The 248,549-nt window shown below is 40.2% G+C and overlaps 6 protein-coding genes across 16 annotated transcripts; 4 read left to right on the forward strand and 2 right to left on the reverse strand.

Moving 5' to 3' along the window:
* The first annotated feature begins 8,646 nt into the window (after positions 1-8,646).
* Positions 8,647-30,816, forward strand: laptm4a (lysosomal protein transmembrane 4 alpha). Of its 2 annotated transcripts, XM_073057011.1 has the most exons (8): positions 8,647-8,848; positions 11,685-11,805; positions 18,110-18,186; positions 18,288-18,410; positions 19,205-19,300; positions 20,363-20,461; positions 26,575-26,656; positions 30,657-30,816. In XM_073057011.1, the coding sequence occupies exons 1-7, from the start codon at positions 8,750-8,752 to the stop codon at positions 26,647-26,649; spliced, it is 690 nt and encodes a 229-aa protein (XP_072913112.1). In that variant the 5' UTR covers positions 8,647-8,749; the 3' UTR covers positions 26,650-26,656; positions 30,657-30,816. The 2 variants fall into 2 exon arrangements, with proteins under 2 accessions (XP_072913112.1, XP_072913111.1); XM_073057010.1 differs by lacking the exon at positions 30,657-30,816 and having other exon boundaries at positions 8,649-8,848; positions 26,575-27,382.
* An 8,950-nt stretch (positions 30,817-39,766) lies between these two features.
* LOC140732823 (uncharacterized) lies at positions 39,767-90,696 on the forward strand. Its single transcript, XM_073055453.1, has 13 exons — positions 39,767-39,996; positions 52,071-52,640; positions 54,163-54,285; positions 62,251-62,373; positions 64,636-64,758; positions 65,786-65,908; positions 73,465-73,587; positions 76,172-76,294; positions 79,372-79,494; positions 80,960-81,082; positions 85,609-85,731; positions 89,470-89,574; positions 90,481-90,696. The coding sequence occupies exons 1-13, from the start codon at positions 39,831-39,833 to the stop codon at positions 90,534-90,536; spliced, it is 2,004 nt and encodes a 667-aa protein (XP_072911554.1). The 5' UTR covers positions 39,767-39,830; the 3' UTR covers positions 90,537-90,696.
* Positions 90,697-102,790: 12,094 nt separating this feature from the next.
* On the forward strand, positions 102,791-192,432 carry wdr35 (WD repeat domain 35). Of its 2 annotated transcripts, XM_073057012.1 has the most exons (29): positions 102,791-102,955; positions 104,139-104,256; positions 104,993-105,064; positions 113,581-113,673; positions 114,039-114,167; positions 114,624-114,757; positions 115,174-115,339; positions 116,996-117,141; positions 118,989-119,114; positions 124,446-124,631; positions 127,620-127,652; positions 127,812-127,872; positions 140,997-141,141; positions 141,465-141,534; positions 144,925-144,978; positions 146,999-147,108; positions 147,783-147,993; positions 150,993-151,073; positions 157,535-157,671; positions 160,590-160,793; positions 161,187-161,333; positions 161,979-162,111; positions 163,318-163,428; positions 164,537-164,701; positions 166,651-166,791; positions 166,957-167,113; positions 173,123-173,363; positions 182,160-183,002; positions 192,132-192,432. In XM_073057012.1, the coding sequence occupies exons 1-28, from the start codon at positions 102,932-102,934 to the stop codon at positions 182,308-182,310; spliced, it is 3,546 nt and encodes a 1,181-aa protein (XP_072913113.1). In that variant the 5' UTR covers positions 102,791-102,931; the 3' UTR covers positions 182,311-183,002; positions 192,132-192,432. The 2 variants fall into 2 exon arrangements, with proteins under 2 accessions (XP_072913113.1, XP_072913114.1); XM_073057013.1 differs by lacking the exon at positions 127,620-127,652.
* On the forward strand, positions 182,860-192,432 carry ttc32 (tetratricopeptide repeat domain 32). Its single transcript, XM_073057014.1, has 3 exons — positions 182,860-183,002; positions 184,945-185,108; positions 192,132-192,432. Exons 1-3 carry the CDS (start codon positions 182,860-182,862, stop codon positions 192,257-192,259), a joined length of 435 nt encoding a protein of 144 aa, XP_072913115.1. The 3' UTR covers positions 192,260-192,432.
* A 19,923-nt stretch (positions 192,433-212,355) lies between these two features.
* Positions 212,356-222,069, reverse strand: LOC140733550 (uncharacterized). 4 transcript variants are annotated; one of them, XM_073057016.1, is made up of 23 exons: positions 221,879-222,069; positions 220,895-220,956; positions 220,721-220,813; positions 220,517-220,644; positions 219,935-220,081; positions 217,685-217,756; positions 217,445-217,612; positions 217,263-217,359; positions 216,711-216,934; positions 216,480-216,618; positions 216,202-216,410; positions 215,391-215,508; positions 215,114-215,319; positions 214,915-215,032; positions 214,669-214,835; positions 214,468-214,565; positions 214,273-214,382; positions 213,922-213,972; positions 213,652-213,841; positions 213,433-213,571; positions 213,233-213,317; positions 213,056-213,148; positions 212,356-212,478 (listed from the first exon to the last, which is right to left on the reverse strand). In XM_073057016.1, exons 2-23 carry the CDS (start codon positions 220,914-220,916, stop codon positions 212,381-212,383), a joined length of 2,772 nt encoding a protein of 923 aa, XP_072913117.1. In that variant the 5' UTR covers positions 220,917-220,956; positions 221,879-222,069; the 3' UTR covers positions 212,356-212,380. The 4 variants fall into 4 exon arrangements, 3 of the variants coding, with proteins under 3 accessions (XP_072913117.1, XP_072913116.1, XP_072913119.1); XM_073057015.1 differs by lacking the exon at positions 221,879-222,069 and adding an exon at positions 221,040-221,106; XM_073057018.1 differs by lacking the exons at positions 220,895-220,956; positions 221,879-222,069 and adding an exon at positions 221,040-221,084.
* A 6,134-nt stretch (positions 222,070-228,203) lies between these two features.
* zpax1 (zona pellucida protein AX 1) lies at positions 228,204-239,576 on the reverse strand. 6 transcript variants are annotated; one of them, XM_073057020.1, is made up of 22 exons: positions 239,330-239,576; positions 239,188-239,246; positions 239,018-239,110; positions 237,644-237,768; positions 237,121-237,261; positions 236,938-237,018; positions 235,639-235,806; positions 235,420-235,516; positions 234,783-235,000; positions 233,490-233,643; positions 231,554-231,768; positions 231,362-231,476; positions 231,090-231,292; positions 230,894-231,011; positions 230,649-230,815; positions 230,487-230,563; positions 229,520-229,647; positions 229,117-229,306; positions 228,900-229,044; positions 228,732-228,825; positions 228,565-228,663; positions 228,204-228,489 (listed from the first exon to the last, which is right to left on the reverse strand). In XM_073057020.1, the coding sequence occupies exons 1-22, from the start codon at positions 239,407-239,409 to the stop codon at positions 228,371-228,373; spliced, it is 2,886 nt and encodes a 961-aa protein (XP_072913121.1). In that variant the 5' UTR covers positions 239,410-239,576; the 3' UTR covers positions 228,204-228,370. The 6 variants fall into 6 exon arrangements, 5 of the variants coding, with proteins under 5 accessions (XP_072913121.1, XP_072913120.1, XP_072913122.1 ...); XM_073057019.1 differs by having other exon boundaries at positions 230,649-231,011; XM_073057021.1 differs by lacking the exon at positions 228,565-228,663 and having other exon boundaries at positions 230,649-231,011.
* Between the last annotated feature and the right edge of the window lie 8,973 nt (positions 239,577-248,549).

Consider the following 248,549-nt stretch of genomic DNA (forward strand, 5'->3'; position numbering starts at 1 on the left):
AGCATAATGACAGCAATTTTCACTCAGATCTGTTAAATATTTATTTATTGAGATATAGTGTGTAGTAGGCCCTTTCGCCCTTCGAGGCATGGTGCACAGCAACCCACTATTTAACCCTAGCCTAATCATTGGACAACTTACAATCTACCAACCAGTACATCTTTGGACTGGGAGAAAACAGTACCTGGAGCAATCCTACAGGGTCACAGGGAGAATGTACAAATTCCTTACAGGAATTGAACCCAGATTGCCTGTACTGCAAAGCATTGTGCTAACCACAACACTACCATGACTTAAATGTATTTTTAATTGCTGCATATTTCCCCATGCACTTGAAAATTCTGTTGCACTGGAGGTCTGGATAATTAAACCCTCGTTCTTGTGGCTGCACTGGCTTACTAAAGATAATAAATCACAAACAAGAGAAAATCTGCAGATGCTGGAAATCCAAGCAACACACACAGAGTTCTGGAGGAACTCAGCAGGCCAGGCAGCATCTAAGGAAAGGAGTACGGTTGACATTTTGGGCCGAGACACTTCAGCAGGACTGGAGAAAAAACAAGAAGCTGGAGAGATCAGAGGGGAACAGTGAGAGAGGGTTTCACAGAACTCCCATCAAAGGTAAGATTTAAACTTCTTCAGGGTAGGCATCCCTGGAAAAGACCTCATTGTAGTAATCCAATCATAAACAAGAGAAAATATGCAGATGTTGAAAACCCAAGCAACAGACATAAAGTGTTGAAGTAACTCGCAGGACAGGCAGCATCTATGGAAAAGAGCACAGTTGATCTTTCAGGCTGAGACCCTTCAGTAGGACTGGGGAATAAACAATATTCATTGAGACACAGCGTGGAGAAGGTCCTTCTGGCCCTTCAAGGCCTGCCTACCGTTTAACCCTAGCCTAATCATAGCACAACTTACAATGACCAATCCTTTTTTTTTCTCCACCCCTGCTGAAGGATCTTGTCTTGAAACATTGACTGTACTCTTTTCCATAGATGCTGCCTGGCCTGTTGCATTCCAAAGACAATAGATAATTTTGTCAATATGGGATCCTGAGATCGGGGAATTGGTCCACGTTTTCCAAGATCTCCTCATGGACACTTATTTTCAGGTGTGATTTGCAAAATGAGCAGGTTGGTAGAGGTCCTTCGTTTTGTAGACTTTTTTCCTTTTCAAAGGAGTTGCTTCAGACTGAACATGCAATACTGTTTCATTAAATGACCTGTGAACAAGGGACTTCACACTATTTACAGAATGCAATATCCTTGCCTATCTTTGCAGATAGCACCAACTGCAATTCAGCAATTCTTCAGCTTGTCATTTATTCAGTTCTGGAACAAGAACCTCTTCCGGTTCATATGTTTTGGATAATGTCTCCGATGCTCGTCTGGGTGTAACTAATTTTCCATTGTTCTCAAAGAAAGTGAGCAAAGAAAGTGTGATCTGCTATTTAGGAAGGGCTGCAGAATTCTCCCTCCTCCTCCTCCTCATCCTCATCCTCCTTCTTCTTCTTCTTCTCCCCCCCCCCCCCCCCCCCCAACCAGCCAGCCAACATCTATGGAAAAGAGTATAGTCGTTTCAGGCTGAAGGGTTTTGGCCCCAAATGTCGACTGTTCTCTTTTCCATACACACTGCCTGGCCTGCTGAATTCCTCCAGCATTGTGTGTGTTGCTACGATGCTGGGGAAAGTCAGTAGTGTTAGGTAGCATGTGTGGAAGGCCTGCCTATTTCCCTCCACCGATGCTACCTGACCTACTGAATTCCTCCAGCATCTTGTTTGTTGTTCAGAAAGAACTGTCCAGGTCCATGAGCAGATAAAAGTCCCCTGTGGATTAAAGGAAAGCCTATGGGAATAGTTTGCAATCAGCCTCCACTGATTATGTGCCTTCCACAATAATTCAATTAAATGGTGACCAAATATTTATTCAGTGGGGTTGCAGGTAAGGACAGCATTTAATTGTAAGGTAGGTTGGAACAAGAACCTCTTCCAGTGCTTGATCAAAATTTCCAGTGTATTCTTTGAAGTTGCAGTCAAGTTTAATTGCAGCCAGCATGAATTTCTAATCAAAAGAGAGAAAAAGAACTGCAGTAATACATCACTTTGAGTCTAGTTTCTAGCTTATGTCCCTAGTTCTCTTTTTTCTCATATTATGTCCGTCTACTGCACTTCCTGACCTCTCACTGATCTTTGAACAACTTCTGATATGTAGGAGTTCAGAGATAATTGTACTCAGCCAAACAAGCAAATTCCTCTTGGAGTGTGTTGCAGAACTCCCAACAGATTTTTAAAAAAGCTATGCAGGGAAAAAAGGTTGTCTGTGGTCCGAACACTAGCACATCTTATAGGAAAATAGCTTTCACTTGAAACAACGTCAAGTTTATTGTCATATACACAAGTACATATATGGACAGGTGCAATGAAAAGCTGTTTTGCAGCAATGCCACAGGCACATAGCATCATACAAGCAGCATTCAGAAGGAAACGAATCATGAATTATACATGTATATATATTTTTTACAAGAAGGTAAAATCCATTTTAGTGAAAAATGGTCATAGTATTGCTAAACTAGTGATTAGCATTTTACGAGTTGATTCAAGATCTGAATGACTGAAATGGAGTAGCTGTTCTTCAATGTAATGGCATGGGACACGGCTTTTGTACCTCTTGCTAAAAAATTGCATGACTTTGTTGTGGGGATCTTTCATGATGGATGTCGCCTTTTTGAGGCAGAGCTTCCTATAGAAACTACCAACGGCAGGGAAATGCGTGACTGACGTATTGGGCAGAGTCCACTACTCTTATCAGCTTTTTACATTTCTGCACAAGCTGCTGTACCAGACCGTGATATAACCAGTCAGGCTCTATGAATAGTCATCTGTAGATGATTGAGAGTGTTCATTGACAAACTGAATCTCCTTCACGTCTTAAGAAAGTAAAGCCCGCTCTTCTTTTACTCCTTCTGTAGGAAGAACCTTAACATCAGTCCCTTCATAATCTAGGAAGTGTCTGAGAAATTGCAAACTAAACCTTGGTTTGACAAAAGCATTGTGTCAATATCCTCGCTATCTTCGCTTGATTTTAGCAGGCTGCATTTTCTAATGTAAAAAAAACATCAAGCTTGTTGAATCTTTTGAAGCCAACTTGTATAGGATTTTTCAAACACTTAAAGAAATTGACAATAATTTGAGAAGTAAATGTTAAAATATTACAATTTATTTATTTATGTAGAGATAAAGCATGGAACAGGCCCTTCTGACCCAATCAGCCACATTGCCCAGCAACGTGTCTCTTTAACCATCGCAGGAAAATTTACAATGATCAATTAACCTACTGACCAGTACATCATTGGAATACGTGATGAAACCAGAACATCCAGAGAAAACACACACGTTCACGGGGAGGATATACAAACTCCTTACAGACAGCTTCGGAATTGAACTCCAAACTCCCCCACATGCTCTAATAGCATCATTCTAACATGTGTTCATTTATAAAACTGTGAACAGTGTAGTGAGGTGACAGATAGAGTTGCTGCTTCAGAACTCAACACAGACATCCATAATTTTCACTGAGGATTTTCAGTTTCTCCCTGTACCCCACATGATTCTTCCCAGATTACTGCTGCTTCATCTCACATCCCAAAGACAAGTTGGTTGCATAGTTAATTGGCTGGTGTAAATTGCCTCTGGTGTGGCTGAGCGGTCGGAGAATTGAGGTGGAGTTTATGTGCATTTGAGAGTAGGTTGCAGAGGAATAGGACCTATGAGATTGCTGTGTTAACCAGCAACTGAAATCTGCAAAAAAAAATTGCTTCATTTAGCAATGAAGGATATAGGATCCAAACATCTTGGACATATTGTGATTGGAACTGTGGCTTAATAGTGAAAAAAAATAATTTGAATTGATTACGCTCACATTATTCTTTGGCATTACCTGGATTGAGAATGGCAGATTTCTGATTGTGTGACTTCTGAGGTGTCCATGTGGGAAAAACTGTCCATTCTGCTAATAGAGCAGATGTCTAACAGCGGGTGGGAAGTTCGTGAGGTAGGGTGCTGTCTCATTTCTCAATCCATCCTGACCCCCATTCTCTCTCTCAGGTGCTCCTGCTTTACAGCAGCCATGGAGGCATGTTACAAGCTGTTCTGAATCAGTTTTGCCTTTACTCATCACTGTCTGGTCTCTGATTAAGGAATGGTTAACATTGAGACCAGCACACACAAAGTTTAGGAGGAACTCAGCAGTCAGGAGAAGAGTAAACAGCCGGTGTTTTGGGATGAGACCCTTTGTCAGGACTAGACAAAAAGATGAGAAGGTGGTGGGAGGAAGGAAGAAGTACATGGAGGTGAAACCAGGTGAAGGAGAGTTAGGAAGTTGATTGGTGAAAGAGAGAAAGGGCTGGAGAAAGGGAAATCTGATGGGAGAGGGTAGGAGACCATGGAAGAAAGGGAAGATGGAGGAGCACAGTGGAAGATGATGGACGGGTAAGGAGATAAAGTGAGAGAGGCAAACGGGAAAGGAGGAATGGAGAAGGAGGTTACTTCCTCTGATTGGGGCTTTTTGTTCTTGAACTTAAAATACCCAGTTGCCCAATAGGCCTTGTTTACCAGGTGTAAGCATGTTATCTCCAATAACCTCAGTCCTCCAGAGACTCGTGTCACTTAACTCTGTTACTATACATTTTACCTCTGTGCCCTAGGTCAAGTCCTTGTCCTAATTCAGGCACTTGGTTACATTGACAACACTGGGACTACCTCCCCACAACCTCTCAATACATTACATGGATACTGTAGTCTCCTGTGAAGACTGTTTTTGTCTTTGTTAAGTTACACAAACATTGACCTAATTGATGGGGCAGAGATCCTGTTTGTCCAATATCATGTTTTATGACATATGCAAATCAACTCTGAAGAGAAGGTGTGACAATTAAGTGAAGAGCCCATTAATTTATGCAACTAGATCCTGCTCACTGAATGATTCATTTAAAGGCTTATGTTTACTGTAACCCTGCTAAATAGAGAATCCGCAATCTGTTTAAGAGCTGAATTTTTCAGATTGCCTGACCCAACATGAAAGGATCTTCCATCATGAAATTTATCCAGAGAACCAATGATCCAGTTGTTAATAATGTTAGGACTTTTTATTTTAGTGTTTATTTATTTCAGTACAACATTGGTCATGAAGTCAATATAAATACAGGGAGTCCCTAGGTTATGACAGAGGTCCATTCCTGAGAAATGAATAGAAACAGCCATGATGGGAGAGAAAGCAGATGCAGAAAGAGCTGGCCTCACTGATCTGGTGAGTGAGCGAGTGAATCAGCTCAATGCTCCCAGCGTTGCTCAGCTCAACTTTGTCAAGGATCCCTCCCATTCATCCCACAGTCTTTTTGATGTCCCTATCATCAGGCAAGAGGTACAGCAGCATTAGGACAAGGACTATTAGGATGGAAAACAGTTTCTTTCCCCAGGCTGAGAGACTCCTGAACTCCCTGCCACCACTCAGGTCTCATCGCATGTGAAACACCAGTACTGTTACCACTATTTTTTCCCTTGTGTTATAAATCCACCTTGTGATAAAAGTCAACCTTCTGAAATAAATTTCATTTTTTGTTTACTTATTTGTGGTAATGTTACTTTATGTGTTGTGTGTGAGCTATATATACTGTGTTGTGCATCTTGCTACAGAGGAATTTTGTTTCGTTTGGCAGTATACATGTAAGTAGTTGAATGAAAATAAACTTCAACTTGAACAACCCAGTCCCCAATTGTTACAACTTGGATGAAGAAGGCACATGGAAATTCTCAGTTCTCACTTGTTCGAAGATACCTGCAGCAGCCAGTAAATATTGCCAACTGTCTCCCAAATATTCATAAGTTGGGTGTTTCTAACCCAGCAGGAACTGCAATTGGCAGATGATGTAAAAAGTCCACTCGTGAGCCTGATTGACTTTTATGAGGATGTGACAGAACAAACTGATGAAGTAAGAGCAATGGATGTAATGTATATGGACCTTAGAATGGTGTTCAACAAGGTTCCTCATGCTAAGCTCATTCAGAAAGTCTGGAGGCATGGGATCCAGGGAATCAGAATTCTCTGCTTGCCCGCAGAAGGCAGAGGGTGGTAGCAGATGGAATGAATTCTGTCTGTAGTTCCATGATTACTGGTGTTCTGCAGGGATTTGATCAGGGCCCCTGTTCTTAGTGAATTTTATAAATAACTTGGATGCAGAAATGGAAGGGTGGGTTACTAAGTCTGCAGATGACACGAAGGTTAGTGGTGTTGTGCATGGTGTAGAATGCTGTGGGTTACAATGGGATGTTGACAAGATGTCAAGCTGGGCTGAGAAGTGGCAGATGGAGTTCCAGCAGACAAGTGTGAAGTGATTCACTTTGGAAGATCGAATATGAAGGCAGAGTCCATGGTTAATGGCAGGATTTCAAGCAGTGTGCAGGAAAAGAGGGATCTTGGGGTCCAAATTCACAGATCCCTGAAAGTTGCTGCTCAAGTTGAGAGGGTGGTTAAGAAAGCACATGGCGTGTTGGCTTACATTTGTCAGGGAATTGAGTTCAAGAACTGCGAGGTAATATTACAGCCCCATAAAACTCTAGTTAGACCACACTTGGCATATTGTGTTCTGTTCTGGTTGCCTCATTGGAAGGATATGGAAGTTTAGAAAGGGTGTAGAGGAGATTTACCAGGATGCTGCATGGATTAGAGAGCATGTCTTATGAGGAAAGGTTGAGAAAGTTGGGGCTTTTCTCTTTAGCCCTCTATGTGCAGGTGTATAAGATGATAACAGGCATAGACAAGAGTGGACAGCCTATTCCCCAGAGTGGCTAAGTCTAGCTAATATGGTATGAGAAGACGTGATTAAATTGGAGGAAATTATAGTGGGGGAGGGATGTTAGAGGCAATATCTTTTCACAGAGAGTGGTACTTGCTGGGAGTGGTGGCAGAGGGAGATACATTAGGGACATTTAAGCGACTGTCAAATAGGATGAAAAAATAAGGAGAGCTATGTAGGAAGGAAGTGCTCTTGGAGGTCAAAAAGTCAGCACAACATTGTGGGCTGAAAGGTTTGTACTGTTCTATATACTGTGCTTATAATTCCAACACTCTTAAAATTGCACTACTTTCAGCATATAACAATTTATAAAAGCATGAACCAACACTTAAGAAAATATCATTAATCATAGTATTAAAAAGGAATACTCCCCTGTGAAGTCCCATTTTCTATCTCATAGTCCTTGGAGAATGCTGTTGCCACACTAACTTGAATCTGTCACTTAAATATCTTGAATCCTATTAAACATTCTACCACCTATTCCCACATTTTCCAGTTTAAGCAACAACCCTTGTGTCCATAACATATCAAAAGCTTTTTCTAAGAAACATAGAAAGCCTACAGCACAATACAGGCCCTTCAGCCCACAAACCTGTGCCGAACATGCCCTTACTTTAGAAATTATCAACGGTTACCCATAGCTCCATGTACCTATCCAGAGGTCTCTTAAAAGATTGTATTGTATCTGCCTCCACCACAGCCACTGCCAGCCTATTCTACACACTCACCACTCTCTGCATAAAAAACTTACCCCTGACATCTCTTTACCTACTTCCAAGCACCTTAAAACTGTGCCCTCTCGTGTTAGCCATTCCAGCTCTGGGAAAAAGCCTATTGTCAGCCACACGATCAATGCCTCTCAACATCTTATACACCTCTATCAGGTCATCTCTCATCCTCCGTCACTCCAAGGAGAAAAGGCTGCATTCACTCAACCTATTCTAATAAGGCATACTCCCCAATCCAGGCAACATCTTTGTAAATCTCCTCTGCACCCTTTCTATGGTTTCCACATCCTTCCTGTAGTGAGGCGACCAGAACTGTGCACAGTACTCCAAGTGGGGTCTGACCAGGGTCCTATATAGCTGCAACATTAACTCTGGGCTCCTAAGCTCAATCCCATGATTGATGAAGGCCAAATGCACTGTATGCCTTCTTAACCACAGAGTCCACCTGCGCAGCAACTTTTGAGTGTCCTATGGACTTGGATCCCTCTGACCCTCTACACTGCTAAGAGTCTTACCGTTAATACTATATTCTGCCGTCATATTTGACCTACCAAAATGAACCACCTCACACTTTCCTGGGTTCAACTCCACCTACCATTTCTCAGCCCAGTTTTGCATCCTACAGATGTCCTGCTGTAACCTCTGACAGGCCACTATACTATCCACAACAGCCCCAAACTTTGTGTCATCTTCTACATCAAAGAAATCTGCTACCACTGATTCTTTATTAATTTGAGCCTTACAAACATCAGATTCCAAACTTAACACCGAGTCTACAGTCATTTACGAATTTCAGATTGACATACAGCTGATTTTAACCGCTTTCCACAAAGTAAAATGCCGTGCTATAACTATTCTTTCCATTATATTACAGAAATGTGAAGTTAGCGAAGTATCACTAGCGTAAATTCTGCCTGCGCAATATTAAATGCACCCTCTACGTAACTCCGCCCTCCAATTCAATTACAGCCAATACAGTGACGAGAGTGACGAAATGAAATTCAATGTGTGTTACGTCAAGGGCACGGTCAGCCTATTGGGCTGGCCCGGGCGGGCGGCCTTAGTCGCGCTTGGATTGGAGGAGGTGAGCTGGCAATCAGGTGACGAGCTCTGCCAAGCGCCAGGGACCGTGGGTGGTAGGCGACCTAGTGAAGCGAGCGCATCCAGGGATGACTCTCAAATCGACCGGTGGTCGTTTCTACAGCACTCGGTGCTGCGTTTTCTGCCATGTTCGAACCGGGACCATCGTCCTCGGGGCTTGGTACATGGTAAGTGTGCTGGCGAGAGGGGCGGGGGCGAGGGTTACGGATCCGGGATGAAGTAGGCGGGTGGCTGCTGTTCCGGCATCTCGGCCTGTGCTCTGTGAGGGTAAACTTGTTTGTGAAGTTGAAGGGTAATGGGTGGAGGAATAAAACCAAGAAGTGGGGTAACCTGCATTTCTTTAATGGCCGTTCTTCCGTACTGTTTCGTTTCTTCTCGAGCATGACTAGGAATTTGTTCCCAATCTCTTAAATCATCCCCTTCGGACATGGCTTCAAGAGCCTGTCGTTATGTCTCAGTTCCTTAGCTTTTTTTTCTGGGGGAGAATTGTTTGGGAATGCCCACATCTGGGTGAGTCAGAATCTGACATCCCTTAGAGCCCATACCACTCTGAGTATGTCGGAGACTTTCCCAGTCTTTCAAGAGCTCACTGTCCCTGTTCTGTATGATAGAATGGTGCCTATTGTGAATTCGCGAGTCATATCATTAATTATATGATTAACAGTGGAAACGCTTGAAGTTGGACTCTGTACTGCTTCTGCATTCTTTGTAACGACTTTCCCATTGTGCTTTTAAAAGGTTCACGTCCACGTCTTGCTTTTGTGGCAAGCAGACGTTTTATTGTGGTGTTGCTTTCACCTTTGGCAACACATTCCTACTTTACCATTATGGAAGTGTTTAAGACCATAAGACATTATTAGGCCATCTGGCCCATCGAGTCTGCTCTGCCATTCAATCATGGCTGATCCTATTTATTCTCCTCAACCCCAGTTCCCAGCCTTCTCCCTGTAACCTTGGAAGTCATGTCCAATCAAGAACCTATCAATCACTTCCTTAAATACATCCAACCACCTGGCCTCCACAGCTGCATGTGGCAACAAGTTCCACAAATTCACCACCCTTTGCTAAAGAAATTTCTCCAAATCTGTTTTGAAAGAGCACCCCTCTATCCTGAAGCTGTGCCCTCTTGTCCTAGACTCTCCCACCATGGGAAACATCCTTTCCACATGTACTCTGAATAAACCTTTCAACATTTGAAAGGTTTCAATGAGATTCCCCACCCCACATGCTTCTGAGTTCCATTGAGTACAGACCCAGAGCCAACAAACATTCCTCGTATGATAACCCTTTCATTCCTGGAATCATCCTTGTGAACTTCCTCTGGACCCTCTCCAATGCCAGCACCTTCTATAAGATATGCCCAAAGCTGTTCACAATACTCAAGGTGAGGCCTCCCAAGTGCCTTTAACTCTTTATATTGTTTGATCTTTCTGCTATATATTGCTGCTTATTTCTTCTGTCATTCAGTAATAGTATGGCTGACGTCTTCACTTTACAGCACTAATCCCACATCTCTTCATTCCATTAATGCTGAAAAAAAAATCCATGCTTTAAATATTATGGAAGCTGAGCTTCCACAACTCACCTTAGAAAAAGAATTCCATAGATTCTCACTGGATAAAGAAATTTATTCTTAGATTGCCACTGCCTTTATAGTAGGCACTGAATCTGGAAGAAATAGTAACTTCACATCTACCAGTCAGGTTCTTACAAATTTTATCTCTTTCAATCTGATTATTTGATTCTTTTAAAACCTAGAGATTTATTGGCCTACCTTGCTTAGATGACTACTACTCTGTGACAGATCTATCATCCCACAAATCAACTCATTGAAAATTAGCTGCAACTCTCTGTATTGTGAGCACATCCTTCAGTAGGGAAATCCGACTTGTATCCAGCATTTCAGAGTTGGTTTCACTGGGCATCTTTGTGATTGAAGTAAGACATCACTGTTCCTGTTCTCAAATTCACCTGCACTACAAACTATTACAATAAAGCACCATTGTTTACGCTAGTTACTTGCTGATTGAGCATTCAGGATCTGATTGACGTGTATTTTTTTGCTTTCTTTGATATTGTTCTGGAGTAATACATTTCTGTTGAAGTTTGAAAGTACAATGCTATATACTTTTGTACAATTAGTATTTAAATTAACATTGTGCCCTTATTCTGAGAATATCACTTGGTTGCCATAGGAAAGGTAATTTCATCTTCCTTCGGTAGGCTGCGCTGGCATCAAATCATTTTCCTCTGTACAGCTTGCCATCCACATTTAGACTTCAAGGTAATGCCTCTGTCATTTAGGTGGCTACAGATTTGTATCTCAAACTGGAACTTCTTTAAGTTTTACCAATGTCCTTCGGAGAAATTGTCCTAACTTTAAGAGCATAAATTAGATCCCCTAAGAAGAGTATTTAAAATGTAAATAATTAACTGCTCTTTTTTTAAAAAAATTTAGTGAACTGTGTATATATAGAGTACCAGACACATTTTTAAACCTGAATTTGAGCATCAGTAGTTTTTCTTCATAGTCCTCTTGATATAAAATGCACATTCTGCTCTACATCAAGATCCAAGTATTTTTGAGAGCTTGCTCCTTGCAATATGGGACGATCTGTGAGTTGATTTTCAGAAGTAGATGTCATAGCCATGAGTCCGTGATATCTGGAGAAGACTTTCAGAGTTGTATACTTTGATAATAAATGAAACTTTGAACTGAAGGTTTAAATTTGCAGTGCGATGTAGTGTCATTCTGTGGAAATTTTGCCAATGTTAACTTGATAAGTGTATATTTTCCACTCATTTATGTAGAGTTTTTTGATTGCCTTCATGTTGAAATCAATGCTTTTGTTCTTAAATTTAGTAGCTTCATACATTGCACTATATGCTGTTGCCTAATGTAAATCCATGCATTCGCTTTATTGGTAAATGACTTTTAATGGATACTTGTAAACCAAGTGTTTTTTGAATGTATTTTGCATTTGTGTTTACATTTTTGAATAGGTGGTGAATTTGCTGATGGGCATTTTGCTGACTGTGGCAGTAACTCACCCTGGAAGGGTACCCCCACTGGACCTACAGTATGAAGTTATTGGAAACTACTATTCCTCAGATAGAGTGACAGGTATGAAAAATATTAACTTTTTCTTTTGTATCGGCACACATCTGTTTTTAATGCTTTATTGTTGAAATGCAGTGAGTTTTCCTTTTTGCTAAAGTGTTGATTGTAATCCTTTTCCATGTGACCAAACAGAATGTACTGCTGTTGCAAAACAACAAATTTCACAACAAGTGCCAGCGATATGAAATCTGATTTTGATTAAAAATACATTTTTTCCAGGTATATATTCTTGTAGGTAGATGTGCTTTAAGATAGAGATAATGAACACTTGGTCTTAACCTTTAGCGGGAAAAAAATCCACATCTTGTTACGTCAGGTGGTGGTGGTGGTAGAGCCAAAAGTGCTCTAATTTCTGCATGAGTTGATTTTGAGTGACGCTCATTTCCTTTTCTTTGAACTTGCACTCCAGGGAGGTTTGTTCCCCTTTTTTTTGCAGTTTAGTTCCCTATCAACTTGCTTATCTGTAGCAACTACAATCTAAATAGTTGTCACAGTTTAGTTATTTTAATTCCGATATCATGTTTATAGTCCAGATCAGATCTGAAGCTTTTGTACGTGATGTGTAACTTCCTCTTTTGTTATTGTAGCTCTCTTGAGATAAACTGTCTTGAAGTGTAAGCACTATTGCAATTTAGGCTCAGCTGCATTCTGCAAGCAGTATAATGATGGTGTTATGTTTGTTTATGCTGCATGTTCGTTTGCATCAGTCAGTTTTGTTATTACTGGCAAGTGTTGCGAAATTTGTTAGCTTAACAGCAGTGCAATGCAATACATAATATAGAAAGTATAAATCAATTACAGTAAGTATATATGTATCGAATAGGTTAAAAATAGTGCATAAGCAGATTTTTTTTTAAAAAGTGAGGTAGTGTTCATGGGTTCAATGTCCATTTAGGAATTGTATGGTGGAGAGGAAGAAGCTGTTCCTGATTTGCTGAGTGTGTGCATTCAGGCTTCTGTACCTCCTCCCTGACAGTAAAAATGAGGAAGTGGCACACTCTGGGTGATGGGGGTCCTTAATAATGGACGTCATCTTTCTGAGGCATCACTCCTTGATGATGTCCTGGATACTATGGGGTCTAGTACCCAAGATGGTGCAGATCAATTTTACAACTTTCTGTAGCTTCTTTTGGTCCAGTGCAGTATCACCCCCCCCACCCCCCATACCAGACAGCCTGTCAGAATGCTCTCCACAATAAATCTATACATCTATAGAAATTTGAGTGTTTTTAGTTGACAAACCAAATCTCTTCAAACTCTAATGAAATATAGCTGCTGTTGTGCCTTTTTTATAGTTGCATCAATATGTTGGGCCCAGGTTAGATCCTCAGAGATCTCGACACCCAGGAACTTGAAATTGCTCTCTCTCAGCTTCTGATTACTGATCTATTAGGATGCATGTGACCTCTTGATGCACAATGAGATGTGATGCTGAGGTTTACTCTATCCTTTGCGATGGACTAGCCATCGGTATAGCATCTCATTTGAATTATGGCACCTCCAACAATGAAGTTAATGCCATTCCATCCTACACTTTTTCTCATCTCTGAAGAAAAGTTTAAGCTCTTAAACATAATTTACATAGCAGCTGCATAAGTAATTGTCTCAAAATTAAGAGTTTAAACCAGTGTTTTGTTATTCCTGTTTGTCAGAACTCAAGACAAATAGTTGGCAATTTAAAAATTGTGTGGCCTCCGTTGGTTGTGGTCGACCATGGGTACTGCGCCTCTGGTAGTCACTGGGGGTGGCTTCTCCAGGGCACAAGCCAGGGCAGAGTTGATATGGAGATCCGTCTGTTGCCCATGCAGTGGGACCCCCCCCAGCCCATGCTGATGACAGGTCCAAAGGAACGATGAAAGGCGATACAGTTTGGTGCCAGCAGCATCGCAGGAGTTGCTGTGCCAGTGCTGGGTACAGCAGTCAGCCGCCTTCGGGACTCTGACTCTGGATTTTTTCCCCGGGGTTTACTCCCAAAGCCTTTCCTGTGAGTGGGTATAGCCGCAAGGCAGCGGAGGTTTGAAATCGGAGTTTTCCCTCTCCTAGATCAGCTACCATCCGTGGTTAACGAGCCCCATCTGCCCGGAGCAGCTGGTTTTAAGGCGCCAGTGGTCCGCCTTTGCCCCTTCTCCTGTCAGTGAGAACAGCTCCGCCCGGCATAAGAACTATGCCACACGCGAAGGCCAAGAGTTGGACTTGGTTGTCAGAGGCTGTTTGAGACGCACGCCATGAAGAGCATTTGTTTAGCAGTGGGAACTCGTCCCCACTACCACCCTTCGGCCATGACTACCCTTGGAGCAATTTTTAAAATTATGCAGTAATTAACTGTATGCACTCTGGACAGACAGACATACTTTATTGATCCTGAGGGAAATTGGGTTTTGTTACAGTCACACCAACCAAGAATAGTGTAGAGGTATAAACAATATAAAACCATAAATAATAAGTAAATTATGACAAGTGGAAATAAATCCAGGACCAGCCTATTGGCTCAGGGTGTCTGACCCTCTGAGGGAGGAGTTGTAAAGTTTGATGGCCACTAAAGACTAAGGATCATATAAAGTAAACAGAGGTTGAAGTAGTAGGGTGGAATGGTAAAGGCACAGTGACCTTGTATATGTCAGCCACTATATAGAAAACATGATTACTTCGCTTTTCAGCTGGGTAAGCCATCCAGCTAATACACAATATGATCCCAATACCACTGATTTTAGTCTAAATCTGGTGTTTCCACTTAAATGCAAATTGCCTGGCAAAAGTCCTGCATTTGTATATGCCATTTACAGCATCTTGAAAATATTCAGTGCCCATACTATTTTCACATTTTACTGTCTCATTTTCTAACTAAAACATATTGAAGTAGGCTGCATTACTGTCTGGTACGGGTAGGGGTGCTACTTCACAAGATTGAAAGAAGCTACAGAAAGTTGTAAAACTAGTCAGCTCCGTCTTGGATACTGGCCTCTTTAGTATCTAGGACATCTTCAAGGAACGGTGCTTCAGAAAGGCGGCGTCTCTTATTAAGGACCCCACCACCCTGGACATGCCCTCTTCTCATTGTCACTGTCAGGAAAGAGGTATAGAAGCCTGAAGGCACACTCAGCGATTCAGGAACAATTTCTGCCATCCAATTCCTAAATGGACATTGAACACTGCCGCTAAGTTAACAAATTTAACTACGTATGGTGGTGGTATTAAACCTCATTCTGATTACTTTGGGCTAATCTACAAAACTCTGAGCATCATGTCAAATCAAAATTTAAAAATTCCATAACCTGTCAACAGTTAACTAAAAATTAAAAACCAAAATTGTGAGGCTGAAGTATTCATCCTCTTTGTAATTACTAAGCTAGCAATATTATCTTACCAACTCACCCAATCTATTGATGTAGATCACTTATTTGTTTTCAGTGAATTCTTTGGAATAAACACCCACTCTCTAAGTCCAACACTTTTAACAGCAAATCAAAATGAAGACAAGAGGGCATTCAAGACAAGTCAGGGAAATGATAATAGAGAAACACCAATCTTGGGAAGGGTACAATACCATATCAAAGGCACTGAACATACCTCGGAGCTTAGTGCAGTCTATTTCAAAAAAGTAGAAAAATATGAAATGGCAGGCACAGTGCCTAGGCCAGGCCATTCCTCTAAACTTAGTCACTGGAGAAGAGTGGCACTTGCAAGAGAGGTTACTGTGACACCAACATTCACTCTGAGTGAGTTGCACAAGTAGTGGTTGCAACTAGAGATAAATCACAACCTCTAAAGCCTTGCACAAAAAGGGTATTTATGGAAGAGTGGCAAGGAAGAAGCCCTGGCTTAAAAAAAGGCATATGCTTGACTGTCAAGACTTAGTGTAAATTTAATACTGTGCCTCAGTCAGGTAACACCATACCACCTGTAAAGTATGGTGGAGGTTGCATCATGCTATGCAGATACTTTTCAGCAGCAGGGACTGGAAATCTAGTCAGGATTGACGGGAAGATGAATGCTACTAAATACAGAGAGATCCTGGATAAAAACCTTCTAGCCTCTGTCTGAAAGCTTAAACTGGGGAGGAAGTTTATCTTTCAGCAGGGCAATAACCCAACGCACTCTGCTAGGACAACCATGGAGTGGCTTCAGAAGAAGAAAATTGAGGTCCTTGCTACCCAGTCAGAGTCCTGACCTTGATCTGATCAAACATCTGTGGCAAGATCTCAAGAATACTGTCTACTGCCACTCGCCAACTACCCTGGCACAGCTTGAGCAATTTTGCAAGGAGGAATGGGCAAATCTTGTTCCATGTGCAAAGGAAATGGAGACTTATCCAAAAAGACTACTGGCTGTAATATCTATGAGAGGTGGTTCCACTAAGTACTGAGCAAAGGTGAATGAATACTTTGAACTGCTGATGTTTAAGTTTTTGAATTTTTAGTTTTTCGTGCTTTACGATTTTCCCTGTTTTTAGGCTCTACAGTGGGGGGGGGGGGGGGGGAGCATGTGATTCACACACAAAAGCTCTCAGCTAAATTGATCAAAATCCCTGGTTGTGATACTCCTTTATGTGAACAAAGGGTTGGGGGCTGAATACTTTTACAAAGCACTGTCTGCAGAATAGCAATGCTGAAGTAGTATGCTTTTGATGCACACTTAAGAATTCCTCAAAGGCAAAATTTATTTTAAAAATCGCAAGTGAATTCTTTGGACGAAAATGATGTGAATATTTATTCCTGAAACTCATCATTGGTATATTTGTTGCAGGGTGACAAATCTTAAGCATGCATCTAATTGTCTCGACTAACTAATTGGATAATTTTGGGGTCAAAGCCATTTGGAAAATATATTTCTATGATCTGGACAAATTATTTATTTTGGAAGTTATGCATAGACTGGGTGTATAATTTAGTGAATGAATTACAAGATTTGTGGAGGTAGATCTTTGCAGTAATTAAGGAGTTAGCTCAGGTAATACACACAAAATGCTGGTGGAACACAACAGGCCAGGCAGCATCTATAAGGAGAAGCACTGTCGACATTTCAGGCCGAGACCCTTCGTCAGGACTAACTGAAAGGAAAGATAGTAAGAGATTTGAAAGTGGGAGGGGGAAATGCGAAATGATAGGAGACGACCGGAGGAGGTGGGGTGAAGCTGAGAGCCGGAAAGGTGATTGGCAAAAGGGATACAGAGCTGGAGAAGGGAAAGGATCATGGGACGGGAGGCCTAGGGAGAAAGAATGGTGCTCCCCTCCCCCTTTCTTTCTCCCTAGGCCTCCCATCCCATGATCCTTTCCCTTCTCCAGCTCTGTATCCCTTTTGCCAATCACCTTTCCGGCTCTCAGCTTCACCCCACCACCTCCGGCCTTCTCCTATCATTTCGCATTTTCCCCTCCCCATCCTACTTTCAAATCTCTTACTGTCTTTCCTTTTAGTTAGTCCTGATGAAGGGTCTCGGCCCGAAATGTCGACAGTGCTTCTCCTTATAGATGCTGCCTGGCCTGTGTGTTGCTTGAATTTCCAGCATCTGCAGATTTCCGTGTGTTAGCCCAGGTAATGATAGATTTTAATGTTGGCACTGCTAGTTAGTCTTGATTTCTTCTCAGCATACTCATTTTCCTTTTCGGATAGTTTTTAAGTAGAAGAAGGTAAACATCATTACTGTAGTTGGTCTTGGTCAATTGGTTCCCAAATGTCGCAAGTTGTGGTAGCATAGTGGTTAGCGTAATGCTTTACAGCACTTGTGCTGTAAGATTGGGGTTTAGTTCTTGCTGCTGTCTATAAGGAGTTTGTATGTTCTCCCCACAATTGAAAGTTTTTCCTCCCACATTCAGAAGATGTATGAGTTGGGGTTAGTAAGCTGTAAGCAGGCTATGTTGGTGGATTAAGTATGGTGGCATTTCCAGACTGTCTCCCACCATATCTTCAATGCAAATGACACATTTGACTGTTTCAGTGTTTTGATGTACGTGTGGCAGTTAAAGCTGATCTCTCTTTCAGCCATTGCCAGGATGTGGTTTTTAATGGCTTTGCAGTCAGAAAATTGTGTAGTAAAAGAGAAATTCTGTCCATCTGTGTTTTTTTTTTGTTGTTTTTAAAGCTTGTAGCCTAGCTTGATTTTTTTTCTTTTTGTCAAAGCTATCTAACAGTGGTGTTTAAATATTGCTATAACCCTTCAGTTTGCATTTTGTTATCACATTTGAATGATACAAAGTTCAAATGGCCAACCTGGCAGCTTTTCAAATTATTTCCTGCTGACCAGATATATTTAATATTTTGAATAAGTACTCTGAATTTGTTTCATTATATTTTTAATTTTCTTTTTGTTTAGAAAATGCTTGTGTTGGGTTTACCATCTCTCTTTTGATGTTTACTATCAGTGCCATGTTGGTGTATGGCGCTATTACTGTAAGTATTCTAATGCTAAGTTTTTGTCCAAATAAAAACACTTTATCATTGTTTTAATTGCAGATTCTTCTGACCTTTTTTACTTTTTCCTTTTAATCCAGCATCGTGGAGGATGGCTGATTCCATTCTTCTGCTACTTGTTGTTCAATTTTGCTCTGTCTTGCCTTGTTGCCATCAGCTCTCTCACCTATGTACCCAGGATCAAGGATTATATTGACCAGTTGGTAAGATTTGGAACTCGTTAAATGTGTATTATTGTTACATTTATTTTCCAAATTATTAATATTGCTTTGAGAAAATAACATTAGTTTGCACTAATTAAACTGGGAGATAATTTAAGTTGTTGCATGCTTCAGATACTCTAAATTGCCCAAAAACCAACTTTCATTCCATTACTTGTGTGGTAGAGCATTACCTTTTCAAGTTACTTTTTGTTCTATGGATTGATTTTTGCCTGCTTTTTTTTTCTTGGTGATTGTTATTTTTATGAGTTTAACTGGCGTAGGTTATTTTATTTTTAACTATACCGACCCCAAATTTAGTTATGTGAAAATAAACTAAATCTTATTAACCACAGGTTGCCACTATTGATTTTGTTTTTGAATTAAACACCAAAGTAGAAGCTAGATTCTAGAAAATAGAATCAGCACTCCACTTTTAGAAATGATTTTATTTATTCCTATCATGTTAAGTATGCAAACCTCTTCTGAAATAAGTTTTTATTTGACTGCTACAATATGCATCACCCTTCAGGATGTCCCAAATCACTTTACAGCCATTGGATACTTTAAAAATATTGATGTTATAATTTTAAAATGTATTTAATTTGATTACAGGAGTATTGTATTAACATGAATTGTTTCAGTGATTGGATAAAATTATTTATATTGCTCATATTATAGGTAGATTTTTTTTGACTACGCCATGGAAAATTTGTTTTTAATCCACATTAATGGTACAGCTTTAAGTAAAAGTGATCTCGCCTTTGCAGCATCTAATTTTAAGTTATATTTTATAGCCGGATTTTCCTTACAAGGATGACCTTCTTGCTTTGGACTCAAGTTGTCTCCTGCTAATGGTTCTGCTTATCTTTACCATTGTCATAACTGTTAAGGTAAGCCAGCAGAAGCAGAACTATAGTAAAGTACAATGTCATATTTCATTAAACATAAAAATTCAAAACAATTTACATAGAATAGATTGTTTTAAACAAAGCTGTTAAATACAAGCCTTGGGAAGAGAATGCTAGTCTGTGGTGTTTTTCAATTTAAGGTCTGCCTTAATCACAATATATTGCTTGTTCTTTAATTACAAGACATTGTAATATATAATGAAGAAACCTACACAGTTTGACCAATTGTAAAACATTGCTAAATTAAGAGTGGAATTGTATGCTTGTCAATATATTTCAGCTATTTTGTGGTCATCAAATCTGTGCCAACTCTTGTGTTTATGTCACTTTTTGCCCCACTTATTCTTCTTTCATGCCCTTTAATACACTCTTCCCCTGATTCTCCTGCTTCTCCCCCCCCACCCCCAAACCAACTCTAGCAGTAGCTATTTAACCTAACCAGAACCATCGCACCAAGAAGAGGCTCATACAGTCATGAAGAGCACATGCATATTTCACATACAACTGCAGTGTTTGAGAATTAATCTGGACCACTGGGTCTTTGCAGGAGTGTCACTAACTGTGGACCTATTTTTGATGCACTTCATCAGCTTTGTATCTTCCAGGGAGACCTATCTTTAATCAGTTTTCTTTCTTATTATTCCAAAATATAAAATGACATCTGAAAATATGCAAGTGCTAGAAATTCACTGAAAGGTTGTAGATTAAAACATAGATTCTGTTCCTCTCCACAGAAGCTACCTGACTTGCTGAGACATTCCCTTACTATATTAGAATATGACTAGTTTTGACATTCATCCTCTCCACTGCCTTCAGCAGCTCAATTTCATGGAAGTCCACTTTTATTTAGTTGGCCTTTGAGTTACATTTTTAATGTTGCATTAACCTGTCTGTTTATCTAATTGTTGATTGAGGGGGGAGAAAAGTATTTATGGGCTAAAGATCATTACTGTGTTATGTCATTACATGATCTTATTTGGACTTTATCTAGGTTTTACTCTATTAAACAGAATGCCTCCTGGGTACTTTTGTTATATCTTACAGGCTTACTTCATAAACTGTGTCTGGAACTGCTACAAGTACATCAACAATAGGAACACGCCTGAGATAGCTGTGTATCCAGCTTTTGAAACACCCATTCAGGTATGCAGATTTACACCAAAGAATGGGGGAAATTGTTACAGTAACTTAATGTCCCTTTCACTTGTCAACTAGATTTTTTTTCCAATGTTAATGCAATATTCAGAGGCCAAGAAAGCAGGCCATCTTAGTTGTCATGCACATGATAGTTATTTTATAAAACTGTTGACAGTTTGCAAAATATACTAGGACTTGTTCAACATCTTTCTTGCTTGAAGACTCTTTTGGTGGGGGAAGAAAATCTCAGCTAAGATACAGTGCTTCAGGCGACTGTGTCTTATTAGCTCGGCTATAGGCTAGGAAAGAAAGTCATTAGAGTTTCCACTTGGCACATTTCTGGTATCACTTAGTAGTTTGTACTTTTTGGTTCTTAATTGTGCATAAATTGGTTGTTTGAGGCTAGATATCGAAAAGACAGTCATTGAAATTGGCTTTTCAAAAGTTGACTTCAAGATAAAGTAGAGTGGGAGTAATTGCTAGTTTCTCTCAGTAATCATTTTGGACTTTGGAATCAAGAAACAGTTCGAGATTTGCAAATGGTATCAAATGGCTGTGGATAGCTGACTGTGTGGCATGTTAGGTGTATACAGATAAACTTAATGGGTAAATGAAACACCTGAGATTCACACCTTTTTCACAGTTCTGAGTTCAAATTTAATTTTGTCTTGTCTTCTTCTCTACTTTTTTGTGTACTTTGCTGCCTTTCTGGCAAAAAACTTGAAATGCTAATCTTAATAGTCAGTTCCCTCAATGTTTCAATCATCTTTACATCATTTTGAGTGTAACCCAGCCCTGGTTCTTTGTTATTGATTGGATATTTAGTGTACTTCAATTTTCTAGATTTTAATCCTTTGTTTAAATTATTGCATTTTAGTATCAGAGAATGTATACTCTATACAACCTGAAATTCTTGCTCTTCACAGACATCCATGAAAGAGAACCTCAAATAACAGAAAAGCTTTAGAACCCCAGAGCCCCTCTTTCCCTCTCCCATGACAAGCAGCAGCAAAGCATCAACTTTCTCTCACACATTTCCCATCGCACATCAGCCCCAGTCTTATCGTTATAAGATTTGCCAAACTTCTGAATTTGAGTTAATTTGTGCATATCTATGACAAGTCTTCCTGCCTGGGTTTTGTTTTTATCGGCCATTGTTTTATCTGGTGAGACTTGGGAGAGCAGATGCTGGAATCTGGAACAAGAAGCAAACTGCTGGAGGAATTCAGCAGGTCAGACAGCATCTGTAAAGGGAACAGGACAGATAACATGTAAAATGCTTAACTGCCTACTGTTATAAGAACAATTTTATATAGTATTTCTTAGAATTTAACATACTCAGTAAATGCAATTTAATTGTGAAGTTTAATTTAAAACATGCAAGTAAAGGTTTTTCTGATATTGTTGCATGTTATTTGGAATCTTGAGTATGATTACAGCATTTTCTTAGTGGGATATGTTCTGGTTTGGAACCAATTGAATCTGCTAATCAAGATCAATTTAGGATTCTGACAGTGATTTACTTTGTTTCCAAACCAGATTTCAAAACTTTAGATGGCTGTACATTATTTATTTTGAAGCATTTTCTTTTTCTGTTTGTTGGCTTTATTTGTGAATCCACTGAATAAATTTGTTAACTCAGCTGTTTATACCTATATTGAACAGTATTTGTTGGCTTACAATGTAATCTTGTCAATCATGAAAGCACATCAATTGTACAAAAACTAGTTGTCAAGCGACATAGTGATCTCAGAATGAAATGGGTTATTTCATAGAAGCATGCTTTTGTTTTGGTCCATGATTGTCTTCAGCCTATGTATAGAAAATATAACTAAATATTTAATAGTCTAGAATGCAACCTAGAAAGAGCTTGCTGCTTTTTAAAACAATATATATATTTTTGTAACTCTTTCCCTTTGGTTATTGGGTGGCTTTTAAGTTGTAATTCTGAATTGTGTTATTGGCTGTTTTGGGCAGTTCAGGCCAATACTATAGTTTGTTGAATGGTGTGCATTGAAATATTTCTGTTTTATAAAAGTAAGGTTCAGAATTTAAAAGTAAATTGTCACTATGACACCATGTGTTTATGAGAAGTACTAGTGTCAATATTCCATTTTGGTGCATGTTGTAGAGGATTCTGCTCCACTGTTTCTCTTCACCTGTATAGTTATTTCATTCGACTGTTTACTACAGCAAGATGGCTAGGAATCAAATCCTCTTTAAGATCATAGCAATAGCATTGTTTCAAGCAACAGTTCTGAGTATTACACCTTTCACAATGCCAAATGTTCTTCATAACTGTCTGTAAAAGACTCTGCAGTTCACTCCTTTGCCATCTTGGAATCCAGGAAGGGTGGGGGGTGGTGCGGCAGAGAATTAAGGTCAAGGACCTGTCAGGACCAATGCTTGAGATCTAACAAGTACTAGTTTGTGGCAAAAAGGGTGATGAATAAAAGATTTCGTCAATGATATAGTGGAAATAAGGTGTCAAATGGAGTACAACTTCTCCATTTTGTAAAAAACATTTAACATAAATAGCATCACCCAGATCATTAGAGACATCAGAACTGTGGGATGCAAGCTCTAATCCAGAATTTAGAAGCTCTGTGTGCAAGTACAAGAAATAAGAATGCTGTATGATGTTGTGTTCCTTGTGATGGAAATTTGAATACAAGGGTACAAAAAATTTGCCATCTACATCTAATGTAGATGGCATTCATTTCTTGAGGTATAGAGTATAAGAGCTGGGATGTGATTTTGACGCTCTGTAAGGCACTCGTGAGACCACACTTCTAGACATTCTAACACTAAAATTAGTGTTTCTAATCTAAACACTAGATTAGATTGCCATCTAATGTAGGACCTGTCTACATTAGGTCCATTTATGTCCTGCCTTATTCAAGTGCCTGTCTAAATGCCTCTGAAAGATGGTGATTCCAATACTACCTCTGGCAGTCAGTTTCAGAATGTCAGTCATTTTCTTAAAAATAAATGAGACTTACTTTCATTTATTTTTAAATTCCTACCTCTCTCCATAGTTTTGATACCACCTCCATGGAGAAAGATTAACTATTTCTCCTGTCTAAGCCTCTAATTTTATTACTTCTATCATTTTCCCTCGGCCTATTAAACCCTGCTTATCCGATCTTGCTCCAGAACTAAAGTCATCCATTCAAGGAGGCAGCAGCGTGCATCTGTTCTGCGCCCACTCCGGCATGCAATCACCTCTTCCAATGATATGGTGTCCAGAACTGCACACACTCCAAATGTAGTCTCACTAGTGTTTATATAACACTAGTTAAACCTCATACATGGCAAATGCCACTGTCACTAGTTAGACTTCCAACAGGAAGAACCATTTTCCACCACTATCTTCTGCTTCCAATTACCAAGCCAATTTTGGCATGAACAGGCTTGTTTTGGATTCCATGTGCCTTAATCTTCTGGACCAGCCCACTATGGGACCTCATTGCATACCTTCCTATAGTTCATATAAGCAATGTATACTTAGCAGCCTTTATCTGTTTCCATAGTTATCACCTCAAAAAAAAAACTTGGACTATTACAACAGGATTTTCCTTTCACTAAACCATGCTATTTCTGATCAGCCTCTGCCTTTCATAAATTATTCATTGAATTATTCATGAGATTCTGCAGATGATGGAAATCCAGAGCAACACATACAAAATTCATCAGATCAGGCAGCATCTATGGAAAGGAATAAAGAGCTGACAGTTTTGGCTATAAGACCATAAGATATAGAAGCAGATGTAGGCCATTCAGCCCATTGAGTCTGCTCTGCTATTCAATAATGGGCAGATCCATTTATTCCAGTCATCCCCATACCCTTTGATGCCCCGGCTAATCAAGAACCTATCTATCTCTGCCTTAAATGCACCCAATGACTTGGCCACCACAGCCATTTGTGGCAACAAATTCCACAGATTTACCACCCTCTGACCAAAGTAATTTCTCCACATTTCTGTTCTAAATGGACATCCTTCAAGTTGTGCCCTCTTGTTCTAGACTCCCCAACCATGGGAACTAACTTTGCCGTATCTAATCTGTTTAGGCCTTTTAACATTCTGAATGGTTTCTATGAGATTTCTTCTCTCCCTCCCCCCCCCCCCCCCCCCATTCTCCTGAACTCCAGACTCCAGGGAATATAGCCCAAGAGCTGCCAGATATCAGATATTCCTCATATGGTAACCCTTTCATTCCTGGAGTTATTCTCATGAATCTTCTCTGAACCCTCTCCAATGTCAGTATATCCTTTCTAAAATAAGGAGCCCAAAACTGCACACACTATTCCAAGTGTGGTCTCACGAGTGCCTTATAGAGCCTCAACATCACATCCCGGCTCTTATATTCTATACCTCTTGAAATGAATGCCAACATTGCATTCGCCTTCTTCACCACCGACTCAACCTGGAGGTTAACCTTCAGGGTATCCTACACAAGGTCTCCCAAGTCCCTTTGCTTCTCTGCATTTTGAATTCTCTCCCCATCTAAATAATAGTCTGTCCATTTATTTCTTCCACCAAAGTGCATGGCCAGAGACTTTCCAACATTGTATTTCATTTGCCACTTCTTTGCCCATTCACCTAAACTATGTAAGTCTCTCTGCAGGCTCTCTGTTTCCACAACACTACCTGCTCCTCTACCTATCTTTGTATCATCGACAAATTTAGTATCAAATCCATTAATCCCATAGTCCAAGTCATTGACATACATCATAAAAAGCAGCGGTCCCAACATCGACCCCTGTGGAACTCCACTGGTAACCGGCAGCCAGCCAGTATAGGATCCCTTTCCCACTCTTGTTTTCTGCCGATCAGCCAATTCTCCACCCATACTAGTAACTCCCCTGTAATTCCATGGGTTCTTTTCTTGCTAAGCAGCCTCATGCGTGGCACCTTTTCAAAGGCCGCCTCAAAATCGGTGTACACCATATCTACTGCATTCCTTTGTCTATCCTGCTTGTAATTTTCTCAAAATATTGTAGTACGTTAGTCAGGCAGGATTTTCCTTTCAGGAAACCATGCTGGCTTTGGCCTATCTTGTCATGTGCCTTCAGGTATACTGTAATCAAGACCCTTCATCAGATGCTGCTTTGCTTGCTGAGTTTCTTCAGTATTTTGTATATATTTCCTTGGTATGTTCTCCAATATATTCCTCTCACATTGAATGTGAGGTGTTGTAGCCTGTGCTGGCTTTTATTGGCTAAAAGCCAACCTCCCAGTACTTTGCTTATGGCAGATAAATTTGCAAAGCTCTTTTGGGGCCCCAGTTATTTTCAATTCTGAGCATGTTGGTTTCTTCCAGGTGCTCTGGTTTGCATCTGCAGTCAAAGATGTGCCAGTTAGTAGGTTAATTGGTCATTACCTGTTCCATGCTTCATCTCTAGATAGACAGGCGGACTGGACCGGACCACAATTTCAGCTTCTCAATGCGTTCTACATGTGCTCTGTTCTTTGGATGAAAATAGCTTACATACGTCACCACTCCAGTCGTCAGACCAATTAATGCAACATTTTGCTTATAACCTTCTCCAAAAGATGTGTCCTTAATGTATTTTGATTTTTATTTGCATCAATCATGTTGGAAGATGACAAAATAATTTTCTACAAAACTGATTCTCCAGTCCTGAGACTAGTACTAGTAATTTTTTTCTGTACTTTAGAATAAGAAAGTATGTCATGCCACGTTAGATGTCTTTTTAGATCTACATGTGGACCAAGTTCCCCTGTATACTTGGGTTTATTCTTCATTCCTCGATTGTTCTCCCCAAATGCACCCCTTATATTTTAATTTAATTTTCATCTACCTAATTAAAGATAATTGTCTGTTCTACATTCTGTGTAATGTAGATTTTCTTGTGCGAGGGCATGACTTAAGATTTTATTGATATGCAAATACCCTGTTGTACCTTCTACTTGAGTCTGAGAGTGAAGTAACTCCTGTTTCTTTTTCACTTACTTGAATGTTTGAATTTTATTAGATGTTTAAGATCCTTTAAACTAAGCTGTTGTACTTGTTGTTAAATTAAATGTACTTTTAGATTTTTTTTTTGTTGAAATGGTACAGCTCTAACATTTGTTTTGACAATTTGTTTTCAGTATGTGCTGCCAACCTATGAAATGGCTATGAAGATGCCAGAAAAAGAACCTCCACCTCCATACATGCCTGCTTGAACATAATGTAAATCAAAACAAAATGAGTGTCTTTTCTTAAATTTGAACTTTGTTATCTTGCATTTAAGCTTTGATACTTTGTAACAGCAATACTGTGTTTGGGTAAATTCTTGAGTACCTAGGAGATTATATTTTGTATGTAAACATGATTAAAACTCAAACCTTTATCAATTACTTTTAAACTATTTCTTGTTAATTAGTTGAGTGAATGTTTTTTGCTCCTTCTGCTCTAGAACAGTATTTTCATTTGAATTGCCCTTCATTTAAAAATTGGCTAGGATTTAACTTGTAACTGAGTGGTAAGTTGATTGCTTTAAGGAATGTTGACGACCAAGCCTGTCATTAATTTGAAACTTAATGCATTTGAACTACATGCTTTTGCTGGGAGATGGTGCAGAACTTGAAATTGCAGTACTTGATTTCTGCCACTGGAGGTTCCAAGTGATCCGTTATTAAACCTCCAGAGGCAGAAACCATGTGACTGCAGAGTATATTTCCCCTGATCTGTCCAACTTTTTGTGGGCTGTAGATTTCAACAGTTGGTTGATTGTCTATTTGCAACAAGAAAATGTGCTGTTGAATGAATGAGTCAAATATATTTGTCTTGTCCTCTTCTCAAATTGATTTAAGATTCTTTTTGGTATAATTTGGATCCTTTTTCAGTGTGAGGAAATAAAGACTGTTGCTGTTTTCTGCATTATATAGCAGATGAAGTCTGAACAGTTTCATTTCAGTAGTTGGTTTTGTTTTGATTTACAACAATTAATATGTAGTTATGTTTCACTTAAAGTTGATGATTTATAGAACTGATTGTATCTCCACATACCTAATGAACAGGTTGATTTTGGAATAAAATGTAATTTGATAAACAGGACCATAATTAAGAAGCATGAGCCCTTTCTTGACCTCACCCAGTAGAAAGTATTTGGGTCAGGAAAGGGTATTCCTAAGCAGTTCATGAAGGTGAATAAACAATTCTCATTTATTAGTTGCATTACATTTTACCATGTATTCTGGCTGAACCTCTTCAGTTTGATCTGCAAAAGTTTTCAAGAACTTAGAACAATACAACACAGGGACAGACTAAGTGGCCCACAGTGTTATGCTGAACCAGCTAAAACGAGAATTAAAAATGCCCAAACATTAATCCTTCCTACCTACACCATGTCTATATCCCTAAATCCTCCTTACCTCCATGTGCCTATCTAAACATCTCTTAAAAGCCTCAAATGTATTTGCTTCTACCACCATACCAGGCAGCACATTAAAGACATCCACCAAAAATAAGTTGGTGGAAAAAGTCAAAAAAAAGTACATACCCCTCACATCAGCCTTGAATTAGTCCCACTCACCTTTAATGCATGCCCTCTGGTATTAAATATTTCTACTGGAAATCAGATGCTCTCTGCCCCTGCTATCTATGCCTCTCATAAGCTTGTAAACCTCTATCAGATCTCTTCTCAGCTACCGACAGTCCAAAACAACAACCCAAGTTTATCCAGCTTCTCATGATAGCACATATCCTCTTTTACGCCCTCTCCAAAGGATCAACATCTTTCCTATAGTGGAGCAATCAGAACTGTATGCAATACTCCAAAAGTGGCCTAACCGGAGTTTCATAAAGTTATAAAATAACCTCTGACTTTTGAACTCTGTGCCTCAACTAATAAAAACAAGCATTCCATAAGCCTTAGCCACTTTCAAGGACTTTGATTACGAAGATCTCTCTGCTCAGCAAAGCTTTTAACTGTGTACTGTCACCTTGCATTTGCCCTGTTATGGTGCAACACCTCACATTCATCTGCATTAAACTCCCATCTGCAATTTCTCTGCCCATATCTGCAAATGATCTATATTGCATTGTATTCTTTGCCAGTCTTCTGCACTATCCACAACTCCACTAATCTTGGTATCATCTGCAAGCTTCAGAAGTCCCTGAACAGATCCCTGCAGAACAGCAGCTCGAGTAAGTCCCTTCAACAACTACCCTCGGTTTATGCCCAAGCCAGTACTGAATTGAACCAGGTAATTAGCTGCAGATCCAATGCATCTCAATCTTCTGGAATAGCCCCCCATGACGAAGGGTCTCGGCCCAAAATGTTGACTGCTCGTTTCAACGGATGACACCATCCTGGTGTTTCTTTTGCAGTCTCAGAATCTCCTTTCTCTCCCCCTAACCTTTGAGTCTCCTGTAATTACCAAACTGCCTGACTTTACCCTGTCGAGCCTCAGAACTGGCCACAGTGCCACCTGCCTGGCTGCTGCTGACGTGATCCAGTGGGTCATTCCCCCCCCCACCCACCCCCAGCGGTATTCAAAGTGGTATACATGTTGCTGAAGGGAATTCACTATCTTATGCCTTCCCCATAGTACAAATCCGATCCTGTGTGTTCAGATTAAAACAAGTGATACTTAGTGGCATCGCAACTTAACATTTGATCAGAGGTTTTACAGAAGAATGATAGAAGCGATGGATATAGATAGTGAATGCAAGCAGGCTTTTTCCACTGAGGCTTGGGGAGAAAAAAACCAGAGGACATGAGTTAAGGGTGAAGGGGGAAAAGTTTAAAGGGAACGGGGGATTTCTTCATACAGAGAGTCGTGGGAGTGTGGAATGACCTGCCAGATGAAGTTGTAAATATGGGCTCACTTTTAACATTTAAGAAAAACTTGGACAGGTACATGGATGAGAGAGGTGTATGGAGGGATATGGTGCAGGTCAGTGGGACTAGGCAGAAAAATGGTTTGGCACAGCCAAGAAGGGCCAAAAGGCCTGTTTCTGTGCTGTAATGTTCTATGGTTCTGTGAAACTGGGCAAATGCATAAGAGTAAAGTTTATTGAGAAGCAAAGCTCTCCTGGGCACAGAAATGGGGAGGGGCGAGCTTATGGAGTGATTTAACCACCAAGGATATTTAAAGCCAAAATGGCTCAGTGAACGGAAGTGACATGAACGTGGCTTGGATTGTCATTCAAGTTCAGATTAAAGTTCTGTCCTGCACCTTTGGGCTATCACTTCTGTAGAGCAGCTTCACGAGGTAACTATTTCTGTGGGTTTGGAGAATTCTATGTAAGTTTTTCCATAGAGTCATATGGCATGCAAACAGGCCTTTTGGCACAGAGTCTGCATAACCAATTAAGCATTCATTTACACCCTGTGTTTTATTCTCCCTACTTTCCCATTAACCCATCAGGTTCTACCATTCAGCCTGCTCTCTAGCAGAAGGTTATACAGTGGCAATTAACCTATTAACATGTGTCTTTGAGATGTGATGGGCAACTGGAGTTCTAATTTTCCTAAGAAACACGGTTTCCTAAGAGTATTTTATAATCGTTACTGATCGTGTCTAACAGAGATGATGCTGTATACCATAGACAGGAGTTATACAAAAGACTGAAACTGGTGAGATTCAATAGTTTTTGGTTGATTGTCACATGCTAAATTAATGGTGTGTCTCAGTGGCTTTCATATTTGATTTCTGTAACTTTAGTAGAACAATGAAACCCTAACCCCAGTTGATTCAGCTGTAATGCCCCTTAGTTTATGCAAGTTCCAGTAAACTTCTGATTAGACTGATTAGTGGTCAGGAACAGGAACCCCAGATTAATTTTCAGTCTCTAGTTCAAAGGTACAACATCCATTGCGAGTATCCCGCTGAATGAGCCCAAAATAGTGGATAATGGGAATAAAATCAGAAGGCTTTTAAGTCTGTGGCTGACATATACTGTATATTAGCATGTAGGCAAGGCCAATAGATTACTGTATCTGAAATAAAGTTTCCTCTCAGGGGATTCAAGTGGTTGTGCTAACATTGTGATAAAGTAATTTCTATGCAGTGCTGAGGGAACACTCCTGTTAATGTGTATTTTAAGAGTTTTTAGAAGTCATCGAGCAAAACAATGTATATTTGCTGTTACTAGACAGCCTTATTTTTATTTCCTGTTGAAAATCATTATTGTTTAAATGGTTCAAACTTAGCAATTTTTAATAATTCTTTTCATTTCACAGGAAGACAAAGCCCATTCATCTTCCCAGTTTGCTGATCTCTGGTGGAACCTCCTGAACAATTTGCATACATTCACTGACACTGAATTAATTGGTCATGGACTTAGATCCATGGATTTAGATTGAAGAGGAAGAACACATTAAAAGCTGACGTTATTCCTCACTTGATGTGTCAGTTCTAATCTCTGAAATCATTTCACCCCACTAATGTTTTATTCCAAGAGGGAAATATTCCTGATTTGGTTGTTTTGTGAGGAAGAGTATATAAACACTGTTTAGGTGGGCCCAATAGTGCTATAGTCCATTTGTGAGAATTGTTTAGTGACCTGATATATTCCCTTCTGATATAGCTCATCCATTTTAATCCACAATCTTTGGATCACAAATCACTATGAAGGATCTAGGCTTTATAAAAAAAAAGCATGTTCAAACAAAAAGTAGCTCTTTATGTTAACTTTAAAATATAATGACCTAGCATGTATCTGCATTTACAGCAACATTTTTGAGTGCAATACTATTACACTCTAGGCTGAGGCTTATTGCACTGGAAAAGGGTCAAGATCTTCAATGTTATCAAGAGGTCTTATTTTATCAAATTTATCTACAGAGATCTTCAAATTTATCAAGAATTTGATAGGTATATTTTGGGAGGAGCTAAGAGGTGGTAATAAATAAAATGACTATTGATCGAATAATTATCAGTTCCATTGAAAATTACCCAGAGCAAATGAAAAATGATACTGCTACAATTAGTGGTGAGATACCGGTAGTTTGGATTCATTTAAAGAAAAGCTAACTAGATATTGAGTGAGAAAAAAGAGAAATGCAGAAGGGAAGATAATTATGCAAAATATTTAGGGCCAACTGGCCTGTTTCTATTTGAAGTAATGTGTGAATCTGATTATAGCACTATCTTTGCAGCTGCTACCCTAAAATACATTCAAAATGAGTTCATTAATCTATCCCAAAGCTTGGGGAGCAGATTTTGGGGAAGAGGGGCAATGAGTGGATTCACAAATCACAGAGCTACATTTTCATATGATTTACTACAAAAGAATTCAGCATTAATTTCTCAAAGCAGATGCATGATTTCTGTTGTGAGATTATCCCACTCATATGGCTTAAAATACTAATCTGGGGTTTTTAATTCAGATTGATTGTTATAATTGGTTTCAGAAAAAGGATTGCATTTTATGAATGATACTGTCATGGAAAATTGTTCACTCACTCTTGCCATTCATTGATCCCATCAGAAAGAGAAGTCACCCAGAAAGTAAAATAATTTAAAAATTTGGATCCTTCTGAACCCCAAAGTAATTTATAAAGGGAATACTGATTTAAGTTATAATGATATTGTCGTGGGAAATGGATCACTCACTCTTGCCTAATCACAGGATAATTTACAATAGCCAATTAACCTCCTAACCAGAACATCTTTGGACTATGGGAGAAAACCGGAGCACCGGGAGGCAGGAAAGGATGTACAAACTTGCTTCCAGAGGCTGTCAGAATTGAACTCCAAAGCTCCTATGACCCTATTGTCATAGCGTCATGCTAACTACTATCATAACGTTTAATTGTGGATGAGCTATGGGGAAAACAATCTGAAGTCAGTGGAAGTTAAAACTGGAATATAGGATGATCACTGGTGGTTTTTAATATAATTGAATTTACACCATGACCCTAAGGTAAACTATCCCTACCAGCATTCCTGCTTCCTTATCCCCTCCCCTCAAACATTTCAATGACATTTCTCCAACATGGAGTTGCAACAAACTCCATCTACACTGTCAAATAGAAGTATTTAAGTTTCATGCATCTGCCCACCATGGCGTGAAAGTTTGAAGAATCATTATATGATGTGTACATTGGTGAGTTTCAAAACATTGATTTTTTTTCTGGGCATGAATATACAAGTGTTTGTCAGTGGTTCAAACTGAATTAATAGGTTTCTGCTACCAGCCGTTGTTTGTAGTGGTGATGCAAGAATCGTTTCTCACATCAGCTTTTTACTCCTGCGTGCTAATATCCGGGGCTCCGACTCTCAGATATTTGCACACAGGAGTAAAAAGCTGATGTGAGCTTTTTACTACTCAGTCTATAGCTTTTCAGTCAATATCGTGCTAGAAGACCTAAATCTGCCTTTTAACCCTTTTTAACGAATACTTTGTTTCATGTTGATGATTGTTTTAAATATATAACTGGACTGAACATGGGAGAAATAGAGGGAAATTTTTCACTTCAGCCAAGTTGTATTTTGAGATGTTCCTTGTTTCTGAAGTTCGGCTGCTCTTACGTTTATACTGACCTATTCAGTGAAGATTAGAATCAGGTTTATCATCACTAGCATGTAACGTGAAATTTGTTAACTTAGCAGAAGCAGTTCAATGCAATACATAATATAGAAGAGAAAAATAAATAAATAATTCTTTGAAAATAAATCGATCAATTACAGTATATGTATATTGAATAGATTAAAACATGCAAAAAACAGAAATACTGTATATTAAAAAAAAGTGAGGTAGTGTCCAAGGGTTCAATGTCCATTTCGGAATCAGATGGCAGAGGGAAAGAAGTTGTTCCTGAATTGTTGAGTGTGTATCTTTAGGCTTCTGTACCTCCTACCTGATGGTAGCAGTGATTAAAGGAAATGCCCTGGGTGCTGGAGGTCCTTAATAATGGATGCTGCCTTTCTGAGACACCACTCCATGAAGATGTCCTGGGTACTTTGTAGGCTAGTACCCAAGATGCAGCCGACTAGATTTACAATCCTCTGCAGCTTCTTTCAGTCCTGTACAGTAGCACCTCCCCCCCATACCAGACAGTGATGCAGCCTGTCAGAATGCTCTCCACAGTACAACTATAGAAGTTGTTCACATACCAAATCTCTTCAAACTCCTAATGAAGTATAGCCGCTGTCTTGCTTTCTTTATAACTACATCGATATGTTGTGACCAGGTTAGATCCTCAGAGATCTTGACACCCAGAATCTTGAAGCTGCTCACTCTCTCCACTTCTGATCCCTCTATGAGGATTGGTATGTATTTCTTTGTCTTACCCTTCCTGAAGTTCACAATCAGCTCTTTCATCTCACTGATGTTGAGTGCCAGGTTGTTTCTTTGGCACCACACCACTATTTGGCATATCTCACTCCTATTAGCCCTCTGTAGAGTATGCAGGCAACGAGTGAATCATCCCTCTTGTGCTTCTTGATCTTGTCACTCAAGATTCAGTGTCATGCAACCCTGCCACTTTGATCTGGCCCACCACTTCATTAACCAGGTCCAACACTCGCCTTTATTGGATCTTGCTCCTCCTTACACAAGTCATTGGGTTTGTGGGGTGTGGCCAGGGTTAATCAGGGTTCCCCGAGGGTTAGTCGGGGTGTGCCCCCTTGGACTTTAGGATTAGGTTTGAGGATGGGGCTGGTAGATGTATATGTGGGGCTGGGAGGGATAAGGTTGTGGAGTTTAGTGTGGTGGGGTATGTTGGGTTGTGGAGCCGCTTTAATCTGGTCAATGCCTTTCATTAACCTGGTCTGACACCACTTGGCTTAATGAACTGGGTGTGCGCTGAGACACCATCAGTAATGCAACCTGGGGTTATCAGGTGTTTTGGGTCTTTAATCGTTAGATACCTGTTCCCAGGCGACCCAGCAAGGGTTGATCAGGCCCAACATGTGTTTATCCCATGGGCCAAGATAATGAAAGGCATGTAATTCTGAGGGTAATGATATTTTTAAGCCTTATTACCTGGCATCTGTATGCTTGGGATTGCATAGGTTAAATTGACAGTGTTTTCTGGAGATTTAGTATCACTCCACCCTGTCCTTGAGTTTAGTGGTAACTTTGTTTCTGTGGACTCAGCTTGGGTTTAATTTACTGGTTCTTTCTCGCCTTTTGGGTATCTTGTTCTTTTTTTATTAAGGTTAGGGTTAGGTTGAGTTGAGAATATGTGGGATTATTCACTCTTATTGTTCAAGCCTGTTTCAGATATCATACCTCAACTTTTAAAAGGCAATCTTATTTTATTTGCTGTTTTAGTTTCTGGACCTGCCTTGAGGGATTGCTGCTGTATTTGCAAAGTTCACATTTATTCCTTCAATGGAATTGAATTATATCAAACAATTCTAAACAAGAACAAATCTTTGCAATATGCATATTCAGCCCTTTTGCACTCAATTGGATATTCTGTCTAGTCTTAAGCACATTTCTTTACAATTTTAAACTCATTCAATGTATCTGTCAGAAGTGTCAGAACTAAGGCGGATGAGCTTGAAGCTCAGGTGCGAATGGGTAACTATGATGTTGTTGGGATAACGGAGACATGGCTGCAGGGAGATCAGACCTGGGAAATGAATGTACAAGGGTATACATGCTATCGTAGGGACAGAAATGTGGGCAGAGGGGGTGGGGTGGCCCTGTTGGTGAGGAATGAGATTCAGTCCTTTGCAAGGGGGGACATAGGGTCAGGAGAAGTAGAGTCTGTGTGGATAGAACTGAGGAACAGTAAGGGCAAAAGGACCCAAATGGGTGTTGTCTACAGGCCACCAAACAGTAGCATGGATATTGGGTGCAAGTTGAATAGGGAGTTAACATTGGCATGTGGCAAAGGTAATGTCGCAGTGGTTATGGGGGATTTCAACATGCAGGTGAACTGGGAGAATCAGGTTGGTGCTGGACCACAGGATAGGGAGTTTGTAGAGTGCCTACGGGATGCATTCTTGAAACAGCTTGTACAAGAGCCGACCAGGGACAAGACTATTCTGGATTTAGTGTTATGTAATGAACAGGATTTGATAAGCGATCTCGCAGTAAAGGAGCCATTAGGAGGTAGTGATCACAATATGATAAGCTTTTATCTGCAATTTGAGAAGGATAAGGGCAGCTCGGAGGTGTCAGTGTTGCAGATGAACAGGGGAAACTATGGAGCCATGAGGGAGGAGCTGGCCAAAGTTGACTGGACGGATAGCCTAGCAGAAAAGACAGTGGAACAGCAATGGCAGGTATTCTTGGGAATAATGCACAAGGTGCAAAATCAGTTCATCTCCCGGAGAAGGAAGGATTCAAAGGGGGGAAAGGGGCCACAGTGGTTGACAAAGGAAGTCAGAGATTGCATAGCATTAAAAAAAAAAGGAAATATGACAGAGCTAAGGTGAGTGGGAGGACAGATGATTGGGAAGTTTTTAAAGGAACAACAGAACTTAACTAAAAAGACAATACAGGGAGAGAAAATGAGGCACAAACGCAAGCTAGCCAGGAATATAAAGGAAGATAGCAAAAGCTTTTTTAGGTATGTGAAGAGAAAGAAGATAGTTAAGAACAATGTTGGGCCCTTGAAGAATGAATTCGGTGAAATTGTTATGGGAAACAGAGAAATGGCAGAAGAATTTAATGAGTACTTTAGATCTGTTTTCACTAAGGAAGACACAAGCAATCTCCCAGATGTATGGATGGGCCAAGGACATAGGGTAACAGAGGAAATGAAACAGATTGACATTCGGAAGGAAACAGTGATGAGAAGACTGATGGGACTGAAGGCTGACAAATCCCCAGGTCCAGATGGTCTGCACCCTAGGGTACTAAAGGAGGTGGCCCTGGAAATTGCAGATGCATTGGTAATCATTTTCCAATGTTCCTTAGATTCAGGATCAGTTCCTGAGGATTGGAGAATGGCTAATGTTATCCCACTTTTTAAGAAAGGAGGGAGGGAAAAAACAGAGAACTATCGACCTGTCAGCCTGACATCGGTGGTGGGAAAGATGCTAGCGTCCATTATTAAGGATGAAATAGTGGCATATCTAGATAGCAGTGATAGGATTGGGCCGAGCCAGCATGGATTTACCAAGGGTAAATCATGCTTGACTAATCGGTTGAAGTTTTTCGAGGATGTAACCAGGAAGTTAGACGGGGGAGATCCAGTGGATGTAGTGTACCTCGATTTTCAGAAGGCATTTGATAAGGTCCCACATAGAAGATTGGTGGGTAAAATCAAAGCTCAGGGCATCGGGGGGAAGGCATTGACATGGATAGAAAATTGGTTGGCAGATAGAAAGCAAAGGGTAGCGGTGAATCGGTGTTTCTCGGAATGGCAGGTGGTGACTAGTGGGGTGCCATAGGGCTCGGTATTGGGACCACAGCTGTTTACCATTTACGTTAACGATTTGGATGAAGGCATAGAAAATAACATCAGCAAATTTGCTGATGATACTAAGCTGGGTGGCAGTGTGACATGTGATGAGGATGTTAGGAGAATTCAGGGTGACTTGGATAGGCTGGGTGAGTGGGCAGTTACTTGGCAGATGGTGTTTAATGTGAATAAGTGTGAGGTTATCCACTTTGGGAGTAAGAACAGGAAGGCAGATTATTATCTGAACGGTATAGAGTTGGGTAAGGGAGTAATACAAAGAGATCTCGGAGTCCTTGTTCATCAGTCACTGAAGGTGAATGAGCAAGTGCAGCAGGCAGTGAAGAAGGCTAATGGAATGTTGGCCTTTATTACAAAGGGAATTGAGTACAAGAGCAAGGAAATCCTCTTGCATTTGTACAGAGCCCTGGTGAGACCACACCTGTTTTGGAGTTGAGCTCCTATTGTCTATTGTCTATTGGTCAGTTTATTGAATGGTGTTATCTCTGTAATAGCTCTGTCTTTTGCATACTGGCATTTTTTATAAGGCTTAGAATTCCATGTGTTATGTTAACCTGACCTGCCACTTTCAAAAAACTTGAATAATGTCCTCTAACTTTACATTCCCTCTAAGATCCATTTGGTCTGTCCCTTATCATCTTTTATACCACTGTTTTGGCAATGAATTTTATCTGCTACGTCTTTCCAATCTATTGGCATGCCTATGTCTGCTTGACGTTGCTTTTGCCATTTTCTCACTATTTACAAAACTTCAGATTTTGTTACATTGACATATTTCAAAATTGTATATCATGCTCACCCCCTCTCAACTATCTGAAGATATCAATATTTCTGCTTGGACAATGGGATTGTGTAAAAGAAACGAAGACATTTTGATACTATATTTTCCTATTCATTGTGATGGCTCGAAGGGCAATGGGTGAACTGGAATGATCTCTCCAGAGCACAGGACTGGGCAGAAGGTATGGAGATCCTGGGATGCCCATTCGTCAAATCCCTCTCGTGGCTTCAGCGGTGTAGTCCAGAGGAAAGCTGGGCAATACGTTTGGCACCAGTTTGGCTGCAGGAGCTCCAAGAAGGATATTTTTTACTGAGTTAAGTATTGTATGTAATTAGTTTTGCTACAACAAGTGTATGGGACATTGGAAAAAAAAGTTGAATTTCCCCATGGGGATGAATAAAGTATCTATCTATCTATCTATCTATCTATCTATCTATCTATCTATCTATCTATCTATCTATCTATCTATCTATCTATCTATCTATCTATCTATCTATCTATCTATCTATTCAACGACGTCCAACCGCCTCAGGGCTCCACTCCGGATTTTATTTCTGTCTGGGTTTACTCCCGTAGTCTTCGTCTTTCCCAAGGCTGTGGGGCTATTTACCCATAGCTGAGGTTGTGGTTCACGAGCACCAGGACGTGTTCACACGCCGTTGGGCCTGGTGTGCAGGGACCAGACCTCCTCCCCGTCCTTTGTAGTTCAGCCTGAGTTTGAAAGGAGTTCAGATTCCGCGTGTCGCCAGCGAGGAGGCATGAGGCTTGCTGTTGGAGAGGCTATGTACTGGCAGGGAGAGACTCACGCATCCAACTTACCTTTTCGCGAGCCTGCTAGCCAGCGGTGGAAGACACAAGCGCTACCACACTAGATGTATCACAACGATCATTTGACTATAATCACATAGATTCGAAGTTCAAAGCAAATTTATTATCGAAGTATATATATATATGTCACCATGTTCAACTCTGGGATTCGTTTTCTTGCAGACACAGTAAATCCAAGAAACAATAGAATCAATGAAAGCTCGTCCTGTTGGATGCAGTCTTTCACTGAACCTACTCTGTTTCTTGGATTTGGTTTCAGGCGGTAACTTCAAAAGTTTGCAAGTTGGCGATACTCGTGATGATTTAGTGCGGTTTACGCGCCGCAACGCCAGGTAAAGTGGGCGTTTCTCTCTGTCCTTTTAAAAGATGTTTATTTATGCAGCAACTACCCACATGCTTTTTCTTCGGGTAGGTTATTTGCTGCTTAAAACAGGAAAAGTTGATACCGGGATAAATAATCTGTATGCTCTACCTTAAAAAAAAAGCCCAATGTATAAAAATGTAAATTGATATCAGTGGGTTTTTACATTTAATTGGCCATTGAAATATAGAATTGGACACGGACGCTATTCGGGGTAGGAAGGATAGAGCTGTTTCACATCAGCATAAAAAATCATTTTTTCTGTGTTTCCTGTTTACAAAGCGGGTTGACACATAAGCAAAGTCACAAATGCCACACACACACCACAGTCGTTACACACACACTCATTCATACAGATTTTCACACGAATTGCCAGACATACCATCCCCATTTCATGGGCAAACAAAAAATCTATTTGGAAAGGCTTCCCACAGAAATGTGATAGGAGTTCGCATTGTTCTCTGATTTCACTCCGATCTCACCGGTGATAAATTATTAGTTCCTCGAATGCGCTATCTTGAAATCAGGAAAACTAAAAAAAAGGTATGGAATGAAATGCATACTTAAAAGTCCAGACACAGCCAGATTGTTCCCCGTGTTCCCCACCCACACAGCCCCCCCTCCCCCCCCCCCCACCTCCTCTTCTTTCTCCATGACATATGGCAAAAAGCCCGACGTCCATCCATTCCCTCGCCGGCATTCAGCAAGATCTCTAGCCACTGTCTCCATCACTGACACACAGGAAGATCCCCACGCTCCCCCATCACCCTTCTCGCCTTCAGTGACCTGCGCTGAAAGCCTTTGAAGTTCAGGTCTGGACTTTGCCAGTGATTCGAAGGATGTGTCCACCTTGCCCAGTTTCATGAGTCATCGGCTAGACAGCGCTCTGAATTCTACCTCTTGCCTTTGAAAGGTTTATCGGCGATTGGCTCGATCTTTCGCACGTGGTCCAGTCCGGGAGCTTTAAGTTTGCACACTCCGGCTGCAGATCGTATGTGAAGCGCAGAACTCTCACATACTCGAGAAAAAGAGAAGGACAAGCAAAAGAGGTGCATACGCCATGAAACCGTTGTGGAGTGGAGTCCTCTGCTGTGCCCTGATGATTGTCGTCCAAGTCTGTGGACGGAATTATCGACACTACAGGGCTCCACGACGGAGAGCTCTGATCTCGCCGACGATCAGATATACCGAACCTGCTCTCGCACAGCGCGCTAGCATCGGACAAGGTATCTCGGAAAATAACTGAAATTTTCCCTCAGTATTTTTGATTGTAATAAATCAGTTAAGCTCCTTTACCGACAGTTCTTGATCCAATAATTATAATCCTGACACGATTATTTTTACTTATCTTTAAAGATGATAATTCTTGTAAAATGTCTTGGAGGTTTATTAGAATTGCGTGTCCTAATGACAAATAGATCATCGGGAAATCAGAATCATAATTTTTTACATAACTGTTTAATGGTAATGATTCTTATAAAATGTCTTGGAGGCTTATTAGAATTGCGTGTCCTAACTACAAATAAATCCCCGGGAAAACGGAATCTGTTCAGATTCATAAGGAATATAACAGTAGGAAATAACTTTGTGCTTAAATCTTCCAAATGGACCTGTAGAACATAGACATCCGAGTTTCATTATTAACAGTGTCTTTGTCTGTACTCAAAACGTGTGAAATGACGATTTCAGCTCTTTGCTCAACTTTGTAATTGTGAAAATGTTCGGGAGTGCTGACAGCTTCCATTGTATATTTCTGCAAGTTTATTTTCAATCAGCTGTACATCTCTTCTGGTATCAGGACAAATAATATTTATGAGATTTATTTTAAATGCAATTTTTTTTACTTTAACCAGTGTACAATAAAGTGTTTGAACAAAGTCGTATTCAAAGAATAGGAGGCTAGAGTGACTGCAACAGCAATAAGAATTCCATTTATAGCCTTTAGACTAAAATATCAACATCTTTCAAACACATCCAGGTTCAATGTTACCTTTCACATCATTGTGAAATTCATCACTTCCCATCAGTTCTTGCTCATCTTCATTTCCAACTGAGAAGTCTGAATCTCTAAGAGTGAATGTTATCTCCTGTAATCAGTTCTTTAATCAGTACAGTCTTTTGGTGCCTAAGTTCAATGAAGGTTGCAGGGCCTCTTTTCAGTGTTTTAATACAGTTCCCGTAATCCCACATATTCTTTCTTAATAAGTAATCATATTCTGATAAGATTGATTAAAACAGAGCCACATATTTGGAGATTTAATAGTAAAGCAAGCGGTTCTTATTTTTATTTTTTATTCCCTATTTATTGAGATTCAGCGTGCAATAAGTCCTTATGACTCTTCAAGCTGCCTTGCCCAGCAGTCCCCAATCTAATCCAGTCTAATCACTGGATAATTTACAGTGACAACTAACCTACCAAATAGTATGTCTTTGGATTGTAGGAGGAAACCGAAGCACCTAGAGGAAACCCAGGTGGTCCCAGGGAGAACGTACAAACCCATTACAGCCAGCAGCAGCATATTCATACCAAGTTATTTTACAGACTGTTTGAAAATATGGTTAGCATCATAAAGCAACCCAAGTGACCTTCTTGAGAAGTTACACTGTAGAACGGCCAAATTCCAGATTTTCTGGTATAAATTAGAGCAGTATTCATATTAGGAGTACCATTCATTCAACTTGTTTCAAAGCTGACTGAAGATAAACTTCATCAATAATGGAATGTGTTATGTTATGCCCTAAAAGTGAAACTTTCTTCATCAGGTACATTTCTTAGGTCATGGAAAAACTCTTAAAATTTTAGTTTATAAAGCTGAATGAGAGCTGTAAGGTGGATACAAAGATGCGCTAGTGTGATTTAAACAAGTTGATTGAGTGAGTAAATGCAAGACAGATACACTTTAAAGTGGATAAAATGGTCATCCACTTTCATTCTATCTGAACTGTGAAGAGGGAAGAGGCGAAGAAACCTTTATGTCTTTAGTATATCAATCACTAAGAGTAAGTGTTGAAGTGCAACAAGCAGGTAGGAAGTCATTGCGAGAGGATTTGTGTACAGGAACAAGTTTTGCTGTATCTTGTTTGATCTCTGGTAGACCCCATCTGGAGCCTGCATGCAGCTTTGGTCTCCATACCTGGGAAAGGGCATTCTTACCATGGGAGGAGAGCAATAAAAGTTTACAAGACTGATTCCAGGATGGCAGGACTGGCTAATTCTGTTTCCAAATGAATGCAGAAGAATGAGAAGGAATCTGCACTAGACAAACTAGATAGAGAGAGGATGTTTCCCACACCTGGGGAATCCAGAACTAGAATCATGTAGAATGAAGGGCATGCTCTTTAGAGTGGATATCTGGACCAATTTTTCCACCCAGTCTGTGGTGCATCTTTAGAATTCTCTCCAACAGAAGCAAATTGGAGCACTCCTATATATTTTGCATTTTGTCTTTAGACCACAAGATCATTTTGCGTGCTGTTGTCCTGAGGAAACACCAGATTGCATAGAAGGAGAGAGAGAGAGAGAGTTTAAAAGAAGTGAGGGTGGGCAGTTGGCATATTTTGCACGCACCGTCCTGAGGAGACATGAGATTGTGCATAATTAGGCACTTGGCAAGGACCAATAAAAAGAAGTTAGGTTTAAGTGGTGTGGCCATTGTGTGAGTGTGCCAGTGTTGGAGTGGAGAATTGAAGCTTTCACTTTTTGAGGCTTCAGTGAGGGAATGAAAAGACAATAGGTAGATTTTATTTTGTTATTTATCCTTTATTTCTTTCTTGCACATTTAGAGCAGTTAGGATGCTGGAACACTCTTCTTGTGGAATGTGGGAAGACAGGGAAACATCTAGTATCCCTGATGACTACAACAGGAAGGAGTGCCTCCGGCTGCAGCTTCCAACAGACCATGTTAAGGAATCAGAGCTGGAACTGGATGAACTCTGGATCATTTGGAAGACTGAGGGATTGATAGACAAGACATATAGAGAGCAAACACGAGGAAATCTGCAGATGCTGGAAATTCAAACAACACACACAAAATGTTGGTGGAACACAGCAGGCCAGGCAGCATCTATAGGGAGAAGCACTGTCGACGTTTCGGGCTGAGACCCTTCATCAGGACTAACCGAAAGGAAAGATAGTAAGAGATTTGAAAGTAGTGGGGGGAGGGGGAAATGCGAAATGATAGGAGAAGACCGGAGGGGGTGGGATGAAGCTAAGAGTTGGAAAGGTGATTGATGAAAGTGATACAGAGCTGGAGAAGGGAAAGGATCATGGGACGGGAGGCCTCGGGAGAAAGAAAGGGGAGGGGGAGCACCAGAGGGAGATGGAGAACAGGGAAGCAACTAAATATGTCAGGGATGGGGTAAGAAGGGGAGGAGGGGCATTAATGGAAGTTAGAGAAGTCAATGTTCATGCCATCAGGTTGGAGGCTACCCAGCCAGTATATAAGGTGTTGTTTCTCCAACCGGAGTTTGGATTCATTTTGACAATAGAGGAGGCCATGGATAGACATATCAGAATGGGAATGGGACGTGGAATTAAAATGTGTGGCCACTGGGAGATCCTGCTTTCTCTGGCGGACTGAGCATAGGTGTTCAGCGAAACGGTCTCCCAGTCTGCGTCGGGTCTCACCAATATATAAAAGGCCACACCGGGAGCACTGGACGCAGTATACCACACCAGCCAACTCACAGGTGAAGTGTCGCCTCACCTGGAAGGACTGTCTGGGGCCCTGAATGGTGGTGAGGGAGGAAGTGTAAGGGCAGGTGTAGCACTTGTTCCGCTTACAAGGATAAGTGCCAGGAGGGAGATTGGTGGGAAGGGATGGGGGGGGGGGGACGAGTGGACAAGGGAGTCGCGTAGGGAGCGATCCCTGCGAAAAGCAGAAAGGGGGGGAGGGAAAAATGTGTTTGGTAGTGGGATCCCGTTGGAGGTGGCGGAAGTTACGGAGAATTAAACGTTGGACCTGAAGGCTGGTGTGGTTGTAGGTAAGGACAAGGGGAACCCTATCCCGAGTGGGGTGGCGGGTGGATGAGGTGAGGGCAGATGTGCGAGAAATGGGAGAGATGTGTTTGAGAGCAAAGTTGATGGTGGAAGGAGGAAAGCCCCTTTGTTTAAAAAAGGAAGACATCTCCTTCGTCCTGGAATAAAAAGACATATAGAGAGGTAGTTATACCCAAGATGCAGGACACAGGGAACTGGGTGACCTTCAGGAGCGGGAAAGGGGATAGGCAGCCAGTGCAGAGAACCCCTTGTGGCCTTTCCAATCAACTACAGGTATACCACTTTGGATACTGTTGGCAGGGAGGACCTAGCAGAGAAAAACCACAGCAGTCAAGCCTCTGGCACTGAGCTGGCTCTATGGTTCAGAACGGCTGTCATGGTAGGTGATTCGCGGGGAACAGAAAGGAGTTTCTGTGGATGAGAACGAGACTCCAAGGTGGTTTGTTGTCTCTCTGGTGTGCCAAGGTCAGAGATTTCTCAGATTGAGTCCACAGCATTCTTAAGTGGGAGGGTGAACAGCCAGCAGTTGTGGTCCACTGACTTAGGTAGGAGACATCCTGCAAAGTGATTTCAGGGAGTAAGGTGCTAAGGACCGGACCTCCAGGGTTATGATCTCAGGACTGCTACCTGTCCCACTTACTAGTGAGGCCAGAAATAGGAAGATCATACAGTTAAGCACGTAGTTAAGGAGGGAGGGCTTCATATTTTTGGATAACTTGTCTCTTTTCCAGGGAAGGTGGGACCTGTACAGGAGGAATGGTTTGCACCTGAGTTGGAGGGGGACTAATACTCCAGTGGGAAAGTTTGATCATGCTGTATGGGGGTTGGGGGGTGGGGGTGGGTGAAGGGAGGCGACACTAGAGTTGCAGGAGTTGAGAAGCAGTGTGTCCGAACAAATAGTGGAGTGGTTGTTGAGAAACATTTTGTTAAGCCTATATAAAGTTAGGAATCAGAGGGTCGAGCATGTGGGACTAATGTTCTGAGCTGCACATATTTCAGTGCAAGGTGTATTGTAAGACAGATGGATAAGCTTAGGGCATGGATTAACATGTGTAGTCATTAGTGAGAATTGGTTGCAGAAGGGGTAGGACTGGCGGTTCAGTGTTCTGCGGTTCTGTTGTTTTAGATGTGATAGAGCCAGAGGGATTAAAGGGCATTATGCCGTGGTAGTGCTCAATCTGGACAGACTAGAGAGCTCATCTACTGAGGCTTTATGTGTAGAACTGAGGTACAAGTAAAGCTTGACCATATTAATAGGATTATATTACAGACCACCCAGCTGTCAGTAGGATTTAGAGGAGTAAATTTGTTGAGAGATCACAGACTGTTGCAAGAAACATAAGGTTGTGATAGTAGGTGATTTTACCTTTCCACATATTGACTGGGACTCCCATACTGTAAAAAGGGCTGGATGGGAAAGAGTTTGTCAAATATGTTCAGGAAAATTTCCTTAATCAATACAGAGAAGATCCAACTAGAGAGAGTGTGGTGCTGGATCTCCAATTAGAGAATAAGACAACTAAATGACTCCAAAGGATTCAGCACCTTTAGCCTATGCCTGTTCTTGCTGAAGTCTGTTGAGCCAAAGCCTGACACACTCCAACAATATTCACTCCCACAATGACAACTCCAATTACACCTCCTTGCTTTTTTATTCTCACTCTCTCTCTCCCCCTCTCCCCCTCCCTCCCTCCCCATAGTCGATAAAGGATGGAAATAAGATGACTACTGATAATTTTGATCCATGTTGGACATGCTGATGAAAGGTATCAGCACATTGTGATAATTAGTTTCTTTTGCTTTGAATAGCCCTCATGTTTGATTTCTTACAATTCTTTTTAAAATTCAGCTTATATTACTTCTTCTTTTGTTTGCTGTCTGTCCTTTATCAAATATTTCTCTGCATTCTGAGTTAATTGGCTCTTCCCTTACCTTTCCAATTGCCTTTTACTTTCTATGTATTGATAAGGAAACTTTCCTGAACACATTTCATGAACTATTTCTCCCCGCTACATCTTGATATCTTCTTCACTCCACCCACCCCTACAACTCATCCCCTTCTTTCCAGGTTAGAATATTGTCAGATGAAACTATTTCATTATTCTGCCTCACTAAGTCTCAAGGTAACAAATTCTGAAACATATTTTTCAATGAAATATGAAAATATCAAAAGCGTTTTTCATTACTTTTAAATAAAGAGGCAAATGAAACCAAGATAGCAAAGTATGTGATTCATTTGCAAGTAGTCATAATTGAACTATACACACAATATGTCAATGAAAGAAATCGGTATAAGTATTTAAAACATGCAGATGTATAGTGCCTTGTATAAATTCTCAGTGCTGAAATACCTTTCTTTCATTGCAGTTTCCATTGTAGAAAAAATAGCAACCAATGTGTGCACAGTAATCTCCCAGAGATAGCAATGTGATAATAAGCAATATTTATTATAACTGTTGATTGAATAAGGCATTGCAAGGGTAATCTCTCTACTCTTTGAATTAGTGACAAAGGATATTTTTTGTCATCTGAGTGTTCAGGTAGTTTAATATCTTGTCAGAAAGGTAGATTCACAACATTTTATCACTACATTGCTTAGAAATATCCAAAGTGAATACTGGTAAAGGAAGACAGACTCATTTGCTCACGATAGTGGAAGAAGCTGTCACTAAGAGGGAATTCATCAAGGAAAATTTATTTATGGTTAACAAAATGCAAAGGAGCAAGTGTCTGCTGTCTTTTGGCACCAATACTTGTCTCCGTCTGATATAAGCAAAATCTTCCAATTGAGAATTTTTGAAAAGTTTTCCCAGTTTGCATGCTGCATTTTTGGCAGAAGGGATGAGGAAGCCCGGTGAGATGATATAAACAATTTTGTGAATCCTCTACTAATGTTATTGCAGACAAGTTTCAAAACGCCCACAGAAATTCACCCTCACAACCGCAAGGAGCCTCAGAAATATATTTCTTTACCTGGCCCGATTTCCATGTTAACAGTCAAGAAACAGCACTTACCATTCTTCTTGCTAGCAGGTGCCAACACAGCTTTGCTGAACTATTGAGTGGAAATACTTGATGTCTGGTACCTATTTCAGCCCAATGACATCACCATGATCTGTGGATCTAAGGTTTCAAAAAAATGCAGCAGGCTTCTTCAATCAATCAGACTGAAAAATCTGAACAAGCAACCTAAGATAAGGTACATCTGCCCAGGGTGTTAATTTCAGTACCAAAGGAGTAACGCTCCTCATCCTCCTTGTTAACAACTGCTCTCAAAATTTTTACGGCTCATTGAGCACAGCTCTTCTCTAATCTGGTGATTGTTTCAGTTTAATGTTCAATTATTGTGCATGTAAACCAACCAAAAAAAGTACACTGAGGCTTGTCAATAAATCAGGCAATGAAATTCTCAGTAATCCATACAAAATAAACTAGAGTGTTAAATCATGTGCTGGAAATAAAGTAGTAATTGGGATGTTTCAGACTGGAAGGATATGTATACACACTGTATATACTGTATACACTGTATATACTCTATAGTTTTTTTGTTTTATATATATATGTATTTCTATGTTTCAAAAACTGTTGTTATTAGAGAGAATGAGCCTTCAAACTTACCGTTCAGTGTCAAGAGAAACAAAGTAACCCCAATTATATCTTCTAGTTAGAAGCTGCTGTCAGATTTAGAGTGGTAATAATGGACACTGATAGTTTTACTGTCATTATTAGTACAATAACCTTGGGTCAATGTTGCTTTATCTATCCTTTTTTGTCTTTTGATGTATATGCAAAAATCGAAGGGACTTTGGTATGCCTTCATATTTTAAAAAAATCAACAAGCTGCATGAATAGTCTCTAAGAAGGAAGGTGAAGATCTATGTCTTTTCCTCTTTCATACAAACCACCGGATATGTCATCACTTACATGTCATCAGCTTAGAATCTGGTGGTCAGCATATAGAGGTGAACATTGTTTTACCATTCTTTCAAAGCCAAATTCCTAATGGCCCTACATCAAATTCACAGTATTCACTCTGTTCTCACAAGTCTTTTACAACTCCCACTGAATGTCAAAATGCATACTGGAATACCTACATTTACAAATATGCTCGACAGCTTCTGCTCCATTTTATACCTTTTTCTAAAAAAAAGGATTCTTATACAGAAGGGAATCATGGTTTTTCAGGCTTAGTTACAAAATGTTGATGTATCTATGGAACAAATTACAGTTAGGAACTTGTTAACCCAGTTCAAACCACAGATACGAGTCAGCCAAGGTGGAGTGTGAAAAAGTTAACATTGTTAACAATGACAATTCATCAGCTTGAAACATTAACTCTTTTTCTGTCTCCTCAGATTCTGCCCGACCTGTAGAGTATCTCCAGCTTTTGCTATTATTGTTTCAGATTTTTAGCAACTGCAGTATTTTGCATTTGGACCTACAGTGGAATCTGAGGCTTGTCAACCAATGAGAATTGTCTCCTGCAAGTATACTATTGAGAAAATGATAGCTTGTTTGGCAAATCAATTGGTGGAATTCCTGGAATAAAAAAAGTGAAAATAAGAGGAAAAATATACTGATCCAGTTAGGTGTTGGAAAGAGCCAGATTTAATGGGTCATCTAAAATCAAGAATTGTAGACATGGAATTTGCTTGCTGGTAGTTGGATAGTATGTTTTTCAAATTAATTTATACAGATTAGTTTGAAGTTAAGAGTAATGTGAGTACTTTGTAATTTTTGTATTGTATTTTTATGTCAGTTTGTTAAAAAAGATCATCTTACTAATTTGTACATAGCTTTGCTTCACTAAATGGTTTTCAATCTACCTAGCGAGGGAGCGGAGAAATGAATGGGAGTACACATGTTAAAGCTGAAAGATAATTTTATTTTAAGTGGTATACTTACCCACACATTGTTATTATTATTGATATACACTATGCTTATTTACTTGGTAATGTAATCATTTGACTAAATCATGAGCATTATAGGCAACTATATGTTAATGGGAACACTTATGGGGTAGTCATCCTTGCTGAAATAGAGAATCACAGACAGAATTAAAATTTGTAATATTGTTGTGACACACCTTGTTGTGTGTCCCTACTGTAATAACTTATATTAGTTGCCTATGTCAAATTATCTATTTAGCTATCATAAGATGGCTACTGCTTGGTTTCCAATCTTCCTTGGTTTGGCCTCTGACCCTAGACTTCTAAATATCCTAATAACTCTTTCCAAACCAATGGTGGTAGCTTCTTAGCCAATTGTTTCTGAAATTCCCTCCTAAACCTCTAGGTATTCCAAATTTTACTCAACTCTTGACTTTGTTAATTTCTTCTATTTTATTAGTATTCACTGTACATTTCCTCATTGATATGTGTGGCTTCTTTAAATATGAGCACCACTGTATAAATGGCCACTGTTATGATGCCCCTTTACCATAACCTACTACCCAAAGAGAATCAGATTGACTACCGGTAGTTATAAAATTAAATAGATGAAGTTTTGGTATTCCTATTGTAGAAATTTCTCTCAAGTGCATTTAAATTAATTAATTTAAACTCATGTGATAGATTTAAATATCTTTGCGTGACTAATGACAGGATGATTTGGACTGTCTGTCTTTGAAAATCTGATTGCATTTGATGTTTTTGAGATTCCATTGGTTTCCTCCAAACCACTCAATGTTACAACAGACTGGTCAGTATTCATGAAAAGAACTAATAAAGATACTGAATTCAAGATATGCATATTTTATGACATACCCGGCACATGCTTTTAACATTTACAGCATCTGTTAGTAATGCTCACTGTAATTGTACAACTAGAGTGCTGTTCCATATATGTGAAAAAAATGCTTGATAACAACTTGTCATTTTAAGCTATTACAAACATCACAGCAGCAAAAATGAAATTATATAAACTTATCTTTCCTGCCTTTAAGAATTGTATCAGCTCTGACCAGTTCGAATGAAAGGTCACCAAACTGTAATGTTTTCTTCTTTCACTGAAGCAGAGTTTCTCTAGTATTTGTTTTACTGTAGATTCCTTGAAGTTGCAGTGAGTCATATCTCACAGTCCCAGCATTGCTTTTTCTCTCTCTTTCCAGCTCTCAGTGATCTCCTTCCTCTTACCGTTTGTTTTGGATGGGTCATCTGAAACTAACCAGCTTTCAGCCGGCACCACCAACACGTCTGTGTCTTGTGTTCTCCTCCCCTGGTTCTCTCCACCCCTCTGCAATTTAAAATCTGTTAGTTTTCTTATTTTTCCTGATCTGAACCAATAGCTACATTTCTCTAGAGAGTCTGCCTAACTTGCTGAGAATATCCACTCTTTTCCAATTTAAAAAAAATTTCGGCTTTCTAGCATCTGCAATTACTTTGCTTTTCGATTGTACAAACAGGTTATTGAGCGTAACCAACCTAAGGTGATTTTTGAGTAATTTTCCTTTTTCCTATTCCTTTTTCTAGCTGCATCACCCTTCTGCTTGTCTAACTTCATTTCAAATGCACCCATACTATTTACTTCAATGACTCCCTGTTGTAAATTCCACATTCATAGATAAATATGAGTAATTTAAATACCTGTATTTGATTTCTTGGAAATTCTCTTTCAGAGCTGAGCTCAGGTTTTCCCTTTCCCTATGAATAGAAACATTTTCTCTCTCTGTTTATTGTCAGCTCACTTTTTTCATAGAATCATGGAAACTCTCAGCATAGCAACAGGTCACTTGTTCTGTGTAGTTTGTTTTCCACATGTAATGTTGTTTCTAATCCTGCTCCAATGTTTGTTTCCTGTACCTTTTAATAAGGAACCTTTTTAAACAAATTTTGTGAACTTTGCTTCAGTAAAGGTTTGGGCACATAAATCTATATTATATTGCCTTATTACCTCACTTCTTTCCAATTCAGTCCTGAATTGACTTGAATTGATGTAGATGGGAAGAATAATGTTATTAATGATGATTTAGAATGGCTTTGTGGATTTGAAATTAGTTTTCTTTATAATTCTTATAAAAGCACGGAGAACAGGATTGCATGGCTAACATCTGAGAACTGAAATACATCTGAACAATGTTCAGTTTATCAGGAATGGAAGGGTGCGAAGGCACTGGAGATAGTGCAGAGTTGATGCATCAGGAAGTTGCCTGGGATGGAGCAGTTTGGTTATGATGAGAAACTGGAGAAACTGCTGTAGACTTGTTGTCCCTGAAGCCAAGGAGGTTAAGAGGGAACATGACTGAGGTGTATTAAATTATAGTGGGTATAGATGAGGTAGACTGAGGTAAATCATTTCCCATATCAGAAGTAAATAAAACTAGAGGACGTAAGTTTAAGGTAAGGGGAAAGAGATTTATAGGGGGTATAGAATGGAATCTTCTTCATATACATGGGACACATTGCTTAAGGGAATGGTTGAAGATGAGCCATTGACAGTATGAAGTAGTGTTTAGAAGAGCACTTGAATTGCTTCGCGATAGAAGGCTATTGACCAAGTGTTGAGCAAATAGAATAGTGCAGAAGGTAGCCCATGGTCATCATGTCTGTGTTTAGACAAGTAGCCTATTTTCATTCCGTATAACTCTATGATTCTAAGTCAGAGTCCAAGGCCTTTATCGGTCAGAGTTGACCATATAGCATCCTAGCAGTCTAGATATGCAAGCCTGGGCAATATGACATAAAGAGCAAGCTGTTGCCCATTCAGTAAGCTCCCCCTTTCCATGCACCTGATGAACCCAAAGGAATGGCAGAGACCAATACTGTTTGGTACCAGCAGCATTGCAGGAATTGCCAGTCAGCATTGAACTCAATGTAGGATTGCCTTAGATTCTAAGGCATAACCATTACTGACAGTAGTTTGGATTTTTAAACCCTGTCTTGTAGGAGGAAAGTAGAAGTAAAGTAGCAAGCAGTCTACAATTTTCAAGTCCTGGAAAACACATGAATCGTAGAAAATGATAAAAAGAAGGAACATATTTCAGCTTATTTTAATAAAAGACAGTAAGCGATCATTTCCTGTCCACAAATCACACTTGCCTTTGTTATGATTTCACAAATTACTTTGTTTTGCTAGGAGAGATTGTACTTTCACCAGTAAGTACCTTATTGTGTGAAGTCCTGACATTGGTCTCTCAATTCAGCTGCCACCTTGTTGCTTAGAAACTCATCAGCACATAAAATCATATGCTTTCTATAGTCTTTTTATATGAAATATGTAAATCTGCTTTGAAGACTGTATAGTGCTATGTTTTTAATTGCTATTTTCATTGTATTTTAGAAGTTTTATTCTTTGTTTTCACAGAATCACAATGTAAAAGTCAACCACATGATTTGGTTTTCATTATCGATAGCTCTCGTAGTGTCCGACCTCAGGAATTTGAGAAAGTGAAAGTCTTCTTGATCCACATGGTTGACACATTGGATATTGGACCTGACCAAACCCGAGTGGCCGTTATCAACTATGCGAGTACTGTGAAGATGGAATTCACACTCAATACTTACACTAATAAAAGAGACATAAAGCATGCAATTTCTCAAATCGAACCGCTTTCAACTGGAACCATGACAGGTTTGGCAATTGAGGGGGCCATGCAGAAGGCTTTTGTTGATATTGCAGGAGCAAGACCCAAGGACCTTGGCATCTCCAGAGTAGCCGTCATTGTGACAGATGGTCGACCCCAAGACCAAGTGTCAGAAATAGCTGGAAGAGCTCGGGCAGCTGGCATTGAGATCTATGCTGTTGGTGTGGACAGGGCTGACATGCAGTCCCTTAGACTAATGGCGAGTGAACCTCTGGATGATCACGTCTTCTACGTGGAGACGTACGGTGTGATCAAGAAGCTGACTTTCAGGTTGAAGGAGTCACTTTGTGGTAAGCTGTTACTGGAGTCACACAAATGTGGCGAAGCCAATTAAATAAAATAATGTCAGATGCTCTTTTAGAGGATCCTTTGTTGTACTTTAGTACTTTAAGAATAGTTGTGGTAATGTGGTGCAGCAGTTAGTGCAACTTCCTCACTGCTCCAGTAACCCAGGCTCAGTCCTGCCCATGTAGAGTTATACACAACTGTTCTGTGATCAGTTTCCTTCAGGTACTTCTCTGTCCTTCCATTTCCTAAAGAGCAGTTGGTAGGTTAATTGGCTCCTGTGAATTAGCCCCAGTTTTGGAATTGATCAGAATTAGCTCACTTCAGGATATTTTACTACAGTTGATTGATTGGAAAGTCTGTGGGGCTGGAGGGTGAGTATGTTGGAACAATTGAGAAAAGAAGGAGGTGAAATGGCATTGGGCATGAGATCATTTTGATAATCGTTCTTAAGGCAGTACTTCCCCCTTGAAGAACACTTGACAGCATTGTTTCTCCAAGATTGTCACTTGGCTTTGTCACATCCTGGAGCCATGACGAGTCTCGATCCAGAGCATCGATGACCATTCATTCTGTCCCTCAGCACTTGCCATACCACCCCCTGGGGACAGAACTATTGCAATTGCCAACTCCAAAAGACTTAAAGCACCGTGAAGTGGAAAGTAACCTGAAACTGTGGATGTTCTCTTGAAGTGGTCTTGTTTGGTCTTATTTCAGTTGTGTAAGGTGAAGGGTTGAGCATTGAATATACAGCGCTGATATCAAACCAGCTTTGCAAGCCGATTACCAATCCGATTTATCCACTCTGCATACTTCTATTAGGTATTAGCTGCACGCTTGCTAAAATACCTCTGTGTAGCGACATGCCACAGCTCTGCTGTGATTTGATTGCTATTATTTCAGGCAGGTCAACACCTATGGAACTTAAAGCAAAAGGTGTGGTTCCTGAAGCTATGTATGCAAAGCACAAAAGCCTTTTGCTTAAAATTTGCAGAATGGATGATCCAAATAAGCAAAATTTGCAAAGACCATTTACAGCATATTTGTCAGCCATTTGTATTTATTAAATAATAGTGCTTATGGGTACCAAATAATGAGCAATAATAGTTCATAACTGTTTTATACAGCCAGTGTTAACCTAGTTACTACAGAAGGTCAAGGCTTATCAGCATCAGGATGGGTCAGGGAAGTAGTTGCTGGAGGAGCTCAGTGGGTCAGGCAGCATCAATGGGGGCAAAGGGATGGTCAACGTTTCGAGCTGAGACCCTGCAGCAGGACATCAAGTCCTGATTCATGGTTTTGATGCAGAACAGTGATGACTCTTTCCCTCCTCAGTTACCTGCTGAGTTCCTCAAGCTGTTTGTTTCTTGTTGCAGCATCTGCAGTCTCTTGCGCCTCCAGTGATTTCAAGGACTTATTTTGTTGTTGATCTACAAACAGGAAATTGAAAAGTTCCACTTGTGTTCTTAGTACTTGTATTTTTACTCAATGTCCTTGTTTTCACAAATACTTGTATACTTCTTTCAGGTGTCGATATGTGTGCTATTGGAGACCACAACTGTGAACAAATATGTGTGAGCACTACATCATCCTATTACTGCAGGTGCCATCCAGGTTTTAAACTGAATGAAGACCGAAGGACTTGTTCAAGTGAGTTACTTACTGCTATTAAATTTACCATGTAATGGTGTCATGGTTACTTTTGAGGTGTCTTAATTAATTCATTTATCTAGACTCTCATGCTGTTCCTCCATTCTTAATTTTGAAGGCCAACTAAATTAGTCCAGAAAGACGGTTAATAGGATTACTTTTTCAATAGAGCACTGAGGGTAATAATCAAATTATAATTGAAAATAAGCATCTGAATTAATGTAGGGTGGTCATGTGTCCTTTATGCTATTAATACATAGTTTCAAACACAATTTACATCAATGTAAGACTTTGCAAAGTACTTAAAGGAGTTTTATCATTTAAACTAATTCAGAGATGTTATGAGTGGTAATTTAAAACTTGGCCGATGAGATAAACTTAAGAAATATTTTGAAACTGGAGAGAAAGAGGATCACATTGAACTTTCCTCACATTCAATATAGTTAAATCTAATTTCCTCTGATGTAGCTTAGCATTTGTACAAATAATTTCAAAACACAAGTTTTTCAATTTGACTTTCCATTCCCATTCTGACAGGACTGTCCATGGCCTCCTTTCAACATATGGTAGGCTTCAATGAGATTCCCCTACATTCTTCTAAATTCCAGTGAGTGCAGGCCTAAAGCTGCTAAACACTCTTCATATGTTAACCCCTTCATTCCCAGAATCATCCTCGTGAACCTCCTCTGGACTCTCTCCAATGACAATACATCCTTTCTGAGATATGGGGCCCAAAACTGTTGACAATAATCCAAGTGCAGCCAGTCTAGTGTCCAAATAATCACTGGTGCAGCCAATTGTTTTAGAAGTCACATATTTAGTTAAATGGAAATCTGATTTTGGAGACCAGTGCACAGTCAAGGTGTTTCCATTGACTGTAGTAAAAATACACCTGCATCTGGAAGGTCCAACTGCTAGTAAATCAGTGTCCTGGCAAAAACTACACCATGAAGATAAAAGAACACTCCAAGCAATTCAGTGAAAAGGTTGTTGAAAACCACAAGTTGGGAGATGGACACAAGAACATTTCCAAGTCACTGAATATCCCTTGGAGTACAGTTCAGTCAATCATCAAGAAATGGAAAGAAAATGGCACAGCTGTAAATCTGCCTAGAGCAGGCTGTCCTCAAAAACTGAGTGACTGTGCAAGAACAGGACTAGTTGGGAGGCCACCAAGAGACCTATGACAACTCTAGACGAGTTATAAGCTTCAGTGGCTGAGATGGGAGAGACTGTGCATACAACAACTGTTGCCCGGGTGCTTCACCAGCCACAGCTTTATGGGAGAGTGCCAAAGAGAAAGCCACTGTTAAAAAAACTCACATGAAATCTCCGTTAGAGTTTGGCAGAAGGTCTATGCGAGACTCTGAAGTCAGCTGGAAGAAGATTCTGTGGTCTGATGAAACCAAAATTCAGCTTTTTGGCCATCAGACTAAATGTTATGTTTGGCGTAAGCTAAACACTGCACATGATCAAAAACACACTGTTCCTGTCGTGACGCATGGTGGTGGCTGCATCATGCTGTGGGGATGCTTCACTGCAGCAGGCCCTGGGAGGCTTGTGAAGGGTAGAGGGTAAAATAAATTCAGCAAAATACAGGGAAATCCTGAAGGAAAACCTGATGCTGTCTGCAAGAGTACTGCAACTTGGGAGAAGATTTGTTTTCCAGCAAGACAATTACCCCAAATGTAAATCCAAAGCTACACAGGACTGGCTTAAAAGCATCAAAGTTAGTGTCCTGGAGAGGATAAGTTAGAGTCCAGACCTCAATTCAATTGAAAATTTGTGGCTGGACTTGAAAAGGGCTGTTCACTCACGATCCCCATGTAATCTGGCAGAGCTTGAGCAGTTTTGTAAAGAAGAATGGGGAAAAATTGCAGTGTCCAGATGTGCAAAGCTGAGAGAGACCTATCCACACAGATTCAAGCTGTAATTGCTCCCAAAGGTGCATCTACTAAATACTGACTTGAAAAGGGTGAATACTAATGCAATCAATTATTTCGTGTTTTATATTTGTAATTAGTTTAGATCTCTTTATATAGATCTGTTTTCATTTTAACACAAAGGAGTCTTTTTCTGTTGATCAGTGTCAAAAAAAAAAGCCAAATTAAATCCACTGTGATTCAGTTATGTAAAACAATAAAACATGAAAAGTTCCAAACAGGTGAATATATTTTACAGACACTGTAACTCTTTGCACTGTCTGCATGTGTACCTAATCATTGGCTTGTCCTTCCTAACATTCATATCACAGCCATCATCTGCTGGCTCACCCTTGGCTCTATCATACTGGTTCCCATCCCCCTGCCATATTAGTTTAAACCACTCCCAACAGCTCTGGCAAACCTACCTGCAAGAATATTGGTCCCCCTCAGATTCAAGTGCTACGCCTTCCTTTTGTACAAGTCACACCTGCCCCAGAAGAGGTCACAATGATCAATAAATCGGAATCCCTGACCCCTGCTCCAATTCTTTATCTGCCACTTCATTCTATTCCTATCCTCACTGTTGTGTGGCACAGGCAGCAATCCTGAGATTACTACCCTTGATATCCTGCTTCTCAACTTCCTTCCTAACTCCCTGTATTCTGTTTTCAGGGCCTCCTCTCTTTTTCTACCTATGTTGTTGGTGCCAATATGTACCACAACTTCTGGCTGCTCACTCTTCTGGATGTGTGCAGAAAACTGGCAGATGCTGGAACCTGAGAGGCAAACTACCATCTGTGTTTCTTTTTTGCATCCACAGAATCGCTTATCTGTTCCCCTAACTATGGAGTCCCCTATTACTACTGCCATCCTCTTCAGTTCCCTACCCTTCTGAACCTCAGGGCCAGACACAGTGCCAGAGGCACAACCACTGTCGCTTCCCCCAGATAGGTCGTACCCCAACAGTACCCAAAATGGGGTACTTATTGTTGAGGGGGACAGCAGAGGGGTGCTCTCCACTATCTGATGTTTCCCCTTCCCCCTCTTGACAATTGCCCATCCTGTAGCCTTTGGGTGACTACCTCCCTGTAGCTCCTGACTATAACCTCCTCACCTTCCCTGACAAGCTGAAGGTTGTCTAACTGCAGCTCCAGTTCCCTAACACGGTTTCTCTAACTGCAGGTGGTTTCTCTCCTCTCCCTCCTTCTCTCTTTTCTAGTTAAGGCCATAAGACCATAAGATATAGGAGCAGAGTAGGCCATTTGGCCCATTGAGTCTGCTCTGCCATTCAATCATGGGCTGATCCAATTCTTCCAGTCATCCCACTCCCCGGCCTTCTCCTCATATCCTTTGATGCCCTGGCTAATCAAGAACCTATCTATCTCTGCCTTAAATACACCCAATGACTTGACCTCCTGATGCACCATCAATAACTCACGCTGAGACTTAGGAAGCGAGATATCGGCTTTTATTGACTGGAAGAATAAACAACACTACATCCTGGGGAAAATGAGGGAGAGCAGCAGCCCACAGTCGCCTTTATACAGGGGTCTGTGGGAGGAGCCACAGGAGCAGTCAGACAGGTATATCTAGTTCACCACACCTCCACAGCCACAACAAATTCCACAGATTTACCACCCTCTGACTAAAGCAATTTTTCCGCATCCCTGTTCTAAATGGACGTCCTTCAATCCTGAAGCAATGCCCTCTTGTCCTATACCACAGGAAGCAATTCAGACCTTTTAACATTTGGAATGCTTCTATGAGATGCCCCCTCATTCTCCAGAACTCCAGGGAATACAGCCCAAGAGCTGCCACACATTCCTCATACAGTAACCCTTTCATTCCTAAAATCATTCTTGTGAATCTTCTCTGAACCCTCTCCAATGTCACCATATTCTTTCTAAAATTAGTGTGGTCTCATGAGTGCCTTACAGAGCCTGAACATCACATCCCTGCTCTTATATCCTATACCTCTAGAAATGGATGCTAACATTGCATTCGCCTTCTTCACTCAACCTGGAGGTTAACGTTTAGGGTATCCCACACAAGGACTTTACATCTCCCTTTACATCTCTGCATTTTGAATTCTCTCCCCATCTAAATAATAGTCTGCCCATTTATTTCTTCCACCAAAGTGCATGACTATACGCTTTCCAACATTGTATTTCATTTACCACTTCTTTGCCTATTCCCCTAAACTATGTAAGTCTCTGCAAGCTCTCTATTTCCTCAACACTACCCACTCCTCCACCTATCTTTGTACCATCAGCAAATTTAGCTACAAATCCATTAATCCCATAATCCAAATCATTGACATACATTGCAAAAAGCATCGGTCCCAACACCGACCCCTGTGGAACTCCACTGGTAACTGGCAGCCAGCCAGAATAGGATCCCTTTATTCCCACTCTCTGTTTTCTGCCGATCAGCTAATGCTCCACTAATGCTAGTTATTCCCCTGTAATTCCATGGGCTCTGATCTTGCTAAGCAGCCTCATGTGCGGCACCTTGTCAAAGGCCTTTTGAAAATCTAAGTACACCACATCTACTGCATCTCTTTTGTCCACCCTGCTTGTAATTTCCTCAAAAAATTGCAGTAGGTTTGTCAGGCAGGAATTTCCTTTCAGGAAACCATGCTGGCTTTGGCCTACCATGTCATGTGCCTCCAGGTATTCCGTAATCTCATCCCTAACAATTGATTCCAACAACTTCCCAACCACTGATGTCAGGCTAACAGGTCTATAGTTTCCTTTCAGCTGCCTCCCACCCTTCTTAAATAGCGGAGTAACATTTACAATTTTCTATTCATTTGGTACAATGCCAGAATCTATCGATTCTTGAAAGATCATTGTTAATGCCTCTGCAATCTCTCCAGCTACTTCCTTCAGAACCCGAGGGTGCATCCCATCAGGTCCAGGAGACTTGTCCACCCTCAGATCATTAATCTTGCTGAACACCTTCTCAGTCATCATTTTCACTGCACATACTTCACTTCCCTGACACTCTTGAATATCCGGTTTACTGCAGGTGACTTCCACTGTGAAGACTGACGCAAAATATACATTCAGTTCTTCTAATGACCTTCTTAGTTTGCTTCTGCAAGTTTTTAAAAGCTTCCCAATCCTCTATCTTTCCACTAGCTTTAGCTTCCTTGTATGCCCTCTCTTTTGCTTTTAATTTGGCTCTAACTTCGCTTGTCAGCCATGGTTGTGTCCTTCTTCCATTTGAAAATTTCTTCTTATTTGGAATATATCTGTCTTGCCCCTCCCTCATTCCATAGGAACTCCAGCCACTGCTGCTCTGCTGTCCTTCCTGCTAGTGTCTCTCTCCAGTCAACTTTGGCCAGTTCCTCTCTCATGTTATTGTAATTTCCTTTATTCCACTGAAATACTGACACATTGAAACCTAGTTTTTCCTTCTCAAATTTCAAAGTGAACTTGATCATATTGTGATCACTGTTTCCTAAGGGTTCCTTAACCCTAAGCTCTCTTATCACTTCTGGATCATTTTACAACACCCAATTCAGTGCAGCTGATCCCCTAGTGGGTTGAACAACAAGCTGTTCTAAAAAGCCATCCTTTAGACATTCTACAAATCCTCTCTCTTGAGGTCTAGGACTGGCCTGGTTTTCCCAATCCACTTTCATGTTAAAATCCCCAACGATTATCATGACATTGCCCTTCTGACACACCTTTTCTATCTCCTGCTGTAATTTGTAATCCACATCCCGGCTGCTGTTTGGAGGCCTGTTATCAACTGCCATTAGGGTCCTTTTACCCTTGTCATTTCTTAACTCAACCCATAGAGACTCTACACCTTCCAATCATATGTCATCCCTTTCTAATGATGTAATATTATTTCTTATACACAGGGCCACCCCCCCCCCACCTACTAACCTATCTTTCCGATACATCGTATATCCTTGGACGTTCAGCTCCCAATGGCAGCCATCCTTTAGCCAAGTTTCAGAGATGGCCACAACGTCATACTTGCCAATCTGTAGCTGAATTTCAAGATCGTCCATTTTATTTCTTATGCTGTATGCATTCAAATATAACCCTTTCAGTCCAGTATTTGTTGCTTTCTGCTTTAACTGCACCATGCCTCTATTGCCTTTTAACTCATCCCACTGGCTGTGATTATGCCTCATCTCCTGCCTGTCCTTTCCATCATCTCTGATTTATTTCTGTTTTCCCCTTCCTCAGCCCTAACAGTCCGGTTCCCACCTCCCTGCCAAATTAGTTTAAACCTCCCTAACAGCTCTATTAAACCTGCCCGCTGGGATATTGGACCCCTTTGGGTTCAGGTGTAACACGTCCTACTCCCCCAGAAGAGGCTCCATTGATCCAGGAACCTGAAGCCCTGCCGCCTACACCAGTCTCTCAGCCACACATTAATATGCCTGATCATGCTATTCTTCTGCTTGTTAGCACATGGCACAGGCAGCAATCTGGAGATTACTACCCAGGAGGCTCTGCTTTTCAGCTTCTGACCCAATTCCCTGAATTCTCTCTTCAGGACCTTCCTCCCGTTTTCAACCTATGTCATTGGTACCAACGTGTACCAAAACTTCTGGCTGTTCACCCTCTCCCTTCAGAATACTCTGCACCCAATCCAAGACATCCCATGCCCTGTCACCTGGGAGGCAACACACCATGCGGGTATCTCTATCAGGCTGACAGAGCCTCCTGTCTGTTCCCCTCATTATGGAATCCCCTGCGACTACTGCATTCTTCATCTTCCTCTTTCCCTTCTGCACCACGGAACCAGGCTCAGTGCCAGAGACCTGATCGCCGTGGTTGTCCTCTGTCAGGTCACCCCCCTCAACAGCATCCAAAATGGGATGACGATTACGGAGGGGGATGGCCACAGGGGTGCTCTCTACTATCTGAGCTCTTCCCTTCCCTTCCCTGACAGTCACACACTTGTCTAACTCCTGCAGCCTCAGGGTGACTAACTCCCTGTAGTTCCTATCTATCTCCAGCTCTCTTTCCCTAATAAGCTGTAGGTCAACCAGTCACAGCTCCAGATCCCTAACACGGTCTCTCAGAAGCTGCATCTCAGTGCATCTGGCACAGATGTGGCCATCTGGGAGACTGGAAGATTCCGAGGATTCCAACATCTAACACCCAGAGCAAAGCACTAATCCTACAGACATGCTCTCTATTCCTCAAAAAAAAAATGCAAGGAAAAAAAACGAAGTCCACTTACCTCGCCGAAGCCTGAATGAGCCAAGCCCTACCACTCTGACTCAGACCACTCCTTTGATGACCACCCCGCTAGGTAGCACCTCCCTTTTATGCTTGAACCTCCCCTGCTCTCCAACACACGATTGGTGTTCTGGTTATACCGAGTTATAACTTCTCACCTCTTCTCTTCTCCTCATCTTCCTTCGGTTCTCTTCTTGGTTCCCTTTTTCTACGAACCACCATCCTCTCCTACTAACACACACACAATACTGGAGGAACTCAGCAGGCCAGGCAGCATCTAGGAAAAGTCCTGTCCTGCTGATAGGTCTTGGCCTGAAACATCAATTGTACTCTTTTCCTAGATGCTGCCTGACCTGCTGAATTCCTCCAGCATTTTGTGTGTGTTGCTCGGATTTCCAGCATCTGCAGATTTTCTCTTGTTTGTCATTGGAGTCCTCTCCTATTAGATTCCTTATTCTTCAGCCGTTTACCTCTTCCACATTCATTCCCATTCACCTTCCCCCTCAACTGGCCTAACACATCTTCTGCCAGTTTGTACTACTTCCCTTTCCCCACTTTCTTATCCTGGCTTCTTTCCTCTTCCTTTCCAGTCCCGATGAAAGGTCTTGGTCCAAAATATTGACTTGTTATTTCCCTCTACTGCCTGAATTGGTGTGTTCCTCCAGCATTTTATTTGTGTCTTTCTCAGAACACAAAATGCTTTTTTGCTTACTTTAATAACATTAATATCATTTGGGATATGATAGATTTATTTTGTCATCAACAAGTTACAAGTATAGTTCTTTTTTCATGAATAAAATGTATTCAATTTAATGAAATTCTTCCAGGAGTGGATAATTGTGCAGCTGGAAACCATGAATGTGAGCAAATCTGTGTAAACACAACTACGGGTTATTATTGCAAATGCCATCCAGGCTTTACACTAAACGAAGACCTGAAAAAATGCTCAAGTAAGCTGTTTATCACTATATCATGATGTTCTGTAACATATTATGTTGTCAATCACATGATCTTGAGCATTGGCTTTGATCTTATGATACAAAAATTAATCGTCATACATTCTTTCCTTATATGTTTTTGGCAAGGTTATCTTTATTTTATTCTTATACTGTGAGTTCATATTATTGCAAGTTGCCCCATTTCCTGAAGGTTATAAGCTAAACAGATGTTGAATAGATTGCCCTGAGAGGAAGCATGATTTTTGATACCTTTTGTTTTATTTGCTCCAACATGTGGAAAAATCAAGAAATATAGAGTATTAAACTTTCACATGAATATAAAAAATACAGCAAATCCCATTCTTCTATTCATGCCATAAGAATGACTTTGGTTTTATGGATCTTTCCTTCAGTGCCCATTTAAACATCGAGATATGCATTGGAATAGCTAGTTGTCAGTCAGTGCAGTTTGGGCTAATGTGAAGCTTGCTTCTTAATGTAACATCCACACTTAATTTGATAATAATTTGCTTTCATATAATAAATATACTTATTTTTAACATAGTAGTATGACCCTGGGTGCTCCAAAGCTATGTTATGCAACAACCTTTGATAAGTCTCATGCAGTCATGATTAATGATCTGTCTAACTTTGCATCTTTACATTGAATTACTTCACCCAGCAGCCATACTCAATACCATAATCTACTCACTGTCCGGCTTCCCAACAAACTGCACCCTCCCACACCAACCCATTGTCCTGCAATCACCATTGACCCCCAGATCACTGGCGACTCAGAATCTATGTGGGATGGATATGGTATAACATCTCAGAGGTCATTTTAATTTTTTCCCACCAGAGAAAATAATAGAAACATAGAGAATCTACAGCACAATACAAGCCCTTTGGTCCACAATGCTGTGCCGAGCATGTACTTACTTTAGAAATTACCTAGGGGACCCCTTAGCCTTCTATTTTTCCAAGCTCCATGTACCAGTGGACAATCTCAGGAATAATGGGCTCCACCACTGCATTCAGTGTGTGGTTCAATGGTAAACTGCGAGATTTGGAACGTTGAGTCTGTCTGAAAGGCCAGAATTTCAGTATTTGACACATCATTCACATTCGGACAGCTGCTGAAATGGTGAAATGCCCATGGCTCTATTCAGAATAAGCAGGATTAGCCAGCAGCATCCAAACCAGCACAATAGAAGACCAAAATTATGGCCAAAAAGTAAGTTTGAAGTAATGTCTTGAATAGGGAGGAAAAGGTATCAGAATCAGAATCAGGTTTATTACTCAAACAGCGTACTCTGAGATACCAGGCAAGGTCATTTGATTCCAAACAATTGGTTTATTGATCATTATAGAATGTCCTTCTGGTGCTTCTCATTCCCTTTCTTTCCCCTTCCCCTTTTCCTAACCATGATTACCCTCTCCCTGTCCCTTTCCCACTCTGCCCACAATAGACCCATATCAGAATTAGATTTATCATCACTCACAGATGTCATGACTTGTGTTTTTTTTGCAGCAGTACAGTATGATGCAAAAGACTTGGGCACCCAAGTATACACCGTTACACAGTACTGTACGCATGAAATTTGTTGTTTTGCTGCAACAGTACGGAGCAATACATAAAATACATCATACACTATAATAATAAATATAAAAAATAAATAAACAATGCAGAAATAGTGAGGTTGGTTCATTGTCTGTTCAGAAGTCTGATGGCAGAGTGGAAGAAGCTGATCCTAAAGTGTTGAATGTGTGTCTTATGGTTCTGTAGCTCCACTCTGCTGGTGGTAATGAAAAGAAGGCATGTCATGATTGGTAGGGGTCCTGAATGACAGATTCCGCCTTTTTGAGAATGTCCTGGATGGTGCCCATGACGCAGTTGATGGAGTTTACAACCCGCTGCAGCCTTTTCTGATCCTGTGAAGTGTCCTCTCTATACCAGACAGTGAGAGTGCAACCAGTTTGAATGTTCTCCATGAGGCTTTGGTGCAAACTTCATAATTATTCCCTCATGGTCTATAAATTGTCTTAGCAAGCAACTTAGTTATGTAAATAAAAACCACCACAACCTAGAGACAACAACCGGATCTTTGCTCAAATTACCCTCATAGCAGGTCTTATTAAATTATCTTCTGGACTACCTAGAATTACATTTTATTTATGACTATTTCCACTCTCAAGATACAGCAATAAATTTTGTTTAACTTTATTCACCAATTTTCATGGGAAAGATGCACTCAATTTGTTTCATTGCTTTAGGAGTGAATCATTGTGCTGCTGGAAATCACGATTGTGAGCAAATCTGTGTGAACACTACAACAGGCTATTATTGTAGCTGCCACCCAGGTTTTATACTGAATGAGGATCAGAAAACATGCTCAAGTAAGTCACTTATAATTAGGAGTTTGTCATGCCATGCTGCCTTCAAGGTCATAAAGACTTTTCTAGTTATGACCATTTCAGTAAGGAGAATTCATCCTTACAGAATTCACAAATTACAACCTAGAAATATGTGATGAAGACAAAATTTACTCTAATGGAACTTGCGTGAGAAAGTAAGTAAATAAGTCAATATAACAATTTTCTTCAACTTGCAATTTTTGACGCATGGACCATTTTCTAGGAGAGCAACCCCTCTCCCTGCCTGTAGTTTGTTGCAGATGGTATTTGCATGAATATTGACAAAACCCTTATGAAATTTATCATTATGCATCCTTTCTTTACTATATAGCTTCTGGCAAGATTTTGCCTGTTGTGTGTGCAAGTTACCCCAGTTGTTGATGGATTACCAACTATACAGATGTTGAATGGATTATCCAAAGAAGGAAATCTTTTAAAATGTTTTCTGCAGGTTCTCTGATCTTCCAGTCAGGAGAAATATCATGAGTAGGAAGCATTACATTTACTTTGACGTAAATATAGAACACAGATCACGCACAAACCATTTTCTAAGGATTATTTGTCAATAAGAAAGATAAATATTGTTAAACTGTATCTTTCATTTGACCATAAAAAGAATGAAGTTTGTTTGATCATGTTTTGTTTGTGTCTTTTTGTTAATAATACATGAAGTTACAAAACCATCAGCAACATGTGTAACCATAGGACTGGCAAACAAAAATTTCATCAGAGAGAGTAATGAAAGAACAGGGAGGTGGAGAGCCTGATAAAACTCACATCTTTACAATAACATTTGATTCTTAATGCAGCCAGTTAATGATAGTGGGAAATTTGGGCCCATTCTCTGAGCACTGACTGCAGTTTGACTCATATAATCTCATGAAATATAATTAATGAAACCTGATATGCAGCCAACATTTAGATTTAGAAAGATTTCAAAGACTTTATAAGTTAATGTTTGTCCACATCATTATGGATAAAATGCACTCAATTAAATGTGAACTTTCAGGAGAGGATAAGTGCGAATCTGGAAACCATGACTGTGAACAACTCTGCCTGCCTGCTGGAACAGATTATTACTGCAGTTGCTATCCAGGTTATCAACTAAATGAGGACCAGAAAACCTGTTCAAGTAAGGCCCAAAGGATGTTTTCATATTTGAATATGGACATGAGTTACAATAAACCATTATCTCTCATTCAACTTTTGACAAGAATTATATTCAGATACTGAGTGTAAATTTCTAATAATCTCAATTGCCAGGCAATACAAAAATCCTTTCTGTCATTTATCGAGACCCACCCCACTCCCTCTTCATACCTGTCTATTTTTGATAAAATGTAAATTCTTGGATATTAAGCTCCCAACTATGTTCTTCTTTCAGACATGACTCAGCAGTGCCCACAACAGCATACCTATCAACATCTAATTGCACTGCTAGATCAGATACCATATTCCATCACCCATTTTTGAGGGGTCCACAATTAAATAGGGTGTATTCACCATGAATACGCTCATGACCTCTCAGTCTACCTCATAATGGCCTTGCACCTTATTGTCTTTTTGCAGTGCGCTTTCTCTGTAACACTTCGTTATTCTGTTATTGTTTTCCTTTGCTGTGGCTCAATACGATGTTGTATTGATCTGCACGAACTACGTAAGACAAGTTTTTCACTGTACTTCTATACATGTGACAATAATAAACCAATTTATCAGAGGCGATGTGCTACTTAAGTAGAAACAAGGAGAGTCGTTTTCACTAAGAGAGGTGTGAAACTTCATTTCTCAAAACTGATAAACTGTTATCTTTGGTTAGTAATTATGACTGAGATCCACTGAAATCTAGGTGGCAAGAAAGTAAAATGTTATGAAGGGGAGGTTGAATTTCTGTAGAACAAGAACGTTCTTATTGAATTGCAGATGAGGCTTCAGTAGTCATATGTCCAAACCCTCCTATAGTTTCTTATGAGCTTGTCTCAGTCTTCCACTCAAGCCATCAGACATGGACTCCTTGATAACCACAAAGTACACTGCAGGTGCTGTGGTCAAATCAACACGTACAAACAAGCTAGATGAACTCAGCAGATCGGGCAGCATCTGTTGAAACGAGCAGTCAACGTGTCAGGCCGAGACCTGATGAAGGAGGGGGCAAGGGCCCTATAAAGAATTGAACTAGCCTCCGGATCCAGCATATTATCCTCCTCAACTTCTGCCACCTTCAACAGGACCCCCCAGGAAAGCACATCTTTCCCTCTCTACCCCTCTCTGCTTTTCACAGGGATCGTTCCCTCCACAACTGCCTGGTCCACACGTCCCTCCCCACAGATCCCCCACCCGGTACTCATCCCTGCAAGCGTAAGTGCTACACCTGTCCCTACACCTCATCTCTTACCACCATTCAGGACCCCAAACAGTCCTTCCAGGTGAGGCAACACTTCACTTGTGAGTCTGTTGGGGTTATCTATTGCATCCGGTGTTCCCGGTGCGGCCTCCTCTACATCGGCGAGACCCGACGCAGATTGGGGGACTGCTTCGTTGAGCACCTCCGCTCCGTCCACCACAACAGACGGGATCTCCTGGTTGCCACCCACTTCAACTCTGCTTCACATTCCCATTCAGATATGTCCATACATGGCCTCCTCTACTGCCATGATGAGGCCAAACTCAGGTTGGAGGAGCAACACCTCATATACCGTCTGGGTAGTCTCCAGCCCCTTGGTATGAACATTGAATTCTCCAACTTCCGGTAATTCCCTCCCTCTCCTTTCCCCCATCCCACTTTTACTCTGCCTCCTCTTCTAGCTGCCTATCACCTCTCTCATGATTTTGCCTTCTTCTACTACCCATAGTGCTTTCCCCTTACATTCCTTCTTCACCTCTCCTGCCTATCCCCTCCCCGCTTCCCCTCCCCCACCCCTTGATCTTTCTTCTGATTGGTTTTTCACCTGGCACTTCCCACCCTCCCCCCACCTTCTTTATAGGGCCCCTGCCCCCTCCTCCTGCAGTCCTGATGAAGGGTCTCGGCCCGAAACGACTGCTCGTTTCAACAGATGCTGCCCGACCTGCTGAGTTCATCCAGCTTGTTTGTACGTGTTGATGTACTCTTTGATGATTTTTGGGGTGATGGATAATAGGGAAGAGCAAATGGAATGGACATGAGTATAAATAGTCCAACAGAGGCAGCTGAATTGGGAGAATGGGATGGAGTCCCGTCAGGATGAATAGAGGAAGTAGTTACTGTCCAAGTAGTTGTGGGAATCAGGTGGATACAATGAATGTTGGTAGCTATCCCAACTCATTAAGTGGACATGAAGAAATCAAAAAATAAAGGAGTGAAGATTATGAGATGGACCATGTGAAAATGAGAGCAGAGTGGTAATGTGCAGCAAATACTTACTGCATGACAGTTGCCAAAGCATCTGTCATTAACCTGGCCCTGACACACCTAGAATGCAAGGACACTTTCTGGAGTTCATTTTGACATTCAGCAATAATGTCCACAAACCTTGGTGAACCAATTCCTACTCCTCGGTCTAAACACACCACTGTGCCTAAGGTCTGGTGCTAGGCAAATAACCTCTTCCTCAATGTCAACAACAAAGGAGATGGTTATCAATGTCAGGAAAACTGGCACCACTCACACCCTTCAGCAGTGGAAACTGTGAGTAGTTTCAAAATCCTAGGAGTACACATCTCACACAACCTCTCATGGACCCAGCACACATGCTGCACTATCGGGAAAGCTCACCAATGCCTCTACTTTCTCAAGAGGCCGAAGGGAGTTGGACTATGTATATCTATACACATGTCTGGATACAATTAGGTCTTTTAAGACCCCCTTAGATAGGTACATAGAGCTTAGAAAAATAGAAGGCTATGCGCTAGGAAAATTCCAGGCAGTCTCTAGAGTAGGCTACATGGTTGGCACAACATTGTGGGCCAAAGGGCCTGTAATGTGCTGCAAATTGCTACGTTCTATGTTCTAGGAGAACTTCCTAACATATGACATCACTGCATGGTTTGGAAACTGCACTGTGGCAGACAGAAAGTCTCCAAACCAGGCCGTCAAATCTGCCCAACGCATCACCAGCATCAGCCTATCCACTATCAAGGACATATATACTGAAAGGTACTGGAAAAGGGCCAGTAAAATCATGAAGGATCCCACCCGCTCTGCTCATGGACTGTTTGTCTCATTCCCATCTGGGAGGAGGCTACATAGCATCCACTCCAGGAACACCAGACTCAAAGAGCAGTTACTCTCCCCAAGCAGTAAGACTGATCAACACCTCCACCTACTAACCCACCCCTCAACACCCCCACTACTACTACTTTATCATTTCCTGTCAGAGTCCCCTTATGTACTGACATTCCTGTGCCTAGCATCACTCTATGGGCATACAATCAATCTATGTATATAAACTATCTTATGTGTTTATATTTATTGTACTTTTTTTTATCTTCTTGGGGTTTTTGGTATATTTTTCCTGCTGTATTGGATCTGGATTAACAATTATTTCATTCTGCTTTGCACTTGTCTACTGGAAATGATTTTTAAAAAAGCTTTAATCTTGAATTCAATAATATTTTTGCATGAGAGTAGGAAGCAGCACAACAGCAGTCATCAATGTACCAGAGAAAGAGTTGAGGAAGGGCAAGGTTGAAACACAGACTGTTTCAGATATCCAACAAGGGACAGGCAAACATTGGGCCCATGTCAGTTCCATTGCAATGCTGTTGACTTAGAGTAATTGAGCGGTTGAAGGAAAAGTCATTCAAGGCAAGAATGAATTCAGCCGTGTGACTGAGTGTGGTGGGCAAAAGGAACAGACTTATCCTTGGTTCAAGAAGGACCAAAATGCCCACAGCCGATCTTGTAATGGAAAAGTACACACACTGGACATCACATTGGAGGTGAAATCAAAACAGAAAAGTCTGGAAACATTCAGCTAGTATTTGACCTAAAACATTGACTCATTTTCTCTTTCCACAAATGCTGCTTGCTCTGCTAAGTGTTTCTTCTATGTTCTGATTTTATTTCAGTTATTCAGCATTTGTATCTTTTGATTTTCATAAGCAAGTTGGAACCAGGTAGCTAGAAACTATCGAGGTGGTAGAGGGTATCAGAGTGTTATGAGTGATGAACAGACCTGATGGACAATGGGGTACAGAGTTAACCATCCCCCCCCCCCCGAGAAACACGAACTATTACTGTTGCTATGCTGACCATGAGAAAGAGACGAAAAAAAAGCAAGAACATTTGCTACAGATAAGAGGGGGAGAGAGACTGTTGATGTTACTGTATTATGACTTCTGCAAGGGTTATTTATCTTCTACTATTTTGCTCATAAACATTCCTCAGTGGACTGAAGGAGTGGCCTTATTTGATGGACACAGTCATTCAAAATTGATTGATAGCTGAGACCCCGTGAGTAGGGATAAAAGACAGGTCTGGAGAGACACCCTCCAGACATGCCAGTGGACACTGATTGAGTGTTGGAACCCACAAGAAAGGTGGGGGCTTCGGAGACCGAACCAGGAGATCGGTCAGTAAAGCTTACAGTGTTAAAGCAGGGTCGGTGGGGACTTGTGTGTGTGTCCACTCATGCCAGAGTGACAAGTCCACCACAGAAGAACGGTCTAGCAGAAGGACTGAGAGGTCATAACTGAATGACCACACCGATACGACGGATTAAGGAAGCAAAGGAAGGTTTGCCTGACTGTAGCTGTTACATCTCGCTCGCCCGCGCTCTCTCTCTCTCTCTCTCTCTCTCTCTCTCTCTCTCTCTCTCTCTCTCTCTCTCTCTCTCTCTCTCTCTCTCTCTCTCTCTCTCTCTCTCTCTCTCTCTCTCTCTCTCTCTCTCTCCCTCCCTCCCTCCCTCCCTCCCTCCCTCCCTCCCTCCCTCCCTCCAACGAATTCTTCTTTCTCTGCTGGTTAGACACCCAGTTACAGGGTACGTAACAAGAGTTATTGCAGAGGTAAATGGGAAGCGACTGGACAGGGGAAGAAGAATTGAGTCAGTAGGAAAAAGAGCAGGTTGTAAAGGTTGTTGGATAAAAATCCCATGTTAATTATTGAGGTAATTGCACAGTTGAAGTAACGCCTACTACAGTAGTTACCCAATGAAGGGATATACTGACTCATCTTAAATAGTTTGAAAATGGATTCACTGAATTGGATTGTGGATGCAGGAGGCTAGTCCTATGAAAACAGTTTGATTAGAATTGGTCTAAATTTTATTGTAGTTTTGAAGAATGAAATGTGATGTTATTGCCGGGAATAACGTTGAAGGGATTTTAAGGTGGTTGCTGATAGATTCCTGTGGCTAAAGTGTCCAGGATTATAGTCATATGGCAGCTGACGTGATGCTTGGTTCTGAGATGAAAAATAATTCTTCACTAAGAGGATTGTAAACTTTCATTCCTCTGCCAATTAGTTAATGACTGAGATGAAATGATAACATTTGGATTGCAGAACAATCTAATGTTGTGGAGGCCAAATGGAGATTCTCGAACATCCACACCCTTATTGAATATCAGAGGAGACTTGAGGGGCAGCACGCTTAAGTTCTGCTACAGTTTATGGTGAATTTCCATACAGGTCATTAGAAAAGGACATCTTGGCTGACTTTTGTCTATAGATTTATTGTACTTGTTTATTTTATGCAGCTTGAATTTGCTAAATTCTTTATCTAGGTTTCCTCAGGCCACTTACATAGGAACTATATCAAATGACTATCTACCCTATTCAAAAAATATGCATTCTTAGTTGCCTCCAACATACCCTAGTGTATAATCGATTGTACACATGATCCAATGATCTCACTTTCAAGGACTCTTTACCTCATTTTGATATGTCCTTATTATTTATTGCTATTTGCTTATACTGTACTTGTATTTGCAGTTTGTTGTCTTCTGCACTCAGGGTTGTCTTTCATTGATCCTGTTATAGTTACCATTCTCTAGATTTGCTGATATACCTGCAAGAAAAATGAACCTCAGGGTTGTATATAGTGACAAACTGTGTATGTACTTGGATAATAAATTTACTTTGAACTTTGAGCTCTAAGAAGGAGCATTACTATTTTCCTGTGAGGACTAATTAAAGAGTTTCTCATATTGTCCACATAAAATATATTTTTATCACTAATTTTTTATTGCAACACCAACAAATTACATACATTACAACCAGTTGCCGATTACATTTTGACTGTTTAACCCAGCCGTCCCCAACCCTCATCCTCACCTCCCCTCCACCCCTTCTCTCTACCCCTCTCTCTCCCCCCCACCCCTTTCCCCTCCACCAACCAACTGAATAGTAGTGCATACACAGACAGAGCATTCCTGTTTTAACAGAAGATGTTTTAAGTTAGATATCAAATTTGTTCATATTAAGATTGTGTTTGGTCGTGTATCATTTACTCTTGCTGAGGATAGTTCCAGGTAAGAAACGTCCAAAAAGCTCCGAAGCCAGTGAGTACTTGCAATATCATGAGGAGGTTTCCAACACTGGACTACAATCTTCTTAGCTGCAGTCAAGTCAAGTCAAGTCAAGTCAACTTTTATTGTCATTTCGACCATAACTGCTGGTACAGTGCATAGTAAAAATGAGACAACGTTTTTCAGGACCATGGTTTACATGACACAGTACAAAAACTAGACTGAACTACGTAATTAAAAAAAACACAGAGAAAGCTACACTAGACTACAGACCTACACTGGACTGCATAAAGTGCACAAAAACAGTACCAGCATTATAATAAATAATAAACAGGACAGTAGGGCAAGGTGTCAGTCCAGGCTTCGGGTATTGAGGAGTCTGATAGCTTGGGGGAAGAAACTGTTACATAGCCTGACTTTGCATATTTTTTCCGTAAGGGAAAGGTGGGAGTCATCATTTAGAAGATGTGCAGCGGGGTCCATTGGTGATTGTACCCCCGTTAGTTCTGTAAGAGTACTGATAACCTTCCCCCACAAACCAAAAACCCCTGGACATTCCCATACAACACGTATAAAAGAGCCAACGGTTCTGTGGGGGCAAAATGAGCAATATAGGTCAAGAACCAGTCCCATTTGTTGTCTAATTCTTGGTGTTAGATATGCTCTATGACACAATTTCAAGTGTATATACCGATAATTTGGGTTTTTCGAAGCACCAGCAGCATTATCCCAAATCGCATCCCAGTCTAAGTCTTATCCCAATTCAGATATGTCCCTATCCCAGGCTTTCATTCCTGATGTGGGCATATATTTCTGGGAGTTTAATTTATCATAGATATATGACACTATCTGTCCTGGAGCACTCTGTATCCAACTTAAAATGGGATGGTCCTTTAAATCTGACCCCCATGGAGCCCCGTAGGCTTTACAAGCTGATCTTACTCTAAAGTAGAAGAAAAAAGAGCGTTTATCAATATTATATCGAGGTACTTGTTCTTGAAAGCTAAGGTTAGTACTTGCCCCATTAATATCATGAAGAGTAGTAATACCTTTATCTTCCCAAGTTCTGTTAGTGAATGGTTTCCCCCCAGATAGAAGATAATTATTGTTAAAATATTTTTGATATAACATGTTAATGTAAATAAAATTAACTTCAGATCAATATTGCCTGCACTGACATGCAGCAATGGTTTTTATATTGTTTTTTCACCAACAGTTTGATGTTTATGTTCCACTCATTTGTTTCAGGAGAAGATATGTGTGCTGCTGGAAACCATGACTGTGATCAAATCTGTGTGACAACTGCGACCGGCTATGCCTGTAAATGTCGTCCAGGTTTTGTATTGAATGAGGACCAAAAAACCTGCTCAAGTAAGGAATTTATTACTGGGGCTGATTACCCTGTCACTATGGGCTTGGCTATTTCCAAAAGATCTTTGTAGAAGGCTTAGGAGCTTGAGAACTTTCTTTGCTCTCATGATAAATAAAATAAAAATCAAATGCTATAAGGCTCTTCTACAGCTCTTGACGACGTTTCTGTTTTCACATTGTGAATGTACATACTATTCATTATTTGAATAACTCTTCGGTCTGGCACTATGTTTAAGTTGACTAAATTATCCATGAAAGAAAAATACTGTTAATTATCGAGGAATGTGTGCAACTTCAGTCATCTTACCCAAGGAAGGGATATACTTACCTTACAAAAATGACAATGAGAGTCACTGAATTGAACCCTGTGGTGGGAACCACGAAAACAGTTTGAGTTTCAATACGTTTTGAGAATGGGCTGAAATTGAACAGATGAAATGTGATCTCAATGATAACTATAACAATCTAGCGAAAATGGTGTGGGCAGGATTGAGGAATATTGATCAGAAGTTGTTTTCAGTGGTTCCAGAGTCCAGAATTATAGATCATGCTCACATGATAGGTGGAGGTACATTTAGGACTGGAATGAAAAAGGTCTTCTTCACTAAGATGATTGTGAATCCTGATTCCTCCTCGCTGGAAGATTGGTAATGCTCAGTTGTCATTGATGATTTAGGCCCACTGAGAGGTTTCAGGTACAAGAAATTAAAGGGTTATGGAGAGAGGAAAGGAAAGTGGAATTTCTGTAGAATATCCACATTCTTATTTAATGGCAGAGGATGTGTAAGGCACTGTATATCCTACCCTTACTACAATTTCCTATTGTCACATGTCAATCTTTCATTCTGGTAATTAAAAATGGCATCTTTGGTGTTTTTCAGTTCTGAAGATGTTAGTATAAATGTGAGATTAAGTTGGATGAAAATAAATGAGTGAATGAGGTGGATTGAATCTATTTCTCTTCATTTCTAGCAACACACACAAAATGCTGGTGGAACGCAGTAGGCCAGGCAGCATCTATAGGGAGAAGCACTGTCGATGTTTCGGGCCGAGACCCTTCGTCAGGACTAACTGAAATAAAAGATAGTAAGAGATTTGAAAGTAGGAGGGGGAGGGGGAGGGGGAAATCCAAAATGATAGGAGAAGACCGGAGGGGGTGGGGTGAAGCCAACAGCTGGAAAGGTGATTGTCAAAAGGGATACAGAGCTGGAGAAGGGAAAGGATCATGGGACGGAATTCCTAGAGAGAAAGAAAGGGAGAGGGGAGCACCAGAGGGAGATGAAGAACAGGCAAAGAGTGATGGGCAGAGAGAGAAAGAAAAAGGGGGGGAATCAATAAATCAGGGATGGGGTAAGAAGGGGAGGAGGGGCATTAACGGAAGTTAGAGAAGTCAATGTTCATGCCATCAGTTTGGAGGCTACCAAACGGTATATAAGGTGTTGTTCCTCCAACCTGAGTGTGGCTTCATCTTGATAACAGAGGAGGCCATGGATAGATGTATCATAATGGGAATGGGACGTGGAATTAAAATGTGTGGCCACTGGGAGATCCTGCTTTCTCAAGTGGACAGACCGTAGGTGTTCAGAGAACTGGTCTCCCAGTCTGTGTCGGGTCTCACCAATATATAAAAGGCCACAACGGGAGCACCTACGCTCTGTCCGCCAGAGAAAGCAGGATCTCCCAGTGGCCACACACTTTAATTCCATGTCCCTTCCCATTCTGAAATGTCTGTCCATGGCCTCCTCTACTGTCAAGATGAAGCCACACTCAGGTTGGAGGAACAACACCTTATATACCATTTGTGTAGCCTCCAACCTGATGGCATGAACATTGACTTCCCTAACTTCTATTAATGCCCCTCCTTCCCTTCTTACCCCATCCCTGATATATTTATTTGCCACCCTTTTTTCCTCTCTCTGCCCATCACTCTTTGCCTGTTCTCCATCTCCCTCTGGTGCTCCCCTCCCCTGTTCTGTCTCCCTAGGCCTCCCGTTCCATAATCCTTTCCCTTCTCCAGCTCTGTATCCCTTTTGCCAATCACCTTTCCAGCTCTTAGCTTCACCCCACCCCCTCCGGTCTTCTTCTATCATTTCGGATTTCCTCCTCCCTCTCCTACTTTCAAATCTCGTGCTATCTTTTATTTCAGTTAGTCCTGACGAAGGGTCTTGCCCCAAAACGTTGACAGTGCTTCTTCCTATAGATGCTGCCTGGCCTGCTGCGTTCCACCAGCATTTTGTGTGTGTTGCTTGAATTTCCAGCATCTGCAGATTTCCTCATGTTCCCTTCATTTCTATCTTAAGGCAAAGAAATAATTACTTGAGGTTCCAGCATTGAATTTACACTTACAGTTTTGACATTATTTTCTGAATTTTTTAAGATGCTAGAATTGTCTATTCACATTTCCATTGGCTTCTCTGCTTAGGGACTGCGCCAAATACGAGAAAGTTGTCAAATTCATGTTTCCTATTTCAGAGTATCAGTTCCAAAATTGATATGTGCAAGTTCAGAGAATAAAACTATATACAGAATACAGAATGGTGTTTCTTCAACAGTTTGATGTTTATGTTCCACTCATTTGTTTCAGGAGAAGATATGTGTGCTGCTGGAAACCATGACTGTGATCAAATCTGTGTGTCAACTGCGACCGGCTATGCCTGTAAATGTCGTCCAGGTTTTGTATTGAATGAGGACCAAAAAACCTGCTCAAGTAAGGAATTTATTACTGGGGCTGATTACCCTGTCACTATGGGCTTGGCTTTTCCTGCAAGATCTTTGTAGAATGTTTAGGAGCCTGAAAACTCTCTTTGCCCTCATGATAACCAAAATAAATCAAATGTTATAAGGCTCTTCTATGGCTTCTGACAAGATACCTGTTTTCACATTGCGAGTATACATTGCAGTAATTGTTTGAATATCTCTTAGGTCTAACATCATAGTAACACCTCAAGGAACATTGCTCCAGAAAAGTACAATGTTATTTTTGAAGCCACACCGGGCATAATGTGTAATCTCACTGAATTGAACCCTCTGGTGGGAAGATGGTCCCATGCAAACATTTTGAGTCGAATGGGTGAAATTTTCTAGAGTTTGGATGAATGAGTGTGATCTCAATGATAAGTATAACAAAATGGGGGAAAAGGTGAAGGAGGATTAAGGAATGTTAATCAGAAGTTGTTTTCAATGGTTCAAGAGTCCAGAATTACAGATCGTGCAAAGGGTCTTCTTCATTAGGATGAGTGTGAATTTTGATTCTTCTTCACTGGAAGATTGATAATGCTCAGTTGTCATTGATGATTTAAGCCCACTGACAGATCTTGGGTACAAAAAAAAGTCATGGAGATAAGAATGGAAAGTAGAATTTCTGACAGAGCATGACTTAAGGCACTGTATGTCCTACCCCTACTACAGTTTCCTGTGGGCTTATCCCAATCTTTCATTCAGGTAGTAAAAATGACATCTTTGATGTTTTCAGTTCTGCAGATACTAGAATAAATATCAGCAAAGTTTGGATTAAAACAAATGGGTGAATGATGAGGATTGAATCTATTTTCCATCATTTCTATCTTATTGCAATAAAGTAGTTACATGAGTTTTTGGAATTAAATATGCATTTACATTGTCGTTTGTTTTCTGAATCTTTTATATTTTAATGTTTTCTCCATCCAAATTTCTTGTGCTTTCTCTGCTTAGAGACTGCACCAAGTACACCAAAAATCATCAAATTCATGTTTTCTCTCTATGAGAATCAGGTCTGAAATTGATATCCACAGGTTCAGAGAATGGATTCTTATGGTGTCTGACATGACCCAATAAACATTGTATTACATATGTGACCTCTAAGAAGGAACATTGTTAACCTCTTGTAGGGACTAATTAATAAGATTCTTGCATTGCCTACATAGAATATTTTCAGTATAACATTAAATTAATTGCAGATTTTCTGCAAGCTGAAATCAGCATGAGAGTCTGTTCATTGGTGACACTGTGCAAAGTTTAAAAAGAGCTCGGGGGTCTTCAGTTTTCTTTCCAGGCTGAAATTAGCATGAGAGGCCATTCATTGGTGGTGCAGCACAGTTTAAAAAGAGCTTGGGAGCTTTCAGTTTTCTTTTTGTGGGCTGAAATTAGTGCTTGACCAATAAAAAGAAATGACGTGTGAGTGGAGCGGCCATTGCTGGAGTGGGCAAGTGTTGTCAGAATGGTCTGGCTTTGGCTCAACAGGCTTGGGCAAGCATAGGTGGAGGTTCTAAGTAAGTAAGAAAGTTTCTAATAAGTTTTTTTTCTGTTAGTACATCGCTAGTGCTCTGAGAATGGATCTGAATGAAGTGATATATTCCTTGTATGAAATGTGGGAAATTTGGGAGTTTTCCACTCTCCCTGATAACTACATCTACACAAAGCACTTCAAGTTGCATCTCCTTAGATATCGTGTTAAAGAACTGTAGCTGCAACTAGGTGACCTTCGGCTCCTATGAGAGAATGAGGAGGTGATATATAGGAGCTACAGGGAAGTAGTTATTCCTAAGTTGCAGGGGGAAGGTCCCTGCATGACCGTCAGGAAAGGGAATAAGTGGCCAGAGCAGAGTACCTCTGTGGCCATTCCCATCAATAATAAGTCTACCATTTTGGATACTGTTGGGGGGACAACCTACCGGGGAAGTCGCTGCAACCAGGTCTCTGGCACTAAGCCCGGCTCTATGGCTCAGAAAGGAAGTGGGGAGAAGACAAGTGCATTAGTGACAGGGCATTCATAATTAGAGGAGTGGAAAGCAGATTCTGTGGACGTGAAAGAGACACCTGGATGGTATGTTACCTCCAGGGTGCCAGGGTCAGGGATGTCCTGGATTGGGTCCATGGCATTCAAAAGCTGGAGGCCGAACAGCTGGAAGTCATGGTACGTATTAGTACCAACAACATAGGTAGGAAAAGGGAGGAGGTCCTGAAGAGAGAATTTGGAGAACTAGGTAGAATGCTCTTGATTGCTACCTGTGCCAAATGCCAGTGATGGTAAGACCAGGATGATCTGGCAGATGAATGTGTGGCTGAGGAATTGGAGCAGGGGGCAGGGATTTAGATTTCTGGATCTTTCAGATCTCATAGAAAATTCAAAAATCAGAATGCAGAGGGACTTGTGAGAGCCTGCGCAGGATTCCCTAAACGTTAACTTGCAGGTTGACTTGATGGTAAGGAAGGCATAGCAATGTTAGCATTCATTTTGAAAGGACCGGAATACAAAAGCACGGATGTAATGCTGAAGTTTTATAAGGCAATGGTCAGACTGCACATGGAGTATTGTGAGTAGTTTTGGGTCCCTAATCAAGAAAAGATGTGCTGGTATTGGAGGTTCACAAGAATAATCCTAGGAATGAAAGAGTTAATGTATGAGGAGTGTTTGATACCTCTGGGTCTGTACTTGCTGGAAATGATAAGAATGGGGAGGGGAGTGGATCTCATTGCAAAGTAATGAATATTGAAAGGTCTGGATAAAGTGCACATAGGGAGGATGTTTCCTATCGTGGGGGAGTCTAGGGCCAGAGGGCACAGCTTCAGAACTATTTAGAACAGCGATGAGGAAAAATTTCTTCACACCAGAGAGTAGTCAAAGACAGCTATGTGGTCAAACTCATTGGGTATATTTAGGTTGGAGGTTGATAGGCTCTTAATTAACCAGGACATCATTGTTTACAGGGAGAATGAGTATGAGAGGGACAATAAATGGAATGTCGGAGTAGACTCGATGGTTTTTCTTCAACAGTTTTATGGTTATGTTTTACTCAATTGTTTCAGGAGAAGATATGTGTGCTTCTGGAAACCATGACTGTGAGCAAATCTGTGTGACAACTGCAACTGGCTATGATTGCCAATGTCATCCGGGTTTTATACTGAATGAGGACCAAAAAACCTGCTCACGTAAGTAATTTATTACTGGGGCTGATTGCCCTGTCATTATGGGCTTGAGTTTTTCCATAAGAACTTTGTAGAAAGTTGAGAAGCCAGAAAACTGTATTTGATGTCATAATACAAAACATAAATTAATATCTGTAAGCTTCTTCTATAGTTCTGAGCAAAATTTCTACTTTTACACCTATGTTCATCTGTCTATTAGGTCTGGTGCATAAGTTAATTTAATTACCTAATAAGGAAAAAAAACCTTATATTATTTATAGAGACTACACTGGCACAGTTTTCTAAAATTCCCTTAGGAAAGATTACATTCCTTTTAGAGACTTGGAATGTGTTCATTGGAGTAGATCTGCAGAGAAAGCCTAATCTTACAAAGGTTGTTAGAAGTTTTCTGGTTGCTGAGAGTTTCTTTTTTCCCTTTGGCTAGAGTTGATAACAATGGCTCAAGGTCAAAGTTATTAGTGTTCCATTTAGTTCTGAAATTGAGAGAGAGTTCTTTACTAAGAGGATTGTAACTCTTGATTCCTTCTCAGTGGAAGACTGTTAATCTGAGTTGCTATTCATGATTGAGACTGACTGATGTTTTGTGTACAACAAAAGTCATTAGTGAAGGAAACGTAGAGTTTTGTAGCATTACCAAACTCTTATTGAATGCTATTTAAAGCTTCATGGCTTTGGTTTCTACCATTTTTACTGTTTACTATGGTCTTTTCTCAACCTTCCATTCAGGCCATTAATAATGATATTTTTAGTGTGTTTCAGATCTGGGGATAACAGGGAAGATCAAAATGAATTTTGATTTGAACTTTAAGAAGAGGATAAATAAGATGGACAAAATGCTTTTTATTCTCATTTGTACCTTTTTACATTAGTTGAGTTACATGAGGTTCTGGCACTGCATTTAGGAATATATTGATGACATTATTTTATGCAACTTTTATTTTCCTAAATCCATTTTGTTATCATCCCCAGATCTACAACCCATCAAAATATCATTTCTAATGACCTGACTGGAAGATTGAGGTATCCATACGTAATTATAGTAGGGGTATAAGGTCCCTCAAATCTCCTCTGTTAGTCAGTAGGAGTATGGTTGCTGAACCAAGCTCCTCAGGATTCCCTATTTGGGAACCAAACTTAATTCCAATAAAGTCATCAAGTTCATGTTTTCTACCTTCACATATCAGTCCTGAAATTGATATCTCTATGGTCAGGGAATGGGCCAATGTACAGAATTCTTAGTGGCTTCTGACATGGCCTGGTAAATAATTCTTATTGTACATAAGAAATACATTCTCTTAAGAGCACTAATTGAAGATTGTCTCACATTATCCACATAAATGGTGTTTAACAGGATCTTTTAATGAAGTAAGTTAACTGTATATAGACATACCTCCATTGTAATGCAGCAATGAATTTTAGGTCACTTCAACAATTTTATGGATATGTTACACTCAATGATTTGTTTCAGGTGAGGATATGTGTGCTACTGGAAACCATGACTGTGAGCAAATCTGTGTGACAACTGCAACCGGCTTTTACTGCAAATGTCATCCAGGCTTTATATTAAATGAGGACCAGAAAACTTGTTCAAGTAAGTAATTTATTAGCAGGGCTGAATGCTTTGGCATGATGAATTGGTTGCTCTGTGAAGTCATAGCTACTGTAGTTTGCAATGTTGAACTTTAAAATTGGCATTGCCCTCATGATATACAATGTTATCAAAATTGAAAAAATATGCAAATGTCTTTTAGCTACCTCTGGTATATTATCATTTAACATTAAATTCCGCTTCCAAATCCACTTCCAAATCTATCAAACCCATTTTCCACAACTCCACAATCTCTAAAGGGATCCTACCACCAAACATGTCTTTACTGCCCCCACCCCCGCTTCACTTTCCACAGGGATTGCTCCTTCCGCGATTCCCTTGTGCATTCATCTCTCCCCACTAATCTCCCTTATCTCTGCAAGTGGCCTAAGTGCTACACATGCCCATTCACCTCCTCCCTCAACTCTATTCAGGGTCCTTCCAGGGGAGACAACACTTCACTTGCAAATCTACTGGTGTCACCCAGTACTCCCGATGCGGCCTCCTCTACTTTGGTGAGACCTATCGTCAATTGAGGAATGACTTCGTCGAACACCTCTGCTCCATCCTCCAATAGCAAAACTTCCCAGAGGTCAAACATCTTAATTCCAATTCCCATTCCCATTCCAACATGTCGGTCAGCGGCCTCCTCTTGTGCCACAGTAAGGCCACCTCAGGGTAGAGAAGCAGCACTTCATATTCCATCTGGGTAGCCTCCAACCTGATGGCATGAATATTGATTTCTCCTTCTGGCAAAATAAAATTCCCTCCCTCTCCCTTCAATTTACCATTTTGACCTCTTAACTCTTCACATCCGGTTCCCCCTCCTCCTTAACTTCCTCCTATGGTCCACTCCTCTCTCCTATCAGATTCCTTCCTCTCCGGCACTTTACCTTTCCTGCCCACCCAGCTTTACCCATCACTCCATAACATCTTCCTGCCCCTCCCCACCACTTTTTTATTCTGTCATCTTACCCCTTTCTTTCCAATCCTGAAGAAGGGTCTTGGCCCAAAATGTTGACTGCTTGTTCATTTCCATATTTGCTGCCTAACCTGCTGAGTTCCTCCATCATTATGTGTGTTTCTTTAGATTAGTTTTATAAATTTTATATGGGGAATTCTAATATATTGACCCAAAATTCATCATTGTTGACCTATGAGAAAAATATGAACTCACCTTGCACAGTTTCTCCAAAGTGAATGTGGAGAAGCCTCAGTAGAAAGACTCCAAACAACAAGAAGGCTTCAACTATGTCAATAGTAATGACTGGCCATCAAAAAGTCCTGCTTGTGGCGGATGGTGCTGTGGTGAACTACATATACCTGTCTGGACTGCTCCTGTGGCTCCTCCCACAGACCCCTGCTGACTGCTCCTGTGGCTCCTCCCACAGGCCCCTGTATAAAGGCGATTGAGGCCTGTTGCCCGGCCTCATTCTCCAGGATGTAGTGTTGTTCATTCTTCCAGTCAATAAAAGCCGATATCTCGCTTCTTACGTCTCAGAGTGAGTTATTGATGGTGCATCAGGTGTAGTGGTGGCTCTGCTCCACCTCCCAACACTACTTTCAAAGGAAAAGGAATGATAGCAGTCAGAACATCCTCTTCCCTAAAATTACTGTTAAATAAACCTTTTGACAGGTGCTAAGTTACATTCCTACGCTTAGCTTGTTGATAGAAAAGTGAAATGTTTCTGTATGTTTTTGGCAAAACAAAAGCCATTAGAAAATTTTCAAATAATGAACAGGTTTGAAAGAGTAACTCATTTCCTCCCACCACTCCCAGAAAACATTCAAACATTGTGCTCAGTTTAATTATTATAAAAGATCTAAATCTACCAGTACTTCTTTCAGCACCTGGAATTTAAAATCTGGAATCCAATGTCAGGAATAATTTTGCAAACAACTGACATCAACTTGGAATCTCCATGTTCACAGAGAAATGTGAAGGTTGATCCCTTCTCCTTCCCTTCTCAGAGGTGGAACATTCTGTCCTCAGTAAAGGCCTCACCTTTGTCCCCATTCGCCCGCACCACAGTGAGTTCCACGCCTGCTATGACCTCAAACTCTTCTCCTGTCTTCTACCTTCCTCCTCTTCTTGGACACCCCGACCTGGTTTTCTGTCTGTTCTGGATTTTTTCATCTCGAATAGCTGATGTGACATCAACCATCTCAACTTCAGCACTCCTCTCTCCTCATCGAACCTTACCCCTCAGAACGCACTGCCCTCCACTCTCGTCGCACTAGTCCCAAACTTACCATCAATCAAACCCACAGACAAAGGGGGTGCTGTTGTAGTGTGGCACATTGACCCCTAACTTGCTGAGGCCAGGTGGCAACTCTCAGACAGCTCCTCTTACCTACCCCCTGAGGAGGACCCAACTCCACACAATCTGTAAATTGTCTCCAACACATCACTGAACACATCCATTCTGGAGAACTCCCATCCACTGCCACCAAGCTCATAGTTCCCTTACCCCACACTACTCACTTTTTCCTCCTACCCAAGATCCACAAACTGGACTGTCTGGGTAGGCGTATTATCTCTGCCTGCTCAGGCTTGATCTCATGTCCTCGTACGTCAACTCCATTCTATCCCATTTGGCTCAGACCCTTCCCACCCACATCTGCAACACTTCTCATGCCCTCGATCTCCTAAATAACTTTAAATTCCCTGGCCCTGACTGCCTCATCTTCATCTTCACCAGGGATGTTCAGTCCATCCTCCACCAAGAAGGCCTCAAAATTCTTCACTTCTTTCTTGGCAAAAGAACCAACCAATCCCCCTCCACCATCACCCTCTCTGTCTGGCAGAACTGGTCCTCACCCTCAACAATTGTCCCTTCGACTCCTCCCACTTTCTCCAAACACAAGGGGTGGCTATGGGCACTCGCATGGGTCACAGCTATGCCTGCCTCTTCATTGGTCATGTAGAATAGCCCACATTCAAAGGCTTCCCTGGTTATACTCTCCATCTCTTCCTCCGCTACATTGACGATCCATTGGTGCTGCTTCATGGTTTGTCAATTTTATCAACTTTGCCTCTAACTTCCACCCTGCCCTTAAATTCACTAGGTCCATCTCCGACATTTCCATCCCATTCTCTATTCAAAATGTCAATCGATGTCTTTCATAAACCTACTGATACCCATGATTATCTCGACTATATCTCTTCACCTTCTAGCTCCTATAAAAATACCATTCCCTTTTCTCAGTTTCTTCACCTTTCTGCATCTGTTCCCAGGATGCAGATTTCCATTTCAGAACATCCAAGACATCCTCCTTCTTTAAAGAATGGGGGTTTCCTTCCCTCTACTGTGGCCCTCACCCACATCTCCTCCATTTCCTGTTCTTCTGCACTCACCCCATCTTCCCACCCCCTTAATAGTGATAAGGTCCCTCTTGTCCTTACCTGTCACTCCATCAGCATCCGCATCCAACTCATTATCCTCCACAAATTCTGCCACTTCCAAAGGGATCCTACCACTAAATATATTTTTACATCCTTTCCCCCTCCCCCCCGCTTTCCGCAGGGATCGCTCCCCCTGCAATTTCCTTATCCATTCATCCCTCCTCACTAATCTCCCTCCAGGCACTTACCCCTGCAAGCGGAATTACTGCTACACCTGCAAAATACACCACCTCACTCACCTCCATTCAGGGCCCAAACAGTCCTTCTAAGTGAAGCAACACTTCACTTCTGAATCTGCTGGGGTCACCTATAATATCCGGTGCTCCCAATGTGGCCTCCTCGACATTGGTGAGACCTGTTGTAATTTGGGGGACCACTTCTTCAAGCACCTCTGCACCATCCGCCACCAGTGGGAATTCTCAGTGGCCAGATATTTTAATTTCCATTCCCATTCCTATTCCAACTTGTCCATCCATAGCCTCCTCATGTGCCAAGATGAAACCACCCTCGGAGTGGAGGAGCAAAACCTTATATTCCATCTGGGTATTCTCCAACCTGATGTAATGAATATAGATTTCTCCTTCTGGGAGACAAATTCCACCCCCCCCCATTCCTCTATTCACCACACTGATCTTCTCACTAGCCTCTTACTTCTCCCGGGTCCCCTCCTCCCTCCCTTTTCTCCTATGGTCCACACGCTTCTCCTACCTGATACTTTCTTCTCCAGCCCTTTACCTTTCCTACCCTCCTGGCTTCACCTATCACCTTCCAGCTAACCTCTCCCTCCCCCTACCTTTTTATTCTGGCATTTCCCTCTTCCTTCTCAGCCCTGAAGAAGGGTCTCGGCTCAAAACCTCCACTGTTTACTCATTTCCATAGATGCTGCCTGACCTGCTGAGTTCCTCCAGCATTCTGTGTGAGTTATTTTGGATTTCCAGCATCTGCAGACTTTCGTGTGATTATGTTGAGGTTGTTGTCAGCTGTGCAAGTAAACATTGATAACTGTGGCATATGACTGTTGACTTTTCCTTGTAAATTCTGGGCCTCGGTGATTATTGTCCACATTAAAGTAACTGCAAATATTTTAGAGATTTTTAAGAATAAGACTAATTCAATGTTACAGGGGTGGACCTATGTGCGATTGGAAATCACGACTGTGAACAGATATGTGTCAGCACTGGCACAGGCTATTACTGCAAGTGCCATTCTGGTTTTATGCTAAATGAGGATCTGAAAACCTGTGCAAGTAAGTCATTTACCACTTACAGTATTTGATGTTCATTTTCTTTAAACTCGGAATAGAATGTATGCTACAGGTGTGACAATTCTTAGTGCTAATCAAAGGGTAAGTTCTAAAACAATACTTTATCAACCAATGTCTCAATTTCTCTGTTTCAAAGGTACATTTAATGTCAGAGAAATATATACAATATAGATCCTGAAATGCTTTTTCTTCGCAACCATCCACGGAAACAGAGGAGTGCCCCAAAGCATGAACGACAGTCAAATGTTAGAACCCCAAAACCTGCCCCAGCTCCCCCCTCCTGTGCATAAGCATCAGCAAATAACAATCCCCCCTCTCCCCACTGGCAAAAAAAAGCATCGGCACCCACTACCGAGCACTCAAGCGTGAGCAAGGCAATAGCATAGACACGGACTTGCAGTTATTCCAAAGACTTTGCATTTCACCCAGTATTCAACATACCACAGGCTCTCTCTCTCTCTCCCTAATAAGAGAGAAAGAGGTGTCTCCGTTTTCACAGCGAGCGGGGAGACATGAGAAACAGCTCACTGATTTACGTTGTTGAAAGTCTACCACATCGCTTTTTATCGAGCTCTGTGCACAAAGATCACAAGTCTCTGGGCACACAGCTGCATGTATTCCGACTCCCCTGACGACACGAGTTTCCTGTCGTGACACCGACCCTCGATCTCCCTGTCTCTAGAGCCCCGAGATCCTGGGCTTCCAAAGCCAAGCCGAATACTTAGGCCGAGCCCTTGGCATGCCGAGCAACAACAACCGGTTATGAAACCCTGAGAGCGGGTCCCAATCCCGCAAAGAACCGTAGTCAGTGTATAACTCCAGGTCAGGGTTCTCAAAAGAACCCTGACAGATTTGAAGTGGATGAAATGGCAGTATGTACTTGATGAAGTGGCAGTTTTTGTAACATTGTACGTACAGTGCCAATGAAAAGTACTCGCCCCCACACCTTGGAAATTTTCAAGTTTTACTGTTTTACAACATTGAATCGCAGTGGATTTGATTTGGCTCTTTCGACACTGATCTACAGAAAAATGGACTCTTTTGTGTCAAAATGAAAAGAGATCTCTGCAAAGTGATCTAAATTAATTACAAATATAAAACACAAAATAATTGATTCACCACCTTCATTTATTCATTTCATTTTTCAATCTTTTTATTGATTTTCAGTAAAAATATACAAATCAGAGGAGAAGTTTAGTAAACAGATAATACAAAAGACATATAAACAGCAATAAAGAAAAATATATATTGTCAAAATCAAATAGGTATAATGTTACGCAGTATAATGTTACAATATAATAAAAAAAACAACTGTTAACAGATCATAAAAAAAAGAGGAAAATTAATTAAGGGAAAAAACCCACTAAATTGATTGGACCAAAAAAAAAGAAAAAAAGAAAGAAGAAAGATTGGGCAGTCCATTTGAGGATAAAATTAGAAGAAAAAGAAAGAGAAAAAACATCCTTCCAGTCACCTCTGAACCTTCACAGATAAGGATTTTCCCTAAAGAAAATAAATAAAGAAAGAAAGAAAGAAAGAAAAATAAATAAATAGATAGATAGATAGATAGATAGATAGATAGATAAATAAATAAAATTAAATCATCTGAAAATATTGAATAAAGGGTCGCCAGACTTGCTTAAAATTCAAAGATGTATCAAACGTCTGGCTTCTTCACCACCGTCAAGTCAGTATTTAGTAGATGCACCTTTGGGAGCAATTACAGCCTTGAGTCTGTGTGGATAGGTCTCTCTCAGTTTTGCACATCTGGACAGTGCAATTTTTCCCCATTCTTCTGTACAAAACTGCCCAAGCTCTGTCAAGTTGCATGGGGATTGTGAGTGAATAGTCTTTTTCAAGTCCAGCAACAAATTCTCAATAGGATTGAGGTCTGGACTCTGACTTGGCCACTCCAGGACACTAATTTTGTTGTCCTTAAGCCATTCCTGTGTAGTTTAGGCTTTATGCTTGGCGTCATCGTATTTCTGGAAAACAAATCTTCTCCCAAGTCTCAGTTCTTTTACAGACTGCCTCAGGTTTTCCTCCAGGATTTCCCTGTATTTTGCTGCATTCATTTTACCCTCTACCTTCACAAGCCTCCCAGGGCCTGCTGCAGCATGATGCAGTTACCACTGTACTTCATGTTTGGGCTCCTGTGTTTTTGATGATGTGCGGTGTTTGACTTACGCCAAACACAGCGTTTAGTCTGCTGGCCAAAAAGCTCAATTTTGGTTTCATCTGACCATAGAACTTTTTTCCAGCTGACTTCAGAGTCTCCCACATGCCTTCTGGCAAACTCTAGCTGAGATTTCATGTAAGTTCTTTTCTACAGTGGCTTTCTCTTTGCCGCTCTCCTATAAAGCTGTGACTGGTGAAGCACACGGGCAACAGTTGTATGCACAGTTTCTCCCATCTCAGCCACTGAAGCATGTATCTCCTCCAGAGTTGTCATAGGTCTCTTGGTAGCCTCCTTCACTATCCCCTTCTTGCACAGTCACTCACTTCTAGGCAGAATTACAGCTGTGCCATATTCTTTCCATTTCTTGATGAGTGACTTAAACAGAGTATCTGAAACAGAATTTTTGTTGATCAGTTTTTCTATAACTTTTCCACTGCTGTGTTGTTTCAAGTGAGTAAAATACTTCCATAAACACAATTTATTCTGTTAGTAATCTTTATCTTGAAAGCACTAAAACATTTTCAATTACATTTTATGAAAGCAACTAAATTATTAGTGACACACAAACAAAATGCTGGAGGAACTCATCAGGCCAGGCAGCATCTATGGAAAAGAGTACAGTTCATATTTTGGGCTGACACTCTTCATCAGGACTGGAGAAAAAAAGATGAGGTGTCAGAATTAGAAACTGGGGGGTTGGGGAAGAAGGAAAGGAAAACCCACAAGGTGATAAGTAAAACTGGGAGTGGGGGAGAAGTGAAGTAAAGAGCTGGAAAGTTGAATGATGAAAGAGATACAGGTCGGGATGGGAATGGGAAGTGGAATTAAACTGGGTTGCCACTGGGAGGTCCCGCTTTTTCTGGTGGACTGAGCATGGGTGCTCGGCAAAGTGGCCTCCCAATCACTCCCATTCCCATTCCGACATGTTGGTCCATGTCTTCCTCTACTGCCACAATGAGGCCACACTCAGGTTGGAGGAGCAACACCATATATTCCATCTGGGTAGCCTCCAACTCGATGGCATGAATATCGATTTCTCAAACTTCCAGTAATGCCCTCATCCCTCTACTTCACTATTCCCTATTCCCTATTCCCTTTTCCCTCTCTCACCTTTTGTCCCTACCTGCCTATCACCTCCTTCTGGTACTTCTCCTCCTTTTCTTTCTCCCATGGCATTCTGTCCTCTTCTATCAGACTCCCCCCCATCTCCAAACCTGTATCTCTTTCACCAATCAACTTCCCAGCTCTTTACTTCACCCCTCCCACTACCTATCACCTACTACCTTGTATGTCTTCCTCCCCTCCCCCACCTTCTTATTCTGACCCCTCATCTTTTTTTCTCCAGTCCTGATGAAAGGTCTTGACCTGAAATGTCGACTATACTGTACTCTTCTCCATAGATGCTGCCTGGCCTACTGACTTCCTCCAGCATTTTGTGTGTGTTGCTTGGATTTCCAGCACCTGCAGATTTTCTCATTTTTTAAATTATTAATGACTTCTTAAAGATACCTATATTCACAAGTTAGAACTTTACTTTGCAGAAGAAGCTCAGGGAAGAATCACTGTTAAAGATCCATGCCAGTGTGAAGCTCTTCTTGATTTCCAAAGGGATGTCCAATCTACTTTTCAAAAACTGTCAAGCAAGTATATCCTTTTACTGCTGTGGTTCATATTTCCATTTAGATTATTCGTTATGGTTTAATGAGTTACTTTGCATAAGCTTTGTAAATCTATCAGAAGCAGAAAACAGTTTTTGATGTATGGTATCCGTTAGTCTCGCGAGACAATGGATCAGCGCCTAGCAAGTCTTTTCCGGGGCGTAGGCCTGGGCAGGGTTGTATGGAAGACCAGCAGTTGCCCATGCAGCAAATCTCCCCTCTCCACGCCACCGATGTTGTCTAAGGCTGATACAGCTTGGCACCAATGTCATCGCAGGAGTTGCTATAACGAGGTTGAAGGCAACGTCGGACTGCCTTAGGGACCCCAGCTCCGGATTTGTCCTCAGGGTTTACTCCTGAAGCCTTTTCCATGAGTGGGTATGGCCACAAGGCAGCGGAGGTTTGAAATCACAGTTTTCCCTCTCTTAGATGGACTGCCTTCCCAGGCTGACGAGCTCTGTCTACCTGAATGAGGTAATAGATGGTTAAAAATAATGATTGATCAGCCTGATAAATGTAACAATACTGGATGCTCAATATGAAGCGATTGCTAAAATACAGAAGCTCTCAATGGATGAGAATAGCTGGTACTCATTCACGAGAAGTACTTCTTGGTAGTGAAATAACTCACAACTGATTCATAACTTTCTCTTGAACTGCATAAATTTAGAGTACTTTAGAACAGATGGATTACATCTTATGTCATCCCACTTTGATATCTGTAGGGAAAGTTTAAAAAGATAGCTAAAATCAGAAGATATCGAAGAAAATAAATTATGTCATCTTCTTAGTGTTTTATGTATATTCAATGAAAGATTTGGTTGAAGAGTATATTTTACATAAAAATAGAATATTTTTACAGACCAGTGGTAATGATCCTTAACTATTTTATACTAGATCAAGTAACAAAAAGGATACAAAGATTTGAACGTGAACTGGGACGATATTGAACATTGCGTGTAAACTCTGTTTAAAGAGTGTTATGCTAACTTTTTGTAGTTGTTTAGCTAATTCGTTCTGAACTTCTAATCATATTCATAATAATCCCAACATTTGTACTTACAGACTAAAACTAGGTTTTAAGGGCTGTAATAAGGCATATAAAATTAACATATTTAAGAAGTAAACAGAAACTAGAGTATTACCCAAATCTTTCTAACTGGTATTACTAGACAATGCATTGGCTCAGCTGATGAAGGTGCTGACTTTACTACTGTGATACATTTCTTAAGTGCTATATATTAGAATTAGTCCTGACTGTATACAAATAACTAGGTTGCTAGTTATTGAAATGATTTATGATAAACAAATACTAAAATGTTACGTACAATAATTACTACCAATTGGATTGCCATAAACAAAGGGTTCTGGTAACAATATTTTTAGTCACCGATATAAAGTAATATTACTAAAAAGGGAATGCATAATGTATATTTGAATGAAATATTAATGTATATTTTTAGTATCAATTACATATATATGACAGTAAAGGAGATAAACTAACTGTGTCTTGCTGTGTTTTATTCTCTGATCCTGTAATTTAAGGTAAAACTATTTATAATTTGTAGTTCATGCAGGAAATGGCATGCTTCTGAATCAAGTACTGTACATACATCAAAAATGTCTCCAAACATGGCATAAGGCATCATCTTTTCTTTGTTATGGTACCCGATCATTATCCAATCATTTGGGGAATCTTTTGTACATAAATTTTATTTCCTGAGCTACATACTGAACTTATGCTTGCCTTGATTAAGTAGGATCTGAATCTGATAGGAGAGGAGCTCCTACCTTCTTTAGCCATTTACCTTTTCCACCTATCACCTCAGATTATTTTGATGAAAGTGTGACCTGTTGTAAAAATGCCATGAACAAATTATACTTTATTGCATAAATTATAAGTGACTTTGGAATAGCATGGGAGCCACTGAGCCTTCCTTCAGTGATCCTATAACGATGCATTTCATGCCTCAGTGCAACATGCTATAATGACTGTTGTGTTAATAAGCCCCAGTTTGCAGCACCTTGGGGCCACGTGTCACTGTAGGTGAATACGTCAGTTCATCACATGAAAGGTGTTTCAATTGTACTGGAGTGTAGAGTCTCACCTCCAGCTAGTCTTTCACATTTACCCCCACCCCCACCTCATTTCTCCTTGCCTTCATGGCATCTTCTAATGTGGCGGGGCAGTGATATTAGGAGTTTGCTTCTCTACAGTCAGTATAACAATGATATTACACATAAACTCTGAATAGAAGTTTTGATGGGTAATATCAAAGCTTTTAGCAATAAATTAACTCAACTTTTTCCATTCCCCCCCTAATTTCATGATTTTGTTCAGCATAGTAGAGTGGATATTATTGCTTTAGGCAGAAAATGCATAGCAACGCAAAAAAAAGGGTGAATTCCACTTTCTAGGGAATTTAGTATTCCTCAAGACATACTTTCCCATTTTTCTTTGCCACATTGACAAACGTAGACAGATTGAACGCAGTCCCCTGTCGTGATGGCATTGGGTTCTGACTGCAAAGTTCTTTACTCAAATAAAGATCTTAAGCTGTATCTAATATAGATAACTATTTGTACCCTCACTAAAGGGAGGTTATACTGTAGCCACCTAATCTTCAAAGGCGAGTTCGCTTACCTGTTTACCCTCTATGGTGGACTTTGCTGTCAAAACTCACTATGTGTTCCATGCCCCCTCTCACCAAGGAGGAGATACTTCCAGCTAACTACATAGTTTTAACAGGTCATTTATTTTTAGGGATACACATTTTAAATTTAGATAGAAATCTTAAAGCACATTCAAAATGTACAGAGGGTTTCTATCTTATAAGAAATTTCCAAATGACAAACTATTTCTAAAATACAAATGATTTCCAAAACACAGGTAAAATTCCCATAAACTAAAAAGACATACCAATGAGTTGTGTATGAATGAGTTGGCCGTTGCAGAAATTGAAGAGATTCTGGGCACCCCATTTTTCTGTCATTCATCTTGTCATTCATTGACCATTCCTAATAAGCTTGACTGCTCTCTTACATTTATATTGTTTTCTTTTGCTACTTGGTCTCTTCACGCGCATGGCACTAATAGCATAGGTAGACTGAGTGCGGGCCAGTGGGACTAGGTGAGTGTAAGCGTCGGCTCGGACTAGAAGGGCTGAGATGGCCTGTTTCCATGCTGTAATTGTTATATGGTTATATAGACAAGGTAAGGAGGTCCAGAAGAGAGATTTTAGGGAGCTAGGTAGAAAGCCGATAAACAGGACCTCCAGGGTGGTAACCTTTGGATTGCTACCCATGCCACGCACCGGTGAGGGTAAGAATAAGATTATTTGGCAGGTGAATGTGTGGCTGTGGAACTGGTGCAGGGGGCTGGTGTTCAGATTTATGGATCTCTGTGATCCATAAATGGGTTAAAAGAGAATGGGATCTCTTCTCGGAAGGTACAGCCTGTACAAAAGGGATAGATTACACCTGAACCTGAGGGGGACCAATATCCTGGTGGGCAGGTTTGCTAGAGTTGTTCGGGAGTGTTTAAACTATTTGGCAGAGGATGGGAGCTGGAATGATAATGCTGAGATGCTGAGAACAAGGTAGTTGGTTTACAAACAGAAGCAATGTGTAGTGAGACTCCTATGAAAGAGAGGCTGATTAGAGGGCAAAATTGCAGTCAACAGGATGTGTTGCAATGTAAAAGGTGGACAAAATTGAAAAGGGTGAACACAGAACTGAAGGTGTTATATTCGAATGCACACGGTATGCAGAATATCATGGTTGAAAGAAGATTATAGATGAAAGTTTAATGTCCAAGGATACACATTGTATTGAAAGGACAGGCAGGTAAGCAAAGGGAACAGCGGGGATCTGTTGGTAAAAAATTAACTCAAATCATTAGAAAGAAGTAGCATAGGGTCAGAAGGTGTTGAATCATGGTGTGTAGAGCTAAGGAACTGCAAGGCTAAAAAGATCCTGATGGGAATTACATACAGACCCCCAAACAGTAGTAAGGATGATGTCTACAAATTTCAGCGGGTGGTAGAACTGCATGTTATGAGGTAGACTGGGAAAATCAGGTTAGTGCTGCATCCCAAGAGGTAGGCTTTCTAGGATGCCTACAAGGAGCTCGTGGTTGAGCCCACTAGATGATTGGCTATTCTGGATTGGGTGTTGAATTAACTCTCAAGCAAGCAAATATGGCACCTTTAAGCTAGCAAAGGTTCATCGCCATGGCTGGAAGTGAGGCGGGGGAGGGGGAGGGATGGGCTCCAAGCCAGGCTGAAACACAGAAGAGTGAGATGCAATGATCCGGAATTGATTAGAGAGCTTAGGGTAAAAGAACTCTTTGGGGAAAATGAACATAATATGGTTGAATTCTCCCCCCGGAATTTGAGAAGCAGAAATTAAAGTCAGATATATAGCGGAGTAAAGGAAATTACAGAGACATGAGAGGGGAGCTAGCAAAAATTGATTGGAAAAGCATACTGGCAGGGATGACAGCAGAGCAGCAATTGCCAGAATTTCTGGAAGCAATTTGGAAGGCACGGGATATATGCATCCCAAAGAGGATGAAGTAGGCTAAAGGCAAGATTGCACAACCATGGCTAACAAGAGAAGTCAAAGCCAACATAAAAGCCTAACAGAGGGCATATAATAGAGCAAAAATTGGTGGGAAGTTAGAGGATTGGGAAGCTTTTAAAAACCCACAGAAGGCAACTAAAAAAGTCATTATGAAAAAAAAGATGCAATATGGAAGGAGCTCATATTGTGGTCCTGTGCTTAGACAAGATGGCGCCGGTAAACTTCTAAATATACTTTGAATTACTCTCACTGCAATCTGCAGCATATAATTTTCCTTTAAGCAATGTACTTTGGAAATTAATAAAATACAGATTTTGCTGTCTTCTGAAGGAATAGGCAGACTTAACTCCCAAGAAAGCAAATACGGCCCCTTTAAGCTAGCAAAGGTTCATCACCATGGCCAGAAGAGAGCCGGGGGCGGGCGTGGACTGCAAGCCAGGCCAAAACACAGAAGAATGAGAACCCCTCTTAAACCTCTCACTTTGGCATTCTGAGGTGCACACCTGCTTCAAGCAGGCTTCAATTATACCAGTGCCTAAAAAGAGCATGACAACGTGTCTCAATGACAATCATCCAGTAGCACTTACATACACTGTGATGTAGTGTTTTGAGATGTTGGTGATGAAGTAATTCAACTCATGCACGAGAAGCAACTTGGATCCACTCCAATTTGCCTACTGTTCCAACAGATCAATCGTAGATGCCATATCATTGGCTCTTCACTCAGCTCTGGAATATCTGGACAGCAAAGATGCATAAATCAGGACTTTTTTTTATTGACTACAGCATGGCATTCAATACTATCATCCCCTTAAAACTAATCATTAAGTTTCATGACCTTGACCTCAGTAACTCCTTGTGCAATTGAATCCTTGATTTCCTCACTTGCAGACCCCAGTCAGTTCGGATTGGCAACAACATTTCCTCCACGACGTTCACCTGCACAAAGCTGTGTGCTTCGAAACCCTGCCCCCCCCCCCCACCCACTGCTCCACTCTCTTTATACTTATAACTGAAGCTAAGCACAGCACCAATGACACCAATGTCACATTTAAGTTTGCTGACAAAACCACTGTCAGTCGCCGAATCAAAGGTGGTGACAAATCTGAATATAGACAATAGACAGTAGGTGCAGGAGTAGGCCATTCGGCCCTTCTAGCCAGCACCGCCATTCACTGTGATCATGGCTGATCACACACAATCAGTACCCCGTTCCTGCCCTCTTCCCATATCCCTTGACCCCGCTATCTATAAGAGCTCTATCTAACTCTCTCTTGAATGCATCCAGAGACTTGGCCTCCACTGCCTTCTGGGGCAGAGCATTCCACATATCCACCACTCTCTGGATGAAAAAGTTTTTCCACATCTCTGTTCTAAATGGCCTACCCCTTATTCTTAAACTGTGGCCTCTAGTTCTGGACTCACCCATCAGCGGGAACATGCTTCCTGCCTCCAGCGTGTCCAATCCCTTAATAATCTTATATGTTTCAATCAGATCCCCTCTCATCCTTCTAAATTCCAGTGTATACAAGCCCAGTCGCTCCAATCTTTCAACATATGACAGTCCCGCCATTCCGGGAATTAACCTTGTGAACCTACGCTGCACTCCCTCAATAGCAAGAATGTCCTTCCTCAAATTTGGAGACCAAAACTGCACACAATACTCCAGGTGGGGTCTCACCAGGGCCCTGTACAGCTGCAGAAGGACCTCTTTACTCCTATACTCAATTCCTCTTGTTATAAAGGCCAGCATGCCATTAGCTTTCTTCACTGCCAGCTGTACCTGCTTGCTTTCATTGACTGATGTACAAGAACATCTAGATCTCATTGTACTTGCCCTTTTCCTAACTTGACTCCATTTAGATAGTAATCTGCCTTCCTGTTCTTGCCACCAAAGTGGATAACCTCACATTTATTCACATTAAACTGCATCTGCCACACATTTGCCTACTCACCCAACCTTGTCCAAGTCACCCTGCATTCTCATAACATCTTCCTGACATTTCACACTGCCACTCAGCTTTGTGTCATCATCAAATCTGCTAATGTTACTTTTAATCCCTTCATCTAAATCATTAATGTATATTGTAAACAGCTGCGGTCCCAGCACCGAACCTTGCGGTACCCCACTGGTCACAGCCTGCCATTCCGAAGGGACCCATTAATCGCTACTCTTTGTTTCCTGTCAGCCAGCCAATTTTCAATCCATGTCCGTACTCTGCCCCCAATACCATGTGCCCTAATTTTGCCCACTAATCTCCTATGTGGAACTTTATCAAAAGCTTTCTGGAAGTCCAGGTACACTACATCCACTGGCTCTCCCTTGTCCATTTTCATAGTTACATCCTCAAAAAACACCAGAAGATTAGTTAAGCATGATTTTCCCTTCATAAATCCATGCTGACTCAGACTGATCCTTCTACTGCTATCCAAATGTGTCGTAATTTCCTCTTTTATAATTGACTCCAGCATCTTTCCCACCACTGACATCAGACTAACCGGTCTATGATTCCCTGTTTCCTCCTTTCTTGAAAAGTGGGACAACATTAGCCACCCTCCAATCAGCAGGAACTGTTCCTGAATCCATAGAACATTGGAAAATGATTACCAATGCGTCCGCGATTTCTAGAGCCACCTCTTTAAGTACCCTGGGATGCAGACCATCAGGTCCCGGGAACATATCAGCCTTCAAACTCAACAGTCTATCCAACACCGTTTCTTGCCTAATATAAATTTCCTTCAGTTCATCCTTTACCCTAGTTCCTTTGGCCACTATTACATCTGGGAGATTGTTTGTGTCTTCCCTAGTGAAGACAGATCCAAAGTACCTGTTCAACTCATCTGCCATTTCCTTGTTTCCATATAACCATATAACCATATAACAATCACAGCACGGAAACAGGCCATTCCGGCCCTCCTAATCCATGCCGAACTCTTAATCTCACCTAGTCCCACCTACCTGCACTCAGCCCATAACCCTCCACTCTTTTCCTGTCCATATACCTATCCAATTTTACCTTAAATGACACAACTGAACTGGCCTCTACTACTTCTACAGGAAGCTCATTCCACACAGCTATCACTCTGAGTAAAGAAATACCCCCTCGTGTTTCCCTTAAACTTTTGCCCCCTAACTCTCAAATCATGTCCTCTCATTTGAATCTCCCCTACTCTCAATGGAAACAGCCTATTCACGTCAACTCTATCTATTCCTCTCAAAATTTTAAATACCTCGATCAAATCCCCCCTCAACCTTCTACGCTCCAATGAATAGAGACCTAACTTGTTCAACCTTTCTCTGTAACTTAAGTGCTGAAACCCAGGTAACATCCTAGTAAATCGTCTCTGCACTCTCTCTAATTTATTGATATCTTTCCTATAATTCGGTGACCAGAACTGTACACAATATTCCAAATTTGGCCTTACCAATGCCTTGTACAATTTTAACATTACATCCCAACTTCTGTACTCAATGCTCTGATTTATAAAGGCCAGCATTCCAAAAGCCTTCTTCACCACCCTATCCACATGAGACTCCACCTTCAGGGAACTATGCACTGTTATTCCTAGATCTCTCTGTTCCACTGCATTCCTCAATGCCCTACCATTTACCCTGTATGTTCTATTTGGATTATTCCTGCCAAAATGTAGAACCTCACACTTCTCAGCATTAAACTCCATCTGCCAACGTTCAGCCCATTCTTCTAACCGGCATAAATCTCCCTGCAAGCTTTGAAAACCCACCTCATTATCCACAACACCTCCTACCTTAGTATCTTAGTTTCCCATAATAAATTCATCCATTTCTGTCTTGAATGGCCCAATTTTGGTCTTAACTATTTTTTTGCTATTCATATACCTAAAGAAGCTTTTGCTATCATCCTTTATATTCTTGGCTAGTTTACCTTCGTACCTCATTTTTTCTTGGCGTATTGCCTTTTTTGTTATCTTCTGTTGCTCTTTAAAAGCTTCCCAGTCCTCCAGTTTCCCGCTCATCATTGCTGTGTTATACTGTGGTGAACTACATATACCTGTCTGGACTGCTCCTGTGGCTCCTCCCACAGACCCCTGTATAAAGGCGATTGAGGCCTGAGCCCGGCCTCATTCTCCAGGATGTAGTGTTGTTCATTCTTCCAGTCAATAAAAGCCGATATCTCGCTTCTTACGTCTCAGAGTGAGTTATTGATGGTGCATCATATACTTCTTCTCTTTTATTTTTATACTGCCCTTTACTTCCCTCGTCAGCCACAGCCGCCCCTTACTCCCCTTAGGATCTTTCTTCCTCTTTGGAATGAGCCGATCCTGCACCTTCTTCATTATTCCCAGAAATACCTGCCATTGTTGTTCCACTGTCTTCCCTGCTAGGGTATTGTTCCATTGAACTTTGGCCAGTTCCTCCCTCATAGCTCCATAGTTCCCTTTGTTCAACTGTAATACTGATATATCCGATTTTCCCTTCTCCTTCTCAAATTGTAGGTTAAGACATATCATATTATGGTCACTACCTCCTAATGGTTCCTTTACCCCGAGGTCCCTGATCAAATCCAGTTCATTGCACAACACTAAATATAGAATTGCCTTCTCCCTGGTCGGCTCCAGTACAAGCTGTTCTTAGAATCCATCTCTGAGGCACTCCACAAACTCCCTTTCTTGGGGTCCAGTACCATTCTGATTCTCCCAGTCTACCTGCATGTTGAAATCTCCCATGACAACTGTATCTTTACCTTTGCGACATGCCAATTTTAACTCTTCATTCAACTTACACCCTACAGACTGCTGTTTGGGGGCCTGTAGATAACTCCCATTAGGGTCTTTCTACCCTTAGAATTTCTCAGTTCTATCCATACTGACTCTACATCCCCCTCGCAAGGGACTGAATATCATTCCTCACCAACAGAGCCACTCTACCCCTTCTGCCAGTCAGTCTGTCCTTTCGATAAGATGTATATCCTTGAATATTCATTTCCCAGGCCCTGTCCGCTTGAAGCCATGTCTCAGTTATTCCCACAACATCGTACTTGCCAATTTCCAACTGAGCCTCAAGCTCATCTACTTTATTCCTTATACTTTGTGCATTCATATATAATACTTTTAATTCGGTACTCCCCTCTTCTTTCATATCAATTCCTATTTCACTTGGCCATACTGTATGATCTCTTCTTGAGCTTTCTACTCCATTGATTCTGTTGTCCTTTTTAACTTTTCTTATTTTCACTTTCCCTTTAACTCCATCCTTATATTTCCAGTTCATCCCCTCCCCCCGACTACTTAGTTTAAACACATCTGTGTTGCAGTGGCAAACCTGTTTGCCAGAATGCTGGTCCCCCACCTATTAAGGTGCAACCCGTCCCTTTTGTACAATTCATCCCTACCCCAAAACAGATCCCAGTGGTCCAAGAATGTAAATCCTTGCTTCCTGCACCAGTTCCTCAGCCACACATTCAGATCCATTATCTCCCTGTTCCTGCCCTCTCCAGCACGAGGAACTGGAAGCAAACCAGAGATAACCACCCTGGAAGTCCTGCTTTTCAGCCTTCTTCTGAGTTCTCTGAAGTCCCGCTGCAGAATGTCCTTCCTCTTCTTCCCGATGTCATTTGTGCTGACATGCACTACCACTTCCAGCTGTAAACCTTCACCCTTGAGGATTCCCTGCAATCGGTCCGTGATGTCCTGGATCCTAGCACCAGGGAGGCAACACACCATCCTTAAATCTCGCCTGTTGCCGCAGAAACCCCTTTCCGTACCTCTTACTATGGAGTCCCCTCCTACCAGGAGGGAGATTGAAAATCTGGCTGAGTGGTGTCATTACAACAACCTCTTACTCAATGTCAGCAGGATCAAGGAGCTGATTATTGACTTCAGGAGGAGCAAGCTGGAGGTCCCCGAGCCAGTCCTCATCGGGGGATCAGAGGGGTAGAGAGTCAGAAGCTTTAAATTCCAGTTCAGTGGACCTGTCCTGGTCCTAGCAGCACCTCCACTTCCTTGAAGTTTGTGAAGATTTGACATGGCATCTAAAACTTTAACAAACTTCTATAGATGTCTGATGGAGAGTATATTGATTGCTTGCATCACTGCCTGGTATGGAAAGACCAATGCCAATGAATGGAAAATCATACAAAAGAGTAGTAGCAAGAGCCCAGTCCATCATGGGTAAAACTCTCCCCACCACAGAGTACATCCACATGGAGCGTTGTCGCAGGGATGTAGCATTCATCATCAAGGATCCCCACCACACAGATCATGCCCTCTTCTTATTGCTTCCATCACAAAAAAGGTACAGGAGCCTCAGCACTCACCCTACCAGATCGAGGAACAGTTATTTCCCCTCGGCCATCAGGTTTTTGAACTAGAGGGGATAACTTTACTTACCCCTCACTGAACTGTTCCCATAACTTATGAACTCACTTTCAAGGATTTTTCATCTCCTGTTCTTGATATTTATTGCTTATTTATTTGTTTATTATTATTTTTCTTTTTCTTTTGTACTTACACAGTTTTCAGGTCTTTTGCACATTTGTTTGTCCACCCTGTTGGGTGCTGATTCTCATTGATTCTATTATGGTTCTTGGACTTACTGCATATGCCCTCAAGAAAACAAACCTCTGGGTTGTATATGGTGATGTACATATGTAGATACAGTTTGATAATAAAGTTACTTTGAACTTTGGACCAGGGAGATTTTGCAGATGCTGGAGATCTTGAGCAATAAGCAATAGCCGAGAAGAAAACAATTGGAATCAGTTACGTCAATGGTTGACAGTTTGCCTCCACTGATGAGGACAGAGAGATTGAAGAAAAGGAGAGAGTTGTCAGAGATGGACCAAGTGAATTTAAGGGCAGGTTGGATGTTGGAGGGAAAGTTGATACAAATGACAAGCTCAGCATGGGTGCAGGAAGCAGCATCAATGCAGTTGTCAATGTAGCAGAGGAAGAGTTGGGAGCATTACCAGGGAAGGCTTGGAACATGGATTATTCTGTGAAGCCAATGAAGGAGCAGATATAGCCGGGCCCCGGCTGGTGTCCATGGCTACCTGTTGAGTTTAGGAAAGAGTGAGGAGCCGAAGGAAGAATTGTTGAGTTTGAGGATCAGTTCTGCCAGACTGGTGGAGGGGAATTGGTTGGTTCTTTTGTCAAAAAGGAAGTTGTGAGCATTGAGGCCTTCTTGATGGGGGATGGAAGTGTATAGGGACTGAACATGTATGGTGAATATGAGGCAGTCAGAGCCTGTAGAGGTTGACATTTTGGGCCATGACCCTTCATTAGGACTGGAAAGGAAGGAGGCAGAGCCGGAATAAGAATGTGGGTGGAGGAGGAGAGGTACAATCGGGTAGGTGATAGGCAAGTCCAGGGGAGGAGGGATGATATGACAAGCTGGGAGGTAACAGGTGGAAGAGGTAAATGACTGAAGAAGAGGTGTGTCTGATAGGAGAGAATAGAATAAAATAAAGGGAAGAAAGGGATTTTTTTCTCTGTCTTCTATAACAGGCAGGATCTCCCAGAGGCACCCATTTCAATTTAACCTTCCATTGCCACCCCAACATGTCTGTCTATACCATAGATAGACTCCTAGATCTTCTACTGTCATGATGAGGCCAAATGCAGGTTGGAGGAGCAAAACCTCCTATTCCATCTGGGTAGTTTCCACCTCTAACTCCAATCTTGAACTGGTTGCAGATGCTGTTAATCTGCAAACTGACCATGGATCTGAGCAGAAGATGGCAGCATCATCCACGTACAGGGACCCAATGGTATGTTTTGGGATGTCGGGGAAGGAGCCGGCCGGGATGTCGGGGAAGGAGCCGGCCGGGATGTCGAGGGAGCCGGTTTAGGTTTGAAGGAGCTGACCTGGCTGCAGACCGTGTTGCTTCCTGCCACTCAAACACATCAGAGTTGGTGTGCGAATGCAGCGTGCGGTATTGCCATGCGTGATTGTCTTGGACATTTCACTTGCAAGACTCTGTTCTGATAAAGTAAGTTGTGGCAGGCCTGCTACCCTTGTCTGGTGACGGGACAGACAACATGGAGGCTGTGCAGCCTCGGTTGCTTTGAGGACTAGATCTTGAGCTGCGGGCTTGCCTGCTTGCAGACCAGGTGAGGAGTCGCTGAAGGGGTGCAGCATGGCATCATGCTCAGCTGGGGGCTGGCCTCTCCTGTCAGTGTGCCCTCCTGGGTTCAATCAGTGGATGACAGCCTGGATTGTGTGCATCTGCACAATCCCGGAGACCGTACCATCAATTACAGGAGATGTCGCTCAAGAGTTTGGACGATATATACATTGTCTTTCGTGTGAATATACTTCTTTGCTTGCTATTTTGAATGCTTTGCACTTTGGCCCCAGAGGAATGGTGTTTTGTTTGGCTGTATCTATGTATGCTTGAATGATAATTAAACTTAAACTGATTTTATTTCCATATACTGGTCTCAACACCATTGTCTGCAAGGTGCCCAGCATCCCAAACAAATCCCAGCATTTTGTTTGTGTTGCTTGGATTTCCAGCATCTGCAGATATTCGCTTGTTTGAAATCCCATCTCTGGGAATGACAGTGGTCGGTGATTGGCTAAAAGCTTCTTTCCTTCTGACGCTTTGATTGGCCGGACACTGGCAAGCGCCGGGTGACTGACTTTGCAGTGATTCGCTGGCCGTGGTTACCAGGAGACGCAGTTTGGTTGCCTGTCGCCTACTTCAGGCGACACGGCGGAGCCTGGTTTAAAGTACCGATAATCTGCCCACTTTGTGATTAACGGATCGACGATTGTACTATGTTTATCTACTTGAGCAAGAAGGTAAGACTGCAGACGCTCTGGGGCCTTTCGCTGACTAGGCCGCGGGAGCTCGGTGGAGTTTAGACGGCAATGGCTGGAGCTCAAGGAGCCGAGGGCTGCGGGGGGCTTGGTGCATGCGTACTGTTTACGTGCTGAAGCTCTTGTCGCTGAGTTTTCAAGAGGTGGGCTTGTTTATGTTTGATCATGGTGACTTTGAAGTGCAATTTATGAAATGGCTATAGTCCTAGATTGTTTGTGGATATTGCTTCAAGGCCCAACTATTATTCTTCTTTAAGAAATTTGATGTATTTTACTTGTTTGGATCAGCTTGTTTTGCTGAACAAGGGCTATCCATATCCTCTCATTTACTAAATCATTCAACGTGTCCTTAATAGTTCACCTAGTAAAGGAGCTGCCAAATTCAGCGTTATAAGACATTATGATTGCATTTTTTCAACTATAGGAGGATTTTTCTTACCCTTTCTTATGCACCCTACCTGGTTTAAATGTACAGGGGTTGCTTGATTGGGTGTTTAATTTACTATTGTATAGCCTACGAAAACAATTGTGCAGAAAGAAGGGGCACGGTTCGAAAAGGTGAAAAGTGCATTGATGATTTGTCGTTAATATAATTTAGGAGACATGTTGACAATTTCATTGTAATTGTCATGGAAGGTATAGTTAGGACTTGAACTAAGTTTCAAACCCTGTCCCTTAGCTGGATGTCCTCTTTTGTCAGTACTGATGAAAATCACAGTAATATGAATTTGCATTCTGCATCTGAGCTAAAAGAAGCGTGAGGCAAACCGTTATGGCAGACATAAAACAAATCAGTGAAAATTTGGGAAAAGAATTTCTAAGAAGGTTTTTGATGACAGAAACGTAATAGAAGTTCAATGCCATGGGAATTTGCTTTTTTCTGAAATTTCTATTGCTGAAAGTAGGGTGAGTTTCAGTACAAGTGATTGCAGGATGTTGTAGAAAAATTTCGTATGAAATGGAAAGGTTTAAAGATCAGATTTAGGGGGACAGAGAACCAACATAGGTCAGCAAGTCCAAAGGTGCTGAATGAGTAGGATTTGATATTGGATAGGAACATGTTGAAGTAAGATTAAGATTGCAGCACCTGCAATAATTCAACTGCTTAATTTTAATTTGTGCTGATTGTTATATATAATCTTCCTTTTTATTGTATTTTATTCAGATTGCCATCCCAAATAACATTCAATTGAGATGTGTTTCCTGGAATAAAGACCAAGGATTTATTGCTTGTGGTGGGGAAGATGGTCTTTTAAAAGTGCTGAAGCTTGAAACACAGACAGGTAGAGAAAGTTATAAAGCCAAATAGCATTCAACAACATTTTTATGTAAATTGTGGTCTAAACTAAATCTAGAAAATGCTGGAAATGCTTGGCATCACGTGGATAGAGAAATTAAATTTTTTTATCTCAGTGACCTTTCATCTGAACTCAATCATTTGAGTTCTCAAAAGTGTTATGATGAAAAACCATCAAGCTGAATTGGTAACAAAACTCCCTCTTCGCCACTGCCTGACTTGCTGAATATTTCGGTATTTTCTTTTTTTATTTTAGACTTTCAGATTTTGCTTTTAGAGAAATTGGGATTTGAGTATAATTTTGGGTGCTGGGAACATATACTGAAATATACAGTGCTAGCAGATCTTCATATGCAACTTTGCACATGTTAAATATGTAGTAAGAATTTGTCATTTTTCTGGGTCTCATGTTTATCCAATGAACAGCAATCTGCATTTTAAGGTATATTTTAATGTTATTCACTGGAAATCTACTTAAGTGAGGGAATGAACTTGGGATCAAAGTCCTCTTTAGGTCTAAGTTCCACTCTGACTCCACAGAAGATATCACAGACAATTTTGTTTAGGAGAGGAAAATGATATGAAAAATGTATTTGGCACTTTTATTACTTTTGCTTTTGACAAAGTTTTGGCTTTCTTGTTCTACCATTTTGTATCCCTATTTTAAACCACGAGAAATATTACTACTCAGTTTCTAATTTGGTTTTTGTGGGTTTCTGTAGATGACACAAGATTAAAAGGGTTGGCAGCACCTAGCAACCTTTCTATGAATCAGACATTAGAAGGGCACAGTGGTAAGTTTTCTTTTTATTCCAGATATTTGATGCAAAATGAAAGTCTAGTGTATAATCAGTTGTGGGCAGTTATATGAAATAATCATTTTAGTTATGCAAAACTGTTTACTAAGTAATTAGAATATAAAATCCAAGTTTATTGATTTTCCTGTTCTGAAGCAATTTCAATCTGTTCTTTGGTTTTAATACTCTCAATACTGTCGCACAACTGAACATTATAGTAGTGTAGCTATTGCAGCAGGTCGTTATGTTTGGCTGCAGTAGTAGTAGTCTCTCGAAGTCCGAGGAAGACGGATGTGTTGCGCAGTCAACGTCTGTGGGCACGCATATGACTTCTGAGGCCGAAGTCTGAAGCGCAGATACGGTTGCAGATGGGTCAAGGAGAACCGCCTGTTGGGACAAGAGCGGACGCCTTCCTGTGTCTTTCTTGACTCGCCTTGAGGTGCTGCATGCACCAGTTGGCTTGGAAGTTGGCTGCTGCCTTGGAGCATAGATTGAGCCACTTGGACCGGTCAGCAGCAGTGTGTTCGAGATCGCTGGCTGGAGTTTGGCCCACTTAAGGTTTGACTTGAGGTTGTCCTTGTACCTCTTCCTTGGGCACGGTTGCCCTGCTCCAGTTCTCCGTAGAACAACTGATGTGGCATTCTGGACTCATCCATGCGGATCACATGGCCGGTCCATCTACTGACTGCAGTAGGTACTGTGAAAAGGGCATAATATATCAGTATCCTTTTGAGTATTTGGCAAATTGTGCATAATTTAGTTTTAACTCAGAATTGGTCATATGCTTGTTTAGTTTATACTTAGAATGAAAATATGTGCTGAAAATGTGATGGATACTATCAGTTTGGGCAAGGCTAAATTTGATGACACTGGCAGGAATGCACAAAGGTTGATTGAAACAGACTGTTTGCAGGTAAAGGGATGCCTGGCAAGTTGCATAGGGAGAGTTAAGGGTGAACATGTTCCAGTCAGAATAAAGGACAAGGCTGTCAGGAGTAGGGAACTGGTTGACATTGCTCATGGTCAGGAAAATGGAGGCATATGTCAGCTCTAGGCAATTGAGAGAAGTGAATTCCTTGAGTATGAAGGATGTAGGAGCACACCTGAGAAGGAAATGAGGGAAAATTCAAGACATGAGATAATTTTATCAGATCATGTAATGGAGAATAAAATATGTTGTAAGTCTATAAGAGCAAACGGATAACCAATGAGAAGTTAGGGACCCTTAAGGGCCAATGTGGTCGCCTATGTGTAGAGCCACAGGAAATGGATGAAGTCTTAACTGAATATTACTTTCTTGTATTTATCATAGAGAAGGTCATGGAAGCTAGGAAATTAAAGGAAGAAGATAGTGATGTCTTGAAAATATCCACTTTACAAAAGTGGAGATGCTGGCTTTCTTCAAATTTGTAAAGGCAAGTAACTCCTTGTGGCCTGATCAAGTGTATCCTAGAACACAGTGGGAAGATAGGGAAGAAATTGCCTAGGTGACAGAAGAGAGATGTATGGCTTCCTTAGCCACGGGTAAGGCATTGGAAGGCTGAGAGGTGGCTGGTATTGTGACTCTATTCAAGAAGGGCTGCAAGGAGAAGCCAGGTGATTCCAGGCCTTTTCTCATCATATTAGTAGTGGGGAAAGTTATTGGAAGGATTCTTGGAGACAGGCTCTATCTGCATTCAGAAAGGTAAATGACTGAATAGGGACAGTCAGTGTGGCTTTATCCATGAGAAATCATGTCTCATGAAATTGATTAAAGTTTTTTGAAGAGATGACTAAGAGCATTAATAGAGGCAGGGCAGTAGATGTTGTCAGGTCTTGCATAATAGGCTGGTCTGGAAGGTTTAGAACACATGAGATTCAGGGTGAGCTAGCTATTTGAATACAAAATAAGCTTAGTGATAGGATGCAGAGAGTGGTAGTGGAGTATTTGTACTTTTTTAAAGAAAGGAATATTCAAAATCAGTAGGGTGAATGATGTTCTCTGGTTTCTGGCTAAGTGCTATCAAATTATTTGTAAGCAGACATAAAGGTGGTTAGATATTTTACTTTCTTTCACTAACTGTTTAATCTTCTCTTTATCTTTTGCAAGGAAATGGCTCTTACCATAAACACAGCAGATTGTACAGAATCTGGAAATAGTGTCCAACTCTCACACAATGCTAGGGGAACTCAGTAAGACAAGGAGCATCTATGGAGGGGAATAAATGGTGTTTCAGGCTGAGACCCTTCATCAGTACCTGGGTCTTGGCCTGAAATCTTGTATGTTTATTCTCCTGCATAGATGCTGCCTGACTTGCTGAGGTCCTCCAGCAATTTGTGTGAGCGACTCTCACCAGTTTCCATATAAAATTTTGTTGCTATGGATAGAATAGTACAGCACAACAGGCCCTTAGGCCCACCTAATCCATGCCGACCCATTAATCTGCCTAGTTCCATCGACCTTTCCCTATAACTCAGGTTCTCAAGTCCTGGCAATGTCCTTGTAAATTTTTCTGCACCTTTTCAATCTTACTTACATCTTTCATGTAGATACGTGACCAAAACTGCACACAATACCCCAAATTAGCATATAGGAGATTGAAAATCTGGCTGAGTGTTGCCACAACAATAACCTCTCAACGTCAACAACACCAAGGAACAGATTATTGATTTTAGGAGGAAACTGGAGGTCCATGAATCATACCTCATTGGGGGATCAAAAGTGGAGAGGGTCAGCAACTTTAAATTCCTCAGTGTTATCATTTCAGAGGATCTGCCTGGGCCCAGCACGCAAGCGCAATTGCGAAGAAAGCTTGGCAGTGCATCTGCTTCTTCAGAAGCTTGCGAAGTTGCAGCATGAAATCTAAAACTTTGACAAGTTTATATAGATGTGTGATGGAAAGTATATTGACTAGTTGCATCATGGCCTGGTATGGAAACACCAATGCTCTTGAAAGGAAAATACTAAAAAATGTAGTGGATATGGCCTAGTCCATCACGCAGCAGATATGATCAAGGACCCTCACTACCCAAGTCATTCCCTCTTCTCGATGCTGCCATCAGGAAGAAGGTACAGGAGCCCCAGGACCCACACCACCAGGTTCAAGAACAGTTATTACCCCTTAACCATCAGGCTCTTAAACAGATAGGGATGACTTTACCTATGGACTCACTTTCAAGGACTCTTCATCTCATGTTCTCAATATTTTTTTTTGTATGCGCACAGTGTGTTGTCTTTTGCACACTGGTCGTTTGTCCATCCTGTTGGTTGTGGCTATTATTGATTCTATTATATTTCGAGGATTTACTGAGTATGTCTGCAAGGTTGTATTTGGTGACATAAATGTACTTTGATAATAAATTTACCTTGAACTTTAAAATCAGGTCTCACTAGCTTCTTGTACAATTTCAGCAAAACATCCCAGCTCCTGTATTTAATAGATTGATTTATGAAGGGCAATGTGCCAAACGGTTTCCTTAACGGCCTTATCTACCTGTGACAACATAATTCAAGGAATTAATGAATCTGTATTTGCAGATCTCCCTGTTCCACTGCACTTCTCAATGTCCTTTCGTTCTCTGTGTAAGATCTATCGTGGTGGGTCCTTCTGAAATGCAACACCTCATACTTATTTGCATTAAGTTCCATCTGCCATTTTTCCAGCTGGTCCACATCTCACTGTAAGCTTTGATGGGCTTCCTCACTGTCCACTACTCTCCAATACATGGTGATATATTTTAAATCTCTCTGTTACTAGAGTATGTAAAGTTGGCCTCATTGTTAGTATGGTGAGTAAAGTATATTTTGTCTCTAACTTGGTAATGTGATTCCCTGAGTGATTCATCATTAAAGATGACTCAACATATAGATATTTCCTTTTATGAGTAAGTTATTTCTGACGTAATGGAGATGCACACTCTGAAACTGTAAAATAAAAGCGGCACTGCATAGGTGAGTTCATCCCCCTGTTATGTGAATCCATTGATAATAATAGTCTAATGTGCATAATGTACAATGTGACAAGGAGATGTGAAGAATGGATCTTGAGGAAATCAGTTGGTCAGTGAATTAAGTCTCGAAGGGGAGGATTAGGTTGGAGTTATGGGAGTCAACATTGGTGAAAAGGGTTATTAGGGAGAATGTCTGTCTTATTGGGAAGATTAAGGTTGAGCTGCTTGGAAAAGGATCATTAAAGTTTGAAGAAGATATTGGGTAGGAGAAAGCAAAAAAAAAATCAATGGAGAAATCCATCTGGACTATGAACATTTGAGACTTTAGCAAGGAAACTGATAACATCAGGCTTCCTTAAATTATTCCAAAGGTGCCTTCGGTCCTTGGGATAAAGGCCTTTTTCAGAGTTCAAGACAGTGATGTTGCTGATCTTGAATGCATGGGATAGTTCTGTACAAATTATGTTAACAAGGTGTTATAGCAAGAAACTTGCATAAGGTGTTTCATTGGAGAGTTCTCACTATTTCAGAGGGTAGAAATCACAGAAAACATCAGGCTGTAGATTAGGGATGAGAGAATTGCATGGTGAAGTCTTAAGTTGTGGAATAATATGTATGTAGGAACAGAGGCATAGTGGGGGGAAAGTTGGGGTTTGAGACGGGAGTGGCATGAAGATGCAGGGCATTATCAGCTTAATAAATGTGGCAACAGCACACTTCCAATTTTTTTAATTGCAGCTCTTCTGCACAGAGGAACAAGAAAAAAATGTGAATGCGTGCTGTTGCCACTCAAAGTATTTAATTGTGTTTATATAGTTTAGTCATACATTACTTCTACTATTTTGACATTAAAATTCCTTAATCTCTTTTATTTCTCTTCATTATATATAATTACTAAATAAAAAGTTTCTGACCAAGTTTAATTCATTATAAATTATTCTTTTTTTCGTCCAGGGTAATTCAGAATCAGGTTTATTATCGCTGGTATGTGTTGTGAAATTTGTTAATTTAGCCACAGTAGTTCAATGCAATGCATAATATAGAAGAAGAATAAATAAGTAAATCCATTACAGAATATGCATATTGAATAGATCAAAAATTGCGCAAAAGCAGAAATAATATATATTAAAAAAGTGAAGTAATGTTCACGGGTTCAATGTCCAATTAGGAATCGGATAGCAGAGGGGAAGAAGCTGTTCCTGAATTGCTGAGTGTGTGCCTTCAGGCTTCTGTATCTCTTACCTGATGGTAACAGTGAGAAAAGGGCATGTCTTGGGTGCTGGAGGTCCTTAATAATGGGTGCTGCCTTTCTGAGACACTGCGCCCTGAAGATGTCTTGGGTACTTTGTAGGCTAGTGCCCAAGATGGAGCCGACTAGATTTACAACCTGCAGCTTCTTTTGGTCCTGTGCAGTAGCCCCTCCATACCAGACAGTGATGCAGCCTGTCAGAATGCCCTCCATGGTACACCTATAGGAGTTTTTGAGTATATTTGTTGACAAGCTGAATCTCTTCAAACTCCTAATGAAGTATAGTCGCTGTCTTGCCCTCTTTATAACTGCATCGATATGTTGGGACCAGGTTAGGTCCTCAGAGATCTTGACAGCCAGGAATCTGAAGCTGCTCACTCTCTCCACTTCTGATCCCTCTATGTGTTCCTTCGTCTTACCCTTCCTGAAGTCCACAATCCGTTCTTTTGTCGTACTGACGTTGAGTGCAAGGTTGTTGCTGTGACACCACTCCACTAGTTGGCATATCTCAATCCTGTACACCCTCTCGTCTCCATCTGAGATTCTACCAACAATGGCTATGTCATCAGCAAATTTATAGATGATATTTGAGTTACGCCTAGCCACACAGTCAAGGGTATAGAGAGAGTAGAGCAGTGGGCTAAGCACACACCCCTGAGGTGCACCAGTGTTGATCGTCAGGGAGAAGGAGATGTTATCACCAATCCACACAGATTGTGGTCTTCCGCTTAGGAAGTCGAGGATCCAATTGCAGAGCGAGGTACAGAGGCCCAGGTTCTGTGGGAATGATGGTATTAAATGCTGAGCTATAGTCGATGAACAGGATCCTGACGTAGATGTTTTTATTGTCCAAGTGATCTAAAGCTGTGTGAAGGGCCATTGAGATTGCATCTGCTTTGACCTATTGTGGTGATAGGCAAATTGCAATGGATCCAGGTCCTTGCTGAGACAGGAGTTCAGTCTAGTCATGGCCAAATTCTCAAAGCATTTCATCACTGTAATGTGAGTGCTACTGGGTGATAGTCATTAAGGCAGCTCACATTATTTTTCTTAGGCACTGGTATAATTGTTGCCTTTTTGAAGCAAATGGGACCTTTCGCCCGTAGCAGTGACAGGTTGAAAATGTCCTTGAATACTTCCACCAGTTGGTTGTGTTACGTACCTCATAACTGGGTGTCTAACCAGCAGAGAAAGAAGAATCCATTGGAGTCTGGTGGTACTATATTCAAAAGTGTTTATTAATAAAATAAGCAAATCAATATCAATAATGCAAATATATAGATAACACACGTTAGCAATAATAAACCTAAAAGTGTAGGAATAATAATAAGCAATAATAAACAAGCTATATTGATGTCTAGAGGAAAATGAATTGTCATAGAATATAAAGTTCAGTTCAGTTCATGCGTGCTAAGGTAGATATGGTTGTTGTGTTGTAATCGTTGGAGAGAGAGAGAGAGAGAGCGAGCGAGAAGTAACAGCTACAGCAGTCAAACCTTCCTTTGCATTCTTGATCTGTCATGTCGTTGTGGCCATTCAGTTATGACCCCTTTGTCCTTCAGCTAGACCGTTCTTCTGTGGTGGACTCGTCACTCTGGCATGAGTGGACACACACACAAGTCCCCACCGGCCCTGATATAACACTGTGAGTTTTACTGACCGATCTCCTGGTTCAGTCTCCGAAGCCCCACACCTTCCCGTGGGTTCCAACACTCAATCAGTGTCCACTAGTGTGTCTCCTGGTGTGTCTGAAGGGTGTCTCTCCAGACCTCACTTTTATCCCTACTCATGGGGTCTCAGTTATCAATCAATTTTGAATGACTGTGTCCATCAAACCAGCCCACTCCGGCTGTCCACTGAGGAATGTTAATGAACAGAATGGTATAAGATAAATAACCCTCTCAGAAGTTATAATACGGTGAATCAACAAGCCTCTCTCCCCTCTCTTATCTGTAGCAGATGTTCTTGCATGTTTTCTTTTCATCTCTCTCTCATGAGCAGCATAGTGTTACGTATTCCGTAACTGGTGGTACCATTTTCAAACGTTTTTATTTATAAAGGGGCACAAAAGTAAGGTTAATACAAACATTCAGATACCATAAGTCATCACTACTCAATCTAAAGCGCAGGTATAGTAATAACCAATAAGAAATAAACTATCGTTGTCTAGGGGTAACGTATATATTGTCCGCTGTATAACTGAAAGTCTCTTGCGGTCACTGCAGTTCCATCAGCTGCCGTCTTTGGTGGTGTCGCGTTGGTGCACTTTTGTTAGAGAGAGAGAGAGAGAGATTGAATGAAACAGTTACCCGCCGGGTTTGTCCAACCTTTAGGGGTTCGATTCCGTCTTTTGTCCCGTTGGGGAATAGACGCTCGCTGGTGGCCTCCCCTGTAGCTAAGCCGTTCTCTCGTGGTGAGGTCGCCAATCCCAGGCAAGGAAAAGACGCACACGAACCCCACCACCGGCTGTCGCTATTAAACGCTGTCGCAGGATTTCTAGCGTGTCTTCTGGTGCGTCTAAAGGGGTTCCCCCCCCCCTCAAACCCTCCTTTCTACTTCCTCACGGGATCGCAGGTGTCAATCTCTCTCTCAACCAGCCCACTTTGCCCGAGGGCTTTACACGTGGTCTTCATGAGACAATGGTCAGGGTCGCTTTATTCTGCATCCCGGACGTGGTATTCAGCACGTCTCCCTCTCTCTCCCATTTCCGGTGTCTATTCAGCACGTCTCTCTCTCTCTCTTGGGTCATTGACCCCCCCTTCACTAGGGCTCTTGCGATTCTCGCAAATGAGGGGGCTGGTATCATAACAATAGCAACAGTAATGGTTTGTGATTCTCCTGGTGGGGGGGAATATGGGCAACTCTGCACCCCATTGTTCATCAGAACTGTTCATCCTCCATAACAGTTGGCACAGGTTTTCAGAGCCTTACCAGGTACTCCATTGGGACCTTCTGCCTTGCGAGGGTTCACTCTCTTTAAAGACAGCCTAACATTGGCCTCTGAGACAGAGATCACAGGGTCATCAGGTGCTGCTGGGATCTTCACAGCTGTAGTTATATTCTCCCTTTCAAAGTGGGCATAGAAGGCGTAGAGTTCATCTGGCAGTGAAGCATCGCTGTCATTTGTGCTATTGGGTTTCGCTTTGTAGGAAGTAATATTTTGCAAACCCTGCCAGAGTTGTCGTACATCCGATGCCACCTCCAACCTTGTTCAAAATTGTCTCTTTGCCCTTGAAATAGCCCTCCGCAAAACTTCTGCAAATCATACCTGGTTTTCTGGTAATTAAGATTCTGATCGATCGTCACAGTATATTAATTGAATTATGTTTTTTAGGTGCTGTACAGGTGGTGACTTGGAATGAGCATTACCAGAAATTAACAACTAGTGACCAGAATGGTCTAATTATTGTATGGATGCTATACAAAGGTCGGTTAACTCTTCTTGCGGTGTTTAAGATTGAGTTTGATGTAAATAAAATGGTTATTGATGTACATGACTATTTTCTAAACTGATCTCATAGATACTGATATAGTTAAGTATGGTGATAGATAAACTGAAGCAATAGTCAATTCAGTAGATGAAATGAATTGCAAACTCGTATTTGTCATATCTAGTTAGATACAAGATTAAGCTCTGTATTTATGACATAATCATTATATTTGTGTTAGAAAGTGTTTATCAAATAGCAGTGTTATATGATTGATATTAAATTGATGGTGCTGATTGCAACAGTTTGTTTTGTAATATTATTGAAATTTTTTATGAAAACAGACCTTGTGAATTGATTTCAGGTTCTTGGTATGAAGAAATGATCAACAATAGGAATAAATCTGTTGTTCGTGGTATGAGTTGGAATGCTGATGGACTAAAAATCTGCATTGTGTATGAAGATGGTGCTGTCATTGTGGGTTCAGTGGATGGTAATTTATTTCATACTAAGAAAATGTAATTATGAAAAAGATTTTAATATTCATTTATCTATAGTGATCTCTCATGGGTAATATTTTCATTTGAATCTTATTTTGGAATAAAGGTTAATTGATTTGTCAGTTAATGTATATTAATTCATATATAATCCAGCATTAGGTAAATACATAATTATTCCCAAACTTACTTTGAATTATAAATTAGCATTTTTGGAGCTACTCAGCAAGAAGTTTGGCTTTGGTTACTAGCACTGTAGATGTGAAAGAATATCAACCATCAGCATTATTTGATCCAAAGGTGCAGCCAGGAATCCTGCACATACAGTATTTAACACTAACTGTAAATAAGGTTTTTTTTTGCTACTGGTTTGTTTCTAATTGCCTTAAGAGTATCTTCTTTATTTATCTTTTCTTAATGATGGATTCAAATTTTCTCTAATGTTTTCTCAGGTAACAGAATCTGGGGTAAGGAACTGAAGGGCTTACAGCTGAGCCAAGTAGCCTGGTCACCAGACAGCAAGATTCTTATATTTGGCATGGCCAATGGAGAAATACATATATATGACAGTCAAGGAAATTTCATTGTACGTTTACTGCTGTTTACGATTTCTTATAAATTATTAAATGCTTCTGTCATTTTTATAATACTACTTGGTTGATCTGGATCTTTATAGGTTGAATTCTAAATATGCTACATGTATTTTTATTTACTTGTGATTGAGACTATTTCAAGTTGTGAGAAGACAGCATAAAGAAGGGTTAATATTCTTTTGTGTGCGTTGGTGAAATGAACAATTTTTATTGTGACCCAATGGGGAACAATCAAATTTTTAATTTCTATTTCAGCTACTGCCTACATTATATTTGTATTAAGTAAGTGCAATTGCAAAATGTGTCACTGCAAGTAAGAAGCTGGAGAGAATTTGGATATTGTAGTTTTTAATACTTGCATATCTGTAATTTGATTCCAATACATTCAGTATATCTTTAAACCTTTCAGATGAAGCTTGTGCTCCAATGCCTTATTAATGTTACTGGTGCAGTCAGCATTGTTGGCATCCATTGGTATTCTGGAACCGAAGGCTATGTTGAACCAGACTGTCCTTGTTTGGCAATCTGCTTAGATAATGGTCGTTGTCAGATAATGCGTCATGAACATGATGAGAGTAAGTACAATCACTGTATAAATGTGGGATGGATTCAAGATGATTGGTATTTTGAAAATGTGGATGTTAACATATTGGGAGAGATTTTTTCTAGTGATTGGAAAGGAGTAGGAGAATGTAGGTGGAGAGCAAGGTTAGAACATAGTTTTAGCTTAAGTTTGAAAATGGCAGCAAAGGTGTAGTTTTTAATAAAAGGGCATTGCACGCTTCAGGTTGGCTCTAAATTGTTAAATTTTCTGATAATAATTTGCACCTTCTGCAACTCATCTCCCCATTCTCTTAAGTATTGAGAGCAGGAGAACATTCAGATATTAATGTGATAGGCGATAAGATAACATTTATTTGATAATCTTGCGTCCTGTGACTCATTGGCTTTTACAGGAATCTGCTTTTGGAGTAGGTTTTCTGCTGTCTGCAATCCAGCTTAAGATTTTCAGTTTACCATGTGGTACTGGCCTGCATGGTTGAAGTTGAGGTTAGCACTACGATCTCTAATCACGAGCAACAGCCATACTCTTGGAATTGAGCTACTGCTTGTACAATGCAGTGTAGAGATGCATGTTAGATTTGTAGGCCTGCTTGCCCTGGGCACAGAGCTTATTTGAGTGCTTGATCATCTACTACCTCTTCAGAAATTTCAGGCTGTTTTGGTGCAGCACTCCCTGTCTATCCATTGGACTGAGAAGTGAATATACCCTGCATCTCATGATTCGCATTGCAGCAGAGAGTCAGAGAGCTATTGCGGCCTTAAGTACTCTCTGAATATAAATGTTATTGTCGATGCCAGTATTGGGCTGAAGAGCATTACTCTGTTTCTATATTTGCGTAGCCTGGGAGTTCATTCCCTGTAGGGAGCACTGGTGAAGATTAATTCACGATTCTTGAAGCACAAGCTGTTACTAAGAGAAGAACCCCTTGCACTGTCCATTAGAGCTGCTATAATTTCCTTCCCCTACACACTTGCCATCGTCGAATCTCCCCACCACCACCACAGGGATGCTACATCTTTTACCTACACACTCCACCCACCACAACCTATTCTGAATCATTCCCTCTTTACTTTTCCAGCACAACAACTTTGATCATTTTGTTATAGGAGGATGGCAGAGTAATCAGAATTAAAATTTGTATATTTTCATTGTGGTTATGAATGGTACTTAAGTATTGAATAGCCAAAACATTGGTATTTTTCTTACTGGAGTCGCTGAGACATAGTTCAATTCCTTCAGCAGTTGTAAACCTTCAGGCACAATTAGTATATATTAATAAATTTGAAGTTCCAAGTCACTAACTAGTGTATATTTTCACTTGATTAAATGTTTTAGTAGTTTTCCTACCCCACTCAACCATGACACTTTTAATGATTTCTTATGAAAACCAGAAGACCAAGCACTTACTAAGAACCTTATTTTTATTGATTAAAAATCTTCGATGAAATTAGTGGAAACATTGTTAAAGTAAAATGAAAAAAGTCATTGCATAGCAGGGTGTAACTATATAGTTTCAAAGTTGAATTGTAGATTTGTGATTGTGTTCATCTTGATTGTACCCTAACCAGTGCAATTGTGTTTGTAATGTTTTGATTGCTGCCTACCTGAAATATTTACCCTTCAGAGATAGAGTGAATAAAGGGAATAAGGATTTTTTTCCTGATAGATCCTATCCTGCTTGATACTGGTATAAATGTGGTTGGCATTCAGTGGAACTATTGTGGGAGTGTGTTGGCAGTGGCTGGTTCCCAGATGTCACCTGGTCAAGACAAGCAGATCAATGTTGTACAGTTCTACACTCCTTTTGGTGAGGTAAGTTTTTCCTTCTTTATCATCAGCTTTATGAGTGGAACAGGAAGCCAACTATTTATTTAAACATGATATTCAGTGGAAGATCATGTCTGTTTAGAACTACTGTAAAATTTTGCAAATCTGGTATCCAGTTGTTCAGGAAACCCAATGGGTCAGCACCTGGTTCACTCCTTATTCCAGAGTGTAAGTCAGGATCAGAAGTGAAATGGGGTTTATGGTCTGAACTAGGGAGTCCAGGGTATGGACTGGTTGTGAGGCCTTGGGACATGGGAGACCAGAAACTTGTCAAAACTGACCAGGTTCTATTCCTCGCTCCTTACAAACTCACCAGGCTCAATTTGCCACTCATTTTAAATTCACTGGGTTCACTGGAAAATTTATTATACTGTGTGCAGCATGTGGAAAATGAAATAAAGGTGTGTCTTAAAAGGTATTAACTAGACTAATATTCAGTAGTCCAGAAAATCAGATAGTCTGGCACCAACAAAGTCCTGCTGGTGCTAAATGATTGGAGTTTTACTGTAAACAGTAAAATAAATAACCTGGTGAAAGATGATTAAATTATTGGTGCAGAAGTTCTCTTCCATATTTGTTTAAAAAGTCTATATACCAAAATGGTTGGGTGTAAAAATGTGAAGTATGTCAGGGATGGTCACACTATGGTCTATGAATCAAATTTGATATGTTGGAAGTCTTTCAGTTTCCTGCTGAAGGGATATTCAATCTTGCATAACAACTATGGAACGCATGCTTGGTTAAGTAGCCTCGTCATCTCATCAGGCCTCAGTGAAAGAGAAGACTGTGGGAGGACGGATGGGTGGGTTGAAAAATGGATCACAGGAGAGGGAGAGGATAGCAAAGATGGTAAATCACTAACTTTGGAAATTTCAAAAGGGCTGTGAGATGGAGGGAGATGGAATCCTTGGACGGTAACTTCAACGTCTGAAGATAAGTCACCTGGACCAGATGGACTACACTGCAGGGTTCTGAAAGAGATAGCTGAAGAGGTTATTGAAACATTAGTTATAATCTCTCAAGAATCATTAGATTCTGAAATGGTTCAAGAGGAAAGGAAAATTGCAAATGTAACTCTACTCTTTAAGAAGGGAGGGAGGCAAAAGCAAAGAACTTGTAGGTCAGATAGCCTGGTGGGGGTAACCAGAACTAGAGGGCAGAGCCTCAAAATTGACCTTTTACAATAGAAATGAGGAGGAATTTCTTTAACCAAAGAGTGGTGAATCTGTGGAATGCTCTACTACAGACTGCGGTGGAGGCTAAGTCTGTGGGTATATTTAAAGCAGAAGTTGATAGATTCTGAACCATGGTTTTTAATGAGGCTTTCATGTTAGATGGATTGGAGGTGTGGTGGAATTTCTGATAGGAAACAGGAGTGTGGAACAGTATAACATGGTAACAGGCCTTTCAGTACAACATATGGCAGCTGGAGTTTTCTCTAGTGTAACATGTTTCTTTTTACCTTAAAATAGTCCCATCTGAAAGTCAGTCTCATTGACAGGCTTCCATTATGTTTCGGTGTAGAGGCTCTAAAAGAGGCAGCAGAATTGTTATGTTTTCTTGTTTCATAGACCCAGTGCAAGGAGAGTTGAATGTCTACTCCAATATGAAAAGATTCCTGGGACTCTCTGAATCTGATTCCTTCATTCATTAACTTTTAATGATGCTCCAAACTATTCTGATAATTTGTAGTTTATCTAGCAGATGTATTATACACGGAATAATTCAGATCAAAATCTGTTTTGTAGTAAAATGCCTTGCATATATTTGTGGGATGTTACAATAACATGTTACCTTGCTTATATATTTCCTTCTCTTACCATTTCTTCAAGCATTTACGTACATTAAAAGTTCCTGGCAAGCAAATGTACGCGGCTTCATGGGAAGGAGGAGGGTTGAGAATTGCCCTTGCAGTGGATTCTTTTATATATTTTGCCAACATTAGACCCGATTACAAGGTAAAACCTCCCAACATTCAAAACTTTTAAGTGTATCACCAGGTTATCAATGTGTTTATTATTTTTCTCAAAAAGATTGCTTATATTTAATGCAGTTTAGAATTGAAATTAAGCATTTTTAACATGTAATGACTGTAGGAATGTGGGATGTACTGTAATTGCACACATTTCCAAAAACAAAAGAGTAGGTTACTTGGTGAAAATAGTTACCAAAATTTGAAAGATGGGAGAATGTCTATCATCAAATGACAACCAATCCCTTGTTGAAATGTTTAAATTGAGAATTCTCATATGTATTATACTGAAAATTTGAGTGAACCAAATAAGCCTATAAAAATGGTTTACAGTGAATTTATGCTAGTTATAAAACAAATAACAACTTCATTATTTCAAGTTACTGGGCATTCAATATGTGCCCTTGGAAACGTAAGGCTAAATAGTGATATTCCTATCTATATACTACTAAAACTCTCGTACTCTGTCTGTTTGTGACCTTCAATTAGCACAAACATTGCATTACAGTGGCACTATTTTTGTCTAAATCGACTTAAAATGCGCTAACTTATAGAATGCAGGCAAAGTTCAGGGTTATATATTCGTATAAAATTCTTCATTCACCAAAATGAACTGCCCCGTTTTCACCCGAGAGCCGATCCGCCGTCATGGAAATCGGGACGCGGCACCAAGATGCACAGGCACGACCAGCCTCAGCAGTGACGCCAACCTGAGCAAAAGGCCAGGGCAGGGCAGCTCTATTTCGAGTGGTCACATATCACCATCAGCATGTGCCGGATTGGGACAGATCTAACTGCCACCCATCAATAAGAGATCATTAAATCTTATTGTAATGACATACTTCTCTTTCAATATTTTTATTAGTTTCTGCATAAAGGAATACAGACTACAAGAAGATGTATATTATAAGTCAAAAAACATCAAATACATTGTATTAAAAATAGTTACAATCACAAAACCCTGTATTCATAAAAATTAAATTAAATCGTAATATTGAAATTTAATAATATTGTTATACAGAAAAAAATCTAAACCCACTTACCAAAGTCAGAGCTGTTAGGAAAAGCAAAAAAGGGGGGGAAACCCTTATCATATAAAATATATTATTAGCCACCATCTGTACTTTTACAATAAATCAAAGGTTTTGAAAATAACTCAAAAATGGTCCCCACAATATATAAAATTCTTGACTAGATTTAAAAACTGAAACATAGGATCTTCTCTAAATTTAAGCATGATATAACATCCCCTAACCCATAATGATGTACTTCGAGACAACCATAAAACCCTTTGCTGCAGTGAAAAGACAGCGCTGACTGTATCACGTCCATTTAGGAGAGCACCAGCCACATCATCAAGAATAATCAGCTTTCTTTGATATTACTGCTTTGTATCTTCCATCCAGCATTAGGGTAAAAAAAAAGTCAGCCTAATTATGCCACGTGGAAAGAGAAGGGGAACATTATGGTCAAGAGATGACACCATACATCATTGGGAAGCGACAAGGAGAGGGAGAGAACAAGAATTGGATGAGGCCAGGGCCGCACGACTCCAGGATCAAAGAGCCAGGATAAAAAGGATGAGAGAAGAAGAGACGACACCAAGATCAGAGACAAAGAATAAATAACAGAAGAGACGGGGGATGATAGGGCTGCACGTCTCCAGAATGACAACAAGAGGCACAAGGGTGGCAGATGAACCAGAAATGTTGCCATCAGAAGTGTCCTTTGTTAAACGAAGAGGAGCTATATTTGCCTTGCTACGCGTCTTGCTCTTCAATAAACTCGTTTTTCTTCAATTTCCAAAGCAAAGCAATACCAATAGCATTCAGGAAAATTTAATGTTCATTCTGGTCACATCAGATTGCACCACCTTTCTCTCAAAGAGTGCCCCAACGGGTCACCCTGTTGTCTATTTTACATATACAAACGTGGTTGTAGAACTGAGGCAATTGCAGTCCTTTGAGTCAAATCAAATTGTATTGGGCAGTCACTTCCTACCTGTATATGGTATTCAGGTGGGTGATTGATGTCTGGGGTTGAAAGATCAGTGCTTAGGAGTCATTTGGGAGATTTGGGTGTAGAGGTTGTGATAGGAGGGGAGGTTTTGTGAGAAGGTTATGAGCATGGTGAGGTGGGAGGAAGGAAGAAGGTGGGGTCAGTTGCAGTCTGTGGTATGGGTGTGACGTGTCAGCACTGTATAGATGCTGGAGAGAGGAATCAAATGAAATCAATTAAACAAAAGAAAGAGCACAAATAAGAGTTGGCTCTCTAGCACCTTGTAGAAACAACTCAGGGAGGACCTACCTGTATCGCAGCACAGCTAATTAAGTAGCTTTATTAAAACTGTTTGAACTGAGATGACTCAACAGTAGCTCCGCTTCAGAATCATGCAGACTAATTTCTCCTGGGAGTGTTCTTTAACAGCATTCTATAGGGAACAACATCATTATATGTACGTAGAGATACAAACGCTGATCCATGGAAATGCAAATTGTATTCTAAAGTGCCGGCTGAGTTTCTAGACTGGTGGATACAACCTAACCACCATGTTATACTTCGGGAATACAATTTTTGTATGTTTAGTTTTGAAAAAAGAAATTACTATGGGATGAAAACTCCTGTGTAAACTGATAATACAAACAAGAAATTTAAAAACTAAATGCACAGATGATCGATGAGATTAATAATTCTCAGGTCTTTTGAATATCTGATTGGAAATACATCTTCTAAGGTAGACCAAGACACAAATATTTAGTAGGTTTTCTTGCATTTCATTTTTTCTTTTAGATGTTTTTTTTAATTCACAGAGCTCTTAAATTAGATTTAGAAAGTTTTATTATTGTCACAGTTTATTATATTAAAGGAGAGATAAGATTCATTAATGCATAAAGCATTGCTGAGGCTAGATCCTTTTCAGGAAGAAACCAGATCTGTGAAGAAAAGGAGAATGCCATTATATAGTTTAAGTAAGAAAGTTGAATTGGTGTATGAAAATTATTTGATTTATATTTGTTTATTTGTTCATAGGATATTCTTTTTTTAAACAATGTTTAAACTTTTCATACATCCGAGTACAGTGAATTCTTGTTAAGTGATCCATCTGTTTGGGGTAGCTGTTTATTTGGGACGAGTCTTAAAGAACAAAATCTCAATTGAGAAAATAGCTGGGATTCCCTTTATTTATTTGGGACGCTATGCTGCTTAATTGACAAAGGAGACTTGCTGAACAGTGTCAGTCGCGTGAACTTGTGTGGCCATTAGACACTATAGCATGCTTAGAGCAAACAGTTTTTAAATAGTGTTGTGTGTGTTTGTGTTCAAAAAGCAACAATTTTTGTCAGTGATAGATGGCAAGAAATGAGCAGCAAGACAATTCTGCAGTGAGTTTTGCTCATTGTGATTTCAAGCATTCAGGCTTGGAGATGCCAGAAACGGCTGGGAGTGAAAATGAAATAATTTCACTATTTCAAAAAATTTGGAACTATGAAGAAAATGAAAGTATTGATAATCATAATCATCTTGAAAGTTACAATTAAAATGAAGATTTGGAGGATGCAATTGTTGAAAGCCTTGTATGAAAGGGTCCATTATCTGCACTATTTTGTTCATTTACAGTCAATCAAAAGAATATAGCAGCAAGTTAGTTGTCCGCCCTATCTGATGATGACAGTGAAACCTCCTGTGGGAGAGTTGGCAAAGTGGAGAAGCCATTGCACTGGGACAGTTCCACTCTCTCGACCTTGGAAATCTGAGTCCAGTGGTACGAGTAGTCATCACAAACTGGGGTCTTCCTTGGTTACAGTGGATAACCATGACTTCTTCAGTGCTTTTATCATGCCTTCGCTCTCCTTGAAGAGCTGCAGAAGCACCACCTTGTCCGTTGCGTCTCACTGATGATCTCATCTGTCCAGTCTGCTGGAGCAGACTTCACTCGCTAGAACAGACATGTCTCTAATTCACCAGGGTATGAGGCCTGCCAACCACTCTTAAATGGTTTAGCCTGCCTGACAAAGTGGTGTCCTGGGGTATGACCGCGTCAAACAGTTACTTAGAGCCATAGGTGAGAGCTGAGTGTCCGGTGTGCACCAAAGGTCAGGGAGCTACCCCAGAATGGACACGACAAGCCTCTTTACTGGAGGTGCTGTTCCTCCCTGGGCACCCCGTGCACAGCAGCGTATATCGGATGAATTCCTCTGCTGATAACTAATAGGAGCTAATATACAATTTTATAGTACTCTAGTAGCATTGGTAGTGTTTGAATTTGTTCTGTATTTCATTTAAATGCATAATTTGTTACTCAGATGGTAGTTTATCTTTTTTCTACCTTTTTACTATTTCCTTGAAACTGGCTACATGCTCAATGGTTGTGATGTTATGTCATGTTTAAATTTAGAGAAGATTCGTTGTTCGATTTCTGATTCTAACCAAAATTTTCAAATGCTATGGGGACCCTTTCTGAATTTATTTTAAAAATCTTTGAATTGTTATTGTTATTAAAATATAGATCTGGGCTATTATTATAAAACACTATATGATAAAGTACTTTTTTTTTCTCGTTTTTTTTTTACCAACCAGCTTTGTCTTGGTAGTGGGTGTAGATGTTTTTTATAACTAACCATATTATTGTATTTCATAATTCAATTTATTTTATTTGATTGATCATGAATATGGGATACCATGATTGTATCAGTGTGATTTATATATAGTGCATTTTGTGTTATCTTATTTTGATTTATAATAAGTATACTTATGAATTCTGTATTTGTGTATATGAAATTTAATAAAAATACTGGAAAAAGAAACTGGCTAATTGGGCAGCCACTTAATTAGGTCAAAATTTGTCCTGTGTCCCAGTTAACTGGAATCCACTGTATAATATTAATTTCTGATCAATTCTCCTATACATTGGTCATAAAACCATTAATCTCTGTGCAATCACACCAAAATCTTGACCTCCAATTATTCCACCTGAATGAAATGTGGTAATGCATGGGCCCATTCCTTTGACAAAATCCTTTTGTATTTTATTGCATTTCTCTATGTTTTACTGTTTTTTTGTGCTTGCACTTTTTCACACTGAATCAAGCTGTCAGTTGTTCAGATAACCAAAGGCTATAATTTTTTGTTGTTGAAGATTTCAAAGTACCGTAAGTTCCCACAAGTTGAAATGATTATCTAATGTTTTGGGGTATTATTTGAGAAATAACAAACTTCCTGATGCAATCTTTTAATATGCTATTTTAATAATGCATTAAGTTAATTTTTATTAAATAATTTTAATAAATAACTTTTGATTTTCTTTTTCTGTTTGCAGTGGGGTTATTGTTCCAACACAGTAGTATATGCATATACCAGACCAGATCGTTTGGAGTACTGTGTAGTCTTTTGGGACACCAAGAACAATGAAAAGTATATAAAGTACGTAAAGAGTCTGATTTCAATAACCACATGTGGCGACTTCTGTATTTTAGCAACTAAGGCTGATGAGACTTCTCTTCAGGTGAGAATTTTATTTTGAATGTAACTTTTACATTTTACATAAATAATGTCTCAGAAGGAAATCAATGGCACTGTAACTGAAGAATTTAATTATTGTAAAAAGATATGGACTGGTAAATGTTTATATTTAAAAAAAGCAAGCAAATTAAATTGAGATACGGAAAATAATTGAATGGTTGGTACATGTTTCAAGGAACAAATGGCATCCTGCAGCAAACATTGTGTGTCCTCTGAAATGGCAGAGTTATTTCCTGGGCTAGGGGATTTTAGGACAAGAGGGCACAACCTCAGGATTGAAGGACGTCCTTTTAGAACTGAGATGCGGAGAAATTAGTCAGAGGGTGGTAAATCTGTGGAATTTGTTGCCACGAGTGGCTGTGGAGGTCAAGTCATTGGGTGTATTTAAGGCAGAGATAGATAGGTTCTTGATTAGCCAGGGCATCAAAGGGTATGGGGTAAAAGCAGGGGAGTTGGGGATGACTGGAAGAATTGGATCAGCCCATGATTGAATGGCGGAGCAGACTCGGTGAGCTGAATGGCCTACTTCTGCTCCTATATCTTATTGTCTTAAATGTCAAGATAAAAGAACATGGAGGAATGTTTATTTTTTAAACCAAGCAAAAAATAGTTTCACAAACAAGAGAAAATCTGCAGAAGCTGGAAATCCAAGCAACACACACACAATGCTGGAGGAACTTAGCAGGCCAGGCAGCATCTATGGAACATAAATATGCCAACGTTCATCAGGACTGGAGAAAAAAATTGAGGAGTCAGAGTTAGAAGGTGTGGGGGAGGGGGGAGGAAACACAGGATGATAGGTGAAGCTGGGGGAGGGAGGAGTGAAGTAAACAGCTGGGAAGTTGATTAGTGAAAGAGATACAGGGCTGGAGAAGGGGAAATTTGATAGGAGCGGACAGAAGGCCATGGAAGGAAGAAAATAGGGAGGATACCAGAGGGAGGTGATGGGCAGGCAAGGAGACAAGGCAAGAGAGGGAAAGAGGAATGGGGAATGGTGAAGTGGGACGGGGGGCATTACTGGAAGTTCAAGAAATCGTTGTTTGTGCCATCAGGTTGGAGGCTACCCAGATAGAATATAAGGTGTTGCTGCTCTAACCTGAGTGTGGCTTCATCCTGACAGTAGAGGAGGCCATGGATAGACATATCAGAATGGGAGTGGAAGTAAAATGGGTAGCCACAGTGAGATCCCATTTTTTTCTGGCGGACTCCCAGTGTTGCTCAGCAAATGATCCCCCAATCTACGTCGGGTCTCACCAAAGTACAGGGAGCTATACTGGATACAGTAGATAACCCCAACGGACTCACAGGTGAAGTGTCGCCTCACCTGGAAGGAATGTTTGGGCCCTGAATAGTGGTGAGGTGGTGTAGGCACAGGTGAAGCACTTGTTCCACTTGCAAGGATAAGTGCCAGGAGGGAGATCACTGGGGACAGGTGAATGGACAAGATTAAAATGCACTAAAAGGTGGGATGAATTTAAATATTTAAATATACCTTTCCTTGGAATTCCCACAGAAAAAGTTCCATACTGTAATAATCAAGCACAAGATTAGCATCATTTTTTCTGACCAGAACATGCTGTTTTTATTTCTGCATTTGATCTTTGTATTCACTCTTACCCAATCTATCACTGCCTCTTGCTGCCAATTGTTATTGACCCAGCTCCAACTTCTTTTGGTCAAAGCATTGCAAGGTGACAAAAATTGTCCACAACGGAAAGCTATAATTAAAAAAAAGAGACCTGCAGTGGAATAGAATATTATTCAAGCTTGTCCATTTTTATAATGGTCTTAGTCCTATTTCACTGCTACTTCAAACAACTACAGTAGGAACTGAAAATGACTGAAGTTTGTACTATGTAAAATTTGTATGCTCCTTGGTGAAATAATATTGGAAAAATTAAAATTAGAATAATTATCTGTAATGACAGTTCTGCAAAATAGCTGTAATAGAATAAGGGAGAAAGTTGGGTCCAAAGTCAGTATAATAAGGGCGAGCTGTTGAATCAATTGTTTCTAGTTTTTTGTTTATTCTGTCAAAATGAGTGTTAGCAGTAGAGCATATACACTGGCAGTGGTATTGGTAAATTTTGACAAGTCCAGTCACTGGAATACACTGTTATGAATTTGAATGATTTATACATGCTCCTGATTTATCAACACAACCCAAATAACTAATATCAACTTTATATAAGCTATTTACACTAAAACCCTAATAATTTGCCACTTGTGACTTGTGGACTTGGTAAGTTGAAAGGGAATATGGGAAATGACATCCTAGTGAATTTACTAGTGTATCTACTGGATACAGTAGTTAACCCCAACGAACTCACAGGTGAAGTGTCGCCTCACCTGGAAGGAATGTTTGGGCCCTGAATAGTGGTGAGGTGGTGTAGGCACAGGTGAAGCACTTGTTCCACTTGCAAGGATAAGTGCCAGGAGGGAGATCACTGGGGACAGGTGAATGGGCAAGATTAAAATGCACTAAAAGGTGGGATGAATTTAAATATTTAAATATACCTTTCCTTTTCAACAGGGAAGTGGCACCCTGTTGAACTAGATGCCAAACCATCAGAATTTTCAAGTAATTGGATGGTGGATTATTAGAAGTACAAAGGAGCACATCCATTATTTTAACCTTCTCTTAAATAGTCGGTTGGTGGTTTAGTGGTATTCACACCTGACTATGGGGTGAGTTGTCCTGGGTTCAGATCCAGCCGACTTCTTGCACACTTTCCATCCATGGGTTGAGCATTGAGCTAGCAACTCTGCCTTGTAAAAAAAAATACAAATGCTAAAGAAACATCAAGGTTGCCACCCGATGCGCCACAAGGCGTGAAGAAGAACAACAAATCTTGATATGCTTTAAGTTTTAACACCAACTATGAATATGCTGTCGCCTTTATTCTGTTTCATCATGATTACTTGTCACTGTTTAACATGATTTCTTTTGTTTCTATGCTGCTCTTGGAAGGACGAGAATGAGATGGAACCTGTAGCTGCTATGGTAATCATTTACAAAATAGAGTAGAAATGCTACTGTAACATTAATACATTTGTTTATTCCAATTTAACTGCCTGTAAATGACCATATGGGCAGTGGCTTTTAGTTAATTTCTAATTACATATTTTGATTATTATGTAATCTTTTATTCCCCTGTTTTAGTATGTTCTTGTACTTTGCAATTCCATTGGAACTCCCTTGGATTCAAAATATATTGATATCGGTGAGTGTAAAATTGTACTTATGAAAGTTTGAAATATATTGATTCCACTGTGCTTCTTTAATATGATTTTCTTCATTGGTGACCTATTTTGGCCTGGTTCTAAGGTAAATCTGCAACACTTGATTGTTCCAAAATCCTAAAGATCTGGCTTACTCATTTGCCTGCAATATCAGCAAGGACACCAGTAAGCAAGGCATACGGCCACAGCCAGGTGTTCAGAGTGTGGGTCGAGTATGTAGCTGGAGCGAGAGTTGGGGTCCAGGACAATAGGGATCAAGAACCCTGGTAGAATTGTAGCTGCAGCTGAGGTCTGGAGTACTTTACTCTTTTTCTGCTCCCTTTTACTGGGCTTACTGGAAAATTTATTATACTATTACGTAACAGTAAATAAAATGAAATAAACGTATGACTTTGTATTAATTGGAGTAACATTCATTAGTATGGAAAATTTGATAGTCTGATACTATCAAAGCCCTGAGGCTACCAGATTATCAGAGTTCTACTATATTTGGACTAATATGGTAAAAATGTTCCTGCATTGAATGTGAACAGTAAATCTTGAAGCAGGGCACTTGGATTAATTATTGTTTTTAGTGAGCATCATGGTAGTTTCTATATATTTCGACTCCAAGGTCCTTCTGTTCTACAACACTCCCCAGGATCCTGCCACCCACTGTAAAGGTCCTATTCTGGTTTGACTTCCCAAAAAAGCAATATCTTGGATTTATCTGAATTTAACTCCATTTGCCATTCCTCAGACCATGTACGCAACTGATCAAGATCCCTCTGTAAATCCTGATAATCACTTTCACTGTCCTTGATACCACTGAATTTGGCAATGACCCCAGCCATGGGGTTTTCATTTTGATTGTACACCCCAAAACTGTAAGACCAAAAGACACAGGAGTAGAATTAGGCCAGTCAACCCATTAAGTCTGCTAATAATAAATCATTAATAAGTAATATTTAATAAATAAGAAATCATGGCTGATTTATTAACCCTCTCAATTTCTTCTCCCCAGAACCTTTGATGTCCTACTAATCAAGAACCAATCAACCTCCTCTTTCCATTTGCCAAATAACTTGGCCTCAACAGCTGTCTGGGGAAATGAATTCCTCACATTCACCACCCTCTCTGAAGAAATTCCTCCTCACCTCTGTTCTAAAGGGATGTCTTTCCATTCTATGGTTCTTGCCACTGGTCCTAAACTCTCCCACTGTAGGTAACATCCACTCAGTGTTCATTCTATCCAGGCCTTACAATATCCAGTAGATTCATCCCTGTCATCTTTCTCATTCCCATCAAGTACAATCCCAAAGTCATCACGATTCTCATACATTATTTTTTATTCTTCGGATTATTCTTGCAAACCTCTTCTGTACCAGCACATCATTCCTTAGAAATAGGGTCCAAAAGTGTAAGGAGTTTGTATGTTTTCCCTGTGACTGCATGGGTTTCCACCAGATGCTCCTCCCACAGTCCGAAGACATACCAGTTAGTAGGTTAATTGGTCTTTGAAGAGGCTCTTTGATTGGTACATGGAGCTTAGTAAAACAGAGGACTATGCGGTAGGCAGTTTCTAGAGTAGGTTACGTGGTCAGCACAACATTGTGGGCTGAAGGGCCTGTAACGTGCTGTAGATTTGTGTTTCTATCTAATTGTAAATTGTTCTGTGATGAGGCTAGTGTTTAATAGGTGTGTTAGGCTAGAAAGGCCTGTTCCCTGCTGTTTTTCAAAATAAAATCAATAAAAAGAGAATTACTCACAACATCCCAAATGAGGTCTGACCAACCCTTTACAAAGCCTCAGAAGTACATCCTTGTCTTTATATTCCAAGTACTAAGACCATTTTTGTACCTTTCTTGAGAAATCCTAGTCTGCACTCTCCAGCCCCCATCCCTCATCCCCTTGCATTAACCAAAATCAAGCTTGGAGAGAAACTCTGCTGCCCACCTGATCCCAAGCCCCCTCTGCAAAAAAAAAATCAGCCCTAAAATGTGGTATTTGATATTCATAGAACATTACAGCACAATACAGGCCCTTCAACCCATGTTGTTGTGTCGACCTTTTAACCTACTTTTCCTTCCTACATAACCCTCCAGTTTTCTATCATCCATATGCCTAAACGTTTCATAAATGCGTCTAATGTATCTGCCTCTAGCACTACCCCTGTGGAGTATTCAACATCCCCACCACCCTCTGTGTAAAAAAAAAACACACTACCTCTGACTCCTACCCCATACTTTCTTGCAATTACCTTAAAATTATGCCCCATATTCTTGCAGATTTGCTCTAGTCAATAATTTATTCTGCCTTGAAAGACAACTAAGTCTTTGATGCTAATTATTATTAGAGAACTGAAGACCTTTTATTACCAGATGCTTTTACTTGGTTGAAAGGTAAATATGGTAGATTTAGTCTTGAGCAATGAATGACTTCTGTTGTTTCACTGGCCTTCGTTTTAACAGTGAGATCTTTCAGGAGTATGTTTTAGATGCAGCCAAGTATTCTTCTCTTTTTCTGTCTCAGTGACATCCTGTAAAATTCTTTTTCAATGTGGTAATCCATCCGTACACAAGAGTTCTCGGATGTTGAGAAAAATTGATGTGTTTAGCTGTCATAATGTTGGAGTTTTCAGCCACAGTATTTTGAATCCTGGCCAGCTTCTCCATTCAGACATATTTTGTGTCCAGCATCGAATGATTTTTTTTTAAACATTGCTGGCATTTTGTAATAATTAATGACATGTTTTTTTCAAAATCAAATTTCAGCTGACATTTATTTATACAGTATACATCCTGAAGAAGGTTCTCTGCCCAAAAATGTCGACTGTATATTCATTCCTGTTGATGCAGTTGACCTGCCGAGTTCCTCCAGCACTTTGTGTGTGACACAACTGTGTAATAAGAGAAGCTATAGCCAACATAAAAGCCAAAGAGTGGGCATATAATAGAGCAAAAATTAGTGGGAAGTTAGAAGATAGGGAAGCTTTTAAAAGCTAACAGAAGGCAACTAAAATATTAGGTCCAAATATCCGGACCTAACTTGCACTACCTTTCTTTCCCTTTTCTATTTTCTAATTATGATTTGTAATTTAAATTTTTACTATATTTACTTCAATTTGCACTTAAGGGAGCACAAAGCACAGAATCAAATATCGCTGTGATGATTGTACGCTGTAGTATCAATTGTTTGGTGACAAAGTAAAAATATCATTAAAAAGTTAAAGATGGAATATCAAAGTAAGCTTGTCAATGATATTGAAAAGGATACCAAAAGTTTCTATAGATACAGAAAGTGTTAAAGATAGGTGAGAGTGGATTTTGGACCACTGGATTTTGAACAATGCTGGAGAGGTAGTAATGGGGAACAACAAAATAGCGGACAAACTGAATATGTATTTGGCATCAGTCTTCATAGTAGAAGACTCAAGCAATGTTGGCAGTTTGAGATATCAGGGGCATGGTGTATGAAGTTACCAGAACTAGAGAGAAGGTTCTTGGGAAACTGCAAGGTCTAAAGGTAGTAAGTCACCTGGATCAAATGGTGTACACCCCAGAGTACTGAAATAGATCATAGTGGCATTAGTAATGGTCTGTCAAGAATCACTAGATACTTGGAGGCACATGATAAAATAGGCTGTAGTCAGCATGGTTTCTTCAAGGAAAAATCTTGCTTGACCAGAGGCACATGTTCAGTACTGCCTGTGTCCAGATTCTCTGGTTTCCTCCCACATCTCATGGCAACGTGGAGGATCTGAGATATCTTGGGGTCCATGTCCATAGGACACTCAAAAGCTGCTGCGCAGGTTAACAGTGTTGTTAAGAAGGTGTATGTGGGTGTGTTGGCATTCATCAACAGTGGGATTGAGTTCCAGTCCCATGAGGTAATGTTACAGCTATACAAGACCTTGGTCAGATCCCACTTGGAGTACTGTGTTCAGTTCTGGTCACCTCACTACAGGAAGGATGTGAATACTATAGAGAGAGTGCAGAGGAGATTTACAAGGATGTTGTCTGGATTAGAGGGCGTACCTTATGAGAATAAGTTGAGTGTACTTGGCCTTTTCTCCTTGGAGCGATGGAGAATGAGAGGTGACATGATAGAGGTGTACAAGATGATGAGGGGCATTGATCGTGTGGATAGCCAGAGGCTTTTTCCCACGACTAAAATGACTAACACGAGGGGGCATAATTTTAAGGTGCATAGAAATAGGTAGTGAGGGATAAGTTTTCCACAGAGTGGTGGGTGCGTGGAATGCACTGCCAGTGGTGGTAGTGGAAGTGGATACAATAGGATCTTTTAAGAGCCTGTTAGATAGGTACATGGAGCTTAGAAAAAGAGGGCTATGCGTTAAGGAAATTCTAGGCAGTTTCTAGAGTAGGTTACATGGTTGGCACAACATTGTGGGCTGAAGGGCCTGTAATGCACTGTAGCTTTCTATGTTCTATGACAAATCTGTTGGAATTTGTTGAAAAAGTAACAATCAGGACACAATGTATTGGATTTTCAGAAGACCTTTAACAAGGTGCCACACATTAGGCTGCTTAACAAGGTACAAACCCATGGTAGTACAGGTAGTATAGCATAAATAAAGCAGTGGCTGATTGGCAGGAGGCAAAGAGTGAGAATAAAGGGACAACACACACAAAATGCTGGTGGAACACAGCAGGCCAGGCAGCATCTATAAGGAGAAGCACTGTCAACGTTTCGGGCCGAGACCCTTCGTCAGGACTCAAAAATCCTTTTCTGACTGCCTATCAGTGACTAGTGGTGTTCCACTGGGGTCTGTGTTGTGACCAATTCTTTTTACATCATATGTCAATGATTTGGATGATGGAAAGTTTGCTGACGATATGAAAATAGGTGGAGGGGCTGGTAGATTTGAGGAAGTAGATAGGCTGCAGAAGGATTTAGACAGATAAGGAGAATGGGGAAAAATGGTAGATGGAATACAGTGTCAGGAAGTGTATGGTCATGCACTTTGGTAGGAGAAATTGAAGAGTCAACTATTTTCTAAATAGAGAGAAAGTACCAAAAAAACAGGGTGCAAAGGGACTTGGGAGTCCTTGCGCAGGATTTCCTATAGGTTAATTTGCAAGTTGAATATATGGTGAGGAAGGCAAATGCTATGTTAGCAATGCAAAAGGACTAGAATATAAAAACAAGGATACAATATTGAGACTTTATTAAGCACTGGTGAGTTCTCACTTAGAGTATTGTGAGCATGTTTGGGCCTCTTATCTTGGAAAGGATGTGCTAAAACTGGAGAGCGTTCAAAGGACTTACACAAAAATGATTCCAGGATTAAATAGCTTGTCAGTTTGAAGTGTTTGAAGCCTATATTCACTCAAATTCAGATAAATGAAGGGTGACATCATTGAATGCTATTGAATGGTGAAAGCCCTTGATAAAGTAGATGTGGAGAAGGTGGGAGAGTCTAAGACCAGAGGATACAGACACAGAATAGAGTGGTGTCCTTTTAGAATGGAGACGAGAAGGAATTTCTTCAGCCAGAGAATGGCGCATCTGTGGAATTCTTTGCTACAGGTAGCTGTGGAGACCAAGTCTTGTGTATTTAAGGCAGAGGTTGATAGATTCTTGATTGGTCAGGGCATGAAGGCTTATGGGGAGAAGGCAGGAGATTGGGGCTGCGGGGAAAATTAGATCAGCCATGGTGGAGTAGATGAGCCAAATGGCCTAATTATATGTTCTTGTATCTTATGGTTTTGCTTTTAACTATATGGTAACAATTTTATAAAAGTATTACTAAGTTGGTTATTTTTTTCACCATGGTGAAAGATTCATACAAGATTCCCATCTTCTGTAGTTAATTACTTTTATCAAATTATGTAATTGTTTATGTGCACTTTTATTATTCTGGCAAATCCAAGCAATACAAAATAGAAAGTATGCTATCTAAAACAAGAGAAAATCTGCAGATGCTGGAAATCCAAGCAACACACCCAAAATGTTGGAGGAACTCAGCAGGCCAGGCAGCATCTATGGCAAAAAGTAGTTGACGTTTCAGGCAGAAACATCGAGTATACTATCTAGATATACTGTATACTGCAATAATTTAAGAAATTCCATAGTAGTATTAAAGTTGTAAAAATGCAAAGAGAAAACCAGAAAAAAAAACAAAAAATGCCACCATAATTTAGAATATTTGCCAAATTTAGCAAGTGTTGTATTTTGCAATCCCTGAATTTCTGAAAAGACATTTATAAAATTGCTTAATTTCAGAGGCATTTGATTGTCTATATTTCTGCATGATTTTATCTTGCCAGCTAAGTGTTTTATTGTTTTTAACACTTTGGTGATATATTTCTGATCATCATCTATTTGTAGGTGTAATTTTAACATTTTTGTGATCTTCCTATATTCATATTCAAATCTGTTTTTTATAGTCTTGCCTGTAAACGTCGAATACCAGGGTGTGAATTGGATATTTACTAAATAATATTTCACAATATTGTAGCTATAGAAATTGCTACTAAATATCTTTTACATGCTGAATTAATTTTAAATTAAATTTGTGGTTATTGTTACTGTTAAACTATTATATGATTAACAGAAAATAATAGATGATATAATGTATTAAAGATTTCAGATCTGAATGTAACTAAATATAAATTTATTTTTAATTGTGCATTTTTGATAAATATCTGATGTTATTTCCTATAAATATATACTGAAATGTTTGTGTAAAAGCTGGCCTTCAAATGAAGACTTTTGATTATAGTTAGTAGCTAAATTGTGTCAGTATCAAAAATAATGGTTTTAGATGTTGAAAAGAGGTTAGGTATTTGTATTTTAACCTTGTAGAAAAGTAGCATTCATTGATTGTAGAGTATAGCACTATTGCTTAAATGAACTTAAAATACCTGGCTACCCTCATATTAACAGAAGAGCAGTGTCTAGCTCTTGGGTGAGCCTGCTTATTGAGCCTTATTTTTATTTTGCCATCATACTGTGGAAACAGCATATATATGTAATATGTATTTTCTGTCCATAAGAAAGAAAAAACTTTTAAGGCACATTTACATTTGTGGTGTAGTGAATACATTGTGCATCTGGAAAAGGAACACAACTTATTTTGGCCAATTACGGATAGAAGTGTAGAAATATCTCTGAAATGAATGATAATAAAGATAGTGATGTTTTTGCATTTGAAAGTGGGCTCTCATGTTACTGATTCAGTAGAATTGTAAAGAAGGAAAATTACAAGAAAGTGAGAACTGGGCGGTCTGTTGTGAATACTCAAGGAACTGCTTTATTGATGGAAGTTTGATCAATAGAAGAATTTAGTGTTTCCTGAAATCAGTCTACTTTGGGTATTTTTTCCTTGCTAAAAGCCAGAGAATTGTTTTTGCTGCCTCACTCTGCAGCAGTATTTCAAAGAATTTGCTAGGTGATAGTTGTCTGTGTCATTTCCCAAACTTTGGTAGATTCTATCATGACAGCAGAAGTAGAATTTTAGCATGATTAGGATTTTCTGTGTGTAAACGTAAATGGACATATCAGCTTTATTGTGCTTCTGCTCAGCTGATATTGCCTGGTAATGATGAGGTACCTCTCGTTCTCCAGCAGCCGGAAATTTATTATTGAGCTGACAAGGAATTTGCCATCGATTTGCATTTATATATTATTTTCTAAATGTAATTGAACTTTAATGGAAAATGAAGAATTTCTGTTCTTATGAGATAGGATAGAGTAGCATGGTGATGCAGTTTGTAGAATCTGATCCTGGCTCCCCAGCATTGCCTGTGTGGAGTCTTACTGTGACTGCATAAATTTTCTCCTCTGTTCCAAAAGCATGCAGTTTGATAGGTATTGGCTACTGTATTTTTGGCCTCTTGTGTAGGGAAATGGTAGAGTCTGGGGCAAATTAGTCAGAATATGGGAGAAGAAAGTGGAAATAGTTTGGCTTAGTGCAGGGGTTCCCAATCTTTTTCATGCCATGAATCAATGGGTCCCAGAACCCCAGGCTGGAGACCCCTGGTTTAGTGTAAATGGGTGTTTGATGGTTGAATGTGGGCCAGAGGTTCTGTTTCCATGCATTTTGACTTTGTGATTACCACGTTTGGCCTGTATGTGGGTGCTTCATTTAGAATATTTCACTTTAAAATGCAAGTACTAAAGCATATACAGCTGTAAAGCTTAATGAAGGAGTGTGGCTATACGCAATAACAATCTTCAATCTTTAAGTAGGTCAATGGCAATTTTAATGCACATCTGAACTAACAAAATGGGTAGTGATCCAGAATACCCAAGAAAAGTGTTTGACCTGGAACTTGCCTAAGTGGGATAAACTAGCCAAACACACACAGTAGTGTAAATTGAAACTTAAAACAAGTAACCGTACAGCCTTTTTCACTGTCCTCCACTCTCTTCACACCAATCCCGACCTAACCGTTGAACCCACAGACAAAGGGGGTGCTGTTGTAGTGTGACACACTGAACACTACCTTGCTGAAGCCAGGCAGCAACTCTCATTCACCTCCTCATACCTACCCCTTGAAGATGACCCTACTCTGGACCATCAGAAAACTGTCTCTGACACCTGATCGATTCTGGAGAATTCGCATCCGCTGCCACAAACTCATAGTTCCCTTACCTCACTCTGCTCACTTCTACCTCCTACCCGAGATCCATAAACCAGATTGTCCGGGTCGGTCTGTTGTCTCTGCCTATTCCTGTCCCACTGAACTCATGTCCTTACCTCAGTTTCATTCTATGACCCTTGGTTAAGCCCCTTCCAACCTAAATCTGCAACATTTCTCATGTCCTCGATCTCCTCAGTAACTTTCAATTCCCCGGCCCCAACTGCCTCAATTTCGCCATGGATGTTCACTTGTATCACTCATCAAGAAGGCCTCAAATCTCTCTGCTTCCTTCTTGACAAAAGAACCAACCAATTCCTCTCCACCACCACCCTCTTCCATCTGGCAGGACTGGTCCTCAACCTCAGCAATTTTTCTTTCAATTCCTCCCACTTTCTCCAAACTCAAGGGGTAGCTATGGGCACCTGCATGGGCCCCAGCTATGCCTATCCCTTCATTGGCTATGTAGAACAGTCCATGCTCAAAGCCTTTCTTGCTAATACTTCCCAACTCTTCCTCTGCTTCATTGATGACTACATTAGTGCTACTTTATGCACCCATCTTGAGCGTGTTGTTTTCATCAACTTTGCATCTAGCTTCCACTCTGCCCTTGAATTCACTCGGTCCATCTCTGACATCTCCCTTCCCTTTCTCGATCTCTCTGACTCCATCTCTAGAGACAAATGGTCAACCAACATCTTTTATAAACCTATGGATTCCCACAGTTATTTTGACTGTATCTCTTCCCACGCTATTTCCTGTAAAAATGCTATTCCCTTTTCTCAGGTCCTTTGCCTCTGCACATCTGTTCCCAGGCCACGGCACTGGAACATCCACCATCTCCAAAGAGATTTTACTATTAAACATATCTTTACCTCCCCCCCACTTTCCACATTCATCCTTCCCCCACTAATCTCCCTCTCAGCACATATCCCTGCAAGTAGACCAAGTGCTACACCTGCCCATACACCTCCGCCCTCACCTCCATTCAGGACCCCAAACAGTCCTTCCAGGTGAGACAACACTCACCTGCAAATCTGCTGGGGTTATCTGTTGTGTCCAGTGCTCCCAATGTGGCCTCCTCTACATTGGTGAGACACATAGAAACTTAGAAACCTACAGCACATTATAGGCCCTTTGGCTCACAATGTTGTGCTGACCATGTAACATACTCTAGAAACTGCCTAGAATTTCCCTACTGCATAGCCCTCTATTTTTCCAGGCTCCATGTACTTATCTAAGAGTCTCTTAAAAGACTCTATTGCATCCACCTCTACCACCTTTGCTGGCAGTGCATTCCACGCACCCACCACTCGGTGTGAAAAATTTAACACTTACATCCCCCTTGTACCTACTTCCAAGCACCTTAAAAATATACCCCTTCATGTTAGCTATTTCAGCCTTGGGAAAATCCTCTGACTATCCACACGATCAGTGCTTCTCATCATCTTATACACCTCTGTCATGTCACCTCTCATCTGCTGTCACTCCAAGGAGAAAAGGCCAAGTACGCTTAACCTATTCTCATAAGGCATGCTCTATAATCCAGGCAACATCCTTGTAAATGTCCTCTGCACTCTTTCTATAATATCCACATCCTTTTTGTAGTGAGGTGATCAGAACTGCACGGTACTCCCAAGTGGGGTCTGACCAAGGTCTTGTATAGCTGTAACATTACCTCACGGCTCTTGAACTCAATCCCACGGTTGATGAATGCCATCACACCTATGGACATGGGCCCCAAGATCTTGCTGATCCTCCACACTGCCAATAATCTTGAGTTTTCAAATTTGACCTACCAAAATGAACCACTTACCTACTGAAATGAACCGTTGTAAATTGGGGGACTGCTTTGTCGAGCACCTCCACTCCCATCATGTGGAAATTGTACACGAGCAGAACTTACTAGTCACCAAGCATTTTAATTGGTTCCCATTCCTTTTTCAACATGTGCTAAAATGAGGCAACCCTCAGGGTGGAAGAGCAACACCTTGTATTTCATCTAGGTAGCCTCCAACCTGATGGCATGAATATAGATTTCTCCTTCCACATCTTAGCGTGTTAACTTAGGACCCCCAATGTATAACATTTTTTTCTCTCGATATCTCTTGCACACTCATTCCTGAATCTAATCTGACTGCATACCGAATTGAACCAATCTGCTGTTCATTAGAAACAGAATAACTAGTTTAAGTCAAATCAAGTTTAATTGTCATTCAGACCATGCATGGATACAGCCGAATGAGACAGTGTTTCTCTGGGGCCAAGGTGCAATAATGATTAGGATATACATATCTTAGCTGCACTTTATTACTTATGAAGTCTGTATTATCCATTACTACAGTTGCAGACATTTTGCAGGATGTATGTCCCAGGTGGGGTACTTTTGTGTAGGATTTAAACTAGAATAGAAAGAGAATAAGTAGGGAGAGAGAAATGAGGACTGAAATGAAAGAAAGAACAGTGAAATGAAAGGGCAGAAAGCAGGGTAATGGAGGGTGAGGAGCAAATAGGTTCACAGAAAGAATTTAAAGTAAGATAGTCAAAAGGCTTTCTAAAGACTTGGTATCTTAATGTAGATAAATGGCACAAATAAATATGATTGAATATGATCTGACTGCCATCATAGGGATGGGGATCAAAGACAAAATTAATTTTTAGGGACTTTTGATTTGTAAGGACATACAGGAAGGAAAAGATTGGTATTGTTAAAGAGAAATTAAATAATTACAGATGTAAGAACAGACCTAGACTGAGAAATCCCTCTTTTTGGAGGTAACAATATTGGCATGGATAGAGTTTTGGCTCACAAGATGCAGTGATTAGGGAAAAGGGCAGGAACTTTCAGGTTGGCAGCCTTTCATCAGTGGAGTATTGCAGGGATCAGTGCTGGAGCTGCAACTATTTATACATCAATGAATTGGAGAAAGGAAAAAATGTGTTAGATTTGTGAATGTTGTTAAGATAGTAGGAAGGCAAGTTGCAAGAAAGATGCGAACAGATTACACATCTATTTAGAGGTGAAGTAATTGAGCAAAATGTTTGCAAACAGAACAATGTTGGAAAATGCGAAGTCCTTCATTTAGGAAGGAAAAATCAAGAAGTACAATATTTAAATGGAGGCAAATTGCAGAAAGCACCTGGAGGTGGGGGGGGGGGGGGGGTGGTCCCTGTGCATAAAACACAAAGCCCATACACAAGTGCAGCAGGTAAAGTGTAAGGGAAATGAAATATTGGCCCTTATTCCAAGAGGTTTGGAGTATAAAAATAGAGAAGCTTGCAATGTACAAGGAACTAGCGAAACTACTTGTAGAGTGTTGTGAACTATTTTGGTCTACTTGAGAAGAAATATGTCATTGGATGATTATGAGTGCTGAGATATTGTGATACAAGGAAAACTTAAATAGGTTGGGACTCCAATTGCCTCCAAAGAGTGAGAGGTGATTTTATTGAAATACAGTACAAGATTCTTAAGGGACGAGCAAGGACAAGTTCTGGAAGGATGTTTCCTCTCCTGGGGAAGCCCAGAATTGAATTGCTGGTTTCAAAGTAAGAGAGCATACATTTAAAACTGGAAATAGAAATTTTCTTTTTTTCCAATTGGTTGTGAGACTTGGTAACTCCTTACCACTGAGATCTGAGGGACAGAGTCTTGAGTGTTTTTAAGACCAGGGTTTCTAATCAGTTTAGGAATTGAGGGTTATGAGGAAAAGGTAAGCAAGTGAACTTGATGGACATCAGATCAACCTTGTTGGTATTGAACTCAATAATCTATCCCTGTTCCTACATTTTATACTCTTATGGCCTTTTCAGTTCTGTAAACTGTTTTGTAAAACCCAGGACTCTATAATTTGAAGCCGTCATGACCATGGTGACCATCTTTAAAATTCTTGACTTTGATTTAGCATGTTGCTTCTCATATCATGGCTTAGTGTACCTTTGAAGTTTTAGTACCAGATGGTAACTGAATTTGCAGTTGTTTTCCATTGTATATTACCTTTTAAGATGAAAAATTACTTCAAAAAGGGCCTTGTGGCTTCTTGTGGAATGTTGGTTAAACTTTTGATCAATCAGGAGTTGAATACACATCTTCCTTAAGATAGCAGTTTATAGTAGTTTACCCTCTTAACATGGGACATTCTAACTTTGCCAATTTTGTGTTTTCCACTGACCTATTGTAAACTATCAGTCCCGAATCTAAATTGAGTACACACTCAAATAAGCATATTACTTTTGAATATATTATTGTAATACTTTGATATAGACTGTGATGGACAGAGTGACAGTAATATGACTGATGAAGAAATGTAGTTCTGTGAAATATCTTCCAAATGTGTTCTCCAAGGAGAAGTTGAGGAATGATGTGGACAGAGAAACAGTGTATTTTATTAAAAGTTTTTCTATGTTTAGGATTAAGCATCAGATGCACTGCCTTTACTGTATCTGATTTTAAGTGGTATTGTTTCATGTTTATTCATCTTTTAAGAATATTAAATTTATATTACTCTCGTTACAAGACCCCTTGTATGTAACCATGACAAAAACACACGTAATTGTGGCCTCCAAAGAAGCTTTCTACATTTGGCAATATCGTGTAGCAAAGAAACTCACAGCAATGGAAATCAACCAGGTGGCCCCAACAAGGAAGGAGGGCCGAGAAAGGTCAGCATTAAAAGTTATTTGAGCTATAACAAGTTTTGACTTACCAGCACAGACACAATGCAATGAAAATGTGACTATGTAAGGAAAGAGTTAAATTTGTCAGAAGTTGTATTTGATTCTTCTTTTGTATATGCAAAAAATGTGTAATACAAAATCGTGTTTACTTAGTCAAAATGGTAAGAGGTTGGAATGATCTGTACAACAGAAACTGTAAATGGTAAGCAAACTGCAAATGCAGATGTAAATAAATAATAAGTACTTTGTTTTAATGCTTTTTTGAATTTTTCAACTTTAACTGAAATTTGTTTCTCTTCTTCTGATAGAATTTATCACATTGATGATGAGACCCCTATTACAGGAGATGGAAGCCTAGATTTCAGTAGGGCTTTTTCTGTAAGTGTCTCTTTTTAATTTGTTGTAGAAATGATACTCTTTTTGGGCTATTATTTTTGTTTAGAAGCAGCAAAATGGCAAAAGCAATTCTAGCAAAGTATTACAACTATAGTCTTCATTGGATAGAAGTGCACAATGTGGTGGCAGAATAAACATAAAACAAAATTGTGATATGTGTCCCTATTCCATATTTACAAATCACTCTGCATCTTGATCTCTGATTCATTGTGAGGCCTGCCTTTTTCCTATCCTCCAAAGCAACCTTCTTGGTTGTCATATTCATCAGGCTCAGATTCAAACTGCGAGCTTGATTTAAATGTCTTTATTTTATTTATTGATTTACAGTGCTGAATAGGCCCTTCTGGCCTTTCGTGCCGCATCACCAAGCAACCTTCAATTTAACCCTGGCTGAATCATGGGACAATTTACAACAACCAATTAATCTACCAATTGGCACATCTTTGGACTGTGGGAGGAAACTGGAGCACCTGGAGGATACCTATGCCGTCACGGGGAGAATGTACAAACTCCTTGCAAACTGCGGTGGGAATTGAACCTGGGTCACTGGCACTGTAAAACGTTGTGCTAACCAATAGCTAGTATATCTGACAGTTATTTGATAGATAGATAGATACTTTATTCATCCCCATGGGGAAATTCAACATTTTTTCCAATGTCCCATACACTTATTGTAGCAAAACTAATTACATACAATACTTAACTCAGTAAAAATATGATATGCATCTAAAATCACCCTCTCAAAAAGCATTAATAATTCACACACTTTTTAGCTGAGACAATAATCTATTTACAAGTACCTTTATTGTCTCAGCTAAAAAGCATATGAATTTACACAACTGAATATCTGCGTACACAAATACTAGATTTCCCTGACCTTCCATGAACAAAGAATAGAAATGGTAATGCTCTGGAAAAGGAGTCTACACTGGTCAAGTGTTCCTTATTGTCTTGATGTGATCTCCATTTTTCCTACATGGCGTCCTCCACATCTTCAATGGTTGGTCTCCACAGAGTTGTTACTACCTGTGCTCCCAAAATCCTTCATTCTTTTTCTTCTCCTTTTCAGATCAATCTGTAATGTTTCAATTTTGTTAGCTCAAGGTCATCTGACTGACCTGTGTCAGTTCTCATTGGATGTAGCTCAGAGCCACAAGCAGTATTGCTTTATGGCCTTTTCTCTATGCTTGTCTTAGGTGATTTCCTTCATTTTTGTTCAATCCAGTCTAACCAGGTCACCCAAATACTGGGCCCAACTAACCAGATCACAGGCTGTTCCTCTGTTAAATGTGCTATTGTACATAATAAATAGCTTATTTGAGAATAAGATGTAGCAGATCATTAGCAGAAACTCCTTGTGTCCACATTCAGCAGCTCTGATGAAGTTATTCCAGAGCAAGAATCAATTCACCAAACAGTTCACAAAATGGCCCCCTCTATTCCTGCCATTACATGGCAAGAATAGGACTTTCGCCTTGTCTGTTTCCACCACCCTTGTCTCATTCCTGTTCACTGATTTGTAGATTTTAGTTCTTTCTGGCCAACACCTCTAACATGGCAAATCGTAATCTCGTCCTTTGTGTTGCCAATCTGAGCACCCAGCCATCTTTAATCTATCTTTCAGTTTGCTATGGGCATTATACTCTGCCTGCAATATTCAGTTCCATTGATTTGAATGAACCTGAACATCAGAAGGAAATGGGGCATTTAAAGCTAATATAGTGCTTATTTAACTTGTGTGGCAATGGATGAATTTCTACTCCTGGCTACCTGTTCTGTACCCCCTTAATGGCTGACAGGGAATACAAATTAAAATTACATGAATACTGAATTCATGTGGTACAAGGCATCTTGTATAGTTGGAAATAAAATAACAGATATTAGTGTGCTCTATATTTTTATATTGTAAAGATGTATTAGGGATGATTGTTAGAAAGCATTATGCAGTCAAGCAATGGAAGGCACACTTCATTTATTTGGAGATAGAACGTGGAACAGGCCATTCCAGCCCAATGAGCCATACCATCCAGCAACCTACCTACTTAACCCTAGCCTATTCACAGGACAATTTACAATGCCCAATTAGCCTACTAACCAGTATGTCTTTGGAATGTGGGAGGAAACCCACAAGGTCATAGGGAGAACATGCAAACTCCTTACAGACAGCGTTGGAATTGAACTTTGAACTCTTACACCGAGATGTAATAGCATAGCGTTAACTGCTACTCTACTAAGGCATTTCTCTTTCTACAGTTGATGCTGGACTGACTGAATTCAAAGTCAGTTGTATCATCACATGCTCAATTACATGTATGCATAGTTGCAATGAAAATTTTCCAGCAGCAACACAGGCACATAGATAAAAAAAACCAATTAGAACAATGGAATAACAAGGTCTATTTCAGTGCAATATAATCAAAGTGGTCATAGTGTTGCTAACTGTAATGATTAGGGTTTAGTTGTTTGGTTCAAGAACAGAATGTTGAAGGGAGTTAACTGTTCTTGAATGGGGTAGTGTGGGACTTCTGGCTTCTGTATCTCCTTCCTGATGGCATCTGTGAAAAGGTGACATGGCCAGGGTAGTGGGGATAATGGATGTTGTCTTCTTGATGCAACATGGCTTGTAGATACTGCTGGTGGTCAGGAGGAATGTGCCGTTAATGTACTGGGCAGAATCTACTACTCTGCAGCTTCTTTACTTAACACACTTCCTAAGATCAGATTCATTCCTTGCTGTTCCCATGCTTAGCAGAGTTAGATTTCCATGTTCTTTCAGCACCTGTGGACTGCTTTGTCCTTTAATCAGGAGTACAGTCTCAATTTTATCAGCTCCCCTTTCATAGATTGTAGCCAGCTTTCAGCTTTTTTTACTCTTTGATTTATGTCTTCTTAGGCTCATTTATCCCTGCAAACTGTGAATTATGAATGTAGTTTTAGCTTTTATTAAGTATATTTTTATTGCTTCTGCTGTTTAAAATTTGGCTTGATTTGAGGTTTATACATTGGAAAACTCTGTTGTATTCGTGTAGGGCATAGAAATTCGCAATCATAGAACCAATAAGACACTATCCAAAACTTTGAGATGCTATTATGGAATTTATGGTTGAGGGGAATAAATAAACACACACTTTTTTTCCCCGACTCATTTCTTGAGATACATGGATGCACATTAAGGATAACTGCATATAATTTTAGGAACACAACCACCCCCTCCTCACTATAATAGGGGGTGGGGGATTACTGGTATTAATCATCTGAATCTAAAGTGAGTCTACATATATTTAGGGAAGTATGGAAGATTCAATATTAACAGTATATGCTCTATCTGAAATCATGATATAAAATATAATTTTGTATTGTTCTTTCCCCTAGGCAACAAAGGACCCAATATGTTGTATCACTGCATCTGATAAGATACTGATCATGGTGACTACAATTTGCTTATTTAGCTTGGAAGTATCTGTTCAAATTAAGAATAATTAATGTGCTGAAGGGCCTAATCCCCATTTTCCATCGCTATATGAGTAAACTTTCTTTAACTGGTTCAAGCTTATAAATCTGGTAATCAATACATTTCAGGTGGTGAATAGTGAATCAGCTTTCTAAAGTATCAGTCAGAAATTCTCCTCTGGCCAAATATTTACATATTAGGGAGGGAAGTTCCTTAGGCGACAAACATGCACACAGGCTACAATAAAGGTAGAGAAAGTTTATTGGATTATAGAGTCCTATGCTACTTGCAGAACATTTTGCAGTTCTCCCAGCACATTCTTAATTCAAATGTTACACGTTTCTTATTGACAGGGAAACTGTTATACCATCGGGATGTGGAGGTAGCGCACTATGTTTATTATTCTTAAAAAGTAAAGTTTTTCACTGGCACTGTATTTGCAGCATTTCAGGACTTCTAACTATTTCATTGGTGGTTCACAGAAACCAATGCATATCAAATTAGTCCCTTGACAATAATACACGTTGATGTATTTTTCCCAGAAGCTTAATAACTTCAAAGTATCATCTAGGCACTTTGTTTAACCTACTCTCCAATCCCGATCATAAAATATCTCCCTTTTTAAGTATATAAGATGAAGAAAAATGAATTATCTTCAACATTCTTAGACAATGAAACAACTGCTGCACACCAAGATCCATTTACAAAATCTGCTGAAGAACTCAGCTATGTCTTGTTGGCGATACCCACGAGTTTAGTCTTTTAAGCTATTTATATTATTTCTTGCATGATTATTTATGTGTATGGCAGTAATTGGTGGGGTTGTGGTTACATTTAGTGATCTTTTTTAAATTATTAAGTGAAAGCTGAAAGGGAAGCGCTTCCTTTAAAATGTTACATTTGGAATCTAATGCATTCAGAAATTGTTTTTAATAAAGTTGGTACTGTGAAGTAGGGTTCACAGCACTACAGAACTTTACATTTCTAAACGGAAAATCAGCTTCACTGATGCCAGTTTTCCAATAAAGGCAATAGAGATGCTATTAGGCAAATCCCTCTCCACAAACTTTGAATATGCTGTTAACTACCCAGTGTGAAGCATTGATTTAAAATGAAAGCTCAATCGATTTCCCTGCAAATTATAAATAATTCATCCAATCAAATTCATCTTTGCTGAATACTTTATAACTGTGCAATTATTTGGTTCCTTTTTGACTGAGTACTGGAAAGATTGGTGAAAAAGACAGTTGAATGCTTGGGTCCAGAAAGATTGGAATGAAGGACAGTAGTTAGCAGTTATTTTACTTACATCAAAAAAAGTGATTTATCAATATGGAGTACCAAAAAAAAAAGGTAGTTTTACATGAAGCTGAATATTATTGAACCTGGTAAAAATTGATCAAAATTGGTGCGTGCATGTTCACTTGCTGTGAAATAGATCAAACAATTCTTTTTATAAAAGCCAAAATTTAAGAATCTGTAAAAACTTGAAGGGCTTACCTAATGATATCTCTGTTCATTAGGGCTAGATAATCTGATCCAGTTATGATTAAGTTACCATCTTGAGGGAGTTCTTTAGTTATGTTCCTGTCTCAGGATTTGCTTTCACAGTAATTATTTGCAAGCTCTGAACTTTATAAAAACCAGGCAGCAGGGGCTTATGCCAAACATATTAAAGTGGGATGCTGCTGATCATATTTTTAGTTATAATTATAACCTATTCTGTGTTAACAGTCCCTTCAAATTTGACCCATAAGGGAGATAACACTATTACCAAGATGATCTTTTCTCATTATGTGCTCATTCTCAGAATATTTAAAGCACAAACTCTTCAGTTCTTTATTTCTTGTTGCATGGACCTTAGGTAGAGTGGTTACAAAGTATTGTTTAGGGACTGGAATTGAAAACTAAATTCCTGTTGCAGAGAATTTTGAAGATGAATTTGCTTTAATCAGTTATGTACAGAATGAGTTACACTGATTTATATTTTTCCAGGGTCGTGAATCAGGAAGAATTCAGAAATACAGTTTACCAAATGTTTGTTTGGTCCAGAAGTATGAGTTGAACTGCAGGAGTTATCAGTTATCATTGAACTGTAATTCCAGGTGAGTTTCTCAAACAATAATGAAGGGTGAACTTCAGTCTTACTTTATAGGAAAGTCGTTTTGAGAAAATAAGACTCATGTTGAACTGTGTGAATTTGATCTCAGAAATAATATCCAGCAAAAATGTACCTCATGTTGCTGGATGCCATTACACAGATCAGAGGCCATTCATGCTTTATGGGATAGGGACATGGAGAAACCTGGGATGATAAGGTCAAATGCATTATTAACCACTAAGTACCTAAGTTTAGGTAGAAATTTAGTTATTGTGCAAATTGTATGTTGTATAATCTCAATGCAATATCAACTAATTTGCTGGCAAAGTTGTTAATTACAGTTTTCGTTATGGAATAGTCTTGAATTTTGTTTGAATTCTTTTTGATGTAGTTTGTTTCCATATTGAATAGAATTCAATGAACAGTGTTCAAACAGACAATTTTTTTTGTTTAAAGTAAAATTGCCATGTAATTCAACTTCTGTCATCCTGCATTTTAACTTTGTTCCTCAGGATATTTCATTTTGCTAAAAAGGTGCTAGAAGTAACCGATAATTTTAGTAAAGATGAACATCGGTTACATTGAATGCTTAATTTAAAATTTACCAATATTTTAGTTAATATAGACAATTGAATTGCATTCAATGGTAGTACTAATACAAAACTTGTATCTATCCAGCCGCCTTGCCATCATTGATATTTCAGGCATTTTGACGTTTTTTGACCTTGAAGCAAGAACAATGGACAGTACAGGACAGCAGATAGTTGGAGAACAGCTGAAATTTGAGCGGAAGGATGTTTGGGATATGAAGTGGGCAAATGACAACCCAGATTTGTTTGCCATGATGGAGAAGACCAGAATGTATGTTTTCAGGAACTTGGACCCTGAGGTAAGGTTTTTATATATAGATTACGGTAGTTTTTACATTTCTCAAAATAAAACTGAGGTGAGACTTGAGAAAACCAAAATGTGTGAAAGATTTGTTGGATGTGGTGGGCATCCATGAAGAGAAGATGGGAGTTATTGTTCTAGATATGATAAAATGCAAGCTTTCAATTTTGAAAAGTTCCAAAAAAGATATGAAACTCTGAAGAAGTGAATGATGGTGAAGTGGGTTGAAATTGAAGTATGCCTAACTGGTTCTTTTTAAAACCAAAAAAGTGGAATGCAGCCAACTAGAATTATGAGGGGAGCAAAAATCAGGACATCATCAAGATGGAATATAGTTGTGGGAAGTGTATGGTTATGCACCTTGGTAAACGTAATAAAAGTGTAGTCTATTTTCTAAACAAAGAGAAAGTTCAAAAATCCAAGGTGCAAAGGGACTTGGGAGTCCTCATGCAGGATTCCCTAAAGGCTAACTTTGAGGTTAAAGTCGGCTGAGGAAGACAATGTAATGTTAGCATTCATTTTGAGAGGACTAGAATATAAAACCAGGGCTTCAGTATTACATCCCTATAAGACACTGATGAGACCTCACTTGGAGTATTGTGAGCAGATTGAGGCCCATTATCTAAGAAGGGATGTTCTGACATTGTTGAGGGTTTAAAGGAAGTTCATAAAAATTATTCCGTAATAAAAGGCTTAGCCTGTGAGGAGTGCTTGAGGGCTTTGAGCCTGTACTCACTGGAATTTATGAGAATGAGGGGGGAAATCTCATTGAAACCTATTGAATGTTGAAAGGACTAGATAGAGTGGATGTGGAGAGAATGTATCCTATAATCGGTTAGTCTAAGACCAGAGGGCGCAGCCTCAGAATGGAGGGATGACCATTTAGAATGAAGAGTAATTTCTTTAGCCCAAGGATGTGTAGGCAGCTGTGTAGGGCAGCTCATTGGGTGTATTTAAGTGGAGTCTGACGGGTTCTTGATTAGTCAGGGGGTGAAAGTAGGAGAATGTGATTAAGAGTGAAGTGAATCAGCTATGATGAAATGGCAGAGCAGACAAGATGAGCTGAATGACCTAATTCTGCTCCTGTGTTTTTTGGTCTTATCGTGACCATCCAACCCTAAATAACTAATTGCCTATTCACAATGGTAGCACTTACTCCTATAGGGATTGTAGAAATTAGTATCCGAGGGCAAAGCAACCAAAAACCCAAGTGCTGTCTATTGAGATTAGGGATTTGTGAAGTTGCTGATTTAAAATAATGTGCCACTGTTGTTTGTGCCATCATGCACCTTTAATGAAGCAGTGCAGAAGGGCAAAGATTGATATGATGCTTTTCAGAAATATTTTTGGCCTAGATGTAGGCAGAAGGGCTTTTTCCTGTGTTTGTTTCTATGTTATATGGAAAGGTTTGGATGGAACAGGCAAGTGGCATAATGGAATTTAGAGTCACAATTTTGGATATTGTAAGTGTTCAACAAAACAGTCCCCATTGAGCAGACAGCAGTAAATATTTATTCATGCATATCATAAGTTGCTGTTTAATCTAATGCTTCACTTAAAAGCAGCACTTAATGTTCCTAATAGAAATGTGGCAGTCACCCATATATCTCTCCTGAAGAAAACAGACAGGGAAATAAGGAAGCATTGAATCTTCAAGTTAGGTCCTTTGGTCAAACTCATCCAAGCCGGCAAGCTAGTACACCTGCCCATATTTGGCCTACAGCCCCTTAAGCTTCTCCCATTTATGTACTTGTCTAAATGGCTTTTAAACATTGCTAATGTGCCTGCCTCTATCAGGGTGGTGAAGAAGGCATTTAGCAGGCTGGCCTTTGTCAATAAGGGCATTGAGTTTAGAAGGAGGCACAATATGTTGGGAAGTGTATGGTTATGCACCTTAGTAGAAGCTGCATTATGTTGCAGTTGTATCAGTCATTGATGAGGCTGTACTTGGAGTATTGTATATATTTTTGGACTCCTTGTTGTAGGAAAGACATTGTCAAGCTGGAGAGGATGCAGAGATTTATGAGGTTGCTGCCTGGACTAGAGAGCCTGGGTTATAGGAAAAGGTTGGCCACACTGGAACTTTAATCCCTGAACTGCAGGAAAAGGAAGAGTATGGATAAGGTGTGTGGTCATAGCCTTTTCCCTGGGACTGGGAAGTCCAAAATGGAAGGGCGTAGATGCAAGATAAAAGGGGAGAAATTTAAGAGACCTGAGTGGTAACTTCTTTACACAGACAGTAGTGTGTACTTGGTTTAAGTGCCAGAGGAAGTCATCGAGTTGGGTAAATTTAAGAGGCATTTGGATGGGTACGTGGAGGAAAGGGACTTTGAGTGTTATGGGGCTAATGCAGGCTAGCAGGGAATATGATGTGGTTAGCATGGACCAGTTGGGCCAAAGGGCCTGTTTCCAACTTGACTAACATGTTAGTTGGCTGATCTTTATGATAATACTGCTTTTTAAATGCAATTTTTGATATATTTGGTAAATGATCAAAGATGTTAGTAATTACTTGCAAGGTATAGCAGGGTGTAGCTTAAAATGGAGTTTTGAGCTCCTAGTGTTATTTGATGTTTTAATACTTTTTTTGTTCTATTCATTGTTATTCCTTCTATTCATTGTTCTATTCTCTGACGGTGGTGTCTGAAAGGAGGATGCTGTCCAAGTTGCAGGCCATCTTGGACAATGTCTCCCATCCGCTCCATAATGTACTGGTTAGGCACAGGAGTACATTCAGCCAGAGACTCATTCCACCGAGATGTAACACTGAGCGTCATAGGAAGTCATTCCTGCCTGTAGCCAAACTTTACAACTCCTCCCTCGGAGTGTCAGACACCCTGAGCCAATAGACTGGTCCTGGACTAATTTCCACTTGGCATTATTTACTTATTAATTTATGGTTTTATATTGCAATATTTCTACACAATTCTTGGTGCGACTGTAATGAAACCCAATTTCCCTCGGGATCAATAAAGTATGTCTGTCTGTCTGTCATAGGAACCAATTCAAACATCTGGGTATATATGCAGTTTTGAAAATCTGGAAATCAAGTCTGTACTTTTGGATGAGATACTGAAGGTAATTTTTGATGAAATATTTATCATGGATCAAGTAAATCATTGGCATAACAGCAGTGGTTAGCGTAATGCTATTACAATGTCAACAATTGGGGTTCAATACCTGCCGCTATCTGTAAAAAAGTTTGTATGTTCTCCCCTACCTGATGGGTTTTCCTCTGGTTTCCTTCTGCATTCCAAAGGCATATGATTAGTAAGTTAATTGATCACATGGGTGCAATTGAGTGGCGTGGGCTCATTCTGCCAGAAGGGCCTGTTACCATGCTCTATCAACAAAATTTGTTAAATTTAACAGAATAATACGAATGAGGAATATGGTTTACGTATGTATTTGATGTTTTCACTTTCATTACTGATTTGCTTAATATTTATCCATTACATCCTGCAGCCAATGCTAATCTGTGGCTTATTCTGTAAAAAATGTGGATATTTTTGAATGCTTAATTTTGTAGGGAGTGTGCCTGAAACCCCAGCAAAATAGAGATTGATGGTCTTGGGTGGTGTAGGCAGAGCCACACTTGAGAGGGAGGGGAGAAAAGAGTGAGATTGAAGTGTTATAGATGAAGCAGTACATGGTTGCACTGGGAATCTGATTAAAGTTCAAAATGTATCCTTTTCAATTCTGAACATAAAACTTGATACCTTAAATTTTTAGCAAACCTATCCTTGATTTTAGCTTATCATATGGTTGGGGATGTTAAAATGAAGATCTTTGTACTTACAGGTTATGAGAGATGAATGCCCTCTTATAACCATATAACCATATAACCATATAACAATCACAGCACGGAAACAGGCCATTCCGGCCCTCCTAGTCCGTGCCGAACTCTTAATCTCACCTAGTCCCACCTACCCGCACTCAGCCCATAACCCTCCACTCCTTTCCTATCCATATACCTATCCAATTTTACCTTAAATGACACAACTGATCTGGCCTCTACTACTTCTACAGGAAGCTCATTCCACACAGCTATCACTCTCTGAGTAAAGAAATACCCCCTCGTGTTTCCCTTAAACTTTTGCCCCCTAACTCTCAAATCATGTCCTCTCGTTTGAATCTCCCCTACTCTCAATGGAAACAGCCTATTCACGTCAACTCTATCTATCCCTCTCAACATTTTAAATACCTCGATCAAATCCCCCCTCAACCTTCTACGCTCCAATGAATAGAGACCTAACTTGTTCAACCTTTCTCTGTAACTTAAGTGCTGAAACCCTGGTAACATCCTAGTAAATCGTCTCTGCACTCTCTCTAATTTATTGATATCTTTCCTATAATTCGGTGACCAGAACTGTACACAATATTCCAAATTTGGCCTTACCAATGCCTTGTACAATTTTAACATTACATCCCAACTTCTGTACTCAATGCTCTGATTTATAAAGGCCAGCGTTCCAAAAGCCTTCTTCACCACCCTATCTACATGAGACTCCACCTTCAGGGAACTATGCACTGTTATTCCTAGATCTCTCTGTTCCACTGCATTCCTCAATGCCCTACCATTTACCCTGTATGTTCTATTTGGATTATTCCTGCCAAAATGTAGAACCTCACACTTCTCAGCATTAAACTCCATCTGCCAACGTTCAGCCCATTCTTCTAACCGGCATAAATCTCCCTGCAAGCTTTGAAAACCCACTTCATTATCCACAACACCTCCTACCTTAGTATCATCAGCATACTTACTAATCCAATTTACCACCCCATCATCCAGATCATTTATGTATATTACAAACAACATTGGGCCCAAAACAGATCCCTGAGGCACCCCGCTAGTCACCGGCCTCCATCCCGATAAACAATTATCCACCACTACTCTCTGGCATCTCCCATCTAGCCACTGTTGAATCCATTTTATTACTCCAGCACTAATACCTAACGACTGAACCTTCTTAACTAACCTTCCATGTGGAACTTTGTCAAAGGCCTTGCTGAAGTCCATATAGACTACATCCACTGCCTTACCCTCGTCAACATTCCTCGTAACTACTTCAAAAAATTCAATAAGGTTTGTCAAACCTTTGTCAAAATTTATTGTTTATTTCCAGTAGGTTAACTTTATAATGATAGATCAAATGCTGTTCCATCATTTGGCTGGTAATCACAAGTGTGCAAACGTACCTAGGAATATCAATAAATATTGTAAAAATGAAATTTAAATAATAAAAACAATTAAGTATAAACTGAACAAAACTAATTTAAACTATTAAACAAAACTGAATAAAATCGGTTCAGTCACCTCTTCCCATTGATTTCATTGAGGCATCAGGTGTAAACTGGCACAAGTTGGTTCAAAGGGTGGATTGCACTGACAGAACACTGGAAAATTGGAGTATATTTGTGTGCTCCATTGAAGTATCGAGTACATCAGGTTAACAGTGTACTGACCTGGCAATAAAAAAAACAATATGCTAAGCAGAGCCTAATCTAATTTATTTTATTTTCTAAACTTTCACTTCACTACAAGACTAATGTATATCCAGAAAGCAATTCAACTTGTACTAAAATAGAACTATTTTTCTGCACAGTTCAATGCTTAAAAGCAATCAAGTTAGCTTTGCCCCAACTTTCACTTCGTAAAACTTTTTCTTCTATATTTAAATAATTATCAACATTTGCAACTATTCAATTTGAACAAATATAAAAAGCTGCTGGAAACACTGAGCAAGTCTGGTAGCATCTGTGGAAGTAGAAAGAATGAGCATTTTAGATTGATTCTTTTGTAAAAACTGGGAAAGAGAAAATGGATGTTACTTTACAGTTGTAAGGAGGGCGAGGTAGAGAACCTCTCTGATAGGATGTTTCGCTTCACCTCATTTTATATTTATCATTTCATTGGAATTTTGAAATTGCATAATTCAGGCTAGGTCATTGCTTAAGAGCCATATTCCTATACATATTCCCTGGGAAATAACACAGTGTACTCTTTACAGACTTGATTTTTTTTTTTTTTGAGTTGCTTCTCAGTTTCCATCTATCATTCAATACACAATATCTCAAAACTCTCCTCTTCCTCCTCCCTGGCCTGGCTTCATTTACCCATCATCTCCACCTCATCTGGTTCAATCTATCATTGACTAACTTGTCTTTTGTTCCTTTTACCAAAATGCATTTTCGTACATTTCCCAATACTGTATTCCATCTGCCACCATTTTGCCCATTCTTCCAATTTGTCCAAGTCCTTCTGCAATCACTGTTTCCTCAGCACTACATACTCTTCCACCTGTCTTCATATAATCTGCAAACTTTGCCACAAAGCCATTAATTCCATTATCTAAATCACTGACAAACAGTGTAAAAAGTAGCAGTCCCGATATTGTCCCGAGGAACACCACTAGTCACTGGCGTCCAACCAGAAAAGGCCCCCCTTTTATTCTCACTCACTGTCTCCTGCCTGTCAGCCATTCCACTGTCCATGCCAGTATCTTTTCTGTAACAGCATAGTATTTTATTTTAAGCAGCCTCGTGTGGCACCTTATCAAATGCCTTCTGAAAATCCAAGTAAATGACGTCCACTCCTTCTCCTTGGTCCACCCTGCTTGTTACTGCGTCAAAGAATTCCTAACAAATTTGTTAGGCGAGATTTCCCTTCACAGAAACCAAGCCAGCTTTGACTTATTTTATCATTAGTCTCCAAGTATCCAGACATCTCATCCTTAATAATAGATTCCAGCACTTTTTTTAACCCCTGAGGTTAGGCTAACTGGCCTATAATTTCATTTCTTTTGCCTTCCTTTCTTCTTGAGTGGAGTGACATTTGCAATTTTCCAGTCCTCTAGAATCATGCTGGAATCAAATGATTCTTGAAGGATCATAACCAATGATTCTGCTATCTCCTCAGCAACCTCTTTCAAAACTCTGGAAAAGTAGTCCATTTGGTCCAGGTCACTTATCCACCTTAAGACCTTTGAGTTTGCTTAGCAATTTTTCCTTTGTAATGGCAATGGCACTCTCTGCTGTTCCCCGACACTCACAGACCTCTGGCACACTGCTAGTGTCTTCCACAGTGAAAACTGATACAAAGTATTTATTAAGTTCATCTGCCATTTTTTTGTCCCCCACCAGCAGCTTTTTCTAGTGGTCCAATATCAACTCTCACTTCCTTTTTACTCTTTATATAACTGGAAAAAAAAGTCTTGGTATCCTGCTTTATATTATTGGCTAGTTTGCCCTCATATTTTATCTTTTCCCTTCTTAAAGATTTTTTAGTTGCCATTTGGATTTTAAAAACTTTACAATCATCCAAGTTCCTACTCAGCTTTGCTACATTGTATGCCCTTTCTTTGGCTTTTATGCAGTCCTTAACTACTTTTGTCAACCACAGTTGCCTAGCCCTGCCATTTGAGAACTTCTTACTATGGAACATATCCATCCTGCACCTTGTGAACTATTCCCAGAACCTTCAGCCGTCACTGCTCTGCCATCATCCCCGACACATCCGTGATGTGGAAAGAAACTGGAATGCCTGGGGAAAATCCTCTGAGGTCACATACAAGGTGTACAAACTTCATACAGATTGCACAGAGGTCAGAATCAAGCCTAGGTTACCGGACACCTGGTCTCCTCACACCTCCCACCAACCTCCTCTTTGTAAAGGGAGTACAAGGAGGCCACATGCAAATAGGGGAAGTGTGTATGGCATCCTAAAGAACTCCCTCACCCACTCTTGTCAAGCACCATTTGCCCCACCTCTACAGGAGTTTGCATTTCCTGCACAACACACTTCAATCATTTCAAGATCACAGTGGAAGCAAGTTATTTTCTGCAATCAAAGAAGTTGCCTATTTGGTTGCGTGGAGCCAGATTCAGTATTAAGAGAATGGGAAAATAGTAAGAAAGTGCATAACTATATTAAAGAGACAGTAAAAGGAGAGGGCATTAGTAGCTTCATCAATTTAAGCCACCCGTTCGATCTTGAGAATATCTAATCAGCCAATCATGTGTCAGCAACTCAATACATAAAAGCATGCAGACAGAGTTGGGAGTTTCAGTTGTTTTTCAGACCAAATATCAGAATGGGGAAGAAATGTGATCCAAGTGATTTTGACTGTGCCAGATGGGATGGTTTGCACATTGCAGAAACGGCTGATCTCCTGGAATGTTCATGCACAACCATGTCTAGAGTTTACAGAGATTGGTGAGAGTCCAGTGAGTGGCAGTTATGTGGGTGAAAATTATGTTAATGAGTGAGGTCAGGAGAATGGACAGACTAGTTCTAGCTGACAGGAAAATGACGCCAACTCAAATTAACATGCATAACAACTGAGCTGTGCAGCAGAGCATATCTGAATGCACAACACATTGAACCTTGAGGTAGATGGGCTGCAGCAGCAGAATGCCATAGACATGCACTCAGGGGTCACTATTAGTATAGGAACTACCTAATAAAGTGGCCACTGAATGTAGGTGTTTTGTATATGTTTAACACAGATCAAGGTCTTCCAGCAAACATTTCCTGGTTTGGGAAAAAAAAGACCAATATATTAAAGTCATAGCTTGTTTAACCTTTTCCCAAGAAAACCTGATCCTACTTTTCCTTACCCTGTAACCCCAATAAAAATTACTGGTGCACATGGTGAAAATTGTGTTAAACTGAATCTGACTATCGGAAGGGGGAGTGGATTAGACCATAAGACATAGGAGCCAAATTAGCCCATTCTGCCCATCATGTCTGCACTGCCATTCCATCATGACTGATCCCAGATCCCACCCAACACCATACATCTGCCTTCTCGCCATATCCTTTGATACCCTGATCAATCAGGATACTATTAAATATACCCACGGACTTGGCCTCTGCTACAGTCTGTGGCAGAGCATTCCACAGATTCACTACTCTCTGGCTAAAAAATTATTCTTTCCTCTGTTCTAAAAGGTCACCCCCTCAATTTTGAGGATGTGCTCTCTAGTTCTGGCTTTAGGTTTCTGAAGAGGTCATAATGCTAGATTCAGGCACGCGATTTAACTAATTTGGAAGTAGTGCTGAGCAGGTGCAGTAGTGAATGCACATACTTTACTAATGTACCATTTTCTGGATTTACATTTGTCTTGTAGTGAAGTGCAACTTTAGAAAATAAAATTTGTTGGATTATGCTGTGCTTAACATTGTTTTTTTATTGCCATCCATGACAAATGCATTAATATGATACTAAAATATTCCTCAATCATGCAGGGTTTTGGGTTATCATAAGGAATTGATCATAGCTTAACCTTCTCTTTTGTATTCCTTCATTTTTAAGAGGAAAAGCATTGACCTTCCCACCAAAGGCTGACTAAGGCCAGAGACTTAATTTATGCAGAATAATGATGTTATTTTCATCTTTACCACACAGCAGTAATATTACAACTGGTTGTTCATGCACTCCTAGGAGTTTTATATCATGAATGTTTAAAGCCAAATGAAAAAATGTTGTAGTTATTTGTTTTGTGAATTCAGTTAATCATCTTTATTATTCTCTCAGGAGCCAAGCCAACCCAACAAAGACTATATTATTAATTTTGAAATCCGTTCACTACGTGATAGTCGAAGTCTGATTGAAACTGTAGGCATAGAAGATGCTTGCACATTCATTGAAGAGAACCCACATCCTAGACTTTGGTGAGAAGGAAATAGAGGCAATAATGCTTCATTGCTTATGTTATGTATTATCCAATGTTTGCACTTGATTGGATTATTGTCACTTTTGTTATTGTATGAGAGGCACAGGGAGAGAGTGGCTGATAACAGAGTGTTTCAGAGGAAATAACAGATCTCTGATTAATTGTCTTCTTCTGTGGTGTACAAGCACTTGTCCTAACATGTATTCTCAGGTTTGTTTTCCTTTTGACTCCTGTCCCTTAAAATCTTTGTTTTATTTTAGATTTTACTGGAGAAAGTAATTATAATTCTCCAAAATGTAGAACTTAGTTCAAAACAACATTGGATTTAACCTAGAAACAAAATATCCCTTTATGGGTAAATAGCAATTTTTTACTGATGAGAATTTAGTGTGATCCTTTAATGTCTACTGCATCTGTCTCCTTCACATCAACTTAAGACAGGGTAAGAGTTAACATTGCAGAAGATTAACAAGTTACCTTTTGTATTTCATTCTCTCCAAAGTTTATGATCATTATGATCTGCAAAGATATTGCTGTTCCTACAGTAGGTCATAGTCATACAGCACAGAAATCAGCCCTGTGGCCCATCTAGTCAATGCCAAACTGCTATTCTGTCTTAAGTCCCAGTGACCTGCACCCTCCAAACCTCTCCCATTTATGTACTTATCCAAATTTCTTTTAAATATTGAAATCAAACCCACATCCATAATTTCCACTGGCAGCTTGTTCACCACCCTCAATATGAAGAAGTACCACCCCCACCACCTTCTCAAGCACCTTATTGCTATGTCACGTAACAAACAACAAATAGCTCAGAGTGGATCAATCATGAGCACACTTATTTTACTTGCAGCAAGGGAAGACTAGCACCGAACACGAGCAGGTAACAGCTTCCCAAAAAAATTGTATTGTCTCTCCTTTATATGCAGGTACAGCTACCCACACCTCTGTTCAAACAAAGTGTGCATTCTGTCCTTCTGCTTAATCTATGTTCTTGGCATTCTTCAGGTAATACATCTGCGGGCCTACAGTTTGTCAAGGAATCAAGTTCCATTGGCATTAGGTTGCATGGACACTGAGTAAAACACTCTGGTACAATACAGGTTCCATTTTGTTACAGATAAAAAATGCTATTTTGTTATTACAAGTACATTTCCAAATCAGGTTCCCTTTAAGTATTTCACCCTTAATCAATAACCAATAGTTTTAGTCTCACCCAACCTCAGTGAGAAAAGCCAGCTTGCATTTACCCCATCTATACCCCTCAAGTTTGTCTAACTCTGTAAAATCTCCCCTCATTCTCTTAAGCTTCAGGAAATAAAGTCCTAACCTATTCAATCTTTCACTATGACTCAGCTACTCAAGTTCCATTAAAATCCTTGTAAATTGTTTCTGTATTTTCTCAGTTTTACTGATATCTCTGCTGTAGATGGGTGACCAAAACTGCAGACAATACTCCAGATTGTCACACTCAACTTCAACATAATATCCCAACTCCTGTACACAATACTTTGGAGGTCCTGGAACTTTCTATAGAACTGCGGTACTATGTACACCATTTACAATGAACCCAAAGATCCAGTACAGTAATAGAACTGGTAGAGTGTAGATGTCTGGGAAATGCAAGTTAAGGAAAACAAACTTAAGTAATGTACATTTTATTGTTTAGATAGTATCCCAGAATAAGCTTGTTTTATTTTTATGGAATTTGATTATTTTATGTCAGTGGCATTAATCCTTAATGAAACCATATTTGATTTGGCTTTTATTTATTTATTTATTTATGAGATGTGAGCTCTACTGCCCTCAGTGCACTGTGTACAGAGCTAGGTAGGGAGTTAAACACCATCTTAAAAATCACGTGAGCCAGGAGCTTTCTTTGGAGTTTTTAAAATTAGAAAACAGTTTGAAAGTTGAATAAATGCTGAAAGTAAAACATGGATTCAAAACAGAATCCTTACACACCTGAATATACTATTATTATTCTCACAGTCAGCGTTAAACAAAGTAATACACACTTGCAACATCTTATAGCCATGCCATGGACTAGAGTGAAATTGTGGCATAACAATAGTGATGAACAATAAACAATACTTACTTACTTCAAAATATTAAATGTTTACCAATATTAAGAAAACTTAAGACTCACAGGTATTGCTGTTTTAAGGGCAACTAAAGAGTGAATGGAGATATTTCTTTTTACCGTGTTTACTCCAAGTTGAAATCCAAATTAACTTGTGTAGGCAATGATGTAAAAGGACAGCTTACAAATAGGAAATGATGTTTGTACAAAACTGCATACAAACCAAACATGCTTTAGAGGCAGGACACAGGCATCTCTGGCAAGGCTAATATTTATTAATCATATCTAATCATCCTTGCAGTGATGGGGCACTGCCTTGTGGCATTGCAGACATACTGATGAATTAGTTATAATATCAATAACTGTAACGGAATATAATACATATACTTTTAAAACTTCAGTTCAACTTTACATTTATCTTGCTTTTGAATCAGGAAATGTTAAAAGTGAGAGAAGTGTGAACAGCCTCAAGAAAATCTTGGCAACCAATCTTCATTGTTTTCAGCATACTTGAAGGAACTGAATGATTTAAGTTAACGTCCTGTATGTACTATCATTAGATAGAGGGAATATTGTATAAGTGTATAATTTATAACATTATTTCCATTGCACATGTTTGCAGATGGTTGGTATCTATAATGCTGTAATACCTTGTACATAATTGTAACAAAGTTGGTTATTTATTTTTAAAGCACTAGCTAACCGTGATGCATTTTTTCCAGTATTAACTTAATGAGCTTTTACCCTAGTGCAATTATGTGCTTTTCTATGTGTAATATATGTGTAACTGATTCCTGTTTGCTAAAAAAAAAAACTTTCATCTCACATTTTAGGCGCCTGCTTGCAGAAGCTGCTCTACAGAGACTTGACCTTAAGACAGCAGAACAGGCCTTTGTCCGTTGTAAAGATTACCAAGGAATTGAGTTTGTAAAACGGCTAGGAAATCTTCAGAGTGAATCCATGAAACAAGCAGAAGTTGCAGCTTATTTTGGAAGATTTGAGGAAGCTGAGAGAATGTATTTAAACATGGATAGAAGGTGTTGACAATACTGATGAGTATTCTTCAGAATTCTCTATTGCATTGGGAGCTAGGTCATTAAATGTACAAGGATTTTGAATTATAGGGGAATATAGAATTGAGAAGATCATTTGTGACCTTGTAGCCTATGGCCTAAGCTGGGGATCCCTAGTTGGGGGTTGTGGGTGTGCATCCCATCTAGTTCACAGTGTTGCACTGTTTAATTTTTTTTAAAACATTGTTTGTACGGATGGTTTGCAAACATTTTTTACTATAACTCAGTACATCTAACAATCAAAAGCCAATTCCAATATCATATCTTTTAAATTATTTGATTAGTTTTGGCAGTAGCAAGCATTTATGGAGAATATACTTCATGCCTATTCACAATTATTATCAATTCTTTCTTTAGAGACCTGGCCATTGATCTAAGGATCAAGTTGGGAGATTGGTTTCGAGTATTGCAATTACTAAAGACAGGCTCTGGTGGCGCTGACGATGCTCTGCTCGAGCAGGCCTATAATGCTATTGGAGACTATTTTGCGGATCGTCAGAAATGGTAACAAGATGTTTGTACTTACAAGAAAATTAAATTAGAAATAAATTTAAGAGTCCTGGTATTCCGTGGATATAGTCTTGTCAATCTATGCAAAATTAATAAAGTTTTTCTAGGATCTCTATTATCACTATTTGTACAATTTCTTCTGGTGATTCTACTTGTCTTCTGAAAGGAATTCTTGCCAACTGTATGTTATAACTTTAAGAGATTTTCAGTGACTGTGTACATTTGGTAGTGAAATATGCCAAAGGTATACTGTCATATACATTAGACCATTGCTCCATGTAAGCTACCTTTCCAATACTTATGTTTCCATATTGTAAATGTGTTAATGTCCCTATATATCCTTTCCCAATAGAAATTTGACCAGTCACTATGTTTCTAGACCAAAAAGCCATAGGGAATACAGGCTAACTGGAACCATTAAGTACTCAAAGAATTTACTAATTCCAGTCTTGTGTTTATAAAATTTGTATTTTTATGTATACCACAGAGTAATGCAAATTTTGTACAAAGTATATATTTTTATTCTCTTTAATCATATTGATACTTGTAGCTAACTATTTAAGCAGATACTATATGGAAATTTCAGATACAAATTGTCATTCAGAAAAGGTGCAATTTAAAATCCTTTTATGTTGATAGGATGAATGCTGTTCAATATTATGTTCAAGGCCGAAATCAGGAGCGACTGGCAGAATGTTACTACATGCTTGAAGATTATGATGGTTTGGATAAACTGGCTAATGCCCTTCCAGAAAATAATAAACTACTAACTGTAAGTGAAAATAATGCATTCTTGTCAGAATGAAGTTTAAAGATGTGACACGTTAAATGTTAAAGGAGCTAATTTTGTTGTTGTAACTGGTAAATCAAATTACAAATGTAAACTTATTTAATTTAAATAGTTAATCCATCTTTATTTGAAAAAACAATTTAAATCTATGGTACTTATTAATGCAAAGGCATTTTGTAGATATTTATACGTTGCTCACCAATTGCTCATAATTTATCAAACTAGGTGATTTGGATACATGGTTCAAAGTAAAAATTTATTATCCAAGTACATACATGTCATCACATACAGCCCCAAGATTCTTTTTCCTGTGGGCGTACTTAGCAAATCTATAGAACAGTAATGGTAAACAGGATCACAAACAAGAGAAAATCTGCAGATACTGGAAATCCAAGCAACACACAAAATGCTGGAGGAACTCAGCAGCCAAGCAGCATCTGGTGGGTGGGGGGGGGGGGGGGGCGGAGAGTACAGTCAACATTTCAGGTTAAGACCCTTTGGCAGGAAGGGTGTGTTGCTGTAAACTGGATGAACAAACTGTACAAATGCAAATAGCAATAACTAACAAATGAAATAATAAGATAAGAGTTCTTAAAGTTAGTTTACTTATATGGTGATTAAATGCAATTGACTGATTAATTTAGCTGATGCTGAATTTTTAAAGTTAGCTGTATTTCTTAAAGGGTTGTGGTGTATTCACACAATCAATTTGCATTCAGATTTTCAGAGGATACAGTTCCATTAATTTCACTAGGAAGGATTTTCCCCCTTTCTAAAATAATGTTTTCAGTGCTACCCGATTTTCATTTGATGTCATTTAAATGAGTAATTGAATTTAAGTGCAGAACATGCAGATGTTTACACAAGTTGATTTCATTTAATTTTTCTTTCTACAGTTAGGATGGAAAAGAAATTGCTTCGAGTTTTAAGTAAACTTGAACTAGTTTATTTGAATACATGATATAAAAATTACTAACATTATTCACACCATAAGAAAGACGTGCCATTTCTGTTACATAAATTTAATATCAACATTGGTCCAGTTCAAATTAGATTTTAATTCTTTCAAAGAATTAAGAATTTTTAAAGGAATTTTCTTGAATCAGCAAGATCAGTACTGCACCCTTTATATAGTTGACATTTAAAAAAAAACAGATTGTGAATTCTTTGATATTTCCCCCCCCACAGGAAATAGCTCACATGTTTGTCACCGTAGGCATGTGTGAGCAAGCCGTATTTGCGTTCTTGAAGTGTAACCAAGCCAAAGCTGCTGTTGAAACCTGTATCCATCTGAATCAGGTGGGATAATACTGTAAATAACAGTAATGTATCATTTTAAGACATTGTTTTCTACTGAGTATTTCCATTTTACATTTGCTGAAATAGAAACATAGAAAACCTACAACACAATACAGGCCATTCAGCCCACAAAGTTGTGCCGAACATGTCCCTACCTTAGAAATTACTAGGCTTACCCATTGCCCTCTATTTTTCTAAGCTCCATGTACCTATTTTCAGAAGTCTCTTGAAAGACCCTATCATATCCGCTTCCACCACTGTTGCCGGCAGCCCATTCCACGTACTCACCATTCTGAGTACAAAACTTACCACTGACATCTCCTCTGTACCTACTCCCTAGCACCTTAAACCTGTGTCCTCTTGTGGCAACCATTTCAGCCCTGGTAAAAAGCCTCTGGCTATCCACACGATCAATGCCTCTCATCATCTTATACATCTCTATCAGGTCACCTCTCATCCTCCATTGCTCCAAGAAGAAAAGGCCGAGTTCACTCAACCTGTTCTCATAAGGCATGCTCCCCAATCCAGGCAACATCCTTTAAGTCTCCTCTGCACCCTTTCTATGGCTTCCACATCCTTCCTGTAGTGAGGCGACCAGAACTGAGCACAGTACTCCAAGTGGGGTCTGACCAGGGCCCTATATAGCTGCAACATTACCTCATGGCTCCTAAATTCATTTCCACAATTGATGAAGGCCAATACACCATACACCTTCTTAACCACAGAGTCAACCTGCACAGCTGCTTTGAGTGTCCTATGGACTCGGACCCCAAGATCCCTCTGACCCTCCACACTGCCAAGAGTCTTACCATTAATACAATATTATGCCATCATATTTGACCTACCAAAATGAACCACTTCACACTTATCTGGGTTGAACTCCATCTGCCACTTCTCAGCCCAGTTTTGCATCCTATCAATGTCCTCTGACAGCTCTTCACACTATCCACAACACCTCCAACCTAAATAAAAGTTTAACCATTCAACCGATCAAATCTGTACTATTGTTAAAACAGTCAAATTATCTACTTATCTTTAGAGCCCATTTTATTAGTGCATTTGATTCATCAGAAGGATTAATTAATAATATTTTCTATTAAAAATTCAGTGGAATAAGGCTGTTGAATTGGCTAAGAATCACAATATGAAAGAAATTGGATCCCTTTTGGCTAAGTATGCATCTCATTTGTTGGAGAAGAATAAGCTCTTGGAAGCCATTGAGCTTTATCGAAAGGCCCATCATTTTCTTGATGCTGCAAAGCTCATGTTTAAGGTAAAGGAATAATCTTTTACTATTTACATTATTCATTTACAAGAAATCAAAATTGAGTTAAGTGTTTTATATATTCATATCTTAACATTTAAATGTTGCCCTTTACATCATTAAACAAATTAGATTCTAATTTATAAAATTTGTTATGAGGATTTTGTCATTGAATATTATTGTCCTGTTTAAATGCAGATTTTGTCATTGAATATTATTGTCCTGTTTAAATGCAGATTTTGTCATTGAATATTATTGTCTTGTTTAAATGCATTGACTTCTGGAATGATTTGGTAACAGATAGTTACATTTAATCAAATGATACATATTGAATATCAATTCAATGTGACCTGCTGGTGCACAATTCATTAATTTATTTGTCACTGTCCTGATTATTATAGGTCTTCTGTTCATAGGCAAACAGCTTTTTTCCCCCCATTCATTTGTGGATTGTGGGCCCAAATAGTGAGACTAGAATGCATTGCCAATCACTAATTGCCTTTTAAGGTGGTGCTGGTGGACCATATTCCTAAACTGCTGTGATCAGTTGCGGTGAAGGATCTGAGAAATTATTCCAAACTTTTGACATAATGGAAATATTAGTACGTTTCCAGTTCATAGTTATACAGCACAAACAGGTCCTACTGATCCATGACACCCAAGCAAGTCCCATTTGACAGCATTTAGTCCCTAACCTTTCAAGCCTTTTCCATTAATGTACCTATCCAACTATCTTTTAGAAGTTATTCTACCTGCCCTCCTCTGAAAGCTGATCCAGATAGATATCGCCCTTGTGTAAAGTTGCCCCTCAAGTTTCTCTTGAATTTTTCCCTTCTCACCTTAAACCTGTCCTCTATTTCTTGATTCTCCAATTCTGGGGTTAAATGATTGAATGCTTTGACCCTATCTATGCCCTTCATGATTTTGTACAGCTCCAAGACCACCTCTCAGTCTCCTACTCTCCAAGGAATAAAGTCCTAGTTCATCCAACCTCTCCCTATAAATCAGTCCCTCAAGCCCTGGCATCATCCATGTAAATCTTTTCTGCACGATTTCTAGTTTAATAACATCTTTCCTTTAGCAGGGTGACTAAAACTGAACACAGTAGTCAAAGTGCTGCCTCACCAATTGTCCTGTACAACCAAACCATGACCTCAAATTTTATTCTCAAAGCTCTGAATTATGAATACCAGCAGTCATTTGTCACCCTATCTGCAGCTCTACTAGCATATACTGCCATTTAACTTAGAAATATACAAGCAGGTGATACCTGTTACCCTTATTGGTGTTGCTGAGCACCAACATTGTCTTTTGATGACTGCACAGACTTTAGGAAGGGGCAAATGGAAAAGTATGATGTTGACATTCCTTAGTCTTGATAGAGTAGTACTAATCCAGGCAAGCTGACGATAGTTACAATTCTGCCATGTGTTTTGTAAGTGGTGGCTTTGATTTGAGCAGTCAGAAAACAGATGCAGGCATTCTGACTTTCTATGATTTGTATGTCCAGTAAAGTTTTGGGTTAGTATGACCCTATCCCTTCTACACTCCAGTAGGTTTGTGGACATCATGGAGAGAGAACATTCAGGATGGCAGTGAACACATCTTTAGTCTTTTTTGTTAGAGCATACAGGAGTTCAGTGTAAATGGCAGGAGGAGTGCACCACCTCCCAGACTACTCACTTTGTCCAATCAAGCACATCCTGCTTTTCATCTGCTTCATCAGAATCCACAAAATGAAAGCAAGTCATCTTTGATCCTACAAAACAGCTAAGAATGAAGAGCTAGCACTTCAAGTTTAAAAAAAAAATGCCTCATTATTACGTGTGAATTGTCTTCTGGATAGCTATTGGCTACAAATAAAGTTAGCTCAGGCAGTTTGTTGTACATCTGATAATGTCCCAAATTTGTATTTTGTTTTGTTCTCCCAAAGTCAGTTACATGGTACTTGCCTTTAGATTGCAGAGGAAGAAGCAAAAAAGAGAACCAAACCTTTACGTGTTAAAAAACTTTATGTACTGGCTGCATTACTCATAGAAGATTACCATGAACAGATGAAGAATACACAAAGAGCAAAATTAAAAGGCAAGAAATCAGAGGTAATGCATTCTAAATCACTATTAATTCCAGATTGTGACTCTACATGTTTAACTGATTTTATGAAGTTATTAGTTTAAATATTAAAATTAATAATGTCAGGCAGCTTCTGTGAAATGTATTCTGTCAGAATGAAGCATGTAACAATGCAATTTTTACTGTTTCAGGCTACAACAGCTCTTGCTGGGTTACTTGAAGAAGATGCCTCTTTGTCAGATAATCGCATAATTGACAATGCTTGGCGTGGAGCAGAAGCCTATCACTTTTTTTTGCTAGCCCAGCGTCAGCTTTATGAAGGCTATGTAGATGCGGCTATGAAAACAGGTATTCTGACCTATTGTTGGAATGCAGTTTTAATCAGCTGGGGCAGGGGATGACTTTCTTTCTGCCAGGATTCAGAAATTCCATTGAAGTATATTGAATAGTTTTGCTTTGAGCTGCAAAGTTCAAATTACATCTTTTATCAATGTATAGTATATACAACCCCAAATTCATTTTCTTACAGGCAGTTACAAAACAGAAGCACAGTCGAAACAAAGACTGTCAAAACTCTGAATGTACAAAAAAAAAGTACACCAATAGCAATTGCATTCTCCATCATAATTGATCTGTCTCTATTTCAGAAACAGCATAACAAGCATTGCAAGCAGAAACTAGAAATTATTAATACAACCTCACAGACCATAGTCCCAGTGAACCCTGAGGGACATGCCAAAATCCAGTTGATTCCTTGGGGCAGCACTTCAGAAGCACACATTCCCTTTAATGAAATGATGTGATCCTATTCATAACCCTTGGCAGTATGGCTGGGCAAACAGAAGGGCAGATTATGGTTTTGACAATAAGTAGGCTTCTAGCAGTAGCCTCATCTTTCTTTGGAGTCTGCTATTTAAACTCATTTAAAATTGGGTATTTTGTTTTCAGTGCCTCAAACTCCAGGCTTTCTATAACTTTTCCTTCACTGGGTTTTTCTATACAATCATCTTGAGGCTTATCCTTCAAATCAAACAAGGTTCTGATGACCAAGAATCATATTTCTGTTCTCCTGTCATTACTTCCTTATCGACCCCCACAGACCGTCTCAATCTTTCATCATAATTTCTGTCCAACAGAGTAAATGCAAAATACCTAGCCTATTTATGTGCAGCAATGATAACAAGGATCATTTTTGGTTCTTGCATTACTCAAGAATTTTCTGATCCAGTTCCAAGTGACTTTTTTAAAAAAAAGACTGTTTGGAAATGTCCTGTGACAAAAACTTATTTGAACCATTTAAAATGGAAAACTGAACATTTAAAATTATATCAGTTGTATTGTATTATGCCTTCTCAAGATGGAAAAAAGTCATTAATTTTGGAGAATTTGCAGTTAGTAAATTCTTTTGCATGTGTGAATTGGAACAAGTTTCTTGCTATAATTACTTTGATTATAAACCACCGTAGGTCACCTATTTTTTGTAAATCTTTCAACATAAGATTTGGTTTTGTGCATCACCAGCATGTGGTTGGTTTAATAACTGCTTCCATTAACTTCAACATGTATGGAGGCTATGCTCTGGGTGCATGACAAGCCCTAACTAAAGTTTGTTTTCAGTTCTGTCCCCATCATATTTTCTTCTCAAACATCATTCCTCTTCCTGAACCAGACTGTTGGCAAATTTGCTGCACCTTTTTATCCTTTGATGATCGCCCACCTCTGTATTTCATCATCAAGGCTACCTACATTTACCACTGAAATATTATTATTGCATCAGCCTAAACTTTGCCACTGTTAACTGTGAAAGATCATCAACCTTAAATATTAATTCTGTTTCTCCATAGTTGCTGTCTGACATGCGGATTTCCTCCCACATTTTCTAAGATTTCTTGAAATAGTTAGCCTGAAGATTCTTTTCAAAAACAACACGCGGGTCAGTAGCAGATTTAGAAGTGGTTGGAGGAATATGCTGTGGATTTAGAAGTAAAATTAATTCCAGTTTTGTTGCACAAAGGAGCTTTTAGATACAATCTTCTGCCTTCTTTGTTTTAACTGATTGATAATTCCTCATGTTTTTTCTTTTGACATCTGGCTGTGATATCAAGAACACCAAATACACAGGTCTAGCGCAGTGGTAAGTTGTTTTACAGCAGATCTGCTCCACAGCATGGGCTTATTGTGTTGATGCCCTTGGAGGTGGTGCACAAGGAAGCAGAGGAGAAGAAAGTGTGCTGGGATTCATGCGAGGCTAAAGGCAAAACCCCATTTAAGCCAGCTTTCCTATCAACTCTGCTTTCAAATGTTCAATCACCAGAAAATAAACTGGATTAACTGCATCTAAGTCTGAATCAGGTGAGATGAAGGACAGCTGCATGCTCGTTCTCACAGAAACATGTTTCTAGGATACAACACCTGAAGTGGCTGTCCAGCTAGAGAGTTTCATCTCTTTTCAGGCCAACAGAATTCCTCCAATCTCTGGCAAGACCCATGGTGGAGATGTATGTACCTGCGTTAATAAGAACTGCTGTGTGAATGCTCTGATAGTGACAACCCACTGTTCATTTATGGAAGAGTCCTTAATGATCAAGGGATGGCACTTCTATTTACTGAGGCAGTTCACTGCTAGTGTGATTGTGTCTGCAGATATTCCAGTTGTCTCCCCCCCCCCCCCCCCCACCACACATTCCTTAAGGTTGTCATAGCTGAGGGAGGTAGTGGGGCTAAGCTCCCAGTACCTATTTAATGCTCCCATAGCCTCTGATAACCAAGTACAGCTCCTGGCCTTCACATGTTGCCTAGCTACTAAGCCCAGTGGAATGGTTTCTACTGACAGGAGAATGGGCAAAGGCAGGTTACTGGCACCTTAAAACCAGTCACTTCAGGCAGATGGGGCTCATCAGCCGTCATCTAGAAGGAAAATTCTGACCTCAAACCTCTGCTGGCTTGCTGCTATACCCTCTCATGGGGAAGGCTTCAGGAGTAAATGCTGAGAAAATATCCAGAGCTGGAGCCCCAAAGGCAGTCTAACAGAGTTCAAAGCTGACTGGCAACTCCTGCGACACCACTAGTGCCAAACTGTATGGGTCTGTGCTGTTCCTGTGGACTCACCAGCTGCATGGAGAGGGGGAACCTGCAGCATGGATAGCAGCTTGCTCTCCATATCGTACTGCCTTGTCTTGCATCTCACAGACAGCTAGGATGCAATATCCATAGTCGACCCTGACCAACAGAGATCATCAACTTCATCTGCTAATGCTGGAAGAGCTGTGTGAGATCTATGGTGTCATCAGTGAATTGCAAAACACAAAAGTCAATGGTTTCTTTACTATTGCTGTCAACTTTAAACATGCCAACTTAAAAACAGTCCTGCCTAAATTCTATTAACATGTTGACTTTTCTACTAGAGGTGAGAACACATTAGACCTGGTGCTGCTCCTTGTACCCACATTGGATTCTCTGATCACTTATCTATTGTTAATTCCTGCTTAGTCAAATCAGTTCAAACAGAGATAAAGACCTGGCCAGAAGGAGCTACTTCAGCATTGCAGGACTGCTTTGAAAACAGATTGGAATATGTTCAGAGAGGTGGCTTACCTATAACATCACTTTTAACAGTATGGAGTGGCACAATAGTGTAGTGGTTAGCACAACGCTTTACAGTACCAGTGACCCAGGGTCAATTACTTTTGCTCCCTGTAAGGAATTGGTATGTTTTCCCTATGACCGTGTGGGTTTCTTCTGGGAGCTGTGGTTCCCTCCCACAGTCCAAACACCTACCAGTTCGTAGGTTAATTGGTCATTATAAGTTAATCCCACAATTAGGCTAGGGTTAAATCAGCATTTGCAGGGCAGCATGGCTTGAAGGGCTGGGAAGACCTAATCTGCACTGAATCTTAATGAATAACCTTCGATGAATATGTGAGATCCATGACCAGCTACATGGAGAGGTACACTGAGGAAGTCACCATTATTAAACATCCATGTGAGGGCAATCACAAGTCATAGTTGACAACAGATGTCCAACTGTGACAGAGATCAGGATGCTGCCTTTAGGGTGGGAGGGTAAAACAGCTCTCAGGTCAGCAAGACCAGTGCTTTCCCACACCATTAGGAAGCAAAACAGAATTATTCACAGAATTTATTGCCATTTATGTGACACCAAAGACACAAGGTGCATGTAGCAGGGCAATCATATCACAACTGACTACAAGTCCACCTTGCACTTCTATTCCTTTGACCCTCAACACAGTTGCCCCTCAAGGCTGTGTACTAAGCCCCCTCCTTTACTCTGTATACCCATGACTGTGTCATCACCCAGAGCTCCAATTTCCTAAATAAATTTGCTGATGACACTACACTGATTGGCCTAATCTCAAATAATAATAAGGCAGCCTACAGAGACACCCTGACACAGTGGTGTTAAGAAAACAACCTCTCCCTCAATGTCACAAAAACCAAGAAGCTGGTTGTGGACTACAGGTGGAATAGAGACTGCCTAATCCCTATTGACATCAATAGATCTGGGGTTTAGAGGGTGAACAGCTTTAAATTACTCAGCATAAACATCACCAAAGATCTCACGTGGTCTGTATGTACCAGCTGTGTGGTGAAAAAGGCATAACAGTGCCTCTTTCACCTCAGATGGTTGAAGAAGTTTGGTGTGGGCCCCCCAAATCTCAAACTTTTTATGGGGACACAATTGAGAGCATCCTGACTGGCTGCATTACTGCTTGGTATGGGAATTGTACCTCCCTTAATCTCAGGACTCTGCAGAGAGAGGTGTGGACTGCCTAATGCATCTGTAGATGTGTACTTCCCACTATTCAGGATATTTACAAAGACAAATCTGTAAAAAAAGGGCCCGAAGGATCATTGGGGACCCAAGTCACCCCAACCACAAACTGTTCCAGCTGCTACCATCTGGGAAATGGTACCACAGCATAAAATACAGGACCAAAAAGCTCCAGGACAGCTTCTTCCACCAGGTCACCAGACTGATTAATTCACGCTGACTCAGCTGTATTTCTATTTTATATTGACTATCCTGTAGTACATACTATTACTATAAATTGCACATTTAGATGGAGACAAAGATTTTTTACTCATGTATATGAAGGATACAAGTAATAAAGTCAATTTAATTCAATTCAATGACAGTGACACTTCTCTTCCTGATAGACTAAATTTCTTTTCTTCTCAGTTTGATACATGGAGTGATGTGCTGGCGTGGAAGGCCCCCTTTCTCTCCAAGGATTAGGTACTCTGTCTGGTCATAGTGAGGAAGATCCTAGCAGGGTCAACCCATGTAAAGCTGCAGAGTCTGATAACATACTTTTTTGGGTGCTGAATGATTGTAGCCCAGTTAACTGGGGTTCTAACAGACATCTTTAACATTTCTGAAATAGTCCACTGCCTCCTCAGGCTTCAAGGTGGCCACCATTATCCCGGTGCCCAAGAGGCCGACAGTAACTTGCATCATCAACTATCGTCCAGTGGTTTTGACCTCAACAATAATGAAGTGTTTTGAGCGGCTGGTTATTGATCACATTAAATCCCAACTTCCTGGTACTCATCTCTCAAGTTGATCCACTGATAATCCTAAAGCCTGTGTTCCACTCCATTCTGTCCCCTCTGGAAAATGGTGCTTCATGTCCTAGAATGCCTTTTGTTGACGTCAGCTTGTTGTTCAATGCAGTCATGCCTCAGAAGTTTGTGAGTAAGCTGTCCTCATTTAGGTCTCAACACCTCTCCCTGCAACTGGAATCTGGACTTCTAGACAGAAAACCTACAGTCAGTCATTGTGGCAGAAATATCTCTAGCTCCGTCATGCTGAGCACTGGTGCTCTCTCCAGTGCTGTGTGCTGAGCCCACTGCTGATACAGGACTGTATTGCTAAAACTGTTAGGTTGGGAAACAGCTTCTTCCCCCAGGCCATAAGACTATTGAACTCCCTGCCACCACACAGGTCTCTTCACACATGAAGAGCCAGTTGTGTTATACTATTTAACTTGTGTCATATATGCATCTTATTATTTGTTCATTTATTTGTGGTAATATTACTTTGTGTTATATGTGTGAGTTATGTACTGTTGCACACCTTGGTCTGGAGGAACACTGTCTCATTTGGAATACGTGTGTGCAGTTGAATGGCAATAAACTAGAACTTGATTTGACAAGATAGACAATAACATTGGTGTATTGCAACAACCAATATATATCTAATTTTCCTAAATGTATTCATCAGATACTTGATTAATTTGTAAAATATGCATTTATCAAATAAGTATTTTAATTTTATTTCCTGTAATGAATAGCTTGTCATGAAACCAACTATAATTCTGTTTTGTAAATTTGCAGCACTTCATTTGCGGGACTATGAAGATATAATCCCATCAGTGGAGATTTACTCTTTACTGGCACTATCTGCTGGTGCTAACCGAGCCTTTGGGACATGTTCCAAAGCTTTTATCAAGCTTGAATCTTTAGATATGTTAACACCAGAACAAAGACAGCAGTACGAGGATTTGGCTCTTGAGATCTTCATCAAGCACAGCCCTAAAGATGGCAAGAAATCCGATCTTGACATTCTCCCTGAAAGGCAAGTATAAAACACCTGATAGTACTATATTGCAGGAATATAGAACATAGAACAGTACTGCACAGGAACAGGCCATTCAGCCCACAATGTTGTGCTGAACCAATTAAATGAGTAATCAAATAGCCAATCTAACTAATCCCATCTGCATACCCAATGTCCACATCCTTTCATTTCCCTCACATTCATGTGCCTACCTAAAAATCTCTTAAAAGTCTAATGCATCTGCCTCTACCACCACCCCATTCAGCACATTAATGCTCCCACTACTGTCTAGTGTTTAAAAAAATGCCCCACTCATCTCCTTTGAAATTACCCTTTCTCACCTTAAATGCACACCCTAAGGTATTAGACATTTCAACTCCAGGAAAAAGATATTGTCCGTTTCCTCTATCTGCCAGAGGAGCAATGGCTAGAGTTTCTGGGAGAAATTTGGAAATTCCAAGATAGATACATCCCAAAGTTGAAGTAGTATTCTAAAGGGAAGTATTCAAAATGCCATCCCCTTCTCTCAGTTCCTCCACATCTGCTCTCAAGGTAATGCTTTTCATTCCAGAACTAGAGATTTCCTCCTCCTTCAAAGAAGGGTGGTTTCCCTTCCTCCTCCATCAATGCTGCCCTCACCCACATCTCTTCCATTTTGTGCACATCTGCCCTCAACCCATCCTCTCGCCACCACACCAAGGACAGGGTTCTTCTTGTCCTCACCTACCACCCCATTAGCCTCCACGTCCAGCACGATTCTCTATAACTTCCGCTGTCTCCAACAGGATCCCACCACGAAACACATCTCCCACCCCCCGCCCCACAGGGCTCATTCCCTACGCAACTCCCTCCCCACTGGTATTCCTCCCGATAATGTCCTTACCAGTGGAACAAGTGCCACACCTGACACTACATCTCCTCTCTCACTATCTGTCAGGGCCCCAAACAGCCCTTCCAGGTGAGCTAACACTTCACCTGCGAGTCTGTTGGGATGATCTGCTGTGTCTGGTGCTCTCAGTGTGGTCCCCTGTATATCGGTGAGACACGAAGTAGATTGGGAGACCACTTCGCTTAGCACCTTTGCTCCATCCGCCATAAAAAGCGAGATCTCCTAGTGATCGCCATTTCAATTCTACTTCTCATTCCCATTCTGACATGTCAGTCTGTGGCATGCTCTGCTGCTGCGATAAGGCCCCACTTAGGTCGGAGGAGCAACACATTCTGTCTGGGCAGCCTCCAAGCTGATGGCATGAACATCAATTTCTTGAACTTTTGGTAATGCTCTCCCCCCTCACCATTCCGGTTGCCCCCCTCTCACCTTATTTCCTTACCTGCCTATCACCTTCCTCTGGTGCTCCTCCCCCTTCATTTTCTTCCATAGTTTTCTACCCACTCCTATCAGATTCCTCTTTCTCCAACCCTTTATCTCTAAAACCAATCAACTTCCCAGTTCTTTACTTCACACCCCCCCGCTCCTAATTTCATCAATCACCTACCACTTTGTACTACTTCTTCCCCTCCCCCACCTTACTCTGAACTCTCCTCTTCCTTTCCAGTCCTGATGAAGGGTCTGCACCCGAAACATCAACTATTTACTCTTTTCCATAGATGCTGTGGCCTGCTAAGTTCCTACCAGCATTTTGTGTGTGTTTCTAAAGCGAGGAGGAGGCAACCGGGAGTTACAAGGGAAGCCAATATAGCACAAAAGCAAAAGGCAGCATATAATATAGCAAAATTTAATAGGAAATTAGAGGATTGAGAATCTTTTAAAAACCAACAAAAAGCAACTGAAAATGAACATGAGGAAAAAACAGATGAAATATCAAAGGGGATGCCAAAAGCTTTGTTTTGTCTGTTTTTACACACAGAGTAGACCTCTGGAAAAGGATGTTGGAAAGTTGGTAATGAGGACAAAGAAATGGTAGATGAACTTAATCAGCATTTTGAGTCAGACTTCACTGTGGAAGATACTAGTAGTATGCCAGAAACTCTAAAACGTCAGGGGGGCAAAAGTGAGGGTAGTTGCTGTTACTATGGAGAAAATGCTTGGGAAGCTGAAAGGTCCAAGGGTAGTTAAGTCACCCAGACCAGATGGGCTGCACCCCAGGTTTCTGGGAGAGGTAGCTGAAGAGATTGTAGAGGCATTAGTAATGATCCTTCAAGAATTACTAGATTCTGGAATGATTCTGGAGGACTGGAAAATTGCAAATGTCACTCCACTCTAAGGGAGGGAGACAGAATAAAGGAAAGTTATAGGTCAGTAGGCCTGACTTCAGTAGTTGGAAAGACGTTGGAGTCTATTATTCAGGATGAGGTTTTGGGGTACTTTAGTTATATGATAAAGTAGGCCAATGTCAGCATGGTTTCCTAAAGGGGGAATCTTGCTTGATGAATCTGTTGGAATACTTTGAGGGAAATAACAGGCAGGATAGACAAAGTAGAGCCAGTAAATGCTGTTTACTTGGATTTTCAGAAGGCCTTTGAAAAGGTGCCGCACACGAGGCTGCCCAACAAGATGAGGCCATTGGTATTACCAGAAAGATACCAACAAGGATAGAAAATTGGCAGAAGGCAAAGTGTCAGAATAAAGGGGGCCTGTTCTGGTTGGCTGCTGGTGACCTGTGGGGGTTGGTGTTGGGAACCACTTCTCATGTTATATAACAGTTATGTGGAGAATGGAATTGATGGCTTTGTGGCCAAGTTTGCAGTTGTTACAAAAATAGGTGGAGGGGCAGGAGGTGTTGAGTAAGCAAAATTCTGCAGAAGGACTTAGACAGATTGGGAAAATGGGCAAAGAAATGGAAGGAATAGTGTAAGGAAGATATGGAGAAGATTTTCCTATAGTGGGGGAGTCTAGGACATCCATTTAGAACAGATGAGAAGGAATTTATTTGGCCAAAGGGTGGTGAATCTGTGGAATTCATTGCCATGGATAGCTGTAGGACCATGTCATTGAGTATTGAAGGTAGAGCAGTGAACGTAGTGTATATGGATTTCAGTAAGGCATTTGATAAATAATGGACTCCAAAGCTCATTCAGAAAGTAAGGAGGCATGGGAACCAAGGAAGCCTTGCTTTGTGGATCCAGAATTGGCTTGCCCACAGAAGGCAAAGGATGGTTGTAGATGGTTTGTACTCCGCATGGAGGTCAGTGGAGTTCCGCAGGGATCTATTCTGGGACCCCTCCTATTTGTGATTTTTATAAATGACCTGGATGAGGAAGTCGAAGGTTGGGTTAGTAAGTTTGCTAATGTCACAAAGGTTGGGGGTGTTAGAAACATAGAAAACCTACAGCACAATACAGGCCCTTCAGCCCACAAAGCTGTGCCGACCATGTCCTTACCTTAGAATTACATAGCCTTACCCATAGCCCTATATTTTTCTAAGCTCCATGTACCTATCCAGGAGTCTCTTAAAAGAACCCATCGTTTCTGCCTCCACCACTGCCGCCAGCAGCCCATTCCACTAACTCACCACTCTCTGCATAAAAATGTACCCCTTACATCTACTCTGTACCTACTACCAAGCACCTTAAAACTATGCCCTCTTGTGCTAGCCATTTCAGCCCTGGGAAAAAGCCTCTTGGCTACCCACACGATCAATGCCTCTCATCATCTTATACACCTCTATCAGGTCACCGCTCATCCTCCGTTCCTCCAAGGAGAAAAGGCGGAGTTCACTCAACCCATTCTCGTGTGGTAAGCTCCCCAATCCAGGTAACATCCTTGTAAATCTCCTCTGCACCCTTTCTACAGTTTCCACATCTTTTCTGTAGTGAGGCAACCAGAACTGAGCACAGTACTCCAAGTGGGGTCTGACCAGGGTCCTATTTAGCTACAGCATTACCTCTAGGCTCCTAAATTCAATCCCGTGATTGATAAAGGCCAATACACCATATGCCTTCTTAACCACACAGTCAACCTGCACAGCAGCTTTGAGTGTCCTATGCACTCTGATCCCAAGATCCCTCTGATCCTCCACACTGCCAAGAGTCTTGCCATTATTGCTATATTCTGCTATCATATTTGACCTACCAAAATGAACCACTTCACACTTATCTGGGTTGAACTCCATCTGCCACTTCTCAGCCCAATTTTGCATCCTGTCAATGTCCTGCTGTAACCTCTGACAGCCCTCCACACTATCCACAACACCCCCAACCTTTGTGTCATCAGCAAATTTACTAACCCATCCCTCCAGTTCCTCATACAGGTAATATAGATTAAAAAAAAAAAAAAAAAATCACAAAGAGTAGGGGTCCCAGGACAGATCCCTGAGGCACACCACTGGTCGCCAGCCTCCATGCAGTATATGACCCATCTACAACCACTCTTTGTCTTCTGTGGGCAAGCCAGTTCTGGATCTACAAAGCAATGTCCCCTTGGATCCCGTGCTTTCTTACTTTCTCAATAAGCCTTGCATGGGGTACCTTATCAAATGCCTTGCTAATATCCATATACACTACATCTACTGCTCTACCTTCATCAATGTGTTTAGTCATCCTCAAAAAAATTCAATCAGGCTTGTAAGGCATGACCTGCCTTTGACAAAGCTATGCTGACTATTCCTAATCATATTATGCTTCTCCAAATGTTCATAAATCCTGCCTCTCAGGATCTTCTCCATCAACTTACCAACCACTGAAGGAAGACTCACTGGTCTATAATTTCCTGGGCTATCCCTACTCCCTTTCTTGAATAGGGGAACAATGTCCACAACCCTCCAAACCTCTGGAACCTCTCCTGTTCTCATTGATGATGCGAAGGTCATTGCCAGAGGCTCAGCAATCTCCTCCCTCGCTTCCCACAGTAACCTGGGGTACATCTCATCTGGTCTCAGAGACTTACCCAACTTGATGCTTTCCAAAAGCTCCAGCACATCCTCTTTCTTAATATCTACATACTCGAGCTTTTCAGTCTGCTGCAAGTCATCCCTACAATCACCAAGATTCTTTTCCGTAGTGAATACTGAAGCAAAGTATTCATTAAGTACCTCTGCTCTCTCCTGCAGTTCCATACATTCTTTTCCACTGTCACACTTGGTTGGTCCTATTCTCTCACATCTTATGCTCTTGCCCTACTTGTAGAATACCTTGGTGTCTTCCTTAGTCCTGTCTGCCAAGGCTTTCTCATGGCCCCTTCTGGCTCTCCTAATTTCATTTTTAAGCTCCTTCCTGCTAGCCTTATAATTTTCTAGCTCTCTATCATTACCTAGTTTTTTTGAACCTTTTGTAAGCTCTTTTCTTCTTGACTAGATTTACAACAGCCTTTGTACACCACGGTTCCTGTACCCTACCATCCTTTCCATATCTCATTGGAAGTACCTATGCAGAACCCCACGCAAACTCCCCCTGAACATTTGCCATATTTCTTCCGTACATTTCCCTGAGAACATCCATTTCCAATTTATGCTTAAGTTCCTGCTGATAGCCTCATATTCCCCCTTACATCAATTAAACGTTTCCCCAACTTGTCTTTTCCTGTCCCTCTCCAATGCTGTCGTAAAGGAGTTAGAATTGTGATCACTATTTCCAAAATTCTCTCACTGAGGATTGTCTGGAGTGTTGTGGATAGTCGGGAGGGCTGTCAGGTTACACTGGGATATTGATAGGTTGCAGAACTGGGCTGAGAAGTGGTAGCTGGAGTTCAACCCAGATACGTGTGAAGTGGTTCCTTTTGGTAGGTCAGGTTTGAAGACAATAGTTTAAATGGCAAGACTCTTGGCAGTGTGTTGGATCAGAGATCTTGGGGTCGATAGGACACTCAAAGCTGCTGCACAGGTGGACAGTTGTTAAGGCATGTGATTAAGAATGCCAACACAATATGGTGTGTCAGCATTCATCAACCATGGGATTGATTTCAAGAGCCATGAAGCAATGTTACAGCTATACAAGACCTTGGTTGGACTCCACTTGGATTACTGTGTTCAGTTCTGGGCACATCACTACAGCAAGGATGTGGATACTATAGAAAGAATGCAGAGGAGATTTACAAGGATGTTGCCTGGATTGGAGAGCATACCTAATGAGAATAGGGTGGGTGAATTTTGGCCTTTTCGCCTAGGAGCATTGGAGGATGAGAGGTGACCTGATACAGGTGTACAAGAGGATAAAAGGCATTGATCATGCTGATAACCAGATACTTTTTCCCTGGGGCTGAAATGGTTAACACGAGGGAGCATAGTTTTAAGGTGCTGGGAAGTACGTACCGAGGGGATGTCAGGGTCAAGTTTTTCCCCCACGCACAGTGGTGGGTACGTGGAATGCACTGCCGGCAGCAGTGGTTGAAGCGGATACAATAGGTTCTTGGAACTTGGAAAAATAGATCACTATGCAGTGAGCAGTTCTAGGCAGTTTCTAGAGTAGTTACACGGTTGGTAACATTGTGGGTCAAAGGACCTGTAATTTGCTGTAGATTTCGAAGTTCTATGTTCTATACTTAAAGCAGAGATTAATAGATTATTGGTTAATCAGGGTGTGAAAGATTACAGAGTGAAGGCAGGAGAATGGGGTTGAGAGGGCCAATGAATCAGCCATGATGGAATAGAGTAGAATTAGGCCATTCAGCCCATCAAGTCTGCTCTGCCATGTCATCATGGCTGATACTGGATCCTATTCAACTCCATATTCCTGCCCTCTCTCCATATCCCTTGATGTCTTGACCATTTAGGAATCTATCAACTTCCACTCTAAATATACCCATGGACTTGGCCTCCACTGCAGTCTGTGGCAGAGCATTCCACATATTCATCCTCTTTGGCTAAAAAAAGTCCTCCTTACTTCTGTTCTAAAAGGCACCCCTCAATTTTGAGTCTCTGCCCTCTAGTTCTGGATACCCCCACCAACAGAAATTTTCTCTCCACATCCACTATATCTAGTCCTTCCAGCATTTGGGAGGTTTCAGTGAAAGCCCCACACATTCTTCTAAATGCCAGTGAGTACAGCCCAAAGCTGCCAAACACTTCTCATATGTTAACCCATTCATTCCCAGAATCATCCTCGTGAACCTCATCATGGAATGTCTCCAATACATCCTTTCTGAGAAAAGGGGCCCAAAACTGTTAACAGTACTCCAAGTGTGGTCTTATAAAGCTTCAGCATTATCTCCTTGCTTTTATATTTTATTCCCCTTGAAATAAATGCCAACATTGCATTTGCCTTCTGGGTTAATCCACAGGCTGAGAATTAACATGTGAGAGTCTTGCATGAGGACCAAGTCCCTTTGCACCTCTGATGTTTGATTTTTCTCCCCATTTAGATTATAGTCTGCACTATTTTTCTGTGGATGCTGCCTGGCCTGCTGAGTTCGTCCATTTCTTTGTTGTGTATTACTCGGATTTACAGCATCTGCAGATTTTCTCTTATTTGTAGTCTGCAATATCGTTCCTTCTGCCAAAATGCATCATATATTCCATCTGCCACTTTTTAAAAAATCTATTCTTCCAATTTGTCCCAGTCCTGCTGCAATTGTATTGCTTCCTCAGCACTACCTACCTCTGGACCTATCTTCATATCATGTGCAAACTTTGCCACAAAGCCATCAATTCCACTGTCTAAATCATTGACAATGTGAAAAGTAGTGGTCCCAATGTTGACCCGAGGAACACCACTGTCACCATCAGCTAACCAGTAAAGGCTCCTTTATTCCCACTCCTCTATCCATGCCAGTATGTTTCCTGTAACATCGTTAAGGAGCCTCATGTGAGACAACTTATCAAATGCCTTCTCAAAATCTAAGTAGATTACATCTACTGCCTCTCCTTTGTCCACCCTTCTTGTTACTTCCTTGAAGAATGCCTAACAGATTAGTCAGGCTAGATTTCCCTTAAACCATGCTGACTGATGGACTTGATGAGCCAAATGGCCTAATTCTGCTCCTCTGTTTTATGCTTTTATTACACTGGGTTAATCCAGTTAGTTCCCCCCCCCCCTTCTTTTCATACCCACTCCCTTCTCCATCTCCCACTAGAGGAAGAAATTCCTTTTGTGTACTTGTCTGAAATGAAATCACTTGTTCGTTGATTTTGATGGGGAAGGGTTTTTTCAGCTCTGGTTTGCAGAAGTTTTTTTTTTGCAAAAGAATCATCTCGTAAAAGATCTGTGTATTGTGGGGGTAATCATTCCAGACAAATATCACTGTATTGACAAGGACAAAGACATTATTGGTATCTTCAAAGTTCTATATACTTGTATGTCATCATATCATACCCCAAAATTGATCATCTGCCAGGTATTCAACAGTAGAATCAATGAACAAACTACACACAAAGACCAATGTGCAAAAGAAGTGCAAATATAAAAAGCTATTAAGAATGACAATTTGAACACTTATGTTGTTTTGAGAAATATTATTTGTATTCCTCATTGTTTTGCAATAAAAGTTTAGGTCATTAAAGGCAATAAAATCAACAGCATGACCAGAAAGATAATAAAAATGTCATACATGTATTGCTGCCATTCTTCTTGCATGTTTTAAATTATACACAATCGTAAATCTTCAGTGAAAGTAAACAATATTTGAATCTGAGCATCTTTGGAGTACAGCTACATGATTTCACTCAAGTGACATTAAGGAAGCTTCATTACAGTGTAACACAAATCAGATGCCAGAGGAAGAGTGCAGCTTGCATATGGGAGGTACCACTGCTGACAGTTGCTGCTCCAAGATAAGCAAGCTGGCAGTTTTTGTTCACAAAATTCATTATTGATGTTGAAAGTAATGAAGAATTAATGCAAAAACGATTGGTACTTTCATAATGTATTATGACAATTGAAATCTTAGAAATGTGTAAATGCTTATCTTTTTTCCCCCAGCAGTGGCGAAGGAAAGCTTCCAACTTGTATTGTGACAGGACGGCCTATTGCAGACTACCAGTTCTGGATGTGTGGCATCTGTAAACATTGTGCTCATGAACAAGATATCAGCAACCACAATTTCTGCCCCCTTTGTCATAGTCCTGTGGGATAAACCAGCATCTACTAAACACCTTGGACCTTGTTTCCAAATTAATAGTAGTGTCTAATGTAAAATTGTGTTAAATTTATATTGAATTTCTATGTCTTCAAATATTTCTGAAAACGATTTATATTTTAACAATGCTTCTCATGGAAGTGGCAGGATGTAGAACTTTATTTCTGTATATGCTAAAAAAAATGCTTTTGAGTTCATTCCAATTTAGAAAAACTGATTTATAGTCTTCACTCTTAGAATTTCAACATCATTAGGTTATAGGTTTAAAACAAGCCTCGTTTTCCATAACACCTCCACTCCTACCCCTCTTTATCTGTGTTGCTGTCTCCCTCTCCTCCGTGCAGTCAACCGAAATTTCCGAGCTTATTAACAAGCTTGGCGAATGTAATAACATACTGACTACAGAATCTGTTACAATTAAACGTGCTAATTCATTGAAAAACATGTAACGAAACACGTCAAATCTTCAAAATATCAGTTTCGTCGCCACCCCTATCAAATACGGACTGTTTAAATGCGCAACGCGCCGAGGGCGGGTCTGAAGTGATGACACAGCCGGCCTTGTGCGCCATGGAGCGTCGGGCCGTCCTGGCAAAAGCGGACGCGCAATTCCAGCAGCAAAACTTCGGAACGGCAGAAGAATGTTACACTGATTTCATTCACATGTGTATGGAAGGGCACCAGAAACAGTGAGTGTAGATCTGAGCACATTCGCGTCATGGAATTGACGGAGGTTTTAATAACCAGCGGCAGCGAGAGGGCAGAATACTGATCGGGCCTTTCCGTCGAACCTCTTTCTGCATTTTACAGACCGGATGTTATCAGTGATACAGCAACAATTAAAAACACACCGGGAGTGAATCAAGTCAATGCACAGCCAGAATTACCCCCTTCCAGTGAAAGGTCTTTGTAATTGTTCGACGTGCCTTTTAGGCCAACGTTAATGAAATGCACGGGCTTTCAGTGAACTCTTTATTGATCCGGATGAGCAACAGTCAGTTTGTTGAACACTGTCTTACATACAGAAGCATAGGCCCTAGTCTCAGTTTGTTTACCAGTTTCATTTTTACCACTGTGACCACTTACCCATTATTCTCTTCCTGCGCAATTTTAATGACTTAACAGAACCTCTGGGAATAGAATTATACAGTTTGGAACTCGGCTCTTCGCCCAACTCGTCCTTACCCACTGAGCTAGTCCTATTTGCTCGCGTTTGGCACATGAAATCCTAAACTTTTTCTGGCCATATAACCGTTTGAATGTAATTATAATTACATTTGAATGCATTATAATTGAGCCCGCCTCTACAACTTACGTGGGTCAACTTGTTACATATACCCCCCCAATAATTTCAGTCCTCTAATTTTAGACTTGTTACCCTAGAACAAAATGACAATAGTTATCCATCTCATTTATGCCCCATTATTTTAATCTTACCCCTCAGCCTCCTAAATAAACACGTCCCAGCCTAGCCAACTTTTTTCTCTGCCCCCGTACTCCTCTACTTAATTACAACCCAAGTTATTAAATAGGTTTATTATTGTTATAGGTACTGAGGTATAGTAAAGATCATACAGATTAATTTATTACAATCCATATTACGATCATAGGGAACTAATCAATAGTCTTATAATAAAAGGTTAGAAACTGTTCTTGAGCCTGATATGTTCTTTCAGGGTTTTGTATCTACTGCCTGTTTGGGGGGGGGGGGGGGGCAGGATTGAAGAGAGAATGTTGGGGTGGGTGGGGTATTTGATTTTGGTGACTGGTTTATTGAGGGAATGAAAATATATAGATGCGGGGAGGCTGGCTCTGTGATGGGCTGAGCTGTGGCCACAGTTCCCTGCAGTTTCTTGTAATGAAGGCAGAGCAGTTCAGTGTAATACATCTGGACAGGATGCGCTCTATGGTGCGTCGAGGAGGACATACCAAATTCCTTCAGCCTCCTGCTGTTAACGGGAGCATGCTCACTACCCCCACCTTCCTGAAGTCTATAACCTGCTCCTTTGTTTTTGTTGATATTGAAGGAGGGAGTGTTGTCATGACACCATTGGGATGATAGTAGTCTAAGTAAGATCCTCAGATTCAACTAGGGAGAGGTTAAAATATCTGCAAGCAGTGCATTTAGAGACTGTTGAGGTGGCGGTGACATTCTAATCCCCCTTTGTTCAGAAAGTGCACAGAGTGCATTAAGCTTATTGGGAAGGAATGTGCTAGTGTCAGCAACACTGCCTGGCTTCATACTGCAAACTTTCCCAATACTTGTAATATTAACTCACCCTTAACAGATGAGTATTTCCAGCACTCTACGTTTCAAGTTTTTAAGCCTTTCACACTCAGAATTCAATTTTACTTTTCATTCCAACTCACAGCTCACCACACACCAAGTAGAATAAATACTGACATTCCTTGATTACTAATGCAGTTGTTTATACAGTATTCTGGTTCACAAAGGTTGCACTTAAGATGTAAATTGTCATTTTCTGAGTTATTTTACTCACAGGAAGCAAAGAGTTAATGTTCAGCCTTGTGCTGTATATGGTATTTGAGCCAGTAACAATTTAAAATCAGAACATAAGATTGGTGTTAATAACATTTGTGTAACATGTAGTACTCTTCTTTGTTGTCCAGCAACTGTGCTCAGGACTTGGCTAAAGCATACAATAACAGAGGCCAAATCAAGTACTTGAGAGTAGACTTTTACGAAGCTATGGATGACTACACATTAGCAATTGAAAACAAGGAAGATTTTGAAGTTCCATATTATAATCGAGGACTAATAAAATATAGATTAGGTAATGCTTTTCTTTTTAGTCTATATATTTCCATCATAGAGAATTAACATTACATCTGTTTTATCATCAATATCTACCTTTAAATTCTGATCTTTAATGTGTTGCAATGTACAATACTTACAATCATGCTGGTCATAACTCATGGTGAAAACTTGTGTTCTTGACTACTTTTCAGGTAAATTCTCTGCTGCCTTCAGAATCTTGAACCTTTATCTAGGTGTTGGCTGAGATCTATTTAAAATGGAGACTCAGAAAATGCCTTTAGTAATTAGCCTCATCAACATGAAACGAGAAAGTGAGATTTTATCAATTATTCCCCCTTTAGCAATTCCCTAAACAAGTAGTTTAGGAACTAAATTCCAATTTATGGTTACCTGGTCAAAATATTGATCACCTGGTTAATTGCCACACCACCTGCTAGAAGCCTCGACATCCACACAATTAGAGGCTTTGAGAGAGCACTTTATAGTCCTTTCATTTAGACAGACTGACCTGATACAAGTTCTTACTTCAGAGATACTTGAGGAAAAAGACATTCTAGACATGTGTATGGGTGATTCAGTTTACAAATTCCTCAGTGGACTTCTGAAAGCACAAACATGTCCTATCAATATATGTATATATATACACACACACATAAAATAAAACTGTTGTTGACCTTTTAGGCAGTATAGTTATTTCCAAGAAGGCATAGCAAAAAAGGATTTGCTTTGGTAAGTGGGTGTCCACAGATGACTGGAGATTTGGTCTCCAACCGCCAAAAGGAATTAAGAAAAAAATTTATGCAGTAATTGTGGAGGTTTTGCAGAAACAACTAAATTGCTAGAAAATGTCAGACATTAGTTGATAGTGTGAAGGATGAGAACGCACATCTACCAGAAAGATTTCAAAAGAATGTTGTAAGAGAGATGTATAGAAAGAATGAGCTACTTACTTTCTTGGCTGTGTTACTTTCACCAATTACTAATGGTGGAATTGCTAAATGTATCACATAGAATTAAACAGTCCTCACAGACCGAGTCTTTTCACCCAGCTCCCTCTAAACATTTCCTGTTCGTGGACCTGTCAAACAATGTAATTGTACCCAACTACTACTTCTTCTGGCGCTTGTTCTAGATACTCATCAACTCTTAAAAAAATTAGGGCAAAAGTTGCTTCTCAGATATATTTTAACTATTTCTCCTCTAATTTATGCCCTCTAGTTTTAGACTCCGCTATACTGTGAAAAACACTCTGACTATTCACCTTATCTGTATGGCTCATGATTTATAAAGGTTACCACCCACCGCCTCCTGTACTCCAGGGGAAAACGCTGTCCTGTCTGTCCAGTCTATTTTGCATAATTTCTGACTTAATGACATCCTTCCTATACACAGGTGACCAGAATGGCACACAATAATTATCCTGATGCAGAGTCTGAGACAGAAACATTGATTATTTATTCCCCTCCTTATATACTGCCAGATCTGCTGAGTTCCTCCAGCACTTTGAGTGCGTTGCATAATATTCCAAGTGCGGTCTCACTAATGTCTTATATAGTTGTACCATGGTGTCCCAGCTCTCGAACTCAGTGCTGTGATAGATGAAGGCAAGTGAACCACATGCCTTAATCACCATGCTGTTTACTTGTGCCTCCACTTGTAGGGAATTATGTTCCTGTACCCCTATGTCTTTTTGTTCTACACTTTTCACAGCCTACTATTTACTGTGAAAGTCCTGCCCTGATTTGACTGAGTTAAATTCTGCTTGTCATTCTCTGGCCTACTTCTCAAATTGCTGTAGATCCCCTTGTAAGCCTGGACAACCCTTTTCACATCCACTGTACCACCAGATTTAGTGTTATTCGCAAACTTGTTCACCATGTTCACAACATTGAAATTCAAGTCGTTAATATAGTTGACAAACAATAGTGCACCCATCACTAATCCCTGCAGCAAACCACTGGTCACTGGCCTCCAGTGTGAGAAACAGCCTTCATTTTAATCACTCCATACTTACTGCTGCCACCTCTTGTTCTCTTTCTAAATGGAACTGGCATAATGCTTTGCTGCACCTGAATCCAAAATGGTCAGCTTCATAACTTGTATAAAGCATAATTTGATCCATGATGTAATCAATTCTCGTATCAAAGAAGTTCTTCACCAGCTGTTTAGTACTTGACACAACAAAAAAGCTATAATTTGTTAAAATGACAGTTTAATCATCTTCAGCTTTCAGTATATCTGTCACTGCTTTCCTGTTTTCATCCATCAATATTTCTTCAATCTTGACCCCTCTCAACGTTTTCCCTTGGTGTTTGTTCAAAATATATTCAATTTGATTATCTTCCTTTTCTACATTATCAGTGCTTTGGGAACTTTTTTTTCATTCTTTTGAGTCCTTGTAAATTGTAGTTTATTTTACATATCACTTTCATTTAGTCATTGAACTCTTAACTTTGCTCCAAAGTCAATATTCCATAATTTCCAGGTATTTTTTTGCTTTCACTCTTTCACGCCTTATTATGATTTTACAATATGGCCCTCTATTGGCATCCATAGAATTCATTATACCTATATAATACAGGACCAAACCTGCCTAAATGTGCAGTCTGCCATCTAGGGGCGAGATTGAAGTCTGTAATCAGTCACCCAATGAAAGTAAAGGGGGGTTTAAGTAACAAAAAGTGTGGAGGTTTGTATCAAAGTTGGAATTACACTACTTTAATCCTCAAGCTATAACTTTTAAAGTGTCTGTTTCATGACACTATTTCTGCAGTTTCATTTAAAAATCATTGTTTAATGTGATCTTCCTTTAATTTGTGTTTAGCTGCATAGAACATCGAATAGTACAGTGCAGGGTCAAGCTCTTTGGTCCACAATATTGTGCCAACCTAATTAAGCTAATGATGCCTAATCTCTTCTGCCTGCTCAGGTCCATTTCCCTCTATTCTCTGCACATACCTGTGCTTCTCTAAAAGCTTTTTAAATGCCCTTAGCCCCTCAGCCTCGTCATGACTACTGGCAACACATTCCAGGCACCTACCACTCTGTGTCAAAAAAACTTGCCTCACACATCCTCCAGTATTACATACATCAACCCTGGAAAAACAATACTGGCTGTCTAACTATGCCTCTCACAATTTTGTAAACTTCTGCCAAGTTTCCCAGCAGCCTCCACTGCTCCAGAGAAAATTCTAGTTTGTCCAACATTTCCTTATAACACATGCCCTTTAATCCAAATAGCATCCTGGTAAACCTCTTCTGAACAATCCCCATGGCCTCCACATCTTTCCTGCATTGGGCCACCCAGAACTGAATGCAATACTCCATATGCGGCCTAACCAGAATTTTACATAGCTGTAATATAACTTCCTTACACTTGGTCTCCGTGTCTCAGCTAATTAAGGCAGGCATACCACATCCTTATCACCCTATCAACTTATGCAGCCACTTTCAGGGAATGATTGACTTTGACCCCATGTGCCCTCTGTACATCATGGTGGTAAGGATCCTGCTATTAATGCTGTACTTTGCATAAGGTCATAAGACACAGAAGCAGAATTAGGCTGTCCAGCTCATCAAATATGCCCTGCCATTTGATTATAGCTGATTTATTTTCTTCCCAACCCCATTCTCCTGTGTTCTCCCAGTATCTTTTCATATTACTAATTAAAAAGCTATCGACATTCCCTTTAAATATACCCATTTGTGGCAATGAATTCCTTAGATTTACCACCCTCTGGTTGAAGAAATTCCTCCTTACCTCTGTTCTAAAGGGTCCTTTTATTCAGATTCTGTACCTAACTACTGGAAGCATTACCTCCACATCCACTCCATCTAGGCCTTTAAAAATTCAGTAGGGTTTCTCCCATCATACTTACAAACTCCAGCAAGCAGAGATCCAGAGGCATCACATGCTTCTCATATGTTGACCCATTCATCCCTGAGATTATTCTTGTAAACTTCTTCTGGATTCTCTTCAACACCAGCACATCCTTTCTTTGATATAGGATCCAAAACTATTCATCATACTCCAGAAGTGGTGTGACCAACCTCTTAAGACTTAAGCATTACATCCTTGATTTTGTATAGTATACCTCTTGAAATTAATATTTCAGTTGCATGTGGCTTCCTTACTATTGATAACTCCAAAGTCTCTGCACCTCCAATTTGTGAATTATCTCCCACATTAAGAAAATAGTCTTTGTCTTTATTAATTTTACTAAACTGCATGATCATACACTTTCCTACTTTTTATTGCCTATTCTCCCAATCTGTCCATGTTCTTCTGCAGACTCCTTTTCTTTAACATGACCTCCACCTATATTTGTGTTATTCACAAACTTAGCTACAAAGCTGTCAATTCTGTCATAGAGTCAAAGAGAAGTAGGCACTTCATCTCATCTAGTCCATGCTGAAACCATTTAAACTGTCTGCTCCCATCGACATGCACTGGGACCATATCTCCGCTATTCATGTACCTATCCAAACTTCTCTTAAACGTTGAAATCAAGCTTCCATGTAGCACTTGTACTGGCAGATCATTCCACACTCTCACAACCCTCTGAGTGAAGAAGTTTCCCCTCATGTTCTTCTTAAACTTCTCACTTTTCTCCCTTAACACATGACCTCAAGTTGTACTCTCACACAACCTCAGTGGAAAAAGCCTGCTTGCATTTACCCTATCTGTATACCTCTATCAAATTTCCTCTCAAACTTCTATGTTCTAAAGAATACAGACCTAACCTATTCAATTTTTCCTTCTAACTCAGGTCCTGCAGACCCAGCAACATCCTTGTTAATTTTCTTTGTACTCTTTCAATCTTGTTTACATCTTTCCTGTAGGTCGGTGACCAACACTGCACACAATACTCGAAATTAGTCCTCGCCAGTATCTTATACAACTTCAACTTGACATCCCATCTCTTGTACTCAATACATTGATTTATGAAGGCCAATGAGCTAAAAGCTTTCTTTATGATCCTCTGTCTGTGGTGACACTTTCAATTAATTATAGGCCTGCATTTCCAGATCCCTTTGCTCTACCACCCGTACCGTTCAGTATTTAAGACATCCCTGGTTGGTCCTAATGAAGTGCAAAACCTCGCCCTTGTCTACATTAAATTCCATATGCCATTTTTCTGCCTATTTTTTCCATCTGATGCAGATCCCTCTGCAAGCTGTGATAGCCTTCGTCATTGCCCACCATACCTCCAATCTTGGTGTCATCTGCAAATTTGCTGATCCTGTTAACCACATGATCATCTAGATCATTGATATAGAAGACAAACAACAAAGGACCCAGCACTAATTCCTGCCACACACCACTAGTCACAGGTCTCCAGTCAGAGAGGCAACCCTGTACTACCAGTCCCTGGCTTCTCCCAAGAAGTCAAAAGTCTAATCCAATTTACTATCTCATCCTGATCATTAGCATATAATGTGAAAAATGGCTAACCTAACACTGACCCCTGCAGAACAGCACTAGTTACTGGCAGCTAACCAGAAAAAGCCCTCTTTATTCTCATTCTTTGTCTTCTGCTAGTTAATTAATCTTTTGTCTATGCTAGTTTCTTTCCTCTCTATTGTACACTCCTATTTCCTCTGACAACCTCATGCGGAGTACCTTGTCAGAGGCCTTCTGAAAATCCAAATAAACATCCACTAGTTTGTTTGTTTATTCTGCTTCAGAATCAGGTTTATTATCACCAGCATGTGTCGTGAAATTACTTCCTCAAAGAATTCCAACAGATTTGTCAAGCAAAATCTTTCTTCAGGAAACCATGCTGACTTCAGTCTATTTTATCATGGGCTCCCAAATTCCCCTTTCCTTTTATGTTTGATTTACCAAAGTACCACATCTAATACTTAGTCAAATGATATGTTTTTCTGTCCTTTCCCTGTCCACATCTGCTACTTGTATATAACTCACTGGTAAACTTCTACACTGTCAACAATGCCACCAACCTTTGTGTCATCCTGCAAATTTGTACTAACCTTCCTGGTTATGCTTTCATCTGTTATTTACCAGTATCACAAACAGCAGAGCTCCAAGTGAAACTCGACAGACCTCTAGCCCGAACAACACCTATTCATCACTACCCTCTGGCTTCTACAGGCCAGCCAATTCTGAATGGAGCCTATGTTTTCTAATCTGGATGAGCCTGCCATGAGGGTCCTTGACAAATGCCTTGCTAAAATCCATGTAGAAGATATCTGCAGCTCTAGACTCATCAACCACTTTGGTGACCTCCTTGGAAAATTTCAGTCAAGTTAGTAAGATATGACTTGCTCCACACACAGCATGCTGACTGTCATTAGTCCATGCTTATAAATCCTAATATCTTTTCTAGGATCAGTCCTATTTCCCCATGAGTAAAGGAACAGTAGCTACTCAGCAATCCTCTGGGACTTCACCTTTGGCTAGAGAGCACATAAAACATATTGATCAGTGCCCCATCAATTGCACCTCTCGTCTCTCAGAATAACATGGATATTGCATCAGGCCCTAGGGACTTCTTTAAGAGACCCAACACTATCTTCCTTTATCTCGAAATACCCTAACATTATCGTGCTCCACATCTGACTATAGATAGCACTTTCAAGGTTCCCTCAACAATACACACAATCTTAACAAACAGACTGTAAGTCCACCAGTGTTACTTGTTCAGTATCCTGGAATTTACAGAATCCTGCTATTCTGGGATTAGCATCACCACAAGATTTCTCAAGACAATAATGCATTAGCAATAAATGGAACTTTGTTGTCCTAGCTACATATGAAGAACTTTAAAAATTGATAATATCTCACTGCATATTATTGGAAAATTTGTCCTTTGATGTCAGTGCTTTATCTGCAGTATCAGCTTACACTAGTATGCACCTTGTGAATTCTGGCCCCACCGATTTTTAGTTCTATATGTTACTATTAAAAATGGGCACTTTAACTTTTAGATTTAGTTCAGTTATGGAAAAGGGGCAAACTATTTACAGGTTTTAACAAATAGAAAATATAAATTACTTGCAAAATTTTCCTTTACAGGATTTTTTGACCAAGCATTGGAAGATTTCAAGAAAGCGTTGTCCTTGAATCCAGATTTTAAAGATGCCAGACTGAGCCTTGATCAGACACTAATTGATAAAAAAGTGAAAGAGAGCAGAGAATATTAGAGACATGACACTTGGGGTACAAACATTGGTTTTGTGTGTGGATAATTTGAATGTACATTTTTTACATCGCTTAATTATTTTTAGTATGAGTTAATTGTTAAAAGCTCATAATTCTAAACAGATTGTGTATTTTTTGTGAAATATGATACAATAAAAATGTGGTGTCTAAATAATCATATTTTTATTCTTTGACTTGAATCTTGTGAATTGAGGCAAAACAGTTTGTACTTCAAAACAGCAGAAAGATTAAAAACATCTCGTTAGTCAGCTTGCTGTCTTTCCAGCATCTGGAATGATCCAGCATCATTAACCAGTTGGATTCCATAAGACCAGATACTTATACCTGGAAATGATATTGCTTGACAAATGCACCCTAACTTTGTTATTCTGCTAGGCTTGCCCAGAACACCAGTCAGTATATGATGGCTGTTTTAATATAATTCAGTAATTTTCTACCTTAACAAACCCTAATGTTACATTATTATAAATTCTACATTCCTTCCACAGACAATTCTCTTAATTCCAGTAATCAGTCTACTTGACCTCTGCATGGATTTCTTGGCAAGTGTATACTTTCTTAAATAAGGGATCCAAATCCGTAATAGTACTCGAGCACCTGTACAACTGGCTCAAAACTTTCCTACTTTTGTACTCCATAACATTTGCAAACAAAGGCCAGCTTTCCATTTGTCTACCAGTTTACCATGTGTGTCTGCGTGCTAAAGTTCTGTGCATCTTGTATAACAAGATCTCTAAATATCATCGTTCAATAACTTCGAACAATGTTAGAATGTTGAAAGCAGCCAACTACTTGCACTGCAGAACACCTCCCTTTCTGATCAGTGGGAGCTAGTCCATGCTGGTTAAAAACAGCTTGGTCAAATGGCAAGTGATCAGTGATTTCCATGTTGTTTGCCGATCAACAGAAGATCTGAACCACCCTGCTTGTTACCCAGATGCTGATGCTAACCACTGAGTGGCATAACTTTCTGGCAAAAATAATATTAGGAGAGTTGATTTTTCATTTCTGGGATGTGGATGTTGCTTGTAAACCCAGTATTTAATGATCATCTCAGTTGCCTTTGAGAAGGAACCTTCTTGAGCCACTGTGGTGTTTGCGGTAAAGATGCAATACTGTTAGGTGAAGAGTTTCATGATGTTAACGCAGCAACAATGAAAGTAACAAAGATATATCTGTGAATCAGGATAGTGCATGCATTGAACAATAACCCACACAGTGTTGATCCCATGTACCATGGGTCACTGATTGGGTATAACAAAGTTACTTAACCAGCTATATAAGTAACAGTGATAGTTTACACAAAGCAGATTAGATTGGTGCATTTGCACACCAATAGGCATAAATGGTGTGTATTTTATGTCACTTGTAAAAGCATTTGGAATGCAGTCAATCACATCTGTGGACTGAATCAAAAGTGACTTCTTCATTATTCAGAAAGAATAAAGATGACAGATTTCTATAAGACCATAAGACATAGGAGCAGAGTTAGGCCATTCAGTCCCTTGTATCTGCTCTACCATTCCATCATGTTTGATTTTATTATCTCTCTCAACCCATTCTCCTGCCTTCTCCCCGTAAGTTTTGATACCCTGACTAACCAAGAACTGATCAACTTCTGCTTTAAATGTAGTCAACAGATGCCCTTCATAGTGGTCTGTGGCAATGAGTTCTACAGATTCACTATGCCCTAGCCAAAGAAATTCCTCTACATTTCTGTTCTCAATACCCATCTCTCTTAATGAATATTGTCCAGTAGCACTCGCATCTATGATGATGAAATGCTTTGAGAGGTTGGTTTTGGCTAGAATCAGTTCCTGCCTCAGCAAGGATCTAAACCCACTGCAATTTGCCTATTGCCATAATAGGTCTATGGCAGACACAATCTCATTGGCTCTCCATGCAGCCTTGGATCACCTGGACAATAGAAATATCCATGTCAGGATGCTGTTTATTAATTACAGCTCAGTGTTTAACATTATTGTTCCTATAGTTCTGATCAAAAAGCTTCAAAACCTGGGCCTCTGTACCTCCCTCTCCATTTGGATCCTCAACTTCCACAATCTGTGCAGATTGGAAATAGCATCTCCATCTCACTGACAATCAACACTGGCACACATCAGGAATGTGTGCTTAGCCCACTGCTCTACTCTTTCTACTCCCATGACTGTGTGGCTAGGCACAGCTCAAATGGTATCTATAAATTTTCTAACCTTAGAACCATTGATGGCAGAATCTCAGATGGTGACAACAGAGTGTACGAGAGAGATATATCAATCAGTTGAGTGGTGTCACGGCAATAACCTTGTACTCAACATCAGTAAGACCAAAGAAATTATTGTGGACTTAAAACACAGAAATTTACAGCACATTACAGGCCCTTCGGCCCACAATGTTATGCCAGACATGTAGTCTACTCTGGAGACTGCCTAGAATTTTCCTAGTACATACAGCGTAAGACGAGGGCACACTCACCAGTCCTCAGAGGGACCAGAAGTGGAAAGAGTGAGCGATTTCAAGTTACAGGTTGTCGATATTTCTGAGTATATAACCTGGACCCAACATGTTGATGCAAGTACAAAGGAGGCATGACAGCAGCTAGATTTCATTAGGAGTCTGAGAAAATTTGGAATGCCACCTAAAACACTCGCAAATTTCTACAGATGTACTGTGGAGAGCATTCTAACTGACTGCATCCCTGTTTGATATGGGAGAGGGAGTGGCCTACAGCACAGGATGGAAATAAACTTAGTCAGCTCCAACATGGGCACTAGTCTCCATAGTATCCAGGATATCTTCAAGGAGTGAAGCCCCAAAAAGGCAGCACCCATCATAAAGGATCCCCAACATCTAGGACATGTCTTCTCCTCATTGCTGCCATCAAGAAGGAGATATAGAAACCTGAAGGCACACACTCAGCGATTCAGGAGCAGCTTCTTCCCCTCTGCCATCCGATTTCTGAATGGACATTGAACCCATGAAAACTACCTCACTAATTTTTTATATGAATTTTTTGCACTTCTTATTTAACAGTTCTATATTGTAGATATAATATGCTGTAATTCAGTGTTTTCTCTATTATTATGTATTGCATTGTACTGCTGCTGCAAAGTTAACAATTTTCATGACGTCTGCTGGTGATGTTAAATCTGATTCTCCGTTTCTAGACTTACCCACAATAGGAAATTTTCACAATACTCCACATCCGCTCTACCCCGGCCTTTCAATATTTGATAGGTTTCAAGAGATCCCCCTCATTCTTCTAAACTCCAGTGAGTACAGGCCCAAAGCCATCAAACACTCCTCATACATTAACCCTTTCATTCCCAGAATCGTTCTCATGAACCTCTTCAGGACCTTCTCCAATACCAGCAGATCTTTTCATAAATAAGGGGTCCAAAACTGCTCACAATACCCCGTGTAGTCTGGCCAATGCCTTATAAAACTTCATTATTACATCCTTGCCCTTATATTCTAGTCCTCTCAAAATGAATGCTAACATTGCATTTGCTTTTCTCACTACTGACTCAACCAAGTTAGCCTACAGGGTGAGAGCCTGTACAAGCACTCACAAGTCCATTTGCGCCTTTGATTTTTGAATTTTATCCTCAGTTAGAAAATAGTCTATGCCTTTCTTCCTTTTACCAAAGTGGATGACAATATACTTCCCTGCATTCTATTCCGTCCGCCACTTCTTATCCATATTCCCAATCTAAGTCCTGCAAATGTCCTGCTTCATCAAAGCTACTTATACCTCCACCCATCTTTGTAATGCCTGCAAACTTGGCCACAAAGCATTCATATAACATGAAATGAAGCAGTCCCAATACCAACACCTACTTTCCACTCATCACCAGCCGCCAACTGGTAAAAGCCCCGTTTATTATTTCACTTTGCCTCCTGACAGCCAATCTTTTATTCATGCTAGTATATTTCCTGTAATACTATGGCTCTTGTTAAGCAGTCCTTGTTAAAGGCCTTATGAGAATTCAAGTAAACAACATCCACTAACTCTCCTCACTGTTAATCTTATTACCAGTTTTATTATCAATGGCAAACTCATCAATTTTGGATCATCAAGTCAATATCGCACATACATCACAAAATGTAACAGACCCCACTGCATAAAATCTTGGCAAAACCTCTATACTGTATATGACACTAATTGTACTACTTTGACTCAAACTTCATTAAAAAAAAGGTCAAATTTATCACATTGTGTTGTTTGGCCTTGATGAATTCAATGTTATGACATCATTCAGAACTTATTCCCAAGTAATCATCACCACTGATGTAAAGGTGACTGGTATATTGTTATTCAGTCTCTCTTTTACTATTTTTAAAGTAACAGTATTAGATTAGAAACCTTTGCTTGCAGCTGAAGTGCATTAAAAACTTCCATTGAGTCTTTAAAGGTCCTGGAATTTTAAAAAATTTGAACTTGTCAATTTATCATTTTTAAAGTCTCTTTACTTTGTCCTCTATGCGTTTATCACTTTCAAAACTTTCCATTCTTCTTTAGCCTCAAACATGTACATCAACTCCTGCTTCCATGAAGACAGATGCAAAGAATTTATTGAAAACTTTACTTGTCTTCACATTCAGGCTGAAATTTTGGTCAATTATTTAATTTCCTCTCTCTTCCAATCTAATTTCATGCAGCTAGAGGATATTCTCAGGTGTGATTGTAACTACTAATACTTTTTCCTTGCAACCTTTTCTTATTCCACCCCTACTCCTTCTATACACTTCCAGGCTTTATATTGTGTTGAGTCTTGATGTCAGTCCAGGGTGTTTATTATGCCTCGTATGGTTCTAGGTATTCAGGGGAAGCATCCCTCTTCTTGTAATAGCAACATTTGTTCTAAACTTTCACTATCCCCTCTTTGAATGCATCTGACATGGAACATTGAGAGCAGCAGGTTAGCTGCTGTGGGTTGTGTGTCCAGAGATCTGCACCTCTCTAGGGCCAACTCTCTAGGCGAAGAGCTAGGAAAAAGCGACGCACCAGACATTTAACATCATAAGTCAGCGAGTTGTTTGTTATGTCTCTCTCCCCTCTCACTCTGAAATGGGGAAACCTCTTTTTCCCTTATTAAAAAGAGGGAGAGAGAGAGAGACTGTGGTATGTTGAATTACTGGGTTAACAAGTAATCTGGGGTACAGCAGGTCTGTGTCTTTTTGATGCTTTGCTGCAGCTTGAGTGCTCGGTGGAGGGTGCTGATGCTTTTTGCTAGTGTGGGAGGGGTAGTCATTGCCTTACTGCTGCGTGGGAGGGGGAGTTGGGGGGGTTTGAGTTCTAATGTTTAACTGCCATTCATTCTTTGGGGCACTCGTCTATTTTCATGGATGTTTGCGAAGAAAAAGAATTTCAGGATGTATATTGTATAGATTTCTCTGACATTAAATGTACCTACCTATTGTCCTAATATCTTCCAGAGCATTTTTGCTAAATTACATTTAAGTCAGTAAAATTGACCTTAACTGATCTAGAAATTTTATTCTGAATCGATTTTTTGTCCTTTTAAATAACTGAGAAAGATCTTTGCTCGCTGCCTTTAATCTGCTGTCCTATTGTCCATGCTTTCTACTTGTTCATTTTTTTCCCTCAAATTTAACACGCCCACTGGAATTGCTATGCATTTATTACAATGAAAGACCCTCCTAAAGACATTTCAACAAGCCTGGTCCTTCTTGATTTTTAACTCTGTTACTATCCTGGTTCACTTCAGGGTGGTTGAAATCCTCTAATATTACTATCTGCTTATTTTTTTTCACCATGAGAAATTTCCTTCTGACTATTAGGGAGCCGAATATACAATCCTATCAGTATTCGTTTTCTTTTGTTCCTCAGTTTAAACAATTTAGCCTATTTAAAAATCTTTCTAACACCTCATCACTCCTTACAAGCTCTGCTTGTTTTTTTTTAAAAAAAAGTTTCTTTCGATTCATCGCATCCAGACAGTTAGGAACGGTTCGCTCTGCTCAATAAGAATTTTGCTTCAATAGGCAATGAATGAGAATTCCCCCATGGGTTTATGGACGCTGTGGAAATAGCCAATTGGTAACGGGTAGATTATTCCTCCGTGTTTGAAAACGATGCTCAATTGACAATGAAATAGTTTCTCGAATTGCCCTACTAATAGGTTACATGTTTAGGAATGGTTGCAATGATTACCAAGTCAAACTTAAAATATATCTTCTTAAAAGGAGGGTTTTACATTGTTTTTGGGAACCAGGGACAACTGGCATTGAAACAAAGGGGTACATTCTTGAATTTCTGATTCGAGGAGTTTCGCAGTAGTAAATTAGTACCCAAATCCAAATTTTGAAACAACTGGTATGCAATAACACAAAAAATACAACTGCTGTGGATCAAAGAATACGTACACAACGCTGGAAGAACTCAGCAGGTCAGGCAGCATCCGTGAGAAAAGAGTAGCCAACGTTTCCTGATGAAGGGTCTCGGCCCGAAACGTTGGCTACTCTTTTCTCACAGATGCTGCCTGACCTGCTGAGTTCTTCCAGCGTCGTGTACGTATTCTATGGTATGCAATAAAATCCCATAAAATTAATCACTGTTTACAATTCCCGAATGTGAAGTTCTTACGCAAAAGTGGCGTCAAAAAGGACAACGCTGTTATTTGGTAAAAGTGAGTGTCAGCTGGACAGCTTTTTTTGAAAGACGCGCTGAAAGTCACCGGATATTGAGTCGAGCAAGGATGAGAGAGCGTGGTGATGGTGTGTTGTTGGAAACCAGTACAGGTAGTTCAGACGGAGAGTCGGCGCCGACCGCAGCTTGGGGAAACGCCAGCAAACTCTGCGACCAGTGTAAGTTAGGACAACAACTTCGCTGGCCCGGGATCAAGTAGTGCGGTGGCGAGGTGGGGCTGGTGGCAGTGAAATATTTAGCCCAGGGTTCATGGGTTAAAGAGAGCTAGTCACACCACTTATCTTCTGCTTCTTTTTCCATTACCGTCCCATTCTGCACCGTCTTTTCACCCCTTGTCTTGTTTCCCTCGCGCTCCAACCCGCCCACACCCCGACCTATACAGTTAATCAACTGCGGAGACTGGCTAGTAAAGGGCTGTCTGTAACCCGAAACTTCTTTTACTTGCACTTGCGCTCATTCTTATCTTTTTGTTTGGTGCGAGTACACGATGCTACTTTCAAAATTCAACTTTGATAAAGTGACAAATCAGTTCATCTGCTTCTATGGCGGACGGATAGCCACATATCATACTTCTACATTCGCCGATGGTCCCAAAGCCTGAGGCATTGAGATTACCAAAGAGAAGGAAAAGGGCCTCGAGGGGATCCAACAAGCTGAGTGAGTGAGAATGAAACAGAGAAAACGTTTACTGTGGGGAAATGTGATGTCAACCGCCTTGGCAAACATAATGGTGTTAAATAGAAACATCGAAAACCTACAGCACAATACAGGCCTTTCGGCCCACAAAGTTGTGCAGAACATGTCCCTACTTTAGAAATTACTAGGCTTACCTGTAGCCCTCTATTTTTCTAAGCTCCATGTACCTATACAAAAGTCTCTTAAAAGACCCTATCATATCCGTCTCCACCGTCGTTGCCGGCAGCCCATTCCACGCACTCACCATTCTCTGAGTAAAAAAACTTACCCCTGACATCTCCTCTGTACCTACTCCCCAGCATCTGCAACCTGTGTCCCCTTGTGGCAACCATTTCAGCCTATTTCTGACTATCCACACAATCAATGCCTCTCATCATGGTGAGAGTTTTTCTTTATACATATGAAAAGCTGAACGTTCGAAGAACTCAACGAGCCAAGCAGCCTCCATAGGGACAAAAGGTTAATATTTTGGGTCAAGACCCTGAGATGGAACAGTAAACATTGCCAGTATATGGTGGGGAGGGGAGGTGGTCTAGAGCCCAGTAGGTGACTGGTAAAACTAGATGGGGAGTAGCTGATGGAACTAATTGTGAGGAGAGGGGATTGAAAGAGGTGAACAAAGGCAAAAGAGGATTCCCTATAGGTTAATTTGCAGGTGGAGTTGTTGGTGAGGAAGACAAGTACCTCGTTAGCATTCAATTCAAAGGAGGAGAATACAAAAACAATATAATGAGGAGGCTTTATAAAGTACAGAGGCATCACTTGGAGTATTGTGAGCAGTTTTGGGCCCCTTATCTTAGTAAGGGTGTACTGACATCCGAGGGGGTTCAAAGGAGTTTCACGATAATGATTCTGGGATTGAAAGGCTTGTCATATGAGGAGTGTTTGATGGGTCTGTATTCTCAGGAATTCAGAAGAGTGAGGTGGGACCTCAGTGAAAGCTATCAAATGTTGAAAGGCCTTGACAGAGTGGATGTGGAGAGGCTGTTTCCTTTGGTGGGTGTCCTTTTAGAACAGAGCTGTGGGAAAGTTCTTTAGCCAGAGAACAGCGAATCTGCAGAATTCATTGCCACAGGTGGTTGTGGAGGACAACTTACTAGGTATATTTAAGACAGGAGGTTGATAGATTCTTTATTAGTCAGGGCATGAAGGGATATGGGGAGAAGGCAAGCGATTGGAGCTGAGAGGAAAAATGAAGCAGCCGTAATGAAATGGCCTGGGCAGACTCGATGGGCCAAATGGCATAATTCTGCTCCTACATCTTATGATCTTTGAGCTAGATGCACAGGCAAGCTTAGGTGGAAGGAGAACTCTGAGGTGTGAAATTGGAATATTCAATGTTCAGCACCAGGCTACCCAAACAGGTGTTGTACTTCCAATTTGTGTTTGGCCTCTCTGCTGTAATTTAAAAGGCTGAGGACAGACAGAACAGCATGAGGTTGGGAAGGAGTTAAAATGATTTGCAAGTTAAAGCTTGTGGACTTAGTGCAGGTCTTCTGCAAAATGATTGTCTGGACAATGGTTGGTTTCTCCAATGTAGAGGAGCTAACATCGTGACCACTGAATGCAGTAGACCAAGCTGGGAGAGATGCAGGTGAACCTCTGCCTCACTTGGAAAGGTTGTTTAAGTCCATGCATTGGTAGTAAGAGAGGACGTAATGGTACAGGTGCTACCCTTCCTATGGGTGTAGGGGTAAGGGCAAGCAAGTATGAAGAGGAGTGAATGAACCAGGAAGTCAAGAAGACAGTGATTCCTGCAGAAAGCAGAAAGGGGGTGGTGGGGATGGGAAATGTTGGGATCATGGCAAAGAATAGAAACATAGAAAATAGGTGCAGCAGTAGGCCATTCGGTCCTTCGAGCCTGCACCACCATTCAGTATGATCGTGGCTGATCATCCAACTCAGAACCCTGTACCTGCTTTCTCTCCATACCCCCTGATCCCTTTAGCCACAAGGGCCATATCTAACTTCCTCTTAAATATAGTCAATGAACCGGCCTCAACTGTTTCCTGTGGCAGAGAATTCCACAGATTCACCACTCTGTGTGTGAAGAAGTTTTTCCTCATCTCAGTCCTAAAAGGCTTCCCCATTATCCTTAAACTGTGACCCCTCGTTCTGGACTTCCCCAACATCAGAAATAATCTTCCTGCATCTAGCCTGTCCAATCCCTTTAAAATTTTATACGTTTCAATAAGATCCCCCCTCAATCTTCTAAATTCCAGTAAGTATGATATTTTAAGATGTGCAGGTGCCGAGGTAGTAAATTGTCTGGGAAGGAGGAGGAGATGTGTAGGGGTAACTATACCTCTGGAAGGAGGATGATGTTTCAGAGGCCCTGCAGCAGAAAGCCTCAACTTTAGAATAGATGTAGTGGAGCTGGAGAAATTGAGAAAAAGGGATGGCTTCCTCACAGGAGAAAGTGTGGGAGGAGTTAGAGTCAAGTTGGTGAATTTATAGAAGATGTTGGTGGCAATTCCGTCTCCTGAGATGGAGACGGAAATCCAGAAAAGGAAGGGGACTGTCAAAGGTAGTGCAGAGGAATTGAAAGCATTTTGTAGGTTAGTGGCAGAGATGATACAATCGATGAGTCCACACAGATGTGGGAAGCAGCAGTCAGTGTAGCAGAGAGAGTCATTTGTCTGCATTTGATGCTTATCCCTCTAGGCCTTTCCTACCCTTTACCTGTCTAAATGACTTTCAAACAGCCTAACTGCACATGGCCCTACCTCTCATCTGGCAGCTTGTTCCATATGCTTACCACTCTGAATGAAAAGCTTGCCTCTCCTATAAATCTTCCCCCTTTCATCTTAGACTTGGGCCTTTTAGATTTTGAGCCCCCTGCCCTGGGAAAAAGACTGACCATCCCCCATATCTATTCTAGGTTTTATATATTTCCAAAAGGTTACTCCTCAGCCTCTTATGTTCCAGAGAAAGAATGCCAGCTGTCCAGTTTCTGTTATAACTCAAGTTCTTCTGTTCTTTTGTTGCTCCTTCTCCAGATTAATGACGTCCTCCTCTGGTTATAAAACCAGAATTGCATACAATACTCCAGCTATAATCTTACCACTTCTTGTAGGCATTCCAACTTTCATACTCAATGCGCAGCCCGAAGACTCATGCCAAACCCCTTCTTCACCACTGTCTCAGTGTTATCACTTTCAGGGAACTATATACCTCTACCCCTTAGTCTGTTTGTTCTACAACACTTTCTTGGACACTGCAAGTGTTTCCCTGGTTTAAATTCCCTTTTAAATTCTGCATTTTTATTTTTGCACTACTTATTTAAATATTTATCAAATTTACTGTAATTCAGTTTTTTTCCTCTATTATGTACTGCAAAGTGCTGCTACCGCAAAGACAAATTTCGCTATGTCATTGATAGTAAACCTGATTCTGATTATGTAATATTTTGTATTTTTCCGAGTTGAATTCCATCTACTCGGAATTGGCCCACTTTCTCAGTTGAGCTGGATCTTGTCCTATTCTTCGATAATCTTCACTGTCCACCACACCACCAATTTCGTTATCTGCAAATTTATTAACCACATTCAATCACATTCTCATCCAAATCATTCATATAGTTGACAAACAGCAGATGGCCCAGCACTGAACCCTGTGCCCTTCAATTTGGAAAAAATCACTACCACTTAACACTAAGCCAACTGGCTAGATTGCCCTGGATTTCTGAGGAGACTGATGAGAGGAGATCTCATTGAAACATTCTTAAAAGATTCAGGAGGGTGTGTGCACTGACTCAGGAAATAGGACACCATTTCAGAATCAGGAGCTAACTATTTTGAACTAAGAGGAAGAATTTCTTCACCCAGCTGGGCTGTGCTGGATAGGCAATTGAATTTGTTCAATCCAGGGATCAGTAGATTTCCGGATATTATGGGAATGAAGGGACGTGGAGATTTACAGTAACTGGAAAATAACACTAGGATAGATCAGAGATGATTTTAATAAATAGCAGAACAGGCTGAAAGGACCATTGTAGTCTTATTTCATATGTTCAAACAATTTGAGCTTCAGCTAGAATGGGGCAGGTGGGAAACTTGAACACAGAATTCTGTCTGTCAGAATCATCACAAAGTCTTCTTATTTAGTAGCAGCCACAAAACTCAGTTCAAATTACTCCCTTAAAGAGATGTTTTTAATTAACTGAAATCATCACAGTATTAAATGTTTAAACCAAATTTAAAGATCACCGAAGTATTCTGCTTCGATATTATTCATTGGACAATGACAGAATTTATTAAAAAAAGCATGCTATTGATGGCTGGATTTCTAATCATACAGTAATAAATTTTACTCAAATGTAGTAAAATTTGTGTGCTACATTGTTCAATATTTCTAACTTTGCAATCACCCAGCAGGTTTGATTAGAACACACACTGTCCCAAACTGATGGAATTAATCGCTGAAACAATGGCATGTTCTGAAGATCAATTCTAACCTGGCTGCTACCCAGTTTTATACCCAGTATCTTTTATACCCAGTTTGTCTCCTTACTCACATTTACTCTGCTTTGGTTCAGGTGGGCATCATTTGATACCAGTGTTAAAAGGGTTTATCAGCTCTTTTGCTTCATTTCTATTGAAATTTTTCAGTCCTTTGGGGTTTCCATGAGTGTGCGGCGCTCATCAATCTTGGGAGCAGAGATCACACAGACTGACGATGTATATTGAATTGAGCTGTGTAGTCAAAATGTAACACACAGAAGAAAGAAAAATGGCATTTACATGACATCTATCTGAATAAAAAGTTCTAATTTCAGTACAAAGTCATTGTAATTTGGCTTTCTGTGCTAAATGTTATAGGCTTATAACCAACATGGAAGAATGGTGTCGATGGCATTATCTGAATGACGACACAATTAATCTGTTGAAACATCATGGTCTTTTCACAATTGAAGGCATAAAGAGCCTGACAACGAATGACATTGATAACCTAAATATAAGCATGGGTCAGAAAACAATACTGCGGCATCTACTGCGCTCAGAAAATGCTCAGTCATGGATGGAGAAAATCAAGTAGGTTCTGTATTATTGATGGTTCTATTGTAACACAAAGGTGATCTCCACACAGGACTCTGACACTTACAAATTGGAGTATATTGTTCCAGCATGTTCTAGTGAGCAAATTTTAGTGGCTTGCTGAGAGATTAGGGACGTTTGGGAGGTAAATCATTTGAAGCCTAACAAAGCAAAATAGTTATACATACAGAATAATTCAAATCCCAGCCAATTCTGGCCGACCCTTAATGAGTCATCAAGACTGTCAAACCTACTTTCATCCTGATTGACTTTGACATCAAATCCATGAAGTAATCCCAGGAATAACAGAAAAGTAAACTCAGAAAATATTCAGAAAGCAATTCCATGAATGTAACAGTCAAACCCAAGTAATGATTTTCTCTGGTTCAAATAAAATAAATCTTTATAAGCAGTGAAGAAAAACCTCAAGAAATTAAACAATCCTTTTAAAAAGTGACTAACCTGGTATATCTGTTATATTGGTATATCTGTTTCATAAATGTATAGCAAACTCTAAGAATTAAGATATCCCAAAGTACTTTAAAAAAAATGCTAAATGAGAAACAAAATTAGGAATTGTCAAATAGCACCACCGATGTAGAAATTACGAAGTATTTACATGAAGATTAATTTAATTGAATTGAGCTTTATTTTAACATGATATAAATTGTTTTATTAAAATTGGAAGCATGTAATTAATTTTAGAATATAAATACAGTACAGTATAGGCCCTTCATCCTACAATGTTGTCCCAACCTCTTAACCTACTCTAAGATCAATTTAACCCTTTACTCCTACATAGCCCTTCATTTCTTTTTCATACATGTGCCTATGTAAAAGTTTCTTAAATGTTCCTAACGTATCTACCTCACAGTATATGCTACACACCCACCATTCTCTCTGTAAAAAACTTAACTCGACATCCACCCATACTTCCCTCCAATCACCTTAAAATTATGCCCCCTGACATTAGCCATTTCTTCCCCTGGAAAAGTCTCTGGCTGTCTACTTGATCATCATATCATCTTGTACTCTTGTATCAAGTCACCCCTCATCCCCCTTCTCTCCAAATAGAAAAGCCCTAGTTTGCACAGCCTTTCCTTATATGCTCTCTAATCCAGGTAGCATCCTGGTAAATCTCCTCTTCACCCTTTTTAAAGCTTCCATGTCCTTCCTATAATAAGGTGACCAAAACCAAACAATGCTTACTGCTGAATCAGATTTTAAAATAAAATTTCAAAGAGAAAATAATATTTTTGGAACATTAATTCCAAATTCATACAGAATCATGCTATAAATTATTTCAATTTTCTCAGTTTAAATTTCAGAAATAAAATTAGTGATCTTTTAGTGGACATCTTTTCCTTTCATTAGTAACAAAATGCAACTTGATAGCTTCAGCCTTAAGTTAATAACAACTGCGGGAAACTGCGTTTCATGCTTTATTTATATCGGAATATTATATCTCACTAACAAGTTTTAATACTTCAGGATTCCACAAGAAGATGATATTGATTTTGGATGGATACACTACGTAACTGAGCTCTTTATTTTGTAAGTGCTCGTCAAGATTATTTATTTAGTTTATTATTTTTCTAGATTAACCAAAAGTAAAATGTAATGCTTAAAAAAAAATACAAATTCCTCCAAATGCAGCACCACGTGCTTTTGTTAAGTGAAGACAACTACATGCATTTGCAACAATCTTATTTCAACAATGTCACCCACTCTGACCATAAGAATACTTGAGCCAAGGAGGAAGTTGCAAAATAACAACTTAACAAAATATAAAATTATTTAAACACCATTACTAAAATCTTAACCATAGACTTATTATGTGAACCGCAGTTAAAGATGCTAGAGAAACAAATGCAGTCACCCTTTTCCTTCTGTGATCAACATAGGTGTGATGGTTGCGGGGAAGACCCAATTAGAGGTGCCAGATTTGTCTGTACTCAGTGTGACAATTTTGACTACTGTTCCTCATGCTTTCACACAAGAAGTCATAAAGACCATTTATTTACCAGGATTGATTGCCCAGGTACGTTAGAATTCTGACCAGAAGTCAACATTTGGATGTATTTGGATGTTGTACTAAGATGGTATTTGGAAAAAGGAACTCAAACATGGAATTTATTCCAAACCTTGAAAACATTCAATATTGAAGAGCGAGGCAGGTATTGTAACTCCAGTGTGGAGCTGACTTTACTCTGGCTGGCATTTCGCTCTACTCCTCACTGATTCTAGTGTTAAATCTAGTAAATGCTTGAATAGTTTCCTTCCTGGAGCTCATGAGCAAAAGGGCAGATTATTTTTCTCATTTAATTTTAACGTTAGTTTTATTCTCACCAATGAAAATATTAAGTGAGTACTCATATTAGCTTCCCAAACCTGACTAAAGACAAAGCACTGTGCAGCTCCTTCCAAAAGTTGGGCTGCAGAGGGTTGGGGTGAGCAATCCGTTGGAGGCGTGAATGCATTCTGAAGGCAAATCTCTCATCTGCCACGGATTGGAAAGATTACTCCACCGTCGTGAAAAGCAGTGGCAGGTATGGAAACACCACGACAATCCTGTTCTGCCACAGAGTTTAGTTCGTGCCCCAGCTGCTCAAATGGATAAACCAGTTATTGACCCCACTAGCATTTATTCCACGAAGGATTTGCAAACTTCCTAATGCGGGGTCTCGAGCTGAAACATAGTTCAACCCTTTACCTCTAGGGATGCGGCTCCTTAATACCGGGAAATTTCTTTTGTACAAGTAACCCGACAGGACAGAGTTAGTAAACAGATAGATTTACAATAGGCGATCTCAAGATTAGTTTAATCAGTCACCCTAATATGAAAGACAAATAGCAATGAGAAAAATATTGGAATATAGCATGTGCATTTTTTTTTACAACAGTAAATATTCAAACTACAGGCCTTTGCAAAAATAACGAAAGTTGTACTTCTGCTACTGCCTTTTGAATTGAAAAGAGTAGGTAGGTTAGACCCACTCTTTAAATTAGCCAGAGTTCTCTAAATAGGCAGGAAGCAGCATAGACATTCTACCTTTTACTGTGATAGAAAACAGAAAGTAAGTGATTTATGTAAAATTGCTCAATTATTTGAATAATATTAGGTGCTATGCACTAACCTGCTAGATAATCACGCTTGGTTTATACACCGCAGAGTGAGTGATCTCAAAAATAAGAGGCTTAGTGAGACAGGTTGATAGCTCAATCTTAGTTTTGCTCTTCATGACTAATTTTTCGTCTCTCTAGGCTCAAGACCATCCTATGCTGGAAGATCAGGAAGCAGATTATCCAAAGGGAAAAAAAATCACTGACTCAAGTATTTAAGAAAATTTGCTGCCTCAGGTTCTTAAGATTTCATTAAACCAAATGATGAAAGAAAATGAGAACATATGGGCAAAATATGCAAATTTAAACTGGCTTTAAATCACTGGTATTAACAGAAAAATATTAATTGGTAGATATTGGAAGGTAGGTAGCTTTCTACTGATCTCTTAATACAATATGGAGTAAAGGAGAATTGGGTAGTTTTGAACTTGGTGCTCATGTCCATTCTGAATCTTGTGTTGAAAAAAAAATTGTGGAAACATCATTTTAACTGAAGAAAAAAAATGGATATGCATGAGATTATAGAGAATGACAAGGCCAAACAAACATTTGCAGTCAGGTCACAGTATAGTGACCTCTATGCAGGGAGGTCCAAGAAAGGACTGAGGAATAAGGTTCTTTGGGACAGAGGCCAAGCAAGCACAATGAAAAAAATCAGAATAAACTACTTAGTTCATACTGAAGATAATAGTAATCAGCCAGCAACCAGCCACGTGAAGGAGAGCTTCTTGAATGAAACTGAAAGTCTGCCAACAATGGTTCTATCATCAGCAAATTTATAGATGCTGTCTGAGCTTTGCCTGGCCATTCAGTCATGGTGTACAGTGAGTAGAGCAGTAGACTAAGCAGACATCCTTGTGGAGCGCCAGTGTTAATCGTCAGCGAGGAGATATTACTTCTAATCCACACAGATTGTGGTCTTCCGGTTTGGAAGCTGAGGATCCAGTTGCAGAGGGAGGTACAGAGGCTTTCGATCAGCTCTGTAGGAATGATGGTTTTAAACGCTGAGCTATAATCAATGAACACCATCCTGACAGAGGGATTTGCATTCTCCAGGTGATCTAAGGCTGATTGGAGAGGATTTGCGATCAGGTCTGCTGTAGACAATTTGCGATAGGGAAATTGCAGTGCATCCAGGTCCTCCCTGAGACAAGTGTTGGTTCTAGCCATGACCAACATCTCAAAGCATTTCATCGCTAGTAGTCGAGGCGGCTCAGGCTGCTCTTCTTGAGCATTGGCATAACTGTTGCCCTTTTGAAGCAGGTGCAACACCACCCAGCTAAATGGTATACCTCCTGTCATCATCTGAAATTCTACCAACAAGCAACCCCTGCCACAACCTTCAATCATGCTTCTTTGGTTCAAGTTTAGTCCAGAATTGCCACTATGCCCACGAGATTGCTTTCCGGAGATTGTACCTGGACCTTTTGTAACTTTCTTGGTCACCAGAGTTAAATGCCTCTAACCTGGCCCTCAGTAGAATGTGGATCTCATAGTTCATCCAGGGCTTCTGGTTGAATGAGACTCTGTATGATTTTGTGGGGACACATTTGCCTACAACTGTATTAATAAAGTTGTAAAAACCATGGTGTATTCATTCACGTCCAGTGGCGAGTCCTTGAACACGGCTCAATCTACTGATTCAAAGCAATCCTGTAGCCGCTCCTCTGCCTCCTGCGACCACTTCTTTGTTGTCAAAGATGTATTGATTAGTAGTTAATTGGTCATTGTAAATTGTCCTATGGTTAAATCGGTGGATCTGTGGGTTGCTGGGTGGCATGGCTCAGTGGGCCAGAAGGGCCTGTTCAGCATGGTTTCTCTAAATAAATAAATGGTAAATGGTATATATAACCACATAACAATTACAGCATGGAAACAGGCTATCTCGGCCCTTCTAGTCTGTGCTGAACACTTACTCTCACCTAGTCCCACCGACCTGCACTCAGCCCATAACCCTCCATTCCTTTCCTGCCCATATACCTATCCATTTAAAAAAAAAATTAAAAAAAAAATTACAATATTGAACCTGCCTCTACCACTTCTTCTGGAAGCTCGTTCCACACAGCTGCCACTCTGAGTAAAGAAGTTCCCCCTTGTGTTACCCCCAAATTTTTGCCCATCAACTCTCAACTCGTCCTCTTGTTTGAATCTCCCGTACTCTCAATGGAAAAAGCCTATCTATGTCAACTCTATCCCCCTCAATTTTAAATACCTCTATCAAGTCTCCTCTCAACCTTCTACGCTCCAAAGAATAAAGACCTAACTTGTTCAACCTTTCTCTGTAACTTAGGTGCTGAAACCCAGGTAACATTCTAGTAAATCTTCTCTGTACTCTCTCTATTTTGTTGACATCTTTCTATAATTCGGTGACCAGAACTGTACACAATACTCCAAATTTGGCCTCACTAATGCCTTGTACTATTTTAACATTACATCCCAACTCCCAAATCAAATGCTTTGATTTACAAAGGCCAGCATACCATAAGCTTTCTTCACCACCCTATCCATATGAGATTCCACCTTCAGGGAACTATGCACTATTATTCCTAGATCACTCTGTTCTACTGCATTCCTCAATGCCCTACCATTTACCATGTATGTCCTATTTTGATTAGTCCTACCAAAATGTAGCACCTCACACTTATCAGCATTAAACTCCATCTGCCATCTTTCAGCCCACTCTTCTAACTGGCCTAAATTTCTCTGCAAGCTTTGAAAACCTACTTCATTATCCACAATGCCACCTATCTTAGTATCATCTGCATACTTAATAATCCAATTTATCACCCCATCATCCAGATCATTAATGTATATGACAAACAACATTGGACCCAGTACAGATCCCGGAGGCACACCCCTAGTCACCGGCCTCCAACCTGACAAACAGTTATCCACCACTACTCTCTGGTATCTCCCATCCAGCCACTGTTGAATCCATTTTACTACTTCAATATTAATACCTAACGATTGAACCTTCCTAACTAACCTTCCGTGTGGAACCTTCTCAAAGGCCTTACTGAAGTCCATATAGACAACATCCATTGCTTTACCCTCGTCAACTTTCCTAGTAACTGCTTCGAAAAATTCAGTAAGATGTTATGAGAATGCAGGGTGACTTGGACAGGTTGGGTGAGTGGGCAAATGTATGGCAGATGCAGTTTAATGTGGATAAATGTGAGGTTATCCACTTTGGTGGCAAGAACAGGAAGGCAGATGACTATCTAAATGGAGTCAAGTTAGGAAAAGGGGAAGTACAAAGAGATCTAGGTGTTCTTGTACATCAGTCAATTAAAGTTAATGGCATGCTGGCTTTTATAATAAGAGGAATTGAGTATAGGAGTAAAGAGGTCCTTCTGCAGCTGTACAGGGCCCTGGTGAGACCCCACCTGGAGTATTGTGTGCAGTTTTGGTCTGCAAATTTGAGGAAGGACATTCTTGCTATTGAGGGAGTGCAGCAAAGGTTCACAAGGTTAATTCCCGGAATGGCGGGACTGTCATATGTTGAAAGATTGAAGCGACTGGGCTTGTATTCACTGGAATTTAGAAGGATGAGAGGGGATCTGATTGAAACATATAAGATTATTAAGGGATTGGACACACTGGAGGCAGGAAGCATGTTCCCGCTGATGGGCGAGTCCAGAACTAGAGGCCACAGTTTAAGAATAAGGGGTAGGCCATTTAGAACAGAGATGCGGAAAAACTTTTCCACCCAGAGAGTGGTGGATATGTGGAATGCTCTGCCCCAGAAGGCAATGGAGGCCAAGTCTATGGCTGCATTCAAGAGAGAGTTAGATAGAGCTCTTATAGATAGCGGGGTCAAGGGATATGGGGAGGGCAGGAACAGGGTACTGATTGTGTAAGATCAGCCATGATCACAGTGAATGGCGGTGCTGGCTAGAAGGGCCAAATGGCCTACTCCTGCACCTACTGTTTATTGTCTAATATCCACTCTGGATATCATGCAGTTAATGCTGGAGGAACTCGTCAAGCAGCATAGGAGGAAATAAACAGTTGTATTTTGGGGAAGACCCTTCATCAGGATGAGAAAGGAAGGGGGAAGAAGCTGGAAAAAGGTGGGGTAGGTGGGAAAAAAAGTACAAGCTGGTAGGTGATAGGTGAAACCAGGTAAGGAGATGGTGGTGGGGTATGATGCAAGAAGCAGAAGGTGATTAGTGGAGAGGTGAAAGGCTGATGAAGGAATGTGATAGAGCTCAATGGAATCAAAGGGAAGGAGGTATGGAACCAAAGGGAAGTGATAGACAGGGAGAGGACACCAGAAGTTAGCATGAACATCAATTTCTCCAACAGTTTAGCTACTACTCAAATAGCTATAAGAATAAGGCAGCATTAAAGTTGGAAAGTAGGCAAGAGCCAACAAGAAAACCACAAACAAGAGAAAATCTGCAGATGCTGGAAATGTACCTGAAATTAAGCGGGCCATGTAAAGGCGAATTGAAACTTTTAATACACGTCACTGTAAAACTGCCACAATTTGGATCTACCTAAAACATTGTTGAGTTGACGGGCCAAGGCAGTTAAAGGAAAGCCAGTTTATTTCATGTCATTTTATTTGCCTAATGAACATACACCTTCAAGAGAACCACTACAAGAATCAAGAAGATTGCCAAACTGCATCCAAGCACCCATTGCCAATATGAGTATATTAGTCCACCTGGAAAATAAAAAGGGAAAATATTTGATCTTTTTTCCATCTTTCACCCAGTCATCCTTCCTCCCTTCCCAATACATAATAGAGTTTAAAAAAAATCAAAGGGAGAAATCTTGCACATGCAGATTTTTTTTTGTTTTTTGCAGGTTTATGTCATGTTTTGCGGGGTTGTACACAATGGCATCCAAATCCTTTTTTCAAGTTGCAAGATTATTTATTTGGAAAGTCATTTAGATGCCATGCGGTGTCCAGACACTTTCCCCAACACTTCTTTACTCCATCCTCACCCAAAACAAAAAATGCAGTGGTTACAGTTCCATCTTCAGGAAGGAAAGCAGGAGACTGTCAGAACAATGGCAACTCATTCTGGACATTGCCAATTAATAATAACAAGAAAGATACCAGCCACTTTACTGTGGTCTGGTAGTACACGTGTAAGCCGGTAAACTGCACATATGATCTTTTCTTAGCTTGTATTTAAAGATCATGCTAAATATTGGATCCAAACTTTATCTGTATGCAGTTTATGCTGCACCCAACAACACAGCAGCAAGTCTTTCTAGAGAAATAATTAACTTACTTCCAAATTTTTCTTGTTCTAACATTTCAGCAAGAAGCCAAACTTCTCCAAGCGACATATACTCCTTGTGCATATCAAGGTTAGTGCTCTGGCCTGGGGGAGAAAAAAAAGTTTAAATTTTTCATAGAAGATTCACGTTTTAACAAAAAGGCACACACAAAAGTTTATCCTCATTACCTTTCGAAACTGTACACTGTCCATCGCAAGAAGAGTTTGTATCTGGATTATTACGGCAGATCACAACACTGCAGTGACTGTACACCTACAAATGCAATGGTAATATCCGATTAGTGAATCAAGCTACATGAACATGCTAACTCATGACATGAGATACTACAACTATTAAACCTGAAATGCTTGCAGCTTCTGGAACTTACTTTCTTGGGCAACACAGTTTGTTCTGCTGGAGGCAGCTCCTGTATTTTAACTTCAAACCTTTTCAGCTGGTGGGAATACTGCATTGTGTTGGATACTGGATGAAAGGCAGCTACAAATATTTCCTCTTTGCTCTCACAACTGTTCAGTGAACAGATATTAGTTAGACAGGCTAGGAGCAGTCAACACACCCAGACACAGACACATTTTTCATTACTTACCCGGCCTGGATAATATACCATCGTGGTAGGCTGTTGCGATCAGGAGTTGTAGTTATCCAGCAATTATCCAACAAAACGTCGGTCTGATGGTCTTTGTTGTTCATGAGCTCAACTTCAAAATAAAGTGTCTGCGTCCAATTCACTGCCACTGGGTATTCTTCATCCTTGTAAAAATCCAAGTAGTCTGCCGCTATAGAAACAGAATCGTTATTTTTATTTATTTATTTATTTTTAAAAATGGCACGTTGCCATGTAAATGTTTCAGCTTACTTTTGTAAATCCTTGAGAGTAGTTCTGCTGTATGCCTTGGCTTCTTGGCCCCTGAAAAGACAAAAAATGTTCACACAAGTTTGACAAGCCGTCTTTCCCTGGTGACAATGGATTCGTGTTTGAATGGCCCAAAATTACTCAACAGGCCAAGTACAAAAAAAAAAATGCAAATAATATGAAGCATTGCTTCAAGGTCAATTATTTAAAACAACCAAACACTGGAATCGGTTTTCCATACCAACTAAGTATATAGGAGCATATTCAATTTCATTGAGTCAACGTAGCTCTATGCAAATAACAGAAGAACTTCTTTCCAAGAAGAAGAGCACTTCAAATTCAATCCATGCTTACCCCTCACTATTTGTACACTATTGCCACGATGCCAGGAATCTTTCTGGTATCTCTTCACAATCCCAACAGCTAGAGTATCATTTACTTCATATTGGCACAAGACTGTTAAGCTACAGGGCAAGGGGAGGGTAAAGAAAAGAAAGTTACTACTCCCGTCTGCAGATCAGTTGATATCTTTTGTCCAGTTCAACCTACCGATAATCAGGATCTCTGGTTATAACTGGAAAATCAATAGGAATTGCCTCTCTTGGATACGAGACTTCATTTTCATAGATCAAGTGGTTTCCATGAATCTAAAAAGGACAGTAAAAAATAGCCAAAGGGGGGTTAAAATTGGATTTCAGAGGTTTTAACCACACTTGCTGCAAGAGGCCCTCACATCTACATCAACTTAACTGTTCTTGTTGTGCCACAGCTATCAATGCTAAACTCAAAGAGAGCTTTACGATGGTCAAATTCTTTTGGTTGGCATTTTCCATCCTTCAGCACTAGTTTACTAGGATCTAGTTCAGGCACTGTCTCCACAAGTGCAGTAATCACCATTGTTCCATTTGGAAAGCACACTAACAAGAAAATTAAAAATACAATTACTTAATAATCAAGTTTATAAAAGCAGAATATCAATTCCAGTTTTGAACTTGCCTGCAAGATCCATAGGAGGAAAATTGCAAACTACAGAGAATGGAATCTCAATCTTCAATGTATTTTTGTCCTTCAGTGTCAGGTTAAGTCTAGCTGTAATTCCTTGAAGGCTCAATTTCTGAAGAGGAACCAGAGACCCAGTTACTCTTGGGAAATAGCAAATAGGAAAATGGTGAAGAGGGTAATTACCTATTTATACCTCATAAATCACACTCCTTCCAAAAGGAGGGCCACCAAATAAAATATGGGTTGTATTGTCCATTAAAAGGTACCCCAAATCTTGTGCAGATTTCTCTGTTACCAGCTTTTGAGCAATGTAAGGAAGCCAGTAGTGGACTAGATTCCCTTGAGTTATTAGTAGATTCAAGCTCTTTTCATCACAGAATCCAGTTGCTTTGGGTAACACTAGGGAGGACAAAAGGAGACATTATACTACCAGGCCTGTTCCTACAGGAAGGAGTTTATTATTTACTCACCAATATCTGGTACTTCTTGCATTACTTTTACATGGTGATTAAATGGTTCATTTTCTGGGTTTATGTTGAATACATAGATGACATCAAATATGTAGTTTCTGACATTAGAATGCAGGTGCTGCAAGACAAAAATAAATCATTTTGCATTTCAGAATTAGATAACTATAGAATCTTGTCATCATTATACTAAGCAAAAAAAAGTTAAAGGATTCAAAGTTATGAATAATTAACCCCACATTCCTACCAACCACAAGAGTAACCAGAATGAGAAATGCCATTTATATTTTCAAATTATTTGAATGGCCAGGGCCAAAAGAAAAATGCTGGAATAAAATAAATTTAAGAAGCAGTTTCAATTTTGATCCTACAACAGGGTAAACTTAAGAGTTGGATCACTGCAAACATCCCTTCCAGCAGAATGTGGCAACAAATCTCAATAACTTGTGTCTTGGTGATTCCAAGTTGAAAATACTGCAGCAGTCTACTGAAGCCATGGTATCTATTACTATGAGTATAGAATTTGTGGACAGGAAAACAGGCTGGTTTAATGGCTAGGAACTTTTCTCTAGCACTGAACCACTGACCCACATACCATAGCATGAGATGGATATTAATCTGGTAAAATTAATCTTGCACACCAAGTATTGAGGACCAATACCCATATCATTCTACTGATCATAGCAAAGTTGTTTACTAGCACATTACTTGATGATCATTGATTAATTTTAAGCAACTGTTATGAAACCTTGTAATAAGAGAATTACAAGTAATATGAGAACATTTTACACATTGTATTAAATGGCTACTTTACCTCTTGCTTCACAATTGCATTCTCAAATGGAACTTCCACTATGTAGACTTTAGTGTTGTTAGGCAGTGGTGCATCATAGATTATGATTCCCATCTTGTCTGCCTGATTCACCTCGACTGTCTGTGTACCTATAGTTAGAGCTACAAGCTCTACATCTGGAAGAAAGCTGCCTAAAGAAATGTTGAATATGCGCTTGTCTGGAATGGTATCTGCAGGGAATGAAATTAAAGTTATCCAGTGCCTTGTTTTAGTTAAGTATTCTCACCTGCATTACTTACTATTGGTTAAAACTGGTGGCCGTGGTATGAAGGGTGAGGCAACGGGATGCACAATTGTGTATTTGGTTAGCTCCCACTGATGTTCTGCAGATAATTCTATCAAGTACGAAATACCATGTTGTCCTTCAATTACACGACTCTGAAACACAAGTAAGTTGTAGATCAAACTGCAACCATTACTGAAATAAATAAGGGACTATAATAATTTATCTTACTGAGAAGTTTACAAACCTTGTAATATCCACCTTCTGCTCCAATGGGAATAGTGATAATGATGTCTGTGGCATTGTAGGTCATTGTATAATTCAGTTGTGCTATTTTATCTGGGCTGAGAGTAACACCTTCAACTCCCAAAACAATAGAGTCATCATAGAACTGTTCTTCTGGAGAACTAAGCGATGGGATGATTCTTGGAATTCTCCATCTGATACTATTCTCAGTGAAGGTCGTGCCATCTGTCAAGGATTACCTTAGTTATTATATGTTAACCACAAATCTAAACAGCTAACAGCAAATGGTTCCAAACTACATATGCAATATTTGTATTTGAGTCCTACGAAATCCCAGAATGAATGTTAGGTTGAGAAAAAACACCACTCAAACTGATCAACATTGCATGCAGAGGTCACCACATAATTATATGCAATGGGCATCAACATACGTCAGGGCCAGATTAATGTAGCAATTAGTTTTGAGTTGGAATGTAATATAGTAAAATGCATACACTGGTAAAACAAGTTTTTGCCAGTGGAAGATTAGATGGCAAAAAAAAAGTAGATTCACCGGTAGGGCAAGCCACTGCTGTGTCAATTAAGAGGATCATCCACTCTTGTTTGTAGAAAGTCGTTGATCGAATGCTCGAGACCGGAACATTTTCTACCTAGAAGTGTACAGCAGAGACAATACTTATTGTTGCATTCTAGTCCTCGAATTACTGAGTGTGAAACTCACTTGTACTTACTCACCATCAACTGTTCAATGTCAGTTGTATTGTACGGAGCCCTGAACAATAGCCGAGAAACTGTTGTGCCAATTCTATAATGAGTTCTCAAGATTTCATTGACAGTCATAGTCTTGGTTCCATCAGGAAGATGAAACAGAACTTGCCAAATGGCATTTTCAGCTTCTTGAGCCTTAGAAGGAAAAATAGTTAATTAATGCAAAAGCTGGTGCTTGACAGGGGCCAAAAACAGTAAGCAACTTACAGATGGAACAGCAGCCATCCAGTCTTCACTATAGTCATTTTCAATCCCTGGTATTATTCTTTGAACTGAAACCTAACCAAGTAAACAAGCATAGAACAAAGCCTGGTTATTATACATTGCAAACATCACAGTTTGTACAAAAAATGAGGAAAGAATTAAATATTTGCAATTATGCCATCCTAAAATTAAAAGTGTGCGTATTCCCTGGAGCTGGGAAACTGCAATGCCCTCTTAACATTGGGGCATCCAGCAGTTTAGCAGAAGGCATCGCTGCCAATGGCAGCATTTTACTCTAATGACAACACAAGTGGTAAGGAACTAAACAATTTGAGTCATGATAATGCCCCTTTGAAAGGTAGCATTTCCTACCAGGTTCAGGCAAGAAAAATGTATAAATTCAGAGTTGAATGACATGCATAAGTGACAAATTTTCTTAGAATCCTGATATATCCAATGTCACAAATTGATAGAATTAAGGACAACTGATCACTTGAGATGGACAAAGTTATGCAAATCTTTTAATAGGTAACACTTGACAACAACTTTTCCCCCCAAGAATTGCTTCCTCAAAAATATTTTTTGTATATGATAGACCACTTGAAGCCGAACACAAATATAATTTCATACTACTTGTATCACATAGGAAACTGAAGAAATTAACTTTTATTGAATATAATGCATTTAATTGATGCTTTGCAATAGTTCAACTAAGCTAAAAATGTTTTGGGTATGCTTTTTGTTTTTACTCGGTGTCTGAGGCTTCTTGCTTAAGTGCCAACAATATTCAGGTGGCATTGATGGATTCCAGTTGCCCTGATACCGTTTCTCCATGACCACAATGTCCAATTCCATAATTAAATTTGCAGACGATACCACAGTGGTTGACCTGATCTTGGACGAGGATGAAACAGCCTACAGGCTCGAGGTAGATCATCTGATGGAGTGATGCAAGGACAACAACCTGGTCCTTAACACTTCTAAAACAAAAGAGATGATCATTGACTTCAGGAGATCAAAGGACAGAGTACACACCCCCCTCCATATACATGGAGAGGTAGTGGAAAGTGTGGAACACTTAAAGTTCCTTGGAGTTATGTTGTCAAAGTAGCTGACATGGACCACCAACACCTCGATGCTTATAAAAAAGGCACAACAAAGACTCTTCTTCCTCAGAAAGCTGAAACAGACCAAACTCCCACAAATGCTGTTGCTTAACTTCTACAGAAGCACAATTGAAACCATCCTGACCAACAGCGCCACAGTGTGGTATGCTAGCTGCACAGCCGCTGAGCGACAAGACCTGCATCACGTGGTGAAGGTGTCCCAGCGAACTGTCAGGATGGAGCTCCCAGGATTGGACACCATCTACTCCAGCAGACTCGGGAGAAAAGCAATCAGCATAACCAGAGACACCACACATCCCGGCCACTCCCTGTTTGACCCGCTTCCATCCAGCAAAGAGTTCAGGACACTAAAAACCAGAACAAGTAGACTGCGGAACAGCTTCTACCTCAGAGCTGTGGCCTCCATCACACCACTCCCACAGAACAATGACTGAAACTGTGAGCACGCACAAGGACTCAAACACTTGCGCTAATAGCACTTTGTGCATTACTGTGACATTTTGGTGCTGCTGTAACTTATTTTCTGCTACTCATCTACTTAATACCATTTTTCTATTACTGTCTGATTTCTTTGTTAGATTGCCTGAGAGGAAGCCAAACAGAGTTTCATTCTACCTATGTATAATGACAATAAAGATCATTCAATTCAATGGTGAAACCATTCACCATGCTCATCATTGGCAGGGAAGAAGTCTAAATGGGAATGCAGAAAATGAATCTTTAGTCACATGTTGCACTTCATGGTTTTGTATGCTGAAAGCATGTTGTCAACCAACACGCATAGATTAGTGCTTTGTAGTTGCCAAGAAATTTTTCAACAACACCTTTGAATGCCTTCCATGTGTTTCTCTCTGGTCCCACTAGAAGTTCTTTGAACTCCTTGTCATTGATGACCTGTTTCATTTGAAGACCATCAAAAATGCCTTCCTTAATCTTGGCATCAGTTGAAATTGAAATAACATATGTAGATGATTGCAAAAAGGTACGTGATAGGAAATTACATGGCAATTTTCATGATCAGCAGAACAAAATCCATAAAATACACCCAAAAGTATTCAGGAAATAAAATCTTTGTGAATACCTCTCTGAACTACAGTACGTGAAGTATAATTTTTCAAATGCATACCTCCATGTAATTTTGCTCACATAGGATTTCTCTTGCAGACCATGGAAAATATGTACACGTAATGGTATGGAAATAAGTCAGTGCCTTTTCCATGTGACCAACTGGAGCAATCTTAATTTGTAGACTTAGCTTAAACAGGTCATCACCCTAGAATTAGGAGCAAAATTTTAAAAGTCAAAGCATTCCGACAACAACCAATTCCCCCAAGAGCCAGAGTTTTCTTACGTAAAATATTAATTTAGCAAGTTTAAACTATTGCTTAAAACCCATTAGTTTCCAGCTGGCTTAAGAGCAACATTTTACAACGTGCTCACTTTATTTACGTAATATTGACAAGTGTGAAAGGCAACATTCTAAAATACTTTTGGTTTTGGTAGAGGCAATAAGACTTGTCTACAAGTGTTGGAGGTCAGTGTATGTAACAACACACATCTGCTATTTTACAGCCCAGACTTGCGGCTATTCCCGACAAAACCCAGTGATCAGGTGTAGGTTGGTTTCTGAGGCAGCCGACCCAGCACACAGTGCGTTTTTCAGTCAGGTCGCCCCCACGCGGTCCTCAGCAGCAGCGCACGTACTCACCTCGTTCACAACCATGCAAGCCAAAACCGATGCACGCACTAGCACGTTACCAAACGGATCCTGGGAGACTGTATAACCGCACTCATTTGCGAACGACTGAGTAAGCAGAAAGACCTTGCCCGTTGAATCTAACAGTCGGAAAATAAAAGTGAGAATAGGCTAGAACAAAAACGGAATAGGATTGTTTGTTAGAGGCGGATTTACCGGCGACGCCGAGGCTCCACGACTTGTCCTGCAGTAAAGAAGCGTCCAACTGAATCCAAAATAGGCGCCCATAGCAATGACTCTGTATGAGACCTACCCACACAACGAAACAGAATGAAGATGGGACATGACCCGTACACCATTATAAAACAGCACTAGAAGACCTATCATTACCTCGAGGCAGCGAGTGTTGCATCCAAGCATTAGTAATAAATAGAGCCCAAACCAACGCCAACCTAAAAACAGATACACAAACACATACAGACGGTAGAAAAACAGCGAGACTAACTAATGTCTCGGGATAGCCCGACCAGCCTACCTCAAAAGTGTGCCCATCCTTGCCGTACAGTGCACTACAAACTACAGGGACTATAACGGGACACCCGCAATCACATTTTAACCTTGAGCAGCCACTTCACGCTAATTGGCTCAACATATCCTTGTTAACACGAGATAACTCCAAGGCTGTTGCCAACCGATGGCAACTCACGAGGTAGAGTACCTCATCGAAGGAACGTGTAGGACTGTTGAAAACTGACAATAGAAATTCACTCCCGAAAAGCAGATCACTCCCCAGATTCTTCTAATACCAGCCAGACTTCACATTTTTTTGAGATATACAAAGTTTTAAACATTAATGAGCAATCCACAAAAAATGTTAGGCAGCATTTATGGATGGGGAATAAACTATTTATTCCCTTCCATATTGCTGCCGATTTTCTGAGTTTCTCCAGCATTTTGTTGATCAAGATTTCCAGCATCTACAGAATCCCGTAAGTTTCTGGAAGAATGAGAAACATGGAACCATGGAAAACCTAAAGCACAATAAAGGCCCTTCGGCCCACAGAGCTGTGCTGAACATGTCCTTACTTTAGAAATTACCTAGGGTTACCCATAGCTCTCTATTTTTCTAAGCTCCATGTACCTATCCAGGAGTCTCTTAAAAGACCCTTTCGTATCCCTCTCCACCACCGTCGCCGGCAGCCCATTCCACGCACTCACAACTCTGCGTAAAAAAACTTACCCCTGACATCTCCTCTGTACCTACTCCCCAGCACCGTAAAACTGTGCCCTCTCGAGCTAGCCATTTCAGCCCTGCGAAAAAGCCTCTGACTATCCACACGATTAACGCCTCTCATACACCTCTGTCAAAGTCACCTCTCATCCTTCGTCGCTCCAAGGAGAAAAGGCCGAGTTCACTTAGCCTATTCTCATAAGGAATGCTCCCCAATCCAGGCAACATGCTTTAAATCTCCTCTGCACCCTTTCTATGGTTTCCACATCCTTCCTGTAGTGAGGCGACCAGAATGTAGAGAAATCCTACATTCTGCTATGTTTTCATACTGGACTAGCATAATAATTATGCAATACGCAGTCAGTCCTTTCAAAGAGCACGATGGGCGCCTCATGATCCTGTAAATTAGTGCGCATTTAAAATGTTAGAATCATAGACGGCAACTTTCTTAACTGATGGTGATTTTAGAGCATTTCTCCTGATGTTATTCCTTTACTGTTTTGAAACTGGATTTCCAGAGTTCATAAAATATTAATTAGACGCCACTCTAAACTGGGGTGACTTTAGGAGGAGTGTGAACGGGGGTGGGGAGGCGGGTGTCAGTTTCAGAGAGGACAATGAAGAGCTCCAGTCTGAGTTTGTTCGTATCAGTGGAGAGAACACGAATTCGGCTACCAACAGGCACGCAATTACTGGGGCGTTTCTCGGATGCTTCGTTTTCATCGGCGCCTATCACCAGGGAAATAGTTATATCGCCTATCATTTAAAACCCGGCACTCTTCAATAGTTCTAATTCTTGTATTTACTTAATTATGGAAAAGATCAAATAAAACCATTAGCATAAACAATTATATTTTTTCAGATTATCATTTCGTGCGGAAGTAAATTTCCCGGCATTCCTTTATTGCTGCTGTGAACCACTGAGTGAGCAAAACCTCTTTTTTGTTCTTTTAGTGGATTTTTTTTTCTGGAGGCAGCGCGTGCACGCATGTGTGGGGGCGGGGCGGTGGTAATGAGAATCAAGTTCTACTGTGCTTGCAGTTTAATCGTTGCTTTTGGTTTACAAGCTGCTACGATCAAGTTCACATCGAACAACTTTTTTTCAACAGCATTATTGTAAAGAATGAAAACATTTTAAAATCACCGTGAGCCATCAAGAACAGAACTTCACTGAAACTTGTTTCAAAATGAATTCCAAACTTTCACACAATTATCATTGCACCAGAACACTATGATGATATAATTCGTAGGCTGCAGATTCTTAGTCGTTGGCAATGATCTTGTAGCTGAATGATGATCTTTAATCACAAGGGAGAATATTGAATCAGTTGGCAGCAGATACTGCACCTTTTGCTGGAACGTTAGAGGTTAGTTGAGACGTGAATACCAATGAGTATCATAAAATATATGGAGGAGCAGAACTAGGTCACTTGACCTATTGAGTCCCTCCACCATTTCATCATGGCTGATCCAATTTTCCTCTCAGCACCAATCTCCTGCCTTTTCCCCATATCCCTTCATGACCTGATCAATCAAGAATCTATCACCCTCTGCCTTAAAGATTAGGCCTCCACAGCTGCTGTGGCAAAGAACTCCAGGTTCACCACTCTTGCTAAAGAAATTCCTCATCTCTGTTCTAAAATGACCGAATCTGAGGATGAGTCTACTGGTCTTAGACTCTCCCTATCAAGGCCTTTCACCAATCGAAGGGTTTCTTTGAGGTCACCCCTCATTCTTCTGAATTCTAGTGAATACAGGCCCAGAGCCAGCAAACAGTCTTCATACAGTAAGCCATTAAATCCTGGAATCATTTTCATGAACCTCCCTTGAACTCTCTACAGTTTCAGCACATACTTTTTATAAAAAAAAAATGGGGCCCTAAACTGCTTACAAAACTCCAAGTGAGGCCTCACGAGTGCTTCATAAAGTCTCAACATTAGAATGTAAAAACAAGGATGTAGTCTTCTTGAAATTAATGCCAACATTGCATTTGCTGCCTTCACCACAGACTTGACCTGCAAATTAACCTTCCGGGAATCAGGCACAAGGATCCCCAAGTCCCTTTGTGTCTCAGTTTTTGTATTTTCTCTCCAATTAGAAAATAATCAACCCTTTCATTTCTTCTACGTGAGTGCATGCCCATACACTCCCCGACATCAGTCATGCAAGGACAGCAGAGGGTTGTGGACACAGCTCAGCATATCATGAGAATTAGCATTCCCTCCATGGACTCTGATTATTCTGACAGTTTTATTGAGGCAGTGAGAAGCATAGATAAAACCACACCCACCTTTGACATTCTCTCTTCTGACCCCCTCCCCCAAAAGGCTGAAAGCACATACAGCCAGGCTGAAGGGCAGCTTCTAACCTGCTGTTGTAAGACTTGAATTGTTCCCTCGTATGACAAGATGGACTCTCGACCTCCCAATCTACCCCATTGTGATCTTCCACCTCATTACATATGCAGGACTGGGGGGGGGGGGAAGGGGAAGAGAAAGGAGGCGAGAAGCCAGTGTAACAAAGTGGGGGGTTGAAGGAGAGGAAATAGTATAAGGTAGTAGGTGATAGGTGAAACCAGGAGAGGGAGGAGACGTGAATTAAAGAGCTGAGAAGTCAATTGGAGAAAGAAATAAAGGGCTGGAGAAGGAAGAATTGGACAGGAAAAGACAGTTCTCCAGCCTTCCTCATTCTGGCGGTGATGTGATGAATTAGTTACCAGACTAATGATCTGGAGAACTAGATGCGTTTCCTGACCTGCTGCATCATGGCCAATTCTGAAGTGCCCTTGGGCAAACACTCAGTTCTATGTTAAAACAGATAAAAAAAGAACAGGCCTTCCATCAACCTACATGCCAAATCTGGATTGGTCAAATTTGCTTCCAGCCCAGATGTCCTTGAAAACTACTTCTCATGACTTGTGAATTGCTGTACACATTGGGAGAAGCATCCAAAATTCACATGGCACTGTCAGGACATACACAGCTGAAGTGCTGCTGTTGCAACCCTTTTTAGGAATAAAGGCAAAAGCAGAGTGCTGTAGGATCACCTTTTCCATTATGAAATGTCTCCTCAGCCACTCCCCTCTCTACATCAAAACTTATTCCCACCTTGGGCATCTTGAGATATCAAACAATGCTCCTCCAATTCTGGCCTGTTGGATTTCTTCCAGTTATTTCCTTCACCCGTTCTGTCACCAAGCCTTGGAATACTTACCCAAATATTTCTACCGAAGCAAGCTTAAGTACTTATGGCCAAATACCCTTAAAAATCTACTTCTAATCAGGCATTTGATTACATATTATTTATCAGAAGATTTGGTGTAAAATTTTATATTGAATGGTCCTGTGTAACAGCTTGCATATACTGCAGTACTGCAAATTCCTTAAGTGTAATTAAAAATAAAGTGAAGGTGTTCAAAATCAGAAACAAAAACAGAAAATTCTGGAATATGCAGAGAAAGTAACATTTTGGAAGAAAAAGGTTAATATTTTATGTTATATCACCAGAAGACATAGGAGCAGAATCAGGCCATTTGGCCCATCAAGTCTGTTCCACCATTCAATCATGGCTGATCGTTTTATTCCACCACCCCCCCACCCCCCAACCCCAGTTCCCGGCCTTGCCCTGTAACCTTTGATGCCATGTCCAATCAAGAACCTATCAATCTCTGCCTTAAATACACTCAACGACCTGGCCTTCAGAGCTGCAGATGGCAACAAACTCCACAAATTCACCACCCTTTGGCTAAAATGATTTCTCCACATCTGTTTTGAAAGGGCACCCCTCTACCCTGAGGCAGTGCCCTCTTGTCCTAGACTCCCCCACCATGGGAAACATCCTTTCCACATCTACTGTCTAGACCTTTCAACATTCGAAAGGTTTCAATGAGATCCTCGTCATTCTTCTGAATTCCAGCAAGTATAGACTGAGAGCCATTAAACGATTCCTGGAATCATCCTTGTGAACCTCCTCTGGACCCTCTCCAATGCCAGCATATCTTTTTTAACAGGAGAGGCCCCAAAACTGTTCACAATACCCAAGGTGAGGCCTCACCAGTGCCTTATAAAGCCTCAGCATCTCATGCTTGCTCTTGTATTCTAGACCTCTTGAAATGAATGCTAACATTGCATTTGCCTTCCTCACCACTGACTCAACCTGCAAGTTAACCTTCAGGGTGTTCTGCATAATGACTCCAAAGTCACTTCACGCATCACATTTTTGGATTTTCTCCTCATTTAGAAATTGTCCGCACATTTATTTCTACTACCAAAGTGCATGACCATGTATTTTGTCATATTGTTAAAGCAATTCATCTAGGCATGTTAATGCAAGAATAATGATGAAAACATCCCTAAAGGCAGGGGATGGAGTTAACTACATCGCCAAAAATTGGCTTAATTTTGTAAACCAGAGTTGTGATGCTCACCACTGCTTTCAAAAAGCACAAACACTACCATTGGCTCATGTATTATGTAGCCCAGATGCCAGCTAGTTTAACAAACCTCTTTGGTAGACTTACAATAAATTCAATCCTGCTTAACCTACTGTAATAATCACAAGGTGGTGATGTGAATGGGTTTCAAGGAGAACAATTATAAGGGATAACTCTTGCATCAAGTACCCATTACATTATTAATAGACCCAAATATTGGAGTGGTGATGGCAATTTGATACTGATAATTGATAGAGAAAATGGCATAACAATACAAGAAGTCCCAAGGTTATGACTGTTTCTGATAACTGTTCAAACTATTTGTAAATCAGAACTGAACAAAACAGTGCGTGGGAAAGGATCACAGGAACAGCTGTGAAGGGAGAGCAAGTGAGTGTGGGAACAGTGACTTCCAGTCTAACTGAATCTGCTCAACCAAGCCCTTGAAATGGCAGGAGTGGGGTGGAAGGGGAGGTGATGCGGGGAGAAGTGGTAAGAGCACCTAAAGACACAGTCCCACTCAGCATCCATTCACATTGATTTCACTGGTCTTCTTTGAGAATGGGCATATATGTATCAAACTGTCCATAGTTAGTGTTCATAACCTGGAGAGGATTTGCTGGCACTTTGATGCACCATCAATAACTCACGCCGAGACTTAGGTAGTGAGATATCGGCTTTTATTGACTGAAGAACAACACTACATCCTGGGGAAAATGAGGGAGAGCAGCAGGCCACAGTCGCCTTTATACAGGGGTCTGTGGGAGGAGCCACAGGGGTAGTCAGCAGGGTCTTGGGAGGAGCCACAGGAGCAGTCAGACAGGTATATCTAGTTCACCACACACTTAAGCCAAAGAGGGATGATCATGAGATCAAAGGCCAACTGTTCTTTTAGGGGCACCACATCTTAATGAGTAGACTTGGATTGATTCTACAATTCATAATTGGATACAGAATATATTTAAATAAGTGAGAGTGGTGTTAAAGCAAAAATCAATGTCAAACAAAAATAGAATCAGGTTCATTATCATTGATAAATATCATGAAATTTGTTGTTTAGTGACCTTAAGCTCATTCTTCTGTGCGACTCCCCCGCATCTCCCACCCACATCCAAGATGATCAGCAGTTTGGAGTTTAAAAAGCAGACTTACAAAGGCCTGGAGGTAACAGATAAAATTCAAAAGAGTAGGTCCTGGGTCATTGCAAGCCAATGTATTTTATAGTACTCTGCCAAATTTGGCATCATTTAAATATCTCAGGAATATTTGCCCTTGGACAAAGTATGGGGTCTGGCTTAGGCAGCTGTCAAAATTTGAGCCTTTTGCCCATATGGCATTAATACCAAACAGTTTTTACTACACAGGATCTCCAATGCCCAAGTTTGAAATAAACAGTTTATGGTTAGTTAAATGATCCCAAAAAGCATATTTTAAATGTCATATCCAAATTTCACGGTTATGTTATATAAAGTGCCAACATGCATCACCAAGTGTATCATTTTACACTAAAAAAAAAAAGTATCACCACTATGCAGACTTCCTCCAGGTATAAATTGTTCTGCTCCAAAGTATTTACTACCTGATATGCTGTCTTCCTATTCACTCAAGGTGAATGCCAATGTGTTCTACAATTTAACTGATTATGATTGCAGTAGATTGAAGTTTCAGATTCAGTTTTCATCAGTTTTCAAAGAATTTCAAAATTCTCACTGAAGCCTCAGCCCTTTAATTTTCTCCTAATCCACATGGTATACATGACACAACATTTACTTCACATTTCTCACCAGCCAGATAACTTAGATAGCAAAATACCTTACTGAAATTAGTTTTACTAAAATATTAGTTGCCTCACCTTATCAAGTGGATTAATAGCCTGTCTCAAGATTTAGAGGCATTTAGTCTTGACCCACTGAAACTTGACAAATGTTTTTAATTCTATACTAGTTCCATTTCAGTAGACCAGCAGTTCTTCAGGTCAAAACACTGAATTTTGATTCAATAGACCCCCCCGCCCCCAAAGCATATGCTAAACAAGATTTAAATTTAATGAAAAGCAATTTATTTCCTTCTCCCCACAAATACAAGTTACAGTTTTTGAATTAACATTCAGTGGATACAGGCTTATACAGAACATCCTGCACATAAAATGGATTGGTTAAATATTCAGCACTGAAGATTTGCTATATTTTAATCCTGAATACATCTATTTTAAATAATCTGTGCACATGATATAACAACTAAGAATTCCAAATACAATGGAACCAACAATTGTTGCACCTCCAAGCAGCAGCACTGACCAGGAATAAGATTCCCTTTGGGTATCTGTGGGGCAGTAAAAAATACAATTATTTTTCTGAATATCCACCTTCTAATACTAGTTCAAGAATGTCTTCTCACCCCTCATCCCATTCTCTACTGTAGAAAGTTCTGCCAAGATGAGCACTGCTCCTGATGATACAGATCCCTCCAAGCGGTGCTCTCCAGCAGCACTCCGACCTGCAATTACATAGTCCATCAACACCAAGTTACTGGCAACAAACTTCCCGGGAAGATGGCTAACTTACCCATTCGCTGTTTTCTTGGAACACAGTTTCCAGGACAGAGTAACTCATTTATTGGGTCCTTTTTGCACAAGACTACACTGCAGTGAAAGTACACCTTAAAAAAAACCCAAGGAAAACATTAGATATCGCTCAGTAATTCAGAGCACATTTATGAAGAACAGTTCTCACCTCTCTCAATAAGATATTCAGATCTCCCATGGTAAAAGCAAACATCTTCACTTCAAATCTTTTCACATGACTAGGATACCTGACCCTCTCATTCCTCGAGACTGGATGGAAGATGGTCATATGCGGATCAGCTTCATACTCACAGCTGTTAACAAAATAGCTGAGTCACCTCTTGTTAACTGCCAACTGCCCAGCACCAGAAGAGGCTCACACATACCTTTGGACAATGATAGACCATTGCGGTATACGGTCTCTTTCTGGAGAAGCAGTTGCCCAGCAGGACTGCAAGAAAAGCTCAATTTGTGGATCTTCATTGTGCAGCAGTTGTACTTCGAAGTAGAGAGGTTCAGCCAGATACTTCACGACTGGATATTCACTGTCCTTGTACAAGATAGCATAGGATACATCTGCAAATTTCAAACAAAGACACCTGGATGTGGGTAGGTAGTTTAAGTTTTTTGGAGGGCCCCAAGAGGTGAAAAGATAGTCACAACTTGCCTTTCTTCCCACTTGTGTATTTGTGCTTTAAAGGTATCACCAAATTGACAAGTCACAGATGGTTATTAAAATGCCTTTAATACTTGCCGTTGTGCATAATTATTAAAACCCAAGAGTTTTACCTTTGGCAAGTTGTATACTTGATATGATAGGTCCAAATCCAGGCATAACAATTGGTAGAGGATTAATTTGATGCTCAAACTGAAGATGCACAGAATCATTTATGGGATAACGACAAGATATTGCAAGTCTAGTTGGAGAAAATGTGCAGTTATTCACAGATGTGAAAGAAACTTTATATATCAGTAAAGCACAGGTAACAGGACTTTTTGCTCATAACATCAGCACTGAGCACATTACCAAAACAAATGAATCCCTTCTGCCTGCACATGATCTGTAACCTTCCATGCCTCCATACTTACCTAAAAGCCACTTGAATGTTACTACTTTATCAGCTTCCACTGCTCACCTGCAGCATGCTCCAGGCAGCTGCCTCTAAAAACTGACCCACACACATTGACTTCAAATTGCACAGACCCTCTCCCCTACCCAAAGGATACTATATGCTCTCTAGTATTCAATTTCTACCCAGGGCGGGAAAAAAAAAGTCATTTATGGCTTAATTTTATAAATTTTAAGTCTTCCGTCAAACTCTGATACTCCAGACAAAATAAACCCATGTTTGTCCAATGTTTTACGCCAATATCTTCTAATATAGACAGCATCTTTGTGAAGTTCTTCTGAATCCTCTCCAAAGTCATCACATCCTTCCTGTAATGGATTAAGCAAACTGCATGCAACATTGCAAGTACAGGCTATCTAAGCTTCATACAACTGAAACACAACTTCCTGAATCATACACAATACCTTTAGCAATGAAGCGTACACCTGCTTCTCCACTTTTCTATTTCCTTGCATTGTGCCTTTCAGGAAGGTAGAGACTTGCATCCCAAGATCAGTGCTTCTAAAGGTCCTGCCATTAACTACGCATTTGTCCTCCTAAACAATTGCAACACCTCACACTTGCCCATGTTGAATTCCATATGCCATATCTGCTCCCAGAACTGATCTTTATTTTCTCATTCTTACCGATACGTTGGTTTCTTCTTTGATTTGGCTCCCACGTATACTACTTCATTCTCATAGATCATGTAATCCTTCTCAAACTAAAGGAAGAACATTGGTAGTTACTAAATGCCTGACCAGACATTCTTGCAGGCTCAGCATTCTATACAGACATCCACTGTTTACCCTTCTAGTTGTTCCACATGAGTCTACAGAAAATTCAAAGACTGCTTGGGATTCACTCTCTTTTGCCTTGCAAGTTGGATCTTTCAGCATCAATTTATTCGTGTGCATTCTCAACCGTGTTCCAAGCTTCATTGCTGTAATTACCATTTTGCCATTTGGGAAACATGCTGAAGAGGAGAAACAAATAGTTGTCAAGGCAATAGTGCAAGGCAGCCACTGGTGTAGATGCAAAGGCAAAAGCTTACTTATAAAGTCAGAAGTAGGAAAGCTGCAGGATACGGAGAAGTTTGCTAGCACCTCCAAGCTTTTATTATCCTTCAGTTGGAAGTCAAATCTACTTCTTATGCCTTGGTGGCCAACTTCCTATAATGAAAGGGCAATCGATTCAAAATGAATCCATTCCAACAGTTGTAAGAAACCGTTTGGTGGTAAACTACATACCTCATGGACTACCTCAGCTGCATTACGTGGAACAGTGACTGTTAAGTGGGTGTCATTCTCTCTCATAATATAACTGTCATGTCCAGAGTGAAGGGAGAGCTGCACTTTTCCAATGAAGGGGATCCAATACTGATCCAAGGTTCCATGAGTAATCACCAATGTCATTTTCTCCTCATCACAAAAGCCATTTGCCACAGGAAGTACTGCAGGAGGAAAGTTGCTTAATCTCTGCTGTGAGAATTCAGTTTAAGAACAAAGCCACATTAACTCACCTATATGGTGTTTATGTATTAATTGAACAGAATGGGTGAATATTTCATCTTCTGGCACCACTATCAAGGTGTAGGTGATGTCAAGAGTATATTGTTCAACACCATCTCCAATATACTAAAAGAATAAAATGAACAAGACTTAATAGCTGTTGAGACAGCATTGAAATATATATATAACAAATAGTCCATTACCTTCCTATCCACAACTGGAGACTCCATTGGAACCTCAAGAACAAAGATTTTACTGAGGGTAGTCTCATTTGGGGTTCTCCCATGGTATACATCAAAAAATTGATTTTCTTCATCCACAGGAAAGGACAGAGAACCCAGAGTGAGCTTCTGCAGTTCCACATCAGGAAGAAAGTTGCCCAGTGATACATTAAATAGCCATTGCTCTGGAATGGTATCTGGAAGAGATACATAGAATTGGACTCTTGAAGAAACGACACACACACACACACTTTTGATACTGTTACCTTTTACTGCTGCAGCACAATTTCCTTATCTAATTTTATTGTAGTCAATTTCTAAGATACTTCCAAATGAATTTTAGCAATGGAAGAGACAGATACATGGCAAGCTATTCATACACAGCTTCAAGTCAAATCCTACAAGGCAAAGCACTTTTCTCCATGTATACACTAACAAAAAGGTTCTCCTCCCTATCAACACCAGCATTGCCCACAGCTTCACCACGATATTCAGAAGGCATTTGATAAGGTCCCACATAGGAGACTGGTGGGTAAAATCAAAGTTCAGGGCATCGGGGGTGGGAAGACATTGACATGGATAGAAAACTGGTTAGCAGATAGAAAGCAAAGGGTAGCGGTGAATGGGTGTTTCTCGGAATGGCAGGTGGTGACTAGTGGGGTGCCACAGGGCTCGGTAGTGGGACCACAGCTGTTTACAATTTACATCAACGATTTGGATGAAGGTATAGAAAATAACATCAGCAAATTTGCTGATGATACTAAGCTGGGTGGCAGTGTGACATGTGATGTGGATGTTAGGAGAATTCAGGGTGACTTGGATAGGCTGGGTGAGTGGGCAGATACTTGGCAGATGACGTTTAATGTGAATAAGTGTGAGGTTATCCACTTTGGGAGTAAGAGCAGGAAGGCAGACTATTATCTGAACGGTGTAGAGTTAGGTAAGGGAGAAATACAAAGAGATCTAGGAGTCCTTGTTCATCAGTCACTGAAGGTGAATGAGCAAGTGCAGCAGGCAGTGAAGAAGGCTAATGGAATGTTGGCCTTTATTACAAAGGGAATTGAGTACAAGAGCAAGGAAATCCTCTTGCATTTGTACAGGGCCCTGGTGAGACCACACCTGGAGTATTGTGTACAGTTTTGGTCTCCAGGGTTAAGGAAGGACATCCTGGCTGTAGAGGAAGATTCACAAGGTTAATTCCTGGGATGTCTGAACTGTCTTACGCAGAGAGGTTAGAGAGACTGGGCTTGTACACGCTGGAATTAAGGAGATTGAGAGGGGATCTGATTGAAACATATAAGATTATTAAGGGATTGGACAAGATAGAGGCAGGAAATATGTTCCAGATGCTGGGAGAGTCCAGTACCAGAGGGCATGGTTTGAGAATAAGGGGTAGGTCATTTAGGACAGAGTTAAGGAAAAACTTCTTCTCCCAGAGAGTTGTGGGGGTCTGGAATGCACTGCCTCGGAAGGCAGTGGAGGCCAATTCTCTGGATGCTTTCAAGAAGGAGCTAGATAGGTATCTTATGGATAGGGGAATCAAGGGATATGGGGACAAGGCAGGAACCGGGTATTGATAGTAGATGATCAGCCATGATCTCAAAATGGCGGTGCAGGCTCGAAGGGCCAAATGGTCTACCTCTACACCTATTGTCTATTGATATCCTAGTCATCAAGCATAATGTCCTGATTACGTGGTGCATCTGTTGGATGGCCATGGTGTTTCTCCTCTCCCACACTTGCAGCCATTAATAATTATTGTTCTCTTAATAGCAGGAGAAAACAGCACATATCCTTACTTGACATCAAATCAGTTGGAGTTGAGCACAAAAATTCTCAGCACTACTAGAAAATGCTCAAGAGACTTTTCCTTTTTAAAAATCACAAACTTCAGATATCATTTTACCACAATACCTACCATCAGTGTAAACTAGAGGCTTAGGAATAAAGGGAGTGGTCACTGGATGGACAACGTTCATTTTATTCAGTTCCCAGGTGTCATCTTCCCACAAGTGTTCCAAGAATAGATTAATGCTATACTTGATGCCATACTGACCATTCACCACATAGCTCTGAAAAACAATTCAGTTGTTAGGACCAAGTGACTTCAAGCTCAAACAACTTAAAAACCTGCTTTAAATATGGCAGTTTTTCCCCCCAGTTTGAGAAAGGTACACTGCAACTTGCCAATTGGTAGCACCGAAGCTGATAATGAGAATTAATGTGCAGATGAGAAGGTATTAAGTGCCAATCTGATTTTTGGATATTGACCAAATAATGTCCATTGGTCTGGATGCAGAATTATGATTTTATTAGGATACAGCACCAACTATTAGAGAATGCAAGAATAGTTAGATAAAGATTCACATATAGCTTTTTTTTTTTTTCTAAATTTTATTTAATTAAATTTTTAAATGATTACAAGTGAAGAAAAAAGGATATGTGACCCTTCCCCCCTCCCCTTAATCCCTCCCCCCTAACTACCCTATATAAAAAAAATTAAGAAAGAAAGAAAAGAAAGAAAGAAAGAGTGCCTGGTTGTTGGAAGGTCTCCACATGCTCCATGGAGTTCTTAATAACTTTAGTATATGTATTTATTTCTTTCCCCAAGTAGCCATTAATTTTCTCTTCAGAGCACCTATATATTTAATCCTGTCTTTTGTAAATAAGGGCCCCAGATTTTCAAAAATGTTTCATATTTATCTCTTAAGTTATAAGTAATTTTTTCTAATGGAATACAGCCATAGATTTCTTTTTTCCAACAGTCTATACTTAAATATGTATCTGATTTCCAAGTAATTGCAATAGCCTTTTTGGCTACAGCCAGCGCAATTTTTATAAATTCTTTCTGATATTTATTAAGTTTGAGTTTTGGTTTTGTCCCTTCAATATCACCTAGTAAAAGTAATATTGGATTATGAGGAAGCACATATAGCTTTTGATTAAACTATTTGTTTACACATCTTAAGGAGACAAGGTCTATGGGAATTGGTTGACTTTGCTTCAAACTGTTTACAACACACCCAAATCAACCCACAATCCCACAGAATGCTCTTTTGTAAAGTTGTTTATGAATGCAGGAGTCCAATCTTCATGTTGTCAAATTTGAGTTGATACTAAGTTACATCCAAAGGTGTTTTATTGACCAAATTTCATGATGCATTACTCCTGGCACATCCACTCCAACAAAGAAAAGCTAAATTTAACCAACCTTGTAGTATCCATCCTGTGCACCAATTGGAACCTTTATAAAAAGGGAGGTGTCATTTTTCTCTAAAGAATAATTTCTTTCAGCCATACTTTCTGGATCCAGTTTGATACCATTTACTCCCATAGAGCTGTTGTCTTGATGAACTTCACTGGTTACAATCGGAGTGAATATTCTTGGCAGTGTCCAGATGATTAGGTCATCAGTGAATGATGTACCATCTAGAAGGAGGGGTGGTGGGGGAAGGCACAAGACAAGCAATTGATTCCATGGCAGCAATTTTTTTGATAAGAGGATCAAAACAGAAAGCATCTTAGAATGTATTAAGGCTACAGGGCAAGAGAAAGTGAGAAAACCTCACAAATACTGAAAACAGTACTCCTGGAGTATGGTCCCCAGGTGCTGTGGACAGGAGAACCTATAGCAAGCAAAATTTAATCTCCGATTTTCAATGGCAATTACTTTTGGACATGAGAAAATTTAGTTGTATACAGATTTACTGGCCTATAACATGAACACATTAGTCTATTCTAGGCACTGGATAAATTTTGATCATTCAGTTTTGTACAAGTTGATATGTAAAGGTAGAAGAAAGCAGAGAATCTAGGTGCTATTCATAGTATAATGTTTCAATCCTTACCAACAGGGCAAGCTACTGCAGTATCAATTAGCAGAATCATCCATTGCTGTCTATAGAAGCTAGTTGATCTTATTACAGACAAGGGGACCTCATGGACCTAAATGTAAAGGGAGTAGTCATGCAAATATTATGAAACTCTTGATTACTATTAGAGATTATATTTCCCCCCACTTTCAACCCACCCTCAAGTACATTAGTTGAAAGTATTAGTAAACTTACCAAAACTACTTCAGCCTCCTTTGTGTGATATGGAGCACGGAACAAAATACGAGTCTCAGTGGTGTTGATTCCATAGTTCAACTGGTGGGCTTCCTTCACTGTCATACTCTTTTTGCCACTAGACGTATGGAATACTACTTGCCATATTCCACTTTCTGCATCAACAGCCTAGATGATAAAGACCATGGAATTGATTCTCTCAAATGCCATCCAAAGGATTATTAGGTAATGCCGATTGTTGTTCCTTACCAACGCACGTGCAGATGAAAATTCAGCTCAAGTTTTGAAATTACTTGAAAAACTTAGGATTTGAAAAAGCAGGAAAATAAAGTGGCAGTAGGAGTCAAAGCACAGTTAGGGGTGCATAGATCTAGGCAATAGCAAACTGCTTTATTACGCTCTATTTAGAAGCTTAGTTCTGCAACTGGTGCCTTTAGTGACCTTGGCATGCATCAAGAAATCTGTTAAACTTCCGATTGAGTGGATTCCTCAAGGTTTAAACAAGTGCTTCTGTGTAGAGATGCAATGACATTAACATACACTCTTGGGCGCATTTTCCAAGAAACGGGAGTTGCTCGAAGCATGACATGCTTCTAAATTTTATTCTGGGCAAACATTTATTTTTAAATACAAATCTGTGAGGAAAGGATTATCAAAATATTTAAGGCACAACAGCATTGTTATTACTATTACATTCAGATACTATATAGAACAAATTGAAAGAAATGCTTTAATTTCTATTCTTAAAGTAAGAAACTAGTCTTGAAACATTGCTTGACAACTGGTGAACAATACAGGCCACGACTGGTTACAAACACCTGGATTATGGTACCCTACATACAAATGAGCTCCCATAATAATATAAAGCTCAAAAATTACATGCATGTGCAGACTGTTCATTGCTTCCCTCCCATCAGAAAAAAAAGGACCAGTTTATCCTCTAAACTTTCCAACAGTTGTTCTTCAGTCCTATGCTTTTGATCCATCCCTAGAATAGCGAGGTACCATTTATTCTGCTCCACCACCACCCACACAACTGACAGAATAAAAATCAACTTCTGGACACCGTATTAAACAGGAGCCCATTTGTTTTCTGGGGGACAGTCTCGTTCCCATTTATTTTGTTGAAGGCAGAGTTGAATTCCACATACGAGTATCAACACTGAGATAATAGATTGTTGAAGCACAGATAATATTTCATGCAAATAAGTGGTTAAGTAATCCATCGGTGAACAAATGGCCTCCTTATTCTAATATTTAAAATATGTTTCTTGCAAGACAGTCAGGGGAAAAACCTACTTCTGGAATTGCCAAAGCCCAATCTTCAGCATCTTGAACATAATCCTCCTCAATGGTTGGTATGTTTCTTTGTACAGAGACCTGTGAAGAAGAATTGAAAAGCAGAGGTTAGTGTATTTTCATTGTTGTTTTCACAGCCAGGTTGTGACCATTTACTAATCTGGTGAATTGTTTAATGGTTACCTGCATGTAATTTTGTTCACAGAAGATTTCTCTTCCAGCCCATGGAGAGTACATACAAGACAGAGTTTCATTATACGTTGAAGCACCCATGTCAGCTCCTAACACTTGTATTTGCACAGTAAGATTAAACTGCTCATCATTCTGGAAAGAAATTAGAGTGGATACATTGCACCAGCATGGTTAATACACAGTTAATAAGGTCACCTATAGAACTTCCATTCACCATCTCCTATATTTAGTTTTCTTCATTTATATCTTCAACCTGTGACAACTGGATGTTTGTCAGTGAATCACAGGCGGTATGTAGCAATCATTCCCAGTTGCCTTAATTCTACAGGATCAATTAAAATTAAGAAATAAGAATTGTTAATTTATTTATGACCAGAACCATTGCTTCTCCCTACTCTTTTGCATTAATTGCAATTAAACTGACTTAAGAGATCAAAATGAAACCATAAAAATACTTACTGAAGTTTGGTTTTTAAATTGTTTTTTGCAAGTGAACATTGTAGAATCTACTTACCAGGATATGCACACCACAGCTGAGTATGGAGGCACGGAATTCAATATTCTGGTGATCTACTATGAGAGTGTAACCACACTGTGAAGCAGATTTTGGTGTAACAGAGAAGACATAACCAGACTGATCTGAAAGCAAAAACAACCAGAGTTTGGGCTATTCATATTTGCAAACAATGCCAAAGACTGCTTCTGTGCCGAAATAAAGATGGAGACATACCCTGAGTATTTAAAAGTGGTGGAATTTCTTCTATTAAAAAAGTTCAGTAAGTTTGCTCCAAAAGTTAATACAAACAAGGCTTATTATGCTTCCTGCAATAATTGATAGCTTGCAGAATAGATTAAATGAAAAGCAATTTTAGGCCACACTACATGGTCCTGTTTTATATCCATTTTATTGTTCACAAGTTCTTAATTAGGTGAAATGGGAGAAGAGGTTTGAAATATTATACAATGCTGCACAAATATCCACCAGATACAAAATACAGGCAATACTTTAACTGTAGTTCGAAAAAAAAGTTCAAATCCAACTTCTCAGTTGCTGACTCGCCTTAATCAACTTTAAAATGTTACTTGGACACCTTCAGTTAGCTTACAATTATGTATATGGCCTCCAAGCCTATTCCATTAGTTTTGCTGAATACTGTGCCCAGTTTCTATCCACCTCTCCACCATAGTTTTTTTAATGCTAGTGGCCAATAATCTATTCAGTTATACACCAGCTGTTTCTTCTAAATACTCCACGTTTTTAAAAAGTCATGACCGACCATTTTCCACTGTCAGTAAATCAGGCTTCCTTTCAAATGTTTATTCAACTGTGTTTGCATTTCTTGCATTCTTACAACTTGAGGTTGTTATTCAGTCTGAAACAACAAAAAATCCAATATTTCCTCCCTCATCAACACCCCCTCTAATTCCTCCACAGCCGATTTCTCAGATGGGGAGAATACATTGTATGACAAATTAGTGAGGAAATACACTTGCTGTGAGCTAGTGCAGGACTGGAAGGGTCAAAGTGTGGAGCGTCCCCTTTACCATTTCTGCACTAGGAGTCATTTACAGTAGCCCGTTAGTTCACAATCAGCAGCTTTATACCAAAGGCAGAAAGCGGAATACGGTAGGAAGAATATATTGTATAAACTTCACACAGCTAACGCAGGTCAGGATCGAACCTGAATCACTGGAGCCATGACAAAAAGTACGGCCTACAGCTCAAATATCCGCTGACAAATAAGATTGCTCAACTTCAGGTTATTACCGTAACAACAGTAAAGTTACACAAGTTACGGATTGAGGTGTCGATCGGCCTGCCCGGTACTGGGCTCAATAGTAGAACGCCGTTCCCCGGAAGCAAGGCTCCAGTTCGCGGAGAACTCACCAACAATGTTAACCTGCCAAACTTTCCCAGCGAGAAAGTTCGCGTCCAGTCCAATCCAAAAGACACTGTCCCGACATTCAGTCCTCACAAAATCTGCAGAAACAGAAAACACGGCAGTGTTAAGGATAGCGCCTGACCATCCCTCCCGACGGTTTCACCCGGACACTGACCTGCAGACTCAGTTTGCATCCCGGCGCCCGGAGCTGCCGCAGTCGCCGCCAGTACCAACCTGTCAAGCAAACGAGCGCACATCAGCGAGACGGCAAACTCCGTCTTCCTCGCAGACCGTCCCCGTCACGTTGCGAGACTCACCCGAGTAACAGTGCAGGCGTCATGGTCCAGACCTCGTCGGTCCGGGCGGTGCCTGTGCCGTTCTGCTGCTTCGTTCCCATGAGGAACAGCAGGCAATGAACCCAGCGAGTGCGTGGAAACGATGTCACGCTGCGTGCGGTTTAAATGGGTCCGGAGCGGGCCGGCGGCGAGCACGTGACCCACGTGCCGGTGCAAGCAGCCAGGGAGGGGTGCGCAATGCCCTCACGGCATGGCTTTGCCCTCTGCCTGTGCTGGGGTTAACTCACCTTTCTCTGTGGGATGGAGAATCACCCCAGAGGATCGACGTTCCAGAACAGTCTCTATTGCGTAGGAAGAAAGCCAACAATACAGGCACAAATAAGTATCGCGCACTGTCAAGGAATTGATCGCAAACGGCAAGGTGACCCGTGACTATCAGCGATTGATGAACTTGAACACTCGGCACTTCCGCTGCTCAATTCTCTTGTTACGAGTATAACAAAACATATGGACTACAAGCCCAAATAGATGACAACCACAGATAGGAAGGACGATTTTAGAAGGACCTAGAAGATCTTGAAAAGGAATGCGGCAAGGTTTTGTTGCTGAATACACGGATGATGGGATACAGGAAGGAGGAATTGGAAGAAATCCTAATATTTAATTTTATTTAGGGTCGGAGAGGAAATCCGATTGGAGAAAGTCAAAATGTTGTTGCAGATAAAGAGATGCTGTATTTGTTAGCTGACATAAATATCAAGGGTTTACTCAGGATTCCTCTCTTCGGCTGTCCATGGATTTGGGCAGTTGCCCATGTTGCAAGTCTCCCCTCTCCACACCACTGATGTTGTCCTCCTCAGTGTGCACAGTCCACTCTTGCACACTGTGCTTGATGAAATTGTGAATGCTTCCATTCCACAGGAAGTTACTCAGAATCATAATCTTCATTTGCTCTTCAGAAAACACACCCTCAATCAGCATATCAGACCCTTGCAACCCCTATTTAAAACAAAAGTCAATGCTAGAAGAATTCAGCAAGTCAACCAGCATCCGTGGAGACAAAAGATGTACTGTATATTAAAGTTTTGGGTCAAGACCCTGCAGCTGGACTGACAGGGAGGCAGAAAGAATTGAATTCAATTGAATTGACTTTATTATTTACATCCTTCATATACATGAGGAGGAAAAATCTTTATGTTACATCTCTGTCTAAATGTACAATTATAGTAATCTATAATAAATATGTACAACAGGATAGTCAATATAACATTGAAATACAGTTGCATCAGCATGAATTAAGCAGTCTGATTGCCTGGTGGAGGAAGCTGTCCCGGAGCCTGTTAGTCCTGGCTTTTATGCTGTGGTACAGTTTCCCGGGATGGTAGCAGCTGGGACAGTTTGTGGTTGGGGTGACTTGGGTCTCCAATGATCCTTTGGGCCCTTTTTACACACCTGTCTTTGTAAATGTCCTGAATAGTGGGAAGTTCACATCTACAGATGCCCTGGGCTGTCCGCACCACTCTCTGCAGAGTCCTGCGATTGAGGGAAGTACAGTTCCCATACCAGATAGTGATGCAGCCAGTCAGGATGCTATCAATCGTTCTGCTATAGAAAGTTCTTAGAATTTGGGGGGCCATACCAAATGTCTTCAACCGTCTGAGGTGAATGAGGCACTGTTGTTCCTTTTTCACCCCACAGCCAGTATGTACAGACCATGTGAGATCCTCGGTGATGTTTATGCTGAGGAACTTAAAGCTGTTCACCCTCTCAACCCCAGATTCATTGATGTCTACAGGGGTTAGCCTGGCTCCATTCCACTTGTAGTCCACAACCAGCTCCTTTGTTTTGAGGCATTGAGGGAGAGGCTGTTTTCTTGTCAGGGTGATGACTTCCTCTCTGTAGGCTCCTTCATTATTAAGATTGTCAATATATGGCAGTACGATGGAGGGATAGGACAAAACTAGTAGTGTTAAGTGGAACCAGATGAGAAAAGAGAAAACAGATATATGGAACCAGGTGGAGGACAGAGAGAGGAAATGCTTGAGAAGGAGGAACAAAGGGATATGAATTCTAGATGAACAGGTGAGTGGGGGTTGCCAGAAACTGGACAATTCAGTGTTCAGATTGTTGGGTTGTAAGGATACTCAAGCAGAATATGACGCATTGTTCTTCCAATTTGAATTTGGCCTAAACATAGCCATGGACAAGGCCGGCATAATTTTTGGTCAGTGTGGGAGTCAGAATGAGAGTTAAAATTTCAACTAGAAGCTTGAGATGTCCATTGTAGATAGAGTGCAAGATTGTACAAAATGTTTGCCTCATCAACAAGACTTCTCAAATGCAGAGGAGGCCACATTGTGTTCACAAAATGCAGTAGACTAGGTTGGTAGAGGTGCAGGATTTCTACCTCTTTAAAGTATTGTTTAGGTCCTTGGAGGTGAAGGAAGAGGCATCACACTTCCTACAGTTGCAGGGGATGCTGACAGGAGACAAGGAGGGTGAATGGGAAGGGATTGGTAGAATATGGGATTATGAAGAGAGTAATCCCTGCAGAAAGTCAGGGAGAGGTGTGATTGGTAGTGGGATCAGCTTAGAGCAGGAGGATATCGCAAAGCAATGAGAACGCTAGATGCAGAGATTGATGGAGTGAACTCTACCACTATTCTGTTTTGGGGAAAAAGGAGGTGTCAATGCAGATATGTGAGAAATGGAGGAAATATATGTGAGGGATCCATCAACTGTGTTAGTGGGGAAGTCATGTTTCTGAAAGAAGGAGGACATTTCAGAAAACCGAGAGCAGAAGGCCTCTTCTTGAGAACAGATGGAGCGGAGATATAGGAATCGACCAATATCCCTTCTCGCCCCGATTTGATCCCACTTTTCACCTACCATCCTCTGTCCCGCCCCTCCCTCCCACTGCTATATACTGGGAATCTTTCCTCTTCCTTCAAAGTCCAGTTGTAAGGTCTCGACCAGAAAACATTTCCTTCTAAAGGTGTTGCTTGGCCCGTGGGGTCTTTACGGCATTTCACTTTATGTTCCATATTTTAACATCTGCCATCTTATTTGTCTTATTTCCTGAGTAAATAGTGTGGCGCGTGGCCAAGTGGTTAAGGCGTTGGTCTAGTGATCTGAATGTCGCTAGTTCGAGCCTTAGCTGAGGCAGTGTGTTGTGTCCTTGAGTAAGGCACTTAACCACACATTGCTCTGCGACGACACCAGTGCCGAGCTGTATGGGTCCTAAGGCCCATACAGCTGAAATAAGAAAGTTTAAGATAAAAGGCAAATGTTGAAATACATCAAACTTTACAGTAAGGAAGAATCCAACAATTCAGATTTGCTCCATATGTAACCTAGCTTCATACGGTTTGGTATTAGTATTGGCATTAGTTTAATATTGTCATATGCACCATTATACAGTGAAAAGCTTGACTTGCAAACTGCTTATAAAAATCAGATCATTACACAATGCATTGAGCTAGAATAAGGTGAAACAATAACAATGCAGAATTAAGTGTAAAAGCTACTAAAAAGTGCCTTGCAAGTAACTAACGAAGTGCAAGATCATAACAATGTAGATTGCGAGGCCAAGATTCCTTTCCTATTGTACAAGTGATTCATTCAAGACCTGATAATAGTGGGATAGATACTTTCTTTGAGCCTGGTGGCATGTGCTTTCAGAATTTTGTATTGTCTTCCTGATGGGAGAGAGAGGGGAAAAGGGCCCAGTCTGTCTGGAGAGTGGTCACGTGCAGAACAGTTACTATGCCAAACTGTTATAGACAATAGACAATAGACAATAGGTGCAGAAGTAGACCATTCGGCCCTTCGAGCCTGCACCGCCATTTTGAGATCATGGCTGATCAATTACTATCCATACCCGGTTCCTGCCTTGTCCCCATATCCCTTGATTCCCCTATCCATGAGATACCTATCTAGCTCCTTCTTGAAAGCATCCAGAGAATTGGCCTCCACTACCTTCCGAGGCAGTGCATTCCAGACCCCCACAACTCTCTGGGAGAAGAAGTTTTTCCTTAACTCTGTCCTAAATGACCTACCCCTTATTCTCAAACCATGCCCTCTGGTACTGGACTCTCCCAGCATCTGGAACATATTTCCTGCCTCTATCTTGTCCAATCCCTTAATAATCTTATATGTTTCAATCAGATCCCCTCTCAATCTCCTTAATTCCAGTGTGTACAAGCCCAGTCTCTCTAACCTCTCTGCGTAAGACAGTCCGGACGTCCCAGGAATTAACCTCGTGAATCTACGCTGCACTTCCTCTACAGCCAGTATGTCCTTCCTTAACCCTGGAGACCAAAACTGTACACAATACTCCAGGTGTGGTCTCACCAGGGCTCTGTACAAATGCAAGAGGATTTCCTTGCTCTTGTACTCAATTCCCTTTGTAATAAAGGCCAACATTCTATTAGCCTTCTTCACTGCCTGCTGCACTTGCTCATTGCATTGCATCCAAACAGAATGCTTTCTCTGTTGCATTGATAAAAATTGGTGAGAGTCAACAGGAACATGCCAAATTAATTTAGCTTGCCCTGGAAATAGAAACATTGTGAGCTTTCTTGTCTGTAATATAAACTAGGTCAATTGGACTAGGACAGATTATTGATGATGTTACATCTACGATCTTGAAGCTCTCAGCTTCTCTCAATCTCAATGCTGTTGATATAGACAGAAGCATGTGCACTGCCCCTCTTTCTGAAGTTAATCAATAGCTCTTTCATTTTGCTGACATTAAGGGAAAGGTACCTTGATACCTTTCACTAAGCTTGATACCTTGTCATGATACCTTGTCACTAAGCTCTCTCTATCCATCCTGTACTCTGACCCGTCATTGTTTGAGACGTGTCTCACTACAGTGGCACAATCTGCTAACTTGTAGCTGCAGGTAGAGCAGAATTTGAATGTATGCCAACTCATTATTATCTGTGATATGGCCCACTACAGTAGTATCATCTGCAAACTTCTAGATCAGAGGTTCCCAGCCTTTCATTATTCCATGGGCAAATACCATTAAGCAAGGGGTCTGTGGACCCCAGGTTGGGAATCCCTGTATCAAGATGAAGTTAGAGCAGAACCTGGCCATGCAGTCATGAGTGTACAGGGAGTAGAGTGGAGGCTGAGGACACATCAGTGTTTAGAATAATCATGGTAGAGGTGTTGCTGTCTTTTAGATATGTAGCAACTTTTAAACTCATCCATGAATGGAAAACTTCTGATATTAAGATGAACAAGCCACGCTATGTTTTTGTCAGGTTTTAGTTGACTATGGAGAAGGACAGGGAACAATTTACCATAAGAAGATTTAATTGGAAAAGAATAGAGTTGAGTTTGTTGTGTAGACAAAGGATATTATTCAGGATAGTATATGCTGTGGGCGAAGGAGAAGGCTCATTTATCTCAAGAACATAATGCACACATTCTCTCTGACTTAATGAGTATGGTATTCTCATAAACAGCATCTTCAATAATTTATTCTTTCTTGACTAATTCTGTACTGGAAGGTGCATGGTTAGTCACTTCTGGCATCACCTTTATAATCATTATGTGCTTTACAACTTCCTGCCTAGAGTTCTTATGCCTGAAACTTCCCTTCCACACTTAAGGCCATGACAACCACAGTGATGACACCTGTGGCAAGCTCATCACGTTCTGTTTCCATATTTTAATACACTTTTGTCAGTCACTATATCTTCATTGTATAATACTTATACCTGTATCCTATTTCCTGCTTGTCCACAATTGTATTATATTGACAGAAAGTACCATGGCAAGTCTTGCTGACCATCAAACTTCTCTCACTAACCATTCCCCTCAAATTCAATTGTTCACTTGCATACTAGTCGCAATTTACAGTGGCCACATAACCTATTAAATCACACAATTTTGGCATGTGGATGGAAGCCAGAAGAAACCTGAACAATCACAGGGAGAATAACTTCAGATGAGTTGAAACTGGAATGAGTATCAGTTATTGAAAAGCAGAATTGTTAGTGAACAGCACTGACCAGTGAGAGAGGGAGGGGGGAGGGGACAGGGGAGGGGAAATGAGACAGAGAGACACACAGAGAGGGAGAAAGAGACACACAGAGAAACACAAAGAAATAGAGACATAGACTGAGATTAGACCGGCAATTAACACAAAATGGGACCCTAAATACGTCTTTAGGAATATAATTATTAAAGGTCCATTATTAAGGACCCCAGCACCCAGGGCATGTCCTTTTCTCACTGTTACTGTCAGGTAGGAGATACAGAAGCCTGAAGGCACACACTCAGTGATTTGATTCGGGAACAGCTTCTGCCATCCGATTCCGAAATGGACTTCGAAGCTTTAGACACTATCTCACTTTTTTAATATACAGTATTTCTGTTTTTGCACCTTTGAAATAATCTATTCAATATATGTAATTGATATACCTGTTTATTTATTATGTTTTTGTTTTATTTATCATTATTCTTTTTCTCTCTCTGCTAGATTATGTATTGTTTTGAACTGCTGCTGCGAAGTTAACAAATTTCATATCACATGCCGGTGATAATAAACTTGATTCTGATAACTAACTAATGGTTTCAGGAAGGGTTGTGGTTGATTAGAGACAAAAAAAATCACTTAAAATGACAGATACATTACATGGTTTTATTTTTGGTGTCATTATCAAAGAAGAAATATTCCAAAAATCAATGCAAGATAGATAATACTTGAGAGCTTTGGTGAGACAATGCTTGGAATATTGTGTCTAGATCTAGTCTCTCGGAAACCTCTATAGAACTGAAGGTCACAGTCTCACTCTAAAGGTTCAAGACTGAAAATGTTTGACTGAACCTCCACAGATTCTTAGGCAAAGATTCTTCACTTAGAAGGTCCTGAATCTTTGAAGTTCTTAATCTAAGAAGTCCTAGAAAGGACTTAGAAATGATTTGTTCCAATAAAACCAGAAAATGAGGACTTTAGATTGAGTAGAAAAGCTTGGCATTAGAGAAAAGATAGCAGGATGATTAGGAAGTGCTTGCCTTAAGGCTGCAGAGAAAGTAAATACTGGATTGCTTCCCTTGATGGACTGGGTAAGATGGATTTAAGGGAACGGAGAAAACAGGCAAAACAAGTAAAAATATTTCACACAGTGAACACTCAAAATCTGAGAAGCAGATTCCTAAATGCATAAACAATTGCATGAAAAGTTCTGGTCTGAGAATGGGGCAAATTGGATCATTCTTGTAGCAAAGTAACAGTGGTCAGTAGTCTGCCTTTCTATGCCTAATGATTCTACCATTAGCTGATAGAGTCACAATCTATTCTCGTATCATGGCAGAAAATCTTTCAGTGAATTGTTAGGGTTGCATCTGAGCTACTCAGACTCAGATCTACCTGCAATATAACATTTTGAATTTGTATTTTAAAATGTTTCAATTGTTTAATAGATTAAAATGTTTGAATCTCTCTCCCTTTCAGAATTATTCAAAGGCACTCCAGATACCTGACAGCTGATTCAGACCTCTCCATCCCCTATGTGAGTACATTACATTTGGCCTTGCTGCTATGTAGTGGACATTGCCTTGCTGGGGTAGATTTGGATATTAAGCTGGAATTGCAAGTTCAGGAAAGACAAGTCAGGAGTTGCTGTACATTTCACTGACGAGTGACTGAAAATATGCATACCTAGCAATGAGGCTTTTAATGTATTGCATCAAAGCACTGACTCAGAAGGTTTTGAGTTGGATCTATAAACCATGAAAGCATCATTTATTTCAGCCAAATTAAAATTAATCCTCAGTGGAGCTTTTGGTGCATTTGTCACTATTGTACATGAAGTCAACAACTTTATTATAACTTGTTATGAATTATATCAGCAATGTTTATTCAAGCATAAATAAGCATTTCAATAAAAGCTCACGGACATACTTTGAACAGAAATTTTGAAAACAAATTACACTCTGTCAGAATTTACGGTCACAAAATATTTCTCAACTTTGTCACTCCATCAGTAGTTCTATTTACCCATTGCGCTCTTCATCAGGTTGTATATTGTTACTAGTTCAGTGAACTGGAGCTTGTGAAATACCAAGAGCTGCATGCAATTAGGAGATATTGATTTTTCTTGCTGCCTTTTACCTTATGGTATTGCCCGCATTTTGGCTAGTAGGTTTTTGGATGTTTATTATGCATGTTCAATCTCAAGTTCCAAATTTAGCAAGGATTTTGTCAATTATGTTCCACTATTGGAACCCACAAGAACTGATTAATTCATTGCCTTGAGAGGAATGTTGCAAAGAATCTGGGCAAAAACAATTTTGTGTCAATAATTAATTCTGTTATTATTATGTATTTCTAGTGTGTAGGGTTTTAAATGTATCCAAGGTGTAAACTTTTGCCCCCCCCCCAAACAGGTTTGAGGGTCATTTAAACCAGAGTACCTTATACATTATTTTTTCCAGCTACTTATAGGAGGACCAGAAGCCAGACCTAGGACACTCTTGTATTGCACAAGGTAATCTTGTTGCATATTCTCACCATTTTAGGGATGGTTTGTAGATCAAATTCTTATCTTCTGGAATTAGGTGAATAAAGTAGTGTTTATGAAACCATTCAAAATGACTTCTGAAGACCATTCTTTGGCTAATTGTGTGGGTAGAACAGCTTGATCTTTAATCCATTATTAACGCAACATTGAGGTGGTGTCATGAAAGTTGTTGGAATGTGTTTGCTAATACTTGTGGCTAGATTTTCAAAATCAGTCAAATTTGTACATGTTGTATAAAATCTCAGTGTGTAACATGTTGCATCAATAAGCAATAGGCGGCGGGTTAGAGACATGACTAAATGCAAGTTTTTGAAGGTCCCAAATATGTAGCTGTGTTGTTAATGTAAAGATTTTACTCAAATTCTGTGATTTATTCAATCAACTTGGTAGACAGTGGCCAATTCCTGGGGTGTGCAGTCAGCGCTTGGAGGCCAGAATTAACAAGGAAATTTTGATTTAGTCACTCAGTATTCCAATCTATCCCTATCAGAAAATATGGGTAGTGGTAAATGACCATATATAAAAAACCATATCAACATGCACAAGTGAGGATTCTGCCAGAATTTCCAAACGCAACAGACCACTGTATAGAAAGGAAACAGATCAATGTTTCTGTCTATAATTCTGTCAATGCCAAACATAGAAAGATGGAATATTGCCTCAAAAAACATGGTGATTCAACCTGCATCATCTATTGTTAT

This window comes from Hemitrygon akajei, chromosome 9 (assembly GCF_048418815.1).
Source record: "Hemitrygon akajei chromosome 9, sHemAka1.3, whole genome shotgun sequence".
NCBI lineage: Eukaryota > Metazoa > Chordata > Chondrichthyes > Myliobatiformes > Dasyatidae > Hemitrygon > Hemitrygon akajei.

Bases quoted from the DNA above. Each gene is read 5' to 3' on its own strand.
- laptm4a (XM_073057011.1), top strand. From the start codon at position 8,750: ATGACTCTCAAATCGACCGGTGGTCGTTTCTACAGCACTCGGTGCTGC. The intron at 8,849-11,684 runs GTAAGTGTGCTG...ATTTTTGAATAG, and splicing joins TCCTCGGGGCTTGGTACATG to GTGGTGAATTTGCTGATGGG. The intron at 18,411-19,204 runs GTAAGATTTGGA...TATATTTTATAG, and splicing joins AGGATTATATTGACCAGTTG to CCGGATTTTCCTTACAAGGA.
- LOC140732823 (XM_073055453.1), top strand. From the start codon at position 39,831: ATGAAACCGTTGTGGAGTGGAGTCCTCTGCTGTGCCCTGATGATTGTC. The intron at 62,374-64,635 runs GTAAGCTGTTTA...TCATTGCTTTAG, and splicing joins AGACCTGAAAAAATGCTCAA to GAGTGAATCATTGTGCTGCT. The intron at 85,732-89,469 runs GTAAGTCATTTA...TTTACTTTGCAG, and splicing joins GGATCTGAAAACCTGTGCAA to AAGAAGCTCAGGGAAGAATC.
- wdr35 (XM_073057012.1), top strand. From the start codon at position 102,932: ATGTTTATCTACTTGAGCAAGAAG. The intron at 151,074-157,534 runs GTAATTTTTGAT...TTATTCTCTCAG, and splicing joins TTTTGGATGAGATACTGAAG to GAGCCAAGCCAACCCAACAA. The intron at 162,112-163,317 runs GTAAGTGAAAAT...CCCCCCCCACAG, and splicing joins AAAATAATAAACTACTAACT to GAAATAGCTCACATGTTTGT.
- ttc32 (XM_073057014.1), top strand. From the start codon at position 182,860: ATGACACAGCCGGCCTTGTGCGCCATGGAGCGTCGGGCCGTCCTGGCA. The intron at 183,003-184,944 runs GTGAGTGTAGAT...TTTGTTGTCCAG, and splicing joins ATGGAAGGGCACCAGAAACA to CAACTGTGCTCAGGACTTGG. The intron at 185,109-192,131 runs GTAATGCTTTTC...TTTCCTTTACAG, and splicing joins ACTAATAAAATATAGATTAG to GATTTTTTGACCAAGCATTG.
- LOC140733550 (XM_073057015.1), bottom strand. The intron at 220,645-220,720 runs GTAAATCCGCCT...TCCGACTGTTAG, and splicing joins GTGGAGCCTCGGCGTCGCCG to ATTCAACGGGCAAGGTCTTT. The intron at 217,360-217,444 runs GTGAGTAAGTAC...GTACACTTCTAG, and splicing joins CTGACATTGAACAGTTGATG to GTAGAAAATGTTCCGGTCTC.
- zpax1 (XM_073057019.1), bottom strand. From the start codon at position 239,409: ATGGGAACGAAGCAGCAGAACGGCACAGGCACCGCCCGGACCGACGAG. The intron at 231,293-231,361 runs GTGAGTTAATGT...TTCCTCCTGCAG, and splicing joins AATACATAAACACCATATAG to TACTTCCTGTGGCAAATGGC. The intron at 229,045-229,116 runs GTATGTGTGAGC...TTTTGTTAACAG, and splicing joins TGGTCTATCATTGTCCAAAG to CTGTGAGTATGAAGCTGATC.